General features: G+C 35.6%; 2 protein-coding genes across 5 annotated transcripts in view; both read left to right on the top strand.

Moving 5' to 3' along the window:
* Positions 1-79,382, top strand: part of IL1RAPL2 (interleukin 1 receptor accessory protein like 2) — a 1,238,422-nt gene extending 1,159,040 nt beyond the window's left edge. For all 4 annotated transcript variants that reach the window (XM_032846194.1, XM_032846191.1, XM_032846192.1 and 1 more), the window contains 5 exons: positions 31,791-31,920; positions 49,401-49,546; positions 58,636-58,779; positions 64,452-64,622; positions 77,471-79,382. In XM_032846194.1, the coding sequence (XP_032702085.1) occupies positions 31,791-31,920; positions 49,401-49,546; positions 58,636-58,779; positions 64,452-64,622; positions 77,471-78,168 (1,289 nt within the window). In that variant the 3' untranslated portion in view covers positions 78,169-79,382. The remainder of the gene's footprint in view (positions 1-31,790; positions 31,921-49,400; positions 49,547-58,635; positions 58,780-64,451; positions 64,623-77,470) is intronic.
* A 52,684-nt stretch (positions 79,383-132,066) lies between these two features.
* NRK (Nik related kinase) lies at positions 132,067-258,156 on the top strand. Its single transcript, XM_032846198.1, has 29 exons — positions 132,067-132,280; positions 140,609-140,674; positions 191,834-191,890; positions 193,253-193,324; positions 200,614-200,739; positions 203,745-203,855; positions 205,335-205,425; positions 208,206-208,336; positions 209,995-210,049; positions 214,861-214,939; positions 215,982-216,157; positions 217,735-217,798; positions 218,217-219,384; positions 221,584-221,691; positions 224,693-224,760; positions 226,738-226,832; positions 229,462-229,559; positions 230,556-230,920; positions 232,459-232,795; positions 236,294-236,477; positions 236,934-237,089; positions 239,956-240,099; positions 242,630-242,788; positions 246,992-247,096; positions 248,711-248,853; positions 249,364-249,513; positions 252,565-252,724; positions 255,821-255,960; positions 257,344-258,156. The coding sequence occupies exons 1-29, from the start codon at positions 132,224-132,226 to the stop codon at positions 257,437-257,439; spliced, it is 4,761 nt and encodes a 1,586-aa protein (XP_032702089.1). The 5' UTR covers positions 132,067-132,223; the 3' UTR covers positions 257,440-258,156.
* The last annotated feature ends 30,202 nt before the right edge of the window (positions 258,157-288,358 follow it).

Raw genomic sequence — 288,358 nt, 5'->3', positions numbered from 1 at the left:
ACAAACATTAAGAGCTCATAGAATATGTATACAAAACTACATTGTATTTAATTTATTTTGTGTATTGTCCCTTATGGGTCTACTCCCAAATGTAAATTTCCCAAGGACATTTTTTTTAACTTTTAACAGCTTTATTGAGCTGTAACTCACATGGCATACAATTGACCCACATAAGTGTACCAGTCAATGACTTTCAGTAAATGTAAACATTTCTGTAGCCCTCACTACAATGTTGCTTTAAACATTTCCATACCTGAACTCAGCCATAAGTAACTACTGATCTACTTTCTGTTTCTATAGTCAAGTGTTTTCTAGAAATTTCACATAAATTGCATCATACAATATGTAATCTTTTGAGTCTGGCTTCATTCACTCAGCATAATGACTTTGAGGTTTATTCATGTTGTAGCATGTATCAGTAACCATCCATGTGTTGGTGGAAATTTTAGTTGTTTTGAGCTGCTACAAATAATGCTGATATGGGGAGGTAGTTCAAGATGGTGATGTAAGAAAGGACTGAACTCACCATAGAGACACCAGATCTACAGTTATACATGTAACAATTTACTCTGTACAAAACCTGAAAACTGCCTGAGAAATTTCTTCACATTGAGCAAACAAGAAAAAAGTCATATGGTAGTAGGTAGGACAAGCTAAGACACAATCTCACCATAAACCTCACCCCTGGTGCAGCAACTTACAATCAGGGGAGAATTCACAAACCTGGAGCTTCTCCCTGAGGAGAAAAAGATTCATTCACCGCTTTGGTTACCACCAGTTTTTTAATACCTATAACTAAGAGAAGAGCCTTCAAATATCTGGTTTTAAAAATCATTGGGGCTCATGTCCCCAAGACCCAAAGGGCTGTAGTGAACTGCGAAACATTTGTTAAAGGGCCCATGAATGGACTCACTCTCCCCAGGGCCCAGTACAAAAACAGCTATTTACAAAGCACTCAAACTTATGTGAAAGAGATCAATTTGTTAATCTTAAAGCACCAGCTGGAGTGTCAGGAGACTGTCAGGATACTCTCCGGAGATGGAGGCTAGTGGGCACTGTTTTCACATTCTTCTTCTGCCCTGCTAAATCTGTCAGGCACCATCTTTTTTTTTTTTCCTTTTCTGCTGTGCTCCAGAGCACCAGTATATCCTAGATGGGTGATTTTGCACACATCTTGTACCCTAGTTTTTGTGTCTGGTGCCCTGTTTTTTTTTTTTTTTTCCCCAGCTGATACCCAGGGAATGCCCCTTTATCTCTTGGTTCCAGAGGCCAGGGGTTTTATGTTCATGGGCCCCATGGGACTGTAACAGTAAAAGAAAGAGTTCTTCATAGACTTCCACCCCAGGGTGCTGCACGGACAGCAAACTGAAACAGACCCTCAATCTGTCTATGAAAGAGGTCTATTTGCTTTCCTAGAACTAAAGCCTGTGAAGCAAGCTTTAGGTTTGGCACATATCTAGTGGCCTATGTAGGTACTCTCAGGGAACATAGGCTGGGGGATACCATATTTGCACCCCACCTTGCTCCATCTCACTGGTATTTCCCAGAAAAAAGCTTGTATGCTTGTCTGGAGCCCCAATTTTTGTGACTGTCACTAGGGGATACCTCCAGCTCATCCGATCTGGAGGCTAACAGGGCTTATGCTTGCAGCCACACAGGACTATGTATATTTGCATACTCTAATCAGCCTGAACTTAGGGGTGACTGAAACACTCCCTTGTGAGATACTGATGGGTCTTTACACACCCTCAACTACTGGGGACTATTAAAAATATAATAGGCTATTTGGACAATCACAAAGGTTTGAGATACAGTGAAGACTGTAGAGATACAACTGGGGCAGTTGAACAACAAGAATCATGTCCTACACAAGGCCACTACAAAACTAGGAGAGGTGTTTATTTCGTCTAATATAGAGAAACCAACACAGTGGTTCAAGTAAAATGAAAGAGAGGAAAATGTTGCAAACAAAAGAACAAGGTAAAACCTAAGGAAAAAACAAGTTTAATGAAATGGAAATAAGTAATTTATCTGATTAAGAGTTCAAAGTAATAGCCATAGACATGCCCCCCAAACTTAGGACAGGGTGGATAAACACAGTGAGAACTTCAACAAAAAGATGGAAACTATAAGAAAGTACCAATTATAAGTGACAGAGCTGAAGAATACAATAACTGCACTGAAAAAACACAGTACAGAGGTTTAACAGATTAGATGAAAGAGAAGAAAGAATCAGTGAACTTGAACATAAGACAGTAGAATTCACCCAATCAGATCAGCAAAAAAGAAAAAAAAAAGTGAAAAAAGTGAAGATAGCTTTTGGAACTTAGGGGACAATATTAAGCAGACTAATATTTATGTTATAGGGATTCCAGAAGAAGAGAGTCAGAAAAACCCAGAAAATTTATCTGAAGAAATAATGGCTGAAAATTTCCCTAACCTGGGGAAAGAAATAGGCATCCAGATCCAGGAAGCTGAAAGTACCCAAATAAGAGAAACCTAAAGATACCCACACCAAGATACATAATTAAAATATCAAAACTGTTCACCAAGGTGACACAAGAATAAGCACCCCAGAACAGTTCAGACTCACACCACTGTGGCTTCAGATAACTTGGTAAGACATTCCACATGCAGAACACTGGAAACTCTTGGCTGATGTCTGCTTTAGGTCCAGCCATCCTGCCAAATTGTTCCTTGTGTGGAGTGCCCTGGAAACCCCAAGTCTATTCCTGCACTGGTTTCAGCCACTCCACTAGAGCACCCCTTGTGTGAAATGCCCTCAAACACTCCCGACCCTGTCAGCCTCAGTTCCACTCACCTATGTAGGTAAACCACAGTGCTAAACACCTTGGGATACCCCAGCTTGTACCCAATTCAACTCCAGCTATCCCACCAGTGTGGGAGTCCTGGGGCACCCTTGCTAATACCCACTGAAACTTTAACCATTCTGCCAAGGCAAATATTGTGTGGAGAACCCAGGGACCATACTAGACCATGCCCATTCTGGCTTTAACCATCCTGCCAGGATGCCTGCTGCATAGAGCACCATAGCACCTCCCAACCTATATTCCACCTTTGCTCTAGCCACCCCTGCAGGGAGCCCTTTAAACAGAAAGTCCAGGACCACCCCAGTTTACAACCACTTCAGTTTCAGCTATCTTGCCAATGTTTCATCTGTGGGTAGGGTTTGGGATGCCCCTAGTTTGTACCCACTTCATATTCAGCTATCCTGCCAGTGTACTCTGTGGGAAATGCTCAGGGGCTCCCAACCTGCACACTGTGTCAGGTCCTGCCACCCTGCCAAGGTATCCCCTGAACATACTAGTTTGCACCCAATTCAGCTTCAACTATCCTGATAGGGTGCTCTCAGTGCATAGAACCCCAGACACCCCAGCCTGTATCCACGTCAACTTTGCCTGTTCTTACAGGGCAGCTGTTACATGAAAAGCCTGAGGACTCCCATTCCATGCCAGTCATAACTCCATCTAGCCAGCAAAAGTCACTAAGTACACACAATCTACATAAGAGACAACTGTATACAAGACCATCATTTCCAGTTTAGGAGAAGTAGCTGTTTTGCCTAATCCACAGAAACAAACACAGAAAATCAAGGGAAATAGAGGAATATGCTCCAAATGAAAGAAGAAAATAAAAATCCCCCCCCCCCCGAAAATTCTAAATGAAATGTAGACAGGCAATATGCCTGATAAAGTATTTAAAATAATCATTGTAAATATATTCACTGGGATGGAGATAAGAGTGGAAGAACTCAGTGAGGACTTCAAAAAGAGATAGAAAATACAAAAAAGAACCAATCAGAGTTGAAGAATACAATAACTGAAATGAAAAAATATACACCAGATGGAGGGAATCAAGAGTAGATTAGTGGATGCAGAAGAATATATCAGTGATCTGGAAGACAAGGTAATAGAGCACCCAAGCTGAACAGCAAAAATATAATTTTATTTTATTTATTTTTTGTTACATTTAGTTAGTTGATGTATAGTACATAATTAGTTTTTGATGTAGTGTTCAATGATTCATTTGTTAGGTTTAATTGAATTTTAAAAAATGAGGGTAGTTTAAGGGATTTCTTAGACAACATCAAGTGAACAAACAATTGCATTATAAGTTCTCCCCCCCGCCAAAAAAAAAGAAGAAAGAGAGTGGCAAAACATGTATTTGAAGAAATAATAGCTCAAAACTTTCCTAACCTAGGGAGGGAAATAGACATACAAGTTCAGGAAGGACAGAGAGTTCCAAAGATGAGTCCACAGAGGTCTAGACCAAGACACATAATAATTAAAATGTCAAGGTTACAGATTAAGAGAAAATCTTAAAAGTAGCAAAAGAGAAAAAAGTAACCTACAAGGGAAAACTTATAAGGTTATCATCTGGATTTTAAGCAGAAAATTTGCAGGCCAGAAGAAAATGGCATGATATATTCAGTGTCCAAAGGAAAAAACAAAAAGCAAACAAACAAAAAAAAAACTAACCAAGAATACTCTGCCTGGCAAGTTTATCATTCAGATTTGAAGGAGCAATATTTTCCCAAACAAAAGAAAAAGAAGTTTACTACCATTAAGCCAGGCTTGTAAGAAATGTTAAATTTGATAAGGAACATAAAATGGCAGAGGAGTAAGAGGACCTTGATTCATCTCATCCCACAAATACAACTAAATAACTATCAAAATATTCAAAATAACCAAGAAATCAACCTGAAGACAGACAGAACAAACTGCACAAATAAAGAGAGAGAAAAAGCAACATTAAAGAAGGTAGGAAGTATGGAGATATGGCTTGGGGGAGAAAAGAATTGCTGGTGTTCTGGAGGGGAGGGAACAGTGATTGTGTAGAAAGGCAAGAGAGGACCACAGAGGGGAGCATATCAGGAGAATATTTACCCAAATCCATTGGCTTAGAATATGACAGGGGCTGAATTTTGTGAGTTCTTGCAATCAGTGGGGCTTAAACATTGAAGTTTAAGTGTTGGTGGGCTTAGCTGGGATAGATCCTGGAGGACACTGGACTGTTCCTAGAGAGAAGGCAGGGAAACAATCCAGGGGGAAGATGTCATGGAAACAACAATTTAAGGAATGCTTAGGGCATATGGTAGGGAGATTATGTGCTTTTCTTGGGCAGTGTCCCTGAGAGGCAGTGTTCATGGAGATGCCTCTCTGGGAACAGAAAAAGGAGCTGGCTGGCAACATTTTCCTCCCCCACCCCTCAGGATAAACATCGAGTTATCTGTGGAAAATACCTCAACCCCAACACTGGCTGCCTAACTTCCATACACCAAGTCCCACATCCCTGTGTTCTGGCAGGACTGCCCTTCTCAGTCAAACTTGTCACAGACCCAGAGTGGCAGGCTTCTCCCCCAGAAGACTAGCACAGGCCACTCCCCCAGAAGACTAGTGCAGGCCCCTAACCACACCACATCCCTAAAGCCTAGAGTTTTACAAGTCAGGAGGTTTGGGTGGGAAAATACCCAGAGAACACTGCACTGTTACTGGAGAAAAGAAGACAAAAAACCTAGAGGTAGATGGTATGGAAACAGCAATCTGAAAATAACACCTCAGACACACAGCGAGGAGATTATTCATTCTTTTCAGAGTGCTTCCCTGAGAAGCAGCTTTCATGGAGTTGCCTCTCCAGGGACAAAGTCACTGGATGGCCCCATTGCTCTCCCCCAAGCTTCAGCATAAACATAGGACCACTTGTTGGAAGTAACACTGTGCCCACACTGGGTGCCTAACCTGCTTATCCAAGTTCCACAGCCTTGTGCTTTAGCAGGACTGCCCTCTTTGGTCAAGCGTACCTTCATCCCAATGCATCAGTACCCTTCCCCAGAAGACCAACAGAAACCCCTGCTCACACCACATCTACTGACCAGAGCTCTGTAGGGCTTCATTTCTAGTGAAAAGTAATATCAAGTCTTATTTAAAAAGAAGACCAGAGCATAACTAGTTAAAACTTGCCACATTCTGGCCAAGGACCAAACGCTGCCCACTGTGAGCAAGGAGAGTCTCTGCAGATGATGGGTCTGAAAGATAGAGCAGCCAAAACACAACAACAGAGCACACACAATATACACCAGAGAAACTCCCTAAAGTGCCAGGTCTTGGACACTATATGACTCTCCTTCATAAAGCCATCACTCTCAGGAGCAGAAAACATAATGGACTTTTCTAACACAGAGAAGGCCAAGACAGACAATTTGCCAAGATGGAGGAATGCATCCCAAGTGAAATAACAAGATAAGATTACGGCCAGGTATCTAAGCAAAAGAGATATAAGTAACATGCCTAATGGATAATTTAAAGCAATAATCATAATGATACTAGCTGAGCTTGAGAAAAGAAGGGGAGACTTTAGGGAGACACTTCCTTATGGATAAAAGAGTTTAAAAAGAGCCAGAAATAAAAAATGCAATAACTGAAATTGGAAACAGGCTTGAGCACACAGGCTTGCACACAAGTCTGGAAGAAGCAGGGAATGAATAAGTGATATAGAGAACAAAATAATTAATCTGAAAAAAAAAGAAAAAGAATTATGGAACACGAGGATAGACTTAGAGAACTCAGTGACTCCATCAAACATAATAAGAATCATATTATAGGAGTCTCAGAAGAAGAAGAACAAGAAAAGGGGACAGAAAATTTATTTGAGGAAATAATAGCTGAAAATTTCTCTAATCTGGGGAAGGACACCGACATCTAGTTCCAGGAGGCAGAGACAACTCCCATCAAAAACAACAAAGGCAGGCCAGGGCCAAGACATATTGGAATTAAATTTATGAAATATAATGATTAAGAAAAATTCTTAAAACCATCAAGACAAAAAAAAATCCTTAACTTACAGGGGAAGAACCATATGGCTAGCTGGAGATTTCTCAACAGAAATGTGGCAAACAAGAAGTGGTGTGATATATTCAAATCACTGAATGAGACAAATCTGCAGCCAAGAGTACTCCGTACAGCATGGCTAAAATTCAGATGAGGAGAGATAAAACATTTCCCAGACAAACAAAAACTAAAGGAGTTTGTGAACACTACACCATCCCTGCAAGAAATATTAAAGGGGACTCTTTTAATGGAAAGGTAAGACCAAAAGTGACAAAGGTAAGAATGGAACAGAGAAAATCTCCAAAAGCAGCAACAAACAAGTGATAAAATGACACTAAATACATATCTATCAATAATTACTCTGAATATAAATAAAGTGTTTAAGACACAGGGTGTCAGAATGTATTAAAAGAAAAAAAGGACCCATCTATATGCTGCCTACAAGAGACTGATTTTAGACCTAAAGACATTTGCAGATTGAAAGCTTGAAAGTGAAGGTATGGAGAAACATTTATCATGCAGATGGATGTCAATAAAAGGTGGAGTAGCGATACTTATATTGGACGAACTAGACTTTAAACCAAAGACTATAACAAGACATGAAGAAGAGCACTATATAATAATAAAGGGGGAACTCCAACAGGAAGATCTAATAATTGTAAGAATTTTGCACCCATCATAAGATAGTAAAACAATTATCAACTGTTTTATTAAATATTAAATAATTAATATTAAATATTAAACCGAAAATTAATACCAAATATTAAAACAGTTAAAAAACATAACAGAACTCATTGATAATAATACAGTATGAGTAGGTGAATTTAACACCCCCACTTATATCAATAGATCATCTAAGCAGAATGTGAACAAGGAAACAATGGCAGTGAATGACACACTGGACCAGATGGACTTAATAAATATAATCACAGCATTCCATTCTAAAACAGCAGAGTACACATTCTTTTCAAGAGCACATGGAACATTCTCCAGAATAGATCACTTACTAGGTCACAAATCAGGCCTCAAAAAGTACAAAAAGATTGAGATCATACCATGCATATTTTCTGACCACAATGTTAAGAAACTTGAAGTCAACCACAAGAAAAAATTTGGAAAGATCTCAAATACATGGATTAAAAACATGTTACTAAGGAATGAATGGGTCAACCAGGAAATCTCAAAAGAAATTTTAAAAAATACATGGAAATAAATAAAAATGAAAACACAATGGCCCAAAAACGTTGGTATGCAGCAAAAGCTGTCCTGAGAGGGAACTATATAGCAATACAGGCCTACCTTAAGAAGCAAGAAAAATCTCAAATAAACAAAGTAATCTTACACTGATAAGAACTAGACAAGGAATAACAAGTGAAGCCTAAAGCCAATAGGAGGAAATAAATAATAAATATTAGAGTAGAAATAAATGACATAGAAACTAAAAAATATAATAGATCAATGAAACCAGGAGAGGGTTCCTTGAAAAAAATTTAAAAAATTAATAAAGCCCTAGCCAGGCTTATCAAAAAGAAAACAAAAAGTACCCACATAAATAAAAGCAAAAATGAGAGAAGAGAAATAACAATCCACACCACAGAAATACAAAAAATCATAAGAGAATATTATGAAAAAACATATGCCAAAATACTGGACAACCTGGAGGAAATGGAGACATTCCTAGAAACATGTAAACTACAAAACCTGAAACATCAAGAATGGAAAACTTGAGCACACAGATAACCAGTAAAGAAATTGCATCAGTAATCAAAAATTTCCCAGGAAACAAAAGTCAAGGACAAGATGGCTTCCCAGGGCAATTCTACCAAATAGGTAAAGAAATTAATACCTATTCTTTGAAAACCGTTCCAAAAATAAAATAGAAAAGGAAGGAAAACTTACAAAGTCACTTTATGAGGCCAACATTTCCCTGATACCAAAACCAGATAAAGACTCCACTAAAAAAGTGAACTACAAGACAATATCTCTGATGAACATGGATGTAAAATTTCTCAATAGAATACTAACAAACTGAATTCAGTACATTAAATGAATCATTTACCACAATCAAGTACAATTTATTCCTTGGCTGCAAGGGTGGCTCAATATTCACAAATCAATCAATGTGATACACCATATTAATAAAAGAAAGTATAAGGACAATATGATCTTTTCAGTACATGCAGAAGAAGCATTTGACAAAGTACACCCATTCATAATAAAAACTCTAAAAAAATTAGAGTTAGAAAGAACACACTTCAATATAATTAAGGCCATATATGAAAAACACACAGCTAATATTTTCCTCAACCAGGAAAAACTGAGAGATCTTCCTCTATGGTTAGGAACAGAACAGGGCTGTTTCTCTCACCACTGTTTAACATAGTACTAGAAGTCCTAGCCACATCAATCAGACCAAGAAAAAAAAAAAGAAAGAAGGGGAAAGAGAAAACATCCAAATCAGCAAGAAGTAAAATTCACTATTTGCAGATGACATGATACTTTATATAGAAAACCTGAAAGACTCCACCAGAACTTTCTATAGCTGATACATGAATTCAGTAAAGTCACAGAGTATTAAAGCAATGTGCACAAATCTGTTGCATTTCTATACACAAATAATGAAGGAGCAGGAAGAGAAATCAAGGAATCAATCCCATTTACAAGTGCACCAAAACCCATAAGATATCTAGGAATAGGCCTAACCAGCGTTTAAAAAAAAACAAAAAACAGTACTCTGAAAACTATAAAACACTGATGAAAGAAATTGAAGAGGACACAAAGAAATGGAAACACATTCTATGCTCATGAATTGGAAGAAAAATTTTGTTAAAATGTCCATATTACCTGAAACAATCTGCACATTTAATGCAATCCTACAATCCTATCAAAATATCACCAGCACTTTCACAGTGCTAGAACAAACAACCCAAAAATTTGTGTGGAATCACAGAAGACCCCAAATAACAACAACAAAAAACTTGGAAAAGCAAAGCAAAGCTAGAAGCATCACAATTTTGGACTTCATGTTATATTCCAAAGCTGTAGGAATCAAAATAATATGGTACTGGCACAAGAATAGACACATCTATGGCACAGAATAGAAAACTCAGAAATGAACCTACAAATATATAATCAGTTAATCTTTGAAAAAGCAAGAAAGAATATCCAATGGGAGAAAGACAGTCTCTTCAACAATTAGTGTTGGGAAAACTTGAGAGCTACATGCAAAAGATTGAAACTGGACCACTTTCTTATACCATTCAAAAGAGTAAATTCAAAATGGAATAAAGACCTAAATGTGAGAGAGAAAACCATTAAAATCCTATAGGAGAACACAGGCAGGAAGTTCTTTGACATTGGCTATAACAACTTCTTACAAGCTATGTCTCCTGAGGCAAGAAAAACAAAAGCAAAAATAAACCGTTAGGACTTCATCAAAATAGAAAGCTTCTGCACAGTGAAGGAAACAATCAACAAAACTAAAAGGCAACCTATGGAATTAGAGAAGATATTTCCAAATGATATATCTGATAAAAGGTTAGTATACAAAATATATAAAGAATTTATAGATGTCAACACTCAAAAAAACAATCAAATTTTAAAATGGGCAAAGATATGAAGATATATTTTTCCAAGGAAGACATCCAGATGGTCAACAGACACATGAAAAGATGCTCAGTATCACTCATCATCAGGAAATACAAATAAAAACTATGATAAGATATCACCCCACACCAATCAGAAAGGCTAAAATAAACAACACAAGAAACAACAGGTGTTGGCGAGGATATGGAGAAAGAGGAACAATCTAGCATTGTTAGTGGGAATGCAAAGTGATGCAACCTCTCTCAAAAACAGTATGGAGAATAGTTAAAAATAGAAGTAACTTATGATCCAGCAATTGTACTATTGAGTATTTACTCAAAGAATACAAAACTACTAATTCAAAGGGATACCTGCACCTGGATGTTTATAGCAGCATTATCTATAATAGCCAAATTATGAAAACTTCCCAAATGTCCATGGACTGACAAAAAATGCCCAAATGTCCATTGACTGATGAATGGATAAAGAAAAGTTGATGTACATATATATACAATGGCATATTACTCATCCATATGAAGCAATGAAATCTTGACATTTGCAATGATGTGGATAGAGCTAGAGAGTATAATGCTAAGCAAAATAAGAGAGTAAGATAAAGGCACATATCACATGAATCCAATCATATGTGGAATCTAAGAAACAAAACAGATGATGAAAGGGGGGAAAAGAGAGAGCAAAAACAAGAAACAGACTCTTAACTATAGAGAACAAACTGGTGGTTACTGGAGGGGAGAAGGGTGGTATACTGGGTTAAATAGTTGAAGGGGATAAAAGAGGGCACTTGTGATGATTGCAGGGTGTTGTATGTAAGTGATGAATCACTAAATTGTACACCAGAAACTAATATTACACTGTATGTTAACCAATTAGAATTTAAATAATAAATTTTTAAAAAGAAATGTTAAAGGCATTTCTTTAATTGAAAAAATGGATGTAATTAAACATAAAAAATTATGAATGAAAAGATGTAAAATATGAAAACATCTACACAAAACATGAGGAGGGTGTAAAATAAGAATTTATATTTTTTCTTTTTCTCTTTTAAGAATGTGATTGAACTTAAACAACCATCAAATTAATAAAGGCTACTATTTACTTAAGATGTTATGTATGAACCACATGGTTACCACCAAACAAAAGTCTATGATAGACACATAAAATTAAAAAAAGGAAAACCAAACATAAAACTATAGAAACCCATAAATCACAAAGAAAGAGAGCAGAAGAATAAAAAAGGAACAGAGAACTTCAAAAACAACCAGAAAATCAATGACAAAATGACAATAAGTACATAATTATCAATAATTACTTTAAATGTAAAAGTCTTAGGGGCACCTAGGTGGCTCAGTTGGTTGAGCCTCTGCCTTTGGCTCAGGTAATGATCCCAGGGTCCTGAGATAAAGCCCTGCATTGGGGATAGAGCCCTCCTGGGGATAGAGCCCTCCTCTCCCTCTTCCTGCCTCTCCCCCTGCTTGTGCACTCTCTCTCTCTCTCTGTCAAATAAATAAAAATCTTTAAAAATGTATAAGTCTTAAATTCTCCAATCAAAAGACAAAGGATGACAGCATGGATTTAATTAAAAAAAAAAAACCAAGGACCATCTATAAGCTGCCTAAATGAGATTCACCTCAGATCTAAAGACAGGCACAGACTGAAAGTAGAAGTATAAAAGGGATTTACCATGGAAATGGAGACAAACAAAAAAGCTGGGGTAGCAGTAATTACATCAGACAAAAAGGACTTTAAAACAAAGTCTGTGCCAAAAGGCAAATAAGGGCATTACATAATGATAAAGGGATCAATCCAACAAGAGGGTGTGACAACTGTAAACAACTACACATGCAATACTGAAACACCTAAAAGCATAAAGCACCTATTGACTGACATACTGAGAGAAACTGTTGGTTATACAATAATAGTAGGGGAATTTAATACACACTCACATCAATGAAGTGATCATCCAGGCAGAAAATCAAAAAGGAAACAGTGTCATCTGATGACACATCGGACCTGATGGATACAACATATATACAGATCATTCCATCCAAAAAGAGAATACCCATTCTTTTCAATTGCACATGGAAAATTCTCCAGAATAGATTGCATATTAGGTCACAAAACAAATCTCAAAAAATTTAAAAAGATTGAAATCATACCATGCATCTTTTATAATAACTACAGTATATAACTAGAAATAAATCCAAGAAAAAACCTGGAATAAAAAACACAAATACATGGAAAATACACAGCATGATACTAAATATTCAATGTTTCAATGAAGCAATGGAAGAAGAATTTTTTTAAAATGCTGGAGACCAAATGGAAACACAAGAGTCCAAAATCTTTGGGACACAACAAAGGCAGTTTTAAAAGGAAATACAAAGCAATAACAGGCCTGTCCCAAGAAACAAGAAAAAGCTTGAATAAACAATCTAACCTCACACCTATGGGAATTAGAAAAAGAAGAACAAAGCCCAAGTTGAATAGAGGGAAGGAAATAATAAAGATCAGAACAGAAACAAATGACATAGACCAAAGGGAAAAAAAAGAGGAAAAGAAATTAAAAATCAATGAAACTAAAAACCGGTTCTTTGAAAAGGTGAACCAAATTGATAAACCCTTAAAAAACAAGAGAAAGGACCTAAGTAAATACAATCAGAAACGTAATAGGATATATAACCATTGACACCACAGAAATACAAAGGATTATAAGAGGATACTATGAAAAATTATAGGCCAAAAAATTGAACAACCTAGAAGAAAGGGATAAATTCCTAAAAACATGCTTTCTTCCAAAACTGAGCCAAGAAGAAATAGAAAATCTGAGCAGACAGATTGCAAGCAATAAAATTGAATCAGTAATCAAAAAACTACCAAAATGTGATAGTCCAGGACTAGAGAGATTCACCAGTGAATTCTATTAAATATTTAAAGAAGATTCAATACTATTCTCTTCAAACGATCCCCAAAATAGAAGAGTAATGTAAGCTTCCAAATACATTTTACAAGGCCATCATTACCTTGATATCAAAACCAAACAAAGACACCACAAAAACCACGGAAAACTACAGGTCAATATTCCTGATAAACATGCATGTAAAAATCCCCAACAAAATACTAGCAAACCACATACAATTTACTAAAAGGATCATTCAACAGAATCAAATGCGATTTATTCTGGGGATGCCAGTATGGTCCAACATTTGCAAGTCAATGAGATATACCACATCAACAAAGTGAAGTATAAAAGTTATAAAATCATCTCAGTAAATGTAGAACAAGCACTTGACAAAGTACAAAATTCATTCATGATAAAAACTCTCAAGAATGTGGATATATAAGGAACATACCTCAACATAATAAAGGCTATGTTTGAAAAACCCATAGCTAACATCATACTCAATGGTGAAAAACTATAAAGCTTTTCCTCTCCAGTAAGGAACAAGACAAGGATGTCACTTCTCACTTTTATTCAACATAGTACTGAAAGTCCTAACCACAGAAATCAGACAAGCTAAAAAAAAAAAAATAATAGGCATCTATATTTGCTAAGAAGTTAAACTGCCACTATTTGCAGACAATAGGATGTTACACATAGAAAATCCACCAAAGACACAACCAAAAAATTATGAGAAATAATATATGAATTCAGTAAAGTTGCAGGATACAAAATTAATGCTCATAAATTGGTAGGATTTCTATACACTAACAACAAAGTAGCAGAAAGAGAAATTAAGAAAACAACACTAGTTACAATTATAACCAAAAGAATAAAATACCTAGGAATAAACTTAAAGAGGCAAAAGACTTGTACTCTAAAACCTATAAAACACTGAGGAAAAAAATTGAAGATGATGCAAAGAAATGGAAAGATATTCAATCCTCATGGATTAGAAGAATAAATATTGGGGCGCCTGGGTGGCTCAGTGGGTTAAAGCCTCTGCCTTCTGCTCAGGTCATGATCTCAGGGTCCTGGGATTGAGCACCGCATCGGGCTCTCTGCTGGGCAGGGAGCCTGCCTCCCCCTCCCTCTCTGCCTACCCCTCTCTCTCTGCTGGCCTCTCTGCCTACTTGTGATCTCTGTCTGACAAATAAGTAAATAAAATATTAAAAAAAAGAAGAAGAAATATTGTTAAAATGTTCATATTACCCAAAGAAATCTACAGATTCAATACAATCATTCTCAAAATACCAATATAATTTTTCACAAAACTGAAACAAATAATACTAAAATTTGTATGGAAGCACAAAGACCCTGAATAGCCTAAACAATTGAGAAAGAGAAACAAACCTGGAGGTTTTACAATTCCAGATTTCAAGATATACTACAAAGCTGCAGTAACAAAAAAAAAAAGTGTGTTATTGGCACAAAAATAGATCAAAAGAACAGAATAGAGAGCGGAGAAATAGACCCATAATTACATGGTCAATAAATCTATGACAGAGGAGACAAAAATATACAATGGGAAAAAGGCAGTCTCTTCAATAAATGGGGCTAGGAAAGCTGGTCAGTTGCATGCAAAAGAACATACATAAAAATAAACTCAAAATGGATTAAGGACCTAAATGTGAGACTTGAAACCATAAAAATTCTAGAAAATAATACAGGCAGTAGCTTGCTTCACATTGGCAATAACAACATTTTTTCTAGATAATGTATCCTAAGTATCATCAAAATAAAAAGCAAAGAAATCAACAAGACAAAAACCTACTGAATGGGAGAAGATATTTGTAAATGATAAATTGAATAAGAGGTTAATATCCAAAATGTATAAAGAACTTATATAACAATGCCAAATAATCATCATAATTATCATCATCATTGATCAAAAAGTGTGCAGAGGACCTGAATAGACATATTTTTTCCAAAAAAAGATATCCAGATGGCCAAAAGACACATGAAAAGATGCTCAGTATCAGTAATCATCAGGGAAATGCAAATCAAAACCACAATGAGATATCACCTTACACCTGTTAGAATGGCTAAAAATAAAAAAGACAAGAAATAAATGTTGGCAGTGATGTGGAAAATGGGGAAATTGTGCACTGTTGATGGGAATGTAAACTGGTGCAGCCACTATGGAGAATAATATGAAGATTCCTCAAAAATGTAAGCTATTCTGTAAAATGTAAGCTACTTCTGGGTATTAAAAACAAAAGAAAAATGACCTCGAAAAGATATCTGCACTCTCATGTTCATTGAAGCGTTGTTTAAAATAGTCAAAACATGGAAACAACTTAAGTGTCCATTATGGGTGGCTCAGTGGGTTAAGCCTCTGCCTTCGGCTCAGGTCATGATCTCAGGGTCCTGGGATGGAGCCCCACGTGGAGCTCTCTGCTCAGTGGGGAGAGCCTGCTTCACCCACTCTCCCTCTGCCTGCCTCTCTGCCTACTTGTGATCTGTCAAATAAATAAATAAAATCTTTAAAAAAATAAAAAAATAAATAAAATAGTCAAAATATGGAAACAACCGAAGTGTCCATTAATGAATGAGTAGTGTGTATCAATACACTCCTTTTCACACTGGATTAATATTTTGTGATATAAATGTACCAGAGTTTATCCCTTTACCTGTTAGTGAATATTTGTGCTATTTCCAGTTTTTGGCTATTATAAATAAAGCTTCTAGGAACATTCTTGTACATTTCATTGTACAAACATGTTTTGTTGCCTGTCTAGACTTAAGAAAATGATAAAGAAATTGTTAGTAATACAGCATAATCCTAAAGGGATTATCTAAACCCATTCTCTTGGGGCACCTGGGTGTCTCAGTCAGTTAAGCATCTGCCTTCAGCAAAGGTCATGATCCCAGGGTCCTGAGATCAAGCCCCAAGTCCGACTCCTTGTTCAACGGGAAGCCTGCTTCTCCCTCTCCTTCTGCCTGCTGCTCCCCCTGCCTGTGCTCTTTCTCTCTCTTTTTCTTTCTGTCAAAAATCTTTAAAAAAATAAGGCCATTCTCTTGTGAAGGCACAAAACACTGAGAAACTCATTAAGTTATTTTTATTTTGATAGTCTTCAATCTACTGTACTATGCCCTTTAGATGCAAATGTGAGCTGGTCATCTCTACTAGTAGGGTATACAGTACCATGGGAATGACACTGAATATGTCCAGAGGCAAGACAATACAGTAGCAAGCAGAAGCAAATGGTAGATAGGAGTTTGCACATGCACATGAGCCATAATTTAGAAAAGCCAAGATATATTTCATTTCAGGTCATTTGCTTAATCAATACAGAGATCTCTCAAATATGTTTTGGAAGAGGAGGTGCCCACACTCTTGCACGCACTCTTATTATTTGATACAAAAGCTAATCAGAGTATTGCATACTCTCTCCTCAGAGTACTCTCTTCAGAGTATTGCACATGATGGTTAGGGGTTGTCCTGTTTTAGCCATTAACAAAAGAACACTCAGGATATTTATTCAGCATTTGCATAAAAAACTAGACCTCTAAAATATCTGTCTCTTGCATTTATTTAACAAGAACATGTTTGACGGGAGAGTGAAAACATTCCCAGAAGAAATTGCTGCTATGCGTGGTATAGTGCCAAGGAAAGGGCAGAATCTGTCTTTTCTTTTTTTTAATTAACATATAATGTATTATGAGCCCCAGGATTACAGGTCTGTGAATCGCCAGGTTTACACCCTTCACAGCACTCACCATAGCACATACCTTCCCCAATGTCCATAACCCCAGCACCCTTTCCATACCCCCCTCCCACCGGCAACCCTCAGTTTATTTTGTGAGATTAAGAGTCTTTTATGGTTTGTCTCCCTTCTGATCCCAATTGTTCCATTTATTCTTTTCCTACCCCCCAAACCTCCCATGTTGCATCTCAACTTCCTCATATCAGGGAGATCATATAATAATTGTCTTTCTCAGATTGATTTATTTCACTAAGCATAAGACCCTCTAGTTCCATCCATGTCATTGCAAAGGGCAAGATTTCATTACTTTTGATGGCTGCATAGTATTCCATTGTATATATATACCACTTCTTCTTTATCTATTCATCTGTCGATGGACATCTAGGTTCTTTCCATAGTTTGGCTATTGTGGACATTGCTGCTATAAACATTCAGGTGCACGTGCCCCTTAAGATCACTACATTTGTATCTTTAGGGTAAATACCCAGTAGTGCAATTGCTGGGTCATAGGGTAGCTCTATTTTCAACTTTTTGAGGAAACTCCATGCTGTTTTCCAGAGTGATTGCACCAGCTTGCATTCCCACCAACAGTGTAGGAGGGTCCCCCTTTCTCTGCATCCTCGCCAGCATCTGTCATTTCCTGACTTGTTAATTTTAGCCATCCTGACCGGTGTGAGATGGTATCTCATTGTGGTTTTGATTTATATTTCCCTGATGCCAAGTGATGTGGAGCACTTTTTCATGTGTCTGTTGGCCATTTGGATGTCTTCTTTGCAGAAATGTCTGTTCATGTCTTCTGCCCATTTCTTGATTGGATTATTTGTTCTTTGGGTGTTGAGTTCGCTAAGCTCTTTATAGATTTTTGGATACTAGCCCTTTATTTGATAGGTTGTTTGCAAATATCTTCTCCCAGTCTGTCAGTTGTCTTTTAGTTTTGCTGACCATTTCCTTTGCTGTGCAAAAGCTTTTGATCTTGATGAAGTCCCAATAGTTCATTTTTGCCCTTGCTTCCCTTGCCTTTAGTGATGTTTCTAGGAAGAAGTTGCTGTAGCTGAGGTCGAAGAGGTTGCTGCCTGTGTTCTACTCAAGGATTTTGATGGATTCCTTTCTCACATTGAGGCCCTTCATCCATTTTGAGTCTATTTTCATGTGTGGTGTAAGGAAATGGTCAAGTTTCATTTTTCTGCATGTGACTGTCCAATTTTCCCAACACCATCTGTTGAAGAAACTGTCTTTATTCCATTGGACATTCTTTCCTGCTTTGTCGAAGATTAGTTGACCATAGAGTTGAAGGTCTATTTCTGGGCTCTCTATTCTGTTCCATTGATCTATGTGTCTATTTTTGTGCCAGTACCATACTGTCTTGATGATGACAGCTTTGTAATAGAGTTTGAAGTCTGGAATTCTGATGCCACCAACTTTGGCTTTCTTTTTCAATATTCCTCTGGCTATTCGAGGTCTTTTTTTGGTTCCATATAAATTTTAGGATTATTTCTTCCATTTCTCTGAAAAAAAACGGATGGTCTTTTGATAGGGATTGCATTAAATGTGTAGATTGCTTTAGGTAGCATAGACATTTTCACAATATTTCTTCTTCCAATCTATAAGCATGGAACATTTTTCCATTTCCTTGTGTCTTCCTCAATTTCTTTCATGAGTACTTTATAGTTTTCTGAATATAGATTCTTTGCCTCTTTGGATAGGTTTATTCCTAGGTATCTTATGGTTTGGGGTGCAATTGTAAATGGGATTGACACCTTAATTTCTCTTTCTTCTGTCCTGTTGTTGGTGTAAAGAAATGCAACTGATTTCTGACATTTACTGAATTCCTGGGTTTTCCACATATAGTATCACATCACCTGCAAAGAGTGACAGTTTGACTTCTTCTTTGTTGATTTGGATGCCTTTAATTTCTTTTTGTTGTCTGATTGCTGAGGCTAGGACTTCTAGTACTCTGTTGAGTAGCAGTGGTGATAATGGACATCCCTGCCGTGTTCCTGATCTTAGCAGAAAAGCTGTCAGTTTTTCTCCATTGAGAATGATATTCGCTGTGGGTTTTTCATAGATAGCTTTGATGATATTGAGGTATGTAACCTCTGTCCCTACACTTCAAAGAGTTTTGATCAGGAAGAGATGCTGTACTTTGTCAAATGCTTTTTCAGCATCTATTGAGAGTATCATATGGTTCTTGTTCTTTCTTTTATTAATGTATTGTATCTCATTGATTGATTTGTGGATGTTCAACCAACCTTGCAGCCCTGGAATGAATCCCACTTGGTCGTGGTCAATAATCCTTTTAATGTATTGTCGGATCCTATTGGCTAATATTTTGGTGTGAATTTTCGCATCTGTGTTCATCAAGGATATTCGTCTGTAGTTCTCTTTTTTATGGGATCCTTGACTGGTTTTGGGATCAAGGTAATGCAGGCCTCATAAAATGAGTTTGGAAGTTTCCCTTCCATTTCTATTTTTTTTTGGAACAGTTTTAGGAGAATAGGAATTAATTCTTCTTGAAATGTTTTGTATTATTCTCCTGGGAAGCCATCTGGCCCTGGGCTCTTTTTGTTGGGAGATTTTTGATGACTGCTTCAATCTCCTTACTGGTGATGGGTCTGTTCAGGTTTTCTATTTCTTCCTGGTTCAGTTGTGGTAGTTTATATGTCTCTAGGAATGCATCCATTTCTTCCAGATTGTCAAATTTGCTGGCATATAGTTGCACATAATATGTTCTTATAATTGTTTGTATTTCTTGGGTGTTGATTGTGATCTCTCCTCTTTCATTTTATCATTTTATTTATTTGGGTCCTTTCTCTTTTCTTTTTGATAAGTCTGGCCAGGGGTTCATCAATCTTATTAATTCTTTCAAAGAACCATCTCATAGTTTTGTTGATTTGTTCTATTGCTTTTTGGTTTCTATATCACTGATTTCTGCTCTGATCTTTATGATTTCTCTTCTCCCGCTGGGTTTAGGCTTTCTTTGTTGTTTTTCTCCAGCTGCTTTAGGTGTAGGGTTAGGTTGTATATTTGAGACCTTTCTTGTTTCTTGAGAAATGCTTGTATCGCTATATATTTTCCTCTCAGGCCTGCCTTTGCTGTGTCCCACAGATTTTGAATCGTTTTGTTTTTATTATCATTGTTTCCATGATTTTTTTTAATTTTTCTTTAATTTCCTGGTTGACCAATTCATTCTTTTGAAGGATACTATTTAGTCTCCATGTATTTGGTTCTTTCCACATTTCCTCTTGTGATTGAGTTCTAGCTTCATAGCATTGTGGTCTGAAAATATGCAGGGAATGATCCCAATATTTGATACCTGTTGAGACCTGATTTATGACCCAGGATGTGATCTATTCTGGAGAATGTTCCATGTGCACTAGAGAAGAGTGTGTATTCTGTTGCTTTGGGATGGAACGTTCTGAATATATCTGTGATGGTCCAGTGTGTCATTTAAGGCCTTTATTTCCTTTTTGATCTTTTGCTTGGATGATCTGTCCATTTCAGTGAGGGGAGTGTTAAAGTCACCTACTATTATTGTATTACTGTTTATGTGTTTCTTTGATTTTGTTATTAATTGGTTTATATAGTTGGCTGCTCCATGTTAGGGGTATAGATATTTAAAATTGTTAGATCTTTTTGTTAGATAGACCCTTTGAGTATGATATAGTGTCCTTCCTCATCTCTTATTAGTCTTTGGCTTAAAATCTAACTTATCTGAAATAAGGATTGCCACCCCAGCTTTCTTTTGATGTCCATTAGCATGATAAGTTGTTTTCCACTCCCTCACTTTAAATCTGGAGGTTTCTTTGGGTCTAAAACCAGTTTCTTGTAGACAGCATATTCATGGGTTTTGTTTTGTTTTGTTTTGTTTTGTTTTTATCCATTCTGATACCCTGTGTCTATTGATTGGGGCAGTGAGCCCATTTCATTCAGGGTAACTATTGAGAGATAGGAATTTAATGCCATTATATTGCCTGTAAGTTGATTATTACTGTATATTGTCTCTGTTCCTTTCTGATCTACTACTTTTAAGCTCTCTCTTTGCTTAGAGGACCCCTTTCAATATTTCCTGTAGAGCTGGTTTGGTGTTTTAAATTCTTCCAGGTTTTTTTTGTCCTGGAAGCTTTTTATCTCTCCTTCTATTTTCAATGATAGCCTAGCTGGATATAGTATTCTTGGCTGCATGTTTTTCTCATTTAGTGCTCTGAATACATCATGCCAGTTCTTTCTGGCCTGCCAGGTCTCTGTGGATAAGTCTGCTGCCAAACTAATATTTTTACCATTGTATGTTGCAGACTTTTTGTCCCAGGCTGCTTTCAGGATTTTCTCTTTGTCACTAAGACTTGTAGGTTTTACTATTAGATGATGGGGTGTGGACTATTCTTATTGATTTTGAGGGGGGTTCTCTGTGCCTTCTAGATTTTGATGCTTGTTCCCTTTGCCATATTAGGAAAGTTCTCTACAATAACTCTCCAATATACCTTCTGCTCTCCTCTCTCTTTCTTTTTCTTCTGGAATCCCAATTATTCTAATGTTGTTTCATCTTATGGTGTCACTTATCTCTCGAATTCTCCCCTTGTGGACCAGTAGTTGTTTGTCTCTCTTTTGCTCAGCTTCTTTATTCTCTGTCATTTGGTCTTCTATATCACTCTCTTCTGCCTCATTTATCCTTTTAGTAAGAGCCTCCATTTTTTATTGCTCCTCCTTAATAGCTTTCTTGATTTCAGCTTGGTTAGATTTTAGTTCTTTTATTTATCCAGAAAGGGCTTTTATTTCTCCAGACAGGATTTCTCTAATATCTTCCATGCCTTTTTCGAGCCCAGCTAGCACCTTGACAATTGTCATTCTGAACTCTAGATCTGACATATTACTAATGTCCATATTGATTATGTCCCTAACCTTTGGTACTGCCTCTTGTTCTTTTTTTTTTGTGGTGAATTTTCCTGCCTTGTCATTTTGTCCAGATAAGAATATAATAAGGAGCAAATTAAATACTAAAAGTGTGGCAAAGACCACTGGAAAATGTGCTTTAACCAAATCAGAAGAAAATCCAAATTGTGGCGGGGGGGGAGGAGTAAAAAGAAGTTCAGAAAAAAAATTTGAAAAAGGAAAAAGTAAAGAAAAATATAAAAAAGAAAAAATATATATATTAGACTGATAAATAGAAGAGGATCACCCACTTAATTTTGGGGTTATTTTGGTCTCTTAGAAGAAACTACCTCTCCAAATTTTAAAGAATGAAAAACATATATAATAGTAAACATGATGAAGGGATGGAATATAACTATAAAGATGCAATTTTTAAAAAAAATATCTAAAAACGAGTTGATAAGATAAGTTGGTTGGGCGAATAAAGATAAAGAAATTGGAGAGAATTTTCTCAAGCTGGAGACTAGAACAAAGCCCTGTGCTAGATTTAGGGTATATTTTGATCTATTACAAGTTGTATCCCAAATTTTTTAGAAGAAAAAACCCTATGTGTATACAAAAAATAAAGTTAGTTACAATGAAGGATAAAATATGACTATAATAATGAAGGTTCAAAAAAGATTTTTTTAATGAAAGGTATTGTTAAGATAAACTAATTAAAAAACATTAAAAGAGGAAAGAGTAAAAGTTAAAAAAAATAGCATAAGAAAAAATAAAATTAAAAACAAAAAAGCTTTGCAAGTCTAAAGAATCATGGGGAGAAAGCCATGAATTCCATGCTTTGCTTTCTCCTTCTCTGGAATTCCACTGTTCTCCTTGGTACATGAACTTGGTCTTGGCTGGATTTCTTGCTGATCTTCTGGGGAAAGGGCCTGTTGTAGTGATTCTCAAGTGTCTTTGCCCAAGGTGGAATTGCACCACCCTTACCAGGGGCCGGGCTAAGAATCCGCTTGGGTTCGCTTTCAGGAGCTTTTGTTCCCTGAATGCTCTCCGTAGAGTTCCAGAGGACAGGAATGAAAATGGCGGCCTCCCAATCTCTGGCCAGGAGGATCCGCTAGCTCTGGGCCCCACTCCTCAGTGTGCCCTCGGAGAAAATCGCTCAATCACTCCCGTCTCCCTGGTCTCCAGCCACTCTCTGAGCTCACCCAGCCTGTGACCAAACATCTCTGTCTTTGGCACACAGCCCCACCTGGAGTCTCCAAACCCAGCAGATCCCTGCGCTCTTCCAGGGGGGTCCCTTCTCAAAAAGCAGTGGTCTGACTGTGCCAAGGATCATAATTTAAGGAAACCCTGAGTTGAGAGCTTACTCCTTGGCTCCATCTCTGTAGCTGGCTTCCCTGCTCTAATACCTGCAAGCTCTGTGGCACTTAGACCCCCCAATCCTTCTGTGACCCCACAGGACCTGAGACCATGCTGTCCCCACGTGGGCTTCACCCAAGCTTAGCCTCTGGAGAGATGTCCTTCAGTGGAGCAGACTTTTAAAAGTTCTGATTTTGTGCTCTGTTGCTCCACCACTTGCCTGAAACCAGGCCCTCACCCCGCGTTCTATCTTCCTGTCACTTTGGATTCACTTCTCTGCTTGTCCTACCTTTCAGAAAGTGGTCGATTTTCGGCTTCTAGAATTGCTGCTCTTCTTCTCTTCCATCTTTTGTTGGATTTGTAGGTGTTCAGAATGATTTGATAAACTATCTAGCTGATCTCCTGCTACATGATGTCATCTCAGCCTGCTACTTATCCGCCATCTTGACTCCTCCCCCAGAGTCTTTCATTTTTGATAGACCACCTTAAGGAAGTCCCTTCTTGAACATTACTATAATTGTCTTTCTTCATTAAAATCAAACCAGACCTTAGCACCCACATGCTAGGAATTGCTATAAGGTTTTTTATTTGATATATTTTTCAATATAGCCTAAAAGAATAACAACCAGAATTTATGTGTATAAATGTATATACTGGTAGTTTTAGCAAATGGGATTATTTATAGTAATGTTTATCACAGTCTCTGGATTTTCTGCCATATGATTTGATGTCCATTAATACCTTCAATTTCATGGGAGTGAGCAGTAAGACACAGAAAAGACCCTATGTTCAAGTTTAGAGAACAAAGCATCTGCTTGGATAAATCACACCTACTTTAGAATCCAGGCGATATTTCTATAGCATGGGTAAGAGAAGGCTGTTGCCACATAGAAGTGCATAAATTTAAAAAGGACATGAAATTGGCAGAGCCAAAATTAATACTTATCTATCCCATTATCCACATCAGATTATGCTTCAAATTTAGCTTCTTGAAGACCAAGCTTCAGAAGGAAAACAGTACCATGCTAAATTTGAATGGGATTTTTGTGGGTTTGTTTTGTTGTTGTTGTTGCTTTGTTTTGTGGTTGTTGTTGGTGGTGGTGGTGGTGGTGGTTTGTGTGTGTGTGTGTGTGTGTTTTGGATAAGACTTTTGAATTCACCAAATACTTTTGTAAACACTGTTTTATCTGAGCTTCCCAAATATTACCATCCTTATTACATGTATAAAATTTAGTTTATAAAACATTAGGTAATCTGCCTGGTGCCAGATAATCTGCTTTTCATGATAGAACCAAAACCAGGATCCACATCTCCTGTGCACATTCTCAGTAGACTACCTTTCATTTTATTGCATTTCATTTAAATAAGCTTATATCACAGAGCATATGTTCATAGCAAAAATGAATAACCTTGTTTCTGATTTGTGTTAGATTTGTCAGATTTGTGTTAGATGTGTCAGATTTGTGTTAGACATATATGACAGACTACTGACACCAAAGGTTTTGACATAATTGAATGACCCTAAAGGTTCACAGCATGTCATTTTGCTGAGATAAAAATTTCCACTATAGATTAATGAGACAAGATGGTGGGGAAGTAGGAGGAGGCGCCCTTTCAACCTGTACCCTAAAGTGAGCTGATTACCTACCAAAGAACTCCAATCACCCATGAAATCAGGCTGAGATCAGAATTATACACGTCTGGATCTCTACAGGGGCAGAAGATGCCAGTGGGCAGAAGTGTTCCAGGGTGCACCTTGACTGCACTACGGTCGATACATCCATCTACATCTGTTCAATCATGTCTCACCAAAATGACTAGGAGGAGGAATGCACAACAGAAGAATACAGAGGATGGACGTTCTGCAACAGAGCTAACAGCTATCAACATAGACAATATGTCAGAAAGAGAATTCAGCCTAGCAATTATCCAGGCAATAGCTAGGTTGGAGAAAGCCATGGATGACCAAACGGAATTGATTAGAGCCTAACTGAAAGCGACCAGAGAGGATGTTCACAATGTTAGGGCAGAGCTAAAAGCTAACAGAGATGAGGTTCATAATGCTCTCAATGAATTCTAATTTAATCTAAATTCTCTCAAAGCTAGGGTAACTGAGACAGAAGATAGAATTAGTGATCTGGAGGACAAACAGAGAGAAAGGATCAGGAGGAAGCCTGGAACAAACAGCTTAGAAGCCACGAAAACAGAATCAGGGAAATAAATGATGCCATGAAACGTTCCAACGTCAGAATTATTGGAATCCCTGAAGGGGAGGAGAAAGAAAGAAGTCTAGAAGATATAGTGGAACAAGTTCTTCATGAAAATTTTCCCAATCTCACAAATGGAACCAGCGTTCATGTACTAGAGGCCGAACGGTCTCCACCCAAGATTATAGATTCCAGAAAAACATCAAGGCACCTGATAGTCAAATTGAGGAATCATAATTGTAGATATAATCTCTTGAAAGCCGCTAGGACAAAGAGGCCCCTTACTTACAGAGGAAAGCCCATCAGAATAATGTCAGGCCTGTCCACAGAGACCTGGCAAGCCAGAAAGGGCTGGCAAGATATATTCAGGGCACTAAATGAGAAGAACATGCACCCAAGAATACTTTATCCAGCAAGACTGACATTCAAAATGGATGGAGAGATAAAGAGTTTCCAAGACCGGCAAGGCTTAAAAGACTACGCAACCACCAAGCCGACACTGTAGGAAATATTAAGGGAGGTTCTATAAAAGAGGAAGAATCCTAAGAATAGCATTGAACAGAAATATAGAGACAATCTACAGAAAGAAAGACTTCAAAGGTAACACGATGTCAATAAAAATGTATCTATCAATAATCACTCTCAATGTGAATGGCCTAAATGCACCCATAAAAAGACACAGGTTTGCGGATTGGATAAAACAACAGGACCCATCCATATGTTGTCTACAAGAGACCCATTTTGAACCTAAAGATACACCCAGACTGAAAGTGAAGGGTTAGAGAAGCATCTTTCATGCCAATGGGCCTCAAAAGAAGGCCAGGGTAGTGATTCTCATATCAGATAAATTAGATTTTAAACTAAAGACTGTAGTCAGAGATACAGAAGGACACTACATAATTCTTAAAGGGACTATCCACCAAGATGATCTAACAATTGTAAATATCTATGCCCCCAATATGGGAGCAGCCAATTACATAAGAAAACTGTTAATCAAGATAAAGAGTCATATTGATATGAATACATTAATAGTAGGAGATCTTAACACGCCTCTCTCAGAAATAGATCATCGAAGCAGAAAATCAATAAAGAAACAAGAGCATTGAGTGACACACTGGACCAGATGGACCTCATACATATATACAGAACATTCCACCCTAAAACAACAGAATACTCATTCTTCTCAAGTGCACGTGGAACCTTCTCAAGAATAGACCACATACTGGGTCACAAATCAGGACTCAACCGATACCAAAAGACTGAGATCATTCCCTGCTTATTCTCAGATAACAATGCTTTGAAACTGGAGCTCAATCACAAGGAAAAGTTAGGAAGGAACACAAACACCTGGAAGCTAAAGACCACCTTGCTTAAGAATGCTTGGATCAACCAGGAGATCAAAGAAGAACTGAAACAATTCATGGAAACCAATGAGAATGAAGACACTTTGGTCCAAAACCTATGGGATACAGCAAAGGCGGTCCAAAGGGGGAAATACATAGCCATCCAAGCCTCCCTCAAAAAAATTGAAAAATCCAGAATACACCAGCGGTCTCTACACCTTAAAGAACTGGAGAATCAACAACAAATCAAACCAACTCCACACATAAGAAGGGAAATAATCAAGATTAGAGCTGAGATCAATGAGGTAGAAACCAGAGATACAGTAGAACGTATCAATGAAACTAGAAGCTGCTTTTTTGAAAGAATCAATAAGATCGATAAACCATTGGCCACACTAATCCAAAAGAAAAGAGAGAAAGCCCAAATTAATAAAATTATGAATGAAAAGGGAGAGATCACAACTAACAGCAAGGAAGTAGAAACAATCATCAGAAGTTATTATCAACAGTTATATGCCAATAAGCTAAGCAACCTAGATGAAATGGATGCATTCCTGGAAAACTATAAACTCCCAAAATTGAACCAGGAAGAAATTGACAACCTGAATAGACCGATATCTAGTAACAAGATTGAAGCAGTGATCAAAAACCTCCCCAAAAACAAGAGCCCAGGACTGATGGATTCCCTGGGGATTTCTGCCAAACTTTCAAAGAAGAAATAACACCTATTCTCCTGAAGCTGTTTCAAAAAAATTGAAGCAGAAGGAAAACTTCCAGACTCTTTCTATGAAGCCGGCATTACCCTGATCCCGAAACCAGGCAAAGACCCTACAAAAAAGGAGAATTTCAGACCAATATCACTGATGAATATGGATGCTAAGATTCTCAACAAGATCCTAGCAAACAGGATCCAACAGCATATTAAAAAGATTATCCACCATGACCAGGTGGGATTCATTCCTGGGCTACAAGGATGGTTCAACATTCACCAATCAATCAATGTGATAGAACAAATTAATAAGAGAAGAGAGAAGAACCACATGGTCCTCTCAATTGATGCAGAAAAAGCATTTGACAAAATCCAGCATCCGTTCTTTATTAAAACGCTTCAAAGTATAGGGATAGAGGGAACATTCCTGAACTTCATCAAATCTATCTATTAAAGACCCACAGCAAATATCATCTTCAATGGGAAAAAGCTCGCAACCTTCCTGCTGAGATCAGGAACATGACAAGGATGCCCACTCTCACCACTCTTGTTCAACATAGTATTAGAAGTCTTAGCAACAGCAATCAGACAACAAAGAGAAATAAAAGGTATCCAAATTGTCAGTGAAGAAGTCAAACGCTCTCTCTTCTCAGACGACATGATTCTTTATATGGAAAACCCAAAAGACTCCACCCCCAAACTACTACAACTCATACAGCAATTCAGCAACGTGGCAGGATACAAAGTCAATGTACAGAAATCAGTGGCTTTCTTATACACTAACAATGAAAATACAGAAAGGGAAATTAGAGAATTGATTCCATTTACTATAGCACCAAGAACCATAAGACACCTGGGAATAAACCTAACCAAAGAGGTAAAGGATCTGTACTCGAGGAACTACAGAACACTCATGAAAGAAATTGAAGAAGACACAAAAAGATGGAAGACCATTCCATGCTCTTGGATCGGAAGATAAAACATTGTTAAAATGTCTATACTGCCTAGAGCCATCTATAATTTTAATGCCATTCTGATCAAAATTCCACCGGTATTTTTCAAAGAGCTGGAGCAAATAATCCAGAAATTTGTATGGAACCAGAAGATACCCCGAATCGCTAAGGGAATGTTGAAAAACAAAAATAAAACTGGGGGCATCACATTACCTGATTTCAAGCTTTACTACAAAGCTGTGATCACCAAGACAGCATGGTACTGGCATAAAAACAGACACATAGACCAGTGGAACAGAGTAGAGAGCCCAGATATGGACCCTCAACTCTATGGTCAGTTAATCTTCGACAAAACAGGAAAAAATATACAGTGGAAAAAAGACAGTCTCTTCAATAAATGGTGCTGGGAAAACTGGACAGCTATATGTAGAAGAATGAAACTCGACCATTCTCTTACACCGTACACAAAAATAAACTCAAAATGGATAAAAGACCTCAACGTGAGACAAGAATCCATCAGAATCCTAGAGGAGAACATAGGCAGTAATCTCTTCGATATCAGCCACAGCAACTTCTTTCAAGATATGTCTCCAAAGGCAAAGGAAACAAAAGCAAAAATAAACTTTTGGGACTTCATCAAAATCAAAAGCTTCTGCACAGCAAAGGAAATAGTCAACAAAACAAAGAGGCAACCTACGGAATGGGAGAAGATATTTGCAAATGACAGTACAGACAAAAGGTTGATATCCAGGATCTATAAAGAACTCCTCAAACTCAACACACACAAAACAGACAATCATATAAAAAATGGGTAGAAGATATGAACAGGCACTTCTCCAATGAAGACATAGAAATGGCTATCAGACCCATGAAAAAATAATTGTTCATCATCACTAGCCATCAGGGAGATTCAAATTAAAACCACATTGAGATACCACCTTACACCACTTAGAATGGCCAAAATTAGCAAGACAGGAAACAACAACATGTGTTGGAGGGGATGTGGAGAAAGGGGAACCCTCTTACACTGTTGGTGGGAATGCAAGTTGGTGCAGCCACTTTGGAGAACAGTGTGGACATTCCTCAAGAAATTAAAAATAGAGCTTCCCTATGACCCTGCAATTGCACTACTGGGTATTTACCCCAAAGATACAGATGTAGTGAAAAGAAGGGCCATCTGTACCCCAATGTTTATAGCGGCAATGGCCATGGTCACCAAACTGTGGAAAGAACCAAGATGCCCTTCAACAGACAAATGGATAAGGAAGATGTGGTCCCTATACACTATGGAGTATTATGCCTCCATCAGAAAGGATGAATACCCAACTTTTGTAGGGACTGGAAGAGATTATGCTGAGTGAAATAAGTCAAGCAGAGAGAGGCAATTATCATATGGTTTCACTTATTTGTGGAGCCTAACAAATAGCATGGAGGACAAGGGGAGTTAGAGAGGAGAAGGGAGTTGGGGGAAATTGGAAGGGGAGGTGAACCATGAGAGACTATGAACTTTGAAAAACAATCTGAGGGGTTTGAAGCAGCGGGGTTGGGAGGTTAGGGGAACCAGGTGGTGGGTATTGGAGAGGGCACGGATTGCATGGAGCACTGGGTGTGGTGCAAAAACAAGGAATACTGTTATGCTGAAAAAAAAAATTTTCACTATAGAAAGATCAATATACAAGTCTCTTATTATGGTTAAGCCCAGCCTATCATCCAACATCTACATGTTTGTGATGTTCTTTCAATTTCTACTTTTTCTTAATGTAGAACCTAACTCGCATTAAAATTGCTTCTTCATGAAAATGGTCCTCAAAGAAAGCCTTTAGGTAGTTATGGTAATTAAATAGAAAGTAGTCCCAGAAAGTAATTGTTCTTAGGCAATAGATGTTTTAGATCAACTTAAGAATAGAATGGAAAATTTTTCTCCAGCTCAGAGTGATTATGGGAACAAATCATGTACTTTACAAGGAAAAATATTTTTAAAATTTCTTTATCTGGTGCTTCAATGAGGGCAAAAAAATGCACGTTATAGAGAAAATGATAGGCTACATTATGACTTATGAATTGGAGATTCCTTTGCCAAAATTGTCTGGACTGTGCTCTTTACACTATTCTTCTCTTATTAATCTACTTTGCAAGAAGAAAATAAAATCAATGTCAGCAAAAAATAATGTCTTATATATTTGATAACTAAATTTTTAATTAAAACAAAGTTTTTAGCTATAATCACAAAGATGAATAATAAAAAATGCTGCAGTATTGCCTAGAATTGTTTAAATACTATAAATAACTCCAAGAATTTAAAAGGCATGTTTAGACTCTTTTCCCTGCATGTACTTTTTATAAATATTTTTTAAAGATTTTATTTGTTTGTCAGAGAAAGAGAGACAGAGCACAAGCAGAGGGACCCAAAGGCAGAGGGAGAAGCAGGCTCCCTGCTGAGTGAGAAGCCCCACACGGGGCTCCATTCCAGGATTCTGGGATCATGAATTGACCTGAAGGCAGACGCTCAACTGACTGAGCCACCCAGACACCCTATAAATATTTTTAATTAAAAAGTATTTCTTTGATTTACATTATTCAATTTTTCTTAGAATGACAATCATCAGAATAAACAAATTTTCCCAATGCGATCTTAATAATAGTGGATAGTTTATTATTTTCTCACCAAGAAAAATTAACATCGTTTTGATTAATGTTAACTTCAAAGGAAAGTCCAAGTAATCAGTAATTAATACTCTCAAAAAAGAAAAATAAAGGGGCACTTTGGTGGCTCAGTCGTTAAGCAGCTCCCTTTGGCTCAGGTCATGATCCCAGGGTCCTGGAATCGAGTCCCGCATTAGGCTCCTTGCTCAGCAGGAAGCCTGCTTCTCCCTCTCCCACTCCCTCTGCTTGTGTTCCCTCTCTTGCTGTGTCTCTCTAGGTAAAATAAGTAAAATCTTAAAAAAAGAAAAGAAAAAGAAAGGAGAATTCTTTCCATTTGATTTCTTCCTGTTAGTTCCTAGAAGGGAGGCAATAAAAATAAGCAGTTCTTGAAACTGATTATTTTTCTTTTTCATTTTAATAACATCTTAATTCTTAAATTTCCCAGAAGCTCCTGTGACTAATTTTTTTCTTATATTCAGTGATAAGATGATTGGAAGAAGAGCTGAAAGTCACTTCTGAGCTTTCCTTTGGATGTTAAATAGTCTTTTTCTGTCTCCCAGTGGTAACCAGGAGCCATTTATTCAGTTCCTTTTCTCTGTCATCCTCAGGTAAACCTCTGAACATCCCTTGCAAAGCATTCTTTGGATTCAGTGGAGAGTCCGGACCAATGATCTACTGGATGAAGGGGGAGAAGTTTATTGAAGAACTAGCAGGTCACATTAGAGAAGGTGAAATAAGGTACAGAACTTGAATTGGTTATTTTTCTTTGCTCTCTTTGGAGTTAAGCAACACAACATCCTAGAAGAGCTTGTGCCTGGGATTTTAATTGCAACTCCAAATCATCCCATTTTCTAAAAGCTGATCTGGTGGAAATAGTGAGGCTGACTTCCCTAAGAAATGCAAATGTGTAAGCTCTTTATAAGGAAGTATTCTCAGGTTCTAAAACTATACCATGGATTGTAATGACCCCCTCAAACCTGCTTAAGCAAATTCCTTTGAGTTTCCAAAGCTTAGTCCACTGTTACTCCATCCAGCCATAACAAATATCCGTACTTTTTAGGTGACTCCTCAGACCACTGGGCAAATGCTTATTTACTCCCTAGAACGGACAGCTTCCATATGTCATAGGTGTAAAGCTATAGTGACAGTAGTAAGCTACTACTTGCCAAAATAACTGCTGACTCTTGCTGTATAGTGTTTAATTTTCCCAGTGCTCATCCTGAAAGTGACTTTCAAATTAGCATCACCCAACACCTTTTCACTCTCTTGTTACAGATACCTCCCTGGTATATAGACATCTATTCTATTGGTTTTCTCATCCTACTTAATACAATGTAATTTTACAAATAAAAAATAGGTCATTTTTCCTACCTCAGACTGTGAGTACAAAATTCCTACTATTATTTTCCTCACTCAGACTATGGGGTTGCCCTTTTTGATTTCAGAGGTGGTGATATATAGTGTACATTTTTCATTCCAGTAAGTGTTAGGACCCTTCTCCCTCCACCCCCAATTAAAAATCTTGTAGTGAAATCCAATCCAATATTTCAGTGCAACTAATGCTATAATGCACTCTTTCACTTTTTTATTAAGTGTATAGCAGTGCAAAAGAAACAAGTTCACTTTATATTATTTTCTATGATTAAATATAATTTATTCTAACTACTGTGACAGTTTCTCTTCATGTGTCCACCCAGTAACTCCAACTCAGAGGATCATAATTTTGAGGATCCATGAACTGTCTGAGAGCCTATGCAAAATATTGACTATATGAGCTCATTTCTAGGAAAAAAGTACATGAAAGGTACTTAAATTACATTGGGGAAATGCAAATTAAAACACTGTGATAACACTTTATACTCACTAGGCTGGTTATAATCAGAAAGATTATAACTAGTGTAGGCTTGAATGTGGAGAAATTGGAATACTCAAATGCTGCTGGTGGGAGCGTAAAATGGTGCAGCCACTTTGGACAAGAGTCTGACAGTTCCTCAAATCATTAAGTGTATAGTTATCAGCAATTCTCCTAGGTATATAACCAAGAAAAATCAAAACATACATCCACACAAAAACTTGTACACAAGTGTTCATTGAAGCATTATTCATAATAGACAAAATGTAGAAACAACCTAAATGTCTATCAACTGATGAATGGATTAATAAAATGTGGTATATTCATACAATGAAATATTCAGCCATAAAAAAGAATGAATAAAGTACTGATATACACTACAACATGGATGAACCTTGAAAACATACTCAGTAAATGAAGCTGGTAGGGGAAAAAACCCTACATATTATATGCTTTCATTTATATGAAATATCTAGAATAGGCAAATCTATAAAGACAGAAAGTAGATTAGTGGTTGCTTAGGGCTGTAGGGATGGAGGAATAGGGGTAAATACTTTAAGTTTACGGGTGATTTTTGTGGGGGGTGAGGTGGAAATAATATAACATAAATGCACTGTTTTTAAGTGTAAAATTTAGTGACATTTAGTTCATTCACAATGTTGTGCAACCACTACCTCTATAATTCCAGAAAATTTTCATCACCCCCAAATCCTGTATCCATTAAACAGTCTGAAGCTTCATTTTGAAGTGATAAAAATGTTACAAAATTGACTGAGGCAATTGTTGCACATATCTGAGAATACACTAAAAATTGTAAAGTGAATTGGACATTTTAAGTGGATGAATTACATGGTATGTAAATTATATCTTAAAACCATTCAAAAAAACTTCCAGTCAATTGCCTGGCTCACAACAGATGTTCAGAAAAATAATCAATATACTATTTATAAATAATTCTTGGCTCTTAATTCCCATTTAAAGTTTTTTTTTTTAATTTTTAAATTTTTTATTATGTTACATTAGTCACCATATGGTACATCATTAGTTTCTGATGTAGTCACATTTAAAATTTAAGTTTCCTAATTTCTAACAATTTATTAGCAAATTTCAAGGTTTAAGATTTATGAAATTAATGCAACTGAGTTTCTTTTAAATTATTTTAGAAGATACATATTTAGAATTATTCTCAATGTATTTTCCTATAAAAGACTTTAAGGATTACTTTTCATTTTTTCAAAAAAGAAACTGATCCCCAAAGGACAAGTGGTAGGCACACAGCAAAATTTCCACTACCAAAAAGCTCAGAACTAAGTTTAATGATAAAGGGTAGTAGTCACATGAACCTAAGATAATTATCTCTCTTGTGTATGACTGGACTATTCTAAATAAACAGATTTAATGGGGGTATAATTGACATACAGTAAACAGCACAGAATTTAAAGCATACAATCTGTAAGTGTTGATATGTGTATACACCTATGAAACTATCACTATAATCAAAATAATGAACATAGAAGTTGCCCACAAGTTTCTCTTTTGTAATCCCTCCCTCCTGCCCTACTTCCACAACACTGATCTGTCACTATAAATCTGTTTGCATTTCCTAGAATTGTATATAAATATAATAATGCAGTATGTGCTTTTTTTTTAGTCTGGATTATTTCAGTTAACACAATTATTTTGAGATTCATCCATCTTGTTAAATGTAACAATAGCTCATTCTTTTTATTGCTGAGTAGTATTCCATTATATGGATATAAACAGTCCGGTCACTTGTTGAAGGCTATTTGGGTTGTTTGCAGTTTAGGCGCTATTCCAGATAAAGCTGCTATGAACATTCAATTATGCATCTTTGCATGCCCATATATTTCATTCTTGAGTAAATACCAAGACATGGAGTGGCTGAATTATAGTAAGTGTAGATTTAACTTTATTAGTTCATTGTTTAGCTCTTTTTTAAAAATAATTTTTAGGATAACTTTAGATTTACAGAAAAATTGCGAAGATAAGGTCTTGGTTTGCTTGGGCTGTTATAACAAAAATTCCACAGACTAAGTGGCTTAAACAACAAATATTTATTTCTTATGGTCCTGGAGACTGGAAATTCCAAGACCAAGGCGCCAGCAGATTTAGTGCTTGATATGGGCCTACTTCCTCATTCATAGATGCTCATCTTCTTGCTATACCTTCACATGTCCTCACATGATGGAAAAGGTGAGAAAGGTCTCCGGAGTTTCTTTTGTAAGGACACTAATCCCATTCATTAGGGCTCCTCTCTCATGAACTAATCACCTCCCAAATAGCCCCATCTTTCAATGCCATCACACTAAAAGTTAAAATTTCAATATATGAATGTTTGTTTTGGGAGAAGCTACAAATATTGAATCCACAGCAGATAGTATAGGGAGTTCCTACATACCCCATACTTAGTTTTCCCTGTTATTTTTCTTCAGTTTTCCCAGATTCATTGTTTATGCACCACACTCAGTGTTCCATGCAATAAGTGCCCTCCTTCATACCCACCACCAGGCTCACCTATTCCCCCCTGCCCCTCCCCTCTAAAACCCCCAGTTTGTTTCTCAGAGTCCACAGTCTCTCATGGTTGGTCTCCCCCTCCGATTTCCCCCATTCACTTTTCCTTTCCTTCTTCTAATGTCCTCCGTATTATTCCTTATGCTCCAAAAGTAAGTGAAACCGTATGATAATTGACTTTCTCTGCTTGACTTATTTCACTCTTATTAATACCTTAAGTTACTATGGTACATTTATTACAATTAGTGAACCAAAATTGATATGTTATCATTAACTGAAGTCCATATTTTATTCAAATTTCATTAGCTTTTTCCTACTGTTTTTTTTTCTCTAAGATTATTTAACTTTTTAAGAATCTGCCAAAGTATATTGCAAAGTGGTTATACCATTTTATAAAAGAAAAGCTAGGCACTACAGCCAGTCTCTAGCAGCAAATCGTTAGAATGGTGAGAGACAAACCATACATATATGAAACTGTTCAGTAGTCTAAGCTACTTAATTAGGTACAAATGAACCAACATTTAGTACCATAGAAAGTCAACATTTCAGGACTTGCAAAATGTCATTGTTGATTTGATTTTGTTACATCCTCTTTCTCCATTCTCCCCAACCCTCCTCACAGAAAAAGATACATACCTATATTTGCAGTGGAGGAAAGTAACATGGAACTTGTTTAGAAAATTTTATAAAAACCCTTCTAGTTAACTAGAGATATCCTCAGAGAAGTGTAAACAAAAAGGCAGGGATTCCTAGTCAAGATAAACACCTAGTCAGCCATTTTGTAATATTAATTATATGATCTTGATCTATTTGAGAGCTTATGTGGGTGAAGGAATTCCTTCAGGATATAGCCATTTATGCTAACATAGGAGTTACTTACTACATTCTGTCTTCTAGCCTTCAAAGCCAATGTCTTCAAAAGAAAATATATAGGATTTTTACACAGCATGGCAGATTGGAACAAATCTGGTAGTTTCATTTTAAAAAATGCTAATCATATCACTAGTTCAACCAAGAGAAGATCTGCATTCTTTTGTAGCCCACACATTTTCCCCAAAGAGAACAGTTCTTATGGTAGAATGCTGAAGATGTTAAGTTGAGGATTCCTCTGGAAAGCATTTCTGGAAAGAAAATTTCCTTCTGGATGCATGGCTCTCCCTCAGGGTATTGTATTTGCTTCATATTTTAATTGAATAGTAGATCTTATGTTGTACATGCACCACCCCATAGATCTAAGAAGTGGAGATGTAAATAAATTGCTCCCAAGCAGGTGACTTGTGGAAAACCTGCCACAGAGGCACTGTATTTGGCAGGAGGATGGGCCACACTGCTTATGTTCTCAGTTTCCTGGGCAGTGGCTTGATCTTAGAAATACATGTTGCAACTTTTTTTTCCTCTTACTATTGTCCCTGAAGAATAGAGAACTTCGGGGGAGGGGAGAACCTACCCAGGGAAAAAGCTTGGAGATTTACCAAAGGCTTGATGAAATTATGCCACTCAGACTACAGTAAATGCAATTTCTGTACAAAGCAGTCCCCCTGCAGCTTGCTTGAGTAGCATATTTGATCAAATCCTGAGGAGGGTTTTGGAATTATCATTTGTTTGCTCTCTGGGTTACTTTTTTTTTTTTCACCCCCTCTGGAGTACTTTGAGCACAGTGGCTTCTTGCATCTCCTGACTTGCAACCTATTGTCAAAGCACTCAGACTCCACTCTGAGCATACAGATTCTCCTTTATCGCCCTTTAGCAGAAATCAGCATAGCCCACCCCCCCCCCCCCCCCCTTCTCTGATGTTGCCAAGAGACTGAACCTGAAGCAAATGTGAATCCAAATGTTGTATTCATTCACAACTGCCACCGTATCCCATACAACTCCATCCCAGATTTTCCAATGACCCCAGAAGATGTCATGTGTAGGGATATTAAAGGAAATTGGTATGTGTAGTTGCATAAGCTGCAATTGTGCAAGTTTAGGTTTTTTTTCTTTTCCCTACCAGTTTAAAGTCATTACAACAAGCTGCTCTCTATAGGCTCTACCATGTCTATTCAGAGAAGTCAAATAATCATTGGGAAGAGACCCACTGGAAATCATCACTCGGGAAGGACATCCTAATTTCTATCCCTCTGTTAAATATTAATGGGAAAAGTTTGCAAAGTGGCATAAGAGAGTTCATGAAAAGGAGTAGTAGTCGTTGGGTGTGAAGATTCCCAAAAGGGCAATCCAGTTCCATGTCTTTACAGAACTTCCTTTTAATTAATATTACCATAGGCTTGAGAATCAAAAAAACAATAATAATTTGCTAGTGAGGTATGTATTCCACATTGCTAATAAAAAATGTCAGAGAAATTGAACTCATCCCATTAAACAGCAACAATAAAAATAGTTTCTAAGCTTGCCTGAAGGATTATTAATTGCATTTGATTGTAAAAGGAGACTACATGAATTTCAACGCAATTGCTTTGCCTGACTGGAGAGTAATTTTTTATTATAAATTTCACTTTAAAATCTTTCTATTAACATCTGATGTTTTCCCCCCCCTTAGGCAATACCACAAAATGTTTACCAAATGTTGACAATTCTTGAGCTGAAAAACATATTCAATTTATCTTGAGGTTTTCAAACAAGCTTCATAAAATGCAAATCATTTTATTTACTTTCAATTCCTGAAGGACTACAAGTTGTGTATGGACTTTGTTTGGTTTCAGTCTTACTTCCACCACTTTCTAGCCTTCTGTTTCCATCTCTTTACCTTAACATGCTTTCATTGAATAAGTAAAATGCTCTTAACAAAGAAGGGAATGTGGTACAGGTATGAAAAGATTTTATTCTTGAAATAAAGTGAGCCTATATTAAAGACTCCAAGTAACCTTTCAATAACTAATCAATTAAAAAATACAGAGCTGTGAGTATGTAGTTTGTCCCCCAAGTATAAACTACTGAAGTCCTATGCAGCCCAAGGCAAATGATATGCTCTGTTTTGACAACTTTCCACCATAATTTTTCAGTGCCTTGAAACACCCCATCTACTCTGGCCTTCCTCAGATTGAGCTAATACACACACACACACACACACACACACACACACACACCCCATCTCTTCTTTTCCTCCATTCTCAGCTCATCTCATTGGAAGAAGGAACACTGATCAATCAATTTGCCTTTGATTTAAATAAGTTTCAAATCTTATGACCTATATGTGAATGTAGATTTTATAAGTCATGAGTGGGCTTCAGTGGAAAAGTAAGCTTTATAAGCAGCATAGTTTTACCTAAGAGAAGTCTTAATTGCCAGTTATCTGAAGGATGAATTTTGGAGGAGTGATGACTCTACTCTTCACATTCTAGTTCCATAGTGAATCTTAGCCTTGACCTATGCATAAAATATTTAAAGCCTACCTAACACATACTTGTGTCTCTTTTTTTACTGAGCAGACTCCAGACACCCAGTATCAAATATAAAATAAGCTACTTTAGACAAGAATCTATAATTAGCAAATAATAATAATAATAATGATAATAATAAAAAATCATCTTCATGCTTTTTAACTCCACACTAAAGTGCAAAAGCATTGTGGCATCCTTAATTACACTGGGATTTTCATGATAGCCATCTGAGATAAATAGTATCAGTTTATTTTACAGAATTAAAAAAATGGGTTTAGAGACTGAGGAAGAGCTGTCCTGGGGCATTTTGCTCACAGTTCCAGTGAAGCTAAACTAAATTCATCAAAACACAACTATTAGTAATCCTCAGTTGCCCAGAATGGTTTGTTGTACACCACATTTAGGGTGTAGAGTCAAAACTTGCCCGGGACTGAAAGAGTGAAAATCAGTCTGGACTGAGAATAAGCAGCCCTGCTATTAATCAACCTGGGAGAGCAGAGAGATAAAGCCAGCTGCAAAGTTAACAGAAACACTGTTTCTCCCAAGGTCATGCAGAAACTGTAAATGCCATAACAACTCCCACCTCCTTTGAGTGACTACTGCTTTCTTACCGGTGATGTCTCAGACCTACTTTGCTATTTTCATATATTACTGGGAATACCCTATTGCTAAGCCATCCTTGCCTCATGACAGTTTTCACCACCTGGTCAATCCTGTCTTCTCTCAATCCAGCCTTAAAGATCCCAGCCCATCCAGAATTTATCAGGGCTTCCCTAGACTCTACTCAGAATCTTTCAGTGGAAATCCAAACATTACAAAAGATGCTTTCTTCCTACCTTCATTTGAGGAATGACCCACAGTTACTCTGAAGTGTCCCACCCTCAATGCATTCATTCAATAAATCTGATTTTGTCAGACTATAGGTTTGATCCTGGTCACAAATAAGGCTTTAACAGGTACTTTAAAAATGACATTAAAAGAAAGAATTTGTGGGGCGCCTGGGTGGCTCAGTGGGTTAAGCCTCTGCCTTCGGCTCAGGTCATGATCTCAGGGTCCTGGGATCGAGCCCCGCATCGGGCTCTCTGCTCATCGGGGAGCCTGCTTCCCCCCTCTTCTCTGCCTGCCTCTCTGCCTACTTATGAGCTCCCTCTCTCTCTCTCTGTCAAATAAAATCTTAAAAAATAAATAAATAAATAATAAAAGAAAGAATTTGTTTTAAAAACATACTCCTATTCTTGATATTCTCAATCATCATTCCTTGGCAATGATTACTCATACTCATAATAATAACAACCCAGAGACTGTGCAAGATACCCAGACATCACAAGAGGGTTCAATTTGGTTTAAGGGACTATTTAGAATGGAAAGTAATTGGGATTAGATACTTTATTTTATTTATTTATTTTATTTATTTTATGTGTTTTATTTTATTTTATTTTGGAGGAATCAAATCTCTTCACTTTGTTTCATGCCAGATTTTAAAAAAATTTCTAGCTTTGTTGAAGTATAAATATAAATATTGTGTGTATTTAATTTATACAACATAATGTTTTGGTATATGTATACATTGTGAATCAAGCCAAACCATAATCAAGCTAATTAACTTATCTACAACCATAAATAGTTACAATTTTTTGAGTGTGTATGGTGAAAGCACTTGAGATTTACTCTCCCAGCACATCTCAGGTATACAGTACATTTATTACTAACTATAGTCATCATGCTGTACATTAGGTCTCTAGAATTTATTCCTTATATAACTGAATGACCAGCATTTACCTATTTCTTCCTCCAGCTCCTGGAGACCATCATTCTATTCTGTTGCTATGAGTTTGGCATTTTTAGATTCCACATATAAGTGATATCATATCATATAATATATTTCATTTTCTGACTTATTTTACTTTGCGTAATATTCTTCAGATTCCCCTATGTTGTTGCAAATGGCAAGGTTTCCTTATTTTTTAAGACAGAATAATATTTTATTGCATATGTAAACAACATTTTTTAAACCATTATTCCATTGATGGACACAGGTTGTTTTCATATCTTGGCTATTATATAATGCTTCAATGAACATGAGAGTGAAAATATCTGAGATTTTCCTTTGCATATATACCCAGAAGTGGAATTGCTGGGTCATATGGTAATTCTATTTTTATTTTTTGAGGAATATCTGGATTGTTGTCCACAGCAACAGATAGTATACAGGTTTCCCTTTTATCCATATCTTGGTTAATAGTTTTTACCTTTTCTCTTTCTGATAATAGCCATTCTAATAGGTGGAAGATGATATCTCATTGTGATTTTGATTTGCATTTCCCTGATGATAGTGAAGTTGAGCAACTTTCTATATACCCATTGGCCATTCATAGGTCTTCTTTGGAGAAATATTTATTCAGGTCCTTTGCCCACTTTTAATAAGGTTATTTGTTTTGTTTTGTTTTTGTTTTTACATTGAGTTGTAAGAGTTCCTTATATGTTTTGGATTTTAACCCCTTATCAGATACATATTTTGCAAATATTTTCTCCTGTTCCTTAAGTTACCTTTCCTCTCTTTTTTTTCTTTTTTCTTCCAGAGAAAGAGTGGCAGATGGGGGGAGGCCAGGAGGGGAAAAAGGGAGGGATAGAGATTTTTAAACAGGCTCCACGTGCAGTGCATAGCCCAACATGGGGCTCGATCTCACAACCATAAGATCATGACCTGAGCTGAAATCCAGAGTTAGATGCTTAACCAACTGAGCCACCCAGGTGACCCTTCCACTCTTTTTTTTTTTCTTTTTAAAGATTTTATTTATTTATTTGACAGAGAGAGATCACAAGTAGGCATAGAGAGGCAGGCAGAGAAGAGAGGAAGGGAAGCAGACTCCCTGCTGATCAGAGAGCCTGATGCGGGGCTCGATCCCAGGACCCTGGGATCATGACCTGAGCCGAAGGCAGAGGCTTTAACCCACTGAGATACCCAGGTGCCCCTCCACTCTCTTTTTTGATAGAAATATGATTGACATACATTAAATTAGTTTCAGATGTACAACATTTTATATTTGTATGTATTGCAAAATGATCACCACAACAAGTATAGATACATTTGTCACCACACATACAGATTTTTTTCTTATAATGAGCAATTTTAAGATTTATGCTATTAACAACTTTCAAATATATAATGCAGTACTGCTAACTATGGTTGTCATGCTGTACAATTCATCCCCATCACTTATGTATTTTGTAATTGGAAATTTGTATCTTTTAATTCCCTTCACCCATTTTGCCCACACTTCAATCCCCTGCCTCTCCACCAATTTGGTGTTTGTATCTATGAGCTTGTGGGTCTTTCTCCTTTTTTTAGATTCCACATGTAAGTGAGACCATATGGTATTTTAGCTTTTTAGTTTGGTGCATTTATCATTCTTTTTTCTTTCTTTTTCTTTCCTTGCCTGTGCTTTTGGTATGTTATATTTAAAAAATCATTGCCTAGACCAATGTCAGAAAATTTTCCCTAAGTTTTCTTCTAGTAGTTTTATGGTTTCAGATTTTATGTTTGTATTTAATCCTTTTTGGATTGATTTTTGTATACAATATGAGATAAGGGTCCAGTTTTATTCTTCTATATGTAGATATAAAGTTTTTCCAATACTACTTACTGAAGAGACCATCCTTTCCCCACTGTGTATCTTTGACATGCTTTCTGAAGATCTGTTGACTATGGGTTGTGGATTTATTTCTCAGTGCTCTATACTGTTTTGTCTGTATATCTATTTTTATACTAAATCATACTGTTTTGGTAACTGTAGCTTTATGATATAATTTGAAATAAGGAAGTGTGATCCCTCCAGCTTTGTTCTTACTGTTCAAGATTGTTTTAGCTATTTGGGGTCTTTCGTGGTTCTGTATATCTTAAGATACTTTTACTATTTCTATAAAAAAATGCCATTAGGATTTTGATAAGGGTTACACTGAATCTATAGATCACTCTGGATTGTTCATACATTTTAACAATATTAATTCTTCCAGCATATGAATACAGGATGTCTTTCCATTTATCTGTGTTTTCTTTAATTTCTTTCATCAACATTTTATAATTTTCACTATACACATCATTCACCTCTTTGGTTAAGTTTATTCCTAAGTACTTTATTGTTTTTGTTGCCAACGGATGGCATTATTTTCTTAATTTCCTTTTTGTAGCAGCTCTGGTTTTAATTGAGCATTTTATGGGCTTTTATTTTCTCTTCTCTCTTAGTATATCAGTTGTACTCTTAAAAAATTTTAGTGGTAGGCCTACAGTTTGCAATATACATTTACAATTAACCTAAATCCACTTATAAATAATACTATACTTATTCACATGTAGTGCAAATACCTTGTAACTGTCATTAATTTCACTTATCCACAAACTATAATCACCAAATACATCAATGGTATTGTTTTTCACATTTTAACTTCGTTAAAAATGATTCACAAATATAATTGTATTATTTAAAGTGTACAAGTGATGATTTGATATACATATACCTTGTAGAATGATTACCAGATCAAGAAAATTAACACATCCATCAGCTCACACAGTTAACATAATTAAGTCTTTTTTTAAATGTGGTAAGAAACTCTAAGATCTACTCTCAGCTACTTTCACATATGCAATACCATGTTATTAAGTATAGTCCCCACCATGCTATATAATAGATCCTTAGAACTTGTTTTTCCTAAAACAGTTATTATTGTTCTAAGCAAACTGTGACACGTTAGATAAATCATGAATAGAAGAAATAAAATACTTTATCTTCATTTATTTCTTCTTTAACACTTCTTTCATTATATAGATCCAAATTTCTGACCTATATCATTTTCAGTTTTTCTGAAGAACTTTTAACACTGCTTGCAAGACAGGTTTACTGGCAAAAGTTCCCTCAGTTTTTATTTGTCTGAGAAACTCTATTTCTCCTTCACATTTGATGAATAATTTAGATAGATACAGAATTTTAGGTCAGTGTTTGTTTTTTTTCAACACTTTTAATATTTCACTCTACTCTTGCTTGCATGGTTTCTAAAGATAAATCTGATATTTTTCTTATTCTTGTTCTTGTATAGGTACTTTTATTTCCTCTGGATCATTTCAAAATTTTCTCTTGGTTTTGATTCCCTGCAGTAAGAATATGATATATCAAGATGTCGATTTTTAGTATTAATTCTTAGTATTCTCTGAGCTTCCTATAATCTGTGGTTTGGAGTCTTTCATTAACTTTGGAAAATTCTCAACTCTAATACTTTATATATTTCTAATTATTCCTTTCTTCTCATTTTGGTATTTGAATTACATGTATCTTGCTCTTTTTGTAATTATCCTTTGGGAATTTCATATTTTATTCCATTTTTTCCAGGCCTTTTCCTCTTTACATTTTAGTTTAAGAGATTTCTATCAATATATCTTCAAGATCACCAACTTTTTACACTTCTGTTCTTCTACTGATGAGCCCATGAAAAGCACTCTCTATTTCTATTACTGTTACTGTGTTTTTATTTCTAGCATTTTCTTTTGATTCTTTCTTAGAGTTTCCATCTCTCTGTTTACATTACCCATCTGCTGATATATATTGTTCATTTTTCCCATTGGATTCCTTAACTTATTAAACATAGTTATTTTGCATTCCCAGTTTGATCATTCCAAAATATCTGCCATATCTGAATATGGTTCTGATGTGTGCTCTGTCCCTTCAGACTGTGTTCTTTGGGTTTTTGTTTCTTTGGGTTTTTGTTTCTTTGGGTTTTTTCGGTGGTGGGGGGCAATGTTAGGCTTTTTTCTTTTTTTCACTTTTCAACTTTTTTTTGGTAACTTTTTGTTGTTTTTGAAAACCACATATTCTGTATCAGGTAAGAGGAACTGAGGTAAATGCTTTTAGTGTGAGATTTTATGTTTATGTTGTTAGGCTGGGTTTAGTGTTTGCTGTAGTTGTAGGTGTAAGAGGCTAAAATTTCCTATAATGTACTCATTTATGTCTCCACTGTTTTCCTAGAGACTGCTTCTTAAATAGGGTCTGAGCTTTGCAGTTCTTTCAGCTGAAAGCCCTTGTTATCATACAGGAGCCTGATTGATGTGGTGGTAAGCATTCTATAATCCTATGATAAAGTCTCAGTCTTTTAGTGAGCCTGTGCCTCTGAACTATGACCTTCACAACTGCTTCTCAGCTTTCTTCCTCTTTTTAAGTGATACAGGAAAGTTTGAGGGGGCTGGAGTTTGGTATTGTATTTCCTTTCCCTCAGGAAGGTTGGGTTTGGTAAAATCCAAGTAGTTTAGGTTCTGATAAAAGAGTTTCCTTTCAGTTCAGGTCCTTACTAAAGAAGAAGGGAGTGCTTTGGGATCATTTCAAGATAGTTGCTTTTTAAAATTCCCCTGACAGAGCATAGGGAAACTTTTCTGTGATCTTCACCCTAAGACCTGTTAGGGCTCCTAGAATCAAACCTCCTGAAAATGTGGAGTAACCCAAAAGATTGTATCTAGTGGAGTTTTTAAACTCTCAGGTTAGTGTGTACTGGCCTTACAGTGACTTATTAGTTATAGTTTGTTTCTATCTGTACTGGCTCCTGCTCCTTCGTTTCTGTTCCCAATATAATGTGATTCTCAGTACTGGCCTGTCTCAAACTTTGGGGGCAGGAGTTTGCCCTGTGATGTCCACTCTCTGATGGATTTAAGAATTGTTATTTTTAATTTTCTTCAACTGTTTTTCTTATTGTAAGGATGAGAGTGACAACTTGCAAGCTTTTTTAGTATTAGTTTTTAAGAATAGGTCTTGACTAAATTAGTTTTTAAGAATAGGTATTGACTAAATAAAACTTTGGAAGATGGTGATTTCCGTCACCTGAACTTATTATGTTCTATTTTTTTCTGGTGTTTGCTATTGCATATAACTTGCCTTCAGTGCTAATCCTTGGAATAAAATGCTTCTGAAGCTACTTCAAGTAATATCCCAAAATATATTTCACGTAGTATATCCCAAGATCCTCTCATTTGTATCCTCTGTTTCAAAACCAGCCTCTGTAGTGTCTTTCTTTCACATATTCTGCAAAAACCTGTTCCTATCTTCCATCCTAGAAAACATTTCCTTATTCTTTTTGTCTAGGCAGACTCTTCTCAAGTGTTTTCCAGATAATTTAGTCAAAATAGTTTCTCCTATCTTTGAAAGCTGTTGTAAGCACGACTGTATCACTCTTTACATCATTATGTGTATATTTTTTCAACTTTGTAGATCTTGTATCTTGTTTAAATTTTAATGCTTCCTGGGAACAGGGACCTGTTTTTGTTTTTGTTTTTGTTTTTGTTTTTAAGGGAGTGAGCATGCACAAGTGAGAGCTGAGGAGGAAGGTCAGAGGGAGAGAGAGAGAGAATCTTAAGCAAGCTCTGCACCAATCATGGAGCCCAATGCAGGGCTCAATCTTATGACCCTGAGATCAAGACCTGAGCCGAAATAAAAAACCAGGCACTTAACTGACTGAGCCACCCAGGTACCCCAGGGACCTGGTCTTTTAATGTTTATATTTATCTTACACCAAATGTCTAGGCCAGAGTAAAGCACTTCATCAGGAACTGACAAAGAATCATTGGTAGATTGTTATATATCAATATTTGCTAGGAAATTATGATTGCTATACTGAGTGATTTGTAGATATAAACATCAGCTGACTCTAACTCCCAAAAAGCAAGTCACTTCTAGATATTCAAGAGCTGATAATTAAGACACCTCATATATATTAATAGATGGACGATGGATCGTTTTTCAATTCCTCCCTCCAGATTCTTTCTGCAGCCTGTGAAGAGCTGTTTTTGGAAACTGCATTAGAAATGAAAAGGGAAAGTCTTGGTCTGGAAGGACAGGATCAACTTTCGGCCTCATGCCTGGCAGAGGCTGTGACTGCCCTACACATGAAGCTTTAAATCAAGCTTAATTTGTGGTGCTTAAGCAGCTTCTGGCACTAAAGGGGGTTCTTCCATAGCAGGTTCCATGAAACTAAAAGAATTGAGTGTAATGGGATTTACCCAAAGCAGGGAGAAAATGGAGAAAGTAAAATTTAATATAAACCATAAAGATGGTAAATTCCCATTTTTCCCTTGGTTAGATATATGTTGAGAGAAGAAAACTACAACTTTGTCAAGGAAGAAAAAGTTAGAAAGACTACCAATAAAATGGGTTAAGAAAATTCTTACATTTGTTTAAGTCAGTGATGGTACATAAGTGTAAAGGGCAGGAGACTTACTCAAGTTGCAAATGCCAGTATTATCTACTCTCAGATATGTGTATCATTGGGAGGGTACAGAAACAGGGTTAATTTTAAAAGCATGTGTATTTGGAATATAATCTGGGCTTCAGATTTCAGTGTGGGAGACTTAGATTCTAAAAACTCTCCTCCACCAACTCAACTTTAAGCCTTCTTTCTCTCAAAGGGGAACCAGAAGAGATTAAGCCAACCAAATTTTAAATATCAATAAATGTCAATATAAATATTTTTGTAGGAGCCAAAATGTAAACAATTTTTTGATAATGAAATGTTAATGTCTAATAACATTCCTTTGTACGTGTACAGTGCTATTTACTTTTTAAATTGCTTTAACCCATTTTATCCTCCCAACAAAGTTGAGTAGGGTATTTTTCCCAACTTAAAGGTGAGTTAAATTAAGGCACCATTGACTTAATTACTTTGTAAGGATCCAGCTTAAACTTGTAAATTGGAGGCCTGTATTTAGAACCCGGTTTTTTTCTAAGCATAGTTGTCTTCTCCAAATTTCTGCTAAATGTCCTTAAATCAGAGGGTTCTTTCCTGCATTCATAACCAGGTGTCAAAAAGGATATGAGAATTAACTTCCCCAGTGCTCCAGTTTTCTATATTGCTAATATATGTATTTAAGAACCTCACTCCAGAGGTCCCTGGGTGGCTCAATCATTTATGCATCCAACTGGATTATGGGTCCTGGGGTGGAGCCCTGACTCAGGCTCCATGCTCAGGGGGGAGCTGCTTGGAGATCCTCTCTCTCCCTCACCCTTTGCCCCTCCCCCTGCTCTCTCTCTCAAATAAAAGAAATCTTAAAAAAAAGAAACTCAGCCCAGAACTTAATGGCATGATTGCCAGCACGTAGAATTGCAAGGGGTGCCTGGGTGGCTCATTCAGTTAAGAGTCTGCCTTGGGCCCAGTATATGATCTCAGGGTCCTGGGAACCAGCCCTGAATTGGGTTCCCTGCTCAGTGGGTAGTCTGCTCCTCCCCCTCCCTCTGCCCCTCCCCCAATCCCCCCCACTCATGCTCTCTCTTGCTCCCTTTTTTTCTCAAATAAATAAATAAAATCTTTTTTTTTTTTTTTTTTAAGGAAGGAAACAGAAAAGTCAGCAGGGTACCCACTTTCACCTCATTCAAGAGGCAGCTGGTCACTGGTGATACTATCTCTCGAAGAAATGGGAAGCACACATAGGAAAGGTTCCTGGCAACTCAGTTGCTCTGTAAAGAACACCTATTCCTGGCCATTAAGGCCCTTTATAACTTCACTTCAGAAAACAAAAGCAGGACTATGAGAAAATGTCACATAGAGCAGGGTTTTCCATATGAGGAGAGAAAGGAGAAAGAAAAACAGGGAGCAGTGTCTGGAAAAGGCAGGGCCATGGCAGGGTGCTAGCATCATTGGTAGGTTAGGGCACAGAGCACATGCCTGCACTGGACAAATGCAAGAGGAAAGTGAACAGACTTCTCTCATGGATATTTGGGGATAAAAGGCTACTAAACATTTTCAGTTTACTTTTTATAAGATAACCATTTTCAAGTCTCATTTCTTTATCTTCTTATCCCCTATTATCAAAACTAAAACTTCTTTTTTTTTAAAGATTTTATTTATTTATTTGACAGGCAGAGATCACAAGCAGGCAGAGAGGCAGGCAGAGAGAGAGAGAGAGGGAAGCAGGCTCCCCGCTGAGCAGAGAGCCCGATGTGGGGCTCGATCCCAGGACCCCGGGATCGTGACCTGAGCCGAAGGCAGAGGCTTTAACCCACTGAGCCACCCAGGAGCCCCCAAAACTCAAACTTCTAACACAAACACTACACCTATCGATTTTTTTCCCTTTATGGCATGGTGCAAAAATCTAATTTGTTTTTGTACATTCGGCTTAGAACATGGAGCCCAATGTTTCCTCATTTTTGCCACATAAATCATGTTGGCTTCATTTGCCAAAGCCTACTGGCATGGTAATATTTCTTTTTGCTGAATGAATTCCTCAGTTGTTTCATTTTCCATCTGATCTTCACATCAAGAGTCACTTTTTGTGTTTTCTTATTCAAGGCTCCATACATTCCAGCCAGTTAAGAGTCTCCATGCCCACTGGAGACCTTGTGAACTACATAATCATCTATATTTTTGCATGGCTGCTCTCTCCCCAAGTCAAACCAGTTCAACCAAGAATACTGTCTTTATTTCAGGCTCCTCAAAGAGCATCTTGGAGAAAAAGAAGTGGAATTGACACTCATCTTTGATTCAGTGGTGGAAGCCGACCTGGCAAATTATACCTGCCATGTGGAAAACCGAAATGGACGGAAACATGCCAGTGTTCTGCTGCGTAAAAAGGGTATTTATTTTTATAAGTATTACTATGGTTTGTTTAGCTACCAAGTAACTATTGAAGTTAAGTATGCTTCCTGGCCTTATTTTATCATTAGGCATGAACTTCTATTAAACATTTTGTCTTTTTAAGGAAAAATATTTCTTTTGCTATAGATATTAGCATAAAATGCCTATAATCTTCTATCCATTAGGAAGTAGATAAAAAATGAAATATTGTTATGTATTGAATTTAGTGAGATAAAATGTACCTTGGTTATAAGTGTTATATAAAATTTGATAGGTATTAACATTTAAATTTTTCTCTGTACTTCACCATTTCATATTCTTTAAATGAGAAACTAGGGATTTTATTATTGGATAAGAAACAAAGTCGCTTTTTTATTCCCTGGCTAAAATATAAATAAAAATAGTGAAGAGATATCATAATATTCTTGTAATTGTTATAATAAAGATTATAAACAATATTTCATGATATGATCTGGTGGTGTTGAGGCCTCTGAGAGGTGCATATCCTTTAAAATATTTTGACCCTTATGGAAATCTCTCTCTAAATTTGGTTCCAGACAGGGTGGAAATTGTATATAATGAACAAGGAAAAGAAACTAAATTTACAGATAAAGGAGATAAAAGCAGATATAGGAACAATAATCCCAGCAGCTGGAGCTGCTTCTGAGATTGGCTCTTACGCTGCCACAACTCTTGATTACTGCAAAAAGCTAAATAGTTCTGTATTTGTGTATCTGGCAAAGGTTTTGTAAATGTAACAGAACAAATGTTCTCAATCAGTGTTCTTGTTGTCTAGACTATAGAGCAATAGAACAGATTCAGTCAACAAGGTCACTAGTTGTACCTCTTAACCAAGATGGAGTTTCTATTTTCCAGCCAACCCTAATACTTGACCTTGACCAGCCATTCTAGGGAAAGCAGGAAAATGTCATTATTCTGAAAATAATGCTTTTATCTCTCATACCATTTCTTACTCAGTTGGATTTGATTCCATCTTAAAATAATGGAGTTTTTAAATATAAAGGAATCTAATATGGAAAGTGAAATCAGGAGACTCTGGTTGAAGAGATCCTGGTTCCGCCACTGATTGAACTACTTGGTTCAGCAGGACTAACTTGTCTGATAAAACATCCTGAACCTCAGTTTTCTTATCTGTAAAACATGGATAATAATATCTACCTTGTCGAGACATTTTGAGGCTCAAATGATAATGATGTAGTGTGAAATATGCCACACTCAGTGTTTGCTATTATGCAGAACTTGAATAACGTCTCCTGTGCACTAAGCAACCGCATAGTCCACCTACATAAAGGGCAGACATTCATCATGTCCAGATACCTTATAGCAAAGATCACTTTGTTCCTGATCATTCCAGTCTTATTTTAGGCTCAGAGATCATCCAAGCCAAGGTCTGTAGTACCTCTGTATCCTCAGCAACTTGGGCAATGTCTGACCACTAATAAGTACTTAGAACCCATCTGGTTAATGAATGTTATCTTTTATTATTGAAGATTCTGTATAGCAAGTATTGTGCTAAGTAATAGAAAATACAGTGATGAATTAGACATCCTCAAGGCTGTGTGGGGCGTGGGGCTTATAATCTTCAGAGTAGTGAGAGTGCAAAGAAAGACAAACATTAAGCAAAAAATTGCCCAACAAATACATAGTGTTCCTGCTATGAGGAAAAAAAAGGTGGTGGTGGGTTTCCTATCATTCAGTCAGCAGAGATAGGAATAGCCTTGAGTTTAAAAATAAATCCATTTCTCTTTAATAAGGAAAGCAACCACTAGCAACCCTTAAAATTTCTAATCATCTAACAGTAGAAACCAAAGCACAATGTATAACTGCCACTTCCTTCTGCAAGGAAACGTGTCTAAAGCATGCATAACTGAGATTATTAATTCCCATCTTTCTCATCTCCAAATATTAGAGTGCTGCAGGGTTCCGGTCCCCTACTCTCACTTACTCCCTAGATGATTTCATTCCATCTCCATCTCATGGGCTTACTTACATACATGCTGACAACTCCCGAATTTATATCTGTAGCCTGCCTAATCTTCTTGCCTAAACTCCAGAGTTATATTCTTAACTGCTTATTCAACAACTATTCAAAAACTCCACTAGTAGACACATCTAGTAGGCATATCAATCTTCCCTTGTCCCAAATAATAATTCTGATTTCTCCTTCCTGTAAACCTGATCCTTCAGTTGCCTTCTCCATCTCCATCACCATCCTTCCAGTTGCTCAGGCCAAAATCCTGGGAGTCAGTCTAGTCCTCCAGCAAATCCCATGGCTCTGTTTTCAAAACATGTCCAGATTCTGATGATTTTCCTCACCTTAATTGTTACCACCCTAGTCTGAGCCACCAACATCAGTTGTTTGGCTCATGGCAGTGGCCTCCTAATGGTCTTCCTGCTTCTTCCTTGTCCCCATATAGTCTATTCTCATTACAGTAGCCAGAATGATCCTTTTAATATGTAAGTCAGATCATATCCCTTTAATCATAGCCCTCCAATTATAGAACCCTCTCTCTTACACTCAGAATGAAATCCCAAATCTATGCCATGGCCTACAATGCATAACATAATCTTTTGTGGTATCTGATCTCATTTTCTACTACAATCTGCCTGTCTTAAATAGCACAAACACTAGCTTCCTTTCTATTTCTTGTGCTCACCAAGCACAGTCCTGGCTGATGGTCTTTGCATTTGCTATTTCCAGGGCCTGGAACAATCTCCCCACTGTTCCAATGACTCACTTACTCTTTTCATATAGGTCTCGGCTTAAATATTACCTACTCAATACCTTTCCCTGGCCACACTATATAAAGTAATACTACCCAACACTCCCTTTGTTTTTGCTTTTTGTTTTGTTTTCTGTTGTTTAGAATCGTGAAATTGTAATACAGATTTTTTAAAGATTTTATTTATTTATTTGACACAGAGAGGGAGATCACAAGTAGGCAGAGAGTCAGGCAGAGAGGGGGAGGCAGACTCCCCGCCAAGCAGGGAGCCCAATGTGGGGCTTGACCCCAGGACCTGATCATGACTTGAGCTGAAGGCAGAAGCTTAACAACTGAGCTGCCCAGTCACCCCTGTAATACAGTTTAAATCAGTGTGCCAGGTCCATTTCATCTCTTTCACTGCCAGATCTGGGGGCAGGGACTGCTTCATTTTCTCAGCCTTCTCTTTGTGATAACCAAGATATCAAGATACCTGCACTTTCTCTGTTTAAAAATTTTTAACTTTACTGGGGTGAAATTGATAAAATTGTAAGATATTTAAAGAAACAACATGGTGATTTGATACACATATACACTGTGAATGGGTATCCTTTGTTGAATTAATTAACACATCCATTACTGCACCTATATACCTTCTTCTTCTTCGTGTCCTATTTATTTATTTATTTATTTATTTATTTATTTATTTATTTTTTGGGTGAGAATATGTAAGTTCACCCTCTTAACAAATTTCAATTATACAATACTATGTTATCAACTATAGTCACCATTTTATACATTAGATCCTCAGATCTTATTCATTTTACAACTAAAAGTTTGTACCCTTTTACCAGTTTCTCCCTATTATCTCCCATATTCCCAGCCCCTGACAATCATTTTCTTACTCTCTTTTTCTATGACTTCAGGGTTTTTGTTTTAGACATAGATAAACATATAAGTGATAACATGAAGTATAATATTTACCTTTCTCTCTCTGGCTTACTTTACTTAACAGAATTCCCTCCAGTTTCATCCATGTTTTAGTAAATGAAAGGATTTTCTTCTTTTTCAAGGTGAAATAATATTCAAATATATATATATGTGTGTGTGTATATATATAGGCACACATATATATACACACACACATATATATATGTGTGTGTGTTGTATTTTCTTGATCTAATCATTTATTGAACTATCCATCACTTTCTTTTTTTTTCTCTTGCTTGGCTTTATTTCTGTTTATTGTATTTATTATGCATTTGTTTTCTTCTTTTTTATTTATTTAAATCCAATTAGCCAAGATATAATACATCATTAGTTTCTGATGTAGTGTTCAATGATTCATCAGTTGCTTATAACACCCAGCGTTAATCACATCATATGCCCTTCTTAATGCCCATCATGGAGATGTGTTGGGGGATGCGGTATTTTTTTGCTTATCTCTCCTGCCTCACTACAATATAAATGCCATGAGAATGGGGACTTTTCCCACCTTATTTACGCTATATCCTTAGGGCATAGAATATAGTAGGCGCTCAAAAATATTTGTTTGGTGAAAATCCTTCTCCTAGAGGGCCAGAGCAATAGGCTGGAAATAGGTAATAGGGATTGGTAAAGACAGGATGTACCTGTGATTTTCTCTTGACTAGTGTCTGCCTTGGGCTACCTAAATGCATTTCTCTTTTTAAAGAAATTCAGTTTCCAGATTGGGGATTGAAAACTTAAATACCTCAGGGGCCAGGCAGATAGTGAACTTTTTTTTTTAAGAGGCTGGATATTAGGGGGAAAAAAGCACACAGGCTAGAGAAAACATGCTTCACCTTAAAGGGGCAATTACTACTCTTTTCTAGAAGATTATTGCCATGCTTGTTGAAATGTAAACCCAGGAATATGAGAACTTCTGAAATTTCAAGTTAAGTTGAAACACTAAGCATGCAATCTTTTGATTTTTAAATATTAGCATTCATGTTTTGGAAATATATAGAACAACAAAACCTTTGGGGGGAACATGGTATACCAGTGTGCACTGTCTGCTTTAAGTAGCAGTTAAATTTTTTCACTATGCTTTGCAAAAGAATGCAGTTCATCTTCCCTTATTCCATTTTCTTTAGGAGCGCTCAACAATATGGTAGAGCTCCAGAAAAGAGTGAGAAGCCTTATGGCTCTGCTCCAATGTTTTTAATCAGACTACGCTCTGGCTTGTCTAGAAAAACTTCAGATGTTTCCTTTGGAGTTGAACCTTTCAAACTTTATCACGGCATAGCCTGGCCTCAGTGGCTGCAGTGTTTCCACCTGGAATATGAGTATGGCTTTTTTTATGGAACAGTAACTTCCTGATGAGCTGTAAGTCAGATGTTGAAAATGCCCTAAGTGATAATTATGGAGAAGAAACACTTTTTTAAAGATTTTATTTATTTATCTGACATAGAGAGAGAGAGAGAGAGATATCACAAGCAGGCAGAGAGGCAGGCAGAGAGAGGGAGGGACGCAGGCTCTCCGGGGTCGATCCCAGGACCCTGAGATCATGACCTGAGCGGAAAGAAGAGGCTTAAGCCACTGAGCCACCCAGGTGCTTCGGAGAAGAAACATTTGATGAATCCTTTCATACAATGAAAAAGCCTTTCATAAGATGAAAACTCATGTCTAATATATCCAATTAACACGGTCAGGCTTTCTCAGAGCAAACACCCTTTCCAATTCATCTTTTACCTGCACCTACCACTTGTTCACTCCCTGATGAACTATTATCAACAATTACAACTAACATTTTAGTAGGAAGTCCATCCCATTTGTGTGTGTGTGTGAACGAGACTGAATTTATGCTAAGGAAATTATGATAATTGTTTCTTATCTGCACATATTGCCTTTCCCACAAACAAATCTTATCACTGAATCTCTCTATTCATTCCCAGTGCTACTGCCCCATGCTGAACCCCCAATCTGTACAGGAAACCCTCAGGTGGGATCTCCTAACCTGCTTCCCAACTTATGAGATAACTCAAAACATTTCCAGGCTTCCCTCTCTCTAGTCCCTTGGCTTCGGCTGCTACGTTGCCCATTCTATAATGTCCAATCCCCATTCAAAGTGAAGAGATAGTTGGGTTCAAACTAAGAAGGTTAAAAAGAATTACACTTTTACTTTGAGTGCCTACAAAAAGTTACAATCCCATAAATTGCTATTCTGGATATAGCTATCTTTGTGATGTGTATATAAGACACAGTCCAGATAAAATGACTTTCACCTTCTCAGGAAATGTCCCTAGGAAGTATAGATCCTGCTGAGATAGGAAATGGCAGTTGAAAAGAGAAGACAAAAGAAAAGCCAGGTGTCATGTGGGTGATGGCAATTCTGCCCTCTGATTATAGGATGCATGTTTGTTTCCCTTTTAATGTCTCTGCTGGGCTGAATGAAAGAATACTGGTTGAGTCTCAGGACTAGGTACACAGTTTTCAACGTAAACAGCCATCATTAGGTAATATCTTTCAAAGACATTTTTATAAAATGGACCCCCAAACCACAAAGGTACTTTTCACACCATGATTTTCTTCCATAAATTTACTGCTGAATAAAGGTTTCTGCTACTTGGGAGCACAAATTGTTCCTACTGCTGAAATTTCTCATCTACCTAATAGCAACTCTACTCTGTAAATAGCATAGAACTTGCTGAAAAAATTCCCATTTGGTGACTTTGAAAGCAGTTGAATTCTATTCTGACCAGAAAGAGAGACAGACAGAAATATAGGAAAGAATAAGAGTCAAAAATATTTACAACAGTAAATGAACATTTACAGCAGAAAAAAAACATGTTGAATCAAGACAATCAATGTCCTAATACCAAAGAGAAGTCAGTTTCTAGAGTAACAAAAAGTCATTGCTCTGTCAATTTAACACTGGCTGTTAAGAAAGCATAATTGATGTAAGATGGTGAGAAAACAAGCAAAGATTTTTATATTGTAGCCCCACACAGGTCTCATAAACAAACCTGTCTTGCCACCCATATACAGGTACACAGTGGCTCCTGGAGAGCTACATTCTATATAGAGGGCGGGAGGCAGAGCTAATGTGTGGTATGACATTTTTTTTACCTGAAACATTGTGGCTCAGTTTTCAAAGTGACTACCTCTCACACCAGGCAGGACGGAGATAGAATCCAGTTTCCTATCCCTACTAGTTATGGGTCTGCTCATGATATTCCTCATTAATATATTTTGTCCTTCACAGCAGCCCCACTCCCTTCCTTTTTCCATCATTCCCTCTCTCTCCTTACTCAAAAAGAGTGACATTTACTTATGCTTCTTACATTTCCACTCAGTGACTTTCCTGATTGAACATGCTGTCTCTGGCTTCTACCATCTCCTCTCTCACTCCACCTCCTTTCCAAGACCAAATTCTCTCTCCCCATGAAATCTAAAACTTTTCTTCATATGCTGGACTCCAGAAGGCCCTTCTTTTCTCTCTGTTACAGCTACAGAATTCTTCAGTATCCTCTAATGAAGTGCATGAGACCTACTCAGTCCTTTCATTCTGCCTGGTGAATTGCAGTTTAGGTTATTTTCCTAGAAAGGGCAGGAGGAGCCAAAATTCACTGCAAGTTACATATTCTTATGAAGCATTACCAACTGTTTTATGAAGCAAAAGGGAGAAGTCTTTCCTCTGTCAATTTCCAGGCTGAAGCTTACAAAACAGTGGTGTAATAAAAAGGGTCTTGAATTTGAAACTAGAATATCTGGGCTCAAATCCCATCTTGGCCTCTTCTTAGGTATATGACCTTGAGTAACTGAATTAAACTACTGAGTCTCAGATTCTTCATTTATAAATTTGCCCTATAGGATTCTTGCCCTCAAGGTTTACTTAGAGAATATATTAATAGACTGGTTGAAAATTTTATGTATAATATATATTACTTATATATCTATTTTATATATATGTAGTAGTATATTTTAAATACTATGTAGTATATGTGTAGTAAAAATTATGTGTAGTATATATTGTATATATTTATCTTTTTCTTTAATCTTAATTATCATATTGAGCCTGCCTAGTTTCTGTTAAGCAATAACCCTATGTAGAGACAAGGGATATCCCCAGGGAAAGGTTGACAATCTGGTTTTTAAGAGACCTTCAGGAGTGGCAGTCTGTCATGGTCAGAAATTTGATTTTGACAGTGTCACAGAATTTACCGATCCAGGGAGGCTGATTGATATAAACCAAACTCATAAACAACTGATATACAAACTAGAAATTCACACTCTTTTCCAGTTTCTAGCTACATAGTAAGCAGAACTGATAATTTTTAAAAGTCAGTTAGTAATTATGGAGTTAGATTAAGGGGAGGTTAACAAATATTTCATGCAATTTTATCTATGCTTTATTAAGATGAGTGAATATCCCTATCTCACAGAGGAAAATATGTCTTTGGTCTGGTGTCTTTCAGATTCAGTCTTTCTCTTCTAGACATTGCTGAATTCACATTCTAAATTCTCTTCTGACTTCCCATTCCTCTGAATTTCATGGTACTATCCTCTTTTTTGATGATATCCCTTAGATTTGTTAATATCACTAATTAAGCTACGCATAAGTCACATTCCCTGAGCCTGGGATACATTAGATCTCCTTCCATTATATGTTGATTTAATTTTTTCAGCTATTAGTGTTCTAGGGGTGCTCCTCTGGAGCAGCCTAGGGCTACTATCAGTTAGCCTAGTGTTGGATGAATAGTGCAAGTTATTAACCTGGGTTTCTCATTCACTTTTAGCCCCACTGGGCACATTATATTATATACATATAATAGTCATTTATTCAATTAAGTAGGGGGAATGGATAAGCTAATTTTCCCAGGTCACCTTCTATTGGATTATTTTCCTAGGGTTAAATGAAACAGTTAAATCTTGCAAGCTCATTCAATTTGATTTGATTCTGAGAATAATTTTATGATGCTGCTCTCGTGTAGAATAGGGCCTGTGGCCTGAGAAGTACTAGATGGTAATCTTACTAAGTCAATAAGATAATTTAATAGAAACAACAAAATACTGGCCCTAGACCCAGAAAAAGGCAGTTCTAACATTTCCTGAAATACACTTAAAACAGAAGTATATATGTAAGATTTAGATGTGTTCAGAACAAATTGGGAGTGACTATTCCTTTTCAAGTAGACATCACTTTCAAGAGTAAAATTATTCAAATCTTCAGAAAAGAGTTAATTTTATGAAAATTTGATTTACACAAATGTATCAAGAACAGGCTACTTACCGCATTAAGGAAGAATCTTTTGGAAAGAAAAGCAGAATGGGTTGTACATCTTACAGACTAGAAATATGGAAAGATTTAATTACCCTTTCCTGTTTATTCTATTGGTTCCAGATTTAATCTACAAAATTGAACTTGCAGGAGGTCTGGGAGCAATCTTCCTTCTCCTTGTACTTCTTGTGATCATCTACAAATGCTACAATATTGAACTGATGCTCTTCTACCGACAGCATTTTGGAGGTGATGAAACTACCAATGGTAAGCTGTATCCTGTTCAACTTCAATTAAAAGGCATGAATTTTTGATTAGGTAGGAGAATATCCCTAATCTTAGGAGATATATGATGAAATATTTAGAGTTACAGGGCTCAGACTAAAGCAAGTTACCCCTCAAACAGTTCAGAAAAAAATGTATGTATTTATCAAGAAAGAACAAAGGGGAGAAAATATTAACAACGGGACAATCTGGGTAAAGGATATAAAGACGTTCTTTGAAAATATTTTATTTTTGTATGTTCGACACTATTTCCAAATAAACAGTTTAACAAGGAGACATGAACTGATCTGGAACTAAAACAATTGCTGTCAAAACCCTTCCCCTTACTAAGAAATAAATTAAGAATCAATTCCATTATTTTCCTCCAGAAAATTCAGATTTAGGTACAGATCATTTTTAGCCATTTCTAACATTGAAAAAATAAACAAATCATTTAAGAAACAGATTAAAAGCTATGAAGAGTCTTTTTTTAAATCTCACAGTGCATCTGGATCCACATATTTTGGATGATTGTAGAACCAGTCTCAAAAATGACCTAAAGGATAGTTTATAAGTTTCTTATATTTGCCATCTAGGGCCCTAGAAGTCTTTTGAATGAAATATCAATAAAGCATTGTATTGAGCCTTGTTTCTTTGAACATTCAAAAATGATTTAATTTTTCAAGAGAATAAATTACCATATATCAAATCAATACCAATAAGAAATCATGACATGTAACTCGATATGCATAAAGTCCTCAGCCACAAACTACTGTAAGTCTTGGAAATATATGTGTGAAACCCCTTAGGTAAACCAAAATTAAAAAGAAGTCCATTTTTAAGTCATTAAAAAGTCAGATTTTGATTCTACGTTTCATTATATTAAAATAATGAAGGTTAGAGCTTTCGTTTGTTTTTATAAGATCATGGTCTTAAAGAAGAAGGATTCATGATTTTGTTTATTTTTATAGTGATAGAAGAAGGGCAGGGTGATGACTGTAAAAAAATTTGAGGAATCTTCAATATTGGTCCTAAGTTTTCTATTATGTAAATAATGATGAGTGGATTTTAATTGACTTATGTTTTCATAGTCAATTAGAGAAATGTTGAATGTTGTTTGATGAGTACATATGCATGCTCTTTATCAAAGCAGTATATCTACCTAATTATTATAGCAGCCATTTAAAAGTATTATAGACCCTTATTCAGACATAGTTTCAAAATGAGAGATTAGGGCCTGTTCCAACCATAATTATGTGCTCCAACAATATATATGAAAATATGGTCAGTTTCTATATATAGCAATTAATATAGAAAAATCTGACTTCTCAATCAGAGAAAGACAGCTGTCATATGATCTCTCTGATATGAGGAATTTGAAAGGCAGGGTGTGGATGGGGGGAGGGGAGGGGAAAATGAAACAAGATGGGACTGGGAAGGGAGACAAACCCTAAGAGACTTTTGATCTCAGGAAACAAACTGAGGTTTACTGGAGGGGAGAGGGGAGGAATAGGGTGGCTGGGTGATGGACATTGGAGAGGGTATGTGCCATGGTGAGTGCTGTGAATTGTGTAAGACTGATGATTTACAGACCTGTACCCCTGAAACAAATAATACACTATATGTTAATAAATTGAAACACAAAGAAAAAATCTGACTTCTTACTTGTACATGAAAAATAACTAGATGAAATGTAATACTGAGGAAAAAGTTACTGATTCACAGGTGCCAACAAGTGGCTAAATTATCCAACTGGGAATATAGAAGACATATTGTCTAAATGAAAGAACATGAAAGGGAGGCTCCTGTGATTAATTTGTTTTGAGTCATGAATATAAGCAATTTGTCAATACCCTCTGTGATGATACAATTTATTAAGTTAATCTGCAATAATTAATTATATTCATCACCCATACCCAAGAATCCAGATTAACTGATCAGTTGTAGTTCATATTTATAAGACTGAATCCATGATAGCATCATAGGACATTTCAGGATTAAATTTTCTACTTTGCATCTACATCTCCAGTGTGGTCCATGTAGTAAAAAATGACAAAAATCTAGAGCATTTTGGTTAGAAAATTGTATGTACTGGTTCCAAACCTGTTGTTTTAGGGAGCAAATGTAATGTGGAAGGAAGGGACTTCAAAGGTTTTCATTAAGAAGGAGAATTCAAATATTTTTTTATTCCTACATGGAAACTTAGACCTTAAATATACAACCTGTACTAGTTGAATGGAATACTAAAAAGTCAGCAGGTATGTGGTGAGGATGAATAAATGAACATTAAAGCTCTATTAGAAATACTTGGTTTCATGATGCCAAATATCAGCTAGATAACTTCCAAATTTTTCATTTATTATTTAAGTACTTTGGCATCTCATGGACACATCCTAGTTTTACCCTTATACACTTTGTTCATATTTTCTCTTTAATTCATATGTATAGTAGCATTTACTAAAAGTTCTTATAAAAATGCCTTGTTTTTATAAAATAAAATCAATCCAACAGACTTTTACTTCTTAGTCATTCTTTATAAACATCATTTCATTTTAATTCACCAATGGTAGCTTCATTTATTTGACCTTTGAGTTGTTCAGTCATTAAATATTGTCTACTATGTGGTACGCTTTACGTATGATATATTTACTTATATTCCTCATCTGGATCAACACACATACACATACTATAGTAGGCACTAGGGATATAATAATCCACAATGTTACACAGTCTTTGCACTTTAGAAGCTAAGGATTTAGCACTGTGTTTAGCATAGCCCTAGAACTGGGTTGTAAACAGGAATGGCTTCCTGGTGGTGAACAGCATTAAAATGAGCTTTGAAAACTGGAAGGACAGGAGTGACAACAGGAAAATTCTTCAGTTTGGTTCCCTTCCTCATAACTTCTCTCTTCACTGGGAACAATATACGTATGGTGATTGCTGTGCAAGCTCTCTTTCTTGTAAGTCTCTGCCATCTGCATTGTGCTCTATTTTCTGGTTCCTTAGATGAGCTTAGTCAGCATGATTTAACACAGAAGAAGGCTCATTAGCCTTGCCTAGCAAAGTGGTGTTACTTAATTGCCTTTTGGTTTTAAAACAATTTTCAGGCCTTGTTGTTAACCTTATTTACATCATGTTGTTGATTTTGCTTTTCCATCTTGCTCCTCTTTAAGAGCAACAGCTGTGGCTATTCATGAGATTTTCTTGGCTGCCTATATAAGGCTGAAGTGCGTTTTTTAAACTGTGGCATCTGCATCGCTGCTTGCTCACTAACTGGCATCTTAGAGCTTCTGGGACATCTGACATGGTGGCTTTGAGAGCACTCTTCCTGTTCTGTCCAGCCACCATAAGCTCTTTAATTCTTTAATTCTTTAAATTCTTTAAATATTTAATTCATTTTAAAGGGACAGGACTAAAATCTGAAGCAACACTTTCCCAAAAGAATGGTGTGCTTCTAGAATGTTAGGTAAAATTTATTATCCAGACATGTTGGGTGTTAACACATATCAAAGACATCCACGTTCTTTATCACAAATTGATTTGGGATATGCAAATATGGCAATATTTTTCTAGAAGAAAGTCTGTAGCATCACCTATATTAAGGTATAGGTGAAGCAAGTAGGGACGAGGAATATGTGAGTTTAGGCATGTTTGGAGGGCAAATAGTCTTAGGATAAACAATAGAGACAAAAATATAAAGGCCTGGCCAAATGAGTGAAAGAGGTAGTCATTGCAGTTGGTTAGCTCATAGTAGATGCTCAACAAATCACTGCTGAATAAATTAATAAGTAGTTGAATTTAAGGAGTTTGCAAAGCAGAAATGTCATCAAAATCAGAGGAAACAAGGGTCTAGTCTGACATTATGGAATTTGAGGCAGCAGCACCATCCATTAAGAACAATGAAATACATTCTGTTCATAGGAATGGATCTGTTTGTCCTTTGGCCTGTTTTATTCTTCCAGCTGTGTATCATCAGCAGCTTTAAGTCCCAGGTGAGTAATTATAGCTGGAGAAAGTCAAGGACTTGCAGGTGCATCCTGAGCTTGATTGGAACAGGGGCAGAGGTGCTAAGATTACCAGGAGGTTCTTACATTAGCATTGCTTATGAACATTCTCACTTCCAAGTGGTGTTTTATGCATACGAGTGGAATGTGCCCCATTTGTAAGCCAAATGATCTCAACTATCCAGGGCAGTCCTTCATGTGCATCTGCTTCTTGGCAATCAAGTAACCCAACCAAGGTTTATGGAAGCCTTTTCCAGCCAGAGGACATGCTAAAGAAAAGCCTCTTGTCTTCAGGCACCATCATAACGTAAATAACCAGAGTTCCTTTCATGTGGGGGTGGTGAAGACTGGAATCTTACTAGAATTAGAAAAATATAATCCTGCCTCAGATATCACTAGATAATCGGGGTGTGCCACATACTTCTACTCTAAGGTATTTATATGTCTCCATATACCTATCATTTATTTCTCCTTCAGTAGGTAGAACTAAATCATTAATGGTATAGATGAGTGGCTGCTTCATTCTGTAAATTACGTTTTGGTCAGGATTTGCTATATTATAATCAGGTCTGCTTTAACGGAAAATATTGATGAGGTTTAGAAACAAACCCTGAAATATTTGCCTATCTTTTAAAATTATTATTTGCAAGTAACAAGGTTTACTAAATATTAAATTAAGTCTGTGTTCACTATATTAACTTTTAAAAATAATTTTCTATAAATAAGGGAATTTAGAAAACCACTATAACTTTTACCATGTGGCTTTTCTAAAACCAGTGGGGACTAATAACTTGAGTGGTTGTATTAATAATTTTTAGAGGAAAAAATATGTGAACATATTACATTTTCTCTTTGGAGAGGCTGGAGAGAGAGAGCCAACACAGCAAAGGAGGAAAAAAAAAAACTTTCTCAAAGCATAGTTAATTCCCTAAGTGTGTGAAGGGAAAACCTAATTTAGCAACAAAGGAAGGATGTATATTTCGAAACAAAGGCTTCTTTTGGAAGTTTGTGTCAAATTAGTTGGCAGTGGATTGAACAAGAATAACATACAATGCACTTGTATAAAACCCAGCTGCTGTCTCTAATATTTGATAATGAACTACTTTTTGTATATGAAGATGACGATACTAACCAACTGGAAATATGGCATGTGTTGTGAGTAGTGTCTGCAGGAGTGAGGCTGGATTATTTTGATCTTCCAGACTCTAGGGCCCAGCCCCTCTTGGATCTCTTGCACATATTTGTGCAAACGAGGTATATAGCCCGTGACGAAGTAACAGAGCCAAGCCAACTGGCACAGAAAAAGTTCAAATCCATGACTTTGGTCTATTTAGTCCTGCATTCAAACACACTGAGCTAATCATTCACACATCACTGAACATCACAAATATGTATAGTCACCAAAAGTCACAAACAATAATTCTCTTTTATTCTGTCCTGACTATAGGTTTCCCATTACCATGACTGTTTAAGCTCATATCATATGACTAGGTTATGTGGAAATGTACCAGATTTCTTATAACATGGCATGTGGTTTATTTTTTTTTTCTAATTGTAAATGACAGTCACTAATTATACTGTTTAGTTCAGCCTGTTAATGGTTATAAACATTTAGTAGTTAAAGAGAACCTACTAATACATAAAACCCACTTGTTGTTCTTTGTATTTAAGACAACAAGGAATATGATGCCTATCTGTCTTACACAAAAGTGGACCAAGATACTTTAGAGTGTGACAATCCTGAAGAAGAGCAGTTTGCTCTTGAAATACTGCCAGATGTCCTGGAAAAACACTATGGATATAAACTCTTCATCCCAGAAAGGGACCTCATTCCAAGTGGAAGTAAGTACTTTCAGTTTTGTATTTAAAATTTTTGTTTCTTTTATGAAGTTATATGGAGGCTTCAGATGTCAGAACCAAGTATTTAGATAGTTGTTTCTCATAGGAGATTTTATTAAATTCAAATTTCTCCACTATGTCTGTGTCCTGGCATGCAAATTTTTTAAAAGGTACTCTCACTTGCGTTTTAGTTATGGTTTTACATTTTAGGTATTGTGCCTTAATGGTATTTTTTTAATTACATTGCCTTAGCATTCTAAGAAAATGATGATCCTTAAAAAATATATATAAGTCAAAGCCTTTTCAACGCATTTCAGTTCCAAAGCTGGTCTTCTGTTATTGTCCTTCTACTTATACCTAATTCGTTGTCACTGATAACTGAAAATATGCCTTGTAACTCATTTCCAGATTTATTGGAAAAAAACACGTTAAAAAAAAAGGTATGTGAGACTATTGGGTATAGAACTCACTGTGTATTCAAATTATTTTAAGGAGGCTCTGGGCTTGAATGTTACTTTTAAATTATGCTACATATTGAAAGCTATATTTGAGCTTTTAGAATAAATTCAGGTTCAAGTAAAAAATATATATTTAGTTCCTGTTCATGTTCAGAGTGCTGTGCAAGCTAAAGTGTAAGGGGAATACAGGAAAGCTTAAAATATGACCCTGTCTTCAAAGAGTTTAAAATGCCATTGAAGGTAAATACAACTGCTAGAATTAGTTTGCATATGATTCTATATTAATATCCTTGAGGGGGGTTAAAATGTGACTACAAATCAGAATATGATAATTTGTGCCCATGTGATAACAAAATTAAAAAGCTTATATTTCCCATACTTCACAGTATATAAAATATCTTCACATAATTTCATTTCATGTTTATAATAACCCTATGTAGAAAAAGAGTTGATACCATTATCCTTAACTTACAGATAAGAAAATAAGTTCAAGTAGTCCAAGATCAGATAGCTGGTAGAGCTAGGATTAGAATCTGGATCTATTTGACTCTGGTTCTCAGTCTATTAGATCATGCTATTACTCCAAAACATTTATTCAGATTATCAGCTGTCCACCAAGTTCACTAAACTGAAAGGAGATAATTTGAAACACTTGATTTTTGGTTGTTTATCTCTTTTCTCAGAATGCATATGTATCTATGTTTCTGTATGCACGTGAATATGCACACTTAAATATACATAGAAAGAAACAAAGAAAACAGTATTTACTGGTCAATTACTCCCTGTACCACAAATGTAATAATTCCCCAAGCTCCTTCTCACAGTCTTCCACTCTTTTCTTTCTGTAGTTCTTTTCATCTTTATGACTTGAGATACCAGTTCTACGTTGATTGAACCCCAAGGAACCTGTTGATACCTCTGAGTCATCTTTGATTCTTCTGTATCGCTCTCCTAAATCCAGTGTCCGTTTCATCTTTACCATTCTCAGTTTTACCTTCTAGTGTAGGCCCTAATCACCTCATTACTACAATGTTGATTACTCTCTGCCTTTCTTAGTATTCCTCTCATCCATCTATTTCCTCAAATATGTATAATTTCTTGATCATATCACTTCCTGATTCAACCTTAAATTGTTCAGCATCTCCTGTAGGATAAAATCCATAATCATCAGTTAAACACTCCTGTAGTCTGGTGTTAGCCCAGATCAATCTCCTAAACTTGTTTTTTACCATTTCCTTACACCTTTCACTGTAACCATATTGTGCCTTTGATATACTGTCGCAGCCGGCGCGACAAATCGACCAGGAACGTGAGGGTAAGAGGATGAAGAAAAGAACTTGAGAAGCAGAGAGATGGGGGCAGGAGGAGCACTGAGGACGATGTCCAACAGTGCTAAGTTTATTTAAAGCATTAAGGCCATATATATAGTAATATTACAATAGGAGAAGCAATACATCTGTGTCTAGTTAAACAACCATGAGTTCCCATAATAAGTTTCACAATTAACTATAAGCAGACCTCGTGACACCAAATGGCTGATGCCAGTACAATTGTTCTGTACTGAAACAGCAAACCTGAAAGTAATTTATGAGCTGTACTAGGGCAGCAAGGACCAGCCATGAACTTATGACCCGAACCGAATTGTTCTCATTTGTTTAGCAAGTGTGTGGGAAGTCATGTAGGCGAGTGCACAACACATAGCACAGACCCTTTCTCAGTGCTACTCAACTTTTCCCGTCCTAAACCTTTAGTTAGGTTATTCGGACTTTAAAGGAGGCACAAGTCAGGGCCTGGTTTGGTCCTTGTCTCAAGCCTTATTGCGGCCTCCCACAATATACATTGTGTGTCCTTGTAATGCTTTTGTTCATGCTAGCCTTTTATACCTTTACACATCTTATTTACTCTTCTCCATATCACTGCCTGTATAAAAGGCCCATAATGGGGCGCCTGGGTGGCTCAGTGGGTTAAAGCCTCTGCCTTCAGCTCAGGTCATGATCCCAGGGTCCTGGAATCGAGCCCCGCATCGAGCCCTGCATCGGGCTCTCTGCTCAGCAGGGAGCCTGCTTCCTCCTCTCTCTGCCTGCTTCTCTGCCTACTTGTGATCTCTGTCTGTCAAATAAATAAATAAAATCTTTAAAAAAAAAAAGGCCCATAATAATTTCTCCAGCCCAAAGTTCACACATAAAGTCACTTTTTGGCCTATAAACTTTTTTACTCCTGTGACATTTTATTTTATTATTTTATATAGTTTCCCATCTATTTATATTTTATCTACTCAGGAAGATTATAAGCTCCATGAGGGCAGAGACTATATTTCATTTATCCCATATTCCTGTCATCATCTAGCAGAAAACTTGAGCTCATTGAATGCTTCATAGGTGCTTGTTGATTTTGTTTGAGCAGTGTCTAAGATAGGAGGAAATAATGAGAATGAAGTAAGTCAGGGTTTAAATTTTTGCATGCTAGTGCCTAAATGGCATTTTTCATTAACAAGGCAAACGTGAAAGCTAAAAAGGAGCTTTCTACTGGGAGAAAAAAAAATTGTGAGTAATTCATATGAATAGCCTCAGTCCATAAACTAGGCTAAAGAGTATATTGTTTTTATTTTTTTATATTCAAAAGAATACTAAAAGGGGTTTAACATTGATATAAAATTAAAAGCATTTCTTTACTATTTTAATTTATTAAAGATTACTATTTATTTTTTCTACTTTGTCATGAGTATCTTTTTAAATGTAAAAATTTTGCAACATCAATTTTTAGAGTTATATCCTAAATTGTATTAAAGTAATGTCATTACCAAAGTGGAATTTGTACTCTCTGTTAAGTCATCTTCAATAGGATTCAATGTGGTGCTGGGCTTTCTGTCTTCTTGCATTCCAAAATTGTTGGCACCACAACAGGCAGTCTTTATCAATTCCACCAGTTCTTCTGAAATGGAAAACCGTGCTTTGCCATTGCATACATCAGAAAGGGAAATGGGGATAATATAGAACACAAGAGAGTCACTTTACCTAGGACTCAGTAGATGACACTAGCTTATTATGTAAAGAAGAAGCTATTGTGCATAGGTGAGAGTCAGACCTAGGCAGCATGAAGGTGAAAGAGATGCATCCCCAAATTATGTCTTCTTAATGCTCCCATATAGTCTATTTTGGTGACCTGACTGGTCAATTTAATCAACACAGTGGGTCAATGTAGTCAACAGGTGGTAAAATATTTTACACCTCATTGAGTTAGCTAGTTGTTTGGCTAAATTGATTGAAATTAGTTGTTTCAGTGTATCAGAGACACATCTGAACATCCTCTTTAACAATAGAGTGTGAGGCTTATATAAGCCATATTTCCTAGCTCTAAGCTACAAGATTTGAGTTGGGGACTGTAACTCACTGAATAAGAAGAGATGTTAGGAAGTTGTCACCTAGTATACCCTGACATTTAAAGAACTTAACATAAAAACACCCAAGAAGTCATTAGGATGTTAGAGATTTTATAGTCCATAGAAGACCACTTAATTTTTTTGAGATTATACAACCATCAGACTGAGCAGGGATTTGGATTCTGTGTACTCAATGGTGCACAGGAAGACTCCTTTTATAAGTAAGCCATTTGGGACAACTATGCAGTTTTTAGATGCAACCACTGGAGGGTGTTTGATTTTAATCCTTCCTTCCTAAATGAGGAAATTCATGTTCTCTGAATTCTGATTTGCGAGTGTAACCTGCAGAAGTTCTTAAAAAGGCCCTTTGACAATTTTTCTTTTTCCATCAACATTTTAGAGCTGGCTGAGCAGTCACCATGTCACGATTAACGAGTTTTTTCTTGGCATTTTTAGCATGCATTCAGGAAGCTGATGAAGTATATGAATAATATACTTGATTTACACACGAATGACAGAGTAGAAAATTTTGGACTTGGTGTATGTGTGTTATTAAAGAAGCTTCTGTGGTCTGTATTTGCAGCCATTGGTACAGATTTAACAGGTTATGCTATATAAATATAGACACATTCCTGGGGGGAAAAAACTAGTTACAATATTATAAGCTATGCTTGTCCCTCACATCTCTTTTAAAATATGTTGACCCAAGACGACTCCTTCCTCCAAAAACTAGCAATGAGGTCTTTGAGGATTGTAAAGGCAGACTTCATAATATCATCCTTGATCTACAACAATAATTTTCTATGAATCAAATTAATGAGGTCTATGTCATTAACCCACTACTGTTTAATATCTTCACTTTTGATGTATCTTCAGTTTCTTTTGCACCATTCTCATGGTATTCCAACTCAATCTCATTAGCACACATACCTTTCCAGTGCATATAGTTTCAAAGTACATGAAGGGGACTCCACCCATCTTCTGTCTCCCTCTCAGTCTCTCTCTTCCTCATATGACCAACAGTTCTCAAAATGCTTCAATAGAAAGATGTTACTTTCCAAGATGAGGTTGTGTCTGCACTGTTTCCACGTGCCCTACTAGGGAAGTGTCCTTTGGCCATCATGAGGCAGCAGAGATGGGGAGATTTGACACATATATTTTTTTCATAAAGGCTAAAACTAAAAGTCTTCAGCTCTGGACATTATTTTCCTGGCAGTGGCCTACCTTTCCATTCTTGAGCCTGTAGCCAAGATCTTCCTTGTGTTTTCTCAGGTTTGGTGCCTGAATGTGGCAAGAATTCCTACTTTCCAGTAAAAATTTGGTTTGTCTCTTCCCAGGCTAGAAACATCTGTCCTGAGAATAGCAAAAGCAACTTTGTTGCCAACAGGCGTCTGAATGTCAGAACTGACAGACAACCAAAAGAAAGCCAGATAGAAAACACCCTACTCAAACTGCCTAGAGACACAAACTTGAGAAGTAGAGATTTTCTCACCCCTGCAGCTGCTGGGTTTTGTGGTGTAAAGTACTGTACACAGAGCACATTTTGTTCATGGGGCCTAGTGGATCCTTGAGGAATGAACAGATGTGCTCTGAAGCTGACATGTGACCAATAGAACCCAGCTGTGCAATTGAGATCCTGAGATTGGGGACATTTTTGGATGAGTACCATTTAGGTTCTTTATCCCATCTTATCTCAGTGTTTCTGCAAGGATTAAAAAACATAAAAATATAAAATGTTATTGAATTAGGCTCAAGGCCACTGATCAGGTGGAGAAAATAACATTCTAAGACTAAAAGTAGAAACAACCCAATCCTGTAGCTGTTGCTTGCCTTTAAAAGAAAGCAATCAAGGTACTTAAAAATACTTAAAAATACCTATGTAATATTTATTAATAATTAAAAATTGAGCCTGTTCTATCTGAAACTTCAGAAAAATCTACAAATATCTAAGTAGACTTTGAAGAGAAAAAATTCCTTCAAAATGATTTATCTTAATGTTCCCTTCTATTCATAGAAAGACTGAGGGGATCTCTATGTGAGTTATTCATGCATTATTACACTAGAGAAAGACATTAGTATACTAAAGATACTGTCACATGTATGTTTGATCATCTCTGTCTGCTGAAGTTATATTTATGAATTTGGCCTCAAGTATCAGTATTACTGAAGGAGTAATTGAGTGAGTGAAACTCAAGAATCCCCTAACTCCTTCAGTAATTTAAGGGAAAATGATAATGTCTGATTACATTCTTACATTTCCTCACTATTCTAATCTTCAGTTTTCTAATACTTAGTGCTAGCCATGTGATTGTGCTGACAGTAGAATGACAAATGAGTGGAGAATACATCTGGTGTCAGATGATCCCTAGTCACTTCTAAGTGAGGCATGCAAAAAATATTTTTGTACATGGATCTGTAAGTACCCATTGCCAATAGTTCCTCTAATAGCTGGACATATTGGACACTATTCAAGTAAATTTTCCTTGGGGAGTAATAAAATCCTTTTCTAGGCATTCTGATGTCTGTGACTTAAAAACTGTGAGGCAGGGGTGACATGCACAACCGTGGAAATTTAACACATTGTAAGCAATTAACTCAAATGGAATAAAATTAGATATGCCCACTATCTCCTTCATGTTAAAGTCAAGAGAAAGGGAATTGTACCTCAATATGCCCCCAAATGTGCTGATGTCAATGGACTAAAGTTTCTCACGAGAGTTTGAGGTTAAGAAAGAACTGTGTATAATTTCAATCAAGAAGTCTACTGCTTGAGGGGCACAAAGAACAGACACCTTTAAAAAAAAAAAAAGGATCAGAAGACCTGGATAAAACTGTCTTTAAGTACAAAGGAGCCACAGAAAAGACAATTTAAGGAGCAGGTAGTCTTGTTCCTATTCATAAGATTGCACTGAATGAAACTAATTCCATCTACAAGTTTCTAGGGCATGAGGGTAAGGGAAAAAAGAGGAGGGAAAGGACATTTTGCAGGGTGTTTTTTTTGTTTTTTGTTTTTTGGTTTTTGTGTTTTTTTTGTTTTGTTTTTGTTTTTGTTTTGTTTGCTACTCTCCACATTATCTTTCCCTCAATATTCTCTGAATGTTTTCCATTACCTATCTTTACTCTCAGGAAAGAGGTGAAGAGAGATTAGAAAGAATTTAGAGATGAGGATAATATTCCAGAGTAGATTCTGCCTACTGTTATGCTTCCCATTTTACATAGGTAAAATGTAACAGTAAAAGTAAGGGATTCATTACCAGAAATAGCAGTCTTCAAAGTCAAAACTGTGAATAAATATAGTTCACTATACTTGCAAGGTCACAGCAAATCCATGTTTGCCATTGATCAACCAACCTATTAATAACAATTAATTAGTATCCTTAACATTACTCAGTAGAGAACAAAATGTTTACCAAAAAATTTAAGCCAATGAACTATCTATGAAATATCAAGCCAAGGACTTGGAGAGGGAGGAGAAAGGGAAAGTTTTTGTAGGGTAAGTAATACCACACACTGTTTAGAAAGCCCCTCCTTCCCACACATACACCTAGTTAAATAAAAATTTTATTGCCTCAATCTTTGTGGCAGACAACACAGGCAGAATCTTACATCTGCCAGAGGCAGAATCAAGACCCAGATCTTTAGTAATATCAGCAGACAAAGTCAGGTTGTCAACCTATATAACTCTTTCAACAGGTTAGTATTAAGCTTCATTATTTAAGATGCATATAGTATTTTCAGTGAGACTACATTATAAAGTACCTCACTATAAGTTTCTAGTTATACCAGAGGGCGAATAGTTTCCCCCAAATATATAGTGCTGAATAATACATTTTTCTTTGATACATAGGAAACCTATATTATTTTTGCTGGTTTCTCCATACCAGTTAAAGGAAAGGACCCATCTCAATCAATTACAAAGAACTCATTTCTGATGTCAATTTAGAGATTAAATCTTGATTTTAAGTCTTAAAATATTAACCCATAGGTTTTAGAAATACCACTGTTGATATCTATGAGTTAGCTAATGTTAGCCAAAAATTAATGAATCAGTATCTATATTAATGCATCCTTTCTCATCTTAATGATTTGTCTGTTAATGGATGTACATAGCTGTGGGTATAAAAACCATTATTATTTGAACTTGGAAAAATAGTAAATTGTGTCTTTGTCTATAGGTTAGTTGTCTTTTAACTTTTTAAACATACACCAACTACCCCTAAAAATGACCCTGACATAAGATTATTTACAAGAAGCTAATTGATTAGTTTGATAACCTGATAAATCAGGTTAGTAGGCAGTAGCAAGACCTCATGGACATTCCTAAATATATAAGATTTTTTTTTCTCACGTGTTCTTCTGCCTACATCTGCAACAGATTCAGCGCCTGAGATTTATAAGAGTACTGAGTTCTTTTGGGAAAGTATACACATCACAGTAGAAGCAATTTCTTAGGGCTGCCATTCTTCCTGCTTCTATTTTATTGCTTTATTTCTTTCTTTTTTTTTTTAATAAGTGTCCTGTTTCCAAGTCACTTTTGTAGAGCTAATTCTACTTTTCTAGATACACTGTAATTTTGGTTTATACAATTGCCCTGAAAGAATTTTTTAAATTGAATTTGCTTTCCTTTTAATAGTTTTAATTTGTCACTTTCCTTGTTTCCTATTGGCTTAAACTTTCTTCAATCTCTAATAAGTACACACCCCAAAGTGGGCCTAGTGACTATACATTTCCTTTCTAGAATATTTCCTAATTTCTGTCAACTCTCAGGATAAACAAATAAAAAAAGGTTCTTTGCACTTGCACTTATAATGTGAAAAATGAATTTATACCAACTCAAGCACCCCTATCAAAACTATGTTCAAGGGGATTTTTTCTTTACCAGTTGTGAAGATCACAAATAATTTAAATCTAATTAGCTTTATTTTGTGTCTGATAATTTGGTATGGTTTTACAGCTTTGCCTAGAGAAGCAGAAGACTATCAGACCCAGGCCTCTTTAATCTTTTTTTTTTTTTTGTCATCATAGGTTGCTTCAAACCAAAATCTACAAAGAAATAATGACCTTCTATTTAAGGGATATTTTATACTTTTTTATTTGGAAAAAAAAGAGTCTTTGAGGGATTTCTAGTACTCAGTTGCTAAATTTGCCGGAATAAGTCAAGGCAAGCTTTAATAAATATTCATGTGTGCTGTGGATTTAGGGACTTTTTAAAAAAAGTTTCCTTATTATCTCTTCTTGGTAACAAGCATTTAAAAATGGTTTCTGAAGGTTTCTAAAATGTCCCCCACAAAACCACAGCTCTACCATGGCAAACACCACTGCCTGTCAGAGACTACACTAACTATGGACCAGCAGTGTCTTAACATGATACCTGTTTCTGCTTAGTTTACTTGGAACTTTTCCAAACCTGAATACCCTGATGGTCTCTAATTCAGGGGCAGCAAACTTTCTCTGTAAAAGCCCAGATAGTAAATATTTTTGACTTTGTGAGTCATGTATGGTCTCTGTTGCATCATATTCTTTTTTTTACAACCTTTAAAGAAATTATTCCTTGCTCATAGACCATGCAAAAACAAGACATATTCTTAATGGATCATGCTCTAGTTTGCAGTCATTGGATGTAGACATGCAACCTGGGGGTAAGAGAGAAATTATTTGGGGTATTTGCTGGGTAGAAGCCAGCAACAACTCCCTGGTTAAAAATTAGGAAATAAAAAATACTAACTCTACCTGTTTGGTCTCTTGTTAGTTTACGTATATTTTTCACAATGGCTATGTTCTGTTTTTTTTCCTAAAGATAAGAAGACAGAAAGTAAAAACTTAAGAAGGGAGGAAAGAAGGGGGTAAACAGAGATAAATAAAAAGAGAAAGGGAAAACAAGAGAGGGAAAGGCAGAAAGAATGAGCAAGAAAGCAAAAAGGGAGATAAAAGGACAAGAAGGAGACAGGACAGAAAAAGAAAGAGAGAGGGAGGTAGAGAGGAGCTGGTGGTGGGGGTGGTGTGGAGAAAAAAACAGAGAGAGAAAAACAAAGAGAGAGCCAGAATATGGAAGCTAGTGCACAGTCTCTCCTTCTTTTCCTTAGAGCCAGGCAGCTTTTAGAGGCACCTCCCCAGCTGCTTTCAAACATTGAGGTTGTTGCCCAGCCACTGATCACTATCCCAAGAAGTGAAATGTGGGCTCCACATCTGAAAACTTCCACTTGGTTTTTCACCAAGTGAAATGGAACACAAAATTCAGGGCCCAAACAAATGGCTCATGTTTTCTTTGGGACACTTGGTCTGTGTCTACCCAGGGAAAATTTTGATGTACTGACTGACTGACTCCAGTGCATATGATTAATGTATATATAGGGCAAACCAGGATAATTCCGTCCTTTTTTCTTCCACAGCAGGTTTTCAGCCGGAATTATCTGGATGGTTGCCTCAACTCTCCACTAGGCTTTGCCAGGATAAGCACAGCCAGTGTAATATGCAGGAGACAGGGACCACTCCCTCTACCCAAGGTTCCCTTCAACATCCACACCCTGTGCAGCTGAGCATAGTGGGATCTGTCCTGACAGTCATTCCTTCTGGAGGAAAATGCAAATTCTGTCTAATGAATCTTTAAGAGGTCCCCAAACCCTAAATGTTGCATTTGGCTTAGCTGTCAAATAGCAAAATATAAAAGACAGATGAAGGAGGAGAACCATACAAATGGGAAGAAAAATTGTACCCTGTTCCCTTCCCCATTCAGGAAGAAGAATAGCAAAAGCCAAAGCCCATAAATCCCAATCAAATTAATTAATATGTATGTGTATTGTTTCTCTTAAGACTATGGATACCTGGATTGTAATTTTTTTTTTTAAGTAGAGGTATGTATATAGAGAAAAACCTTTTGTTTTTAAAAATACAGTTAAAAAATAAATTAGACTACATCCCAACACATAGAAAAAATGTTGCTCATAAAGGCACAGTTTATGTGGCAGATGTGCTCCTGACAAGATTTGTACAGATCATTTTTCTAATTAAATGAAAAACTACAATTAATGAGAGAAGAATACTACCTGGAATAACCCCTTGGTAAATCATTTTGTAAACAATTCCTCTAAAAAATTAACAATTAACTCATAATTTACCTGGCAAAACTATATTTTCATGGACTCCTGCACTGATGCCATAATTCTGGGTTTGGGTTTTGTTTTGCTTTGCTTTGCTTTATGTAGAGGAAAGGTGAAAAGAATAATGGGAAAGATGCATGATAGTTTATTTTACTGTATCTTACAGATCCAACCTCTAATGATGAAGCTTCCCACATAACTTCTTTCTTTTTGGGAGCAGAAAGAAAGGAAGAAAATGAAGAGTCAGAGCTGTTGATACATTGGGATAGAATTTTTCCACTCTATTGAAACTTTCTACCTTTCCTTCCATTCTGTTTCACCAGTTCTCTAAGTGATAATTACAGAGTGATAACTTCCCCCATTGTTGTTTATGTGGTGTTTTTATTTTACTTTTTTTTGTTTTTATTTATTTTACTTTTGTTTTTTACAGTTTTCAATGCTGATTTTTTTCTTAAATAAATAATCTCTTTAAATTCTTAAGACATCCCCTCTCCACTTAGAAGTTGTCTTACAAATAGTCATTGTAACTACTGCATGAGAAAGTCCTAAAATGTATTAAGTAAAAACCAAAACAATAATAACAGCAAATTGTTAAATGGGCAATTCTATGTGTATCTCTTAAAAAGTTTTTTGTTTATCTATAGGGTGTGTAGAAAGTTTACTCATATTCGCTTGTGAAAGTGTTCTTGCTGCCTAGTGGTGGAAATAAAACCCTGGAAAAGAGAGATTCTGTAAAATGTGCATCTGTAAAAATAAGTTTCTCTTTTCAAATGGCTTGTACTGGGTTGTTTGGTGGCCCTGCACTATGTACTCCTTGAAAGCAGTCTGTAACCTTGGGCAGATTTGCAGTGACAAATGTTGCTATGCTTCTGTAAGCACCGCTTCTGCTAGAGGGCACTGTACATTAGACAAGGCCTTGTTCTCTATGTAGTAAAGACAGCTTTCTGTTGCCGCACCTGTGTCCAAGTCTCCATTTGTTAACACATGTGTGTGTTTCCCTTTTTGGCAGGTCAGATTTTGGGAAACATGATTGCAAAAGGATTATTCTGTGGAATAAATAGAGTTAGTTGAGTGTTTTTCTACCATGAAAGGACTATAACATAGTCACCTCACTCTCGGAATTGCTCCACAAAGTAGGGTAAAGACTCCTCAACTGATAGACTCCACCTTTACTCTTTTACCTTTCATTCCACACCATCCCCCACCTGTAACTTCACCCCTTATTCTTCCCCAGAACAAAGAGCAGCTGGTTTAAATTAAACTCCTGGGCACACACAAACCACTTTTCTATCTCTCAGTTTGAAGGGCAACATGGAGAACCTAAGATTGCAATAAAAAAGACATTCTGAGAAACAAGCTATGATTCTAGAAGAGATTTTCCACCATTTCTATAAGTTATCTTTGAAGTAGTTCCTATATATACCTGCTAATTGTTTGGTAGTTTGGTAGTTTAGTAGTTGAAAACTATGGGAAAAACAAAAACAAACCCATAAATACAGTGACCTTTCATTCGTTAAACAGCTCCATTTCTCTTTTCATCAATCTGATGATTACTTGTTCCCCTAGGGCTGTTGATACATTGGGATAAAATTTGGAAGCCTGCCTTGAATTAAATAATTAAATAAATTAAAATAGCTGAAATATACCTAAACTCTGAAGAAGTCAGAGTTTTGTATTAGCCAACAGAATGCTGTAAGTAATGATGAGGGGACAGAAAATAAGTATTAATAAGCAGAGTTTTTTTTTTTTCATTGTTCTTTTTAAGGAAATGTACTTTCTGAATGTGCAATACAAGAAAAGAAAATGTGATGTTCCTTAATGAAAGACTGGCTTTTTGCTCTATTAGAGTGCAAACCTGATGCTTTAAAGACTGGAAATGTGTTTGTTTTACTCTTTCTCTCTTTCTGTGATTTGTAGCATACATTGAAGATCTCACAAGATGTGTTGAGCAAAGCAGAAGACTTATTATCCTGCTAACTCCAGACTATATTCTCAGACGAGGATGGAGTATTTTCGAGTTGGAAAGCAGACTCCATAACATGCTAGTCAGTGGAGAAATCAAAGTGATTCTGATTGAGTGTACAGAATTAAAAGAAAAGGTGAATTGCCAGGAAGTGGAATCACTAAAGCGCAACATTAAACTTTTGTCCTTGATCAAGTGGAAGGGACCCAAAAGCAGCAAATTAAATTCTAAGTTTTGGAAGCAATTAGTATATGAAATGCCCATCAAGAAAAAAGAAATGCTTTCTCGGTGCCATGTTCTGGACTCTGCAGAGCAAGGACTTTTTGGAGAACTCCAGCCTATACCCTCTATTGCCATGACCAGTACCTCGGCCTCTCTGGTGTCATCTCAAGCTGATCTCCCTGATTTCCACCATTCAGATTCAATGCAAATGAGACACTGTTGCAGAGGTTATAAACACGAGATGCCAACCACCACCTTGCCAGTACCTTCCTTAGGCAACCATCACACTTATTGCAACCTGCCTCTGGCACTACTCAATGGACAGCTACCCCTTAAGAATACCCTGAAAGATACCCAAGAATTTCATAGGAACAGTTCCCTGCTACCTTTATCATCCAAAGAGCTTAGCTTTACCAGTGATATTTGGTAGTAAAAACTCTGAAGTCCTCTGAACAGCTGTGTGAGCATACATAATTTCTGCTTTGCCAAGCATAAAGTACACCTAATAACATTGAGGTGCTGAATAAGTGTTCAAAGTAAAAGGCACAAAATCCCTTTTGTACTTAAAATTTTTGTTTACATTTCCAGAATAGTGGGGGCTGGGGGGAGGAAGGACCTGCTTTTGTAGTATAGTACCTTGTTTCAATGAGTGGTTTTGATTTCTTCCTGAAAGTAAAAAGTTAAATATTCTTTTCTTTAAGAGTAGGTTTTATGACACCTTTTGGACTGAAAACTTAGATGACGTATCTTTCCCATATTTATAAATATTTCAGTATTTACATGGCTTTTGAAATAAGAAAAACTTAAAGACTTGAATTGAATTTGAAAATTCTGAATTAAGATTAAGCGGAAAAGAGAACTTCTACAGAATAACTAAAAAATCAGGAGTTATCAAGAAAGAAGTGTTGAAGCACCCCAATTAAGAAGATTCTTTGTAGAAGAACATCAGTTAAGAAAAAATGTGATTGAAATGTTTGGAACTTCTTCAATGTACTGGGCAACTTCTCTAGACTAAATCAACAGCTCATAATGACAGCTTATAGTTGTATAGGGAGCACATCTTCTGTAAGCAAACTGGTGGGTAGGCAAACAATAAGCATTTCTTAAGCAAATGAATAGAGAGGCTGCTAATTCTTTGAAGATGATTTTAAAGAACTTGTATGGCTTTCTAGCCTATTTCAAGTTTTACAAATTTGAAAACACCTTTTAAAATGTGTATTTTATTGTTTGCTAATAATTCACATTTGGATTTTTTTTCCAAATGATCTCTTGACCTACTTTTTAACAGCATCATTGGAGTTTGAATTTAAATTAATATTGACTGCAAGTGTCAGCAGCAGAAAAGAAGTAAAACAACAATATCAACAGATGAAGTGCAAAATTATTCAAGTTTACTAGTGGTAGAGAAGCAATTGCAGTGATTCTCATCTGAATTGTGGGTTGTGAAACAGACTATTCTGCACATACACAATATCTTCTTCGCCATGTGTGCATGGTTCCTGCAGAAGTATCTCTATTCCTGGTGCTTCAAAGAGTATATTTTATAGACTAAACTTTTCCACCTTCACATCATGACTGTGACTGTACCACACCAGAAAATCCCTGTGAATGATCTAAAATATTATGAATTTACTATAAGGATTGTACCCCTACTCTACTATTTAATGTGAATTACTACGTTGTGTTATTTCCAATTACTCAGTTTTGGTGTGTTCTCTACCAGGATGACTGGGGGGAGGGCAATTTTTTATCAAGGTTGAATCTGATACCTTGCAGATGGTTCATAAATCATGTTTTTGGACAAATATAAATAAGAACAGATGTACACAATGTGTAAAAATTAAGAGTTCGCCCAACCCTTGTAAATGTGAGACTCAAACATATAAGAGAATATTAGATAATGTTTTGATTATTTCTTTCAACCTTTTTACATTATTAATTCCGTGTGATCCATGAACGTTTTGTTTAAAGCTCTTGTTTCTCCATTGCTTTTCTATATCCAGCTGCTCAGAAAATGCATTATGCTTCAACAATATGCAAAAGCTTAGCAGTGATACATGTTCATTTCACACTGAGACAATTAGTTGCTTCTTTGAAAAGTCTTGTTCAACACACATAGATATTTCATAGATGTATTGTTTCCACTGAGAAAGGTGATTTTGCTTCTGTAAAAAATATAGGTATTTCAAATATGGAAATTTGTCAATTCCAAACTGTTTTCCAAGTGTTATAAAGTTGTATTTACTCTTCATTGTCCTTTAATGATATGTATAATTACTAAGTTAATAACCTGCATGAAATGAGTAGTATATATGTTTAAGTGACCAATTGTACTTCTTATTATTTTGTTTTTCACAGAAACCTAGATTAATTCAAATAGAATTTTCAGTGGTATTTTTAAACTAATACTTCTATATTGAGCATGCCAGTTCTGAAAATATAACATGGGTCTCTCTGCTTCCTTTATTTACAATGATTAAACGTGGGTAGCAATTTGAGTTGGCTGGCCACAATGTGTCCTTTCACTACTAGTAAGTACTCAAAAACAGAGCATTCACACTTGTGCTGGGGAACTTGACAAGAAACCTTTTCTAACATTTTCAGGAACGAATGTGTACACTATCTATAAAAATTTATTTCTAGATGGCAATTCAAATTTGATTTTCATCTGAGATTTTTGAAAGATATAACCCATAGGGTATAATAAGCATTTAGTCTAGAACATAATTTATTCTTCCACTTGCTTACACAGTAGGAAAAACTTTCTTCTCAATTTTTCACTGAAATGGATTTGAAAATTTAGAAAAAATACTGATGCAATTAGTCCCATATGTTCATAGCAAATTTATTTAGTTCATTCATCAACAGTACATGGACTTTTAAAAACTGATGCTATTAAAGATAAAAAAATCTGAGAATGTCAGAAATTATGAAACAAATGAGAAATGTACAAAAGCAATATATATATTCATACCATATATACCATATGTGTGTGTGTGTGTGTGTGTGTGTGTGTGTATGAAGTGAAAACTGCATTAAGAATAAACAGTGCTCAGGAGATGTTCAGAATGTACGTGGTTTTAATTTGGCAAAATATAAGATCTCCAGATTTGGTCTTCTCTGAGCTCTAATCTAACTGTGGAGATTCTGAAAGATGCCTAGATGGTTCCTGAAAAGAAATGAGGGTATCTCTCCTCACCCCCTCTAAACCTTAATTAAATTAGATCCAAATCTGTTCAGATTTCAATCTCTCTCATTTTAAAAAAATGAGTACAAAAACATTTGTGGGCTTCTAGTAAGGCTTGAACCCAAGGTAGTATCATGTGATAAATTAATACTTTGAGTATTGTAGCTAATATTGTGGGGCTTTTTCTTTTAAAGATTTTATTTATTTATTCGACAGAGAGAGATCACAAGTAGGCAGAGAGGCAGGCAGAGAGAGGAGAAAGCAGGCTCCCCACCAAGGAGACAGCCCGACGCGGGGCTCGATCCCAGGATGCGGGGCTCGATCCCAGGACCCGGGGATCACGACCTGAGCCAAAGGCAGAGGCTTTAACCCTCTGAGCCACCCAGGCGCCCCTATTGTGGGGCTTTAAAGTAGGAAACGAACTACAATAAGAGGAGAAACAGTTCAGGTATGAAAGGGAATTTTATAGAGGAGTTTCCAGAGGACATGGAAATGATTAATATCCTATGAATTATTTTTGTAACACATTGAAAAATGGCAGGTGTGTGAAAGAAGCAAATTCTGGAAAAAAAGAGGAGACTCTCTGACCCACGTGGTGATTGAAGGTCTTACAAGAGTACAGAACCTCTGGTTTCAAGCATTTACTGTCCTTTGGCATTTTGTTTTTAAATAAATTGGTTGGTTTTCACCAAGTGTTTTCTAAAAAAATTAAATAATGACCATGGGAAATATCCTAGAAATTGTACATATAAATCTTTATGCTCCTTATATTAATTTCCCAAGGTGAAGTAGTGAACTGATAAAATCAGAATGAAGTTAAGACAGGACATAGTTCCATAGTGGCCAGTTAAGTCTGAACACTTGCAATTGTTGTTGCTCTTTTCTGGGAGAGAATTTCATGTTGAAAATTGTTTGGCTCAAATTTCTCTATTACTCATGCATTTTTGTTCTAAGATGTCTGATAGGAAGTTACAGTGTTGAATATTAAGACTCTCTGATGAATGTATGGTGCTATCCAATAAAAAATAATCATTAGCTTCTAACCTTTTCATATAAAACTTACCTTTTTTTTACAACTGAAATCAGCCATAGGCAATTTAAGAAGGTTATTCAGCATTCTAGTTACCATGAGATCAGAGCTTGTAAAATCACCTGCACCCACCTAAACCTGTCTTCTCAAATGTTCACTACTGTTCAATCAACCAAGTTTTCTTCAGATAGTACTAAAGTCAATCATGAATATTAAGTGCCCACTGTGTATGGCCCACTACATAAAGTATAATAGAAATATTTTTTAAAACTTGAAGTCCCTATTTTCAAATAGTGTATACATTATATGCACAAAGAAAGGGGTACTTTAAAAACATATTCCAGTGTAGGAAAATTAATATTTTACATACAGTAGATAAGAGTAGATAGAGTAGATAAGAGAGGTGGGATGATTCATTCCCAAATTGAGCAAGAGATGAGTTTGGAATGGAAAGAACAGTGGTGAAGAAAGGCGATTTCCCAAGTGCAGAGAACAACACATGTGAAGATTCAGAAGGAAATAAGCAAGTCCTATTTAGCTGGTAACAAGCATATTTGGGCTAGTAAGAGCAGAAATCTGTGTGAGGGCATAGTAAGAAATAAGGATAGGAGAGGTGCTGGAACATTCATGTGGTAGCAGATGCAGGAAGAATTAAATAAGGGAAGAGAATGGTGGCAGGGAGACCAGTTGGGATGCTATTGTCGTAGTCCACATCTGAGGTGATAAGAGATGGAGAGCTGTGCCGTGGATACTCTCAGAAAAGGCAAATCAGGAGAAAGAGGAATAGGTAGAATGTGGTGAAGTGAAAAGTGGAAAATTTTTAAGAAGTCAATAAAGACTTCAAGGATAAAGAAAGTTGCACAAAAGGAATTCTCTTGGAGTATTACTTTCTTAATTGAGCATCCTGACACTGTAAGGACAATAGAGAAAACATAATGATAGGTGTGTTTGCTACTGGAGCAATTTTTGAAGCATTTGCAGGAGAATAATGGTCAAGAAAGACAAAGTACTTCTGCAGAGCTGCTTTAGAAATGAGTAATTACATTCATTCCACTAAATATAATCTCAAATTCTCAAAGAAGGAATTGATGGGGTTTGGTCCTTTGTGTCTCATCTGTCTACTGATTCTATTTAAATTCCTCACTTCACTTCAGAGTATAGAATTATGATCAGAAAATAAAGGCATTGAAATTGTTCAATTAGTACTTCAAAAGGTAGGGATTGAGGGTATTTGTCACTAGTTTGAACATAATAAAAAAATACCATAATAGAAAAAAAAATAAAATAGAGAAACTGGAAAAGGTTTACAAGGAGCAAAAACTGATATGTTGAAGTGTGTTGGAGTGGTGGGAGGAAGTGCATGGAGTGGCCCTATGAAGAACAATAAAAAATTAACAATCACGTAAAGCTTGAGACCAAAGAACCAAATTTTTACCAAAATTGAATATGGAATGATTATAATCTTTAAAATTATGAAGGAAATTTTATATGGGACATTGTATTTGTAAGACTTGATAACTATTGTTAAAGAACAACCACGCAAATTTTGCAGCTTAACACAGTAAAATTCACTGCCTGCTCACATCACAATCTAATGAGGATTGGAGGGGCTCATGAGGAGAGGCTGTGCTCCACAGTCATTCAGAGATAGGTTCTTTTTATTTTGTTTCTCTCATCTCCTCTAGGTCCAAGGAGTTCTCTCCACTCAGCCAGCAGATTGGTAAAAGGAAAGGGCAAGGAGGTTGGAACAAAATGGCCAATAAAATCCACTCACATTAAAAGGTAAGGACGTAGAGTCTAGATGTTTGCTCAGAAGAAAAAGGAAATAGAATTTAATGAACAAATGAACAGAGTCTCAGTTAGTAAGATGTTGAGCAATTCTTTTCCATGATGCCAGGAGATGAAACAAAACAAAAACAAAAACAAAAACAAAAACAAAAAAAACCTGGAAAGTTTTAGGAATGAGAGCTTTTACCCTCAGAAGCAGAAAACACCAGAACAGATAAAGATCTTCAGAAGATCGGTGGCCATGTATTATCCCTTGCTACAGATCAATTACTCAAGACAGTGCTAGTCACAGAATAGGTGTTCATATCACATGTCTTGATTAAAAGGAAGGATGAATTTGGGAGCATCTGTGAAGTTTCAATTCCTGGATTCTTCAAAAATATAAGAAGATACTTTTTTTCATTTGTTTCTTGTAACAAGCAGTTTAATTTATTATTTTCATTTAAAAATGAATTAGATTATCTCTTTACATCCTGTCTAGGTCTAGGATTTTAGAATTCTAGTCAATCTGTGGTTGGAGATCAAAGTTTCTTTTTTTTTTTTTAAGATTTTATTTATTTGACAGACAGAGATCACAAGTAGGCAGAGAGGTAGGCAGAGAGAGAGAGGAGGAAGCAGGCTCCCTGCCTAGCAGAGAGCCCGATGTAGGGCTCAATCCCAGGACCCTGAGATCATGTCCTGAACCGAAGGCAGAGGCTTAACCCACTGAACCACCCAGGCGTCCCTGGAGATCAAGGTTTCTTAAGCATTTTGCCAGTCAAACAAATCATTTTTCCTCAGAGCATCCAGACAATTTAGTTCTATGAAACCACCCAGTGGAGTTTATTGCTCCTAACCACATAGGACTTTGTTGTTGTTGTTGTTGTTGTTGTTGTTGTTTTTGGAAATATGTACTTTACATACTGACTTACTGCCAACAAAAAACATTGTCTCTTTTTTCTGAAAAGTGTACTTTTATTACTATAATTATAATATTGGGTGGAATAATAGGGATTAGATTAACCTCCTTTACTGAGCACAGGATGTGTCACAGTAGCAATTCCACTAATGAATTCATGATGCAGAAATATTCAAGTTTCTGTCCTCCCTGACATATTTTCTAGACAGCCAATACATTGTGAGTACTCCCAGCCTTCTTGACAAAGGAGATATGGGGAAAGAAACAGAAAAATTGAGAATGCCATTAATTTTCATCTTGGACAAATTACTTAACCTTCCATGCTTCTATTTTCTCACCTGTAAAATGGGTATAACAGTAACATATAAAGGGTTACTGTGAACAATATGATTGAATGTATGTAAAGTGCTTTGAAGAATGACACCAAATAAGCACTACATAAAAGTTACTGTTGCAGCTATTATTTTTAAACAAAAATGACACTGCTGACCCACCATCCATGGGAAATGCATTTTTATTTCACTTTCTAAGTGGTAGAAATTGGCTGTTCAATTTCTTGCATGACTGCCTGTAGGACCAAGGACACTCATTTTCGAGACAGCTGGCTGAGGCTACAAGTGCATTCTGTGGCCATGGAACAAATCAGAGCTAACTGGTCCTTACAAGGAACAAACCTACAGTAACTTTGACCTCATTAGTAATGTGTTCTGAACTAGACAAAAAACAGGACTCTCAGAACATGGATTATTCAGATTTGCTGTCCATGTTAATCAAAGTCCCCAGATGATACTCTCCTTAATTTTAGCTAGGTTTACATAAGACCAAAACATCTGGATCAGAAGTGAAAAAATGCAGATGTTTAAGCCACATGATGGGAAACATCCAGATGTCTCAGATTTGTATTTGTCATTTTGTTCTTTGTTTTAAAAGAAAGAGAAGCCAAAAGAAAAAAAAATCCACCATTGTTTGTCTTTTTCCTTAACCTGTGTAAAGTCAAGCTGTTTGTTGTTGTTGTTGTTGTTGTTATATAAATTTAAAATGCCCAAAAGCTGATTAAAATGTTCATTGATAATATCACTAGATTGTGTTTTAAGAGGATATTTTTAAATTTTACTTTAAGAAGACATCTTATCCATGAGTAACATTTATGAGAAGAAATTGCTTTTAGAGTGAGACAATATTTTGGAAGACTTGATCATAATGAATTATCCAGGAAAGTATTACTAGGATGATACTAACAGAAAGGAGAATTTGCTGAAGAAACTCCTCAGACATATTGTTTATTTCCTAAGATCTGAGCTCAACAAAATGAGTTCAACTAAAGGAGTAAGGAGTTAAATCCAAAAGGATACATATAAATCTTTCTTCTGTTTATGGAATCATATTTGCTACCTGGAAAGCAACAAAGAGAGTTGACTATAGGCATAAACAAAATAGGTAGCCATTTTTGGAGTGTGATTGGAAGGAAAACAAAATTAACGAGGAAGTCTCTGAAGTCCCTCTAATAATTTTAACTAAGTGAAATCATGATGTCCCCAGGGAGTTGCCACAATCTGGCCCTTATGAAATCACCAAACTCCTCTATCATGAAACAAAGCATATTTACTAGATACCACATTAATGCAGGTATTCTAATTTTAGAACTGAATGGGGCTTTCAAGATCATCTATTTCAGTCCCTTTATTTTACTGGGAAAACTGAAGCCCAGGAAGTAAGTGACCTGCTCTAGTTATATGAAGTAGAGAAGCATACAATTGTGAGGCAGTTGATAGATGGGTTTTGATAAAGGTACAAGTAGACAGACAGAAAAGAGGAAGGATTCTGCAATTCATGATGGCACTGGGTACAGAGGGAATGCTGGAAATATGCTGAAGATAGGAGAGGGAGTTAGGTGAACACGAAGCAAAGAACCCAACATCAATAAACTGCACTTATGAATAATTTTGTTAATATATACATTATTTGACACAAATGGCAGCCTTTTGTGATTGCTCCATCTTCCACAGTGGTTAAAAAGCACTGAGTGTAATTTTGGGGGGAATTGGATCTGTTTATTTGACAGATGAAGATATAATGTTTTAAGCTTTCCCCTAAAGACTCAAATAAGGTGTCAAAGGACTAAGCTCAGGTTTGGGGAGTTGATTTTGATTATCAGGTAGTGCTCAATTGCATAAGCACATGGCAAGCAAAACTACCTTCAGATCAAAGTGAGTCTTTCCAGGTCTCTAGCACTGTCTTTGGCAACGTGTACAGAGAAAATACAAATCAACTGTTCTCAAATGCTTTGAAAGGATAAAAAATTAGGAAAATAATCTGCACGCCTGGGTTTCCCCAAGTAGAAAAATCTAAGAGTAATTTTCTCCTCAGAGTTCCTCATCTTCTCAAGAGTATGTCCATATAATAAAGAAAAGCCTAAATCAAGACATACTGTTTTTAAGTCTTAAGATCAAAATCCATATAATTGTTTACTGATTACAATTTTCACATGATGACCATTTTATCTAACACAGTTCAAATCTACCTGGAAATAATAATGTGTGAATTAAATTGAAATATAGAATATCAGTATAGAATTCAGAGTTCAACCATTGCACCATACCCGACCATTTATCATTTCAATTTAAAAACAGAAATGCTGCCAGTGGAAACAGAAAACAAGTTGTCAGCATTTTTCCTTAAGCATGATGGAACCACAAAGCCATAGAGTAGGCAGTAAAATTTGTTTTAAAAGCTCAGTGTTTCAAGACAAGTCAGATTATTATGGGAGATATACTGTAAACTACTCATCTAATTTATTTTGCACTGATGCCAATTCACATGAAATTAGCTTTATTGGGTTGAAAGGCTTATTTTTTTTCTCTTTCCTTTCCTTTTTCTTTTTTTCATTTTTTTTTCTTTTCCCTTTCTTTCCTTCCCTCCTCTCCCCTTCCCTTTCCTTTCTTTTAATGTGAGCAAACCCAGTTCTGAGCCACACTGTGGATGATGATGTCATTGATCTCCCTCCTTGCTTTTCAATTACATTTACAACCCAGAATGATTAAAAATGGCAAAACCAAGGCTAGACTTTTTTCCCTCTATTCACAGCATTTAAACTCTTTCTCTACTTTTCTACCATTGGTTTCCTTTGATCTCTAAAAACAAGGAATGCTCACGTTAGGTGGATCCTGAAAGATCATCTAAACCTCTTATTTTAAAGATGGGGAAACTGAGACTCAGAAAGGTTAAGTGACTTTTCAAAAGCCAGAGAACTAATTAGTGACATAGCCAAAACTAGAATCCAAGAATCCTGATGGATCTCTCTCTCCACTATCCCAATCATGCTCTCAACAATCAATTCATAGACTAGATTCTTAAGATATTTATCTATCCATCTAATTTTTCGGGTGGAGGGCAGCCAATTTCTTGCCAATTCATGTAACTTTAAATATTTTCAAACACCTTTATGTCACATGTCTCTGAGAACCTAAAACACTTAATCAAATATACTACATACAGAGAATGAATTGTGAAACTTCCTCCACCACAACCACCACCACCAACACTTGCAGGACAGAAGATATATTAGTCTGAACTATGGAAGCCTAACTTTTAAATTTGGTCTTCTTAGCCCAAGCAAGTTGAGGACATTTTCTAGATAAAGTAAGATATTTGGATTTTACTATTCTGATTGAAATGAGTGTTTGGATATGGAAAGCACAATGAGCATCAACCCTGGAGCCAGACCATCTGGATTCAAATTTCATATTTGAATTTACTGGCTATTTCACTTGGGAGAAGTTATTTAAATTCTCAGCACCCCAGTTTCCTCAGCTGTAAAACAGTGATGAGGTGGTGATGATAACAATAATGTTCACTTTTTAGGATAGTTGAGAAGTTTAAATGAGCATGTAAAGTGCTTAGAAGAGAACCTTCCATATAGTAGGTATCATAAAAGTTTTAGCTATTTCTTGTATTTTCTTCCCTGCTTTGTAAGGAAAAAAATTGGCTCAGCAAATAAATGCCCAACATTGAGCATTGCTGGGACTGTTTTAAAAGATTTTAACCATCAAATGTATGTAAGGAAGAGTGCTGTTAATGACTAGCTATATCAATTAATTAAAACTAGCTGAGCACATCTTTTCCTTGAAAATATCATCATAGTCTTTATTCCAATTACTATTTTCTTTCAAATAACATTTTTCAAATTAAAAAGCAATTCAGCCTTTTTGCTAAGGCAGTAAATAAATCACCCAACTACACTTGGATTAGTGAGTTGTGACTGTATCTCAACACTCCTTCTCCCCCCAAATAATAACAGACACAGACATTTTTTTTAAAACGAAGTAATTTTTTTCAACCTGACAAATCATTTGGATTTTCCACTCACAAAGTTCTTAACAGGTTTGAAAGGCCAAAATAATAAAGAGGAAGTTCACCAGGTCAACAAGCCATTGTGTAGTTGTGGATTTTAAGCAGTCACAAGTTGAAATGAGTCAATAATGTGGTGTAGTTACTTAGAAAGCAAATGCAGTGTTAGAATAGAGCACTATACAAATAGAATGCCCAGTTCACTACAAATTTGGCACTAGTAAGACAAGATTTGGTAGGCTACATTCATTTCTGGGCACCCACATTCTAATAGGAAGTTTACCAGTCTAGAAAGATTTCAGAAGAAGATAGTCCAGATGGTAAAGTTTCTGAAATCATGCTGTGGAGGGAGGATTGAAACAACTGGAAGTTTATTTCCTGAAAAAAAGAAAATTTAGCCAAAATGTGACATGAAGACAAAATTAGACATATTCAGTGTAGCCCCAAGGGGAGAACCAGGATAATGAGTAGAACTCATGAGGAAGCAAATTTAGGCTCAGGATCACAAAGATCTGTCTAAGGATACAAAATACCCATAAACAAAATGGGCTTTCTTGCAAAACAGTAAACTCTGTCACTGCAAAGTGTTAAAGACTGGGAGAATGCAGAAAGGATTTTTACTTTATGAGGTTAAAATAGTTATTGTCTAAGAATATTTCCAACTTGAATCTCTGATTGTAGTCCTATGACTATATGATCAGATAGCTGAAATACACATCTAGCTGATTTGTCTTCGAATACACACTGAACACTACTACCTCCTACACTATTGCCAGACTAATCCATTCAATTTTTATTTGCTGCTCCCCCCTACTCTTCCCCATCTCTTCCTCTTCTCTCTTTCTTTCTCTTTTCATAACACATACACACAGACACACACACACACAAACACAATTGCTGAGCTATGTATGAAGTTCATGGTGTGCCAGCACTCTACATACACTATATGTATTTACACACATACAAACACACAAATGCTTTATATATGACTATTTCTTCTCCTGAATTGGGTCCAAATCTCTTTTCTGACCCTTTGCACCTCCCTACTACCTGAACTCCTCTTTTCTGGTAATCTTATTTCTTTCTCTTTGCCAAAATACATTCTCTACTATTGAAGACATTCTAGCTCTATCAAATTTATATTCTTTTTTAAATAATGTATTTTTTAAGATTTCATTTATTTATTTGACAGACAGCTATCACAAGTAGGCCGAGAGGCAGGCAGAGAGAGAAAAGGTAGCAGTATCCCTGCTGAGCAGAGAGCCCGATGCAGGGCTCCATCCCAGAACCCTGAGATCATGACCTGAGCTGAAGGAAGAGGCTTTAACCCACTGAGCCACCCAGGTGCCCCTCAAATTTATATTCTACTCCATGACTTTGTATGTATACTTCTTCCTGACATTTTCCCAATCATTCCCTCCAAAAGGTTAAATGGTTCTGACCCTTTAGGGCTGAGTTCTTTTCCCGCCCCTCCCAAGGCTGAGTTCAACCCACCTTTTCCTGACTCTTTCCATGGCTATCATAACCTACACTTTGTCTCTTATCTCCTCTGATTTTGTAAATATATCACTATCATAATTTCAATCTCTAGTTTTACATAACCCACAGTTTTCCAAATGAGGAAATGATAATTCTCCCAAGTGACGTGACTTGTCCTAGCTAACCCAGCAAATTAGTAGCAGAGCCAGAAAAGATAACAAAATTTACTGTTCTTGGGCTGGGTGTCTTAGAATGCAATATTTTTGTGTCTATTCATTTCATCTTCAGTAGATTCTGAACTCATGGAAGATAAGTATTGCTCCATATTAAAATTTTTCTTTGTATTTTCAGAGGACTTACCACTTTGTTAGGCATATAGGTACTGCTCATGGAGTTATTACTGAAGTGAAAAAAACAAGTACAAATATCATAACCTTATAGAGCTTACATTTTAATAGCTATCCAATAAACTAGAAAAGAAGGCCTGGTTGAAAACATACTTTATCTGACTTGCCTTTCTATAAAACTTCCTTGCATGCCACCAAACTGACTCGAAATAAACAACACCGACCTTAACATGTGGAACAATTTTGGAAACTGGATTATTGTGTGTGTGTTGTGTGTGTGTTTAATGTACTTATTTAAAAGATCATCTGTCATGCTTGTATGAATAAAAGTTAAGTCCTAGAAGCTTATAGTCTTGTCCAGTCTAACTAGATCCAAACCAAGTAGACCAAAACTAAGAACAAAATAACTGAGTTTTGGTGTTCAAAGCCACATTTGCCTATTGAATTCTGTTTTTTTTTAAATTTTTTATTATGTTCAGTTAGCCACTGCAAAGGACATAATTTTTGATGTAGTTTTTAGTGATTCGTTAGTTACATATAACACCCAATACTCATCACAGCACATGTCCTATGCTGTTCTTTGGATCTATACCTTTAAATAAAAATTCAATCACCTTATCTCTAGGAGTTAGAGATATTATTTTAAGTCACTAAGTTTCAGAAACTGCTAGTCAACATGAAAATTGAAATCAATCAGTAGATACTGAGTATCTATTATATGCTGAACATTATGCTTATAAGGTATAAATGGTGGCCCCTGCTTGCATGATGCTAGATAAAAAATAAAATATACCTAGTGTGAAATACTAGAACTTCATGTGTAAAAACCCCACTTCCCATCCAGTTGCCAAACAAAACATATGCATAGGAAATAGTATTGGGGAAAGGAATAACTTAAGACCAGAAATGAGAGCTCCAAGCTGACAAAACCTGAATATATCCCAATTTTGATGTTGCACCTCAATGGATGAAACCCTAAGTTTCAGAGAATAACCTAAGAAATTGAAGGAGCTCTTTTTCTCCCCACTCTTCACTTCCCCCACAGACCAATGCAGACTATGGAATGTAAGTCCACAAACCGCCACATCTCCACTCTTTACCTTGTGAGGAGGCCAAAAATGTTTAGCTATGTCAGTCGGTCCAATGGCCAAACCTCATATTTTTATGCATAAATAATTGGGAGTATGTGTAACGCTCTGTCCTCAGGGTTTTCAGGGACTGGAAGAGTGTAAATCATTTTAGAGTGCTGAATAAATGCAGATTGATAAAGAAATGTACACAGGTTTACACATATAAATTCGCTGATATTAATATGCTGGAACATTTTCTCCAGCAACCTACAAATAACAACTGGACCTCAAATATTTGAAAAAGATTTATAAGTCCAGCAACAGTTCCTTTGCTGTTTCTCCTTTAGAAGTTAACAACTGGTGATTTTTATGTGACTTCTAACAGCTCAGCTAGTAGTCTGCGAGTTCCAGCAGCTTGAATAAGGAGACTCAATTTCAGGGTGTGAGAGTACAATCACAAAGTCAGTTTTACAATCCAGAAAATTTAAGTCTCAATTCATGAGAACTCCTCAAAGAAAGAAAGCTCCCCTTGAGGAAAAGAAAAAAAAAAAAACTTTCTTTTGGGCCGTAGGAGAAGTCTATTAATGGAGAAGTCTATTAATGGAGAAGTCTATTAAAGCGGATTTGTCTAGGTTTACCTACAATGATGGTTCATGTTCAGAATCATATGTTTAATTTTTGGCTCATGGACCATGTTGATAATCTGCTGAAATTTATAGATCTTATTCCCAGGAAAAATGCATATATATATATGAAATTTTGCACAGCTCACAATATGAGAACTAGCATATATTTCCAGAAGCTCATCTTTGGGTGCCATTAAGGGTCAGTAGTCCCCAAATTAAGAGTGCCTCCTCTAGAAGTTGAAAAATGAACAGGAAGAAGGAAGACAAGAGGTGGGGAATATAACATTTTCAAGTAAGACAAAAATGCAAAGAACGAAAGCGATTTAGAATTATAGCTGTGATAGTCCTATCCCAGGAACAAATCAAAACAAAACAAAACAAAAGGATAATGTGAGGAGTTGTCACAAAGCTATGAGCTTTTTACTTTGCAAAAATAAAAGCAGAATATGCTTCAAGATATTCTGGCAGAATGTGGAAACTGTGACCCTTGGCTGCTATCATTTTTTTTCTGTTTTTCTTGCCAAACAAATGTTACGAAAGAGTATCTCCAGGCATTCACTCTACTCTGAGGGTTAAAAACATGTACAGGATGGAAACTGGCAGAATCCTGAGGTTGGCGGACTCGTCTGCCTTGCTAAACCTTCTAGAGACCTTCAAGTGCTCTAGGGATGAGGGAGTTGTCTTTTTTAGAGAAAATCAGGTCACAAAAAAAGTGTCCAAGTCTTCAGAACGATTGAGCCATGGCAGCAGATTCAAGTAGAAAAAAAAGTTCTTCAGTGTAGATCCCATGATCTCAGAATGCTGCATTTTACATTAAGAGCATCTACAGGAAATACTCTTGCCAGCACAAATAATCAGGAACTTTTCTCAATTGGAGAAACTGGGAACAAAAAAGCAGAGACATTATATCTTGGGAGGAGATAGATGATTGAGGCTTTGAGACAGGATTCCTTGGGGATAAAATTCTCATAAAGAATTCTATGGAGCTGAAATCATGCTCAGATATCACCAGATTTCTAAGGGGTTTTTCACTATCCTCATGCCTCCCAGAAAACCAACATTATACTTTCTTTTCTATAATTGTGTCAACATACTTTCTTGTGTTCTTACAGGCTCTGAACTTTTCTAGGTAGAAAGGACATGGCAGAAAGCATAATGGAAATATATATTTTTTATTCTTAAGGAATTCAGTCTAGTGGAGAAAATAGAAATGCAAGAATATAATTATAATTAATTGTCCTGAGTGAATTAATAGAAGTATGTACATGATATCAGATAGAACAGAGGAAGGAGAAATTAAGTCTTCTTGAGAAGGTAATACCTTGAATTAAGTCTTGAAAGAAGTTTTCTAGGTGACCAAATAGAAAAAGGACATTCGAGGCAAAAAAATATAGCAAATCCAAAGAGATCAAGAAATAAGAAATAACATGCATGTCCAGAGAAGTGCAAATGGTGTATTGTTACTAGACCATAACATGTGACAAGTTAAACAAAATAAAGTTAGTATTTCAGTTAGATCCATTGATTTTCAATGGTTGTAATCTCTGACATCCATAAGATTTATAATTAAGGATTAGATTGACCCAGATAACCTTAAGAAGCCTTTTAACCCGATAGTGGGGCTGCTGAATGGCTAACTCTGCTTCTTAAAACTAAATATCTACACTTCAACATTTTTTTCTGTATCTTCTGCCTCTCAACCTAGCTCATGTTGGAGTGCAAGCTGTGAACTTCATCGTTGAAATGCACATTTCCACAAAAGCAACATGAATGGTAATTGCCTACCTCCTTTTAAAGAAGTCAGTAGAGTTCCTTGCAAAACCAGTAAGACATAATTTTTTTTACCTTCTTAAAAAGTGAAATTCATGTAACATAAAATTAACTGCTTAAAACATACAATTCAGTGGCATTTAGTACATTTAGAATGCTATGTGACTGACATCTCTACCTAGTTCTAAAACATTTTCATCACACCAAAAGAAAACACTGCACCCATTAAGTGGTCACTCCTTCTTTCTCCTCCCCTCAGCCTTTGGCATCCACAAAATCAGGAAACAGTATGCTTCCTGTCTATATGCATTTGCCTATTCTGTATATTTCATATAAATGGAATCATTCAATATGTGATCTTTTGTGCCTGGCATATTTCACTTAGCATCACATTTTCGAGGTTCATCAATGTAACGTGTCAGACTTCACTTTTTTTTAAGATTTTATTTATTTATTTGAGAGAGAGACAGTGAGAGAGAGCATGAGTGAGGAGAAGGTCAGAGAGAGAAGCAGACTCCCCGTGGATCTGGGAGCCCGATGTGGGACTTGATCCCAGGACTCCAGGATCATGACCCAAGCCGAAGGCAGTCGTCCAACCAACTGAGCCACCCAGGCGTCCCCAGACTTCACTTTTTTTGTGGCAGAATAATAATCCATTATATGGATATACAACATTTTGTTTATCTACCGATCAGTTGATTGACACTTGGGTTCTCTCTAACTTTGGGTTATTGTGAAAGTGTTGCTATGCACATTTATGTATAGGACCTTTTTTGAACACTTTTTTTTTCAGTTCTTTCAGATATATACCTAGGAATATGTACCTTTTGGGATTGCTAGGTCAGATGGGAATTCTGTGAATAACTTTTTGAGGAACTGCTGAATTGTTTTCTACAACTATATTCTTTTACATTTCTACCCGCAATGTATGAGAGTTCCAATTTCTTCACATCCTTACCAACATTTTCTGTTTTTTTTTTCCCTAAATATTTTCTCTCTTTTTTTTTTTTAATTATGGCCATCCTAGTGGGTATGAATAAGATATAGTTTGCAACAATATAAGACAAGGAAAAATCTACTTCAAGTCTACTTTGGCAGACTTTCTAATTAAGTAGTGGAAACTTTGTTTGACCTCTGCCCAGAACATTAAAATCTGCAGACAGTTAGCATCACTGATTAAAACCATGATCATTGGGGCACCTGGGTGGCTCAGTGGGTTAAGCCTCTGCCTTTGGGTCAGGTCGTGGTCTCAGGGTCCTGGGATTGAGCCCTGCATTGGACTCTCGGCTCAGCAGGGAGCCTGCTTCTCCCTCTCTCTCTCTGCCTGCCTCTCTGCCTACTTGTGATCTCTGTCAAATAAATAAATAAAATATTTAAAATAAAATAAAACAAAATAAAATCATGATCATAAATATCACGCTTTTTAGAAAAAAATCTGTTAACTTTATCTAGCTATCTAGCTAGATAACTAGCTAGATAGGATATATATAGAGAGAGAGACATAGAGATAAACATAGATAGACATAGATATAGATATATTCCATATATTGATATAGTTATAGATATACAGGTGTATTCTAGATATATATAGATATAGATATCCTTAATCCAAATATTCAAAAGGAGAGTAGAGATAGTGTATAACCAAATGTAGCAACACAACTAGAAAAGGAAAGAAATTCAAGTTTCAAGATGAAAAGTTAAAACATCTCTATCCTCTATGAAAAAAAATATTTCTTCATTAACATTAAAGCATATGGATGCTATTTGCTTCAAAATTGATGAGATCAATTTGCTTCAAAAATGAGATCAAAATCTCATTTTTATAAAATATCTAAGCCTGTTAAACCCTTGGGCCAGCTTAGGATTTCTTTATCATCAATTAGAGCTGCAATAATTTTCCAGTGATTTCAATTCTGATCACACCCCTGAGGGAACAAAACTGCTTGGGTGGGGCGGAGAGCAAAGAGCTTTGTACAAAAATTCTAGCATTGAGAAGTCTCTGGCAAGCCAAAGCAGCTGGATGAGCATAATAGACAAATTCATATGAATCTAGGACCAGATTATATGACAATTTCTTACTTCCAGAAAATCAGGTCAAAAAATATTTGCCAAAATTAATTATCCCACAGATAAGCCCCACCCACAGCCAAAAGCAGGATAAAATAAAAGGTACCAAAATTTGGGCACCATTTTGTCCTTAAATATATATATTGTATAATTTGTAAATAATACCAGTAATGGTCAGCTAGTGAACAAACTTCTAGATATCTAGGTTTTTCCATGAGTCCAGATATACAAATCAAGACCTAAGGAAGAGGATTTTGGACATCTGAGATATAAGAATCCATAATGGAAGACTGAAGAAAGGTAAAGTAGAGTGGAGATTTTTCACCTGTGAAGTTTTTCAAGAAAAATAAAAAGCCTGCCATAGACATAAGAATACATGATGCCTTCTTACGTGGAGAGGAATTTGTTGGATGCTTGGGAAAGCCCACCCCCTGACCAAATAATAATAATAATAATAATAACAACAATGTACCTTATTAGCCTGCCTTAATACCTGAAAATTTCAACATTAGACTCGTTCTGTCAAGTTTAGGCATTATCTCCAGGGGACTTCAGAGCTAACTTATAAACAAAGAAGGCCAGGATCAACACAAATATTTGCCTGACAGAAATGTATTGATAATAAAATTCCAAATAACAGGATACTTGACTTTATATAGTGTTTATTTGTGTGGAACACTATGCTAAATTTTTCAAAGATTTTATTTATTTATTTGACAGAGAGAGAGAGAGAGCACAAGCAGGGGAGCAGCAGGCAGAAGGAGAGGGAGAAACAGGCTCCCTATTGAGCAGGGAGCCTGATGCAGGGCTCCATTCTGGGACCCAGGGATGATGACCTGAGGCAAAGGTAGATGCTTAACCAACTGAGCCACCCAGGTGCTCCCGTGCTAAGTATTTTAAGTGCATTAGCTCAGGGAATCTAAAATACAAAGAAAGTAATATTACTATTCCTCTCTTACCAATGGGGAGACTAAGGCTCCAAGGTTGTAAGGGATATAGGCAAATTCATACAATTTGTCAGTGACAAGACCAGAACTGATGTAAAGCTGTAAAGATTCTATACATTCTTACTTAAACAAGAAGAAAATTGTATAAAGTTCCATTTTTGGCATCTCTTGGCCTTTTATTTATTTAATTTTTCCTTGGTATTATTTTTTTAAATTTAAATTCAATTAATCAACATTTTTTAACTTTATTTTTTTCAGTGTTCCAAGATTCATTGTTTATTCATCACACCCAGTGCTCCATGCAATACGTGCCCTTCTTAATACCCACCACTAGGCTCACCCAACCCCCCACCCCCCTCCCCTCCAAAACCCTCAGTTTGTTTCTCAGAGTCCACAGTCTCTCATGGTTTGTCTCCCCCTCTGATTTCCCCCAATTCCTTTCTCCTCTCCTTCTCCCAATGTCCTCCATGTTATTTCTTATGCTCCACAAGTAAGTGAAACCATATGGTCAATTAATCAACAATTTTTAACCAGTAGATAGAATTAGGAGTGAAAGTGCCATGTCACAAAATAGTATTTTCCCATTACAAAAAAGGATTCTGCATTCTTTAGAGAACCTGGTATATTTAAATGTTAACAAAGAGAGACTGCTGGGTAAGGAATTTTGTGAGAAAAACTTAGCTAAGTCATTAAAACCATGTTGAAATTAGGCTGTATATTCCTGAAAATTAAGAATGTTGCCACAAGTTATTTTCTATTCATTCTTCCATGATACTTAGGGCAGATAGAAAATTATTATCTCTTTTTTTAAGTATAACTGACATCTAACATTATATTACTTTCAGGTGTACAACATAATAATATGGTATTTGTATATATTACAAAATAATCATCACAGTAAGTCTAGTTAACATCCACCCACATACAGTTACAATTTTTTTCTTTTGATGAAAACTTTTAGAATCTAGTCTTACCAACTTTCAAATAGACAATAGAGTATTATTAACTATATTTACTATGCTGTACATTATATCCCCATGACATATTTATTTTATAAGCAGGAGTTGATACCTTTTGGCCCCCTTTACACATTTCATCCACCTCCTGACTCTGGCGGCTAACAATCTATTTTCTGTATATGTGAGATTTTTCTTATTTTTACTTAGATTTCATATAAAAATGAAATGACATGGTATTTGTATTTGTCTTCTGACTTACTTCACTTAGCATAATGCCCTCAAGGTCAATCCATGTTGTTGCAAATGGCAAGATTTCATTTTTTATGGCTGAATAGTAGTCCACTGTATATATGTGCCACATTTAAAAAATTCCAGTAGGGTTAACATACTGTGTTATATTAGTTTCAGGTGTACAATATAGTTGTATAGAATTCAATAATTCTATACAGCACCCAGTTCTCATCATGATAAGTGCGCTTGTTAATACTCATCACTTATTTCACTCATACTCCCAACCTACCTCCCTTCTGGTAACCATCATTTTGTTTTCTATCATGAAAAGTCTGGTTCTTGGTTTGTCTCTCTCTCACTCTCTCTTTTATCCTTTGCTTGCTTGTTGTGTTTCTTAAATTCTATATAGAGGCGAAATCATATGGCATCGGTTTTTCTCTAACTTATTTTACTCAGCATTATACTCTGTAACTCCATGTTGTTGCAGATGACAATGTATATATAGTGTTTTCAGCACTTCCATACAGAACCCTGCACTCATCATGACAAATGCACTGCTTAATCCCCATCACACTTAAGCCACTGTAAAAATAGTTTGATGGTTCCTCAAAAGTTAAAAATAGATCTACCTTATGAACACAACGATTATACTACTGAGTATTTACTTAAAGAATACAAAAACACTAATTCGAAGGGATACATACATCCTTATGTTTATAGAAACATTATTTACAATAGCCAAGATATAGAAGCAACACAAGGTTCCATTGATTGATGAATGGATAAAGAAGATGTGATATATATATGTATATATATACATATATATATATTCATATTTGAATAGACATTTTTCCAAAAAAAACCTTTCAGATGAACAAGTATATGATCATTACTACTTATCAGGGAAATGAAAACATACACACATATATATGAATATTATACAGAAAGCTTCTTACTTTGACGTAGTCCCAACAGTTTATTTTTCCTTTTATTCTCTTGCCTCAGAAGACATATCTAGAAAAATTTTGCTACAGTTGATGTTGAAGACATTACTGACTATGCTGTCTTCTAGGATTTTTATGGTTTCAGGTCTCACATTTAGATCTTTAATCTATTTTCAATTTATATTTGTGTATGGTGTAAGAAAGTGGCCCAGCTTCATTCTTTTGCATGTAGCTGAACAGTTTTCCCAACACCATTTATTGAAGAGACTGTCTTTGTTCCAATGGATATTATTTCTTGCCTCATTAAGGATTAATTGATTATATAATCGTGGCTTTTCCTATGATTTCTATTCTGTTCCATTGATCCATATGTCTGTTTTTGTGCTAGTACCATACTGTTTTGGTTACCATGGCTTTGTAATATAACATGAAGCCCTACCTCTAGCTTTGCTCTTCTTTTTCAAAATTATTGTGGCAATTTGGGGTCTTTTGTGGTTCCATATATTTTACAATTGTTCTAGTTCTGTAAAAAATATTCTATTGATACTTTGATTAGGACTGCATTAAACGTATAGATTGCTTTGGGTAGTATAGACATGTTAACAATATTTTTATTCCAATCCATGAGTTTGTCTTCAGTTGTCTTCAGTTTCTTACATTAATGTTTTATGGTTTTCAGAGTACAGGACATTCATCTTTTTGACTAGATGTATTCTTGGTATCTTAATTTTTATCACACATTTTCTTTATCTATTCATCTGTCAATGGACATTGCGGTTGTTTCCATACTTAGCTACTAGAAATAATGCTGCAATAAACACAGGGGTGCATATATCTTTTTGAGTTAGTGTTTTCATTTTCTTCAGACAAATACCCAGAAGTGGAATTGCTGGATCATATGGTAGTTCCATTTTTAATATTTGGAGGAACATCCATACTGTTTTCCATGGTACCTACAGCAATTACATTCCAACCATCAGTGCACAAGCATTCCTTTTTTCCCACATCCTTGCCAACACTTGTTAGTTCTTGTCCTTCTAATAATATCCATTCTAACAGGTGTGAGGTGATACCTCAATTTTGCTCTGATTTACATTTCCCTGATAATTAGTAATGATCATCTTTTCATACACTCATTGTTCATCTGAAAATCTTTTGGAAAAATGTTTATTCAAATATCCTGCCCAGGGGCACCTGGGTGGCTCAGTGGGTTAAGCCTCTGCCTTCGGCTCAGGTCATGATCTCAGTGTCCTGGGATGGAGCCCCACATCAGGCTCTCTGCTCAGCAGGGAGCCTGCTTCCCCCCTTCTCTCTGCCTGCCTCTCTAACTACTTGTGATCTCTCTCTCTCTGTCAAATAAATAAAAATTTAAAAAAATATCCTGCCCAATTTTAAGAGCCCATTTGGAAATTCTAAGAAAGAATACAGCACCTCGTATACCCTTGACAGAAGAATGATACTCTTCTATTGGGGTAGGTCATCCTCTTCAACTAAGTGTGCAGCTTTGGGAAGGACACACATGGAGTGGTGAGTGGGGAAAGGGACAATTGCCTAGCCAGCCAGATCAGCCAAAACAACCCTGGAAATCAAAGTGGGGATAGATGCTGCAGTAAGATCACCCTCACATTCGATTCTGTCCATTTTTGAATTGAATTGTGTGTGTGTTTTGTTTTTGCTATTGAGTTGCATGAGTTCTTCATATTTTTTAGATATTAATACTTTATCAGATATATAATTTACAAATATTTTCTCCCATTTAGCAGATTACTTTTTTATTCTGTTGCTGGCTTCTTTTGCTGTGCAGAAGCTTTTCAGTTTGATGTAGTCCCACTTTATTTTTTTCTTTTTCTTGCCTTTGCTTTTGGTGTTAGGTCCAAAAAATTATTGCCAGGATTGATGTCATGGAGCTTACCACCTATCTTTTCTTCTGGAAGTTTTATGGTGTAAGGTCTTATTTTCAAGGCTTCAAACTATTTTGAATTAATTTTTGTGTAATATGTAGTCCAGTTTTGTCCTTTAGCATATGGCAGCCCAGTTTTCCAAACACCATTTATTGAAAAGTCTGTCCTTCCCCCATTGTATATTTGTGACATCTTTGTCATAAATTAATTTACCATATATGCCTGAATTTATTTCTGGGCTCTCTTTTCTTTTTCATTTACCCACTGTGTCTGTTTTTATGACAATAGCATACTGTTTTAATAACTAAAGATTTGTAGTATAGTTTGAAATTTGACAGTGTGACAGTAGTGTGATTTGGTACTGTGATACTTCCACCTTTGTTCTTTCTCAAGATTGCTTTGGTTATACAGGGTATTTGGTGGTTCTATATGAATCTTATGGTTGTTTTTTTCTATTTCTGTGAAAAATGCATTTGGAATTTTAACAAGGATAGTACTGAATCTGTAGATTACTTTGGATAGTAAGGACATTTTTAACAATATTAATTCTTCCAATCCATGAGCATGGGATATGTTTCCATTTATTTGTGTCTTCAGTTTCTTTCATTAATGTCTTAATAGTTTTCAGTGTACAAGTCTTTCATCTTCTTGGTTAAATTTATTCCTCGGAATTTTATTTTTTTCTGATGCACAGGAAAAAACACCTAGCATTTCTTAAATATTTATCAGGTGTTAAGAGTAGTGTCAGACTACATCTGAAACTAATGATGTATTCTATGTTGACTAATTGAATTTTAATTAAAAAAAAGAAAAAAAGTGTAGTGTCAGACACAATCATTAGTTAGGACTAGCTTTGTTTTTATGTGACAGAAAAAATCAAAATAAACTAAAATGAACAAAAAATGCACAAAGTAAAAAGCTGACATTGCTCTCTCTGTTGTGTAAGAAAGTGCAAGTGATCCAGAGTAGTATCATGCATAATACTGTCAGGAAGCCAGGTTCCTTTTTACTTGTTGCTTTGCTCCATTATCACTTGATGGTTCAAAATAGCTGCTAGAATTTCAGTCAATGTGTCTTTATTCTAGCTATCAAGAGGAAGGAGTGGAGCAGAAGAAGGACATAATCTCTCCATTTAAGGACACTTTCTGGAATTCCACTCTTTTCCACGTTCCACTCTTATACTGATCACTTTATCAATTACCTATTTTTGTGTAATAACTTACCCAACATTTAGCAACTATAAAACAACTCACAGTTTTGTGGGTCAGAAACCTGGGCATGGCTTAGCTGCATCTTCTCTCTCATAGTCTCTCGCACGGCTACACTTAAGGTATTGGCTAAGGCTGTGTTTTATGTGAAGATTTGTCTGGGGACAAATCCACTTCCAAGCTTATACACATGTTACTTGGCAGGATTTTGTTCTTTGCTGGCAGTTGGCTGAAGGTTGTCCCTTGTTCTTGCCAGTTCCTTCTTCTCTAGTCTGATCCATTTGGTCAGAGCTTAGTCTCATAGCTACACCTAAATTCAAAAGAGTCCATGAAATTAAGTCTTTATTCTGGGTGACCATGTAGCAAAATAAAATTAATCATTCTTCTATTAAGGAAAAAGGGGGTTACAGAATATTTGGAAACAATTTATGGTTTCTACTACATTATTTTATATACTTTATCCAATTAATTCTCATAATTACATTGTAGTATAAACAATATCACCCCTGTTATACAGATAAAGACTTCAAGGTTCAGTCCCTATTAAATAACTTTTTCAGAGTTAGAAATCAAATTAGGTTGGGTGGAGAAAAGAAAGGAGATAATGGGTAGAACTACCATGCTCATGAAGTATCAATTATTTTAATATTCCAGTGTGGATGAGGACAAGTACTTCCTGTTTTCCTTGTATTCTACACAATCTTATTTAATAGGAAACAAGCTTCCACGCAGATGAGTGTGTGATCTTATTCAAACGTCATTCACTTTTAACCATTGTGATTTTGGCATATTATTATGGTATAAATTAGCCATTAAGAACTGAGAAACCAAGAGGATTCTACAAGCTGCTAAACTTCTGAGAGAAAACCAGCTGGATTATAAATTCCTTAAGGGTAATATATATGCCCCTTTTTTTTTCTCCAAAGATTCAGTGATGGTTAATTACCACAATTCTTTTGGGGTATGATGGAGTTTATTCTTCTTAAACTGATTAAGATATTTTAATTGACACATTGATAATTTGCATAGGTAAATGTAATACTGAAGGAAATAAGTGCCCAACAGTGAAATAACTATGACCTTAGTTATCCAAATGGCTGCTTCAATAAACTCAGCTGAGTAGATATCTGGGATAAGAAAAGAAAATGATTTTATTAGGTGAGTCTTGTCCTGTATAAAGTTGGAGATATTTTCATTACCGAAGACTCAAAACTAGGAGTTTAAATTGGTTTTTATAGAATTTTAGTTCTCTAGTGACCTCATATTTCCAGAACCTTTGCTAAGCTAAGTAACTCCTTGCCACATTGACCCTTAAGACCCCTCTGGTCTCTTGGAGTTCCCGGTTCCAACTTTCATCTCCTTCTACTGCCCAAGTCCCACTGTGACACCCTGCATATTTTTATTTTGATATTTTCTTTATTCTCTGCCTTCTTATTTTTTTTGCTACTTTTCCCATACTTTATCTGCCTTCCACTCCTTTTTTCCTCTGCATGACCTTCCTATGAGAATGGGGAACAGATCATGCCTGTGTGATAGAAGGAAAGAAAATGGACCAAATTTACTCATGTTCCTTTTATCTTCATATCAATGCAAGTCACAAACCTGAAATATGTTTATTATTGTGCTTGCTGAGTATAACCTGGGGCCCAAATGATTCACTGGGTCTAGTTAAACTTTAGAAGATTGTTTTTAGGGAATAAGGGTCTCAGTGAATTCTTTGGGATACTTTAAAGGGGACTCAAAAATCTCTATAACCAATCTATGTACTCCTGCATGTTAAATTCACCACCTCCACTTAATTGCCTCCACTTAATTGCTTTGCAGAAGCTCTCAAATTTATGTTTAAAAGCTAGGTGGGCATGTAAATCACTAATGTTTATAAGCACCACAAAAAAAATGTGTATAACTGAGGCTGCAGTATAGAAAGGCTCAGCTTTGGCTGTAACTTCTGTGAAATGTTCTTTACCTTTGGCCTACATCAGTAATAAAACCATGCTTGTAATAGAATTTTGATAGTCTCCTAATTCTTGCAGAGCTTCCATAAGTGTCTTAAAAGACAAAAGAAATCTAGAGCATATGGGATACTTGGAAGATACTGCCTAGTTTGAAAGGCAAGAATATCACTGAGACACGAACACCTCATTTGGGAATTATAATGACAGATGAGGTTAATATCAGTACATTTATGTGCTTATCAAGCATTATGAAAACAAACCTTAGAAGATAATTCATATATTAAGGTCCAAAGATGGAAACCACCAGGCTCTGTTGTAACTAAGTCCTGCTTCCCTAGGAAATGGCCTATCAACTTTGCTGAAACATATTAAAATATCAATGGCTATTCAAAGCCAAAATGTCAACATTTTGAGAAAAGGTTATCAGAAGTGCCAATGCATGTATTTAGAGGTTCTTCTCAAGAGTGCACAGCTGTTCCCATAACCTTAACCAAAGAACATGGACCTCCCTCTGTGAAGGTCAGCTTCTTCCAAAAAGTGTGCAGTTCCATAAAAGACCCACAAGGAGGACTGGGCAATGCTGCAGGCTGATTTTTCCAAAGTCTAATGTAAATTTACCTGCTTTTGTAATCATCACCTTAACCAAACTAAAAAATGCAGAAGGTACTTAGGAGATCTTGCCATTTTGAAAAGCTGAGATTCAATAAGTAAGATAAAATAGAGGTTTAATTGGAAAAATTTTTCTTCATGTTTTTAATGGTCACCAGTGGGGAGGAACCCATAATTTATAGGGTACATACTATGTTCCAAGTACTGTGCATAAGTTTTTCACATATTATTAGTTCTCCCAATCTTTGTGTAGGTAAATATTATTATCTTCATTTTGTAAGAGAAGAAATCAAAGCCATGGAAGTTAAAAGACTGGTCCAATGATAATGTATAGCTAGAAATTGACAGAATTCAGAATCAAACCCAAGATACCATGACTCCAGGACCAATGCTCATTCTGTAAGAATCTTAGCCAGAGAAGAAAAAAAATCAAGTTTTTTAGGGCTTCTTTTCAGAGGAAGGGGCTGGCCTGAGGGAAACAGGTGGGCAGACAGGCAGATTGACTTTCAAAATTACATTTGTGTGATTCTTTATTATAAAATGTTTTTACATACAATATATTTTAATTTCCACAATGACCCCATGAGGCAGGTATTAATATTCCCAACAATAAACTCAAATCTGAATATAAAATCCTTTAGACATTTCTGGAATGCCCATAATCTTGCCTCTTTCTGTTATACTGTCTTTAATTCCCTGTGAAAATTATTCTTCCCAGTTAATACACCTTGTTTCAACTTGCTTTTTCCTTTATCTATTTGACGACTTACTTTCCGTCCTTAACGATCATTAAAAATGACACCCAAGAAACTTGGGAATGAGACCACCATGACCTGAAAGGTGAGAAACTGGAAACTACAATGTAAGCCTGATTATTATAAGTTCTATTGACTGAAGGAAAGATGTTAACCTTTGAGCAGAGATAGTTAAATTCTTGTAGCTTTTCCCTTCAGTGAGTTAAAAGGATAGCAGACAGAATTACCATTGTTTGAGAGGAAAAGAGAAAATTAAGAAAATTCACTGTTAGTCCTGAATGATTTAAAAATTGCAAAAAGGGGGGCACCTGGGTGGCTCAGTTTGTTAATCCTCTGCCTTCGGCTCAGGTCATGATCTGAGGGTCCTGGGATCAAGCCCCATATCAAGCTCTCTGCTCAGAGGGAGCCTGCTTTCCCCTCTCTCTCTGCCTGCCTCTCTGCCTACTTGTAATCTCTGTCTGTCAAATAAATAAATCTTTCAAAAAATGCAAAATGGTAGCTTTTAAAAATACTAAAGTACTTTTCTCAGTTTTTTTTTTTTTCTGAGTACCTTATTCTATCAGTAAACAAGGTCCAACCTTATCTCTCTATTCAAAGTTAGAAGCCATTTGGGGGATGAAGAGTTTAAAAGATTCAAGCGACTTTCAAAAGAAAATCTAAATGAGTCTCCTTAAAAATGAGAGAAACTAAGAAAGAAAAACCTCCAACATGGTTTGCAAGGTGCAAAGGTGGGTGGGGTGGGAAACAAGGTAAGAAAAAGAACAAATAACAACAGAAACAACAACAATATGGAAACCATTGAGACAGGCAATGTTTAATGCAATATGATGCCACATAAGTAAGGTTCAGCCATTTGTGTGTTTTTAATTGGAATCAGTAGGCTGAATTGTTGGGTTTCTCCAACCTGGCTTTCCAGTTTGCTCTCCAATCTCCAGAAATATTCAAAGCATTTCCTCTCCCATTTCTTCCTATTTAAACTTCCTTATGCTTTGTCTTTAGTAGCTTGTTTTCTGCTAGACATATTATTATATTTACATATGTTAAGAAATTAAAGGCTAAGAATGATTTATTAATCCTCAGGTATACACATTTTACATTTATTTTTAAAGATTTCTTTATTTATTTGAGAGAGAGAGAGAGAAAGAGAGTGGGTGGGGGAAGAGGCAGATAATTTCAAGCAGATTCCCTGCTGAGCAGGGATCCCAGCCTGGGGCTTGATCCCATGACCCTAAGATCATGACCTGAGTCAAAATGAATTGGACACTTAACTGACTGAGCTACCCAGGCACCCCAACCCAAGTTTATGTATTTTAGGAAACTTCAAAAAGACTTATTCCAAGGGAAGAAATGATACTCTTTGGTGAGAATTTCAGACACTGATATGTTGACTAGAAAGCCATTGTGGTGGTGGTGGTGGTAATGTGATTTCAGCATCTTTCAATTCACGCCATAGAAGCCTACACATGGTATATGTATTTGCAGAGAAACAGGGTCATTTTAAAGTTGATAAACTACACTATGAAACAAATATAATAATATGATGTGGTTAAAACCACTGTATTAGGCAAGAACCTACAAATTCAATACTAATTAGGGTGGGTGGGGGAGAAAGAGTATATCTTCTGATAATACATATTTCCCACTTCCTATCCCCAACATCACACATAAGCAACACGTTTTTTGGCACTTGCAAAGAAGAACAGTGAAAAGAGTGTCTAGGAGGAAGGAACTATGAGTGGACAGTTTCTAGGTCAGACCAGACCTAATGTCACCAAACATGAGAACAATGTTCTTCCCCTTCTACTTTTGCCCATCTATATACCTACTCCAACCCTTTCAAATAATCGTCTTCCTATAATTGGACCTTGTTAAATGAAAAATTATGTATGCCATGAGTTTCTAGTTAAAATACATAAATAATAATGATAATATTTCTTCACAAGGGGGAAAGATATTGAATTAAAGATGAACTGATCAGAAAGCCACGAGAATTAAGGCAACTTCTTTGCCCAAGAGGAGCAGAGTGTTAACCAGAAGGTAGCAAAAAGATAATAACCATTTGCACAAAACGACTCATCCTTGAATAGGTGTCCCCAGTGACATCTAATATAGAGGTAAACCTTTCATTTCACCTTCCGAGGCCAGCTAGATAACCACGTGTAAGTACCCAGATATGATAGTGGTTAGAAGAACCCTTTATTTCCTCATCAAATTGCTGTCATCAGACTGCTGACAGCCAAATGACCAAACAGTTCATAAAGAATGTGACATTGGTAGCAAAAAAAACCAACCAAATAAAATGGAGAAAAAAAACGTTACAAGACTGTTCATTTAAGTTGGAAATACAAAAAAAATAGAATGACAGTTTTTCCCATCAGAATTTCTGCATAAAACATTTATACACCAAGGTAATATATTCCAAATATATGCTTAGAGAAAAACAAAGACATACAATTAGGATACATTTCCTTTCATTGCCACTTAATTTACCCTGATCCTATGGCAATGCATGCATTATGTAATATTCCACTTTGCTCTTCAATGGTAGTGAAAGTTTATAGCAAACAAACAGCTATACATCAGAGTTAAATAGCATTAAATGAACCTGAAAGTACTTGTCTTTTAGAAATAAAACCTCTAATATTCGTGTTGATAAGCTTGAAAGTTTCTTCTTACAGCAAAGTAGTTTGCTTTAAAGATACTCTTTTAAAATACTGACATAATATTGCTTAGAATTTTAATTTATAAATTTAAAATACTTAATATCTGAGGAATATTCACCCCTCTCCCTGAGCAAAGCTCTCATTACTTGGAGTCTTCATTTGCATAGATAAGATTGTGTTCCAAGCCAGAGACATAGGACAGAAGAAGCCAAAATTGTAGCCTATTAAGCAAAAAAAAAAAAAAAAAATTTAAAGGAGTTTGGTAACCAGACAAGCCTGTGCAAATATGGTTGAAAATTTTCCCAAAGGAAAATTCACCATGTGAGTGTATATAAAAGTAAATGGAAAACTTTCAATGACCAGTGTTAATTGAAAAATAATGTCATCATGTTGTGGTAGACTTTGAGCATGGAGGTTAATCTGTTGAGGGAAAGATATACATGATCATCCTGAAAAACCTGGTAACACTGCTGAGAAATGCTACTTTGCACAAATTAAATGGGTGATTTTTCTTAACTTTTAAATTTTTTAATGTTTTTATATTAATTCCAGTTAGTTAACATACAGTGTTATATTAGTTTTGGATGTACAATATAGTGATTCAACACTTCCATACATGAAAAGGGTGTTGTTTTTTTTTTTAACAAAGCATCAAAAAGTCTTCTTCCAAGTGACTAATGGTGTGAGTGAGACTTGGAGCTCACATTTGGCTAAGGGGATCAAGGCAACAAAGAGTACAATGATGAAAGTATCAAGGCCCTTCTCTTCCAATTCTCCTCATCCAATTGGGAATAATTGGGGAAAGGGAGAAAAAAAAGAACATGTGAAATTTCTTTTTTGGAAGAATCCATTGAAGTAAACTCAGGAGTTTGAGAGAAAGAGTTATCAAAATTCTGTCTCCTGAAGTAAAGATATTAAATGGCAAGTATTTTAGGAACGTTCTTTCTGTCATTAGATCTAGGAGGAGAAAAAACTAGGGTTTTCCTTTTAGTGATGCAAGACCAACATATTTTAAGATCCCAAAATTCATGGGCTGTACTGTATAATTCAAAATTTAATATACTCTTCTAGGAATTGGTACTATTTCATTCTCCTGCAGACTGATCATGGCATGATGGTCAAAGTGGGTAAAATCCAGAAAAGTAAACTTTAGAACACTTTTGAATTCTGTTGCATTATTGAACAATGTTTATTCACTTTCAAAGGATGCTAAAAAATCAAAAGTATCAAGTAGTATATAGATTTAAACACCTTTTGACGTATGCTAGCAATAGTCTAGAGAAAATTTACTCCCTGCCCCTTTCCTCTAAAAAGGTATGCTTTAACAATAGAAACAGCTTGTATCAGTCACGGAAAGGATTTTTCAAAGTCACATTTTCACCTATTCAGGTATGATAAACTGAGAGATGCTGTAGTTAGAAGAGCTGTTCCTCATCATTATGGGTAGTGAATGGAACAGGCAGCCTAATTTATGGTGTGATTATGGAGATATCACAAAGACATCTTCTGTCTCCTTCCCTCTTCCTCATTATCCCACAAATACCTCCTTTATCTAGCTTGGTGATTTCTAAATTTCAGATATTGCTTTATCTTTTTGACTTGAGGCACTATAGTATTTGTTTAGAACACAGGCTTGAGATTCAGTCAAATTTATATTAGAAACACATCTGTGTCACTTATTAGCTGGGTGCCTTTGGGAAATTAATCAGTATCTCTGAGTCCTTCTTCCCAAATTTATAAAATGAGGGTGATAGTAATAATAATAATAATAATAATACCTAACTTATTGGATGATTATATAGATTAAATGAGATAACATGTTTAGCACAGTGCCAGGAATAGACTAATTTGGGAATACATGTTAGCTATTAATATTATTAAGAGATCCAGACATCCTCAGGGAAAGAAAACATCATATTTAGCTTTATCCATCATTTTCTGTTGAATTTAGCATCTTCCTTCCTCAGAACAGGTCAATGAGGAAATGAAATTGCAGAGAACACATCAGATTATTGAGGAGGCTATGTGTTATAGGGAGAACACTATCACTCTAGGTGGGTGGAGGGGATGCATGAAGAGCAATGTAGAACCTAAGATATACACCCAATCTCACAAGTTTTTCAGGGTCTGTCCCCTCTCCCTTCTGTTTCAAATATTCTCCAGCTGCTTAGGTTAATCAAGTTTGTGAGAATTGGTTTTCAAGGTGGAACCACAAAATGTCCTCCTGAAAAAAAAATGTTCAAAAACACATCTAAAAAAGAAAGTAATGTATTGAAAGCTGCTTTTAAAAATAAGGAAAGTTCGTAGGAAAACATTTCACTTCTGGCAGTACGTCAAATTCACTGTCTTGCTGAAATTCTTATGTGTCTTCTAGCTTGTTGTATGTTCTAGGCGAAATGGCATTGTCTTTGACAAAGGGAAATATAAACAGTATCCCATCTCATTCTATTTGTTTTACATTTAAGGAATTATCTTGTTTTATCGCTTCACTTCTGCCCCAGAGAAGTTGAACCTGGACTGAAGAAATGTGAGAACCCAACTGAATAATTAACATTTCTTTAACATGACTTTAAGGCAGAACCACTTTGGGAACATCAAACTAGTTAAGTCATAGGTCTAAATCTTGAAAAGCAGATCAGCTCCTGAAAGTTATCACAGTGAATGTGGGAATCTAAAATTGACTAGTCATGTGACTTGAGCAAGTTGCTTAAGCCCTCTAAGACCTTGATTTCTTCATATATAGAATGGGTTAATATTTCTTGCAGGAACTCTTTGTAGATTAAGTGAAATAATGTTCCTAAAGTTGTTAGTACAGAACCTCCTAAAAAATTGTAGCAATTAATTAACATTCTTGGTGAAGTAAGTCACTTTGTTGGGTAGTATCATGGTATAATGACAAGAACATGGATTTCAGAGACAAAACAATCTTAATTTTGAATCTCAAAATCCTGTTACCTTGGGTAAGTTATTTAACCTTCCTAAGTCTCAGTCTATTCATCCACAAAATGGAAATAACAGCACAGACCTCCTGGAGCTATTATAGGAAATAAATAAAATAATGTACAAAAGTAGTCTGGTTTAGGGAAAATGTTCAATAAATTTCTGTTCCCTTCCTTTCCACATAGAAACTTTAAAAATGTTGTTTAATGTCTAGAGATTTTAGTAGGAAAGAATTACTTAGAAAAGCTTCTCCCCACCCCAACTGAACAACTGGACCTAGGATAAAATGAGACATGAAGCATAAACAGCAGGTAGCATTCCCAGCTAAATGTAGACTCTTCACTGAAGTTTTATATGACTACCTCAGGTAAAGACAGTGTTATTATTCTCTTTCTCCTATCCTATTTATTATTTTCCTAACATTTGTCAAAAGACAGGTTTTTTTGCTTATTTGACACATAGTAGGTACTCCTTAAATGAATGAATCTCACTTCTTTAAAAGAAAGTCAAATATTGCATGGCCCTTTCCTACTTCCCTTCGTCCATCAGTGCCTAGAGATACGGTAGAAAGTTGTCTTATTTTGCACACTGAAATAGTAATCTTCTGTCACTCCACCCTTACTTTTATTTTCCTTCGGAAATCTTTTCCAGAGTTACCAAATCTTCTGAACTACCACCACTAGTAAGACATAGGTTTTGAACTTATTTTAAGGTAGTGGAGAGAGGTTTGTTTCCAGCTATTCACACGTACCTTCTCTGTCCATCCTGTGATAAAGGCATAGTTACTCATAGAGTTGACAATGGTTAGTTTTGGGGTCTAAAGTTCTGGAACACAGCAAAAGCTAACAGGTCCAGATGGAAATCACATCCACAGTTTTTGTCTTATTAACCTTTCCACACACATATACTCAGATAACAAGAGCATACAAAGCTTAAAGCCAAACCCACAGGCAGGGAGAAATAACTTAATAATTCTTCTTATAGATGGTAACTGTGTCCCAAATGTTAATTTTCAGCATATGGAATAGCTTGAAGGAACGGGGGATCATCCACTCCATCAATCACCAAAAGCTGTGAGAGATGAGACAGTACCACTCTTAAGTAGTTTTCTGGCCTACCAAAGACTCCTCTGACAAAGTAAAAGTTCTCAAAATACCTGTTTTTCTCTCACCTAAAGCTTCAGAAAATCTCTGATCTTAATAGCATTTTGGGGACCCATAAGCCCTTTTAAAGAGGCTGTCTTATACTATGATTTATCAAAATTATTAGGGTCTATGATCAGAACGGTGTGTGCATTTTTCAGCTAACCTGGGAAGCTTAATAATTCAGTTATTTAACACGTGAATACCTAGTATGTGACAAGCCACTGTGCTAGGCACTGGTAAGCAAGACATTCCAGTCATGGATCTCATTGTCTCGGTATTGAGGGTTATAGTGCATAAGAGTAATGTTTAAAAGGATTAGAGAGAAAAAGGACATTTCTTGCAGTGTACTGCAATGCCTAAGAGCTTTTTAGTAAGGCTGTTTATTATTGAAATCATTGACAAAAGTAGAATCCTTCAATCATTCTTAATACTTAAAAAGTTATATATTTGTTATTTTCGTGAGAGTCATTAACTGTTGTGTAGAAAATGCCCCTAAGCTGTTGGAGGATGAATATGTTATAGAACAAATGCTGGCATGATGGGCATCTTTGGCATGGCATGTGAAATAAAGAAGAGCCAGGTTAAATAAAAGAATCCAATAAATACAGACTTGTTCAGTGAATGCTAGAATATTTGAATAGATTCTTAGAAAGGGATCACTTTGTGCCAGATAAAATTAGTACATATATGGGCACTGAATAGACAAATATCTCCAAAAAAGTCTTAGATGTGTGCATGCATGACTGACCCATACTGAGCTTTTAAGGAAAAGCAAAGTGGTTGATGAAGTCTTTCAATTATACAATTGCCAGACTTTGAGAACTTTGAGATGCAAGATTAAGTATCAGCAAACTATGGCCCCAGAAGCCAAATCTGGACTACCACCTGTTTTTATATGACCCATGAGCTAAGAATGGTTTTTATTTTTTTTAATTATTGAAAAAATAAAAAAGAAAATATTATTTCTTGACATATGAAAATTATGTGGCATTCAAATTTCAGTGTCTGTAAGTAAAGTTTCAGTGGAACATAATCATGCTCATTTGTTTACAAATTATCTATGGCTGTTTTCATTCTACAATGGCAGAATAAAGTAGTTGCAAGAGAGACTGTATGGACTACAAAACAAAAATAATTTCCTATATGACTGCTTATTAAAAAAAAAAATTTCTGGCCCCCGCCATAGACCATGGAAGCTTTAAAGTTTCACAGAATTGAATCTAAGTCCTTACTGTGTTTTGAGAAAATTACTTAACCTCCTCAAACCTCAATTTCCTTACACAAAAAGTGAGGATATTAATAGTATCTTCATATAATTCATATAAAATAATACATGTTAAACATCAATGCAGTGCCTGTCCTGTGTTCAGCATTCAATAAATCAAAGCAATTACAAATAATCATTTCTGGGTCTGAGACAAAAGACTGGACTTTGTGGGCCGTATGAAAGAGCCGTAGGTGGCAGCTCTGATGCTGTTACTAAGATGTCTGGCCAAGGAGCCCTAAGCTAAAGTCTGGAAAACCATTCAATATCTGCTATCCTTTCTCTTACCCCAAGTTAAGCATCATGACCTTCTTTTTATTTTTTTAAAAATTTTAAATTTTTTCCAGTTTTATTTAGAAATAATTGACATATATCACTATGTAAGATTTTTTGTCTCTTAACCATTTTGAAAATTTATTATTATTTTTTCCATTCAACAAATTTCATTATCCGGATGCAAAATTAACAAGAACATTTTTTTATGTGAAGCATACTTCAGAATACATGGTTCTAAAAGAAATATATAAAACAGTCCATCCCAGAAAAATAGAATATACATTTTTATCAAGTACATACAGAAAAATACCCTGGTTAAATCACATTAAGAAGAACATAACAGGGATGCCTGGGTGGCTCAGTGGGTTAAGCCTCTACCTTCGGTTCAGGTCATGATCCCAGGGTCCTGGGGTAGAGCCCAGCATCAGGCTCTCTGTTCAGCAGGGAGCCTGCTTCCCCCTTTCTCTCTGCCTGCCTCTCTGCTCACCTGTGATCTCTCTCTCTGTGTCAAATAAATAATTAATATCTTTTTAAAAAAGAACATAACAAATTTATAAATTTAAGAAGACTGAAATCATACCAAGTACATTTTCCAACCACAATGTACAAAATTAAATATCAACAATAAAACAAAGGTGAAAATCTGCAATGTAAATATAAAATATTTAATATGTAAATTTTAAACAATACACCACTGTACAAGCAATAAGACAAATAAGAAATCAAATGGCAAATCAAAATATGTCTCAAAACAAAACCAAAAATACCTTCACAATATTCCAAAACCCATGGGATGCAGCAAAAGCAGATGTTAGAGTGAATTTTATCCTATAAATGCTTGTATTAAAAAAAGTTCAAATAAACAACTTAACATTACACCACAAGGAACTAGAAAAAGAAGATAATTGGCTGAAACTTAGTAGAGGAAGGAAATAACAAAGAAAAATCAGAAAGAAATCAAATAGAGACCAGAACAAACAATAACATAACATTGATAGTAATAACCAGTTTTTCAAAGAAACTTAAACATAATTGGCAAGGGTTTAACTACATTAACTAAGGAAAAAAAAGGAGAAAAGACTCAAAAACCAAAATAAGAAATAGAAAACAATACAAGAGGAACCCCAGAAATACATAGTGTGATAACAGATTACTATAAACAATTATATACTAACAAATTAGATAACTTAGGAAAAAAAGAGATAATTCCAAAAAACACACAATTAAGTTCTAAAAACCACAATGGTCTCCATACAAGCATACTACTACATTGATACCTAAATTCCTCAGTGAAAGAATGATTATCATACTAGTCTGGCCAGATGGCATACCAACATATTGATTCTAAATTTTAGTTGGCACATTGATAGTGTCTGTTAAAAGTTTTTCTATCAACCTACCAGATGAGATAATGCTGTCAGACACCAAGGATGAAGCTGAAAACAAGAATTCTGCAGTTAGATTAAAAAAATGAGTGATAGACCTCAATATAATACTTGACTATATTTAAACACATTTTTCCGTTATTGTCATCCTTTCCCACAAACATATGCTCTTGAAAGAAAAGGGAAATTGGAGGGGAGACAGACCGTGAGAGACTGTGGACTCTGAGAAACAAACTGAGGGTTTTGGAAGGGAGGGGGATGGGGTTTGGGTGAGACTGATGGTGGGTATTATAGAGGGCACGTATTGCATGGAGTACTGGGTGTGGTGCATAAATATGAATTTTGGAACACTGAAAAAAATAAATTAAAAAAAAGAGAAAAAGATCTATAGATTTAAGACAGTGTTCCATATGTGAGTAGCTTGGAAGTAACCACTCTCTCCTAAAAACAAGTAAAAAGCTGAACAGACTAGAAACTCAACAACTCTTCTTGGATCCATAAGAGAGAGGAGGACGTAGGGCAAATTGCTGCCCCCAACATTGGAGAGACACACAAGTGAAAGAGAGTTGCTGTTTATAGAAACAGACACTCACAAGCAGAAACTGCTTTGGGTACCAGTGGCAAGATAGGATAACTTAAACTGTTAAGAGTTGCTGGAGATTTAGTGGGCAAGTATGAGAGTTAAAAACTTCAGTGGTATCCAGTTGTAGGGACCTCCATGATCTCATGAAATTTACTTCCAGGAAGTTGAACAGGTTCTTCACAGTGAATATTGTGCCGGTGGGGGGGATCCCCTTGTGTTTCCATTAGGGGGATGGTAAAGGAACCATTTTGAGATATACCAGAGTACTCTTTTTCTTAGCAAGGCTCACCGTGAGAAACAGATTAACCAGACCCTAACTTACTAGAATATAATTAGACCTTAAATAACCTGGGGAAAGTAAAATATCCAATTCCAGTCCACTCTAACCATTCTGTTCAACTAAGCTGGGGGGGGGGCAAAAAAAGGAAAACCACATGAAAATATTAATAGTTACAGAAAAAGAATTGTATGTATAAAGTTATCACCATAACTGACTAATTGACAAAATCCAACACCCATTCATGATAAAAATTCTCAGTAAACTGGAAATAGGGAACTTCCTTAATTTGATAAAGAATATATACCAATAAACCCCTATAACTAACATTATACTTAATGGTGAGAAACTAGTAGCTTTTCCATTAAAGTCAGGAACAAGCCAAAGATGTCCGTTCCTATTACTCCTTTTTCAACATAATACTAGAAGTCTTAGCTATTGCAATAAGACAGGAAGAAGAAAGAAGGGGTATAGAGATTGCAAAGGAAAAAATAAAATTGGTTTTGTTTGCAGATGACATGAATGCCTAAGCAAAAAAATCTGAAATAATCAATAGATAATTTTAGGAATTAATAAGGTATTATGGTCAGGATGTAAGGCACAAGGTTAATATACAAAAGTTAATTGTTTCCTATATACCAGCAATGAACAAGCAGAATTTGAAATTTAAAACACAACTACCGTAAATTAGGACTTCCTAAAATGAAATACTTAGGTATAAATCTAACAAAATATGTACAAAATCTACATTAAGAAAACTACATAAATCTGATGAATAAAATAAAAAAGAACTAAATAAATGGAGACATATCCCATGTTCATGGACAGAAATACTCAATATTGTTGAGATGTAAGTTCTTTCCAACTTGATCTATAGATTCAATGCAATCCCAGTCAAAATCCTGTTTAGTTATTTTGTAAACAATGACAAACCAAAGTTTATATGGAAAGGCAAAAACAAAACAAACAAACAAAACAAAAACAACAAAAAACACCCCAGAATAACCAACACAATATTGAAGGAGAAGAACAAAATTGGAGGACTAAGACTGGCAGATTACAAGACTTAATATAAAGCTACAGTAATCAAGGCAGTGTGATATTAGTGCAGGAGCAAACAAATAAATCAAGGGAACAGAATATAAAGCTGAAAATAAGCCTACATAAAAATATCTAACTGATCTTTGATAAAGGAGCAAAAGAAAGACAATGTAGGAAATACAGTCATTTCAACAAATAGTGTTTTTATAATTGGACCTCCATATGCAAAAAACAATCTAGTTACAAACTTTACACCTGTTACAAAAATTATCTTAAAATAGATCAGACCTACATGTAAAATGCAAAATTATAAAACTTCTAGAAGACAATATAAGGGAATATACGGAAGACCTTGGGTGTGGTGATGATTTTTTAGACACAACACCAAAGGCAAAATGTATGAAAGAAATAATTGATAAGTTGGACTTCATTAAATGAAAAATGTCTGTGAAAGACAATGCTAAGAGAATGAGAGGAAAAGCCACATAATGGGAGAAAATATTTGTAAAATACACATCTGAGAAGGAACTATTATCCAACAATATTCAATAATTTGAAGGAACACATGTATCCTGATGTTTATAGCAGCATTATTAATAATAGCCAAATTATGGAAACTGCCCAAATGTTCATCAACTGATGAATGGATAAAGTGAATAAATGGATAAAGAAGAGGTGGTATACATACACACACACACACACACACACACACACACACATGAACACACATGCACACATGCAGTAGAATATTATTCAACCATAACAAAGAATGAAGTTTTGTCATTTGCAGTGACATGGATGGAGTTAGAGTATTATGCTAAGTGAAATCAGTCAGTCAAAGAAAAACACCATATGATTTCACTCATATGTGGAATTAAAAAAAAAATGAACATGGTGGGGGGAAAGAGAGGAAAATCAAGAAACGGGCTCTTAACTTTAGAAAACACACTGATGGGGGGCGCCTAGGTGGCTCAGTGGGTTAAAGCCTCTGCCTTTGGCTGAGGTCATGATCCCAGGGTCCTGGGATCAAGCCCCGCATCGGGAATCTCTGCTCAGCAGGGAGTCTGCTTCCTCCTCTCTCTGACTGCCTCTCTGCCTACTTGTAATCTCTGTCAAATGAATGAATAAAATCTTAAAAAAAACCCACACTGATGGTTATCAGAGGGGAGGTGGGTGGGGCGATGGGTTAAATAGATGATGGAGGTTAAGGAGGAACTTGTGATGCACATTGTCTGTTGTATGTAAGTGTTGAATCACTAAATTCTACACCTGAAACATTTTACACTATATGTTAACTAACTGGAATTTAAATAAAAACTTGGAAAAAAAGAACTATTATCCAAAATATACAAAGAACATGTAAAACTCAATAATTAGTAACCTAATTAAAAAATGAACCAAAGACTTTAACGGACATCTAACCAAAGAGATACAATGATGGCAAATAAGCTAATAAAAAGATGATCCATGGGGTGCCTGTGTGACTCAATTGGTTAAACGTCCAACTCTTGATTTTTCGGCTCAGGTCATGATCTCAGAGTCATGTAATCAAACCCTGTGCTGGGCTCCATGCTCAGCGGGGAGTTTATTTGCCATTCTTTCTCTCTCTCTTCTTTTCCCCTGTCCCTCCCCCTGCTCATGCTCTCTCTCAAAATAAATAACTAAATCTTTTTTTTTAAATAAGAAGACGATCCACATCATATGTCATCAGGTAAATATAAATTAAAACAATGAGCTATCACTGCATACTTATTAGAATGGACAAAATCTAGAACATTGACACCAAATGCTGGTGAAGATACAGAGCAACAGGAGTGTTGATTCATTGCTGGTGGGAATGCAAAATGTACAGCCACTTTGTAAGATAGTTCAATAGTTTATTATAAAACTAAACATACTCTAATCCTACTATCCAAAATCGTGCACTTTGTTACTTACTTAAAGGAGTTAAAAACTTATGTTTATACAAAAATCTGCACACAGAAGTTTATATTAACTTTATCCATAATTTCTAAAACTTGGAAGCAACCAAGATTTCCTTCAGTAGGTAAATGAATAAATAAACTGTGGTGTATCCAGACAGTGGAATATTATTCAACACTAAAAAGAAATGATCTCTCAAATCATGAAAAGACATAGAGGAACCTTAAATGTATATTACTAAATGAAAAAAGCCAATCTGTAAAGGCTGCATACCAGATAATTCTAACAATATGACATGTTGAAAAGTTAAAATTTTGTAGATAGTAAAAATATTTGGTTGCCAGGGGTTTGGAGGGAGGGGGGTGGGAAACAAAAGATATTTTAGGGCAGGGAAAATACTCTATATAATTCCATAATGATGGATACATGTCATTATATATTTGTCCAAACCCATAGAATGTAAAACATCAACAAAGAATACTAATGTAAACTATGGATTTGGGGTAATTATGATGTGTTAATGTGGGTTCATCAGTTGGAACAGACATACCACTCTGGTGGGGGATGTTGATAAAGAGGAAAACTATGCATGTGTGGGGACTGGGTATGTCTGGGAAATATATGTAAGTTTCCCTCAATCTTGCTATGAACATAAAGCTTCTCTAAAACTATAAAATCTTAATTAAAGAAATACAAGATCCTGCACAATAATTTAAGCACAGAGAGTTGAATAACATATACTTCTTATTGTACATGAGGTATATAACTGTGTCTTATATTTCTTTTAAAATCTAAACAATTATTGATCTGCATAAACACTGGTAGGATTATAGTTCTTTATGAACCAAGTCATGTGAAGATCTATTGCTATTTTAAAAAACAAAAAAGAGAAGAAAAATATTGGCATCATCTATTGGAGCAAATGTGTGGAAATTAGAGACCCTTGTAAACTGCTGGTGGGAGTGTTTGCTACCAAAGATTTGGAAATTAATGTTGCAACAGCTATCAAACATTTAAAATGCACATACTCTTTGAGACAGAAGTTTCAGTTTTAGAGATCTGTACTAGATAATCTAAGCATCAGCACATGGGATATATCTATGATATTTTTGAAGGGTTATTTATAAAAAAATACAATCTGGAAATGATTTGAAAGTCCACCAACAGGTTGAATACATTTTGATATCCTTTGAAATATTATGTAGCTATATAAAAGAATGACCTGGGTCTTTGCACATTGACCAGGAAAACATCCACAAGAATTGTTAAATACAAAAAGCAAGTTGCAAGTTAATATATTTAGGAGTTTCTGCTTTTATTTAAAATAGACTTTGTTATGGCTTTGTTTATGTTTGTAATAGCATGGAAATTTTTGTGGTAAATATGGTTAATTCATGGGAAGTGGGACTGCAAGAGCGAAGGTGGGACCATTATGTTTTTCTCTTGGGGGGGTATAAGTGTTTTTATTTTTCTTTATTTTTTAAAGTTTTTATTGAAATTCCAGTTAGTTAACATACAGTGTAATATTAGTTTCAGGTGTACAATATAGTGATTCAACACTTCCGTACAATACCTGATGCTCATCATGACACTTTTCCTTATATACATGTATACAGTCTTATTTTTACCCTGCTTTTATCATGAGGTTTTATTACTTTTATAATTTTAATGAAGTATGATTTTTCTTTCTTTTACATTTTCTTGATTACTATGAAGTTGAGTAAGTTTTCATATACTTATTAATTACTTGAGTATCTTCCTCTGTGAATCGCCTATTCATAGCTTTTGCCCATTTTTTTATTGGAGAGTTTCTTTTTCTCTATCAGTTTGTAGGAGCTCCTTGTTTATTAGTGTTATTAACCATTTGTTGGTAATATGTGTTACAAATATTTTTCTAGGTCCACTGATGTTTTTAATTTTTATATGATCAAACCTATTAGTCTTTTCTTGCAGTTCTTAGAAAGTTATGTTTACATGTTTTGATATCTATAACATATTAAGTGAAGTAAAACAAGTTGTATAGTATATCTTATTCAAAAAAGGAAAATATGTTTGTATATGTTTGCACATATTTACATGAGTAAATATAAAGGTATGAAGAGATAAAACCAGACTGTTAACATTATCTCAATGCTGTAAAGTAGAGGGAGAGACAATTACTAGATTTCCCTTATACACCCCTATATGATTTAACTTGTTACAGCAAGTATGTATGATTATTGCAATTTTTAAAACATCCTGTCAATGGAAAATATATTAATGAATACCATCACTGAGCTTTTAGCATCCTCCTTGGTGAAGAATGTATATCATGTAAAGCAAGCACCACTCTCTTACACAGATTTCCCTTAGAAGCACTGTAAGAGGAATAATTGATTGGGTATGTTCCATAACTTATGTTTCACATTCCCAGAGATGACACACTACTCTTGCAACACACAAACACTACTTGACCTGAAAGACCCTCTTTAATGTCCCAACACCACAAGGAGAAAAACAGAAAAGATAGAAGTAGATATTTACAGATTGTGATAAGAATGCACTTTGCTTGGTAATGCCTAGGATCAGGAAGGGGTTAAAAGGAGAGGGAAGGAGTGGTGGCAGTGTTTGCATTGCTTGGCACTTGCTCCACATATAAAAATAGCTAGTTATGTTTTTGTGTTCTACCCAAGTGTAGCATTTGTTCTGTGACTTTATATAAAATGTAGTTTCATGGGTGTGACTTAAGGATAGTACATGTCCCTAAGTTGGAAACAAAATAGCAATGTCTTCTGTATAAATAGCCAGAGACCACAATAAATAGAGGAAAAGAATAATAGTCGTATAGCTTCTCAGAATTGGAAAGGATTTGGAGTTTGTTTAGTTCAATCTATTTTCTAATCCATGAGTTCTTTGTACAAATCCGGGGAAGATGATCATCTAGTCTCTGCTTGAAATATTTTCCCTTTAGAAAGACCTCTCTCCTTTATAAAAAAAAAAGCAGCTAATTATTTACAGTGATGATTGTTAGAATGTTCACCTTTAGATTGCTATTAGTCTTACCTTTTTGGAACCTCTATCCATTGATCCTTCTTCCTTATGATTTCCTGTTAAAAATACGTGAAGACAGCTGCTCCATTTCCCTAAACCTTCTCCTCAAAAAATTATACATCACCAGTCACTCAATCTTTCCAAATGTCATAATTTCTAAATTATTCACTATTGTACTTTCCCTAGTTTGGAGACTAATTTGTTTCAAATGTAATACTCCAAAATAACCACACCTTATGTCTTTATCAAGTATGGGGTGGAATTTAAAAATTGGTTTTGGGGGCACCTGGGTAGTTCAGTGGGCTAAAGCCTCTGCCTTTGGCTCTGGTCATGATCCCAGGGTCCCAGGATCGAGCCCCACATTTGGCTCTCTGCTCAGCAGGGGGCCTGCTTCTTCCTCTCTCTCTCTCTCTCTCTCTCTCTCTCTGCCTACTTGTGATCTCTGTCAAATAAATCAATAAAATCTTTAAAAAAATTGGTTCTGATTTGGATGTTTTATTGGTCTTTCTGGTATTGCTGCAACACTAGACTAACATTACCTTTAAATGTTAAGTTTCTCACTTCTTGTGCTTATGGAATTGATTGCTTGTTTTTTTTAAACTTATGTGCAAAAGTTTACACTTATATCTATAAAATATCATCTGGTTTAGGCCAATAATTCTAGACTTTTGCACAGTATGATTCTCTACAGAATGGACCTGCTACTTTAATGTTCTAGCCCACACCCCAAAGAAAGCATAATGCTATAAGCAGAAACCAAAGGAGGAACAAGGCAGCCCAAAGCCAGCAAGAACTGGCTCTTATTTGGGCTTATTCTTTGCTCCATTTCAGTCTGCCCCCTGCCTCCCTTTTCTAACCCCCTGCTTATCCATCATTCCTGTCAGCTCCAGTCTCATCTCTAGTTTTATCTTTTTAGTGTGTCTGCTTCACTGCCTCCTAAATCTATACCCAATTTATTGCTTGTCTCCTCTCCCCTATTTTGGCCTTGGGACCTTTCCTTTGAACTAACCCTAAAGACTACCGTATGTCTCAGCCCAAACATTTCCTTAGCTCTACTCCCTTCTTGCTCTGACCTTGGAGTACCAGAACTAGGAAAAATACTGTCAATCTATTTTTAATAATTCTCACTTTGAGTTCATCAACAAAAGTTATATGTATGTCTTTCATATTGTCACCTAAAACACTGATAAATAAGTTGAATACCAGGCCAGGGACAGAAAATCTGCACCACGTTCCTTTTAGAGTTTCTGTCTTTAAGATTCTGTTTATTTTTTTCCTCTAAATTTTAACAAACCTGATTTCTTAATTCATATGAAGTTGTACTGTTAATACAGTGACCATTAGCCATGTGTGTCTATATACACCTAAATATACCTTAATTAAAATTAAATACAATTAAAAATTCAGTTCCTGAGTTGTAGTATCCATGTTTTAAGTACTCAGCCACATGTTGTTTATGGCTACCATACTGGACAGTGCAGATACAGAACATTTTCACTACCATGGAAAGTTCTATTGGACAATGCTACTCTAGAATGTATATTTGATTATGCTCAGTATAAGTTTATATCAACATTAAAATGCTCATTATTTGCTATTGATTCATTAATCAACTGTTTTATTCCACTAGTCATGAATATGCCTATATGCACTTTATCCATACCACATTTGTCTATCTTGTCTAAGGGGATATTATAAGATCCTTTGTGGAAATAAAAATATAGTGACTATAGTAGTATCCTGGTCTACTTAGTGAGAAAATCATATCAATTATTTATTGATTTGTAAAATTTAGTGGCTTAAAACAATAATGCCTTTTTATCTCCTGTGTTTTCGATGGGTTAGGAATCTGAGAGTAGCTTAGCTCGGAGTCTGTCATGAAGCTGCAGAGGGATGTTGCCTGAGACTGCTATCATCTGAAGATCTGAATGAGATTGGGAAATCCACTTTCAAAGTGGCTTATCACAACAGCAAGATGGCTGTTGACAACAGGCCTCTGTTCTCCATGTAGGTCTCACCACAGGGCTGCTTCAGTGTCCTCAAAGCTTGGCAAATGGCTCATCACACATCAAATAATCTGAGAAACTTTGTTAGAAGCTTTAGTGTATTTTGTAACCTAGCTTTATAAGCCATACTTTATCACTTCCTCTATATTATATTAGCCATATGGGCCTAACACTGATTCATTGTGGAAGGGGATGTCACAAGGTCATGTTAACAAGATGCCTGGTTCATTAAGGGGTACCTAGAAGCCTTGATATTATTACACCATTCAACATAGAACATATGTTCTATGCTCATTATTAGCATACTCCTGCTTATTCCTGGGAAACATCTCCTTGGACCCATCTGTATAATGTTCTGTGAGAATTGTCCTAGAACCAATACCAAGTTTACTGGTTCATAGTTTCTGGAATCTATCCTTTAGTTTTGTTTTGAAAACAGGAATTTTGCCCTTTTTCAAATTTGTGGTATTTCTATGATATTCCAAAGATCACCACAATCGCATCTGAAAGTTTTGTTTTTGTTTGTTGTTTGTATTTTTATTTTAAGTCTGTCATTTTTCTCAGCCTGGAGATTTGGCCAGAAATGCAACAGCTGTGTACTTGCCATCAATCTTTACTTTCTCAACTCTCACCTCCCCAAACTTTGTGTATTGTATCACAATAATTTTTTGTTGAACAAAAGTTCTCTCAGAACATTCTTGATTTTGTGTTTATGTACGTGTGTATGTGTGTGTGTGTGTGCATATGTATTGTTTTCTACAAAACAGAACTATGAACAAGAACCACACTTTTGGAATATATATATAAAATCCTATAATTTCTGGGTCATCAACTAGAATTTCTTCAATCCTCAGATTAAATCAAGAATAGAAGATTTTTTATTGTTTCTTTTATCTTCTAACAGATGAAATTGTCAGCTTGGCAATTCAAGAACTAATTAGATTCTGCTTTTTCTTTTAGAAAAAAATTAAAGGGAATGATTTTAGAATGAGTTATACCTACATATTTCACCTGGAAAATATCATTGATACATGTTGTTAAATAGTAAAGTTGTGCATATGATATAATCTCAGTTTTGTTAAAACAAATAATAGAACACAAAAGAATGGGGAAAGAGATGTATGTGTATGTGTGCATGTGTGTATGTGTGTACATGTGTGTTTCCATAAAGTTTAAGATCTTGGAGAATGGTGTAGAAGGATATATACCAAATTGTTAACATGTTGAAGGAAAGAGTGGTGGTGGTGGTTTGTGATTGGATGAAGAAGGTAGAGACTCTCTTTTTTCTGCATTCACCTTTGAATGTTTTGACTTATGATGAGTATGTATTAATTTTAGAAATTTTTGGAGGGGTGCCTGGGTGGCTTCATGGGGTAAAGCCTCTGCCTTCAGCTCGGGTCATGATCCCGGGGTCCTGGGATCCTGCCCTGCATCGGGCTCTCTGCTTGGCGGGGAGCCTGCTTCCTCCTCTCTCTGCCTCTCTGCCTACTTGTGATCTCTCTCTCTGTCAAATAATTAAATAAAATCTTAGAAATTTTTGGATATAATGATATAAATCATTAAAAATATAGTTTCTATCATTATTAGTTCCTGCCCCAATGGCAGTGTTGTGACCTAGAGTTAGGAAAATATTGCCCATATAGTTCCTGTTATCAGTCTGTAACATACTTCCATAATGATATTCTTTCCTTTTTACCTTTTCTTTTTTTTGTACTTTTTCCCATTTTATTTTATTTTATTTCTTTTCAGTGTTCCAAAATTCGTTCTTTACGCACCACACCCAGTGCTCCATGCAATATGTGCCCTCCATAATACCCAACATAGTACTAGAAGTCCTAGCAACAGCAATCAGGCAACAAAAAGAAATAAAAGGTATTCAAACTGGGAATGAAGAAGTCAAACTCTCTCTTTTCGCAGATGACATGATACTTTATGTGGAAAACCCAAAAGACTTCACCCCCAAACTACTAGAACTCATACAGCAATTCAGTAATGTGGAAGGGTACAGAACCAATGTACAGAAATCAGTTGCTTTCTTATACACTAACAATGAAAATATAGAAAGGGAAATTAGAAAATTGATTCCATTTACTATAGCACCAAAAACCATAAGATAACTGGGAATAAACCTAACCAAAGAGGTAAAGGATCTGTACTCGAGGAACTACAGACACTCATGAAAGAAATTGAAGAAGACACAAAAAGATGGAAGAGCATTCCATGCTCATGGATTGGAAGAATAAATATTGTTAAAATGTCTATACTACCTAGAGCAATCTATACTTTCAATGCCATCCCAATCAAAATTCCACCGGCATTTTTTAAAGAGCTGGAACAAACAATCCTAAAATTTGTACAGAACCAGAAGAGACCCCAAATTGCTAAGGAAATTTTGAAAAAGAAAAACAAAACTGGGGGCATCGTGTTGCCTGATTTCAAGCTTTAATACAAAGCTGTGATCACTAAGACAGAGCATGGTACTGGCACAAAAACAGACACATAGACCAGTGGAACCGAGTAGAGAGCCCAGATATGGACCCTCAACTCTATGGTCAAATAATCTTTGACAAAGCAGGAAAAATATACAGTTTCCCTTTTATTTTCAATCAAAGGGATATCCATCCTGCTTATGTGATGTATTTCTTCCTATATATATGGATAATTTCTTAAAGTTCAGTGTTATTCCTCTTTTTCTTCTTTGAGTTTTCTCTGTTTTCAAAATACACACTTTCTAGTTGTGAATTGTTAGTTGTCACTCTTACTGTGTCAAGCCTGGTGATATGGAGATTACACACACACACACTCTTCAACTATGTTCACGATAAATTATGCATTCAGGGCCAAATCCAAGTTTTGTTGGATTTGAAGCTTTTTTAATTTGGGGAACCCACTTTAAAAAGGAATACAAAATTGTCAATACAGGATTACTAGGGCTCCTCCTAGGCCTTTGGAAGTACAACTGAATTGTCTTGAAGCATAAGCTTCATTAGTATCAAGGTAAATGTGCTCTTGCGTAAGTTTGTTCTGAGTGAAGGAGAATGGCTAGCCTAAAGTTTCTGGGTTGAGAATTCCAGGACAAGAATGACATGGCCTCTAAGAGGGAAAAGACAAAAACAAAAGGAAGCCCCATGACCAACTTCAGTAATTTATTTGAGTTTTGGGTTTAATTTCCTTGTTTTAGTTCTCTTTATAAAACAATTGTCTTTTTTAGAGTAGCATTCCAGTTTTCAATAGCAACAAGACCCGTGTTCAGTTAGGATCAGATTTCCAGGGCCTCATTTTAGAAACAAGCATAGCTCAAATCATGCCGAGCTTAAGAGCATTCCATAACAAGTGACAGAAGCTTTGCAAACTATGGTCAGAAGGCACATTTCATGACCTTTAGCCTGAGAAACATCAGGTGGCTTTTTGCTTTGTCCCCAGAGGGATGGCATAGGAAAAAAATCAAAAGGAATGGTCTCAAGAGTGTTGGGGATTGTGGCAGAAATCTTACAGTTTCAGAGGTGTCTCCATAAAAAAGAAAGAAAACTTTAAGAAGGTCCATTAACCCAGTGGCTCCCAAAGTTTTCTCCCTCAGCAAGCACTTCCTGAGACTCTTTCAGTTATGATGCCCCAGCCCCTCACAAGTATACTGGGAGATATTGGATCTTTAGTGTTTGCAAGCACAAATGTTTGAAAGTATTTTTTCAAGAAGATTGCTGTATAATCCAAGACCAATAATTGTAGACAGAAACCTTGTCTTAACAGAAGTTGGCAACATATTCATTTTCATGTATGAGATGTCAGAGTAGAGAAAAAACAATAAAAGACAGAACTTTTGTGTGTTTAAATGCTTAATAAATGGTTAATAAAGCATTTTATGAGATTCATTTTTAAAGTGTTTATCAACATTTATATTACCAATCATAAATGTATAAATGAAAAAAGGAAGAAAATGCAACCTAGAATCTTTTGAATCTATATATTTTATAACACAGACATGTTCTTGCAATATACTTTCTCCAGATCACTGTGACTAGCAATTTACATGAAAAACAATGAATATGTAGTTATCTGTATCCAAAAATGAAGTATTGATTTTGGAGTTATTTTTCCCAAAAGGCATCGCTGGCTGGTCGGAGAGGTGGTATTATCAAGGGCTAAAGAATGGAGAGATGCACACTGGCCCTCTGGGATATCAAACCCATACCCTTGGCACCATGTCTAGAGTACTCCTATCAGCTAAGGTAACTGGTTATAAACTTGCCGTTTAACACCTCAGGTCTGTTAAGCACGATTGCTCACAAATACAGCCTCCTTCAAGACTTCACTGAATAGTTCGTTCTCAGCCAAAAAAAAAAAAAGTCCCTGGAAGGAATAGGTATGGATTTTAATATTTTCAAGCATTGAAAATTGCTGGGATTTTTACCGCTGGAAGTTTCTTAAGCTTGAAATCCATGATTTTTCCCTGTGAGTTGACCCACTTGATAATCTCTGCTCAAGCAGGTCAGTAGCAGCTCTTGGTCTATAACTGGGTTCCATTTCTTTTTATAAAAGTCCTTGTTATTTCTGTTAGGAGGGCTTGAAGGCTGAAAGGGGGAAAGGGGAACTAGATAGCTCATGGGCCTAGCTAATGTCATCTGATCTCACTCACCCTGAGGCTTTTTTGAATTTGGCTCCTCTTCACACAGCTTAAAATATGCACCAACCCTTCAGTCATTGACTAGTGGGCTCTGGAGTCAGACTGCCTGAGTTGGAAGCCAGACTCCTCCAATTTCTAACTGAGAGGCTTTAGGAAAGTTACTTCATCTCTCTGTGCCTCAATTTCCTTGCCAATGAAATTGAGATAATTAAAAACCTGGGAGAATTTTTGACAAAATTAAATGAGATAGTATATACAAAACACTTAGCCCAGAACATATAGCACACATTCAATAAATTTTAGCTATTAAAAAATACCAACAATCGAAAGTTACAAAGCTCTCAGGGCCTTAAGATAACGAATGGATTGGAGGAGAAAGAGATGTAATAAATATGGGACATATGGATGCTGTTGGCAGCTAAATTATTTCTGGGTAAAACACAACCTGACAAGTTCCTAGACCCTGAATGGACTAGGGTTGTTTTTATGTAGTTTGAGGTCAGGAGAGAAAGAGAGAAAAAAGAACATTTTGAAAGGGGAAGTGATGGTTATGGGGGAAGGGAGAAAAGAAGTCCTGAAGTTGGAAAACAAGTGACCTATTTCAAGGTTTCTCCCAGGGTTAAGCCTCATGCTTGGGGGCCACCTATATGCCTTCTGGTCTGTTAGCTAGGCTGATCTTCCCCAAGTTGGCCACAAAAATTGCCATAATGCCAGCTTACAAGGCAAAGTTCCCATGCTCTTCCATGCCTCATTTTTCCTTGAAAATAATAATAACTTTAAAATGTGTAGGTCCGCTGTCATGTTCTGGTCAAACACCAAGATTCCCGCCCTCCCACCACCACCACGGGGGTCCCGCCTGGCAATGTAGCTAATCCCTATGGAGTCTTGAAGCCGCTAACCCTCCCACGGAGCCTTGCAACCAGAGAGCCCAGTGATCTAGCCTAGATTCTTTTGCCTGGTCTGGACTTGTCTCTTTAGACAGGCTAAAACAGTCTCTGCCATCAGGGGCCACGGGGCATTTCCCTACATCCTACTTTCAGCAAACCGCATTGTCAAAAAAAAAAAAAAAAGTCTTAACTTATGAACACTTCTTCCCTTTAGCAAAGATTCTCTAAAGAGTTCCTTTAAATGTTGTATTTCTTGACTCCGTGTTTTGATTTCTGAAAACTAGATATGTATACAAAAGTGTAACTTTCTATTAACTAGCTCACCTGCCCATCTCTAGTCACGAATTGCTGTTTTCAGGCTCATATTTAGCAACATCCAGAAGTTTTTCTAATCACCCAGGAATTCTTAAACTGTGTTTTAGAAGGGCAAGATTTTGTGCGGTGTAGTTGTCAGGATTTGGATTCTTGGAAAATGCAATTTCTGTATGGTTTACATCATATTTGAATTAACATGAAAATTCGTTCCAGAACACCCGAGTTTCTTTGGGGGGGGTGGTAGTTGGTTTTCTCCGCACCCGTTAACAGAAAATTTATTTAGGGACACCCGGCTCTTCAGACAGGCTGTGGCCATTACAGCTCTCACTGGGACTGGGAGGTTAAGGAATGTAAAGAGGTCAAACTCAGAACTTGAAACAGACACGAAAGAAACAAAATCCACCAATATATAGAGAATAATTACAAAAGTTAGAAGCGTGTGACAGAAATGGTGAGTTTCAGGTTGGTAGGAAGAATTATTCATGCAAATCTTCCTAGAGGGAGCAGAAATTTCTTAATTAAAAAAGAAACAGGAAACAAACCCCCCACATTGTGTTCCAACCCCAGAGTGCCGGTGCGCGAACGCAGTTTGTAAGCTCCAGGGAAAGTAAGCAGCTTCGGGACATTTTCTAAAGTGCTCTTTGCAGTCCAAGAGCTTAGAATGCGGTTAGTTTTACGCACCGAATCCCTTTCCCATAAACTCTTCAAGAGGCGCCTTACTTCTTAAGGCTAAATCCCGTTGTCAGATTATTTTAAAATGTGTGTCAGATCCCCTGCGCGTTGTGGGGGGAAACGGAGGCGAAGAGCCTGGGCGCTCAGAAATGTTTTGCAACGAATGAGCGAATGAATGAACCCCGGCGGAGACCTGGAGACTGGGAAATTCGCAGGAACTTTCTCTGTGCTCTTCCAACGCAGCAAACTGCAAACTTAGGAACAGGGTAGCTAGGGCTTAATCGACTCAGTCTCTTAACTTCCAGCACCTGGGAACAGGTGCGGTTCCGACTGAGCAGACCGGACCTGGTACCAACTAGCTCCGGGCCAGAAAAGATGCGGTCCGCCTCAAGGGGATATCGCGGCGTCCTGTCCATGCCACACTGCCCTTATCCAGTGATTTTGAAGGCCGAGCTGTGGTAGCCCTGCAGGGCACTTGGTGCTCTCCCCCCACCCGCACAGGGGCTGATCCCTAACGCAGTGCCAAGTCATTTCCTCGTCTAACTTGATGGGTCTTTGAGTAGATAAAGCAATAAAATCAGAGGAGCAGAAAGAGAAAAGAGACAATTAAAAATGGCACAAGTGTTTCATGGAGAGACGAGGGCGCGGGCTGTTTGGACTGTGGCAGAGTTGTGAGGCCCAGACTGGGAGCGGCGCGGAGCGGGACCGGTTTTCCGGGGCTGGCAGCTGCCTTGAAAAAGTTTCCTGTGGAACATTCGCCAGCCGGGGCGGGGGCGGCAGGCTCAGCGGTGGATGTGGGAGGGGGCGTGCAGTCAGTGGAGGCCACGAGAGGCCGGCTCGCAAACCGTTATAGTCCTTCAGCACCTCCCTCGGCCAGTGCCCCCCACCCCCCCCCCAGCCCGCCTCCCCGCCCCGCGGCTGCCCACCTGGCGACGTGACGCTGCACCAATCCTCTTCGAGCAGCTCCCGGGGGGCCTCCCTCCTTGTACCGCCCCCCTCCCCACCCTGAAAGAGGCGCACCCTGCCGGGGCAGACACTGCGCTCTCGCCGGTGGAGCACCCCTCTAAACTCCTTGGTCTCCAGGACCGACGCTCAGGCTCGTCTCTCGCCTTAGCCAAACTCGCTTTCCCGCCTCTTAAACTCCAACTTCCCTTCACTCCTAACTCTTTCCCTCCACTTTCCCCTCCTCTACCTCTCAAGCCACAAACCCTGATCCCCTGTTCCTTTTCCCCCGTCCTCTCTCTTTTCCTCTCCCTTTTCAACTTCTTGTCAGATTCCACCTCAGACTACCCGAGCGTGCCTAACTCAGTCGCCCGCTTTAGATCGGCTCGAAGCCATGGCGGGACCTGGGGGTTGGAGGGACAAGGAAGTCACGGATCTGGGCCACTTGCCGGTAAGTAGAGGACGCCTGTCTCTTCCGAAGTGCTCTCTTCTGCGGGTTCTGAGCACTGGGGTAGGAGACGGACATCCGCAAGCTGGGCTAGGACAGGACTTCGACGGGGCCCCAGGGGCAGGAAGGGACCCTGGAAGCCCGCTTGCGGAAAAGGCGCCCCTCGCCGTCCCCAAGGCACCCGGGCCACGCAAACTCTCGAAAAGGCAAAGGGGCGGGCGGTGGGGGAGAGAGAAGAGGTGACAGTGGGGGTGGTGCGGGCCCTAAACTACGGGACATTTTCTAAATGTGGCCCATTTTGTCTAGTGGTGCTCGGATACCTGTTCTTGATGGGCTCCAGGAGAGGCTAAAGAACACGACGACTCGTGGCTTCCTGAGAACTCTCTTCCCTATCACCCTGCTGCCGGGTCGTTTGTTTCTTTTGCCAAAGGAGATGCCCACTCGCGGAGTGACCTTTACCTCTAGGTGACAGAGGGCTAGAAAATCAAAGCGTTGGAGTCTCACTTCTCTCACTTTATAATGGCGCTTTCCAAAACCTTGTTCTGCCAGGGCACTGTTCCCGATTGAGTATTGCAGGAGCGAAAGCACTCGACGCCGCTTGGGGAAGAAGTGAATTCTGCACATCCCTATTTAAAAAAGAAAATATTGTGATCACTAACTAAACAGAATTAACTTTTTCTCACGGTTTTGGTTTGTGGATTCTCCTTTTTTTCCCGAATGTCCAGCTTTCCTCCAGAATTTTAATTGATTGGTGAGCTATTATCGCTGTCGTTATTAGTAGACTTGTTATTTTAGCAGTGCCGTTTATTTCATTGGCATCTGGTTTCTGGCAGATATTAGATCCCACCCCGCTCCCTTCTTTAAGTTCCCTTTTTAGATTGGCATTTCACTCGCACCCTCTCTTGAATGCAAAGGGCCCCTGGACTCTGAAAGGGAATAAGCATGCACCAGTGCTGGAATGATCGCCAGGCAACTGTAGTTCAAGGCAGTGGCCTACTTGCTTTGGGAAAAGCTAAATATTAACCTTGAGGTTATAGGACTATTCAAAGCCGCGGTGCTTTAATTGTATACATATTTGGTATTTTAAGACTGTGTTCTTGATGAAGGCAGACACATGTCCCTATCAAAAAATGGGCATTCTCCAAGCCTCACCTATATAGTTTTACGCTAGAATAGTGTAGAGGAGGAAGTAATGCTTGTGGGTAACATTTTAGCAAATTGTGCTCAGCATTAAAAAAAAGGAACTTGAATATTGACATATTGAATTGCATATATTAGCATTGCTGTTGTTGATACAGCTTTATAAAATAAATCCACAAAATTTTTAAAAGTTAAATATTTTTTCACCTTGCATATGTGAGATTTCTAGGATGTGGAGGCCTCAACTGGTGGTTTCCTTTCTGAACAGAATTTTCTTTTTCCAACTAGGTTTATTCTCAAGTAAAAGTATAAAACCAAGGAATAAAATGTTACCCTTCTCCAGCAGTCTCTATGTAGGGTGCAGGAAAGAGATAAAAAAGCAAACTAGGGCAAATATGTGAAATCACAAATAAGTAAACTGAAATAACCATTTTCCCCCTAAAATTGACTAAAGAGAGGAATGGGCAAGACCTCACAGAAATAATTGAGCAGGGAATTCCAAACCCAAGGGGAAAAAAGTTTTATTGCCACAAAAAAATGGGGGGAAATGGCCCAGACTAACTGACCCGGTCATGGCCCTGGGACGTAAGAACTTGGTGAGAGCTGAGGAGATAAGGGAAAAGACTGCAATCTTTACATTGCGGTTCAATGGAATATTAGTTTTCTGGGGTTTTGTGGGGGTGTGAAGGGGAAAAAGATGAGGTTGGTTTTCAATGTGGGAATAGGGAGAAAACAAAACTTTGTGAAAGGTTTATAAAGTCCTCAGTTTCAACAATTTCTAAATTTCTGTTATGCAGTATATCATTGTGGAGGTCTTCACCATAGCAAATTATGCATATTTGTGCAAGTTATGCCTGATTCTCCCCTCTCCCCAAACATCCAGGTCTAAAACCCAAGAAATCTAGCAGAAGGGTAGCATTCTCTTTAGGATTTCCTTACCGTCAAATTTTTAGAGTTGCAAAAAGTTCACGTTGCTTTGGTCACTGAGGTATATTTTAATGATTTGTTATTTCTTTGCCTTTGACTTATTTCCTTAGTTTCTGAAGAAGTAAAGGTAAATGAAGAGGTCAAAAGACATTGAAGTTAGTTAGCTGTTTGGAAGTTTGCATTTTGATGCAAAGTAGATGATAAAGCAAAGAAATCTGATTATGGTGACCACTCAAGATAATTAAGATTTGCCACTCTTAAGATAATTATCCTCAATAATATCATCCTCATAATATCTGAAGATAAGAAAGTTGGCATCATTCAACACCAAATACACCAATTTGGCAATAGCCAGTTAATGAGGGGGAGATTCAGACCTTGGTATTTCACATTGAACAAAAAATAATCTTGCAGATTTTAAAATAAATACTGGTTTAGTTCAAAATTGATATATTATGTCCTTGTGGGGTTGGCCAGCTAAATGACCACGAGGCAAGGACCCTTGAGAGCCATCAGGCTTGGCTATGCAAATTTGAATTTAAAGAAAGTGGTGGAAGGTTATTTGGTACTTTTGTTATTAGATATATATTATTTTTCAACCTAAAATAGTAAGCAAGAGTGAAAGCTGGGGAAGCAGGAGAGGGGAGGGGAGGGGAGGAGGGAATTGTTGAACTTTTTATGTATAATGCCCTAAAGTTTACAGACATAAAGAGAGCCAATGTAGTAACCAGGGAACTATATTTAATTCATAATCAACTATATTTAATTAATAGGTCGCTCTAATTTTTTTCTGATTTACTATCGAATAAATATCTCATAGGTGACAAAACAAAAAAGAAGGTACAGAGATTTATGTTTGGTGCTTCCTTTTTGAAAAGAGAATTGCAAAGCCTTATGTCTTTATGTATATCTGTGTGTGTTTGCACACACATATGTAGTAGTATTTTCACCTTGCCTGCCAGCAATACCTGTATGTGTGTGTCTCCCTCTCAGATCTCTCTCTCCATATATGTATGTATGTATATATGTGTGTATGTATGTGTATATGTGTGTGTGTGCATACACACACACACATATATATACATATATATATGTATATATATATGTCACTCAACCCTTGGGACTGGAAATTATTTCCTCATCTCCAAATCTGGCATATCTTTCACTATGATAGTCCCCTTTGTCTTCTGTGCCCAGTATGCTAATGACATTCCTCATGGCTTGTGGCCTTGGTATTTGACACTGCCATGTGTAGTCCTAATCTATATTGGGGTCAGGATTAGACAGGCCTGGAGGATGGTAGTGGCAGAGGTGATCTGAAATAGCACATGATCCAAAAACTATATTTGAATTACATTAGGTTTATATTTAAATATAACTGTCAGCTCTCCCAGTCTTCCACCACCCAGACCAAGGCTGCTTTCCACACTCCGTCATGAGAACCTTCCTACTTTACCAAATACCTTAGTCCCCTGTTTCAAAGCAGTTTTACCTTCTAGTCAACAAGTGTTGAAACTTTCACCATGTGCTCCGTTATGTATTTCAAGCTTCACCTCAGCATGACATTGTACTTCAATCTAATTTCTCAGTCTTTTTTCACCCAATTTCTAGAGCAGTGAGTTTTATGTTGGTGCACAAGAATATTACACAAGAATCATTTGGGGGATCTTGGGACCCATCTTCGGAAATTCTGATTTAATAATTCCATGGTAGGGACAAGGCATCTGTATTTTATTTTGTTAATTTTTTTTTAATTCTTAAGTAATCTCTACACCCAATGTGGGACTTGAATTTATAACCCCAAGATCAAGAGTTGCATGCTGCTCTGACCGAGTCAGCCAGGTGCCCTAAGTAATCTGTATTTTAAACAAGATTCCCCAGATGGTTCTTAAGTAGGGAGTGTCTCTACAGTCCATAGTTTGAGAAATACTGGTCTTGAGGAAGAGATTTTCCTTTCTAAAATTTCCACTTGAATTGTGATGCCCATTCTTCTATCTCTGAAACTCACTCTGGCACTTACTGTGTTATATGTGTCATTTTCAGGTTTTTCTCTTCATACACTTCATAAAATCTCTATTTCAAATATTTAAAATAAAAGAAGAAAAGCCTCTGCTATTCCTTCTAGGTGCTGTGCAATCTTTTCCTTTCCTTTAGCTGTCTGAATAGTAGTTTGTGTTCCCTAGCTCTCTTTCTTTACTGCCCTAAATCTAAAATTTATTGCTACCCATATTGACCATTTATCTGTTCCCTTTTGTTCTTAATTTCGGCTATCTTTTGTTCTGTTGATCAGCCTTTGCTTTTGAGTCTCCTCCATGACCAGTAAACACTGCCTTCTAGTGGTTCTTTTTCTTCTTGTTACCCCCCACCCCCATCCTTAATAAAATTTCCATCAAGGTGTTCATTCCTTACCCCCTCCTTGAATTCAGAAGACAGAAACAACTCCTGAAAATGTTGGGTTTCAGGGAATAACCAGACTAAGACTTTAAAAGTTGCAGGAGATATTTTAAATACCTAGAAAATATAACAAAGTGTAAAATGTTTGCTCAGCATTTTATGGTTCAAAAATGTTTTAAGACTTAGAATTTTCATAATCTCTTTTGAGAAAGGCTTTTATAAATTATGGTTTCTTGTTTAATGACCATTTTTAACTAAATAGAACACCAAAGCGTATGGAACAGCCAAATAATCTCCCAAATTATTGTAGTAGTCATATATATAAAGATCTTTCCTCTGCTTGTTTTCTTATCTCAGAGTGGCAGGGCAGAGGAGAGGACCGAGTAATTATGGAGACCCCTCTGATGTGGACTTTTTCACAGAAGCAAACAAACAAACAAAAAAGTTCATTTTCAATGTTTCCTTCACTGAGACCCCAGGATAAATTTTCTCTATCATTTAGTGGAAAGTCTGATATAAGAAATTGAGTAATAGTACCCTACTAATAATTAGCACAGTTCTTCTCCCCTTGTTTCCCAGTTTGACAATCATTTAGTCCTAAAAGATACTAGTGTGGAGATGGGGAAAAAGTATTGCCTAAAACTAAGGAAAAAAATACTCTTAGTAAAGATGAATACTAAGTTGAGTTGCCTTTAAGAAAAGAAGAAAAATTTTTATAACATTCTTTCTTTTAAATGCGAGCCTGAGGAGAATTAGGATGTTTTGGTCATTTATGAGCAGGAAAACATTTCCAAACAACATGAGTACAGATAAAATAAGGCCTCCTAGAATTCCACAGGTATTTTATTATCCCTGTCCATTTCTTTGGTGTTTTTGTTTTGTTTTGTTTTGGTAATTAGATACCTGAGTTCAAATATGAGTAAGGTATTATGCTTTTGAAGGCTAGAAAAAGGCCTAAAGATATTTAGGACATTTATGCTCAAAGATTCAGAAATAGAGTTGTTCAGATAATATAGTAATTCTCTAATACATGGTATTTTTTCAGCTAAAAAGTAGCCTTAACTAACAAAGAATGGATTACCAATAGAAATCAACTAATACATTTGATTCCTTTGTTGGCCAGATGGCCAGAAGTTGTTCCTTCAGAATTAATAATGTCTAATACAAATCCCTCAATAATATCCTTCAAAGAAATATGCCAAAGTGACAAAGTCTTTAAGCCAAACCTTAGCAATTCCTTTGTTGGCTAACTTTTCTCCCAGACTTTATTCAAAGAGTTACAACAATGCTATGCTTAATATCAAAGCCATTATAACAATTTATTTTTATTTTTCTTAAATTCTCAAAATTATCATTTTAAATAACTTTTATATATTCATTGGAAGTATGTTCCCTGAACTATTTGTTTTAAATAATAGAGTGTTTATTGTGATATTGATTTTGATGATGACTTTAAGAAAGTAGGCTGCCATTTTTTCTAACAGTGGTCATATCAAATCCAATTGGGATTTTAGGACATTAGAATCTGATTTTTTCTTACAGAATTTTAAAGCTAGGAAATCACCAAACACAAAACCTTCATTTTACATGTGTGAAAACTAAGTCCCAGAAAGAGTAAATAACTTATCCAGAGTCATATAGTTAATTAATGGCAGAGCTGGGGCTAAACCTCCAGTCTCCTGACTCTTCCAGTTAAATACTTACTGACTGAAGTAATCCAAGAGCTATGTCATTTTCCTATGAGAGTTTTGTTAGATTACAGAAATACCATGACAGTTTTAAGAAATCCATAATTTCATTCATATACATTGCATATCCTCAATAGTTTTTCTGATAAGCTCACAGAAATACCATGACAGTTTTAAGAAATCCATAATTTCATTCATATACATTGCATATCCTCAATAGTTTTTCTGTTTAGCTCACATTTCCCACAATAATAAAAATGTTTTCAAACAAAGTTAAACTAAGTTTGTGTTTATAAAATGTGCTTTCTGTATAAGGTGTGTGAATCTCTAAGGATTTGCCAAAGATCCTACCACTTTGCGTATAAACTGGCATCTACTCATACCTCGTTTTGGTTTTGCTAATATAGCAAAATAAGCTGCTAAACTAAAAGTTTAGGTAGTGATAAAATTCAAGAAGCCATGTTTTGTGGTGCACAAGAAAAGGATATCCATATAAAGGTAAAGAAGCAATATTTAAGAATGAATATGGAAATCTTAGGAATCTGTCCATAAACAAGTTTTTTTTTCATAAACAAGTCTATATTTTTCTCCTATGATGCCACATCAGGATTAAGACAAAGAAAATATCATCAGGAAGTTTATGCCATGAAAAAGTATTCAGCTGATGCAAAAATTAACTTAAAAATAAAAAAAAACACAACTGCTTAGTTAAAAAAAACAAAAACCTGCAGTTTTTTAATGCCATTCTCTTGCTTTGTTATTCATATATATTTAACTTTTTATTTATTTTTATTTTTTTAAAGATTTTATTTATTTATTTGACAGAGAGAGATCACAAATAGGCAGAAAGGCAGGTAGAGAGAGGAGAAAGCAGGCTCCCCGCTGAGCAGAGAACCCGATGTGGGGTTCGAACCCAGAACTCTGGGATCATGACCTGAGCCAAAGGCAGAGGCTTTAACCCACTGAGCCACCCAGGCACCCCTATATTTAACTTTTTCAAAAGATTTTATTTATTTACTTGAGAGAGAGAGAGAGAGAGTGAGAGAGAGCATGAGAGAGGAAAGGGTTCAGGGGAGAAGCAGACTCTCTGATGAGCAGGGAGCCTGATATGGCACTCAATTCCAGGACTCCAGGATCATAACCTGAGCCAAAGGCAGTCGCTTAACCAACTGAGCCAACCAGAAGCCCTATATTTAGCTTTTAAGGAAAACCTGATTTTACTGACTTATCCTGATTTAAGACATTGTACATATTCTTTTGGGGGGCACTAAAGATTTATTTATTTATTTATTAAAAGTATAAATATACAGTGTTATGTTTGTTTCAGGTGTACAATATAGTGATTCAACAATTCTGTACATTACTCAGTGCTCCTCACACTAAGTGTACTCTTAATCCCCTTCACCTACTTTACCTATCCTCCCAAACACTACCCTTCTGATAACCATACATTTGTGCTCTGTACTTAAGTCTGGTTTTTTGTCTCTTTTTCTCTTTTTGTTCATTTGTTTTGTTTCTTAAGTTCCACATATAAGTGATATTATATGGTATTTGTCTTTCTCTCTCTGACTCATTTCATTAGCAAGGTATTTTCTGGGTCCATCCATATTGCTGCAAATGATAAGATCTCAGTCTTTTTCATGGCTGAGTAATATGCCAGTGTGTGTGGGGGTGTGTGTGTGTACCACATCTTCTGTTATTCATATTTAGAGGTGATATTCTTTCTCGAGAATTACTATTATATAAATAAACTGTCCAGACTTTGTATCCAGTATCTACTCATCATTGCTGTATGCTAAACTTTCTGCCTGTCTGACTAGTACTCAAAAATGAATTTTAAAAGAGTATGTCAATTGTAAACAGATAAATTTATTTCTATTTCAATAATTCTTCTAATTGCATTATGAATATGCTTCAACTAGACATAATTGTATGCATTTTACAGGTTTGTAGTAAGTTTGTTATACAGCTGCTTAATGTTCATGTCATTGTTTCTTTTCTATAAATGACTATACTCTATCCAGGAAAATTGTGACATGTTTATTCTTTTGGTAAATGACACTGAGATTCCTCCCATGGAAAGTCTAATGAAGCAAGGCAGATTGGAAATGCCATTCTAGATAGTTGAATGCTTGCCTACTTTTCCAAGAAGATTTACAATTTTTGTTCTACATTTTTGTAGGATCCAACTGGAATATTCTCACTGGATAAAACCATTGGCCTTGGTACTTATGGCAGGATCTATTTGGTAAGTGGAGTTAGATTGTGTATTGGTTCTTCATTTTCTAGTAACAATGATTGCTAGTGAAAACCCTACACTGCCGAGCAAATAATGACAAAAGCATTTCACTTTGAGAGATGAGTCAAACTAAGATAGCTCAGTGGTATCTGTGAGAATTATTACAGAGGAAATGGATTGGAAATCTATAGTGAACCAACAAACCAAACATAAGGTCTATAAAATTATTAGCAGAAAATAACATAACATAGTTTAAAAATAAAAATTAAAAAAAATAAAAATTATTAGCATGAAATTAATAAAATTAGCAACAGAAAGGGGAATTAATTCAAATAAGATGTACCCAAATAAAAATATCATTTGTTTTATGTTATACATCTGTGCCTTTCAAATTACATTCAACTTTTAAACTGAATGTTAAAAAAATGAACATTTTCACAAATTCTATATCATACTGTGTGTATGTGTGTGCACACATGTGTGACAGAGTTAGCAAAATAATCTGACAAGAAAAACTCTGCATTTATTTAATGATTATTATGCACAAAACATGTGCTGAGCACTGTCATAGTCTCTGGAGTCAAAGTAATGATGTTCTTCAGGGCTTATGATCCCTGTTATTCAGGGCTTATGGTCTAGAAATGTGTAAGTAATTAAATGTATGTATGTGTTTGGGAAGGATTGGGAGAGGTACATATAATATATATGTTAAGTGCACAAATCACCATATATTTGCAGTTATAATATATTCCTTGTGTGGTCATTGAGGATCATGTTGATGTATTCTAGGTAAAGCAGGGATACTGTTGAGGGCTGGCTTGGAAATGGGGTTATTTAAAGGCCCTATCACCTTCATCACCTTCCCCTACTCTCCAGTATGAGGATTAGATGTTTTCTCAGTCTTTTAGGAGGCTCTGTACAAACGCAGTGTTCCTTTTCCCTAAGTCTGTCCCTCAAAAACCAAATCACAGTCCCTAGGCTGATCCTTACTGTAGACTAACCACAGGTCCTCTACGTTCAGTTGTATAGAGCTGTCCTGGTATAGGTCCAGTGGAAGGGGCTCCTCTCTACTTTAGGCAAGTTTGCCCTCTGCTTGCCAATCCTTGAACCTTTAGCTTGCATCTGCCTAGAAGGGGCTTAAAAAAAAAATCATGTACCTAAGTTCAAAATTTGCACAAAAGTACTTATAGCACCAAAACCAAGTAGTAAATGTAGCTTTGTGGAAAGTTCCTAAAAGCAGAAAGAACCTGTGAGTATAGGGAACAGAGAGAATGCCAATATTTATGACATTTTTAAAAAACATTTTGATTTTATCTTTTAATAGAAGCAATACGCTATAGACAGTGATATCATACAAACACGAATATGTTGTTTATGCAACCTCACTTGCATCTCAGACTGAATGATTAGATAACAATTGTGTGATCTAGGTGAATTTTGCCACTATATACATCTATATTTACACCTATATATATAGAAGTTCTTCTTCACTTCTTTATATTTACAATCCCTATGACTCCATACCCATTTTAATTCCTGAGGGGTGTGCATGTGTGTGTGTGTGTGTAAGTGTGTGTGTTTCTGTATTTGTTTTTATTTGAAGGAATACAGCTCTCTCCACCACCAGATTTTAGGAATAAAAACATTAGTCATATGAGGTAAAAAGCAAAGGTAAAGTTAGGTAATACAAAAAGATGGTTTCTCATTGTCTGTCATCAGAACTGGTTTGCCATAAAAAGAAGAAAAGTCAAGAGAGTAAAAGGTGAGGTGTGCATGGTAATTCTTTTTTTTTTTTTAAGACTAGGGTTTATTGGGGTATAGTTTACATTTGGTAAAATTCGCCTTTCTAAATATATAATTCTATGAGTTTGGACTAGTCATGTAGTCATTTAGTCATGTAACTATCACCAGAATCAAGATTTTTCCAACATAGGTTTTAAATACACAGTATACCTTCAAGAAATATTATTCAAGTAATTCACTGTGTGGTAACCAGCTTGTATAGTTTATATTAATTATATATTTTACTTTTATGTGTGATATAAACCCACAATACTACTACTTTTTTCCCTATGTTCAATACTATTACTTTTTATTTAGTTAATTATCTTTTAGAGCAATTAAAAAGAAGAAAAATTGTATTTTTATTCATTTGAACCATTTCTGGAATTTTAGTTTCTTTGGGAAAATCCAAGTTTCTATACTTCTTAAGCCTGAAGAATTTTCTGTAATAGGTAATGCAGTGCAGGGCTTCTGGTAATGAGTTCTCTGCCTTGGTTTGTGTGGAAGTATCTCATTTTCTCTTCATTTTTAAAATATATTTACACTGGATATAGAATTTTATATCAATAGTTTGTTTTTCTTTCAACACTTTACACTCTATTGTCTTCTGGCTTGCATGGTTTCTGAAGTCTACTATCATTCTTATCTTTGCTCCTTTGTATTTTTCTTCTTACTGATTTTAAGACTTTTTGCTTTAACTTTGTTTTTTTAGCAGTTTAAATATGAAATGTCTAGGCTTTTTTTTTGTTTTTTTATGTGTGTGTGTGTGTGTGTGTGTGTGTGTGTGTGTCTTTGGTGGGCTATTTATCATCCCTGGTGTTCGCTGAACTTTTGGATATTTGTAATTTGACATATTTTATTTTGGGGGGGGATTCTTGACGTTTATCTCTTCATTTTTTTTTTTTTTTGCTTTGTTCTCTTCTCCTTGTAGGAAACCAGTTTTATATTTCTTAAGCCATTTTATATTAACTCATAGCTCTTGGATGCTCTATTTTGTTTCTTACGTGTGTATGTATGTGTTCATATGTTTATTTGCTTTTATTCTCTTTCCTCTTTGTGTTTCACTTGGGTCCATTATTTCCTATCTTCAGTTTTACTGATTCCTCTCTCAGCTTTCTTGAGCCAACTGATGAGACTGCCAAAAACATTTTTTAGCTCTTTTACTGTTTATCATTTCTAGTATTTTCACTTGACTTTTTTATAGTTAACATTATTGCTGAAAGCCCCATTTGTTCATGCATGTTTTCCATATGTTTCACTAAAACTTTTCACATATTAATTATAGTCACATTAAATTTTCTGTCTCATACTTCGAATATCCAAGTCATCTCTAAAGCTGGTTATATTGATTGCTTTGTCTCTTGAGAGTGAGGTTTTTTTTTTTTTCTTGATTATTTATTTCTCAAAATGTTTGTTTGAATGACAGACATTGCTGGTAGAACAGTAAAGATTGAAGTAAATAGTAATTATGCCTTGAAATGGGCACATTTGTTCTTCTAGGTCATTAATATGGGAGGTTGAGTCAATCTAATAAGATGTGCTATGTTTGGATTATGTTGTTGCTATGGTTACCCTCAATTCATCACCAGCTTCAAGTTACTCTGTTACCATGTACTTAACATGGTGGTGGGATTCTCCATTTTCCTGCTCTACCCTCAGCTTTGGACCTCCCTTGTGCATCTGTGCTTCAAAGAGATTCTCTCTTCATGCTCCTGTGCCTACCTAATGGTATGTTGGTTTTCCTTCTTATGAAGTGCTTGTTAGCCTGGGACAGGGAAGAATTCTCTATTTTCTTTTTGGTGTGGGACAGGGAGGAATTCTCTGTTTTCTTGATTCAAACTCAGCCTTAGGCAGGTCCTGTGCCTCTGGGTCATGGAAGTGGGACTTTCTTAGTTATTCTTTCCCTCTGCTAGTGTTAAGACACTTCTTAATGGTCTGGGCCCAGGACTGATTCCTGCCCCTCCCCAGAAGTAGAGGAATTATTTTTGTTTTTATATTTCCGCCAACTGAAGTAGGTCTTCCTCTATCCCCATGGGTGGAACAGTTTGCTGCCTTTTCTTAAAGCTTAGGGCCCTTATTCCTTAGGGAGAAGGGAATTGGACATGGTTTCATGCTTTTCCTACTGCAATGGCTTCCGCTCTCTACTAGGTCAGTACTGTAAATCCATAGAGAAAAGCCTGTGAGTGTGTATAAATTCCTCTTATCTATGGCTCCCAAGGGTATTGTACTCTCAGGGTAGCCCATACTTGGCATTTAGCAGTTCATTAAAAATTTAGCTGAATTCTTTATACCATCTTCTATGATGACCTTGCCTTTCCCCTGCAGCCACAGGTGAGCTTGTGAGAGATGTTCCATCTCTCCTTGTAGATGTTTATCTTTCTTCAGGCATCAGACTAGGTTGTTGACTTGAGACTTCACTCTTGGTTCAATAAAAGTTATGATTTTGTAGATTATTCAGCTTTTTCTTGTTGCTAGGTTTGGGGTGGCACTCTTTCCAGCTTTCCACATTCTTATCAGGAGCCAGAAGTCCATGTCAATTCCTTTTAACGGAATCTTCATGAAGTATCTACCTACCATATGCTAGGTCCTATACACATTTGCAATTCCTAAGAATTTTATATGTACCTATTCAGATCCAAAGATAGAGAACACTTTCCACCAACAGATCTTCAAAGCAGAAACTTCTGTGTTACAGAAGGGAGATGATTACAGGTGCTTTACTTACATTAGACATATTTTCCTTTGTCACTCATTGCTGTGACCTCTTTTTTTCTACCTCAAATTAATGCCCTTATGTAAAAAGCCTTGGGATGGTGTTACTGTAAATCAATACCTCCTTCCTGGATAATAATCTTGAGTATATAGAAAATGCTTTTAAAATATTCATACTTTTTATACCAATAATCCCACTTTTGGAAATCTATGATAAACACTGAAAATGTAGAAAAAGCATAAAGTTTTATTTTAGTAGAAAGGTGTGGCATATTGTACTGAAAAGAGGGCTTCCTTTGGAATCAGGCAGACCTGATTCAGTACTTACTTGGCCATGACCTTGAGCAAGTCACTTAACCTCTGAGTATACATGTCCTTATTTATAAAATGGAACTAACAACACCTTACAAAATTTGATAAGATTTAAAAACAGTGTATAACTGATGTTATTATTTGTGAAAAGACAAATTCAGCAAAATCCTAACTAGTAAAAAATAAGATGAAGTGAATACCTACTCAATTTCATTACTCTTAAAAGCAATGTTTTTGAAGATATCTAACACCATAGAACTATCTTTAATATGTTAAGCCAAGTATTCCATATTATTATATGTATACTCTGATTATAGCTATGTTAAAAAATCATATATGTGAAAAATAATAAATAGAAGAGTGAGATACTGCATGTAATTTTTATTCCATATTTTTTCTATATTTCTAATGTTTGTAATGTTATATTATCTAGATAAAGAACATACATATTTGTTTACATATATTAGATATATATGTGTGTATGTATGTATTAGACAGTACCAAATGCTGCATAAATACCTCGTACAACAAAATGGAAACATACCATTCAAAATTAATGTCAGAGTGACTCACAGAGTCCTTTGCTTTTTCAGTGCTGCCAACCACATCCCCTGCTGGTGTTTGTTTTGGTTAAGATCTCTCCAATGTCTTCCAGCTTGTTTCCAAGACCTTGTTCTCTGGCAGGTTTCCAGCTGTCTGCTGAGGTCTGTGCACATTGAAATGAAGGCTGAGTTGCACACTCCACATTGTAACCCTTTTACTCTCCTGCTTTTTCTTCTAATTAGATGCCTATCTTTCTACCCTCTCCCACCTCCTGCGAGTATAAATCTCACTTAAAACAGTGGGTTTTATTTTTCTTTCTCTTTTCAGGAGAAAGTACTATTCTTCCTTTTTCCCCCTAGTAGAGTCATAAAATATAGTTTCCCCTTCACCTTTAGCTGCTAGTCTCATAGCTTATGAGTTGTCACTTGAAGTAGAGGAATATTTAGAATTTTCCCATGTGAGACCATATTAGTAAAAAGAAAGTAGGTTGGAACTTGTTTTTTAAAGGTACTATTAGAAAAATAAACAATTGCCCAAAGAGCAATGTACACAGAGAGACCACAGTTATTTTATGAAATGTTAAGAGGGACACCAAGACCCTTTAGGGTAGCATAGTGGGTGGCAAACTGACTCTCCCACTAACTGACACTATGCACGTAACTTGTCTTTTCTGGGCTAATTTACTCAACTATAAAATAAATGTGTTAGACTAGATAATCTCAAGGGTTTCATCTGGCTTTTTGACAATACACTTAGCATAGTTCCTAGAACTCAATAAAATGTAAACTATTCTTATTCTTACTGTTAGCATCATACTTGTAACTTTTATATCCCCTTCACCATCTTGCAAAATAGAAGCTGCTTATTGGTTGTTAGTTGAAGTAGTTCCTCCTGTTACCTAATAAAATGATTGGCATCGTTTTTTTTTCCTATTTTTTCCTTATCATTTTATAAAAGGACCTCATATTTTAGCTCATTAATTACTATAATACCCAATGAAAAGATAAAACTGGGTACCAGGTGTATTGTAAAGGTAGGATATTTCATTATATGTTAACTAACATAACTTTGTTAAGCAGAAACTGTTACCTAACGCCACTTTGTTAAGCAGAATACTAGAAGGGTAAGACAAATAACTGAATCTCCAAAATGAACCATTTTTGCCTTGTGTTTCATGAAGTCTTGACTGCACCCTTAATCTTAATCACCTATTCCCATGTTGCCATTTGCAAGTGGTGAGGGTAGAAAAAGCAGTAGGAAAAGGTTTAAGTCAACCATTTCAAGCAAAGGAAAATTTTACTTGAAATAAGGTAAACTTCTATGATTGGGTCTAAAGCTTAATTGTCACATATGTCCGACACCTAACTGGAATGAAATTAATGCTGGCAAAAGAAAGGGACTGCCCCAAATATCTTATTGTTCTAAAAGTTAAAAATATACCCTGGGCATAAGTAAGCATCTATCCTTGAGAGATAGTAGAAGAGTCATCTGCCCCTTGGTAGTCAGCAGATTAAGTCAGATGTATCAAAGTGTGGCATTACAACCACAAGCAAATTCCTGAATTGCTTGCACTCTGGAAGTACACTGCTGAATATGGAAATTTCTTTTCAAAACACTGTCAAATGTATCATTCTTAAATTTGTTTTTTTAAATCATTGCTTGACACATTACTTTTACTTGGAAATCTCACCAGACAGGTGAGATTTAGGTTTATTAGTTACATTTTCTGGATTTGAAGTTGGAGCAGGGAAGGGGAAAAGAAAGGCAGGAAAGAAATGTCCTCAAAGTTGATGACATACAATTTATGATATTTTAAATTAAGTTTCAGAAACATGGTGCTGACATTTGGGTTGCCTAGCCACTAGGCCTATTGGATAGGGGTTTGAGTATTTTTCCTTTTAGGCTGAAATTATACTGTTTATTTGCCTACCAAATGTCTAGTACTGTGAATGCTTTCTTTTTATGTAGGAAAGTTTCCTCACATCCTTGCCATTTTGCAAATATAGCTCAATTAAGTCAGCCAACAAATATTGCTTGAGCGCCCATTAAGTGTGTAACACTATGCATTTTATTATACATTGCAAGCCTCAGAAGCAGGAGCTGAAACTGAAGCTGACTTGAGGCTACAGTCTTACAAGGTTGTGGTTCCTCCCTAGTGCAATACCGTAAGTCCAGAGCCCTTTCTTGGTTCTGCCTTTTTCTTGTGTCATCACCTCCTTATATAATATACCTCAAAAGAGGGGCTTGGCCTTTTTAAAGTAACCCTCCTGCTGTTCTTCTTAGGAAATATTAAATTTATCCCTTAAATAAAAATATTGCTTTGAGTGTTTAAAATTTTCCATAATGAACAATTTTTTAAAATATTCATCAAATGCATACTATGTCCCAAGCACTGTGTTAGTCAATAGGTGCTAGTAACAGTTATCAGAAAACATTTAGGGGGGGCTTTTATTGATTTAGTTTTAGTAGACATAAAGAAGGAGGTTATTTTCCCTCTGATTGTGGCCTTTACGTTTGAGGAGGGAATGATATATAAAAGGAAGGAAAGGGAAAGGTAGGGCCAAATTGGGGAGAATGAGGGAAGAATTAAGGATGTCAGTTTTTGTTTTGTTCTGTTTTGTTTTTCCCTGAATGTAGAAAGTATAATGAAGCTTCTAACGGAGACTCTAGGACAAAAGTTGTTTTTTATTTTTTCAATAAGAGAACTGAGGTTGAATATTTGCAATAGGGGTGAAAAGAACTAATATATGCTAAGTAAACTGAGACTCGGGGGACCAAATTAGTGGAAGGCACTGATAGTTAAAAGCCTTGGGGGAAAAGATGGAATATTTCTATTTTAACCATGACATCTCTCCAGCTGTGGAATATAACCTAGGCTCTGATTTGTAGGCTTGTCTTTTCCTTTTTGTGTTATATCAAAATTTACTTCTGCCTTCTGACAAATCTTGAGGGAGGAAGAAGCAATAGCATTCTGGGTCCAAAAGGTGAAAGTCAGAGTTATATATGGGATTTGTACTCTTTGGAGGCCACAATTAATTTTTTCACAACTACTATAATCTGTTTAATAGGTTCACAGATTATACATGGGGAGAAATTCAAAGTCTGTATTTGGTGTGTTTTGGTAAAGCAAAAGTTAGGATCTCATATCTTTGATTTCTAATTAAGTTGATTTTACAAAGTTGTTCTAGGGATAGAAAGTCAAATTCAAATGTGTGGAGACAAATATGTATTTCTAAACAAATTCCAAGACAAGTAAACCATAGCATTGTGTCTTTGGTCAATCAGGTAAGAGCATCCCAATTATAATTTTTTTTTGTAAAATATAAGTATAAATCACTGTGGAGAGTATAATAGTTACTTAAAAACAGAAATACAAAATTCCACAATTGATGCTTAGTTTATACACTTAAAGCTTTTCCTAATTTATGGTCTTAGGAAAATTTATGTGGGCAAGATTTTATAAATAATTTTATTTTTTAAGACTTACTTATTTCAGAGAGAGGGAGAGAGAGAGTATGAGCAGGAGGGGCAGAGGAAGAGGGAGATAGAATCTTAAGCAAATGCCACGCTGAGTGCAGAGCCCCTATGAGGGGCTCAATCTGATGACCCTGAGATAATGACCTGAGCCATGGAGCCCCAAACAGGGCTTAATCTCACGACCCTGAGATCATGACCAGAGCTGAAGCCAACAGTCAGATGCTTTAACCAACTGTGACACCCAGGCACCCGTTTATAAACTGTTTTAGAGATGAAAATGAGTAGGAGCTGTGCTAGAAACATTAATGTACTTTGTGTCTAATCCATTAAAAATTTAGTTTTGTTTTATTTTGCATATGCATATATATTTATATATACTATATATGTAGAGGTATGAATATATACATATATGCATATGCATGCATGTATATGCAAGTACGTGTATGTGAACATATATACTATATCTTTGTATGTATACATGTTATACTATATAGAATATAAATTATATATATATTGATATATGGATAAATAGATAGGATTGTGGTCAGATTCTCAGTAAATTCAGTAAAGGTTGTTGAAGTCAAGAGTTCTTGTTTTCCTTGATCTTCTAGTATCTGACCACTAAAGAAAGTTAGCTGGTTTTCCAGTACATTTTGTGAAACAGACACTAGCAAGTAACATCTAGGCAATTCTAACTCTTGAAATAAGAAAGTGTCCTAACTTGGTTTTAAGAATTTCCAACATCCTACCATATTTGTGTATCTGTGTCTAAGGTAGTTTTGTGAGTGATGCTAAAATTGCATTTAGCAATGAATATGCCATGGTAGTTCTCTGGAGGTTTCAAGAAAAGGTGGAAGCTCTTACATTTTTATGTTGCTGGGGCTATACTGAAGTCAGGTTCTTACAAAGAGGTCTATGAGTAAAATTGTGCTAATATATCAAAGAATATCAGAATATATAAGCAGTTTTTTAACCTGAAGTCTTTTTTATTTTCCTGTTCAGCTACACCCAGGTTATAACAAATTCCTCCTCCACCAGAGCATGGAGAAAGAGAGGAAAAAATAGGTATAAATTGTGTGTCATTTCAGTTGGAGAAATAATGATATAGAGGTGGTTTGTGTGTAATTTGTGTTGGAAAAATAGGAAAGCTCCTTTTAGGTATGTCATTTATAGGCAGAGTCCCTTTATGAATAGGAAAAAGAGGTTGGATTATTCAGGGTCCCCTGAGGGAAAAAAAGATTGATTATATTCTAAGCACTGCCAGTAACATTTTGTATAAATCATTAACTCTGACGAGAAACAAAACAAAACAAGACAAAACAAAAACACTGCCATAATCAAAAAGGACAAGTTTAAGAATTCTCACAGAAGGATAGCTTTCCTTGGCTCTGAGAAAAATAAAATAAAATTAAATAAATTAGTTGGTATACAAATTGGATGAGGAAGAAAAAACATGGAGAATGAAATTTTAGTCACTTTATTGATTGTGAGCTTAGTGTCCTAAAAGTGGGTAACATTTATTGAATGCTTACATTGTTCCTAGTGCTTAATTTGCATTCTATTATTTATATTTCATAAGAGGGCACCATTGTTATCATCATCCTCCCATCCCATAAGTGGGGAAACTGAGGATCCAAGAACTTGATTTACTAAACAAGTTCACAAACCAAGTAAGTTGCTGAGTCAGTTGTAAAACCGACATTTGCCTGGCTTTTAGGTTTGTGCTCTTAATTCTACTATATTATATTCAGCTCAATGTATACAACCCAAAGTCAAAAGCATTCAACTAGATCAACCAGCTGAAAAAAAAAACAAAACCCTGCCCAAGTAGAGGAGTATATAGGAACCTGGTAAACTGAGGTCAGTTATGAAGATTATTCATGATGTGTCCCTCAGCATATTTGTTTCCTTCATGATAAGCACTAAGACACATTCAAGTCTGAGGAAATTTTTCTGGGATTTAGAATTTCAGAAGTGGACAGGAACAAATCAGATTGCCTCTGAAGGACACTTGGAGCTCATAACTAAATTCCTATTTAAACTCTTGAAAACCCTAGGAAAGCAGAGATTGCTTGCTGTCACTTCTTTATTATTTTCTAGTGAGCAGAGGTCTGTCTCCAGCACCAGAGGCTTTATGCATCAATTACTGCTCCTACTAGGAGCCTCAGAGAAGAAAGAGACCACAAGGATAATTGAAAGTTAGTGCCTCTCAAAGATAAAACAGAACTTCAGTAACTCCTTTGTGGATGATTGGTTTCCGATTGGTAGGAATATTAAAATTTAATAAATTTTAAATGTTTGGGGTATTTTCTAATAGATGCATTTCTAGGAAACTGGGTGAAAATTATATAGATAGATATAATTTAGGGTAGAAACAAGGGTGAAAATTGTATGTATGTATACACACACACATATATATACACACAAATATATATACTTAATATATAAATTATGTAATAATTTATATATATTTAACTTAGGGTACCCTTGTATGGTCCCTGCTTAACAATAGATTTTCTTCCAGAGTCTAGGCTGGAATAAATTACATGTAGGGGCTAAGTGGCTATAGCTTGAAAGATTAGAGGCTGGCAGAAGAAGAGAATTGAGCAGGTGGTTGGAGGCAGATTTAGCATTGAAGTGAGGAAATGTATATATGATGTACGTTGGTTAAGTAAAATTCTCTGTATATTGTCCCATCAAATGGACATACATGTTTCAACAGAACTTACATCTTGAGGCTTTCCTGTGGTTAACCTCTACAAGAATTTTGCAAGCTGCCAAGTTCCTCCCACCTTGTCACAAAATAAAGTGTTGGAATGATAGTAGAAAACCAGCTACAAGTCTTGGAATGAATTCTTAAGAATTTATTAGTCTTTAAAACTAGTATGCAAATTTCTTCAGGGACAGATGGGAACTTTTTAATTTTGGCCCTACCTCCAGAGGACCTAGTAAGGTGCCTTGCACATAGTAGGCTCAAGGACATCAGGGATGTATGATAAGCAAAACTTGGAATGTAGATATAATGTTTTCTATTGCCTATGTTCATTTTCTCCCTTTATTATCAGTGTTGTCATCATACAAGTAGGTATTTTGAAAAAATTATATGTCTCCAGAAAGTCTATATTAATCATCTATGTAATCTCTTTGAAACTAGCAAAATACATATGGGTGTGGGACTAAAAAGATGTGTACAAAAGTGACCCCCTCCCAAATGACATATTTTAACAGGCACTCTCTGCAGATGTGCCCTGATGGAAAGAATTGACTAATGACACCCTGCTAAGCCAATGCTGGAGACAGGTTGGCCTTTCAAAATTATACCACCTAAGTAACTTTCTACTCTGACTATAAAAAAAAGGTGGCAGTGTGTAGAGATAAATATTTCCAAAGGCTGGAAATATTAGCCTTACTTTTTTTTATTACTTTCTGCTGAATGAGTCATTTAGGAAGTTTGAAAGAGTATATTTTTTCTCAGGGTACTGTAGTTTGCTGTAGTGTTGTTGGCATAACCAAGTATAAGGATGGCTTCAAGAGAGCCTCATACCTTCAGGAAGATGTCTAGAACATGTGCAAATATTTCCTGACTCGGAAGATTGGCAGCCATTAGAAAGAAAAACACATAAATAAGAGCCTACAAATATCCTTGCTTCTCTTAGCCTTCTATCCATGCTTGCCAGTTGCTGTAATGGGTTTTTAAACTACCTTAGATTTCAAAAAAGTTTCAAAAAAATTAAATTCCTCCAAATGTTAAACTCTACAAGTTTTAGTGATGTGGATTTTGCAGGTTCTACAAACATACATACACATAAAAACATACATACATACACATACACACTGACCAACTCACCTTGGTTTATTGGGTACTTTTCTAATACTATGTCCTAGGAAACTTCTATCAGTCTAGGACATCATACATATATGCTTGATTTATGTCTTTTAATACTTGAGCAACATATTTTAATGAGTAAGAGATAGTTATATCCTCCCCTCAACTGCACTATAGGGGTGAAATTAACAGACGTGACTAGAAAGGTACAAACTAATCTAAGAAAAGTGGAAAACAGATACAGATACATATGTAGGGACCATTGTCTGTGTTCACTCCAATCAGGACAATGTAAAAATTGGTTTGACTAATTTCTTCACCACCACCACCACCACCCTTCAAAAAGATACAAACAGAATTAATTGGTTATTTGACAGAAATTACCAAAATATTTGCTGGCATCCAGTACATATAGCCTTACTAAAATGGAAAATGGGTGTTCTACATTGCATCAAAAATGCTTTCTAGAAGAGACCTCTCAGGCAGATTTTTTTTTAAATAATTTAATTTTTTTTTTAAGATTTCATTTATTTATTTGACAGACAGAGATCACAGGTAGGCAGAGAGGCCGGCAGAGAGAGAGGGGAAGCAGGCTCCCCACTGAGCAGAGAGCCTGATGTGGGGCTCCATCCCAGGACCCTGAGATCATGACCTGAGCCGAAGGCAGAGGCTTAACCCACTGAGCCACCCAGGTGCCCCTCAGGCAGATTTTAATGCTTGGACTTCAAGAGAAGATTAGAGAAGCACAATTTACTGTTAACTTTCAGCAACTGGTATATATAATTATGTGCTCTCAACTCCTTTATAAATATTTATTTCTTTTGAGTTTTGTTGATGCTGTGAATTACCTTTCCATTTACCCAAATTTTATTTTTTAAAGATTTTATGTAGTTATTGGTCAGAGAGAGAGCACAAGCAGGGGGGAGCAAAAGGCAGAGGGAGAAGCAGGCTCCCTGCTCAGCAGGGATGCAGGACTCAATCCCAGGACCCAGGGATCATGACCTGAGCCAAAGGCACACACTCCACTGACTGAGCCACCCAGTCGCCCCTACTCAAATTTTGTATATCATAATGCACTTGGTAGAGAATTACAATGCAGTTAAGGTAGCAGAGACTCGGTGTTTGAGAATATAGCTCAGGTTTATATAGAAGCAAAAGCCACTTGAGTCTTTAAGGATGCAATTTATCATCCATTTGCATTAAAACCTGAAGAATGAGATGTGGACCCAAGCAGCTTCACTTGGTCCCAATCAAACTTTTCAATTCTAGAAAGGCTCTGAGGGCAGGGACTAGATAATATATACTGCTTTCAAAATTTTCTGTGTAGTAAACTATGCTGAATCAAATTTTGTTGCTTAATTCTATATTTTGTGGTTTTCTTTATTTGAATCTTATATTCCAGGGTCCTTTATAATCAGGTAGGGGGATGAGAAAAATGGTGTGAAGAATGGTAGAGAAATAGAAGGACCTTAGAACTAGGGTTTCCAGATTAGAAAAATAAAAATATAGGATGCCCAGTTAAATTTGAATTTTGATAAAGAACACATTTTTGTGTGTGTTGGTGTGTCCCAAAAGTATATACTTACACTAAAAAATTACTTGTTTATTTGAAATTCAAATTTAACTGGACTTGTCCTGTACTTTATTTGCCAACCTTATCTAGAACCAACTTGACCTAGGTCACAGATCTGCCACCTGCCAGCCCTGGGTTAAGAAATAAGAGGAAAATTTTTTCTCCTACCTGATGTGATATGGCAGAGAATGCCAGTTCATCCTAAGAAGTTGCCAAAGGGTGGGGAGGATGTGATCTTTGGGGTTAAAACAGTGGACACTCCTCCCTGCTTCTGGCAAATGTTTGGTGTTACTTTCAAAGCTGTATAGCAAAACTGCTTTGCTGGTACTTGCAGGGGCCACTGAGTTCAAGTGACTAATTCCCTCCTTACTGAGAGGCTAAGTAGGGGAAAGAAGGAGAGTTTTCTCTTTGACAGGCCAAGAAGAGCATTTGCCTGCTCAGTCCCCTGGGCTAGAGAAGAGAATCAAGATCACTTTTTGAAGGACGGGCTCTGGACTGCTGATTTGATTCATCATTCTCCAATTTTATCATGCCTAATATGGTTCCAAGAATCTAATGTGATTGCAGCCAATAGCAATCAATGATTTTGTTTTGTTTTGTTTTGTTTTTGGTGAAAGACCTTATGTTCTATTTCACGGGCCAGGTTATCACTGGCTATGATCTATAGACTGTTCACAGAAAGACCATTTATTATTTAGAGCCCTGTTGCATGTGGTACATATCCTTTGGGAGTTGTGAATTAAATCATTCATTTGGCCTGTGGCACTGGGAGGTTTACCTTAAGGAAGGATACATGGGGCATGACTGATCTACAGTGCAAAATAGAGGTAGACTGTCACCAAAACTATTTAAATCCAATCATCATATTCGGTAGCTCCTAATTCCTTCAGGATGGCTCAGAGAATGTACTACCTATTCTTCCCTTTTATAGATAATGTTTCCTCAAGGAAAACTGATAATCTGTGAAGGAATAATGCTTCTGTAGATTTTATGAAGATCCCCCAAAAGGCGGCAAAGCAATATAGTTAATGTCTCCAGATGATGTGGCATTGTTAGTTAGGATTTGCCAGGAGTCCCAGTAGAGACAGAAATAGGGCCTGAAACAATGTCATTTTCTTCCACCTTTCCCAAGGACTCTATTTGCTAGAACTTTACCATCATCAACTTTTTCTTCAGGAAAAAATAGTTCCTAAATAAGAAGTAGAGAAAGCCATTTACTATAATGTAGAGATACAAAATGAATTAGTCTTCAATTCTAGCCAGTAACAATTCAAGTTAACATTAAGAGTTTACTATATGCCAGACACTATTCTATATACTTTATAGGCATTAACTTATTTGATCCTTATGGAAATCCCATATGGTATGAATGTTATTTTCATTTTCTGTATGAAAATGAGGCATAGAGATTAAATAACTTGTTTAAAATCATGCAGTAAGTCACTAAGCCAGGTTGAAACCGGATCTCCCTGGCCCACAAAACTCTCATCTTTATGCTATATAAAACTATAAGAGGGGTGCCTGGGTGGCTCAGTGGGTTAAGCTTCTGCCTTCAGCTCAGGTCATGATCTCAGGGTCTTGGGATCGAGCCCCACATCGGGATCTCTGCTCAGTGGGGAGCCTGCTTCCCCCTCTCTCTCTGCCTGCCTCTCTGCCTATTTGTGATTTCTGTCTGTCAGATAAATAAAATCTTAAAAAAAATAAATAAAACTACAAGAAGATTGTTAACTACAATTTCTACATGATATTGTTGGATTTATGAGAACATGGAAGGTAGAGCCCCCAGGCCCCCAGGGAGTGTTTATGAGGAGACTCCAGTGTATACAACACTGCCTGTTTCAGTAGTGTTACTGTTTTCCTCTAGTCAATCTAAGCTTTTCTGATGAAGACAGAATTAGAGAATTATCATTTCAGTCAACTGACAAAGCTAAATTACATGGTACATTTTATGGGGAACATTAGAAGCTACATAAGAAATTAATTAGCCATTCACAAAGTGCCTGTTCTGAATAGTAAGTATTTAAGAAAGATTCAATTTAATTTTCTCACTGAGTGATAGCTTTTATTTTTAAGAATAAATTTTATGTAAAATCTTTTAACAGCAAAGTGATACACAATATAGGTTTTAGAACTAACCAGCACAGAAATAAATTAGATATACTATTGATATTGTGCTATACAGTTTCAAGGGGGAAAGCTCTTCCCTCAAAAAACTAAACAGGAGACACATAATATTTAGAAGACTAACTCCTTTAATGAGGGTTCTGGCCAGGGAGGTATTGGTTTAGGTTCATGAAATATATTCTAAGTAGTCAGCTAAAAATTCATGTAGGAACTTATTTTGACACAAGTTTAAAATATGCAGCTTCTATCCTTGTATAATCAAGTCTGCCTAGTCCCCTACTATGCCACACTGGGAGTATGTATTTTGGTGTCACACAGATGTGAATGACCAGGAGGTGGTTCACTTAAAATTTCTAAGCCTCAGTTTCACAACAATAATGAGGACAACAAAACCCATTATACAGTGTAGCTGTTATTATCCCCATGAGAGAACATGCAAAAAGCGTCATCAATACTGAAAACCTCATAAAAATGTTATTACCCCTGAGAGTGGGGGAACTGGTGAAAGCATGCCTTCCTTTAATTAAAGTTTATTTTAATATTCACTACTCAATAAGCTGAGGCAAATGAAGAATAATTAAAGAATTAAACTATTGCAGGACAGATATGAAAGGACTCCCTAGAGGTAGTATAATTTATAGATAACAAAACTCAAGCTCTGAGAAGGGAAGTGACTTGCTTAAGGTCAAATAACTAGAGGTGTAAAGCTTCACTTTTGTATCAAGGTACCATGTTCTTATCCCTTGCTAACTCACACTCAATTGTTCAAGGCTTCCCAGATATTAACTAATGCGTCCAGGTGGTCATCCCCTAAATATCCTATTTCTTCCTGGGAAACTGAAGATAAAATATCTAATTTTCCCCTCTCATACCAGATTGAACATAATTAAAATGTTGATAATTCAAACTTACAGTAATAAATATTAACATATTAAACCAATAAAACTATAATTTTATAAAACCAGAAATGATTCAAGTATACCTCCAGACTCTTATAAGTGATAGCTATGAATAAAGGGTATTTTTAAATTTACACTAAAGAGGCCTGTTGGAATAGCCAAATTATGGAAGAGCCCAAATGTCCATTGACTGATGAATAGATAAAGAGGATGTAGTATATACAATGGACTATTACTTATCATAACAAAGAATGAAATCTTACCATTTGCAATGACATGGATGAAACTAGAGGGTATTATGCTAAGCGAAATAAGTCAGTAAGAAAAACAAATACCATATGATTTCACTCATATGGAATTTAAGAAATGAAACAGATGAACATAAGGGGGAAAAAAGAGAGGCAAACCATAAAACAGACTCTTAACTATAGGGAACAAACTGAGGGTTGCAGGAGGGGAGGTGGTTGTGGAGATGGACTAAATGGGCAATAGGCCTTAAGGAGGGCACTTGTGATGACCATTGAGTGTTATATGTAAGTGATGAATCACTAAATTCTATTTCTGAAACTAATATTACACTGTGCATTAACTAGAATTTAAATAAAAACTAGAAACATAAAAAGAGGCCTGTTGGTGTTTATCAAAACAAGGTGAAAAATATTCATAAATCAGGAGTTAGTTTCTCCAGCTTCTAAAAATGAAACCTCTGTCTTCAGCTCATATCAGCTCCCTTCACATCTCTTTCCCTTGGCAAGTTCCTCTTTTTTTAATATCTCCCTTATTTTTTTTTTATATTACCAATTCTAAGTATGGTAAATGACCTTTTCTGCTGTGAGTCTATTTTTTTTTTTTTTTACAGAATCTGGAGAAATGTAAAAGAAACTTGTTACTTGACTCTCTAGAATCATTTTTCTACCATGCTTATTTCCATGTGCTTTGTATTATTATGTGGAATTTTGAATAACTTGTCCCAAGTATATTAGGTGGCAGTGAACATTTGAAAGCACTGAAATCAAGTAAAGGCCTGGCCTGCCTCACCTTAAAAAGTTTCTCTGTATTTTTCCTTACATGGCCCTGTAACCAGGTCAAATAACCACTGATATTAGATATGCAGAGAGATGAGAGGCAGTGAGAAAAACTAAATAAAAGATTGTATACTCTTGGATGTTAATGTTGTGTTCTTTTCAGTGAAATCAATAATTTCACATGAACTGAGAAAATGTGTTTAAGCAACATTGCGAGCAGAGGCAATATCAGGCCTGGACTTGCTGCCTTCTGATGGAGCAGAATGCGGTTATTTCTGTATTTCTATGGTTCTCAAGCAGAAGCACATATCAGAATCCTCTGGCAGAATAATTTGAAAAAAGCAAATGCTCAAGACACACTCCAGAGATTCTCACTGGGAACCACTGCCTATCTGAAACTAAATCTAGGTGTATACTAGAAACCTCAGAGAGGATTTACTTCTTTTTTCAGAAATGGAAAAAATTAAATATATGTGCTGGGAAGTTGGACGTTTGTGGTGGAGTGATTTGCAGGAAAGATATCCCAGACCAAAAATATGTCCTACAGAAAAACCTGCCACATTCCTTGAAATTCCCATTATTAGAGAGTCATTTATCTGGACTTCTTACCAAAAATCACCAGTTCACGTGCATATTATAAATTAAGTAATGCATTAAACCACTAATTAACACTTTACTACAGATGAAATTAGGTCTCACCTTGATCCCAAGGGAAATGAGGTACAAGGCAGGTAAATTATGTTTGATGGCTGTGAGAGAGGAGAGAGGAAGACTTTTGTAACATGGAAAGGTTTTCCCAAGAAAAGCAAAGCCAGATGTAGCAACTATGTAAAAGGAGAGCCTTATGGACAACATGGGAGGGGCCAGTGGAAGGAGGACAGGGGAATGAAGGCAAAATACACTTTGCCAGAGGTTATCCAATTGCCCTTGATGAAGGGAACCTGCTTCTCTCACTCTTTCAGGCTCAAGTATCTCTTGCTCAGAATGAGCCACCACTGACCATGTTTTATTTAAATGCAAAGCAACAAAAAAAGAAAGACTGGTGAGACTTAATCTTACAATTTAGGCTACAAGGTATTAAACAGCTGATTGATTTGGCCTGTTCAGTGAAGAGAACACACTCACACACACACACGCACGCATGCACGCATGCTCAGGCACACATATTCAAAGCAACTGTTTGTCAATTCAGAGAAAAAAGTTAAACTATATTAGACGATGGAGAAACAAATTTCTCAATCTTTTTTGCAATGCCATTTTCTGTTTGCTCATCTGAATCTCAGCCAGAGTTGTGGGTCCTACTCAGTCCTTTGGTGGGGAGAAAAACTAGCTCTTGGGAGAAATAAAAATACTGTCAGAACCTTGCAATATGCTGAAAATGCAGGCTTAGGGATCTAGACGGAAGGTGGGTTAGAGGGGTTGGGGTAAATGATCACTTAGATTTGACTGTTTTAGGTTAACTGAAAAAGATGAAATGGTGAAAGTTCTGGTCTTGGTTGTAAAAAGTTTGGGACATTGGTGATCATGAACTCTACTAAGAATTTTGTCTTTCTTTCCAGATATCAATAAAGCACATTTATCCAGATGTCCTGAGCAGCATATAGTTAAGAGATTATATTCCCTTAAAAAATGTGGTCTTCTTTCATCTGCTTTTGGATCATCCAGTTGCTCTTTGTTCAGATGACTTAAATCTTGGACTTTTCCCCCCTTTTTTATATTTGGCCATGTAAAACAGGGATTAAAGCACGTAACAAATCTAAGCAGCAGGATTTAAACCAGGCCAAGTGCATGAGCTTTCTTTCTTACTCCCCTCCCGCCCCAAAGTTAGCATCTTAAGCGGCACCAATGTACTCAATTAAGAAAGTCAGCTGAAGTGGTATGAGTAGGGACCACTTTCTTAAGAGAAGCCCAGAAGCCAGGACTGAAGTCTTGGAAGAAAACATAGTGGAATTAAAATCTAGTCAATATGGATTTACTGAAAGTATGCTCAAACTTCCCCCAAACCCCCAAGATCTTAACAGTTTTGCTGGCAAAGGAAAGTGAGATATAGTAATTTTTTTAAAGTTTTTAAACACCCTATTACAAATACCCTTGCAAACTAAACCCACCAACAAAGTAATGAAATTAATTTTTTTACCTTCTCTGGCTTACCAGTTTCTTCCTGTAAAGTTCAGTGCTGTGTTGCAGCCATCCTTGAAATGACTCTTTAGTCTTTGTTTTATGACTTTTTGAAGTGGTTGATTCACAGATTCTACTTTCACGTGTTAATGCCCTGAGTATAGTGGTTCTCAAAGTTTAGCCTCTGGACCAGCCACACCGGTATCACTCAGGAACTCATTAGAAGTGCAGATTCTTGGTTGCCACCCTAGAAGTACTAAATCAGAAACTCAAACTAGGGAAGGAGTGCTGGTTGTAGGAGCAGGTGAGCTGTGTTTTAACAGATTAGATATTTCTGATGCATGTACCAAGTAGAAGAGCCACTGCCTTCGTACATTCCTTATCCTTGAAGGTGCTCCTTTTTCCCCCTATTGCACATACTACATGTCCCCATGACAGGTATATGCATTTATATACATTATTTTCCACATTAACTCCTTAGAGGATATAGACTTGAGGAAGGTATTTAAGACTCTTTTTCATAATAAAAAAACTGTAAACTATGAAAGCATGTCCTTGGGCATTGATAAAAGCAAATCTGATTCCTCTACTCCCACAAATCCCTAAAAATGTAAAAATACATGTAGTCTTAGTTTTGATTATAGAATTAGTTATTTTTCCTTGCTTTGCATATGTATTCTGTTAGTGAATTGGAAACTTAAGCAATTTGTTCCTTACATCTTAATATATAGTTGAATAGCATTTTGGGGTTTGACTTCACAAAATTCTTTCTTGGCAAGTTACTGGTGGCAGCTAAGTGTCATGGTTTGGAGTACTGTAACAGCATTCTGTAGTAAATATCCCCAAGATGATGGCTTACAATTGACTAAATGTTTTTACGTAAATTTCAGATCTGAAAACCTGGGCAAGATTTCTCAGAAAGGACGTAAGTTGCAGTTGGTAATGGAGAGATCTGTATGATCCCCTCTCCTGGTAGTATTTATAGAGTGAGATATTTGCAGTTGATTTGAGGACCTTCATTTTTTGCTGCCAGATTGGTCTGCTCTAGTTAACTTGTTCAATCAACTTAATAATAAAAAAGAAGCTTTGTCAAACCAGTTGTTTGACTAAATTAATGCTTGATTAACTGTATGGCTGGTTATTTCATTCAAGACACATAGCCTGAAGACACAGCCTAAGTTCGATATAGTCCTTATAAGAAACTGAGGAAACACTAACATCTGCAAGCCACATGAATATAATTTTATGTTTGGTTAATGGGCTTCAGATGAAATTTAATCATTTGAGTCACAGGAAGCACCAAACTTTTTATACTCTAGTACACTTCACCTATATTTCTTTTAACCTGCACCCAAGTTGACTAAACCCAGGTTTGCTATGGTCTGGTATATAACATTTTAAGTTCACATGTCAGGTGATGAATGTTCTGCTCTTTCTAGGTTGAGTTTCAGTATTTACAAGGGAATCTTTAGTTGTATTAGCTCTCCTTATTCTTGTTTTAAATAAATAAAACCTGGATTGCTTTGGGGAGCTGCATAGTATATTGCAGAAAGCTTGAGCTTTGGAGTCCCTCAGACCTGGGTTTTAACTCTAACTCTGCCCCTTTCTGGGTGATTTTAGGCAAATTATTTAACTTATCTGAGCCTCAGTTTTCATCATCTATAAAATTAAGGATGGCAATATTTACTTCACAAGACATAGTACCTGGTACTTAAGAATTGCTTGGTAAATTCTAGTTAACCCCTTTTAGGATAAAGGTATCTACACTTGAGAATCTAAATTAATAGGCATAAACATGGAGTTATCCTGGTGACCTGGGGGAGTATACTGTTTGTCCTCCTGACAGAATCAGTCATGAGCTGTATGTATGGTAATATATAAACTATTGAACAGAGGGCAAAGAGCCCGAGGTTGTCATCTCTGTGATCTGATTTAATAACAAGGATAAAAATAAGAGTTTTGATTCAATGAGGAAAACAATACCAAATGGTAAAATGCAAGTACTGAATACTGAGGAAAGAAGTAAAAAGTAGAATTGGGAGGAGGAAAGATACCTTTATAGCTGAACTAGGGGAGAATTCAGAAATCATTGTAATACAGTGCATATTGTAATAGGTACTATAAAAAGAGCTATGGATGACAAAGTTGTTGGAGAGGAGGTAGAGACATACTGAAATTATTCTGATTGAGAAGATTGAGGGTGGGAGAGTTTCTGGAAGCTTTCTCCTTACATCTCACTTCCTCTAGTTGGGAGACAAGTCTGCATTTGCAGCATACATAATTGATTATTTCCTCATGTGACTATCTTCTGAACGATTTTTAACTTATAAAACAAAGGAATGAAGGAAAATTATTGCCAGTAGAAGATATTCATGCCTCACTTTTTCTGAGACAGCAATATTTTTGCATCATGCTTTGACTTTGATGGAAAGAAGATAACATGAAATCCACTAAACCACTGTAGATATTATGGTTTCTGTGGAAGATGAAAGATGTAATTAAGGTACCAACTCATGCCACACTTTTTTTCATGCCTCACTTTTTAACACCACACTAATGTACCTAATATTAAAAGAATAGCAAATGTAGTAGTACATTAGGATGAGCTGTCATTCTATACCTATTAGTCAATCAACAATGGTTATGGTTTTCCTGTAAACCATATGACCCATGAAAATAATTTTATCGAATTTTTATCACTTTTTCAAGTTTTATGTTTATCAACCTCGCTTGAAAGGAAAATTCTTGGTAGTAATAACATTTTTGTTGCTTCTTCTACTGATCTGTTTTCTGTAATAATTTCATCTTTAAAGAAAAATCTTTTAGACAGCTTTATCTCATGAAAATTGACCTAAATATGTTGTTTCAGATATATTAATAGTTGCTCACAACAAATTTGAAAACCAAGAAAGTGATGAGAAAGTTCTGCTGAGGAAGTGTCTAGGTACCTAACAACTCTCACTGGAATTCTTATTCTTAACAGAATTCCAAATTCTGGGATTATGTTTATTTTTCACTTTTGCCATTTGATCTTTAATGGTATGTAAACAGTCTGCAATAAAGTAACATTAATGCTCCTGGAATGCCATGAAAAATCTCATTTTAGTCCATTATATCATAGGGTTAGTGCTTATGTACATACGATGTTAAACATCTGAATATTTAACATTTGAATGTTATGGCGTGATATTGAAATTCCCAATGTGTATGTTCATTAGTTAATAACTTTCATGGGTGCAACAGCAGTACAGAACAACATCAATATTTGTTATGTTTGTAGGCCATTCCAGTTTCAGAAAGTAGAAAAAAATTATATGCCAAGGTAAGGATACCATTGCCATAGGACCACTGACATTTTAGAGACAGAAATAGGGACCTCCGGACCACTTATAGGGATAAAAAGGTCTGATTTTCTTAGATACAGCAGTATATAAAGTTAACTCTCCACATATATGAGGCTATTTTGAACAGATGCTAAATCAAGTAAGTTTAATCAGTAAGTGGGTTGCTGAGGTTCAATTAAAAAATTATTTTACTCGACAAATAGTGAAAGGCAGTATTGTGTAATCATTAAAAACATGAGATCTAGATTTTTCTGGATTTATACCTTGGCTCAGTCACACATGATCCTGGACATGTGTCCTCTCAATTTTCTCATCCATACTGTGGGTATAATAATAATCCTCAGTAGTAAGCAGCAAATAGTAAGAATTAACTGAATTTATATATGTAACAATTCTTAGAACAGATTCTAGTACATAGACAGCCAACTAAAATTATTTACTTTTATTGTTTTTATTGGTTATTTGAGTCTAATAGCTCATTGTTGGAAATAGTGGCAACACAATAATCAGGATATTAAAGAATTGAGATTGACCCATTTCCTTTTTTAAGCAATCATTACTTTTATTGCTCTAATCTGCTATTAAGAATATAGTATTGCTCTATAATCTTTGATTAGAATTACAACCCTCTTGAGATATAGACTTTCAGTTAAGAAGCAACAGATTTGTACAGATTCATGTTGCACATTACTCTTTAGCCAGCTACCAAGCAACCAAATGTAAATAATTTATAAATTAAACCTTGTTCTTTGTCAGAGGATTTGAAGTCATTTAAAATGTTAATATCCATTGTTAAAAATAAGATAAAGATCAGAAACCAATTAGGAGAAGAATAAAGATAATTCTCTCAATAAGATAAGGAAATCCTAAGATAAGGAAATAAGTTCAATTGAATAATAAAAATCTGAATGTTCTGGAAACCAAGGCCAAATTAAAAAAAAAAGGTAAAAGAAAAACACACCTTACCCAAAACTATGATGGCATTTGGATCAATTTGTAGAGAACTATATATTTAAGGGAAAAGAAATTAATTTTTTGCAATCGTATTTCAATTGGTTCAGCCAAACCAAAGAATGCCTTAATTTACTGGGGGTTTTGTTACATAAATAACTTGTAGGACAATGAAAGAAATAATGAAACAAGCTTAAAAAGCTATTTCCAGGCATTTTTTGATGGGCAGGCACACATTCAGCAGGGTTTCACAAATCCTTTGTCTATATTAACCTTCAAGACTGACTCTGCAAAATATATGTATAAGCAAAGTTTCCTATGCTATTTTCTCTCCCTCTTTGTTGCCGCTTCCTTCCTTTTTCCCTTCCTCCCTTCCTTTTTTCCCCTTCCTTTCTTTGATTTGATAGACTCCTTCACAGGACTGTCACCTGAAGAACCTTAGTTGATCAAGTAAATTGACCTATATCGCCTGCCTTTCTCTGCTCTACTTTGTAAGGGAGCAAATGGACTCTGGCATTTTAGAAAGCTTTCCAGCAAAAATGGGATCAAGAGGGTTTTTTTTGGTTCCCTCACAATTAAGTTAAACATTCAGTCAAAGAGAACTTTTTATTGACTGGTAAGTCTATTGCCAGCACTGTCAATATAGTAAGAATAAAATACCACCTGAAGGGGTTTTTCTGGTATAGTGAGACTATTCTATATTTCAACTGTGGTGGTGGTTACATGACTGCATGTGCTTGTCAAAACTGATAGACTAAAACAGGTAAATTGTACTAATGTAAATTATCCTTTAATAAACCTGCCTAAAAAAAAGTGTGCCATCTCCAATCTTTTCTTTGTTCGTGGTGTCAGAAGGGGAGGAATTTGAAAGATATGTGGATGGATGGATGGATGGATGGATGGATGGATATCCAAAATTCTATAGAGATAAAATTATGTAGTTATAGAAAAGCACTGAGACTGAGACCCTAGAAGCAGAATTTCAGGCTTAGCCACACCTTGAGCTCTTCCCAGTGACACCTATAAGTTTACTTTCCCTTTCTGGAGGTCTTTTTTACTGCTACAAACCTAAGGGTTTGGACTAGAATCTCATTTATGTTCAGCAATTCTCTGTTGAGGTGACCTGATTTGGAGGAAGGGTGGAAGGAGAGGTTAGGGAGATTTGTTTAAGTGTCAGAAAGTAAATCATCTGTCACAAAAACAGGTGGAATGGATAATGTCGTGTGAAATTTGAGAAACATCTGTTCGCTATAGCAGTGTCTGGGTCAAGATGGAGCCACCTGGGTGAAGTGATGTATTGGGTTGCAGAAATCAGAATCTCATTGACCCAATATATTTTGACCAGTGTAAAAAGAAACTATTATCAGTTTTACAGTTTTTAGGGTTGTTTTTACTTTCTTTAATTTCTGGGATTTTTTTCGGGGGGAGCTAGTAGAGGAAGAGGAAAGTTAATTAATGAAGTTATTCTCAGGTAAGAGAAGTATACTTAGAAGAGGAAAGAATGCCTCTAAGATGAATAGTTATTATTTTATGAATATTTTATTGTCTGTTTTCCTGTAATTTCTTGCTCAAATAGATCTCTTTAAATTAAAGAAATGAGGAAAACCTGTATCATTGATTGCATCAATGTAGAAGGTGAAAAAGTAATTCATTGAGCAATGTTGAATGTGCTGTAATATAACCTGATTATGTCTGGGAGACCTGGGTTTCCTTTCCCATGCACAAATAGACCTACAAAAAATAGTAAACTTGATAAGATAACAATTTGAAAACGAAATAATAGGAGCCAAAGCAAACCATGTTCTCTGGTTGAACTTGGTTGTCTTCAAGCTTTAATAGCATCTATAAATGAAACCTACCAGATAAGATTCTCCAGTGATAAGTTAGAGCACTTTTATGTCAATTACTTATGAATAATTGTATATAGCCAGTGTCAGCATGGTTTTAGTGATTCATAACCCAATGAGGGTTATGAATTAAGATAAAATAAGATAAAATTAAGATAAACTCTGGCTTGAGTTTAGAGAACTGCAAGAACTGAGAAAACTGCATATATCTCAGAAACACACTGGAATGTGTTCCTCAACAGAGTGCAGGGACCCGGGCTTCTTTTGGAAAATACTTTAGAAAAATATATTATAGATATCCCAGATATCCCAGATGAGCGATAACTACTTTATAGTGTTCACTTAACGTGCATAAGTAGAATTCTTTACACTATTTGGTGTTCCTATAATCACATGCTTGATTGTGGAGGGTGGGAGCATGCAGAAGATTTCTGAGGGAACAATATGGGTAGTTGGGGATCCCTTGTCACTCAAAAAGCTTGTAAAGAGTAATAAAACTTGGTGGTAATTTTTAATTGCCTGGTTTACCCTGAACCTCTTGAAGATGAAGTCCTAGACTAATTTGTTTTTGAAGCTTAAGCCCAGCACCTTGCACTGAATAAATTAGTTGTTTGGTTTTATATTCTTTTAGTGATTACTATGTATGAGGTACCATGCTACTCCTTTCATGTATGTTCTTTTAATCTCTAAAACATTCCTGTGAGAAAGGTAGCATTATTCCTATTTTACAGATGATGAAACGGACTCACAGAGGACAAATAACTTGCCTATGATTGGTCACATAGTTAGGTAATGATGTAAAGCTGAAATTCAAAACCAGACATACTCTTTCTACCATAGCAGAGCTTGCTTCATTGTCCAAAGAGATTAGCCATATATTAATGTATTACTCTAATGCATTACTAATCATTATTAACCTGTTTCTTTAAAGAAATTAAAAAAATTAAACTGTTCTGTAAAGACTAGAGGAAATTCATAGTTAATGTTCCCACAGTCAGTATTTAATTTATTTTCATTTTTAGGTAACAGCTTTATTGAGATAAACTTCACATAACATTTATTCCTTAAAAGTATATAATTTGGGGGCACCTGGGTGGCTCAGCGGGTTAAAGTCTCTGCTTTCAGCTCTGGTCGTGATCCCAGGGTCCTGGGATCGAGCCCCACATCAGGCTCTCTGCTCAGCAGGGAGCCTGCTTCCTCCTCTCTCTCTCTCTGCCTGCCTCTCTGCCTACTTGTGATCTCTGTACGTCAAATAAATAATTAAAATCTTTAAAAAAATAAAATAAAATAAATAAAAGTATATAATTTGGGGTTTAGCATAAGCATAAATTTGTGCAACTATGATCACTGATTCTAGAAAATTTTTATGACTCACAAAATAAACCCTGTGCACATTAACAGTCATTCTACATTCTGCCTCTCTCCAGCCTCTGGCAACCACTAATGTACTGTCTCAGAATATTTGCATATTCTGGGAATGTCACATAAATGGAATCACACAATATGTGACCATGGGTAACTAGCTACTTTCGATTAGCCAAGTAATCATCCTATACAAATTAAGTAGAGGCATAAGACATTTTTGAAAACAAATAATAGTGCTACATTTTATGGTTCATCATATTGTAGTATGAATCAGTGCATCATTTTTTTATGACTGAATAATAGATAATTGCATGGACATACCACATTTTATCAATTCTTCAGTTTTGTGGGACATTTGGGTTGTTTTAATGATTTTCACTATTATGAATAATGTTACTGTGATGATTCATGTACAAGTTTTTGCATGGATATATATCTTCAGTCCTAGTGGGTGTATACCTTGGGGTGGGGTTTCTGGGTTATATGGTAACTATATGTGACCTTTTGAGGAACTGTAAGATTGTTTTCCACAGTGACTGAACCATTTTACATTCAAATTAACAGGGATGAAAGTTCTGATTTCTTTCTATCCTCCCCAATACTCTTGGGGAGTATTAATACTTAATACTAATTAAAAAATTATTATAGCCATCCTTATGGATATAGAATGGTATCTCATTGTGGTTTTAATTTGCATTTCCCTAAGGGCTAATAATGTTGAGTATATTCTCATGTGCTTATTGACCACTTGTATATCTCCCTTGAGTTGATGTCAATTTAAAATCCTTTACTAATACAATTTCTTGATCATATATATGATTTGATATATTTTCTTTTATTCTGTGAGTTTCTTTTTCATTTCATTTTGATAAAGTCATCCTATCTATATTTTCTTTTGTTGCTCTAAGAAAACATTAGTTAACCCAATGTTACAAAGATTTACCCATATGTTTTTCCTGAAAGTTTTATAGTTTTAACTCTTGCATTTAGGTAGGTGATCCATTTTAAGTTAGTTTTTGTATATGGTATGAGGGAGAGATACAAACTCATTTTTTTTGCAGGTTATTTCAACACCATTTGTTATAAAGACTTATTCCTTCACCATCATTATCTTGACACTCTTGTCAATAATCACTTGACCATAAAATATAAATGAGAGTTTGTTTAGGTTATTTTCATCTAATTAGGTGAATTTCATCTAGTTATCAAGACTTTTGAATGTCTGCCATGAATTTTATTTATATATTTGAGTGTCACACTAAATGAAATGGTGATAAGATACAAGCCATCCTTACCTGGAGTAAAATAATTATAGAAATAATTTTGTCATCAAGGAAGAAGTTGTGAATTGTTTCTAACTTTGAAAATAATTACACTTGGGTCTTTGTTACATTAAATTATTTTCTACTATAGTTTAACCTTAACTGTGAAATGGATTACCCAAGAGCTAGTTTTGAATAATGTTATATATATATGCCACCATTGACTGCCTTCTATTAAATGCAAAAAGAATTTCATATTGGTTAGCCACTAAAATTACAAAGGGGCCAAAAAAAAATCAGCCAGATAATTATCCTATACAAATTAAATAGAAGCATAAGACATTTTTAAGAACATATAAGAATAAAAGGAAAGTTGTCACTCATTTCCAAAATGAAGAGGAAATATATTTTCTAGTCTCTGAAGTGCTTTTCTTATGATTTTCCTTTGAAATTCATTTCAAAGAATAACAATGGGTGACAGAATATTTTGGTACTATGATATGGATCATTTGATGTACGAACAAACTATACAGAGAAAAAGTTGGCTTTAAAATGGGTATATTTGTGCCTTTAACTTTTCTAAGTCAACATTTACAATGAATACAATTAGTGGCAGATGTTAAAACCTGGGTGGAGGGGCTTGTGCTTATTTGTGCTCTTAAAGCATCTAAGCAAGTTGAATAAATTTGTTCCCAATGGATAATATATTTGTGTAAGAGGGGCAGCAAATAGTATTAGCTAATTTATACTTTAACAGTCTTTAAGTGATCTGAATTGTGAGTGGTTCTTTTGAGAATTAGAGAGTTTAGTCATTAAAATGTTTGAAGAGATTATATTCCATTTATGAAGAATAGGTCTGGGAAAAACAAACAATGTTGTATAAATGGTGAACAAGGAATAATAATTAAGCTATGGGATGGTATGATACATGATTTATATGATTTTTATGAAACCTGAGCCCAGGTTTTGTATCGTATTGATTACATTTCCTGAAAAGCAAGAAGGAACGGCACTATAGAAAATGCTAGAGGTGATTCTAAGGATGGTGAAGGCACAAAAGGTTAAAAAAAAAGCTATTGCATTATTAAATACTGTTATTATCAGGGAATGGAATTTTGTTCTGATACTCTCTATTTAGATTGGCCAAACTTCAGACTTTTAGGTTAGATAGTAACACACACACATACACACACACACACACACACACACACACACACAAGTTTTTAAAAGTCTCTGTGAGAAGAAAGTAACCCATTCCCATGTGTTAATCATTCTAATTGTCAGAATTCTTGTTGATGTTTAGTCAAAATCTTTCCGGCTTTAATTAAAACCTATTTATCAGTTTCCTGCAGTCACAGCAGCATCCATGACCGTCTGTATATATTTTTAAAAAGATTTAATTTCTTCATTTGAAACAGAAAGATAAAGAGAGGGGGGAGAGATCATGAACAAGGGGAGAGAGGGAAACAGACTCCCAGCTGAGCCAGGAGCTCAATGTGGGGCTCAATCCCAGAACCCCAGGAATCTGACCTGAGCTGAAGGCAGTTGCTTAACTGGCTAAGCCACCCAGGTGCCCCTTTCTGTATATTTGAAGACAATCTTCCAGGTTAACCATTGAACCTTCTCTTCAGTCAGCTCAACAACCTTAGTATCTCTGAACTTTCTTAGATCTACTTCCCATCCCTTTAGTTATTTCTTTTATTCTTTATAAAAGGGTGTTCTCTTTAAAAGACAATAATACTCAAATTGGCTTAGGTGGAGTCTCTTTAGAAGAGTTTCTGTTTTGGCTTTGTTTGTTTGTTTTTTGGGGTTTTTGGGGGGTATGAAAGAGAAAGCCTAAAATTTCAGAATTCTATCTAGGAGACTTCTATTTCTCACCTTGACATTTGTCAAACTGTTTATTTTTTGTCACCTTGTATGATCATATCTGAAAACTACATTAGCAAAGTTTATGCCAAAGCTTTCTCAGAAGCTTTTGCTGTTGGAATCAATTTAGCCATTAACCCAGGAGAAGAACTTGTTTAATCAAATTGAGTCACTTTTTGCAAGAGGACAATCTAAGCTTTCCTTTATCCAGGGTCATTCAATGCCATGCATAACAATATAAAGTTGTAGTTTTGTTGGAGACTTAAAAGTTGGATTAAAAGGTATTTTCCCCTATTGCTATAAATTTGTTTAGATATATATTTCAGTGATATGCTGAATTTAATTTATACATCTGAAAAGGCAGAGCTTAGAGTTACAAATTCATATAAAAAGGATCACACAGTTCTTGGTGTTAACTTCAAAAATCTAAGTGAGACACACATAAAACACAGATATTTAATTTGTAATGCTGTAGAGTATATCTAGTTACCTCATAAACAAAGAGTAGATCTTAAAACATCTGAGGGCCACTGCCCAGTCATAACTTGGCCAATTCTGCAAATTTACTTTCTTTATTAGAGAAATCCTGTTTGAGCTGGAAGTTTCTAAATCCTTTACAGTTGAAAGGAATAAAGTAAAATTAGTGGAAAAATTCTGAAACCCTCAAATACACCAAGTAGAAGAAGAAATCAGATCTTTATATAAAATCACAATTATTTTAGCTGGTAGCAAAGACTCATCAAACCATTAAAAGGTTAATGAATATATATCTATTAAGTGAAACACACATATGCACATGCACACATATGCATGGTTCTCAAAACCTGAATAATTTTATTGGTGCAAATTAGTACTTAATTAAGCATGTTGGGGTAGAAAAACTAGTTTCTATTGAGTTTTCTGTAAGACAGGACTTTGTCAGGCCAGAATTAATTCAGGAGAATGAAACTAGATCATTTAGGGTGTCTGAATTTTGCTGAGCAGCTAGTAAAAGTTACAGATGTTAAGCAAAAAGAACTAGAAAGATGAAATGATTTGGCTTCAGACCTTGCCTACTCTCAAGGGAAAGCTGGTCTTTCCCCTCCCTCCCTTCCCTTTCTCTCCTCTATTTCTTCTCCCCCTCCTCCTCATCCTTTTTCCTCTTCTCCTTCCTTCTCATCCTCCTCCTCCTCCTTTTCTTTTTCTCCCCTCCACTCTCTCCCCCGAGTCTTTGTCGCCTTCATCCCCCTCCACCCCCCACCTCAGTCTGGCCTGGAAGACTGCCTACATCTAATCATCCCATCAGCACCACCACCAACCACCTTCACCCAGTCAAGGTGGATGGTTCTACTCCTCTGTTCTACACAGCTACCACTTCGGCTCCTCTTGGGAGATTTTTTCCCCCCTTCAAGATTGTCTTAAATATCTATTATAATCTGTGAATCTTCCTTGCATTTAAATGCTTGTTGCACTCTTTAAGAGCTGCTGACACATACCACAGGGGTCCATTTCAGTATGACAATTATGAAACAATTTCACTGCCTCTCAAAGTCCACACCGGGAATGGTAAATTCAGGAGAGTGAGAGGAGAGATAATGGAAGGTAACTGTGTTTGTTGGAGAGAAAGCTTAATTTTTGCAGGTACAGTATCCTTCTTAAGGGGCCCCTGCGCTCACAGTCTTTCAGGTCTTATCCCATAAATATATAGGGATTTTCTGACTTCTCATAGTTGATTTAAGGGCTAAACAGTGAAAAATATAAGCTAAGCCTAAAGAAAGCATCTTGTGGTTGCAGAAAGTGTCCCAATAGCCAAAGATGGAACAATTTGAGCATTAAAATAAAGATACTATAAACTATAATCCAGAGAATAAAATAAATACCTAATAATCCATGCAGATATAAAATAAATGACTGAATAAATAAGGAAGAAGGGACAACTCTTTTTGCAGAAGAATTTCAACTCATAAATGATGAAGGAATGAGAGAAATAGAAAAGTCACCATTAGAACACCACAATACTGACTGGTGCAGGCAGATCAACCCATACATGCAAAAAGTAGTGGGCAAAAACTTAAAGAGAAACAAGATATTTACAGAGCCTCTACATACAGTCCTCAAATATTTATGGATTAAAAAGAGAGAGTAACTTTACAATGGAGAAATCAGGCAGATACTATCATAACCAAGGGATTAAGGATAACGTCACCAGTAATAAGACCTTCCAATATGATGTACCCCCAATCCAATACATTGAGAGGCTCACATCACTTCAATGGGATTCTTCTCCAAAATCCATGATCTCAGTCTAACTATGAGAAAACATTAGACAAACCCAAATTGGGGGACATTCTACAAAATACCTGACCAGTATGTTTCAAAAGTGTCAAGGTCATAAAAGACAAGGAAAAGCTGAGGAATTCTCACTGATGGGAAAAGAATGAGGAAACACAACAACTAAAGGCAATATGGCATCCTGAATCAGATGCTGGAACGAAAAAGAATAGTAGGAAAAGTGGTAAACTCTGAACAACTAGTTTGGTCAGTAATATTATAACAATGTTATTCTCTCAGTCTTGACCACTATACCATGATTATGCAGGATGTAAACATTATAGGAAGCTGGGTGAATGGTTTATGGATTTTTCTGTACTATCTTTGCAAATGCTTTTTAATTCTAAAATTATTTCAAGAAAAGGCTATATATATTTTTTTTTTCTGACTTCTCATAGTTCACAATGGAATAAAGGTATATGTATTAAAAAGAAGAGCAACTTCTGAACTAACTCATGACAGTGACTCATGACCAAACAATAGTGAAGACCCTTGGAACCAGAGTATTTTGATTTGGTGGACGCTCAGGTGTTGGCTTAGACAGTGGATTTGTTTTTATAATTGTCTTGATGAAGGAAACTTTGCAGTATTTCAGCAGCTGTTAAAGGTTGCAACAAACATTTAAACTCACACAAATGGCAAAGGCCCCTGAGCTACTAGTTATGTAAATATTATAATTTGGGGCTTAAAAGAGTTGGATTTTTTGCATTAATAAATCAAATTGGTATAAAGACATAAATCATGTGCCTTTGCTACTTTTCTTTGTAGCGTTCTAAATCTATTTCTGTATTCATCAACGACTTACTAAGGAAAAAGATACTAGTCTTAAAATCTTGTAGTTATTGCAATGTCAAGATGATCTTTTCCTCATTTAGATTCTCCTAACACAGCCATTTGTCAGTCAATTCAGGGAAAACCCAGTTCACTCGCTTCTTTTTTTCTGTTTGGTCCAAGGAACACTGCTTAGTCTAGGGAGTACTCTAGGCGGCATAGCTCTCAAAAACTATTAAGTCAGGCACTTAAAACAAACCAAAGCAAAAAGTAATCAACAAAAATCAAGAGATTTTTTTAATAAGTTTTAATTTGGTTATGAAGTCCCAAATGAATATTTTTTCTTGCCTTAAATATATTTTACTATTGAAAAAAAGTTTATTCCATAATGATATTAAAATTCAAAGTTTATTACATAATGATAAAAATTTTGGTAAAAAATTTGGTATAGGGGCGCCTGGGTGGCTCAGTGGGTTAAAGCCTCTGCCTTCGGCTCAGGTCATGATCCCAGGGTCCTGGGATGGAGCCCCGCATCAGGCTCTCTTCTCAGTGGGGAACCTGTTTCCACCTCTCTCTCTCTGCCTGCCTCTCAGCCTACTTGTGATATCTGTCTGTCAAATAAATAAATAAATAATCTTTTTAAAAAATTTGGTATATGCATTTTTGGTATATGCATATAGAAGTATATGTAAATGCACCAAGGAATATATCCTAAAAGTGAAGCTAAATTGATAGAAATACAAGGAGATATTGATCCATCCACAATCACAATGATGGTCTTTGATGCCTCAGAATTTTACAGATCTAGTTGACAAAAAATTAATAAAAATGCAATTAGCAAGCTTCTTTCATCGAAATATGTAGAATTCTACAACCAGCTATTAGAGAATAAACATTCTTTCCCAACACTTAATTGAAAAATTTACTGTATGTTTGGCTATAAAGAAAGCCTTAAATATTAAAAAAATCTGTATCCTGCAGAACATACTCTGTGGCCAAAATTCAGTGCAATTTAGAAAGCCACAACAAAATCTTCATGTATTTAGAAATTGAACACATGCATATGTATATAATTCATAAAGCAATAAATATTTTAACATACTAAAAATTTATTCAATCAGATATATATCCAATCTAATAATATTTTTGATTGAATAAGAATATTTTGAACCTTACATGCATATCAAATAATAGTAAATAAACCTATTGCATAATAATTCATAAATACTTAGTTGATTAGAAAAATGTGTTGTCAAAACAAATGAATATAATAAACAATAGTAAGAAGATAATTTAATGTATTTAGAAGAACACTTTTTTCAAGTCCTTTTGCAGCCCTAGATTTTCTGTCACACACTTCCCAGATCAATGCTTTGCAAACAAGCATTCAGTTAGTTTTTGTTGGCTTGAATACAGTAGAAAATAGTGAAAAACTATACCTTAGTACAGCATTGATGAATTAATTGAAAATCATTCTTATCCAGTCATTAAAGTAGATTCCCCAAGGTTGTCTTTTAGGCAACCAGGATCAATATATTGAAGTTACTTCAATTTAGATTTTGAAACAATTCAGATTGGTTTTCTTGAAAGTTCTGCTAAATAAATGAAGCATAATATAATTGTTTAATCTTTTCAAAAGGCAAAGTGACTCTTAAAGGTACATATTACAAGTGCTCTCTTGTCCAAGTCGAGTATGGGTGAAGTATCTTCTCTGGACTCTACACTCTGATTTTAAGCCAGGTATGAATGTATGGTTTTTGAAAGGTCTGATGATTAGTCATGTGGGGCTAGCTAAGATTATAAATAGGTCACCTAAACATAGTGGCCTAATTCTAGACTAATAATTGGGGTCCAGTCTCTGATTTATACTAACCCACTCTGAAAATAAATCTCATCAAACATATTTGTATTATTTAATATGTCCCAACATTGCCAGGCAAACACTTAGCTGGTTAAGGTAATATTTAAACAATGCATTTGTACCAGTATTTGAATTCATAGAAATTTTTATAATAAAATACTTTTTTCCATTATAAATAGAAATTAAAACATTTAAAAAATTTAATCATTCTGTTATACCAGTTGTTTTCTTTATATCCTCCAACTATTAGCAGTTTGCTCCATTAGATTAATCATGGACCCATCCTGAAGCTTATAATTATAACAGTAATATGTGATATTATAATCAATATGAGATCATGTAGAACCTTTACCTAATGAAGTATAAATGTTACATATAAAATCATATATGATTTTATATAATCTTTTTGTATTATATATAATATAATATAATATAATATAAACTGTGACTTTGAAAATAGTCAAATATATAGACTCATTGATTTGGGGGAGAATACTGGTCTGGATTTGTGAAATATTTTCAATAGGAGAATCTTAACTATAATTCTAATACTGCTAAGGATACTGTAACACTTCATTTGTACCCTTATTAGGAAAATTGTCACATTGTCTCCTGCATTATGGTAGTTTGTGTATCTTTATTACTATATTAAAAGTTCCTTAAAAATAGAAATGGTAACTTATTTTTATAATGCCTTGCCTGGTGTCCAGCATATAGGTAGAATTTAGTAACTACTTCTTAAATATGGAAGTTGTGTGAAGGAGTGAAAAGAGCACCGGAGTGGGAAAAGAACTTTGGGCTTAACTGTGGCTATGCTACTAATCTAAGAGATTAGTATTGGAAAATATAGCAAGAAAAATGGGTAAAGCTATTTGAAGGAGGAAAGAAAAAAGTGAAAATTGTGAAGAAAGCAAAGTTGGTTTCTTTATGATCCCACAATCCCCTTAAATTTCATTTGTCCTTTCCTTCAAATCTGGGAATCATTGCTACACCCCCCACATTACTTCCCACTAACAGTCTTCCTTTGTGTGTATATATATGTATATACACTCACAGGGTTGCAGATTTTATTAAAATAGGCAGATATTTTATATAAATGTGTATGTTCAGCCTTATCAATCAATCTTATTATTGCCTTTGTCACTTAGTCTTCCATATTATATTGCTAGATTTGACTTGCCTTAGTGGCTTTCCTCTTTCAGGTAGCCTTAACTAAGATCTTCCTGTACTTGTAGTTTATTTTCCTGTGTAGTAGCATCATTCTCTTTTTATGTTACAAATTTCAGCTCAGCATTTTCTAGGTGGCTCTATCCCGCTGTCCTTTTCCCTGAACCTATCTCTGTTTGCCACACAACTCTGAGGAATACACTGAGGGGTTTAACTTTGAACGCTTTAGTTGATTTCACACCCCGGATTTCATTTCTGTACGTTTGAAGTAAATAGCCTGTTATTGACAAATCCAGCACTATAGTAGCCAAAATGTGCTAAAATTCCCACCACCTAGATAATTCCATAGGGTTAAAAAGGCCCCTAGAAGCAGACATCTCCAGTTAAAATGCATAAGTAGTACCTTAGTAAGAAGGAAGGTCACTGGACAAGACCTTCCCGATACTTTGATAAAGAAAGGTTGATAATGCTTTGATATTGAAAAGACCAGAGAAGGATCCTAAAGAAATGGGGCAGCAGAGTGGAGTGTTAAGGGAGTAAACATCTGACTAGAGCATAGAGCATTATCCACAAAGGTCAATTCAAGGAGAAGTATCTTTAAAATCAACCTAGGGGCTAGAATGAAGATTCCCCCCCCCACCTTTTTTTTAGGCTGGCAGGAACTGGGAGTTAGTGGTAAATTACCATATTGATATTGATGGAATACATCTTTTAATTTCTTTACATCTATGCCTTATAGCATTGGTTAGACTATAAGAGTTATTGGTATTTCTCAGGCTATCTTCTATGGAAGCCATTTTTCTTCTATTCTTTTCAATCTTTTATACCCCATGCCTGTTCTCTTACTTTTCCCGCTGCTACTTCCTTTTCCATTTTCCCTCCTCCTTGGCATTTCCCCAAGGTTTAGTTCCATCCCATCAAATGCAGATTCTCCTAAGGTGCCTTTGAGAACCACTAATCACTGCTATAGATTGTGGAGACAATTCTGTTTATAAGGACTTTTTTTTTTTTCTGTAATGCATCAACATCCTTGCCACCTTAGCTTCATGCTAAGGGCTGTTGTGTTTGTCCCTCTGTGATAAACCTGGGAGATTTGAGAATCCTGTTTTGATTGGGTAGACTTTGAAGTAAAGCTGCTTCTTTTTGTTGAGTCCCTCTCCATCCCCATCACCCATCTGTCTCAGTGATTTTCTTTCAACTAGTTGTGCTGTTTGATAAAATTGGAAACACTGCAGCTTACATCTGTCTGAGCAGATGGAATGCATTTTGCATGAGTGTTAACTGATTCATGCATTGCATAAAGAAAGCAATCTGTGTTAAAACATTGTGACATTGTAATGAAGCATTATCTGTTGTATGTTGAAACCTGTTTGCTTATAGAAAGTTTAATTCTTTGCCTTTGCCCATGCCCTCACACACTACCTGCATGGTCAAGCCCAGAAAAACTTTAAAGACAAAAAGTATACTGTGACAATGGGAGAACATGAAAACCGAAAGGAAAAAAAAATCTTGATACAAAGGTGGCTTTTGATAGCTGAGTCCCCTTTTATTTTTGTAGTCTATGGTCATTCTGAGAGAGAAAAAAGAAGATTGTGGGGGAAGAAGTCTTCCCCCATGAAGTACTAAATTGTCATATTTCACTAGGTCATGATTTTACTCTGCTTTATAAAGCATTGGGAAAGTTTTTAGGGTGTTTGACAAGATATGGACCCTAGTCTCACAGTTTCCTTAGCATGAGCACATTTACAGACTGTGTCTTTAAACTTGAATTTGTGACCAGCAATGAAAGTTTTATAATGTCACCCCTTTCTAGCACCAATCCTCAGTACCTTTGTACTTCTGTCCCCTGTAGACTGTGATGTGCTTTCATATAACAGTGCATTGAGGTATCTCTTTAGTTGCCTACTAGTAGCTATTCATTTACTTCCAGCAAATGTTGTATGTATCCCGCAGCCAAGAACACTGCACTTTTATTTCCTATTTTGTGCAATTCACTGTTTGAATGCTGTAACACAATAGAGAACAGTTCCATTTGCAAATGATGTTACTATGTATTTTGACCTATTTTTCCCTGCAGGAGTAATAACAAGGGTAATAAAACTTAGTTGAAGCTGCTGTATAAGCACACAAACTCTCTCAAATTACAGGGAAGTTTCTAAGCTACAAAGCCACTGAAACCATGAAGGCCCTCTTCCGACTCCTTTCATAGTTCTAATAAGCAAGACCATGACTGTCCCATATTTCTGAATGAAGAAAAACATTATTCTGTTTGATTATGCTGGTGGTTCAGTAGCTTTTTAACTACAAAATTTCTGTTTCAGTACATATTCTTTGGCTCCATTTAGCTAAGGTTTGGGTAATTTGGGGGTTTGCTAATAAAAAAAAGAGGTGAGGAACTTGGAGATCTCAGCATCTCATGTACTCACAGTTGACATAACAACAGTGGGTATAAACAGTAGATCTTTGGTGAAGAAACTTTGGGAGTAGTAGCTATGGATTAGGGGAAGTATGGATAACAATTAGGTAATATCACCTGACAAAACAAACTTGAACTAATTTGGCAAGAGCCTTGGCAATTTTATTACTTATGTAGGTTCATACCCTGACCTTGAACAGCTCCTATCTTCTCCCTTGAGGCTTTCTGACTGAAGAGAGCTCTGAAGAATTTTGAGTGGCTTCACAGTGGAACCACAAAGATGATTATAAGGTCAGGAAAATTAAATTAACCTGTTGACAAAAAATGGCCTTTGAGTTCCTGGAGTACTCTGCTATAGTGCAGAATTTTACAGTCTTTGTCAGGAAACCCCACTGTATCATGGAGCACATTGGGCTCCCTCTAACTCTTCTCCCACATAAGCTGGCATGAAAGCTGTGTAATTTCTACCATTATACACACATATACATATAAACACCTTTGCCTGTATATCTCCTTCCAATTTAGAGCTCCACGTGGAGACTGATTTGGTTTAGTTCAACACATTTGTTGCATGCTGGTTATGTACCAGGCATTGTGCTAGAATCTAAAGATATATAGAAAAAAATTGCCTCTAGAGAGTTGCCAGTCCAGTAGTGGAGATGCATAGGTAAATAGACTACAGTTGATCCTTGAACAAGGTGGGGTTTAGGGGAACCCCATAACCCTTTCTACCCACATAATCAAAATTCATGTATAACTTTTGAATTTCTGAAAACTTAATTACTAACAGTCTACTGCTTCTGACAGCCTTACTGATAACACAAATAGTTGATTAACACATATTTTGTAAGTTATATACGTATTATATGTTATATATGCATATATTATATGTATTATACTGTATTGTATATAATAAATGAGGCTAGAGAAAATTTAAAAATTAAGATTTTATTTATTTATTTGACAGAGACAAGCAAAGAGAGAGAGTTCGCACATGCATGCATATGTGCACAGTCAGGAGGAACAGCAGAGGGAGAGGGAGAAGCAGGCTCCTACTGAGCAGAAAGCCAGATGTGGGGCTTCATCCCAGAACCCTGGGATCATGACCTGAGCTGAAGGCAGACACTTAATGACTGAGCCACCCAGGTACCCCAAGAAAATAAAATGTTAAGAAAATAATAAGAGAGAGAAAATACATTTACAATACTCTGCTATACTTATTGGTATTGTAAGTTTCATATATTTATTGAAAAAAATCTGCATATAAGTAAACCTGTGCAGTTCAAACATGTGTTGTTTAAGGGTCAACTATAATTAGGTAAGAGGATTTATGAAGCCTCAGGATTATGATATACCAGCTTATAATGTAAGTTTCATTTATGTAGCTAATGCAATTTGAATGCAGATTTATTCTTATATTTTTAAAGATATGGCATTTCTTCATAGTGACCTAAAAGTAACAACTGTCTCTAAACAATATATATAAAGTCCAGCAACAATCTCTTTGTTACTGTTCTTGAAGGAAGAGTAGTTCCTGTGCCCCCCACCCCTGAACTGCAGTGTTTGCCCTGAAAATTGTAGCATCTTGATTACAGAAGGCTTCAATCCTGAAGCGCCAAGGTTAAAATAGTATTTATGTAACTCCAGGCTTTATCTGCTCAAAGCCAGAAATATCTGCTGCTGCTTATTCTGAATTCTCTCCAAAAGAAGAAAGTCACACCCAAAATGAATTCTCCAACTTTGATACACTTGGCTGTATCAAAACTTTTGCAATGATGGGGTACTCATGCAAATATCAAATCAGAAACTCTCTTCAGTGATCTTTGTCTGGTAAATGACTGTTGTCCCAAAATCAAACGTAATGAGCATGATTTTTGTGGCCTAGCAAAATCCCACTAGGCTTTGTGAGAGTTTTACAAAATGTGAGTCTTAATCTTGTCAGTTATCAAATAGTACTTCAAATATTTACATATTTGTGAGTCTCTTAAAACTTTTAAAGCAAATCTAAAGCTGAAATCTGTGGAAATCGCTTAAGGAGCTCTACAAACAAGCGACATCTCTTCCTTTGGCAATCTTTAGAAATAAATAAATCTTACTGATGAAATTATGAAGTTGAAGGCTGACTGACATGTTCTCTTATATGTTCCCAGCTCTACCCACTCATCACTACTACCAATCTGTGCTAGATTCCCTCCAATCTCAGCCACACCTCTGAACCCTAACTGCTCCAAATTCATCAGTCCTTAGGGGTTGTTGAGCCTACTGGTGGTGATTAAAACTAGAAAGGGAAATAAAATGAAAAGACTTTCAAATAATAACCAAACCACTATTACTTCTCATTTCAGTCTAAAGTCCCTGCTTAGAGACATAGATATGGACTTGCTAATTTTGAAAGTTCTCTCTAGCCTCATGTCTTTATTTTTCTGCCAACACAATGCTGACATAAACTACCCTGTTAGCCATATTGTCTCATCCCTCCACAGCACAGCACAAAGTACTCCCAGATGCTGTTTATGCTACACTCTTGGTGGCCTTGAAGCATCACTTGATTTGTTTGTTAGGAGAAAGCTGGCATTCAAACAAATGACTAGAAGGAAAAAACTGTGTGAATAAAAAACAAGGTTACCAAATGGACATGAGTGTAGTGAGTGGCTTGTGGCCTTCCGCCACCACAAAACCAATTGAAAAGAAAGAAAGAATGCCTTGGGGATTATGTGGTTTAGATTTGCCAACAGAAGGCGAAGCAAATAACTGAAAGGACAATGTAGAAAGTGCTGAATAGTTGACAGTCTTTCCACAACAGTTTCCTTAATTGCATGATTAAAAATAAAGTTTTTAGCCTAATCAAAATTACAAGGCCATCAAGGACTGTCTTGTATTCTTTCTGGGGAAAAACATAGTAATTAACTGCCACAGAATGATGGATTTTTCCAACACAGCTGTCACAACTGCTATTTTAAATAATTTGTTATGGTTTAAAATGTGTAATCCCCAAGAAATTGATCATTACTGCAATTCAGTACTAATTTTTCAGTGCCTTAACCACTCTGAGCTTTACATTCAGACCATTAACTAACAGAAGTCAGTCATAAAACACTAAACAACTAATGGTTAATTTTCATGATCACTTATTTTCAACAAGATATTAATTAAAAAATTGTACACTGAATTTTCTAGCATAGCATAAACAGGTGCATTCTCACATCCTCTTCTTTTCATCTCTTTTTATGGCCACTCCCCCTTTTTCCTTTTCTTTTCTTCTTTGGTAGCTGTACCTTATACTTGACATATCTTTTAACCTTTGCTCATGGCGTGTCATTCATTGGTTCTACCCTACCCTTCAGAATTTGTTAAAATGTTATGCCATATTTATGGTCCAGTTGATATTCTACCTCTTCCAGGAAGCTTTTCAGTTACTCTATTCATCATTCACTCAACTATTATTTATTAAAATGGTCTTATGTATTAGCCATTGTGATAGGCACTAGGGATGCCAAAATAAAAGAAATCTATTCCAAGACTTTAAGAACTTTTATGTTTTACCGAATTTTATTGATGGAGTGACTAAATCCTTGATATAACTATGAACTTCATAACTAGATTTTATTACCTTAATGTATTTTTTATTATCACTCTCTTATGTAATTAATTTACCCTTTTATTGTCAGTGTGGTTCTGTACTTAATAAAGGATTTGTGAAGACTGAGTCCTATCTAAGACTTCTCACCTATTCCCTCTTTTAGCACTAACCCTCTCCCTACTTTCCTTTCCTTGACTGTATCTATCCCTTAGATTTGCTAATAGAAATAATTAATAACTGGAACAGCTGTTTATCTCCATCGGAACAGGGCCAAAGGCACAGAACAAGCTTACGAAACAAAAATGGAAATCTTAAGATGATGCGTGCAAAAAGGAAGTATGGTGGACTGGTTGGTCAGTTAGAAGTCAACAAGGCTAATTCTTAAGTGACCAGGATACTGAAAATTTACAATTTTCTTCTGCAATATAGTTTGATTCTGGATACGTAGTGTATAAATTGACCTGCTATATTACTTTTGAGTTATTCCCCTAAATTGGAAGTAATCTGAAAGGTAGTAATTTGACTTTCCAAAAATAAATTTAAGAAGTTTGGTGTTTAATGAAAGCTAGTACAAGTCCACTTGTAAACTAGAGAATTCTTTTATGACCACCCCTTCATTTTTTGTTATGTATATAAAGATATCCCTGCACTGATTTTTGTTTAAAGCAGGCACATATACATTTTAACAATGTTTTTTTATGTGCCCAGTATTCTAAATTCAGGAACATGCCACATTTTCTATTGATAGGATAGACCCAGAATGATAATGTTCAGGTTGGAGGCATTGCAGAGCAATAGAACAGTAATAAAGTGTTTTGCCTGGGGGAAACAGACTAAATAATGCTGCTTATTTGATTATCTAAATTAATTACTTAAGAACACAAATTCTTGCTAAATTGAAATCAACACATTGAGGAATTTATGTTCTTTCCTGGATAATTTCAGGTGGTCCTGGAAAAAGAATACATATTTGTCCCAATTACTGTCTTTTAGAGCACAGCCCTAGAAAATAGTTGTAGGAACATAAATTACTCAGGGATTTGTTTTTTAGGATTTTATTTAAGACCTACACATGGCAACACATTTTCATTCTCTTGAACCCTTTAAACTGTATTTAAGCTGTATTTGGCACCCAAGGATTCATGTTGACAATTAGCCTTTGCATATGGTTCTATTCTCTAATTGTTTCATGTGTATACATTGTAAAAACTGTAAATTCCTCTAATAAAATCGAGACTTGGCACATTTTGTCTTTTCACTTCTCCAACCACCCACCTCATTTTTACCTCCCTTCACACTTTGAGTATCCCTTCTCACTCACTTTTACTTTGTTCTCCATTCCAAGGACAACCTTTCATGGAACTCTTCAGACTCTAATATTTTCCTTTCTCCACCTCTGTTTCCACCAACACCTAACTGTTCATTGCCATTCTTGCAGTTATCTAATCTGATCATCCAACTTATGATAAACTGTTAATGACAAATAATAATTCAGTGTGTCTTTCTCTTAGTTAACATTTGAATAATCAGGGAGTTTTATTACCTCAATAAAATTGAGGACATAATGAATGATTTTCGCACTTTTGCAGGTAGTGGGGTGGAGGGGGATTTTTTTTTGAGTACTTGACCTTCTGTTGTCCCTTAAATTATATTATATGAGATGCATTAATAATTAAACTTGAATAAGTTGAATGAGCTTGATGACAAGACAAAGAGCTGCCTGAGGTGAAGATATAGATTACTTGATTCTGAATGTCAGTCTGAACATCAGGTCCAGAATGGCTACAAATCATTGTTACTACATATCATCTTCTGTTATTCAAATATGAGAGGGTCTGTGAACTTACACAATAGATTTAAGCAGCAGTTTCTTTTCTTATAATAGGAGTAGGGGCTAGGAGAATTTTCTTCTCTTTGCTCTGTGATGCTTGAGAATTTATTAAAAAGTCATACGTTGCATGCAAACTCTGTTTCAGGAATCTTTGCTAATACAGTGAAACTAGTGACTCCTGCATGATACTACTGGTATTATTGATTGTAGGGGGAAAAGCAGAGAAAAGCCCACATCTATAGTTTAAGACTTTCTGTGTGATTTTACTGTATAATATTCACAAAGACCAGCGAAAACTGTGAGGTTATTTAACACTCAATCTAGAATTCAAAACCAAACTTCTTTTTTTTTTAATATCTCTATGTGTCTTTTCAACAAATGGTGTTTAAAATTAATTTCTTATAAAACATATACTGCAATTGAAAAAAGGTACATTCTAGAAATTGGATTTGCTGGTTTTGGTTCAACATCTCATTGAGGGAGACGATCTATGACAACATGGCCTTCAGTTGAGATCACAGAACAGCTTCTATATGGCCAGTGAACCACAAGGTGGCACCACTGAACAATTAGTTTATCTCAAGATGACTTCTAGGATCTCTGGATAAATGCTGGAGGATAGTGTTACCCCTTTTCAAAACTAACATCAAGCACTTCTAATGAATAGAGTATGAAAGAGAAAACTTGTAACTTTACAGTGGAGAAACTTGGCAGACATCACTATAACCAAATACTCAAGATTAACATCACTGGTGATCAGTCATGGTCATAGCATATACTCCTGGTATAACGTGGTGAGAAGGGCACTTCACCTCTCTGATGTTCTTTTCCCAAACCCATAACCTCAGTCTAATTATGAGAAAACATCAGACAAACGCAAAGTGAGGCATGCTGTACAAAATACTTGACCAGTACTTTTGAAAAGTGTCACAGTCATGAAAAACAGGAAATACTAAGAAACTATCACAGATTGGAAGGGCCTAAGGAGGTATAACGGCTAAATGGAATGCAGAATACCAGTTTGAGTCTTACAAGAAGGACATTAGTGAAAAAACTGGGGAAATATGAATAAGGACTACAATGTGGTTAAGAGTATTGTACCAATATTGATTCTTAGTTGTGACAATTGTGCTGTGGTCATATAGGATGATAACATTAAAATAATAATAATAAAAATATGTTAACATTAGAAGAAGTTAGATGGAGGATAAACAGAAATGTTCTGTATGATCTTTGAAACTATTCTTGAAATCTAAAATTATTTGAAGTGAAAACTTTCATATCAAGGAACTCTGAAAAATACTAGGTTAACAAGCAAAAATTTTCCATTTTTTTACTTAAATTCAATTATCCAACATGTAGTACATCATTAGATTCAGATGTAGTGTTCAATAATTCATCAGTTGCATGTAACACTCAGTGCTCATCACATCACGTGCCTTCCTTAATGCCCATCACCCAATCTATAAAAGCTTGAAAAATGGTTAGGCATATTAAACCAGATATGGTTTCAAGATCTGGAGTTTAATTCCTCTATAGACACAGTGAATATGTTTACCAAACCCCACATTAGGATACTTTGTCTGACAAAATGTGTTCATGCAATTCTCAAGTGAGACAATAAATCACAGGTAATAAGAACCAAGTTGGTTATCTCTGCTCTATGGCCTTTGGTGACATCTTTTAAAGACATTCAGTTATCTCACTAAATGTGTGCCATCAGTATGATAACTGTGTATTCTAACCTAGCCTTTTAAAAGCTCTGTGGCTTACTAACCACTGGTCATATGAGACAACACATGGCTATTATCCTTCCTAACATGCCACATATTTGAGTAGCACAGAATAGAAATTTGGCCCATAAATATCCTCTTAGAGTCAAAGAAGGAAATATTTTTAACTCTTTTAAGGATATATGAGAACCAGTCTTCAACCTGTCATATTTGTGAATACAGATGTGGGAAAATTTTGACTAACAAAGCTTTTATAAATGATTAGGAAAACAATAATTTGTAAGTCAAAATAAAATAATTAATTTTAAATAATAAAAACAGGGGCACCTCGGTGACTCAGTGGGTTAAAGCCTCCGCCTTCCACTCAGGTCATGATCTCAGGATCCTGGGTTCAAGTCCTGTATCGGGCTCTCTGCTCAGCGAGGAGCCTGCTTCCTCTTCTCTTTCTCTCTCTCTCTCTCTGCCGGCCTCTCTGCCTACTTGAGATCTCTGTCTGTCAAATAAATAAAATCTTAAAAAATAATGAATACAATAAATAAAATAAATTTTAAAACAATAATTTGTAAGAGCAAAATTAAAAAAATAATAATGTGTATTTTCTCCCAGAGATGCAAGTGAACATGGGAGTTTCCAACATATTCACATATCCACATGAAATTGAACCCCTATTTCACACCATTCACAAAAATTAACTCAAAAATGTGTTAAAGATTTAAATAACCTGAAACTGGAATATCCTAGAAGAAAGCATAGGGGAAAAACCTTCTTGACATTAGTCTTGGCAACACTTTTTTGGATATGACACCAAAAGCACAAGCAACAAAAGCAAAAATAAATGAGAGTACATCAAACTAAAATTTCTGCACAACAAAAGAAATCATCAACAAAATAAAAAAGCATCATATAGAATGGTAGAAAATATTTGCAAACCATCTATCTGATAAGGGGTTAATATCTAAAACATTAACTTCCTTTCTCTGACCAGTCAATAACCTACAAATTTTCCTTTCCTTTAAAAATTCTAGTTTTGGGGGCCACCTGGGTGGCTCAGTGGGTTAAAGCCTCTGCCTTCGGCTCAGGTCATGGTCTCAGGGTCCTGGGATCGGGCCCCCTCATCGGGCTCTCTGCTCGGCAGGGAGCCTGCTTCCTCCTCTCTCTCTGCCTGCCTTTCTGCCTGCTTGTGATCTCTCTCTCTCTCTCTGTCAAATAAATAAATAGATGTCTTTAAAAAAAATTCTAGTTTTTGGTAGCTGTCATGCCCCATCCAAAACTGGTCACCTGATTCTAGACATTTCCTTATACATTAGTTAGTAGTTTCTGAACCCTATCCCAACTCCAGCCCATTCCTTTAGCTTAGTTGCTATCCCTCTATGTGTACCAATTTCCTAGGGCTACTGTAACAAGTTACCACAAACTGGGTAGTTTAAAAGGAAAAAAAAAAACTGTTCTCTCACAAGTCTGGAGGCTAGAATTCTGAAGTCAAGGAGTCTGCAGGGCTATTTTTTCCTCTGACAGGTCTAGGGAGAAAGTCTTCCTTTCTACTTCCTTCCTACTTCTTTCTACTTCTTTCTACTTCAATTTCTACTTCTGTCCTCATATGGCATTCTCTCTGGGTATCTGTGTTCAAATATCCCTCTTCTTAAAAGGACACTTGTCATTGGTTTTAGGGCCAGCCCTAATCCAGTATAACTTCATCTTAACTTGAACACGTTTGCAAAGACCTTATTTCCAAAAAAAGTCAGATTCACAAGTACAGATGGTTAGAACTTCATATTTTTTGGAGGACACAATTCAGCACAAAACACCCTGACCTAACTCTCAGGCCTGATTCCATAAACTGAAAACAGCAACACATGCCTCTTCCTATCACTGCTACAAGCATCTAACCAGTATAATTATTTAATGCTTAATTATTTGGCAAGAACTGGAGTTAAGCCAAGGTGGCAGGATTTTTAGACATACATTAGTTACTGGAAAGTTTTTGATCCATTTCTGACACATGGCCCCATTTACAAACAGTGGCATGCTCAGTAAGATTGAAGTAGCCTTAAATGTGTGGAATTAAAACCTATCAGTTTCATCAGTGGGAAAAAAATAGAGGTGTTGCTATCCTTATGTAGCATGTAACATCAGTGGACATGGTAGAGATTTCTTTTCCTTTTGATTTTCTTTGATGAGTTGGCTTTATTTTAATGAGAGAACTTGTAGGAATCTTCATATACTTTGAAGTGGATGCTTTATAAAAACACATTTGACAACAAACAAATAATATATTTAAGGATCACATTTCTGAAATCAGTTCATCTTTTGCATTTACTCACTGATATGTTACCAATGATATTAACAATATTATTCAGGTACACCATCCCTCATTTGATTATTCTATAAGTAAAAATTGTTGTTGTATTTCTCATGAGAGCTGTGGCTAGTGACAGTCCTTTTGTTTGAATACCTCTGTATTTTCTACAGCTGTAGCAACAAACCCACAAATTAGGTGGCTTGAAACAACAGAAATTTATTCTTTCACAGTTCTCAAGGCTAGAAGGCTACACGGTCATTTTCCCTCTGGAAGCTCTAAGGAAGAAGATTTTTTCCCTCTTCCTAGCTTCTAGTGGTTGTCAGCAATCCTTGGAGTCCCATGGTTTTTAGCTGCATCACTCTAGTTTCTTCTGTCTTCACATGGCTATCAAATTTTTGTGTCTGTGTCCATGTCTCTGTGTCCAAATCTCCCTCCCCTTTCTCTTGCCAAGACTGAAATCACTGGCCACTGTAATCCAGTATGACCTCATTTAACTTGATTACATGTGTAAAGACCTTATTTTCAATTAAGGTCACATTCTGAAATTATGCATTAATCTAAATTTGGGAGAGACACTATCTAACTCACTATAGTCCCCAAATTCTGCTAGATAGTGCATTATATTTTCAGTTGAAACCTTACTCATGTAAATATAAAACTGAATTTTTTCTAGGACTACAAGTTGAAATATTTTTAATGATTTTATTTATTTAGAGAGAGAGAGAAAGAAAGTGGGAGAGTAGGGGGAGACAGAGTGAGAGAATCTCAAGCAGATTCTGCCCTCATCATGTAGCCCCTACCTGGGGATTGATCTCACGACCCTGCGTTCATGAGCTGAGCTGAAACCAAGAGTTGGATGCCTGACTGTGCCTCCCAGGTGTCCCTACAAGTTGAAACATTTTAAAAGGCACCAGCCACAAAATGAAAGCTCTGATTCCAAACATCCATGTCCTTTTTTTTTAATTATAAATCTGTAACTTGTACTTGCACTTAGGATAAGACTAAATTTTTCGAATTCATAATGTTTTCAATAAGAAAGAATCTTTTGGGGGCTCCTGGGTGGTTCAGTTAAGTGTCTGGCTCTTGGTTTAAGCTCAAGTCATGATCTCAGGGTCCTGAGATAGAGCCCTGTATGGGGCTCCATGCTCAGTGCAGAGTTCTTCCCCCTTTGTTCCTCCTCCTGTTTCCATTCTCACTCTCTAAAACAAATAAATAAATAAAATCTTAAAAAAAAGAATCTTTCAGGACTTTTTCCTTCCATAAATATCATTGGTTCTCATGACTAAAGGCTTACTAAACAGTTTACAGGTCATTGGATTACTTATGTATCACTCTTACCTGTGATCCTTATGGGGAAAAAAAAACTTGTTTGGTGTATAAGAGGAGTCCACTGGGAATATATGTCTACATAATACCATATAATCAGTTGAAAAATGTTGAGTATTAACATCACCGTTTTCCCTATCTTCAATCTGAAATTTTTACTTTTCATATAGATGCTCTGGTGCCATGTAAATCAACTTAAAGATACTAAGAAATCAGTGCTTTCAAATGGGCAGTTATGTCCACAATTTTTAATACAAACAGAAAAACAAAACTACTCCATAAACTTGCTTGATTTTTCAAGTAAGCCAGTTGGAATTTCTTTAAATATTCATAGTTTAGGAGTGCCTGTTTGACTCCATTCGTTAAACACTGAACTTATGATTTCAGCTCAGGTCATGGTCTCATGGGTCTTGGAATAAAGCCCCGCATGGGGCTGATTTAACAATTCTGTACATTACTCAGTGCTCTTCAAGAGAAGTGCACTTTTAATCCCCTTTACTTATTTCACCCATCCTCCCACCTCCCCTTTAGTAACCATCAGTTTGTTCTCTACAGTTAAGAGTCTATTTTTTGATTTGTTTTTTTTTTAATTTTTTTTGCTCATATATTTTGTCTCTTATATTCCACATATGAGTGAAATTATATGGTATTTGTCTATCTCTGACTTATTTCACTTAGCATTATACTGTCTAGTTCTGTGTTATTGCAAATAGCAAGATTTCCTTTTTTATGGCTGAATAATATTCATATATATATAGATATATATCCATCTTCTTTATCTATTCATCCATGAATACTTCTTGATTATATGGATAGCATTTAATGTTTATTATTATCCTGTGTTTCAGGGACTCCATGAAAAAACTGGTGCATTTACAGCTGTTAAAGTGATGAATGCTCGTAAGGTAATATATCTTGTCCATATTCTGTTCATTTAATGGACTGTGGTATTGAGATAAACAGCTCAGAAAATATTTGTTTTTAATCATTATTATACATAATTATAATTATGTTAATCTGGATTTTTATATTTGTCATTTAATATTATTTCTGTTAGTATAGTACCTTTGTTATAGATTTAATATATTTACACATAAAAAATGTTTCACAGCAAAAGGTCCACATATTTTGGCATTCTATAGGAATGAAGAAAATATCTATATTCCTGTCTATTTCTAGTAGATTATTTGTTTCTAGGGATAGCAAAGAGGAAAGTTCCTCTAATATTATGTTCATCCTTCTGTGTTCCATCACATATTTTTCCCTGTCCCAACATCTTTTTGAGAACTGAGGCCATTAGATTCTCAGTGATGGGTAGAAGGAAAGAACTTGTCAAAGATGTACATTTTTCAGGCATTTTCTGACAGATGAACAAGAGAGACAGTTAATTGGCACTGTTCCTGCTAGCATTCATAAATTTGGGTCATGGTTCATAGCATATTGTCATAGAATTTGCTAAGCACTGATTTCTGTCTTCTTTCTTCAGCATGACTGCCTCACTTTCTCAAGATAATATTAGCATGAACATAGCAAAGGTCAAAAAATTTTCACTTCACTATACCCTAACAAAAAATTATCAAATGTTATGATTGAAAAACTATATATATTCACTGAACTGTTGTCAATGTCATAAACTCTTCTTTTCCAATTTGTGCAGGGAGTGAATTGCTGAAATGATTTAAGGAGTTTTACATCTTTTATTTTGCCAGTAAACGTGCTCGCTTCGGCAGCACATATATTTTGCCAGTAAACGTCAAATGTTGAAAAAATGTTGCAAACCAATGTGAATTTCAAGAGATTTTGAAGTTTTGTGGATTTATTTTGCCCTACAAACCATGGCTTCCAAATAATAAACCTAGTACTTTTTGAGTGCTACCTTCTAAAATACTTATTTCCTTGTTTTGACTTGAAAGAACTTTGACCTACATTTAATCTACATTTTAGATACTTCAACTTTTGAAATATTCATAAGTGTGTTCAGCCCATAAATAGTATCAATTACTTTGTTTTGTAAGAGAAATGACACTTTACTAACATCAAATTGTAATTTTCCCATCAATATGGCAGTTAAATCTGTTACTGTGAATTTAGTGCCAAGTTTCTGTATATATAAGAATCTTATTTAAGTAAAATTATTAGTGAAAATTGAGAGGAAGAATATCATGTTACTCTTCCATTTAGTGCCAAAAGAACACAAAACAATTAAAAATAAATCATTTTCAGAGTGTACCAATGCATCTAATAACATTTTGTTCTTGGTTTTACAGACTGCTTTACCTGAAATAGGAAGGAGAGTGAGAGTGAATAAATATCAAAAGTCTGTCGGATGGAGATACAGCGTGAGTACTGAAAGTCCCCATTAGCACTCAAGTTGTCTTTCCTTTAATTTTCAAATTTAACCCTTTGTATCATTATCTCTAGAAGGCTGCCACTAACCTGGAAGTGATAACATACTATCTTTTAACACATTCACATAGATTCAATCATTACATCTGAACACTAACATCTGTCAGAAAGTTGGAGCTAGAAGAAATGTTTCCCTGAACAGGTAAGTATTGACAGCAGGTGAAGGATTGATTATATCTACAGAGCATAGAGCCCTGTAGCTGAGTAGCAACACAAAAAATAATAAAACCAAGAGAAGATTTTGCCTTAAATTGGCCTTTTCAGGTCTTTTTTAACACCTTTACAGGATATTTCAGACTGGTTATTCCCCTAGTATGATTCTAAGAAACATTGCTATTGTATATGAGCTAAATGCAGACTACTCTTTTTTTGTTGTAAGAACAATAGCAGACAAAACCATAGGTTACCCAACCTAAAAGTCTTCCTGGCCATAGTACTCAAATATATAAAAGAGTGTGAAGATACTTTCTACTTGAAGCTTTTTAACTGTCTTACAAAGCAGTCTCTATGATTCTAATAATTTTCTGGCTCTTGAATAAGATCAGACAAATAAAATTCTTTTTTGGTAGATATTAGTGATCTATCAAAATATTCTGTGGGCCTAAAAGCAGAATTCCTGCTCTTATCACTATAATTCATTGATATCTTTTTTTTCCTACTTTCCTCCTTAGCTATCTGGTATTGAATATTTTCAACCTTTTTTGTCTTAATATATATGATCTCAGGATGTAAAATAACTTTTTCTACTAACACAATCTTATTCAGAAAAACTTTGTATTTATATTAGAAAAGTATTGATAAACAGCTTCGTGATTCATCTAGTAAGCACCAGGCTCTTGTTTTGTTTAGAGTGTATCTCAGGAGACAAAGCATATCCAAATGAAACAGATAGTACTGATTAATAACATGCTTTGGTAGATCAAGAAGCTGCAAAGGGTAAAAAATGAAAAATATAATTGTCTGACTAATTTTGCTTTCATCAATCATTTCTGTTAATAAATTCCCTTCTTCCCCAAACCCTCTCTGGTATTCTTTCCACAGGGAAAAATATTTCGGTTCTACAATTGGGTGAAATTATAAAGGAAGTTGTGGTATCTTTGAGCTGCCTCTTTTTGACAAAAATTAGGATATTCATGCTACTCTGGGATCACCTGGCCCTGAGCCAGGAAATGCTATAGCATCATATTACTAGGATATGTGTGAGAGTTTTAAATTACCCGCTTGACCTGATGGATATAATGTACTTATGTGTTTCTCAAAAGCTCGACTTCCTGTTAATTGAGAATGGCAAACACACTAATGCTTTCCAAACATATCTGATCTTGGTTTATTGGTTTTGGGGGAGTTTACATTTATGTGGGAAACTCACTCTTAAAAGTTTCTTTAGTTGGGAACTTTGAACTCTATGATTATAAATTTTAGTAAGAAAAATAACTGCTAGCTGATCAGCCAGTTAGCATCTCTAAATCATCTTGAATCCTTTGGGATAAGTTTGTGACTTGCATACACATCTCTGAGTCAGGGCTTTATGGAAATAGCAATAATGTGAAAGTTCAGACACACAAGTTTAAAGCCCATGTCTATCATTAAATGGCTAAGAAGTACTTGGAAAACTGGTCCTGCCTCTCTAGGCCTCAGATTCCTAATAGGTAAAATGGCACCAGAATATTTGGCCTACTTATAAACAGGGTTAAAAATGTGGTCAAATGCAACTGCATAGCTTCCTGGAGCCCAGCCCTTCTATTCTTGCTTGGGGACATGAACTTTCTAAATCAGAAGGAAAGAAGAAAAAAGCTCTTTGATAATCAAACTACCAAATAAATTAAAGGACTCTGTCTGGCCCCTGCTTCTTTTACATGTTCTTTGTGTTCTTACCCTCACACCATCATCTCATGTCTATGGATCACATTCTATGAATTCATATTCCTTTCAGCACAACTATGGTGTCTTTCTAGGAACTTAGAGCGAACATACAGAATTGGTAGTTCCTGAGGTTTTTTCTATATGATGGCAGATGTTGTTACCACTTCAAAGGACAACCACATCAGAGGGAAAGCAGAAAGTTCAGTGATCCTATATGGAAAGATTTAGTCACAAGGATCAACTTTTAGCTTTGTGGAAAACAGGTTAACAGATTTCAAAGGGAGCTTATTAACTGAGCTTCCTTGGGAGGCTGGGGTGAGACTGGAACTTGAACTTCTATATAATTCTCATGCTACAAGCTGATTGTTTTATTTATTTATGCCTTTATTACATAATAAATACAGAGAGAGAAACTGTCATTGGGTTTCCAGCTGGAGAAACCAGGCCCCTCTCCTTCCCCCAAAGACAAATAGGTGTCTAGATTTATTTTCTAGTTGTTGAATATTTATGGGTAAATCCACTGGAAAATTGCGGAGAAATGTCAAAGAATGTTCTGCAGCTGCTAGTCATTTCTCTGAGATTTCAAACTTTTTCTAAGATATATTATGAATACTTGGGGACATTTCAGAACCTAGTACATTGCCTTATATTTATTTCATAACTATTTTTAAAGTCTAACCACACTATTGCTAAATATAAAAAAAGTGTCCATCTCTTCTATAGGGTCTCAGAGAATAAGCTAAAAAGGAAAATGATAACTGACTAGATACATTCAATTACCTACTAATTTCAGCTAAAATATGTATTTTCCCCTACCCCTAGGTCATCAAGTCAAGCTAATTGAGGGAAATTTGGGGGAGAACTAAAGATAGAAGTTAGTTCCCTAATTACTTTACATGCCACTTGGCCCTTTTCTGATTCATTGCCTCAGAGAAGTCAAAGGTATCCTTTTTCACTGGATTTCAAAACAGGAGCTCAACTATTTTTAATTAAAAAGTCTTCTATTTTTAGTTTTTTGAGGAACCTCCATACTGTTTTCCACAGTGGCTATACCAATTTATATTCCTGCCAACAGTGCATAAGTGTTCCTCTTTCTCCATATCTTTTCCAACATTTGTTATTTCTTAATTTTTTTTTAATTTAGCCATCCTACTAGGTAAAATAAGTCAGACTCAGAAAGACAAATACCATATGATCTCACTCATGTAGAATCTAAAAAAAAAATGAATAAACAAACAGCAAAGTCAAACCTATAAATACAGAAAACAAAGTGATGTTTGCCAAAGGGGAGAAAGTGAAGGGATGGGTAAAATACGTGAAGGGGATTGGGAGATACAGGCTTCCATTTATGGGATGAAGAATCCACAGGGATGAAAGGTGAGGATAGGGAATGCAGTCAATGGTATTATAATAGTGCTGTGTGGTGAAGGATGGTATCTATACTTGTGGTAAGCATAGCATAACATATAGAGAAGTTGAATCACTATGTCATATGCCTGAAACTAATGTAACATTGTATGTCAACTATGCTCAATAAAAATTACACTTTTTGGTCAAATAGTATTTCTTTATGTACTACAACATATATTTACTTTGTATAAGAGTACTCTTGAAAAGGTTATATAAATTGAACTTTTATAGATGCAGTAGAACTTTTTTATTTATAATTAAATGAAGTTTAGAGCTAGTAGGAATTCAAAGGACCCAGGTGGTTAATCCATTTGTCAAGTGTAATCACTTCCTGAGTCATTTCATATCACCCTCAACCTCATTATGCACTATCCTGTATTCATCAATGGTTGTCATTCATGGATGTGAATCTTATTTCCTGCTAGGTAAGGGGACATGATATCTAAATGATATCTAAATGCATAAACCAATGATATGCTCACTGGAAATTCCTAAACAATTTAAGTTACTTTTTTTAAAGTTAACATTTTAGAATATTTTTCTTCAATGCATTACACCTGTATACACATAAAGTGTGATGATTTTTAAATTATTGAGAAGCAAAGAGCTTATCTTAGATGGCTCAAATAGTTACAGATAGATTATGGAATATATGGAAACTACTTGGTTGTCATGGTATAAGGGGACAGCTGAATCTTAGGGAGAGAGAATAATTTCCCATTCCCTCCAGTATAATAAAAGTGATGGAAACAAAAGTTGCTGATGTTTGTAGATTAGGGCAAGAAGTGGGAGAAAGCTGCATAGTTCTGATAACACTCAAATGCAAATGAGAAGGTCAAGTAACAAAGATACTGTATGATAATACCCTGCATTTATAACATTCTTCTTCCAAAGACTCCAAAGGCCTTTCAATTAATTGTCCCATTTAGCTCCACTAATGTTCCACGGAGATAAATAATGGCTACCAACTTCCATCAGGTTTCTGAGGATAAATTCAACCTCGGGAAGATAAAGTGAATTTCCAACTTTTAGTTGTTAGTTGGGGGTAAAACCTAAGTGTCCTAATGTAGATGGGTTTTTTTTGTTTGTTTTGGTTTTGTTTGTTTGTTTGTTTGTTTGTTTTTAGATAGAGCGAGAAAGAGAGGGTGGGGAAGGAAGAAGCAGAAGGAGAGGGAGAGAGAGAGAGAGAATCTTAAGCAAGTTCCATACTGGGAACCTGAGATCATGACCTGAGCCCAAATCAAGAGTTGGATGCTTAGCTGACTGAGCCACGCAGGAGTCCCTAGATGCTCTTTTCTGATGACATCATACTGTCTTTCACTAAAAATGTCTCTTGAAATTATGCATTCTACCTTGGAAATCCCATACAAAAGGGTGGCTTCAATTATCACTATAGAGATAATCCTCAAAAATAATACCTTTAGCCCTGACCTGTCCCCTGAGTGCACACCCTTATCTTTAATCTGCACAATTCTATGCATCCATAAAAAGGAAGTGCATTTATGTTTATTGATATAGAAACATGCAATTTAGGTATTGGGTAAGACATGCAAGTTGCAGAGTAGTGAGGTATGTATATATTCTTGAGAAATAAAAATAACTGGAGAAATAAAAATGACTGAAGGAATATACATTCAACTGTTACCACTAGTAGAAGGACATTCAGTAAGTGTATAGCATTTACATGTTTTACTTTACATATATAAATACATTTTATCCATATGTATCACTGTTGTGATTAAGAAAACAAATGACTTTAAGCATATCTTTACAAAAGATTAGCACAGATCAAACCTGTATCTTAAAAATCCAATGAGTCATAAACCAAGTCAGTGTGGTACAGACATAAGGATAGACATACAGATCAGTGGAATAGGACTATTTCCATGTATCTATGGTTAATGGATTTTTTAAAATTTTATTTTATTTTTGCAGTGTTCCAAGATTCATTGTTTATGCACCACTCCCAGTGCTCCGTGCAATACATGCCCTCCTTAATACCCACCATCAGGACCTCCCAACCCCCCACCCCAATCCCCTCCAAAACCCTCAGTTTGTTTCTCAGAGTCCACAATCATGGTTTGTCTCCTCCTCAGATTTTCCCAAACTCACTTCTCCTCTCCTTCACCCAATGTCCTTTGTGTTATTCCTTATGCTCCACAAGTCAATGAAACCATATGATAATTGACTCTTTGCTAGACTTATTTCATTCAGCATTGACAAGGTTACAAAGACAATTCACGGAGAAAATTAATCTTTTCAGCAAATAATGCTGAGACAACTAGATGTACACCTGTAAAAAATTAACTTACACCCCTCGTTTATATGAAAATTAGCTCAAAATGATCAAAGGCTTAAATGTGAGAATTAAAACTATAAAACACGTAGAAGAAAACATTTGGATAAATCTTCATCACTTTAGATTTGGCAATGGATCCTTAGATATGACACCAAAAGTACAAACAAAAAGACAAGAAATCAATAAATCAGACTTTATCAAAATTAAAAATTTTGTTTCTCAAAAGACACTATCAAGATAGTGAAAAGACAACCCACAGAACGGGAGAAAATGTTTGCAAATCATACACCTTATAAAGTATTTGGATCTAGAATATATAAATAAATTTTACAATTCATAATAAAAAGACAAATAACCCAATTAGAAAACAAAGGCAAAGATTTTCAATTAGACATTCCTCTGAAGATCATACACAAATGGCTAATGAGTACATGAACAGATCATTGATATGATTAGTCATCAGGGAATTGCAAGGGAAAATCACAATGAGATAAAAGCCACTAGGATGGCTAAAATGATAAAACAGAAAATAGTAAGTGTTGATGAGGGTATGGAGAAATTAGAATTATCATTACCGTTGGGAGTAAAAATAGGTACAGCACTTGGAAAACAATTTGGCATTTTGTCAAAATGTTAAATATGGAGTTACCATTTGACCTAACAATTTAATTCCTAGGTATATACCAAAAAGATCACAAAAACTTGATATGAATGTCCACAACAGCATTATTTGTAATAGCCAAAAGGTGGGAATAACCTAAATATCGGTTAATGAGTGAAAAATGAATAAAATAATGATATGCTATATAAAATGGATAACTTTCAAAAAAATCACAAAAGTCCACATACTATGTGGTTTTCATTTATATAGGATGTTCAAGACAAATATATCTAAAGAAATAGAAAATAAATTATGGGGTCAATAAAGCTGGGATGTGTGTGTGGCAGAATTTGGGAGTGATAACTAAAGAGTAAAAAGTTTCCTTTGGGGAGATAAAAATGTTTTAAAGTGGATTGTGGTGATGGTTGCATAATTCTGTAAATATACTAAAAACCATTGAATTTTATACTTTATAGATTTTATTTATTTGCTTGTCAGAGAGAGAAAAAGAGAGAGAGCATGAGGGCACAAGCAGGCAGAGTGGCAGGCAGAGGTGGAGAGAGAAGCAGGCTCCCTGCCGAGCAAGGAGCCTGATCTGGGACTAGGTCCTTGGACCCTGGGATCATGACCTGAACCGAAGGCAGTGGCTTAACCAACTGAGCCACCCAGGCATCCCGAATTTTATACTTTAAATGGATAAATTATATAGTATATAAATTATCTCAATAAGACTGTTACAAAATAAACAAAAATATAATGATTCTATTCAGTGAAAAGTTTATACAGCGGCCACTGCTGCTTGTGCAAGGATCATACTTTGAGAAACACTGAATTTAAAGGATCTTCAGTTAAGCTTTATTTTCTCCCAAATTCCCAGTTAACCAGAGGTCTCCATTCTCTGACATTTCTAAATGAAACTTTATTATAAATTGCTCTGTGACGTAATGGGTAGCCATAGGATTTCCCTTGTTTTACCATATGTTATGATCCCACAGTTATTAACTGGCATAGCTTAAGAGCTTTATCGTCTATTGTCTATTATTCTGCAGGACGAGGAAGAGGATCTCAGGACTGAACTCAACCTTTTGAAGAAGTACTCTTTTCACAAAAACATTGTATCCTTCTATGGTGCTTTTTTCAAGCTGAGTCCCCCTGGCCAGAGGCACCAACTTTGGGTATGTATTTAATTACCTTGATCTTACTTCCTAAGACTAAGTCTCACCTGAGGAAATACATTTTCATAAACCTAGGTGTCACTTTTGTGCACCTACAGGAAAATTTAAGAACTCAACTGCTCAAAGTAGTGTGACAAAATGTGTTCTGATTCCTGGAGATGGGAGTGATAAATATGGAATGATTTCAGGAAACTTAAGTTCCTGGTGAGGGACTTCAGGGTAAAATAGGGAAGGACTCAAATGAATACTGGGAATATCTAACGTATTTCTTAAATATAGTTTTGTTGCTTTTAACTTTTTATGTACATTTACTGGTATATTAGAGGTATGGACTTGCAAATGATGACTAGATAAGTATAAATTCAAATTAGCGTTTGGTATTAACATAGGGGTGCATTTAATTGTTTTTAATTATATGTACTTATGTTTAAACATAACTCCTAGCCGTTCTTTTCTAAATGGTTAGTTACGTGACTTTTCCTTTATCTTTGTCATTTTATGTCTATACTATCACAAATTAATAATGAGATGTAAATTTTAGAGGGCATCTAAAACCTACACTACAATTGCCATAATTGTTGCCACTTCCCACTATAGCAGAAACAGTCAAATTATAAGAATATGAGTTTTGGTCAAAGATATGCTTATTTAAAAGGGGATATTTAGAACATAAGTGAAGTCAGTATACACTTGCCGGCCACATTTCCATTTCCAGGTCAAGTCAAGAATAGCATTGTTTTTTCTAAAATAATAACTAAGAATTTTCAGAATTTTCAGTTTTCATGGAAAGATTGTTACACTTCATATAATGGACTTTAGGAAGAATGTGGACATTATAGAAAGGTTTTCAACAAGGGATTGAATTGAAATCATGGTGTTCAAACTTTAGCATGCATAAGAATCTCTTGGAAAGCCTGATAAAATACAAATGGCTGAGCTCCACCCCTAGAGTTTCTGAGTGTCTTTTAATATAGTTTTACTTACAGTTTTTTCCTTTTACCTGTATAGCAGTCTCCTTATTGATATATTTAACAGTACTTAATTCATTCAATCATTTAACATAGCCATTCAGAACCATCTATTTGGGGCCCCTGGGAGACTCAGTTGGTTAGGCATCTGCCTTCAGCTCAGGTCATGATCCCAGGGTCCTGAGATTGAGACTCACATTTGGCTCCCTGCTCAGAGAGAAGGGAGCCTGCTTCTCCCTTTCCCTCTGCCTGAAGCTCCCCCTGCTTGTTCATATGCTCTCTTGCTCGCTCTCTCTCTCTGTTAAATAAATAAATGAAATATTAAAAAAATATATTTGCCATTCCTTCTGCTAGATTCTGAGGATACATGGATGAGATGAATAGACATGTCCCTGACCCATCAGGGCTTACAACGCACTTGCAATGACTGGTAGCACTCAAATAATGACACATATGAATAGATAATTGGTCAGAAGGGAAATAACATGCTTCTATGTGGGCAAATAACAAAGGAATCTAAATTAAGTTAGGGAACGAGAAACTCTTCTTTGAGAAAATTTCCTTGAACTGCGATCTGAAGGATGAATAAATTATTTGTGGAGCTAAGAGTTTTCGTGAGACCATTTAAAATTTCTTGCCTATGTTAATCAAAGCAAATAGGAAGTAAGTAAATGACTAAATAATTACCATTTATCAAGTGTATGTGCCAGGCATCATGCATACAAAGCTGGGAAAATAATTGAGAGTGTGTTACATTTCTTTCAGAGTAGAGCTTTTCTGACTCAGGTAGTATTAGCAAGACTTTCAAGATGCATCTGAATGAATAGCTTTAAGTCAGGTTTGTCATGATTTAAAATGAGTCTCTTTTCTTCCATTACCACAGTTGTACATGTTGTGCCCGTTTAAGTTAACATGAATATTGAGCTTTTGTGGCTTATTTGTGTTATTAGTTTTCTTTGATTCTACTCTTATGTTTCATGAGCGCATACTCAGGTTAAAGACATGTTATAATATTAGTTGTGAACAAATGTAAATTAAAGAGTGATTAAGGTACACTTTTAAATATCCATGTTTGGGGCTTATTTTTTTTGTTTCCTTCTTCTACAGCAAAAATTAATGAACTTGCCTACAGTTCAAAAAAAGACATGTTTTGTTTTATTTACATAACAGTTTTGACACAGGCACTGATGCATAAGCCTGTGCTTAAAGAAAAGTTTGCTGGGTTGTTTATAATAGATATATTATCTTTCACATTGGCCAGTCCTCTGGTTAGCTAAAATGGGAAAGGAAATTTACTAGTTGGCCCCCTGATTCACTGATGGCAAAAAGATAAATTTTCTGAGAAATTTAGTCTATTAATAAAGTAATAACTGAATGAGATGCTGTCAGTGATAGTAACCTTAAAATAGACTTTCCTTAGCAGTAAAATCATTTGGGGAAAAAAATGTCCTATAGGAATGCAATTGACAGTTTCTCCCTTGAAATTGTAGTTTGCCAGTATCTTAGGGAAAAATAGTCTAGAATTTAAAATAAAAACAAAACAATAAAAACAAGTCTTAATTTTGAGGTATAAATTCTTTTGAGATCCTGCTTTCCTGCTTTTTCACATGCAATCAAATTGTTCCCTCAGCAGTATTTTCCCCTTGAGCACCAGTCATCACTCAGGCTTGTCTCCTTTACAAGCTTATTTCTAAAGGCATGTGATCATTCTGTTTTCAATAAACGGAATGTTCTTCCTTCTCAGTATATTCAAACATTATCTATCCTTCAAGGCTTAGCTCAAATTCTACCTCCTAGTTAAATACCCCTGGTGTGATACCTCCTTTTCCTCCTTCCACAGATCCTTGGATATGTTCCAGCTTTTTTTTTTTTAATTCCACTAGCCTTTAGAGACCTCCCCTAGACAACTGAGCCAGTCTTTGCAGTGTCTTAATCTCTAAACATCACATATAAATACAAGCCATATGGACTGAAACTCTCCAGATATTTTCAGAGAATTACTTTCTAATTCTTGACACTTTACTGGATTCCCTGCAGATGGTGATGGAGTTATGCGCAGCAGGCTCAGTCACTGATGTAGTGAGAATGACCAGAAATCAGAGTTTGAAAGAAGATTGGATTGCATATATCTGTCGAGAAATCCTTCAGGTGAGTCTTCATATAGTCGTTCTCCCTGGCCTTGAAAACACCTGGGAGTAATATATGCAATGTACCTTATACCTGCCCTTATAGGGTGGTTCAAGAAATTCTGAACATAACCTCTGGATCAGGATACCAAAAACCTAAATAGCTTTAGAGAGAGCAGATTTTCAGATGATGTCCTTAACTTTGGGTAGACTGAAAGGTGGGTACCCAGGCCCTTCCAAATCATGGTTTTTAATGGCTCTGTCAGAGTTAGACTGTTGTGTTCATTGGATCATGGAAATAACCACTTGGAATATTTATTACATTATTTAGATTCTTAGAGTTCTTTTAAAAAAAGTAGCACTATCATTAGAGATTAAGAAAAAAGTGAGACAAAAGTCAGTTTTTTTACTGAATGGACCCAAACCATCCATAACCATTTTGCAGACAGATATCCTATTTCAATAATGTCCTGATTTTAAAACTTGCTTTATTTTGAATACCAGACTGGATGAGAACAATCTTCTTAATCTACCACACTCAAATTTTTCTCTGTGGTTTAGGTTCTTAGGGTCACTAGAGAAGGATATTAACAGAACTGAATAACACCACTGATATGTAATGTTAGAATGGTCTTCTTTATATCTTAATTGGATTCACTTGTTAATAGTGTAACTAGTTGAGTGTAAATTCTGGACTGAGTTTAATTTCTGGTTCATCATTTATTAGCTTTGTGTCCTTGAATCAGTTACTTAATTTTCAAAATTTCACTTTCTTAATGTGGGGTGATGTTAGTACCATCCTCAAAGGATTGCAGTGACGATTTCATAATTTCCTCCATGTAAAGCAGTTAGCACAGTCCTGGGCAAAAACTAAAATACATTTAATGACTCAATAAATATTAGCCATTTTTACTGTTACTTCTACTATTAATCCCCAGTTATTATCTGGAGAATTCTCTTTGAAGCCAGGTCACAGGTTAGTTTTAGTGGTGAATAGGTTGGATCCAGCATGGTGAGCCAATACAAATTGCAAGTGCTTTAAAATGAATTTCCATATTCCCCCAAATTCTCAGCCTACAAGGTTGACTAGAAAATATTTTGGATTAAACAAATGGTTGGATGAGGAATAGAGTAAAACAATGGCTGAGCTATGATATTTAAGATGTCCATGTCTTCATTCTTATGGTTAGTTGGAAATATGGAGACTAGAAAGAAAGGTATATGGCTCAATGTATCAAAACATTACTTTTTGGTGTTCTTTTCCTTTCATGGTTGTCCTGATTTATTTTCCTTTACTTATAGCCAAAAGTAGAATTTCTGGGAACTGGTTGTAGTAATTCCAGCCTAAATAAAGAATTTTGTCTGAAAAATGCAAGTCTGGACCACTTTTCTTACGAAAAGATCTTACAAAAATACTAAGCACATTAACAGAAAAAGAGGAAAAAATATATATATATATTGATGTGACTTTTTGAATAAATATGTATCTATCTATGTGCAGGGCCTAGCTCATCTTCATGCACACCGTGTAATTCACCGGGACATCAAAGGTCAGAATGTGCTACTGACTCATAATGCTGAAGTAAAACTTGGTAAGTTTGTTCTTGTACATTAAGTGAGGCCCCAAATATTTTAATGGAGATGAGTCCTTTAAGATAACTATATTTTCTATCATGTCACTAACAATATCCTCTACTTATTTAGGCTGTGTTTTCCTTGCTTGAAAACCAGTCAAAACTTGAAAATTTCTTTGGGGAGGGAGGTAGGTGGAGCAGCAGAAAAATGCACCTTTTACTACTTCTCTGAAATCATGTGGTTAAAAACTTCTAAATTCTAATGGAAGGCTTACATTTTGGTCATTGTTTTACTCTCTATTAAGTATAGATATTATATTTATTTTAATAATTGAATTGAGTATTTTGTGCAAGTTTCTATGCCATGGACAAGGAAACAAAAAGATAATTCTTCCACATCACAAAATCATATTTTCCAGATAATATCAAAGAACTTTTAAATTAAGTAAGTACAAATTGCTTCTTTGGAATTTTCCCTCAAATATTTAAAGAACTGATATTAGTTGCTCCCATAGTATCCAGATCAAGTTCAAAATTAGAAATCAAAAGAACAGAAAGTCCTTGGCTTTCTATTCCAGGATTCAAAATGGCATAATTTATTCAAAAATAACCACACATATTGTCTCACAGGTACACAGGGCACAATTTATTGCATTCTTTAATGTTCAAAATAAATATTGTTGGTTGGTTTTTAAATAATACCATATAAATAATGTCAGTGCTATGCAATGGCATATAACTTCATTGCTATAGAATATAAATCATTGGTTATTAAATCCTCTATTATTTTTAAATGATAATCAGTTCTTGCCTTTCATGTCTCTAGCATGACCTTATGATAGTTCCCATTTTCCTGATGAACAAAAACAACAACAGTAAGAATTTTGTTCATTCATTGAGAATGTTTTCATTGAATATTTGTGGAAGAAGCCTGAGGTAATTGCTCTTGAAATAAGAAAAAAAAGTAATTTCAAGAAAATGTATAATGTCTTATGTGTCTAAAAGCTACAAAACTAAGAACACAGTATTAAGACACTGTTAATATATAAGGAGAATTTTGACCTCACATTCAAGTGTACAGGATAAATAGTCTGTGACAAAGTTATATACACAATATGTTCACACGTGAAAGCACTCCCATGTATTTCGGTAAGGTTTCTGACCAACTTTACCATTTTTTTTTAAAAGATTTTATTTATTTGTCAGAGAGAGAGAGAGAGTACACACAAGCAGGCAGAGAGGCAGGCAGAGAGAGAGGAGGAAGCAGGCTCCACGCTGAGCAAGGAGCCCGATGCGGGACTTGATCCCAGGACCCCAGGATCTTGACCTGAGCCGAAGGCAGTGGCTTAACCAACTGAGCCACCCAGGCGTTCCCCCAACTCTACCATTTTTAACACAGAAGAAGAGACACTGTAAATAAATGAAGAGCCACTGAAAATTCTGTCACAAAGTCCACACACGAAAGCTTATGCCTTTACCCTGTAGGAGAGACCTTTTAGCACTGGATTAGAATTTAATCAGGCTTATTTTATGTACAACCATTATACATTTGGTTTTACATTTCCTCAGATTCCAGTATATGTTTAAGCAACATATCATAAGAAGATTGCAGAAGGGAAACCCAAGGACATCAGAGGGAGTGTTGAAAGAGACTGGAAAGTGATTGTATTATAATTGCAATTGATCAGTAATCAATCTCTACTTTTATCTAAATTTCAAGCTTTTCTATTTTCCTTTTCTTCCATTCATCACCCCTTCTGATTTTCTTCCTTGAATGTCATATATATTAACTCATGGCCGACATAGGTATCTCTTGCCCTTAAAGTTCACCTTCAAGGGATAGTAAGAATGCTGAACTTTGTTAAATGTATTCTCAAAAAAAATCTAGATAATAAGATTGTTTAACATCCAATGATGACTTTTACATATTACAGACTTTTCTTGTTTTGTTAAATCCTTCCTTAAATCTACTTTAAACTCCTAACTTCTAAATTTTTCATTTCTTCTCTCAAGCTCTTCAAACTACTGTTCAGTCAGTGTTGTTCTCCATCCTTTAGATTCCTGGAAACCATTCTAAATTAGAAAATCTACTTCATTTTTCATCCCTGAAAAAAATTCATCTACTTTCATTTTTCATCTTATTTTTTCTGGACTAAATAACCCCAGTCTACTTTGGCCTTTTTTTTTCTGTCTGTTACTGAGGATACCACACCAAATATTTTCTTATAATGTATCCCACAGATGAATAGAAGACTGAACTTTTATAGTCTAAACTAAGATATAGATACCACAGTGAATATTTGCATCTGGTTCAGGAGATCTGTAGAAAAATTTGAACTAAATTATAGCAGAAAAATAATTTTTCTTCATTGGTGTAATAGGACTTTCTAATGTCATAAGTGAGGCTTCCTAATAAACTACTAATAGGTTTTAGATTTCTTAGATGTTGCCTATAGTGTTGGTCTTCCTCCAGCTTGGTGGCAGGTCCAAACACTACATATGTTATCACTTCAGAGGTTCGGGGTATACTGATGGAACTTTATTTTTAATATTCATGGTAAACTCAGCCAAACCTACTGTAGATTTATAATAGCACTTCTGAGTCTCTTTCCAACATAAATAGAAGCAAAAGCCTATTTCCCAGTATTCCTGGAGTAGACTTCATGGTAAAGTTTTCTGGGCTGGAATGAAAATCTGTTATCCATTGTGGATTTTGTATTGGCTTTCCAAGTTAAAGAAATAACTTATTGAGCTTTTTGTTACTGATTAATTATTTTGACATATGCTGAATTTTGCAGTGGATTTTGGAGTGAGTGCCCAGGTGAGCAGAACTAATGGGAGGAGAAATAGTTTCATTGGAACACCATACTGGATGGCACCTGAAGTGATTGACTGTGACGAAGATCCGAGACGCTCCTATGATTACAGAGTAAGTGTGAGGATTCAGAGAGTGAGAATCAAAGTTTGTAAAGGACTTTTGACTAATGTTTACTTTTAAATGATAAAAGAATAAAAAACAGGCAACTCCTTCTTTCACATTAAACTCTAGTAAGAAATACTAGCTGCTATTCATATAGTGGTTTGATTATATGCATAAATATAGTATTTTTTTAAGAATTTAGACAAAGTAGACTATTGGAATTATCTATATTTGAAGAATAATGTCTAGTTCATGTTGCTTGCAACACCTTGGGGGAAATATTATATGTGGCTTTATATGGAAATTTAACTTCCAGGGACAGAGAACTTTGTAAACTTAAAAATGAATGAATGTAAAACCAATTATTAATCCCCACACTTAACTCCAAAAAGAAAAAAATAGTAATTTGATTACTCAGGGTAAAGGAGAAAATCCTTGTCATGGTTCACCTCCAAACCACTGAAAATCAGTGGGATAGAATAATTAAGAAATAATTCTTGCTATTTATTAAAATTTCCACTGAAACTGCAATTTGGACAGTATACATCTATGTACACATTTCAAAAAAGCTGATGTGGAAAGAGAACTCTCCATTTGCTATAGACTGGAAAAACCACACTCACTTTTCACATCATAACTCATCCAAACAATTCATTGTGGTTTTAGTTGTGTGGAACCTAGGACTCAATACTTGAAGTTGATTAATTCAAGTCTCATCTTTTTTCCCTTTCCCTTAAATGCCCTTTGCTTTATCTGCAAGCAGATCTATTGAGAGCTTATAGTCTAGTGCTGTTACATGCTATGGAGATGGTGGAGGCATAATGTTCTTTTAAGTGGCTTGCTGTAAACAACTTTTAAGTGGGTGCTTTATATCTGAACAACTTTTTGCAGTCTTCCAAGGACTTTCTCTTATATTAATTATTTATTTTTACTTTTTAGCCTCATGTAAATTGAAAGAAAACTTCAACTTACACCATCACACTAATTCTTTGAAGCTAAGAAATCTATTAACTGAGATTCTCAGAATTCAGTTAACTTTTGTAGAAGCCATCCAGCCAGGCAGTATAACTCCAGCCCTGTGCCCTTTTCACATTCTAAAAAACAAAATATAGTTAATAGTGAGGATAATTTCCTTGAGCTTCTTAGAATATAATTTCCTGGAATAAAAATAGTTATATTCTCAATTTACTATATTCAAGGAGCTGACTTAAAGTGATTTTATGTATGTTATTCCATTTAATACTCATACCAGTGCTATGAGATGGATATCATTATTATCTCAATTTTATATAGAGTGAAACTGAGGTACAGAGAGTTAAATCATTTACTTAAGATAGCACAACTAATACATCTATGTGATAGGGTTTCTTCACAGCAAACTCCTTTTGCTATTTCAGTTAAGGCAACAACAGCAATACATTCAAGATGAATTTTCCTTACACTGAACACTGTCCCATATCATCCTGTTGTGTAGTGCAGTTACTGGCTGATCAAAGGTCAGATAATGTCTTCCTATAATGCCAGCCTATAATGAAGGTTCATTGTAGAAAACCCATAAAATGGCTCTGGCATTGACAATTTCCCACCTGAAGATTGTTTTGAGATTCTAAATACTATTAGTTTCCCATTGTTAAATGACTTTTTGGGGTCATTTTTTTCTTTCGCAGAGTGATGTGTGGTCTGTGGGAATCACTGCTATTGAAATGGCCGAGGGGGCTCCTCGTGAGTAAAAATGTTTATTTATTAAAAAGTTGGGGAAGCATGCTGTACAAATCTGCCACTTGTACCAGTTAGATTGTACTGGTCACACAGGTGTCACACTATTGCCAAACTGTAAATGGTGGCCTTTTCAATGATTATCAAATGTTCTAGTCAGAATGGCCAGATATATATATATAGAGAGAGAGAGGTTGTGTTTTCCCTTATGTACCTTATTTTAGGCTATTGAGTGCTGTTTCAATTTGGCTTCAAAGTATTTGGTACTTACAGTCCTGACTAATGAGAATCTACAGCCATTCCAGCACATAGTGACTGGTAGAATATTTAGGTTCCAGAACATTTATAGTCACACACTGCTACTGTTTCAGAATGTGATAGTTAAGAAAATCTTCCCGTGTTTCAAACCAATCCTTAAACTCGGGAAGTCAGGTTTTTGTTTTGTTTTGTTTTGTTTTTCATTTGAAGTCACTCCAATCCACCGTTGGTGCCTTCCTTGATCCTTTTAGCCACTCCAGTGGCCTTCATTGCTCAGAAGGCTCAATTTCCTCTTGTTTCTCCCTCATCTTCATCACTTAAATGATCTGTCAGCATCCTGTTCTCTCAGGACACTGCTTTCTGATAGGAAAGTGAAATTGAAATGTGAACTTGACTATAAATGATTGATAACCATCTAATGTATGACCCCCATAAACAAAGCATAATAACTGTCTTTAATATCTTAATCTAAAGATATAAATGATGAATACATCCCTGATATTGTTGGTTGAGAAGTGAGGAAATGCCTGGAGTATTTGTTGGGGGGCAGGCAAGTGGGGGTAGAATTTCTTTGCTTCCACCTTTCTGAGATCCTGTACGTTCCGACGTTCCTGCATGCTCTGTCTGCACAATGTTCACCCAACAAGCTTTATAAATTTGGACTATCTTAGTACTGTGTTTCAAGGCCAATGGGAGTAATTTCAAGGGGTAAAAATAGTAGTAACATGATTGTTAAGAATTCCTGTTGTCCCTTAGAATATCACAGAAGAGGCTTAGATTAAATCTGGGATAAATATTAAGATCAGGTTACTGCTTCCTCTCTTTTAGTGCCCTCCAAAACTACAAAGTATCTATGTTGGGTAAATAAAAAGTCAATGATGGAAAATTATATATATATATCACATATATAAAATTGAAATAAGAAAGGGAAGATGCATATTATTCCTCTTCATCTCTAGATTATTTGTTTCTGTGAACATACTTGTATTATATTGATCAGCAACTTCTCCTTTTTCTATCTCTTTCTTCTCCCACATTACCCTTCCTTTCCCCTCCCCCTCCCCTCCTCCTCCTTTTCCTCCTCTTCTTCTAGTTCTCCTCCTCCTCCTCCTCCTCCTCCTCCTTCTTCTTCTTCTTCTTCTTCTTCTTCTTCTCTCTTCCTCTTGTTTCTCTTCACAATATGTATTTCATATGAGTATTGATGCATGTTTTTATTTAGAATACATGACTGCATCAAGTAGAATATTTTTTCTTTTGTTTCTGAATGTTCCTTATCATTTCTTTTCCAGAAAACTAGCTTTCTACATTTTGCAGATTTGTATTTCCTGGTTCATCTTTATTTTGTTTCATTTTCTCATTCAAAAATATTAAATCATAGAAAACTACAGAAGGATTACAGAGGAGTTTTACATGGAGTACACAAATGGCAAACTTCTTACAAAATATGTGTAAGGATCAGGAGCTTCTTAATTCACAATGAGAAAAAAAAATAGGACAAACATTCCTAAATAAGTAATTGGAATGCTGCAACTTTGGTCATGAGCAACTTGAAATAACCACACTGCTAAAACATTGGTCTTTTGCCAGCCTCTAATGTTGCCTGGAGTATTAACTTTGGATGGAAATGATTGTCATTAATTTAAGTGCAGAAATCCTCCAGGTTTTGATAATTATCATCTCAGAGGGGGTGGCTCTCCAAAGTGACAATTATATGATAATTGCCTCTGAGGTCCAGATAACAAAATTTCTTTCTTTCATCGGTGAGTCTCTCCCAGAAAAATAAGGGGGAAAAAAAGGAGAGTAAGTTCCAACAGAAAGGGTGCTATAGAGGCTCTTGGAGGAGAGAAGATCTGTACCATCCCACACCAGGACCTTCTTAAGGACTTGTGTTCATTCTTCTTTATTTGTTTTGTTTCTTAAATTTCACATATGAGTGAAATCAAATGGTGTCTGTCTTTCTCTGACTTATTTCACTTAACATTATACCCTCTATGAAATGTATTTTTAAAAGAGATTTTCTATTTCAAAGGAATGATACTCTAATATGAAATATTTAGGCATGTTAGATATGGGATAAATGGAGCATTTACTGGCATTCCTAAAGTTAGACTATATAGGAAACGTCCACTGTTTGACATAGCTCTTGTACCCACATGCTCCATTCTTTTGTGGACTTCTCATTTCCCTTAATGAAAACTTCCTTAGTCTGTGGTCTATGTCTTGACCCCTGAGGATGTTGTTAGTTGACTACATGATGCTCAAATGTTAATAAATGACAACTGCTTAATACTGTACAAACCCACTTAAAATATATTTAAAGGACAGATTCTGGTGACTGACTGGACAGAGTAAAGAAATGAAGAGAGTCAAATATGATCCTGATTGAGTGATTGATTGATTGACTGATTGATTTGAGAGAACAGGGAGAGTGTGTGAGAGAGTGTGCATAGAGATGCAAGCCCATGAGTTGTGGGAGAGGGGCAGACAGGGAGGGAAAGGGAGAGGGAGAGAATCTCAAGCAAATTCTACACTGAGCCTGATGCAGGGCTCAATCTCAGGGTGCTGAGATCATGACCTGAACCAAAATAAAGAGTTGGACACTTAACTAACTGAGCCACCCAGGCACTCTTGATCCTGATCTTTTCAGCTTGGGGATAACTCTGCCCTCAATTATAAACCTGTACATCTATTAATTTATACCTATATAATTGAAAAAAAAAAGCTTGACCTTTTAACAATCACCTTTTTATCACTCTATTACAAGAAGCCAGTTTGGCATTGTAGTTTTTCTAGATATGCATTTTGGAGGATAAAGGGTGACTCTAAAGAGTCAATAACATCAAATTGTCCTCACATAAATGACACACTTGTAGTACTGGATAAAACTTGTTGGTGAGGATATGGAGAAAAACTAACCCTCTTGTACTGTTGGTGGGAATGCAAACCAGTACAGCCACTGTGGAAAACAGGATGAAGGTTCCTCAAAAAGTTAAAAATAGAACTACTTTATGATCCAGTAATTGCAGTACTGCATTTTTACCAAAAAAACTACAAAAAACATTCATTTGAGAAGATATATCCACCCCTACATCTATTGAAGCATTATTTACAATAGCTGAATCACAGAAGTATCCATTGATAGATGAGTGGATAAAGAAGATGTGGCATGAAATCTTGCAATTTGCAATATGAATGGAGCTAGAGTATTATGCTAAGTGAAATAAGTCAGTGAAAGAAAGACAAATACCATATGATTTCACTCGTGTAGAATTTAAGAAACAAGGCAGGCAAAGAGAGAGAGGGAAAGAGAGAGGCATATCAAGAAACACACTCAACTATAGAGAACAAACTGATGGTACCAGAGGGGAGGTGGGTGGGAAAAGGGGTGAAATAGGTAATGGAGATCAAAGAGCACACTTATCATGATGAACACTGAGTAATGTATAGAATTGTTGAATCATTATATTATATACCTGAAACTAATATAATACTGTGTGCTAACTATCCAGGAGTTAAAATTAAAAGCTTAATAAAACAAAATATATCAAGAAAGAAGAAATTTAAAGTATGGCTCTTCTTTGGAAATTTTCTGCACTGCCAGTTTTCTTTACTCAAAACTCAAGAGGAAATAAGCATACTCAAAACTCAAGAGGAAATAAGCAAAGAGAGAGACATACTTAAATGCTTATAAGAAAGCTTACAGAAAATTTTCAGACCAACACAGTAATGAATTTATATAGCATATAATGGAATAGGCTTTTCTTTATGTAGCTGTGTGTTTCAAAAAGTGAATGGAAGTCCTGTTATTTGGCACAGATATGAAGTGCCAGATAGTTAAAACTTTATTGTAATACCAATAGCTAATATTTATTAAGTGCCCACTCTATGCCAGACACTTTTACATGTAGGTCAATCCTCATGGCAGCTCTTTTAAGGAATTCTTGATTTTTTTTTCAGATAAAGAAACCAGGGCAAATTAGGTTAAATAATTTGCCTGAGTCACAAAGAAAGAGCTAGGATTTGAACCCAGGTGATCTTACTCTAGAGGGTGTGTTTTAATAGTTACACTAAATCTACTTCTTTTCTTAGGACTGTCAGTTTCCAAAACAGATTATTCTCATATTTTTAGACTGATAAATTATTCTTTATACATTGTTGGGCTTAGCTATTAATTTGGTTGACTTTTTAAGCCTGTAATGACATATTTCAATTTTTGTAAGTGTAGATACCTACAACACAATATACATAAGTGTTTGTCTCTATTTCTATTTACTTCTCTAGATAGAAATCATCAATCACACATTTTGAAATTTTTATCCAGTGTAGTTTTTTAAATTAATTTGCCACACCTGGCAATGGCAAAGCTTGAGGATCTTATATAATGGACTGTTTACATTAAAATGAACTTTTCCTGTGATTATATTATCTTGTGTCTATTTACTCCTTAATGTCTATTCAGCATGATACGTGAAAGAGCACCGAGAATCCCCTCTAGCATGAGGAGTGTGCTCTGTTGTTACCTTTCTCATTCATTCTAAACACACTATTTTCCTTTGCAGCCCTGTGTAATCTTCAGCCTCTGGAAGCCCTCTTTGTTATTTTGCGGGAATCTGCCCCCAAAGTCAAATCCAGTGGATGGTAAAGATGAATGATTTAATCTCCTAAACACATTAACTTGACACTTTTTATGTAGCAAATGAGTTTTAATTAATTTTGTAGTCTTGCTTCAACATCTTTGTTGGACAATATTGCCTTAAAACTAATACATTAATGATTAGTTTTCATTGAAAACTAGCTAGCCAACTAGATATAAGTAATACCTTCCATAGTATATTATGATGACCTCACTGACCTGCAATTAATGGCATGTTTAGTTGTTTCTCCATTAGTGGCATGGACCAACAGAAATCATTTGTGACATTTCTCACTGTGCCTAGATAAGTAGTCAGTGATTGTGATATGCAGCTCAGTTGTTTGGCCCATTAAACTAAACATCCACAGACCTAGAGAAGAGGATTTGTTCTCTCAGGGTGTTAAAGGCCAACTAACTTGGGAACGCTTTATACTGAAGCTTTTGGGTTGAGTGTCAGAAGCTCTTGCTTATTTTTAGAATTTATAGCTTGCACTGCTAGAAGTGGTGGCTGTGATTTGATTGCTGACATTTTCCCTTGTGATTCAATATAACCCTTCCCACAGATTCAGGCTTTCTGGACACTTCTGTTTTCATGGGCCATTTTATAAGATTAGCCCTGGTGCTACTAACACACATTTTTGGATCATTACATTTACAACTATGTAGCTTAAAAGACATGTGGTCAAAAGTGAAACATTCAGACTTCAAAGTGTGACTTTTGTGGGCTGACCAATCTAGATACATGTTCTATATATATATCACATTAACCACTCCATTGCCATCCTACCACTTAACTTTGTACCATGTATATACTTCTGAACTCATTGAAGTTCTACTACTATTTAAATGCCATTGACTCTGGTTTATCTGAGATTTGAGTGATATTGTTGTATAATGTATATTGTCAAACTTTAAGACATATGACAATTTATAACTAGAGGCAACTTTCTCCAAAAATATGACCTGAGAATAGCATATGTGTGAGGATGGGAGAAGATATGGCAAGCCTGAGGATGCTCTTTTATCTCTTTGACTCATTTCTTTCAGGTCTCGCAAGTTCCACAACTTCATGGAAAAGTGCATGATAAAAAATTTCCTATTTCGTCCTACTTCTGCAGACATGCTTCATCACCCTTTTGTTCGGAATATAAAAAATGAAGGACACGTTGTTGAGTCACTGAAGAAGCATCTTATTGGAATCATTAAAAAGAGACAGAAAAAAGGTTGGCATGTGTCAACTTTCATCTTACCGGATGAATATTTAGATGAGAGCAGATTTTATTCATTTTTGTCACAAAAAATAATATTTAAGAATTAGATTAAAAATAAAAATTCTGAGGCCTTCCACATTTAGTTTTTCCACTAATATGCCACGTACAGTTAATTCTATCTCACTTGATCATCTGTATATATATGATTATAAATTGTTGCCAATTACAACTGACAAGTGTTCATATTTATAAAAACCTTGAAAGCATCAAGAAAAATTTTGTGATATGCCAATTTTATTTTAAGAAAACTCCTAACTAAAGAGATAAAATAAATGGAAAGGTAATAAAATCTATATCTTACTATTCTTTTCTTGGATATTTTAATTCTCTCCAATGAGATAAATAGATTTGTAATTATGTATCTATTGATTGTTAATTTTGAAGTAATTTCTGTGTACCATATTAAGTCTGTTTTGTGTACTAATCTCCAACTATATAAGAAGTAATTAAAAGGACTAATTTATACAAGTAAAAGTTAATTTCTATATATTAATACCAAAAATGGCAGGATGGATTTTCAGCAAATCCAGATTAAACTACTTAGGAAGTTTTAACTTTGTATTGTATGGCATACTCCACATTTAATCTGGGGCACCATGGGCAGTATTGAGAGTGGTGATATAATGGAAAAGGGGAAACTGGAAACATAGAATTCATTCTTAGAATAGCTACAGGATTGATCTCAGTAGAGTTTCTTCCATCTACATAATTATATGTATCCTATTTTGGAGTGAGAAGCAGCAGAAATTAATTTATTTAACCATGGGTGAAAATTCATTGGATCAGCATCACAAAAGCCAGCTAGTCTCAAATGGGTGTGGGAAGACCCCATTTCTATTTGAGATTTTGCTAATTTCCAGAGTTGCAAGTCTTCCAAAATGTTACCTGCAGGAAAAGTCACATTTATGTGGGAATTACATAGATGTAAATACAGTTGCCTTAAACATTTTTATTTGGGAAATTCAAAAGAACACTCTTGTTTGTAAGCTTCTATATTTCAGTACAGCATAGCAGAAATGAAAGAAGCTGACCATGTTGAATGTGTTAAGTATAAAATTCAGAATTTAAATTTTTACCTTCTTATTGGAAAGACCAGTGTTCCTGACCCTCATTTTCAATGACCCTCATTGAAAGGACCAAAGATAGAGTAGGCCCAAGCCATAAAGTCCTCACATCTAGATCACACAACTTTACGCCATGCTCAACAACTATCTAAAGAGTTTCACTTGTCCCTTTCTCCCTTTGTCTTTCTCAATTATTTCTCCTTAGATTGCAGGTACCAAATTGCTAAATTCCCTTTCCTGTGCCTAGAGAAATTAGTCTGTATGTAATAGCTTCACTGTACTGCAAAAGTAGGCCTAGGAACCAGGATATGGTCCATATTACCAACCAAGTGTGATTTGAAGGGTTACCCTCTTGTCCTTGTGATTCACGTGACATCCTGAGCATTAAAGGGTGAAAACTGACTAAGGTAGATTACACTAACCTCTGCTGATTTTTTTGCGTTATTTTTTCTCTTTTATAAAAAGGAATACCTCTGATCTTTGAAAGAGAAGAAGCTATTAAGGAGCAATACACCATGAGAAGATTCAGGTGTGTTAGATAAATCACAAATATAAATTGTTGTTAGCAATTTATGTAAGACAGTTGATTCTATCCCATTAACATTTGACTCAGAAGAGCTTAATCCCTCCTAATACGACAAATAACAGCTCTCTCTTTATTTTCAAAAGATATTTGAATGGAAATTTTGAGGAAAAATTGTTATTACTACTCAAAGATTCCTTAATTTCTGGCAATAGAATGAGAAAGTAGATTATTAGATAATTAATACTGAGTATATTAGTAATACAAATATATTATTAGACATTACAGGAATGATTCAAAAAAGATTTACTGAAAATATCTTTATTGCACAAAATTTCCATTTTTTAAAATAAAGGCATTTCCCACAAATGGCTTCACTCCACTGACAATACTTATATAGCAATCATTTATATGTTTTTTCTAGAGGACCTTCTTGTACTCATGAGCTTCTGAGACTGCCAACCAGCAGTAGATGTAGACCACTTAGAGTTCTGCATGGAGAACCGTCTCAGCCAAGGTGGTTACCTGATCGAGAAGAGCCACAGGTCCAGGCACTTCAGCATCTACAGGGAGCAGCCAGGGTGTTCATGCCACTACAGGCTCAAGACAGTGCACCTAGGCCTCTACAGGGGCAAGCCCAGGCACCTCAGCGACTACAAGGGGCAGCTCGGGTGTTTATGCCACTACAGGCTCAGGTTAAGGCTAAGGCATCTAGGCCCCTACAGATGCAGATTAAGGCACCTCCACGACTACGGAGGGCAGCCTGGATGCTTATGCCACTGCAGGCTCAGGTTAAGGCATCTAGGTCTCTACAGGTACAGGTACAGGTTCCTAAAGAGCAGCAGGCTCAGGCTCAGTCCCAGACATCAGAAGAGCCACAGGATCTGGACCAGGTACCAGAGGAATTTCAGGGGCAAGATCAGGTACCTGAACAACAACAAAGGCAGGGTCAGGCCCCTGAACAACAGCAGAGGCAGAACCAGGTACCTGAACAGCAGCTGGAGCAGAACCAGCTACCTGTACAGCCAGAGGTACAGGAACAGGCTCCTGAGCCCACACAAGCAGAGACTGAATCAGAAGAACCTGAGTCCTTACGAGTACATGCCCAGGTATTCCTGCCCCTACTCTCACAGAACCACCATGTGCTGTTGCCACTACATTTGGATACTCAGGTACTCATTCCAGTAGAGGGACAAAATGAAGGGTCACCTCAACCACAGGCTTGGGCACTAGAGTCCCCACAGGCAGTTGGCTCAGTTCAAGAACTGATAGAGGGACTATCAAGAGGCTTACTTCGAGCACCAGACTCACATAACTCAAAGCCACTTGGTCCACTGCAAACCTTGATGGAAAACCTGTCTTCAAACATGTTTTACTCTCAACCAGAACAAGCACGGAAGAAAAAATCAAAAGTTTCTAGTCTAAGGCAGGCATTAGCAAAAAGACTATCACCAAAGAGGTTCCGGGCAAAGTTATCACGGAGACCTGAAGAGTTTGAGCTTTCAGATTTAGAAGCCTGCAGGCGAAGGCGCCAGAACAGATGGGAGGATATCTTTAATCAGCACGAGGAAAAATTGAGACAAGCTGCAAATGTAAGAGTTTCTGATATTTTAATTGAATCAAATATGCAGAGAAAACATGCTAGTTCATGCCTGTGTTTCCCTCTGTTAAGACCAAATGAAATAAATATCCTTATGTCCCAGAGAAGATTAATTTAATAATTTGTAGTTCAAGTAAATTATCTTAAAATTTCCAGATAATAATGACTAAATTTGAAAAAGAAAAATTGGCTTGAATGATCCAGGTAATTGCTTTTTATCTTTGTAGAGATATAACTTTAATTATTAACTAACAAAGGGACACCATAAGGACTTTTAAAATTAGTATATTTGATTTTTGAAAATTACTGGAGCATAAGGAATAACATGGAGGACATTGGGAGATGGAAAGGAGAAGTGAGTTGGGGGAAATCAGAGAGAGAGATGAACCTTGAGAGACGGTGGACTCTGAGAAACAAACTGAGGATTTTGGAGGGGAGAGGGGTGCGGGGTTGGGAGGGCCTGGTGGTGGGTATTAAGGAGGGCATGTATTGCATGGAGCACTGGGTGTGGTGCATAAACAATGAATTCTGGAACACTGAAAATAAATAAAATTAAATTTAAAAAACGAAAATTACTGTCATAGTTCAAAATTTTAAAAATAACTCATTAAAAATAAACACACAGAAACTTTGGTTTTGTTCCCCAAACTCTAAGTTAATTTGTCTTTCTTCCCAAAGAATGCTGAACTGTGCTATTTAAGTGAATTGTACCATTTCTTTTTTCATTTTAGGATGTTTAAATCCAGGCTAAAATGAAACAATAAAAGCAATTTCCAAAGCATTTTGTATTTACCATATGTATGACTTGTCTCACTAATTTTCCACAATTTTACATAATTAATCAATGAAATTTCTGCATAGAACATGACACAAGTTACAAATTCATCTCTGTACTCTTGAAATGCAATATGTTACTATCTTTATCTTAATTTTCCAATAGTCAAAACTTCATTCTTTCAAATTCTCTAATATAAGTGGATATAATTTGGCTGGAGTTGATGAATTCTATCTGGCAGATTTAATCTGACAAAGAAGGGTTTCTGGGCTTTATAAGCAAATTAAAGAGGTCAATAGGATTAAGAGAGCATTTGTTTTCTAATACTTCATAGCATCCATTTATATAAAGGAATCCTAAATTAAAGCCTGGTATCAATTAAACAAATGTTATTTCCCTAACATGTTTAACTCGAGAGAAGGTAAAAGCAGCAAGTGAAGAAAGGCCCCAAAGAGGAAACGGATGCATATTCCCAATAAAGGGGGAGATAGGAAGAAAAAGAAAACATATAGAGAAGTGGAGGTATGAGTCTAGAGTGGTGATATTTGCCTGAAATTAAGGCATCTAAAATGCTAGTGACTAATTTCAATGAGGAATAGTAACAAATCTAATGGGTTTTGCATTTATGAAAAAGACTTGTATGCATCCCTGCAAGACTCATAGCATTAGTAGCACGACACATACTTATTGTCATTTGGTGTTTTAATTATGCATGTGAGAAGCCATTCTAAAATGGAAGAAAAAGTCAATAAATAATAGTTACCAATTCCATGACCCTAGGATCTTGTACAGGCATTCATATCTTTATATGTGATTTTTAAAGAAAATATAAAAAAAATTGATACTAACTCAAAGTCATAGATCTTGTGAATTGCCTAAAAATTTGTTAGCATTTAGAAATTTATGTGAATTTTTCAACTAACCAAAGAAAAGAAAACTCATTTTCATTACTCTTTATGAGTTGAAGGAATAATATTGATTGGTTTAAATGTGAAAACAGGAAATTTCCTAAGCTTCTGGAGCTCAATTAGTGATAAATATTTGCACTGCTATATTACAGATCTTCCATTGCACAAGCAGACCGAACTTCATAGTTATAACTGACTAGTTAATGTGACAGTTTGGGGTTATGAGTTAAGCCTTAAACCAGATATTCTTAGCCTGAGTCTAATGGATTGGCTGCAGGTGGTCAATGATCCCCCTGAAAATATATGCAGACATGTGTGTCTGTATGCAGTTAGAATCTCCTCAGATTCCAAAGGGAATCCAGAACCAAAAACTATTAGAGTCTACTGGTTTAAATCAATTTTAATATTTGAAAATTATTCTTCTAAGTTGTACATTGTGAAGATAGTTGCTCCTATCATTTGCATTTTAACAACAATTAAAATATTTATTTTCCTTTTTGTTTCAAAGGACAAAGAAGATGAATCATCAGACAATGATGAAGTATTTCATTCAATTCAAGCTGAAGTCCAAATAGAACCATTGCAACCATATGTTCCAAATCCTAAAGGAAATGAGGTAAGTATCTCAGTATGAGTTGCTGTGACATTAATAAGTGCCTAGAACAGTGGTTCTTAAACTTTTTGGTCTCAGGATATCTTTATACTCTTAAACATTGAAGACCTCAAAAAACTTTTGTTTATGTGCATTATGTCATTCAATATTTAATGAATTAGAAATTAAAATAAAAATTTAAAATATTAATTCATTTAAAGGTAAATAAAAGTATTCTATGTCAACATAAGAAACAAAATTTTAATAAAAAACGATTTTCCATTTTACTCAATGGAAAACAACTGGATTGTCATATCTGTTTCTGCATTCAATTTTTTGCCAAATGTTTAGGTTGAAGTATATGAATAAAAGCTGGCTTCTCACATATAAGTAGTTGGGAAGAAAGGATTTTCATAGCTTTTTCAGATAATTGTGGAAATTCTTTGATAATATACCAAAACTACAGAAGTGGAATTTAAAACCCTATCAGTAAAATTTGCATATTCAGAAATATTAAAATCCATTGTTCTATTGTATGCTATGAATAGATGTTTTCCTCATTCATAATTTTTTTATCCTCATACATTGGTCAGTTGGAAACCATTGGTTCAGTGTGTATGTAGATGTTTCCAAATATTTACACATTTCATTATACAACATCAATAAACAGCATTTGTTAATGTCACCAATTTCATCAGAAAAATGATTGAGTATTGATAAGTCAAGTACATGGTGACAGATAATAAATCTAAAATTTTAATTTTCACTTCAAAACTCAATTTTATCATTGCTAACAAATAACATCAGTTGTTCTTTTTTCCTTGAATTGACAGCCTAACTTCATTGATTTTAAATAAAATGCCTGCCAAATACCCAAGTTGAATAATCATAGTTTTTTTGTCATTCATTCTTTTAAGTAAAATATTGCCCATAAAAACCTTGAGTAGTTCAGCTTGTAACACAATCACACATATCTTTTCCCTTGATTATTCTGGGATGTAGTTTATGACAGGGTCTGGGTCGTAGTTTATGACAGGGTCTGGGTCATTTAATCTGTGGTTTATTTTTTTACACTTATATGAATAATCAAGTCAGTCCTCATGTCCAGGTTGTCTTCCGTTTTCACAACTATATTAACAGCATTTAGCTTAGGGTATTGGTGAGGCCCAAGTTGCAGTTTCAGTTTCCATGTGGACAAGTTATTATCATCATCCAGCATTCCTAACAGCTAGCCATCTAAAAATATCTTGGTCACTAAGGATGAGCAGTTTGTTAGGTGAAGAACTCAGAAATTCTTGCCTTACTAATAGTGGGTCAGGTGTTTCATTGTTGTTCTTAATCAGCACAAGGGCCCCAGATGACTATATTTCTTCTAGATGCTTCGGGGTAGTCTTATGATGTCTTTCATGGACAATTATCCTTTTTAAATATGTTACTTCTGATACTAACAGTCCTCTGAAGTGAATAACAGAGTATCGCTTTATAATTACTAACCACTGGCAGAAGGAACATAAGCTGGGTTGTATTATTTAATTACAAAAGGCCCTATGTCTCTCTCTCTGCCTTATTAAATTATGACTTTACTCCTACTCTTAGATAACAATTATTACCTTTAAGCATGAGATTTTAAGCAGGAAATATAATGAGTTGTGCCTGATTGTTCTGGAATGCACATTTTCCTTATATATGCTATTCATACAAATCATCTTCCCATTTTTTGGACCTAAACAGCCAATTCATATCAGGCATTAGCTTTTCTTAATTTTCTTAATTTTGGTCTTTATCCTTTCTGAGTAATCCTTGTCTCTGGTTTACTAGTGTCAATAACTTTCTGAGATCAGTTTCGTAAACCAAGAGGCCTAGATGGGGTCAGTATGATACCAGGTATCTGAATCAAATGTGGAAAAAGTCAGATGCTTATCACACATACTGCCAAATATCTGGTTACATTTGGAAGTACTCATTAGCAGAACATGAACAATTAACATTTTTCGTTTCTTATCCAAGTGTCTGTTAGAGTTTAAAGACAACCTTGATGTGTCACTACGTAGAGAGAAAATAGTGTAGTAAATTTAGTGTAGTTTCAAGAAACTATAGAGTGACTTTATCAACATGAAAATGCTTATTTTTTTAAAAAAATGTAAAATGTTTAATTTTTCTTTCTATATAATCTACTGTGACAGCCTCGTTGAATGTCAGAATAGCCTATTTTTGGTTAACTAAAAACTATTTTAAGTAGAAACCTAATGATATAAAACTAAATGAGGTGAGGGATTACTACATGGTCCTATCTACTAATGTTGGCAGAAATTAAATCTGCCTTACTGATGGATGCTGGCTCATTTTATGTGCTCTTTCTCAAGTATTTACTATATTAGATGAATGAACAATTAATAGAAACCAAAATCATTTAGAATTGAAAAAGTATTAGAACACTATGACATTACAGTCCAATTGTAAAGCGAAAACAACATACTTACTTGAAGGTGGGACACTTTTGACACTTAAGACATTTTATTGATGGTTTATGTGTTACAACTTTTGAAAATCTAGAGTTACCTTAAAAGGGTGAGTGAGTGATAAGTTTGAGCTTAAATTTTGAGTGATAAATTTGGACTTGATATAAAAGTAATATGAAAACATAAAAAGAGCATTAAATTAGCAGTTGACGGACCTACATTCTGATTATAGATATTCTTTAATTTGATGTGAAATTCTTAGGGAGTTGATTTTTCCTCTCTGAGGTACAGATTCCTCAAAAATAAAATTAGAATGTTTGATTATATAATCTCCAGAATCTGTTATTATACTAAAATTCAAGGATACCATGAGAAATTATGGTTAAGCAGTTCTAATGTTATACTATAAGTAACTATGAAAATACAAACTAATTATGAAAATCAGATTTCATAAGTTGGATTTTTAGTCAACTATCTTTATATGAAGAAAAGCATTTTCCCATGAATTAATAACTCAAAGGAATTTACAATAAAAAATTTTACCAAAGTATTTCATTGTCTTTAAGGTCCAAGAAAGATCTACTTCAAAGCCTTACAATCAGGATTGTGAACACCATGTCAAGATCTCTTCAAAGTATGTGTCTCTGATTTCTGTATTCCAATTACTCACTATTTACTATCACATGGAAAATTAAAGCATATTTATTTGATAATAAGTTTTATGTAAAGTCAAAACTAAAAAATATTAATGAAAACATTGTCACTAGCGATATCTTCATCTTGTATTTAAAACCTTAACTGCAGTAATTCATTAACTAGATATTTCATACTTAGATATACTGTAGTCTCAGTGTCATTTAGTTTAATAATTTGCTGATAAGATCCACAATTTAATAAAAGAAATGTCAATGAATTATTTGACAGCTTTCAATTGGTACTTTAAAAGAAAAAGATGTGAAACTTTGTATGTATCATGTACTTCAATTATACATTTTGTCATGTAATATGTCATTAATATCATGTATATGTACTACATGTTAAAATACACACACAATTCCTTCAGAAGTTAATGCCATGGAATGGGCAAGCTTAAAATGACTTATGGGGAAAATCAAATCTAAAATTCAGTATTATAGCAATGATATTTTATACTGGTAACTATATTTTTTATCTCTATGATATTGGTGATGTTCAGTAATTTTTGAAGATCAGATTTCATATTTTAGATGTCACGTGCAAAGCATTATATTTGAAAGCCAAATAAAGTTGTTTATTTACTTGTTTATTTATTTAAGATTTATTTATTTTAGAGAGAGAGAAAGAGCATGAGCAAGAGAGGCAGAGAAAGGGAGAATCTGAAGCAGACTCCATGCTGAGCACAGAGCCTGACATGGGGCTAGGTCTCACAACCATGAGATCACAACCCGGGCCAAAACCAAGAGTTGGACGCTTAACTGACTGTGCCACCCAGGTGCCCCTGAAAGCTAAATTTTAATGTAGATTTTCCTTGAAAATCATACCCCTTCCGACTCCAGATTATAATGGACAGAACTTAGCCTATATTCATTCACTCAGTCATTTGCTAAATATTTATTGAGCACCTGCTATATTCAAGATACTGGACTGTATGGTCAGATTGCACAGAGTTGATGGTATGTAGCATATATATTACTACCTCATTATTATTTAAAATCCCATATATTTATGTCCTTAGTCTTAACTTGTGTGTAGAAATCTTGGAAAATTAGAAAGCAAGATTAGGAACTTTTGCTTTCTCTGCCTTCAGTGAATAAGTTGTCATGGTCCTTCTGACCACAAAGGGAGAAAACAGCTTACTTTTGTATATCTTTTTGGTATCATGGGATACGTCTTTAACAAAATCCAATACATAAAAATTAATATTGCTTTTAAACTGGAATTGGCTCTTCCCATTAGAAAAGGATTTTTGAATTTATGAATAACAAATATATTGAGTCTTTCTGAAATTTAGGGTCATAGAAAAGACTCTTGTCTGTTCTAGGCTGAGATCAATAACCAAAGCCTTTTCTATATAGAAATTCCAAAATGACATAAAATTTAACAGCACAGGTCCAAAAATCTTTTCTAAATATTCCCTGAATTTCAATATTAAAAACAAAAAGTTCCTATATTTATGTCCATCCATCTATCTAAATCAGGAACAGGACACTTAAAAATGTAAAGGCCAAATCAGGATGATAATAGTGGAATATTTGACATAACAGTAACAGCTTCTTATATTGTTTTTATCCTCGCATAGACTATTATATTTATCACTGTGTTACTAGGTATATAATATTTGAATGTTACCTGAAAGTAAGTTTATTGAATTTTTAGAAATTAATATGATATGTGAAAGAAATGTATACTATATGGAAACATTTTATTTATATTTTGGAAATTATTTATCTGTTCTAGATAAAATAGCACATTTGAGGAAAAATGGGAATTTGAAATATTTCTTAAGCTCTACTTCTTTTTAGTTTGATATATACCCATATACCTAAAATTTTTTGTTGGTCTTGATTTTGAGCTGTATATTGCCTTTGTGAGTATTGGGACATAGTGTATGGTTTTCTGTCTTTTCATTTAGTGTTCTTCAGCAGTCTGTTTTGGAACAATCTCAGAAGCCCATTGACATCAGACAAAGAAGTTCGCAAAATCTTCAAAACTGCCCAGCAGCATCAGGTAATGCAAAGCACAGGGTTTAAACAGTCAAAACACAAAGCTAATGTTTAACAGTTTATATTTCAGAAGTGAAGAAAGAACTTCAAGAAGTAATGAGTCAAAAGTGTTAGGGAAGCCACATAGAATTAAGACCAAGAGGCCACTGAATTTGGCAACTGGGTGGTCAGTGGTGACGTTTAGAAATGGAAAGTAATTTTTCTAAAGTTTCTTCTTTAAGTTGTGTAGTAGTTAGGAATGTGTCTGGGAGTGGTGTCAACTTTGATTTCTGTACCATGTATGAAAAATACGGGAAAGGAACTTGAGAGAGGACTAACAGCCTAAAATTTATAGGCAAGCCTTTAAATATTGAAGTATTAGATAGAGTAGTTGTGGGCATGTGTTTTATTTATCCATTTATCTCACCATCTCAAAGTAAGATATATACAGCATCTCATAAACAACCTTAAATGTTACAAATTGATGTTTTTACTCAAATGCATGAAAAAGTTATAAAATCATAGAAAATAACTTCATAATTTGTGATACGAATTTCAAAAGAAGTGTTTTATCTTATGATGTGCTTTTGAGAGTTTAAATGAATAATAGATTTTTGAAATATTGAAATAAACAGAGCCAAAAGTTAGGCTTTAGATTATAAAATCTGGCATTGTGTATTTTTAAGCAATCCAAATAAATTCAGCAAGGGCAAAATGCCTGAATGAGTTCTCAAGTCATCGAGATATCTACAATCTAAAATTGTAGAACACAGATTTTATTAAAATGTTAATAATAAAAAAGATATATAGTTGTACTCTATCAAAATCAAATATTTCAAAGACCTGAACTTAAAATCCACATACTTCTTAGGAGACTCAGATAATGGTAGAAATATTTTAATAGTGTCCTCTTATACAGAAATATTATCTTGTGAGAAATAAAATAAACCTGAAACAAAAGTAACTTTAAGAATATTTTCCCCAGAACCTTTCTGGTTTGGCTAGGACTAATTTTACTAATAGTGGGCAAACACCTAAAAATGTAAGATTTATTCATACTGCCTTTTGTGAAATAAGGAAATTTTAGATTGGTTTCCAAAGCAGTCATGAACATTGGTTGGGAGGGGGTGAGAAGGGGATAGCTTCTGTGTAGATAGATAATAACTAAAGTTCTTTTCAGCTCTAAAATTCTATTATTTTATTATTTGTGCTACCTAGGCCATTTGAAGTTCCCATGAGATTACATATTTTATTATGCAGGAAATCAGAACACCTTACTACAAATTTGCCTCAAAATCTCAAGCACTCACCCAAACTTATTTAGCCTAACAACACACACAGGGACTTGAGAAAAAACGGTTTTCTGAAGAAAGATAATAAATCATAAAAGTGCAATGCCAGAAGTTGCAGACACAAATTTTAGGATGTGTTCTAGATAATATACTTAAAAGATAGCAGTGTATGTATATACATGATTTTTGGATTGCAAGGTCTACACCTTGGCTATATATAGCAAGGCTGCAAATAAAAAAAAAAGGATAGGACTATTTGTCTTTAAAATCCAAGCACATAAAAAAAATAAGCAAGGATGTAAATACCCCTTGGTGAAGCTTTTTCTATGTATACTCAGCCAGATTTACTGATTTCTGACCCAAAATATTATCACTGAATTTTAACCACAGGTGTTACTTATTGTACCATAAATCTTAATATTAAAAAATCCATCCTTCTAATCCAGATACATTTGCATTTTTTGAAGATTTTTTAAAATATTTAAGTAATCTCTACACCCAGTGTGGTGCTCGTACTCACAACCCCAAGATCCAAGAGTTGTATGTTCTATCAACTGAGCAGCTAGGGGTCCCTAAATTTGCATTTTAAATGGAAATATTTACACTATGGAATCAAGCTGCACATTATAACAACTAACCAAATTAAACCTAAACTTAAAGTGTCAACCCCTCAGCCACACTGGCAATATTGCAAATGCTCACTAGCCATGTGTGACTACTGGCAACTGTATTAGACATGCAGATACAGAACATTTCTATTACTGCAAAAAGTTCTAGTGCACAATATCATTATAGAAAGATTCCTACCTTTATAAAAAGGGTTAAGTTTTGTCTCTTTTCAGTTGTTTGCTTTTCAACTCTATTGAAATACTTCAAGATATATCATTGAGTGGAAATTGGGGGATTAAGATTGCAGGGTCAAATCTCCTCTTGAGAATTTTGTCTAATCTATCATCTTCTAATATACTTTTGGGCTCTTTTTCTACTGGTTAATATGGGAGCCCAGTGATATCACCTAGCTCTTCCTATTCTTGGTACATATTATTATTTTTTTAAATGCAACTGTCTACCAGTCTTACTGGGTATCTTCTCACACAGATAGAGAGAAATATTTAACAAGTGTGCACTTAATATTGAGAACAGAAAAGCCATATAGATCTACAGACAACAAAACCTTGAGCCTGTCACTCCCCGCACAAACAGAATCTAGGATCCTGGCCGTATGAGGATTTATTAGGTGATATTTCCTGAATGGAAAAGGGCAACAGGAAAAAATACCAAATTATTAAACCTGTACACTATAAAAGTGAAGGGAATGGCTGCAATCATCGCTGTTACTAATATCTTCTTGTCATTCCACAGACTCTTCTTCTGAAGAAGAGAGTCCTGTGACCTGGAGGAGGTCCCAGTCATCACCGCCTTATTCCACTATTGATCAGAAGTTGCTGGTTGATGTCCACGTAGGTTTTCATCTTAACTCTTAACACATTTATCTGTTTTTTAAAAATGTTTTTCAACTTATGTATTTTCATCTTCACTAGAGGGAAAGGTCAAAGTGTTCAGTTCTTTAATCTTTCAAAGATAGATTTCCATTGTTATGTGAGTATGCAGAATATGAAATCTAGAAATTAAATTTGAAGTGGAGAAACATTTAGTTGATCATAAAATATTTTATATTAACATTCTTTTATCAATATATTCAGAGGAGTGATAAAAAGGTCTTTGTAGAAGCTAATCTCAAATCAAGGAGTAGAAGCTAGATGTTCACTTTTCATCTAATATAATTTCTTGGATGATAACACAATGCGTAAAAATAAAACATTTAGGGAGGAATAAAATGCCCTCTGATAGCATATAACATTCTTTCAATTGTTTTTGCCCTATGCTTTCAGGTCATTTAATTTTATTTTTGTAATTACTCCTACCCTACCGTATACACAATCTCTTTCAGATTGCCTAAAGTTTGATTATATGACACTTACCATACTTAAAGGTAGCTTTATATTAATTTGTTTATTAGAAGTGTTTGATCTACTTCAAGACAACCCATGTACAAAACTAAGCTGGAAAATAACGTATCAATTTTAAGACTATGTGTTAATCCTAATATCAGAGAATAAAACAAAAGAAAAAAGTAACTATATCTTCTATAGAACACCAAATAATCTGTTATATTCTCTGTCACCAAAATGAAAAGTCTACTCCTCAGCAGAGAAGTAGGGGTAATAAAAAAGAGTAAATCTTGCCCTGTGTGAGCCAGAAAGGCCACTAATGATCATAGCCTGAAGTTTGGGTTTTGACATCTCATCCTCACAAAAATGTTTCTTTATCTAGTGAGTAAAAATCTTCACTTCAATTGAAAATATATTTTAAAATATTGTCAGCATGGAAACTTTCCAATTTAGAAGGAAATGAAAGGCTACTGGAGACTACATTAACCTTTCTTGTGCACACAGGTTCCAGATGGATTTAAAGTAGGAAAAATATCACCCCCTGTTTACTTGACAAATGAATGGGTAGGCTATAATGCACTCTCTGAAATCTTCCGGAATGATTGGTTAACTCCTGCACCTGTCATTCAGCAACCTGAAGAGGATGGTGATTATGTTGAACTCTATGATACTGGTGCTGATACTGATGGTGATGATGCCGATTCTAATGATGCATATGAGGACACCTATGATCATGACAATGACAATGATGACTTGGATAGCAAGGTTGATCAGGCTAATGATGTTGGTGAAGACTATGAAGATAATGACAGTGATGGAGCTATTGATGACAAAGCCAATAATCATGATGATGCCCCTTGTTGGCCAAGGTTGGTTTTTCTATATTATTTGCACTACCAAAGTTTTAAAATTTCAGAACTGTTTGCACCTTTGTTTTACTTTCAGATTTTATTACCAAGAGGATGAATTAATTGTACCTGCATATTCATAAATGGTTGATTTTCAATAATAGATTTTAAATTGTTTTAATGCTAAACAATTTTGAATTTTTGTATACTATATTTTATTAGTATTCAAGTATTAAGTTACTTATAACTGCCATTTATTCATGTTTCTATTAAAATTAATGTTACTTAATGATCTTACCCTCTAAAACCACACTGAGTATATGAAATGAGGTGACAAATAGTGTGCCACTTAATAACTGTAAGAGGAAGCCCTGATATTTGCATACAAAATCTTCAAATTTGCTGAGAAAAATGAATTGCAACCTTTATTTTTCACTTGATAATTTTAGGCTGAAATGTACTAACAGAATTATTTTTGGAATTCTGCAAACTGCTATAACTAAATTCAGTACTTAGTCAATTTTATCTTCTTACATAGCAACTGCCAGAAGTAATATTTAGTGAAGTGATATTTTTGGAATGCCACCAGTTGTTTGCTATATATATAGTTTCTATCTCCTGCTCTAAACAGGCCAGTGTATTCTTATTTGTAGGTACGTGGTTTATATTCAAAATGTTCTCAAAGAAGATTACTTAATATAGTAAATGTTTACATTTGTAGAAAAATGATTAACAGTGGGAGAATTGTTTACTTTATAATATTGAAATCCATATATTGTTTTGTTAATCTTCAAATGTTATTAGGTAAATATACATGGCAGAACTGACTATAAATTATTCAACATTTTTTTCTGTCAATTAAAAAAATCTACCAGGAATTTCATTGTCAAATAAATTTGCTTTTAGGATTACCATAGGTACTTGGATATGTTGTCTTTAATGCAAAAAATAATTGTGACATTTGGTAAGGTTGCTGTTTTGCAACTAAATAAATGACTATCTTATCTTAATGAGATCTATATTACTGATTTTCCTGGTGGTAGTAATAGAAAAATAAATGAGATTCTTTAGCAAAGTAGTTAATACACATGTTAGAAAATCAAGACACATGTTAAAATTAACAGAAATTAAATAAATTGCAAAAAATAAGTATTCAATTATGTTGTGGTTGTGCCAGAAATATGGGCTTAATCATTTATGTGGCTGTGAAGTTGCAAATGTATGTAGTCTATTATTTAAGCAACCACCCCAAAATAAAACATATTTTTGCTGCTAGCCTAACACATGTTCCTAATAAAATATGCAAGCTCTCTTCCATCTGCAATCCATGTGCAGTCAGGAAATTGATGGTGGCTATGGTGTTAATTCAGTATTTAAGATTGACAAGATATAGGGGTATTTTTCTTGTCCATATCATACCAATAGTGTTCACATAGAGCAAAAACATTCCTAGAGATAGTACATATGTATCAGATACATCCTAATTCTGTTTTATTTGCTGACTTTCAAGTGTATTTTTGTTCAGTGGCTTTCTATCATTAATTGGATCTTGTTATCAGAACAAGCTATGACAGAGATGGAAGCTGCAAGCAAGATGGTAGAGATGGAAGTGATGGTGGAGAAGAGACCTGCAGCAGCTATGGAAGTCAGAGAGTCAGTAGAGGCCATGGAGAAAATGTAGCCAGTGGAGGCAGTGTAGCCATTAGAGACCATGAAGAACTTGGAGCCAATATAGGCAATGGAAGAAGAGTTAAGGAAGTTAATGGAGGTAAGGGAATCAGTGGAACCAATGAAGAAAGTGGAGCCCTTGAACTCAGTGGAGGAGAAAATTTGTCAGAGACAGATAGTCAAGGATTGGAGAGACCGACATCCCACGACTTTGAACATCAACAGGAGGTAATGCACCATTTGAAAAGGAGAAATAAAAATGAAAAGGACAATGAATTCTTCTCTTTGTAATTTTATTTTTTTCATGTGATATGTCACATTTCCAGGCATTTCAAGTATATTTTTAACTTTTAACCAAAGCCCTAACCATTTTAATTTATAGCTGTAGATTTTAACTTCTTCTCATTTGGATGGTTCCTATTTATTTCCAGGGACAAAAATACATTTTTTTGTTCACCTTTATTATTCATATTACACATTTGGGGTAGTGTCTCTTAACATATACAATTTATTTTTCTGGGAAGTTATCATTGTAAAATTTACATAACAGAATTTTCCATCTTTACTACTTTAAGTGTACAATTCAGTGGCATTAAGTACATTCACAATGTTGTACAACCATTATTACTACTCACTTCTAGAGCTTTTTCATCATCCTAAACAATTAAATAATTAACTCCCTATTATCCCTCCTACCAGTCCCAAGTTACCTCTGTTTTACTTTCTAAGAACCTTATATATCCAGATCACACAATATTTGTCCTTTTGTGTCACATAACATAATATTTTCAAGGTTCAACCATGTTGTAGCAAGTATCAGAATTTTCTTCCTTTTTAATGCTGAATAATATTTTATTGTATGAATATGTCACATTTTGTTTATCCATTCATCTGTTGATGGGCACTTGGGTTGTTTTCACCTTTTGGCTATCATGAATAATGCTGCTGTAAACATCGGTATATAACTATGGGTTGTAGAGTGCCTGTTTTCCATTATTTGAGCTATTTACCCAGGAGTGGAATACCTAAATGTAGAATTGCAGGAGTGCCATTGTTAGATTCTATTTTCACTTTTTGAGGAACTATTAACATATACAGTTTAAATGTAAGTAACATTGTGTTAGGCAATGATTTTATCATTCAAAAAACATTACTGACTTTATAAATGTGCTTAAAATACTCAAATAGTATCCAGTTTAGACTGCATCTCATTCATAGCATTTTTAAGTTTGGCCTGATTAGATCTCATTTCTGCCCTTAGAGATTCTATATTGTCACTAATGCTTTTTTCAGGCCTAGCTATTAACTTCATGATTGCTACCCTGAAGTCTATTTCTAACATCTTGCTTATATCTAAACTGTGGAAGGAGTCAAGATGCCCTTCAACAGATGAATGGATAAAGATGTGGTCATATTTACATTGGAATATTACTCAGCCATCAGAAAGGATGAATACCCATGATTTGCTTCAACATGGATGGAACTGGAGGGGATTATGTCAAGTGAAATAAGTCAAGCAGAGAAAGACAATTATCATATGGTTTCACTCACATGTGAAACATAAGGAATATCATGGAGGACCACAGGGGAAGGGAGGGAAAACTGAATGGGAAGAGATCAGAGATGGAGACGAACCATGAGAGACTCTGGACTCTGGGAACCAAACTGAGGGTTACAGAAGAGAGGGGCATGGTAACCAGGTGATGGGTATTAAGGAGGGTATGTGTGGTGATGAATACTTGGTGTTATATCCAACTAATGAGTCATTGAACACTACATCAAAAACTAATGATGTCCTATATGTTGGCTAACTGAACATAATTAAAATTTTTTCTAAAAAAATACTCAAATAGTTTCACAGGTGCTAGATCAAATAGGAATCATCACAAAGAATATTTCCTAGAGCGTATGATATTTGAACTAATTCTTGACTAATAGGGAGTATTTGGATATCTGAAAACACAGGTGAGATTCTGAACAGAGGAAATATCGTTGCAATTTACTTTCCCAGCCTGCTACCTATCATCACAAACTGGCTTACAAGATGCCAAGTTCCTTCATGAATTAGTGTCCTTGTGTAAGCTGTACCCTCTGTCTATAAGGTTGTCCCCTCACGTATTCTCTGCTTGGTTAATTAGTTATTCTCATGATCCAACTCATATATCATCTTTGACTTTTCAAGATGGAATTATATTCTCCTCCGTTATTGAGCATTTTGCCTATAGTTTCATTTTAGTACTTGTGACATAGTATTTGGTTGTTGACTTGCTTTTCTATCATACTAGATTGTGAACTCTTAAAAAGCAGGCACTAGGAGCACCTGGGTGGCTCAGTGGGTTAAGCCTTTGCCTTTGGCTCAGGTCATGATCTCAGGGTCCTAGGATCAAGCCCCACATCAGGCTCTCTGCTCGGCAGGGAGCCTGCTTCCCCCCCCCACCACCCGCCTGCCTCTCTGTCTACTTGTGATCTCCCTTTCTGTCAAATAAATAAATAAAGTCTTTTTTAAAAATGTGAAAAAAAAGCAGGAACTATATTTAATCTATTACTGATTACTTTACCCACTCACCCAATCCCAGGACCCAACCTAGGACTTGGTTTATGATAGACACAATAATTATGGAAGAAATCAGTGAAGGAAACATCCTAAATAGTTTCCAATGGGAAAGCAGTATGAGTGGGAAAGTCTCTCTCTCTCTTTCTCCCTCTCCCACCCTGCCTCCCTACTTACCTATCTTAATTAAAGACTTTAAATCAGGATGTCCCATCACAGTCTTCATACCTCCCCCAGTTATCTCCAGTGATTACAAGGAATGTTTTTGATATTTAGGGAGTGAGTAGACATTCCTCTCATTTTAATTTGAAAGGACATGTTACCATACAACACTTTTGTGGTTGGAAAGTTCATAAAAACAAGTCTTTGACAGGGCAGCACAGTTCTCTCAATGCAAAGAATCACTGTTTAGATGCAAATACTTATCAACAGACAGGCTCACCAATAACAGCTGGTATGTTTTTCCATAAAATATGGCATCCCACATAAATTCTGTTACATTTTGTGGCTTTTATCCTTGAGTTTCTTCTATGTAAGTTAATGGAAGCCAGCTAGATTTTCAGTAAGGCAGAGTCACACCCTTAAATTTATGTTGCTTGATTTTTCCATCATTAGCTTTGTCATTTGACAAAGTAAAATTGATAGCCCCAACTCTGGTGGTTTTTTATCTTTTCAAGTAGCTGTTTAGCATAGCATAGCTGAACATTAACTTTGAAATCAGACTTTGACTTCAAACTCTGGTTCCCCTACTTTATCTTTATGATTTAAATAAATTATTTAACTTTGCTAAGCTTTTGTTTCCTTATAAGTAAAACGGAGATAATTACACTTACTTTTTAGGTTGTTAAGGATTTTCAATTTTATGTAAATAAAATAACTAGCAGTATACCTAGTATATAATAAAAATTCCACTAACATTAGGCCCCAAATTGCACATCTTGGGATTTTAAGCTCCTTGAATTTTTCCTTTGACATCAGTTGTTTCAATATCGGTTAGTTCTCTCTCTTCTGATAACATTGATGAATTCATCTAATAAACGTGGATTTTCAAAGGATGCAGAATTATAGATGCTAAAATTTTGCATTCTGTTTTTCAAATGACCTCTAGGCGTATTGTATTTCTTTCACAGTTAATCACTGAATGAAGTCAAAATTGATTTTCGATCTTCTTTTAGGAGCCTGGTGGTAGAAGCGAGGCCTCAAATGCCATTGCCTCAGGTGCTGCACTAGCAGCACCTGATGATGAGAATAACAGCTTGGACATATCAGAAGCATCAACACAATCAGGTTTTTCTGCCAGCCACTCTTCTTCCAATGGTTCTGGGAAAGCTGCAAATGATGACTTTGCCAGCGCCATCTGTAAGTGCATTTAATATAATCTCCAAATGCTGCAGTCTGTTCACACATTACAGTGTTTGACCAATGGTTTATGGTCTGAAAAGAATGAAATCATTCTGATATTTAATTAACATAAATTCAGATGGATACATGCTTTAAAAGGTATGCTCCTCACTGAGGCTTTATGGTACCTGAATTTAAACTAGAATTGAGTAATTGAATCTCTCATCTGGATTCTCTTTTGCAATCTTATCACAGTAACTTGAAATATATTCATATTCAGAGATATATTTTAACCATCATGATTTGTGTTCTTTGATGGTTTAGGAATTATAGAAATGATACCTCCAGTAAAAATAAAATACAATAAAGGAAAAGAAACTTTTCTGGGCTGTCTCTTATTTGTGGAAACATTCAAGTACATATGGTATATACACTAGTAATTTCTCTGAGTATCTCCCCCTTACTTCTTCACAGTGTATGCTGGATTGGTGGAAGCACCTGAGAAACCACCTAAACGACCCTCTGAAGTCAATGTTAACCCACTATATGTGTCTCCTGCATGTAAAAAACCACTAATCCACATGTATGAGAAGGAATTCACTTCTGAGATTTGTTGCGGTTCTTTGTGGGGTATGTTTGGTTTCTTAAAACTGAGTTGTTTTTTAAAAGAATATATTTTTTATCAATGCAGCAAACTTGTGAAAAATCATAGATGTAAAACACTTATTACCACATCATTATAAAACAAATAAAAATATATATTTATAGTAGCGAATTTGTTCCCTTTTTTTTTTTTACTGATTTATTTTCACTCAGGGCAGTTTGGTGTTTGAATTTGCACTTCCTCCCCTTTTTACTGTTTTTCTTTTTAACTTTAATTGACTTGAATAAAATATAAAATTGGACTAGGTTATGATTATTTAAAAAATTTGAGCTTAGTGGGGTGTCTGGGTGGCTCAGTTGTTAGGCATCTGCCTTCAGCTTGGGTCTTGATCCCAGGAGCCTGAGATCAAGCCCCATATCGGGCTCACTGCTCAGTGGGAAGCCTGCTTCTCCCTCTCCCATTCCCCCCGCTTGTGTTCCCTCTCTCACTATCTCTCTCTGTCAAATAAAGAAATAAATCTTTAAAAAACTGAGTTTAGTATTTTTACTTTAAGATGGTGTGTAGCATTTAATAACTAATGAAGTATTACAGGACATATTTCTGTATGTTCTTGTTTTTAAATAATCTTGTGGATTTGTAGAGAAAGTTCTTTCAATATTGTCTCTTTTTTAATGTTTCAAGTTCTTATCTAAACTCGAGTTAGTTAACATATAGTGTAATATTAGTTTCAGGAGGAGAATTTAGTGATTCATCACTTATATATAACACCCAGTGCTTGTTACAACAATTGCCCTCCTTAATGCCCATCATCCATTTAACCCAGCCTGCTACTACCTTCTGTTAAGCAACCTTCAGTTTGTTCTGTCTCTTTTATGGTTTGCCTCTCTCTCTTTCTTTTTCATCCCCTTATGGTCATCTGTTTTTTTCTTAAATTTCACAAATGAGTGAAATCATATGATATTTATCTTTCTCTGACTGATTTATTTCACTTAGCATAATACTCTCTAGCTCCACCTACATCATTGCAAATGGCAAGATTTCATCATTTTTGGTGGCTAAATAATATTCCTGTGTGTGTGTGTGTGTGTGTGTGTGTGTGTTTATACCACTTCTTCTTTATCCATTCCTTGGTCAATGGACACTTGGGCTATATCCATAATTTGGCTATTGTTGATAATGCTGCTGTAAACATTGAGGTGCATGTATCCCCTTGAATTAGTATGTTTATATTCTTTGGGTAAATACCTAGTAGTGCCATTGCTGGATCATAGGGTAGTTCTAGTTTTAACTTTTTATGGAACCTCCATACTGTTTTCTAGAGTGATTGCACCAGACTGCATTCCCACCAATAGTAATAAGAGGGTTCCCCTTTCACCAAATCCTCACCAACATCTGTTATTTCTTGTGTTGTTAATTTTAGCCATTCTGACAGGTGTGAGGTGGTATCTTATTGTAGTTTGATTTGTATTTCCCTGATGATGAGTGACGTTGAGTATCTTTTCATGTGTCTATTAGCCATCTGTATGACCTTTGATAATGTCTTAACTTTGATAGATTTTTTTTTCAGTCCTTTACTCTAGAAGAATTATAACCATATTAGTAGGGCTCAGACAATATTTTACCTCAAGCCAGTGTGAATCATAAATGAAACAGAATAAATACATGGGAGGGAAGAAATTCAAAGTAAATGCCAACCTCTGACTTGCAATTTCATAGATTTTGCTTACTGCATGTTTGAACAGAAGACAGAAATTTAAATTAAAAATAGAGCAGTGTAGCAAACATTATAGCTATCTGATTGAATAACTTAGAAAAAAACATGTTACCATCAAAGTTACTATATTGTGGCAGATAACAAGAAAGCAGAGTTTACCGCACTATCATTTCAGTCCAGCAACTACCCAGAGATCTAATTAATGTCTAATAATTCATTTTTATAACTAGTGGTTTTGTATTTTGAAAAATAAAAGATTGTAGTCAAAATTGACTGTATTTCCCCCTCCCTCTATGATTCCTCTTTGGGAGTAAATGCAATTCCTAAATCTGCCACAAGCCTTATTTAGAGAGCCGGTAAAGGACAGAATAGAAAAATGAAAGCAGAGACACTTGTCTTTTTTCCTTATATCTTTGAAATACAAATAGTCTCCAAGTAAAAGGAAAACACTGAAGTGTTCTCCATTATATTACTTGGCTAAGTTTTTCCTATGTCTCAGGTTATGGGGAAAACTCCCACAGTGGTGTGAAGTATATTGTAATTTATCTTAATCTTCTATTTCAGCCCTCTCATTCAATCTTTTAACGGTATTTATATTTGAATAAATACAGCCAGCAGACAAAGAATAGAATGTAGGAATTTAGATACATAAAAGTAGGAATTACTTTCACAGGTATTTTGCAATGTAAGTTTTTTAATATATGCATGAACAGACTCACCCAATTTAAAAATAATTTTCATATAATTACTGTAAAAGCATTAAACCCTTAGTTATAATTAAGAATGAGGAATCAACCGAACTGAATTCTTCATATTCACTAGACATCCTTTATGTTTAAAGGTAATTTTCAAAAAGGTTGATTGATTTTTAAAAAGTTTAGGATTCTGCTAAAGGGTGGTGAGATATTTATAAAGTTCTCCTTTTGAGATGCCACACCAGGCACCAGCCAGTAGAAATATTGCCAGAAGTTATTGTCTTCTACATTTTAATGTATTTCAGAGAAATTTGTTTTATTGGTAGAGTTCATTGTTACACCGTATGAGGTTAACATTAGCCTAAAGTGATATGGCATCTTTCCACAGACCAGCGCACTGTAATTGCAAAAGTGCTAATATAAATTCAATTATAAAAGTATAATCTGAGCTAATATAGTACCTTTCTTTTTATATGCAAACAGGAGTGAATTTGCTGTTGGGAACCCGATCTAATCTGTATCTGATGGACAGAAGTGGAAAGGCAGACATCATTAAACTGATAAAGCGAAGACCATTCCGTCAGATTCAAGTTGTAGAGCCACTCAATTTGCTGATTACCATCTCCGGTTTGTTTAAGAACTAAAATTAGCTAAGTAATTATGTAGATTAATTAGGTTCCAAACTAGGCTAAAGACTTTCTTAGGTAAAAGTTTTCATAGGAAAGCACTTTAAATATAACCTTAAATTGGGACACCAAACTTCCCTACTTATGTTTTCTTATCTATTTATAGTTTATTTTTTTTATTATGTTCAGTTAACCACTGTATAGTACATCATTAGTTTTTGAGGTAGTGTTCAAAGATTCATAAGTTACTCATAACACCCAGTGCTCATTGTAACACGTGTCCTCTTTAATACCCTTAACCCTGCTACCCCTTCCCTTCACACCCTTCCCCTCTGAAACCCTCAGTTTGTTTCCTGGGGTCCATAGTCTCTCATGGTTCATCTCCTTCTCTGAATTTTCCCCCTTCAGATTTCCCTCCTTTCCCCTATGGTCTTCCGCACTAATGCTTACATTCCACATATGAGTGAAACCATATGACAATTGTCTTTCTTTGCTTAACTTACTTCACTTAGCATAATCCCCTCCAGTTCCACCCATGTTGATAAAAACGGTGGGTATTCATCTATTCTGATGGCTGAGTAATATTCCATTGTATATACAAACCACATCTTCTTTACCCATTCATCTGTTGAAAGATATCTCAGCTCCTTCCACAGTTTGGCTGTTTTGGCCATTGCTGCTATGCACATTGGGTGCATGAGACCCTTCTTTTCACTACATCTGTATCTTTGGAGTAAATACCTTGTAGTACAATTGCTGGGTCATTCTATTTACAGTTTAAACTAACTTCTCACTCTCCTTTGGTGTCTGGATATTTGATTGTGATGCACCTCACCTAGGTTATTTGATAAGAGAAAAAAACATGTCATTTACATCTTTCTGGTCTTTTCTGAGTATCCACCTGCAATTTTACAACTCACAATTTCACCCACCCATGTGCAGATGACCACATCCATCATATACTTTCTTGTAATGTGCTAGAAACAACAACGAACAAGGTAGACAATAATTGGATAAAAATGAAACTCTGTTGTCCCTGACAGCACTGTATCATGAGTACCTACAGACAGGATTAGTAACGAGAATGGATACCCTAAGACCTCCACCTTCCTCCCACATAGTAATTGAACTTCTTAGTTTTGGTCAGCCAGAACCTGAATCTCTGAATACGAGAGAGCAAATAAACAGATGTTAAGAATAATTGTCATTAGTAAACATTACCTGGTATTAGAAAACTTTAGTACTGAAGTCAACTATAGGCAAAAGACAACTGACAAAAGGATAGAAAAAGTTAAAAAAATGGTTTAACTGTAGAATAAAATGATGTTAATTTAAAGTTATTTATATGTGTTTGCATGTTTCCTGTCTATACCTAGTAGCTATATGGCACATTAATTAATGTTATGTATATACCTAAAAATTATTAACTTTGCTTTAAGTTTTGGTTAGGGGAGAAAATCCTCTATAGATACGCTAAAGCTTCATGATTTTTTATCATGTTTCATTTTATTCATTTATAATTGTTTGAGGTACACAGATGTAATATTTAGATTTTGAAAACATCTGGGTGGCTTAGAGACTGCACATCTGGATAAGATCTCTTTAATTTTTATCCAGCTTTCTCTAACCCAAATGTGCCCTTTTTAATGCTTAAATTTTTGTCAAATGTGGATTATTTTTGCATCAAATAACACTGAGAACATCAGTGTAGAAAGATACCTAATAGTTTAGAGTGCAAATTTATTCTACCACTTAAGATTAGAATGGAAATACACATAGATGTCTGAATTCTAATTTTGCTTTAAAAATGTCATGTAAAAACATATATAAAATTAATCACATAAGTAATAATCTTATTGTTGAGCCTAGAAGTTTTGTAACAATAAACTGTAAAACAGTGAATACAAAGTCACTACATATGAAAACAAACCTGTAATTCGATGGCTTGTTTTTCCTGAAGGAATTGTAAGAATTTGCTGGGGTTTACAATTACAAAATTAGCAACAAAGATAAATTTGATTGAGAAAAAAATAATAAAGCTTTATTTTTTAAGTGTGATGGAATGAAAGAGCACAAAGAGACCCTTCCCACTAGCCCTGTATTCCTAGCAGTCAATACATCAGACGTCCATCTCATACATATGTACTACCAAGAACAGCTTCTGGGTTTCCGAATCCCAGAGGGATCATGACTTAGATAAAAGCCAAAGTATGAATGGATGGATGGTAATTCTGTTGCTGTACCATGGCAGTCTTATCCTGTCTCAAAGAAGTATTTTACTTCTCTTCAGACAGGCACATAGGTAGCTAATAGGCATTTTGACTATCTCTTGGAAGTATGAGGCTAACAAAGACTTTGCTATCATATTTAAAAACTCCAAAGGAAAGAACCTAGTAGTGTAGTTTTTTTCTAAAAGTGCTTTCTACTTTAATGAGAATATTTAGTTAAAAGGACCAAATACTTTTATTGTTTTGTTTTTCTAATATATGAAAAAAATAGACTGAATAAAAACACTCCGTCTTATCTATCAGGCCATAAGAATAGACTTAGGGTGTATCATTTGACCTGGCTGAGGAACAAGATTTTGAATGATGATCCAGAAAGTAAAAGAAGACAAGAGGAAATGCTAAAGACAGAGGAAGCCTGCAAAGCTATTGATAAGTTGACAGGATGTGAACACTTCAGTGTCCGTAAGTCCCATTTTATGTTTACTATAGCTATATAAAGTTTGCTTTCTTTCGGTTAGTGAAGTACATTACTGTGAGAGGCAAAGTAGATAATGAAAATAATTTGCAACTTCCTATACAAAAATGAGTGAATTTCACTGAAACAATTTCTAGGTCCTCTATGCCACAATCATAGTTGTTGAGAAAATATCGTTTAACTTAAAAAGCTATTGAAGTTTGGTTTACTTTCTCACCTTTCTCCCCTTCCCAGTCACTCTCATTGTCCAGATAAATTGATACTTCTTTCTTGCTTTATATAACTCCAACCATATAAATGTTCTTGATGCATCTTCAATAACCTGCAAGGAGATGCATATGATATTATCTTTCCTTGGAACCGCTGTAAAATAGAATTACATAATAATTCCACTTTCTTAAATTGGAAATTTTATCTTAATAGTGACCAGGAAGCTTAGCAATGAATCCAAAAGAAAATTCTTCTGTGGTCTACTGGCTCTTGCTCCCACTATCAATATTCATGAGTATAACTGCTATGTATTTTCTGTCTAATTAGTGTTTTTTCTTATGTCCTATCTGATTACAACCATTCACTACAAAATGAAGTCACAGCTCCATGGTCTCAGAATCTATCTCTCATTTGTCAACAACTAGAAAGTGATATTATCCCATTCTATTCTGTTTCTGAAGCAAATCCCCTCTATTATCATCCTTTGTTTTCTTCTTTCCTATTCATTAATTACCCCTTCAGACAGAGCCACTGGCATAGGTAAGAGATAGTTGGAATCACATAATATGAGTTTTAGCAGGTTATTGTTATTCTGACTGATCATTTCTGTTTTGCATATAAGGGCTTTTCCAGAATAGATTTCTGCATCTGTGTATATAAGTACTCATACATCATTAAAAGGAGAAATGAGTACTCAAACCAGGAAGTAAATAAATACACTACTTTGTTCTAGTTTTATGTATCACTGCTCTCCTCCAAATCATATGTATTTGGTAGCCAAAGATGGAAGAGATACCCAGATGTTAAACAAGGAGTTTATATAGCAGAACTGCCTTCCTCTTATTAACTTGTAAATTTTTTAATTCAATAAGAGTTTACGAAAATGAATTATAATAATATCTTACAAATCTGTGTTCTTGCTAAGGAGATGGACTAATTAAGATGTGTTTTCCTGGCTGTCCCCATTCTAGCCCTCCCCACCTCTTATAACAACCAGAAACCTTTGTCTACTGGCAGGTGAAACAATAGCATCTTCATACAGTAAGACAGCCATGTACTCATACTTGCATGGAGTTTTCATAGCCTTTCAAGATCCATAAAATAATTGATTGACACCAATTACTGCCATGCATTAAAATTATAGGAAATGTTAGTTTAACAGAAAATTTCTTTGCTTGTTGGAGGTTAATTAATCATGCTTCTTTGACCGGCTTGGGAACAGTGTAAAAGAGAAAGATAAAATAACTAGAATCAGAGAGAGAGAGAGAATATGAATAAGAGAAGGGGGATAGAAAAAGAAGCCTTATATTTGGTCTTTGATGAAATCTGACTAGAAAGGACAGAAGCAATGTTTCTGCCAAGGAAGAAGGGTTTTGGTACAAAATATAAATCTAGCAAGTAGGCCAACATATTCCATAGGAATCAGAAAGTCTATATGAGAGAAAGCATATACTTCTTATTCTTTTTTCTCTTTTCTTTTTAAAAAACACCTGCATTGGAATAATTTACATATCAAAAATGTACCCATTTAGAAGTGTACAATCAATGGTTTTTAGTATGTTTATGGAGTTGTGTAAACCATTATCATAATCCCATATTCATTATCCCAAAAAGAACCGCCATAGCCATTAGCAATCACTCCACATTCCACCCCTCTTAACATTCACCTTATTCTCCTCACAGTCCTAAATAACCACTGATCTACTTTCCTTTGCTCTATTTTTTTTTCCTTTTCTGGACAGTTTATTTAAATGGAATCATATATGGGCTTTGTGATAGACTTCTGTCACTTAGTATAACGTTTTCAAGGTTCATGCATGCTATAGCCTGTATCAGTACTTGCTTTTTCTGCTGAATAGTATTGCATTGCATAGATACACCTTTTGTTTATACAATTTTTATATATCCATTGTTTATATATATTTCCTTTCTCTTGGATAGTACTGCCACACTGTTTTTCCAAGTGGCTGTGCCATTTTACATTGCCATAAGTATGGAGACTCCATTTTCTCTTAATCCTTGCCAACATTTGTAGATGTCTGTCTTTTGATTCTAGGTATCTAAGTGGGTGTGAAGTGGCATCTTACTGTAGTATTGATTTATATTTCCCTGATAGCTAATGTTGTCAAGTATATATGTATGCATGTATGTGTCTTCTATCTATCTATCATCTATCTATCTATCTATCATATTTTTATTATTGAGTTGTAAGCATTCTATATATTCTGGATCCTAGGAGCTTATCAGATATATGATTTTCAAATATTTTCTCCCATTTCATAGGTTATCTTTTCATTTTCTTGATAGTGTCTTTTGATACCCCCAAATTTTAGTTTGGATGAAACCCAATTTATATTTTTTTTCTCTTGCTGCTTATGCTTTTCATGTCAAATATAAAAATCCATTGCCATGAATATATATCCCTATATATGCCATGAATATCTACCCCTATATATGCTTCTCAGATTTTTATAGTTTTAGGTCTTTGACCCCTTCTGAATTAGTTGCTGTATATGGTGTGAGGTAAGAGGTTCAACTTATTCTTTTGTATGTGGATATTCAGTTGTCCCAGTGCTATTTGTTGAAAAGAGTATTCTTTCCCAACTGAATGGTCAGGATACCCGTTGACCATAAATGTATGGGTTTATTTGCAGACTCCCAGTTCTAGTCTGTTGATCTATGTGTTTATCCTTATCTCAGGACAACACTCTTTTGATTGCTGTAGCTTTTAGTAAATTTTGAATTTGGGAAGTATGAGTCATCCAACTTTGTTTTTCTTTTTTCACAATTATTTTGGCTATTTGGGGCCTCTTCCAATTCCATATGAATTTTAGGATCAACATTTCCCTTTCTGCATAAGAGGCCATTGGATTTTAATAGCAATTGCATTGAATCCATAAGTCATTTCGGGTAATACTCTCCTGTTTTTGAAATACTGACATTTTTATTATTTTATTTATTTAGTGACTTAAAGCAACAGTGATTTATTTTTTTCTCATAAGTCTTTGAGCTGACCAGGGCTCAGCTGAATTTTTTAAATATAGTTGATACCTAATGTTACGTTAGTTTCAGGTGTAAAACATAGTGCTTCATATTCTGTGTGTTATGCTGTGTTCATCACAAGTGTAGTTAACATCTGTCACCATACAACGTTATTATAATATCATTTATCGTATTCCCTATGTTGTACCTTTTATTTACATGATTTATTCATTCCCTAACTGGAGACTTATACCTCCCACTCCCCTTCACCCATTTTGCCTATCCTCCACATGCTTTCCTTCTGGTAACTATCAGTTTGATCTCTGTATTTATAGGTCTGATTCTTTTTGTTTGTTTATTCATTTTGCTTTTTAGATTACACATGAAGTCATAAGTATTTGTCTTTCTCAGTGTGACTTATTTCACTTAGCAGAATACCCTCTAGGTGGGGCGCCTGGGTGGCTCAGTTGGTTAAAGCCTTTGCCTTCAGCTCAGGTCATGATCCCAGGGTCCTGGGATTGAGCCCCACATCAGGCTCTCTGCTTAGCAGGAAGCCTGCTTCCTCCTCTCTCTTTCTGCTGTCTCTCTGCCTACTTGTGGTCTCTGTCTGTCAAATAAATAAATAAAATCTTAAAGAAAAAAAAAAAAAGAACACCCTCTAGGTTCATCCATGTATTGGCCTCTTAACAATGTTAAGTCTACCCATCCATTAACAGAGGAAATCTTTCCATTAATTTCAGTCTTCTTTAATTCCCTTCAACAACATTCTATGGTTTTCAGTGTATAGAGTGCTCTTAAAGGCTAATACATACACTTCATAAGACTAGATAGTTTTGTCACCTTTTGGGGGGCATCAAATTGTAAATAAATAGCTTTTCTAAAAATATATGATCTGCACTCTTATGTTGTAGTTATGATATTTTTCATGACTAACACAAATACTACAGGTTCTTGTTAACTCTGTGGCATTGTTACTTCTCTGTATTTTATCATTGTAGTTCAGCATGAAGAAACAACATATATTGCAATTGCTTTGAAATCATCAATTCACCTTTATGCTTGGGCACCAAAGTCCTTCGATGAAAGCACTGCTATTAAAGTAAGTGGTCTCCTTCTTCTTTGGATCATATGGTTTTTCTTTTGAGAAATTGTAAACAGAGCAATATTTTGAAATATAGTAGCAAAAATGTATACCATTTTCTACAGTTAATGTAATGTGACTATACCATGTCAATAATTATCCTTTAACCCTTTATTAGATAATTCACAGGCACCACAGCAAGGGAGAATGTGAGGGAAATCCCTGATCCCTCCCCTTAAAGGACCTCCCTACCAGCTCCTCACTCCCAATTCCTGTAGTGTCAACATGAAGACCTTCTCTTCTAGAGCCCCAAACACAGCCTTTCGGTGCCACCCCAATGACTTGAAGTTAAGAAAGTCCCTGTTCTCTCTTAGTGGGGGGTGGAGAGCAGAGGGAAGGTAAGGAAAAGTGTGGCAATGGTAAAAGGTGGATCCCCATTGGAAGAGGAATGAGGGAAGAGAAAGCCTTTGCTCTAATTACCAGTGCTACAATAGATGGGGGTGGGGAGGAAAGGGAAGGATGGGTCTATATTTCTTCCAAGCTGGAACTCTAAACACATTTCTCTCCAGAATTATTACAAGGAATGGTGGTTAGGCTTATTTGGATTACCAGTAATATTTCCACCTTTATTATGGTTTAACTGAACTTCTATGGATCAGCCTCTTAAGGTAACCAGTTGGTGTTCCAAACAGTTAAGTTGCTAATGACTTTTTAATCTCATCTCATAAGCTGGGGATTCTTTTTATCTTTATTATTTTTAATAGTACTCCAGAATTCTATGTCAATAGGATTATTTTGTGTTTATTCCATAACAGTGAGGACTGATTAATGAACTGGGAGCATTATATAGAGTCCAGTAACTCTTAATCTGGAGTGTACATCAGAATCATCTGGAGCATTTGTTAAAAGTTTAGATGTCAGACCCAACCTCAGGCTGAATTAGTAGGTCTGGAGTGTGGCCTGGGAATCTATATTTTTAGCAAATGTTCCAGTTGGCTTTGAACTAGTTGGTCCATGGACAAGTTTTTACAAAGCACTGATTAAGGACACGTCACAATAGACTCCAGCAAGGTATTTATGATATATTTTTGTATCTTAGGTCAAGGTCTGCTTACATGCTATATTTTGCAGCCAAAACATCACATGTATGTAATAAAGATGGACTAATTTTTATGACTACCTCTCGATGTCTATTTGTACAATAAATATGTTTGTCTCTAAATAGCACAGACTACGATATAGACAGTCTGTGTCTGACACAAATTATATCTCTGATCTGATCTCCCTAAATTGGGCCTTGGGTCAGCTCTCCGTATTTGGATATGGGTTTGTTCTTGGCTGTCTGCTGATTGGTCAGAGCTGCCTGATATGGAGCTGGAAAATAAAGAAGATAAGTACCAACACTCTGTCTAGATTGATATACAGTTTCTGGTCTAAGTCCTTCCTCCAGTTCTTGAATCTCACCTCATGACTACAATATGGTGAATCCTGTGATGTCCAGTCCTCTACTGTGACCTGAACTTGGCAATGAATCCTGTTTGGCTTTTTATTTCCTTGGACTAGGAACCATAGGAGCCTAGAGTACATCCAGTCTATGGTAGGTTAACATGTCTGGCCTTTTTCATTCCCTACCAAGTATGCATTGATCAATCAGCAGACTCTGAAGGAGACTACATGTCCTATGAAGCCTATATACGAATACTGGCAAAAATACAGGCAGCTGATCCAGCGAACCGGTTTAAGAGACCAGATGAGCTCCTTCATTTGCTGAAGCTCAAGGCAAGGAATTTAAAGACAACAAACAGAGTGATGAGCCATACAAGGTTCTTATGATCATTGGAGATCCAGCCTCTGAAGGGAAACTCAAAATTTAGAACCTGAATATAATTATGTTCTTTTTTTTTTTAAAGACTGTATTTATTTGACAGAGAGAGACACAGCAAGAGAGGGAACACAACCAGGGGGAGTGGGAGAGGGAGAAGCAAGCTCCCCACTGAGCAGGGAGCCTGATGTGGGCCTCAATCCCAGGATCCTGGGATCATGACCTGAGCCAAAGGCAGATGCTTAACGCCTGAGCCGCCCAAGCACCCTATAGAACCTGAATATAATTATGTTCTTGTGGTAGTAACAGACCTAAGAAAAAGTTATAATATAGTCTAAATATATTGTGTAATTTAAAGAATCAACCATGGTTTTATAAACCTGTTAAACAAAAGAGCAGGGGGAAGTTTTGCCTTAGTCAGAGTGTCATTTTTGGCCTTTTGGCCATATTTGGTTTTATATCTACAGGTGTTTCCAACAGCTGGCCATAAGCCAGTGACAGTTGACCTGGCTATTGGTACTGAAAAAAGACTAAAGATTTTCTTCAGCTCAGCAGATGGATATCACATCATTGATGCAGAATCTGAGGTTATGTCTGATGTGACTCTGCCAAATAACGTAAGATCCCTAGAAATTATTGTACCCCATGATTTGAGTTTTTCCTATTGTCAAAACTCTTAAAGGTTTAAAAATATGATTATTAATATCTGTACTGGAACTGAAACCTAAAAGGTAAGTATAGAGTGTCAGAAAGTAGTAAGGGATAAGCAGAAATGATTGATGGTTTCTTAGTCCAGACAGCTAAGTCTATTCTTCAGATAGATTTTGTTTGTCTGGCACAGTTTTTTTGTTTGTTTTTAAATGAATTGAATGTACACCTAAAAATCTGGACTTCTGTTGATGAAACAAAAGAGCTGATAACATCTGGCCGTTATTACTACCTGGCCATTATCAACTGGAAATGATTCATGCCTGCCCCCTTTTGTTTAAATTTTTTTTATGCCTGCCCTCTTTTGGATGGACTATATACTACATATTGCGTATCACTCACCTTTATATATTTATAATAACCAGTCTTAGTAGATGAGTAAGTTTGCAATCTTTCAGTCTTTCTGCACCCTATAATATATAAACAGATTCTTTAAAAATTACACCAGTATTGCAGCATTATCATCCTTCTTCTTTATCCAAATTGTAGAACTTTAACCATGATATATAGCAAATTATCATAAAGTGTTCTCTTATAGTATCAATTATGGTTAGGCTTTCTGATCAAAGGATTCAGCATTTTAAAAGCTAATGCACTTCAGCTCTTAACTCTTAAATGATTATAAATAATAACTATGGCACAATATCTAAAATATGGATAATTATAAAAATAGTATATATATATATCATTTATATAGAGTTCAAACATAATACCTCATATACACATGCACCATACAAAATATAATTCTACTGTGTCTCAGATTTGATGGTAGCAATGATGTTTGTTTTATGGAAAATGATGTTTAAAAGAAAGGGCTGAACCAACAAACCCTTCTTCACCCTTTTTTAATTCCCCAGTTTGTTGACAACTAAAATTTCAGTAGTTTAGCATTATATAAAGTCAAGAAGAAAACTTTTAAGTACTTTAAATCACTGTAGTAATGTGATATTTTGCATAGCTTTCAGATTGTCTCATAAATCTCTGACAAATTCCATAGAGCAATTGTCAAACAATTAGTGGAAACATTAAAAAATTTTTGGTCATATTAACAATACAATTAACTCATAGTTCAGTTGTCATCTATGAGCATATAGAAATCACCCTGTTTATAATGTAGAAAATGTTTAACTGAGCCCAGCCAAAGCCACTTAGACATGAGTTCAGATTAATATTAATATAAATATTATAGTACTTTTCAGTTGGAGTGTTCCATAGCTTCCTGCATCTTATTTTTTTTTTATGTAATGGCTGATAACCTTTATTTTGAAGCTAGTTTCATATTAAATATTGCAATATCGGTCCAAATTTATACTTATTTGAAACATCACTCAAGAAGATTGCACTCTGTGTTCCACTTGATTACCAAGCAAGGAGAATTATTTCCTTTTGAAGCAATCAGTTCATTATCACAGAAGCAAGAATGAGAGATCGGTTTTTTAAAAAAATATATTTTCTGACCTAATTAGGATAACTTAAATATATTCAAAAATAATATTTTTAGCTAAATGCCCTAGTGTCCTGACCCATTAAAAGAGAAAGAACTCTAATAAAAGGGAGGAAAATGTCTTCTGAAACAGAATGTACTAAAAATGATATTTTTCCAAGAGTGCCAGATTACAAAACCTGTAATGCTACAAGGGAGCCATGTGTGCTAAAGAATATCTGGTTATTGCTGGAATCATCTGAGAAACAAGGAATTACCTCTGGGGCTTTCTTGATTTGCAGCAGTCCAGCTTTATTCTAAACAGATTTTTTTTGAGGCAATCTTTTTCTTGCAATTTCTTTTTCTCTCTTCCTTCATCTCTTTTCTGATTCAATTGCTCATGCAAGTGCCCAGGGAACGTATGAAAATTGCTTTTTGCCTCTGGATCCCCATTTTAGTTTTAAGGATTGTTGTTGCTGAGACATGGCCTCAAGCACTTGGCCTGAGTACGCTGGATTTGGCAAGTATAGTTTCTGACCTTTTTTTTCTTGTAACTCGCTAATTTAGAGAAATAATAAAGGAATGTAATTGTTAATTTCCCAGGGAAATACTATTGATATGGCAATTTCTGCAGCTTAAATAAATTTTGTCACATTGGTTTATGCATCATAAAATTTACAAATTCTTACATATTTCTTAGTATTTGATACTATGTTACCTAATATAGCTCTGTATTTATATATTGAAGACATTTAGTGATTTATAAATTAGATTAAAAAGCCTGCATTTTTTGTGAAGGGAGAATGACTGTTATATTTCAAGTAGTGATAAATATTTTAAAGTTGCCCCTTATAAACATTTTAAGCTCAAGCTATTTTTTTTAAAGATTTTATTTATTTATTTGACAGAGAGATAGAGAGCACAAGTAGGCAGAGCAGCAGGCAGAGGGAGAGGGAGAAGCAGGCTCCCCGCCGATCAGGGAGCCAGATGTGGGACTCGATCCCAGGATCCCGGGATCATGACCTGAGCGGAAGGCAGCCGCTTAACTGACTGAGCCATCCAGGCGCCCCAAGCTCAAGCTATTTTTAAGTTAATTTTCTATTTCTGATTTAAATGAATTGGGTAACCAGTGCTTGTGTATTTGTTAGTTGGTTCTCATATTCATCGCTGAATTATTCATTAATGTGCTGAAATGAATCTGAAGTCCCACTCTGTAACAAGTAATGTTTCTTCTATCATTATACACATTTTGTTAAATTTCAACAAATTTTTCTCTGTTGGAAATGTATCTCTGTTTTATTCAAAAAAAGTTTTCTCCTAAATATAAAGGACACTATTAATCAGTAATGGATTTATGACATACAAAAAGCTCTTTTCAAGTGTTGGATAACATGTTATTTAATATTAATATAGAAGTTTCTCTTCCTCCCTGCACTTCAAACTCTTTTTTCGTCTTTATTGCTCAGCCAAGCTGCTTCAGTTAAAGTAGTAGTAATAAAATGTTGGACATATAAATCTTTATGAAACATAATTCCAGCCCCTGGAAATCATTATACCACAGAATATCATCATTTTACCTGATTCCTTGGGAATTGGCATGATGCTCACTTTCAATGCTGAAGCCCTTTCTATGGAAGCAAATGAACAACTCTTCAAGAAGATCCTTGAAGTGTGGAAAGACATACCATCTTCAGTAGGTATGTACAAAAGTTTTTCTCTTTTATATGATCTCAGAGAAAGTTCTGTTTTCTGAAATATCATATTTTCTCAAGGCATATCAGCTTAATTTAGGATACTGTATACTTATTCCCTTAGTAAGGTGTGTATGTCCACCATATGTTAAATAAACTCACAAGGCTACCACAAAGAGATTAATTTTGACTGTCTTAGTTGTTCATGTGAAATAGTAATATAATTAAACTAGGGAAGGAATTCCTTTCCACAATAATTTGTAATTTTATTTTAACTCCCTTTGTTTACACATTTTATGCAGATGTTGGAAATGGTCCTCACCCTGATCTTTGGGGTTTACCTTTATCTTAGGAGACTGCCAAATAATCATAAAAGAAGAGCAGAACATTTCTATTTCATATAGTAAATAGCGTTTTATTTAGAGAGTGATAATCCTGTGAAGAATCAAATACAAACTAAGTATGTGACATTTTGGTTGTCACTAGGATTTCATCATTCTTCATTTACAAAAGAGATAAATATGACTGTCTGGAATACCTATTAGGTACTATCCAGATGGCAACATAAAGAAATAAAGAAAACTGCCTTTCATCTTCATCATGCCAGGACACTTTTTTTTTTCTTCTTGATGAATGCAGGACTGCTGATCTGGGAAAGATGAATAACTTGAGACTCTTGTGTATGTCTCTGAGGCTTGGTGACTATAAAGGTGATTCTAGACAAGGAGCAGAATGCATATGAACAGTACAATTATTAGGAGAGTAGAATGATTTGAGGGAGGACAAATGTTCCTGAAAAGAAGAGGGGATTAATGAAGCAAAAAAGAAAAAAGGGAAAGGAGAAGTAAAGGGAAGGACAGAGAAATAGAGGGAAAGGCAGTTTGTCTCTTAAGGACCCAAAAGCTTCTGAAATCTTTATGAAATGGCTAAATGTGTTCCCCATGCAGCTTTAAAGACCAGTTTGAAATGCTTTTTAATGAACATTTTTTTCATTATGAGATGATGGTACTTTGCATTTCATCTGCAGAATCCTTTCTTTTTGCACTCATAGTGTTAACAATGTCCTGGAAACCTCTTCCAATTTCTTCAAACAGGGAAGAACTCCCAAGGGCTTAAAACCATTTTAATAGGCAGGGGTAAATGCTTATAACTGACAGAAAAAGAAACAGAAGATAAAAAATCTTGTTCTAACCTTTACAGTGGTATTTTGTGATCAATATGTTAATCAGAAATTGAAATAAAGAAATTCAGTTCAAATGGGAAACTGAGCAAACCTCTATGTTTATGACACTAGACACACTCATAGGATTCAAAGAGGTCTTAAAATGTCATCTGGTAAACTCTTGTCCTTAGGCAGAACAATTTCTGACCTAAAACAAAAAGCTATTTTAAGTTGAAAGGATTTGAAACACATCTCTCTCTATGTAAATAAATTATAGCACTATGAAAATGTGATATTTTGGTTTGTGTATTAAGGATATTTTGAAAATATACTAAGGACTGTAGTGTAACATTTATATTAAGGAAATCAATTTCCCTTTCTGTCTAAAAACAACTGCTTTGCTATTTAAAACTAACCTAGATCCAGATTTCCCAATCTAAATTTTATATTTCTTGAGATATAATAGATATTTTCAATAATAAGATCAGTGCTTTGTATTTTCAAACAAATATATAGAAGCATAGCAATCACAGCAGGTGTCACTAAGCATTCTCATTCCAAATCATTGGATCCCACTTCATAAGCAAGCTAACTCAGTTGCTAGGTTAAATGGCAAATTAATGTTTTTCAGAATTAAAGTAGAAATTACGTGATGTCATATGAAGAGTGTGTTTGGACTCAGCAAGTATTAAATTTAGAATTTTTTGCTCTGTGTGGTTGTTGACAAAATACCAATTTTAATGAAGTATTCACATAGGTGATAAAAATAAGTGAAACATATGTTAATTGACTTTCTTTGTTTGACTTACTTCACTCAGCATAATCTCCTCCAATCCCATCCATGTTGATGCAAAATTTGGGGGAATGGGTGAGCCTGGTGATGAGTATTAAGGAGGGCATGGATTGCATGGAGCACTGGGTGTTATATGCAAAGAAGGAACCACGGAACTCTACATCAAAAACAATGTACTGTGTGGTGACTAACATAACACAATAAAAAATACTGATATTATTTTAAATACAGGATTGAATTTATTTATGGAAATTTACTTTCCTATGAAGTACAGGAAAAAAAATCAACTTAAAAGTTAAACTTTGAGTGATAATTCTGCTCCCTGTGTCAGAAAATACCTCACAGAATCAGCTGAGTATGTGGCTATTTACATAATTAGGTTTTCTACTTTAAGGCAATTGTCATTTTTTTTTAATTGAAGCATAGTTGACATACAATGGTATATTAGTTTCAAATACACAACATGGTGATTTTATAATTCTATGCACTATTCAATGCTCACCATGATAAGTGTAGTCACAATCTGTCAACATCCATTTGTCATAATCTTTATTGTTACCATGTAGGTGACACAAGGTCCAAAAGTTGAAATCTTAATAAAATTTCCTTAGTCAGACTCAGCCTAAACAGTATCAAATTAGGTTTAGTTCTGCTTATAATGTGGTCATTCATTGACTTGAATTAGAGTTGCTAAAGTCATTATCTGAACAAGTCATTTTTAACAGTTTTAATTTTGAAGTTATTTGGGTTTTTATGTATGTCACTTGAGCACAAATACAAACCCTTATGAAATGCTTTACCTCAACTAAACTGGAAAATAAATGGCTGTTGGTGGATTTTACTCTCTACAAACAGGGTAAAATTAATGCTTATCTTTTCCTTTGGTGTTAGAGAATAGGAATATAAATACAAATTAAGATCCAGTTATTCACTGTTGATCACAATTTTAACAGTGGATAGCTTGCTTGAATACCACTGCTGAGAAGCGTAATGGTCAAATGATTAACTGTAGAAGGAGGAAAATCAGAATATGTTTACCTGCACTGTAATAATGAGCATCTTAATAATCAAATGTTGACTGTGGTTATAATTTGCTATTACTAACGGAAAAAAATGTATTTTTCTGATTTTTACATTTTTCCTGTAGCTGTTGAGTGTACACAGCGAACCACAGGATGGGGCCAAAGGGCCATTGAAGTCCGCTCTTTGCAGTCAAGAGTTCTGGAAAGTGAACTGAAGCGCAGGTCAATTAAGAAACTGAGATTTCTATGTACCCGAGGTGACAAGGTATTGTTTATATCTCCTAGTTAAAGCAAAAATAAAGCAGGCAATGAAAATTAAGTAAGAAAATCCTTTTCCTAAAAAAGAAAAAAGAAAGAAAATCCTTTTCCTTTGGCCATAAATATATTTGTGGTATAATTCCCAAATTGGCAAACTATTGATAAAAACAAGTTTTCATTTTGCAGTAGAATATCCCATTTTACAGGAAAGAAAAATAAATTGAGAGTCGATTATTTGTGTAATGTGATCAGTTTTAACAACCAATTCAGATAGTTTCAATGGAAAATATGCTTTGTATGAAATCATTGCAGTCTCTACATACAATGAGAAATAATAGCATGAAAAAAGAATCCTGATAAAACTAGGAAACATCCACATTTTGAAATGATTGCAGAGGATTCAAACTAACACCAAAACAATCAGGGTAAAGAATTGTGCATGAAGAAAAGTACTGGTTTGCAGTATGAAGGGATATAATGGGAAGAACCAGTGTTCAAGGTCAGATAGACTTAGCATGCAGTCCCGACTCTGTCACCTAATGAGGTGTAAGAACCTGGAAATTTGATTAATCTTCTTGAGTCATAGTTCCTTCATCTCCAAAATGAAAATATTAATAACTCCTCTGGTAACAATTTTGAAAATTAATGATAATGTATATATAGTAAGTGTCTCACAGACTACCTGGCACATAAAATGTGTTAAGTCAAGGGTAGCTAGTATTATCATTATCATCATCATCAGTATCAAAACCCTTCCAAGTATATTCATTGTGGATGTGGAAAACCTTACTCCTAAAAAGGAGACCTCTGTTTGCTATTTATGTTCATGCTCTGTTTTAATTTTCTTTAAGGCACAGACCATATTCATAAGACATGTTCCTCTCTAAGCTGGTTAATCTAACTCAATATCATTCTATTGATGTCAGCCCATTTCTCTGAAATAGAAAATCCCTTACCAAGTATAAAATTTCAGTGGCCTCTTAAATACCAGCAACAATGGTAAACAAATCAAATAATTTAATCATTTCCTTATACTAAAATAAAAAGTAAAGCCAACTTGAGTAAAATCAGATTTTTTTAAACCAAATGGAATCCTTAAACAAAACTAATCAAGAATGTCCACAGATGAGTGGCACACCAAAACTTAATTTTATTTAAACCATATGAAGTACCATTATATAGAATACGGTATGATTGTTTTTTAATATATAATTTAGATTTCATACCAATTTAAAGTCTTATTCTTTCAGTAAATCCTGTTCAGTAAATAGTATGGTTTAATAGTTTAATTGGTTAATGTGGAATAATTGAAATTATAGTTCTATCTGTCATGTATCAGGTTACAAGATATTAAATATTTACTGATGGTATCTTTTTTCTCTTTTTAAAGCTGTTCTTTACCTCTACCCTGCGTAATCGCCACAGCCGGGTTTACTTCATGACCCTTGGAAAACTTGAAGAGCTCCAAAGCAATTATGGTGTTTAAAAGGTTCCAATGATTTATTACAACATTTACAAACGTCATAAATATACAATTTACATCTTAAAATTTCTGAGATTAAATAAACATTCAGTTTTATTGTTAGGGAAAAATTAAATCAGATACTTTACTTTTAATGTAGCACAAAATAGTTCTAATGGGAAATGCATCTTTATATATAAAATTAACTATAGCAAGCTCTATGTACTCCAATGGTGTACGATATCTTTTGCACAAACTTTGTAACTTTTGTTACTGTGAATTCGAATATTACTCTTTGGACAGTTTGGACAGTATCTACATTCAGATTTTACTACATGGAGTAAAGAAACTTGTAATGAGTTAGGTTCCAAATAGCTTTCAAAATAAGTGGCCCTGAGTGAGGTTTTTCAGAAAAAAATAAAAATGACAACAAACAATATGCACATTTGTAAAGTCATATAAAGAACCTAAGTTTAGATTATTAAATGAAAATAATAAGGACTATGCTATAAACCAGACTAAGGCTGAACAACCTGCATGCCTGGAGAAAACTGCAGTGATAAGGGGGAAAAGGCCACCCATTCTTACTGTTCTTTGTCAGTTAAACTCCCAGTCAACAACCAGTTGTGCTTTTTCATTACCATGTTAAGCTGGTTTCCTCCTGATAAGGAGGAAGAAACTCTTAGATGCTTGATTTTCCTCACAAGCCCTGAAGATGTGCAATAGCTGTTAAAAAAAAAACACCACCACCAAATAATACCCTCACAAGCCTGAATACAGGACTGAGCTCCTATACACATGTACTGTACAAAGAGTTTTTTTTAAATACTTTAAAGTAGGCGTCAAATTCTGACCCCCAAAGACAGATTGGTTGATTTATCAAAATTTTTATCTGGCCAACGGTGGGACCATCAGACAATATAGGATATTTTCCCCAACCCAGATTAAACCATATAAAAGTTTCCCCCAGTTATAAACAAAAAGAACAAAATGTAACCACAAAAACCTTGGCTGCTAATACTTATGTTTTTCCTATTTCTATTTCTGTAAAATCAGAAATTAATCTAAAAGTGATAAGTCTACATACTGAAACTTAATGCTTAGGTAAAGAAAGAAAAAAAAGAAAAAAAGAAGAAAGATTTTGAAAAAAAGTACTACTTTCATCAAATTTAGAGTAGTGAAAACCATGCTAATACATCACCCAATATGTTATAGACGCCATAGATAGGTGGTGACAGCTACTTGGTGAAAAGCATAATTTCTGCAATATCCATCCTCAATACCATGGTTAGTTCTGGGGCAAAAGAGAAGCAACAGAACTACCACAAAGTATACCTCAGTATAATTCCTCTAGTTCTGCTTCATAAGTATGAAGAGAGGGCTAGTGGGATAATAATTTTCAAACTACCTGGTTAACCAAAATACAAAAGCAGCTGACTGTGTGATTTCATGATAGCACATTATTTCTTGACACCTTGGTGCCAAGAATGACGATTTGGATTTTCCTAACAACTTATGTCAAGAGTGTAGTCTCTCAAAATGAGAATTTAGGAGAACCTAAATCCATGAAATAAAGAAAGAAATGTGATTCACATTTCTGTTACTGTGACACAATAATGTGATCCTAAAACTGGCTTATCCTTGAGTGTTTACAACTCGAATGATTTTTTAAATGCAGTAGTTTAAAGAGAAAACAAACATTTATGTCAAATTATTTCCTTAGAAGTAGTCTTCATTACTATAAATTTGTACACCAATAAGCCATGGGGAACTTTGTGCAAGTACCTCATTGCTGAGCAAATGGAGCTTGCTATGTTTGAATTTCAGAAAATTTTCTCATTTAAGTAGTGTGTAGAATCAAGTTTTTTAAGAACACATTTTTTCTTCATAATATTTACTTAAAGTTAAGATTAAAAGATAAGTTTTATCTTAAAGTCATATTTTTAAGGCAGTAAGTCAGTAAACTATTTTAGGAAGCCAACTCCCATTGTGCTTTGTGGCTGTTATTCTAGTAAACAGAGACCATAGTGAACTGAATCTACAGAGATGTCCCAAAGTAAACAAACAAGAAAAATTGCAGATGTGTAACTGAACTTTAAAGTATGGGGTGTTAATGAAGAAAGGAAGCTGGGCACATATCATGAAGGGAGATTGAAATCTGGGGTAGCTCAATAGAAAGGATTGAAAATATTTAAAGTGGTTCATGAGTAATGAATATTCCCAATTTTGCTGTTACTCTATCTGGATTTTTTATATCCTTTGCCAGGTGAAACAAGAAAGTGAAGAGATAATTAAATTTCATAGTCAATGCACAATAATAGAAGAAATTATGTCTATACTTCACTTTGTAGATGAGTACTGGGAAGCTCCAGCTCTTTACAGAAGCAATGAAGGGGGACTCCTGCCCAGCCAATTCCCCCAGCCATGTAATTGAAACATGAAAGTTCTAGCAGGTTGTGAGTAGCACTGAGACAGAATACAGTTTTATTTTAGTGTACTTTAGTTTTTACACTAATGCCCTTGTCCAGAATAAAAGGCACTGTTCAAAATATTTGAAAACTAGAAAATGATATATGAAAAGAATTGACAAGAAAAGCTCTGAGTGATTAGGTCTTTTGAAGTAAGCTAAGAGCCCCAGAGGAAATAGTAGGAAAGGATAATCATTTAGATAGTAAAATAGGAAAAGCAGAAATTATACATGGGCACATACACACATGTATGCATACATACATTCATACACACAAACCGTTAGAATGCATAATTTTTAATATGTTCAGTGCTACCAGTATCTAGAGAAAATAATCACTAGGTATTTTCTGTGAAAACTAATTTAATTGAAACAGTATTCATAAAACTAGGAATAATGCCACATGCATTCAATGGGATCTTTTAAATATCTTCAATTCTTTTTTAAAAATGTACCTATTTAAATCAATTTGTATTCAAGCTGTGCTTTAACTTTAAAAATTATTCAAATAATCTTTGAGACTGTTAATTGTTTCATTAGAAAATCTGCAATGAACCGTTGTTCCTCTAAAAATAAACATTTTTTAAAAATTATTGAATGATATCATTATTTGAAATATGTTTGTCAATGCATCAGAATTAGGATTTGTTCAGGGAATATATATTTCTTTAAAGTATGTAATAAGGCACTGATTGGAGGATGTTAGGGGTTTTACTTGTTGTTCCATTAGGAATGCTGGCTAAAGAGGGTTATATTGATATGACTAAAATTTTTCTAGGTACAATGGTGGAATGAGAAACCAATTCATTTTCCTCAAAATGTGTGGGACTTTACATAGACAAACAGCATTACACAGCGTAGGTAAAACCCAAGGAAATTTTAATCTGGCTCCCTTCCCATCCCACCCCAGTGTCCTGAAGTCCAGTGGAGAAGTAAGAGGAGAAAACATACAAAGAGAGAAGTAAAAGATTTATAGTTTTGGGGCACCTGGGTGGCTCAGTGGATTAAGCCTCTGCCTTTGGCTCAGGTCATGGTCTCAGGGACCTGGGATTGAGCCCCACATGGAGCTCTCTGCTCAGCAGGGAGCCTGCTTCCCCCTCTCACTCTGCCTACCTCTCTGCCTACTTGTGATCTCTCTGTCAAATAAATAAATAAAATCTTAAAAAAAAAGATTTATAGTTTCTTAGCATTCAAGAAAGTGTTTAGTGCAGACTGATTTTTGAAAATGGAAAATGGATTAATTATGGCAGGTTGTCAAGGAAGCTGAGTCCTTCAATTGGGAAGATAAGAGGAATGACACTTCTTTCAGCAGATCACAGAAGCATTAGAGTCATGGTCTCATGAGTATTTTATTGTCTCGGAACTTTCCAGAGAAAAGTTTATCAAGCTTTCCCATTAGGGCCAGCTGAGTGAGGTGCTAATTTGTCAAGTGTGTCAAGTCATCCACGGGTTGGGCTACCTGGACATGACAAGCTCATCCAGGCTTTCAGAGTCTAAATTCAAAGTGCTTCTTTGATCAAACTGACCATTCAGCTTAGTATATAGTGCCCACAAGGAGGACATTAGGAGAAGGAAAGGAAAAGTGAATTGGAGTAAACTGGAGAGGGAGATGAAGCATGAGAGACTATGGAGTCTGAGAAACAAACTAAGGGTTTCGAAAGGGAAGAGGTGGGGGGATGGGTTAGCCAGATGGTGGGTATTAAGGATGGCACGTATTGCATGCAGCACTGGGTGTGGTGCATAAACAATAAATCTTGGAACACTGAAAAAAAATTAAAAAATATATAGTGCCCACAGGCTTCAACTATCTTAAGGGGCAGTGAGCCAGGGTTTTAATAAAAATATCATCACATAATTGGAATTAGAATGGGTAGGGGGATAACCCCAGGCTGAAAGAGGGTATTATCCTAGGAACACTTTACCAATGCATAGGGACAGAGTAGGTCATGAGTAGACGTTGCTATTAATAACTTTATCATTCTCAAATGGACCAGTGGGTTTACAGGCTCCAATACTGCAAATCTATTAACCGAACCTTTTCCAACATTATGATTTCCAGTGTAATAGCACCTTTTTATTTACAGAGACTTTGGCCATCACTTAAGAATACTCAGGCTCCTGAAGGTAATAAAGGCATTGAGTATAGCTACTCTTTAACTCCAAAAATTGAGTAGAAGGTTGCTAATGAATTAAAGGCCAAACATGTTTCAGAAAACATTGTCATATGTCATGTTTTATGTTTTTCATAACCATTTCAACAGATTAAAAATAGTTCCTGAAGGAGTAAAATTTATTCTATATAGATTTATATTTTTAGAAGCTAGTACACACCCTACTTTGTAGATGAATACAAAATCAGGTTGGGGATTAATTTTTTCTAATAGCTTTGCCACCTTGTATGTCAAAGTGCCTTGTTTGGTGCTTAGCATACAACAAAGACATAAAAACATGAGTTGAAAAGGAAAAGGGGACATTTTGTTTTGCCTTGATTGTCCTTAACTATTTTATCTATAACAGTTTAAAAGTAAAATGCACATATCCATTTGTTTCATCAGAGTACCATCTGTATCTGGTGACCAAAAGAGTAATGACATATTTTGGGTAATTTCAAATGATTTTACCCTTCAAACCTGAAATGAAACAAAGAATAAGTCAAAATAAAATTAAAATTTAAAGTGTCTTCTCAAGTTTTGTTTACCTTTATTTTTTGAATTTTTATTTTTTGTTTTTTATTAAAGTATAATTCAGATACAGTGTTGTATTAGTTTCAGGTGTACAATGCAGTGATTCAACAATTCTGTACATTAGTCAGTACTCATCACAGTAAGTGTACTCTTAATCCCCTTTATTTCACCCATACCCACCCTCAGCATTACCTTTAAAGGCAACACATGAGAGGCCAGTATGCCTCTTTAATAATTACCCAAAGGTCATAGTAATGACAAAGATTGTTTAATAACATAAAAAGCCATTTGACTGGCTGTTTTGTACAAACATTTGTTTTGAATGTAATTCTTCATAAGATTGACTCTATGTTATATCACCTTAAGGCATATTTAAGGGTCATCAAACCTTGTCAATATACTTTTTGATCTCAAAATTTTAAGTTATGTTCTCAAAGATACATATCAAATCCCAGGCATTCCCTGAATGTACATTTTGAGCATATGGAGTATATCTGACTTGCAGGTAGACAGATAGCCACTAAAATGCATAACAAATGGGGCCTTCTTTCCAGAAGTTTAAAGGAAAGCATGCAACACCATGGAGTTGAGAATTGCAAGTGAAGGGAATCAGAAATGAATATAATAAATTTCAAAGCAAATTAGACTACTCACAGAACTAAAACAAACAATCCTAAAATTAATATGGAACCACAAAAGACCCCAAATAGCCAAAGCAATCTAGAAAAAGAAAGCAAAGCTGGAAGCACCACAATTACAGACTTCAAGTTATATTAGTGATGAAAATCTTCTCTCTACTAAAATTAATATTATATGACAGACTGGAAAAATAAGTGCTTAATTTGAAAAAAAAATGGGCAGAAGACATGAACAGATATTTCTCCAAAGATATTCAGATGGCCAACAGACACATGAAACAATAATCAACATCACTCATCACCAAGGGAATGCGAATCAAAACTACAATGAGATATACCACCTCACAACTGTCAGAATGGCTAAAATCAAAAGCACAAGAAATAAGTGTTGGTGAGGATATAGAGAAAAAGGAATCATCTTGCCCTGTTGGTGGGAATGCAAACTGGTGCAGCCACTGTGGAAAATGGTATGGAAGTTCCTCAAAACATTGAAAATAGAACTACCCAACAATCCAGTAATTACACTACTGGATATTTACCCCCAAAATACAAAAACACTAATTCAAAGGGATAAATACACTCTTATGTTTATAGAAGCATTATTTATTTATCTGTTTATTTTTAAAATTTATTTTATTTTATTTTTTTAAGATTTTTATTTATTTATTTGTCAGAGAGAGTGAAAGCACAGAAAGCTACAGGCAGAGCAGGCAGAGGGAGAAGCAGGCTCCCTGTTGAGCAAAGAGCCCGATTCCAATGTGGGACTCGATCCCAGGACCTTGGGATCATGACCTGAGCCGAAGGCAGACACTTAACCAACTGAGCCACACAGGCATCCCAGAAGCATTATTTATAATAGCCAAGATAGATGTGGAACCAAGGTTAAAGATGTGAGACACACACACACACACACACACACACACACACACACACACGAATATTATTCAGCCACAGAAAAGAATGAATCCTTGCCATTTGCAACAACATGGATGGAGCTTGAGTGTATAATGCTAAACAAAATAAGTCAGTTAGAGAAAGACAAATACCATATGATTTCACTCATATGTGGGATTTAAGAAACAAAACAATTGAGCAGAGGAAAAAACAGTAAGAGAAACAAATCAAGAAATAGACTCTTAACTATAGAGAACAAAGTGATGGTTACCAAAAGGAAGGTGGTCGGGGGGGTGAAATAAGTGATGGGGATTAAAGAGTACACTTATCATGATGAGTGCCCAGTAATGTATAGAATTGTTGAATCACTGTATTGTACACTGGAAACTAATATAACACTGTAAATTAATTATACTGGAATTAAAATTAAATACTTAATTAGGGTGCCTGAGTGGCTCTGTCAGTTAAGCCCTGCAATTTAGGTCATGATCCCAGGGTCCTGAGATTGAGTCCCACATGGGGCTATTCACTTAATAGAGAGTCTGCTTCTCCCTCTCCCTCTGTGATCTCTCGCTTTCACTCTCTCTCAAATAAATAAATAAAATCTTAAAAAAACCTTAATTAAGAAAGACATATCTGGGTGCCTGAGTGGCTCAGTGGGTTAAGTCTCTGCCTTAAGCTCAGGTCATGATCTCAGGGTCCTGGGATTGAGCCAGCATTTCGCTCTCTGTTCAGCAGGAAGCCTGCTTCCCTGCTCTCTCTCTGCCTGCTGCTCTGCCTACTTCTGATCGCTCTCTCTGTCTCAAATGAATAAATAAAATCTTTTTTAAAAAAAGACTTATATCCGAAAATGTAAAACATATTTGTGAATTTTACTCCACAAACTTGAATGTGAAAAAACCAAACCAAACCAAACCAAAACAACAAAAAAAGAGAAAACAAAAAATGGTTATTTGAACTCCCAACTCTTATCCCATCAGTCTAAGAGGAAATTTAATCTTAATAATTATTTGTACTTTCCTCATTCATCCATTAAGGTGGTACAAATGTCTGGGGAAGTCATAAAATTGAGGGGTACCCACTGGTCTCTAGTCTACACTAGTCAATATTGATTTATTTAGTCATTTAGTCCCTTGCACTGACTCTGATACTTTTGTGTTATGTCTGGTCATGGAAGTCTTTGGCAAACCAGGGAGTCCAGATAACTTGGGTCATATCTACTGTGTTCACACTACTTCCCTGGGTGCTGAGAGGGCATGAATCCTTGCTGTTTCAGCAACCCGAATTCCTTATAACTTTCCTATTCCTGATGAATTTCTTTCTCTCGAATTTAACTCTTGTGTTTTTGTTCCCACCTCATCACTTACAAAATGTAATTACATCTTTCCCTTTCTTTCATGAGAATGACCTAACATAATTGCGTCAAAGAGCTTAGGCTTTAAAAAATCCAGCAAGAGATATTGAGAAAATTTTTGCTTTAAGCTCCACTATATAACCTCTGTACCTGCCCAAGGAAAATCCTCCATAAAATTGGGGAGAGAAACTCAGGGAGAACAAATTAAGACCACAATTATTTTATCCTGTCACCTACATATGAAAAAGAATTCAACTTAATGCAATCAAAAAAAATGAAAATTTATTGCTATGATGAGGAAGTCCAGAAATTTCTAATCATCTCTCATTACCATCTCTACAAACTCCTTCCTCATACCCTGATACTTCCCTTTATGTCCTGTTGCAGCTTCTGAACCATTGTCCCTTCTAGATCATCATCCCTCCTTTCTCCTTGGTAGCCCCCACCTTTGAAACTCTTGCTATCTGAAGATATTATCCGTTACCCCTTCCTTGTTGCAGTCATCTATAGACCCCCACATCATTCCTCCTCATTCCTTAAAAACGTTATCATGGCTGTCATTTACTCCAACACTACTAATTCTTAATAAAGTTAATATCTACTTAGCTGATTCTGTCAGTATCCTTCCTCCTGTAATCCAAGACTTCCTACCCAAATAAACTTGACCCCATTATCTCAGCCACCTACTTCCACAAGAATATACTCTGGACTACATAATTACCAATAACTAGACTTCTATTCCAACCTTATTTTCAATTGTCTCACTCTCATATCACTAATTTTTCCAGCTGACTCCCTCTATCACTGGACTCCGAAAATCTTTTGACCTCATATGCATCCACAGTCCATTGATTTTAACACATTTTTATTCCTCTTCACCCTCACTCAAAGTTCTCACTCTCTTACTTAGCTACGATTTCATGGTGTATCAACCTAATCAATCTTTTGCATGGACCCTTAATTCTATAGCTTTTCTTTAGCTTGGTAAAATCACAAATATCTTTGAATTGAACTTTTCACCCCTTTCACACCCACATCTGTGCAGCTGGCTCTGGTTATGAAAAATAGACAAGTGTGCTAACTTGTCTCATTTTTAATTCGTGACTGTAAGCCACCAGTGGACTGACAATGTCACCTAGTAACATGATACATTCCCTTAGTCCACTCACATCTAAGAAGATTAAAAATCCATACTTTTTCTTCTATCTTTAATCCTCCAAAATCTCCTTCCTCATTCTCATTTTCACCTAATGACCTCTATTCACACTTCACTGGAAAATAAAAATAACTTTCTTCTATTACCTACCCACATATCAAATTAATTTTATTCAATTACTCTTACTCAGATCAGTTTTGTATTAATTTCAATCAGATTTTCATCCCCAGTACTCCATGCAAAGAGCTAAAGAGCTCTTCTCAAGGTCCTGGAAGAGAACTCAGGCAGTAATGTCTCTGACATAAGCTATAGCATCATTTTTCAAGATATGTCTCCTGAGGCAAGGGACATAAAAGCAAAAAATAAACTATTGGGACTTTGTCAAAATGAAAATCTTCCATATAGTGAAGAAAACAATCAACAGATGTCAAAAACAACTAACTGATTGGGAGGAGATGTTTGGAAATGACATATCTAATAAAGGGCTAGTATCCAAAATATATGAAGCACTTACACAACTCAACACCCAAAAAACAAATAATCCAGTTAAAAATGCAAATCAAAACTACAATGACATATCACCTGTCAGAATGGCTAAATTAAAAATACAAGAAACAGCAGGTGCTGGTGAGGATGTGGAGAAAAAGAAACTTCATGCACTGTGGAAAACAGTTTTTGGAGTTTCCTCAGAAAGTTACAGATAGAACTACCCTATGATCCAGTAATTGCACTACTGGGTACTTACCTGAAGAATACAAAAATAGTAACTCAAAGGAATACATGGACTACTATGTTTATAGCAGCATTATTTAAGATAGCCAAGATACGTAAGTAACCCAAGTGTGCATTGTCTGATGAATGTATAAAGAAGTGGTATATATATACAATGGAAATTATTCAGCCATAAAGGGAATAAAACCTTGCCATTTGCAATGCCATGGGTGTAGCTAGAGAGCTTAACACAAAGCAAAGTAAGTCAGCCAGAAAAAGACAAATATCATATGATTTCACTGATATGTGGAATTTAAGAAACAAGATGAAGAAGCAAAGAATAAGAAATGAGAGAGAGAGAGAAACCAAGAAACAGATTTTTATTTTTTTATATTTTTTTAAAGATTTTATTCATTTATTTGCCAGACAGAGATCACAAGTAGGCAGAGAGACGGAAGCAGGCTCCCTGCTGAGCAGAGAGCCCGATGAGGGGCTTGATCCCAGGACCCTGGGATCATGACCTGAGCTGAAGGCAGAGGCTTTCACCCACTGAGCCACACAGGTGCTCCAAGAAACATGTTTTTAACTGTAGAGAACAAACTGCTGGTTACCAGAAGGGAGGTAGGTGGGAGGATGGGTGAAATAGGTGATGGGGTTTAAGGAGTTAATTTTCATGAAGAGCACTGAGTGATGTATGGAGTTGTTGAATCACTATATAGTACACCTGAAATTAATATAACACTGTACACTAACTATACTGGAATTTTAAAAAAAGAATAAAAATTTATTAAATCAGAAAAGATGCCATTAACAAAAATAGAACCTATCTGGGGTGCCTGGGTGACTCAATCTGCCTTTGGCCGAGGCCATGATCTCATGGGTCCTGGGATCAAGCCCCAAGTCAGGCTCCTTGCTGGACAGGGAATCTGCTTCTCCCTCTCCCTCTGCCTCTCCCCACTGTTCATTTGTGCTCTCTCAAATAAATTAATAAAATCTTGAAAAAAAAGAGCATACCTATGTGGGCCAAGATGGTAAAATTTATCAGATTCATTAATGGGACAATGCAAGGTACAAAAATGTACTCCGTATAATTAAGGATTATATTATTTATATCACCTTTTATACTACAATAATATATAATTACTATATTTATATGTATGTAATAAAGTAATAATTTATATATTTATATTATGTGTTTTATATTTATATTTATATTTTCTATTATATTTATTTTATAAAAACTTTTAACTTTAACATATTTCCTCTGTGAAAGGAAAAATAATGTCTGAGTGGGTGAAATATCTATTTTTCATTTTCTATCTCTTTTTATTCAGAATTTTTATTCATGCCCTTACATTTCTTTCTCAGTTATAAAAAAAATCACCAAATAATGGATGTTATGTTCCTCAATTGTAATTGAAATTAATCTTCAGTTTAATTTGACCTATTATTTTCGTAGAGAACAATTATTGCTCCGTAGACCTTGTGCATAGAATAAAAAACACACACACACCAAAATGTTAAAAAAGCAGTTATGTACATAGAGGTAGGGTTGTATATTTTTATTCTTCACAATTTTCTGAATTATTTGCAATGTGCACATATTACTTTAATAACAAAATAAAATAAAGGCCTCTCCCTCAAAAAATATTTTTATAAACTGCATAATATTTCTGGCTGTCATTATCCTCTTTAAAGCTCTTTTATCCTATTATTAGATGCTCACTTTCCTTTGACCCTTCTACCTTGGTCGAATGTTTTTTCAGAAGAATCAGGCAGTTTGAGAGAAAAGGAGTCCCCTCACTTGGATATGTGAGCTTAAGCCTATAATACATTATCTATCAAGGGGGAATATGATTTTTCTTTGAGATTAGATGAACCTACTACTATTTGATATTTGGATTATAGTTCTGATAAACTTGATTATTTTAAGTGTTTTCTCAAAATCAGAACATAGAAATAGCATCTATTTTCCTATTAGAATTAGGAAGAAAACTACTCTTGCTTTTCCTATGAACCACACTAGCCACTAAGAGGAGCTGTAGCCTCAAGTATAAGAAATGTGAGACATTTTCAATTATTTTGTGAAAATATAATGGTGTTCTTGGAATTCTCAAAAAAAAAATAACAAAAATTGAGGCCTATTCCCTCCCTTGTTCAAAATGACTATTCAGGAGCCGGGGTGTTGAATAGCTGGATGAGGTCAATTAGAAGGCCTGGCTGAGATATATAGTGACATTCAATTTCATTATTCCACTTCATACTAGATTATTTAAAAACACTTGCAGTATTACAAAATGTTCAATGATTTTAGTATTATAGAATATTTTTTTATTGCCTTGAGTAGTGATTTTCACCTGGAGTCAAATTTGCACCTCCCCACCAGGGAACATTTGGCAATGTCTGGGAACAATTTTCATTGTCACAAATAAGTGAGGTAGGTGCTACTACCATGCAGTGTGTAGAGACCAGGGATGTTAAGAAGAAAGTACTTTATATTTTCCCTAATGTATTCTTATTACCTCTCATGATTCTTGGTACCACAATATGAAGAAGGAAAGAAAGAAACAAAGAAAAAAAAGAGAAAGAAAAAGAAAGAGAGGGAAGAAGGAAGAAAGAAAAAGAGAGGGAGGAAAGAAAGGAGAGAAAGAGGAAGGAGGGAGAGAAGAAAGGAGGAAGGAAGAAAAAAGGGAAGAGAGAAGAAAGAAAAAAAAAATGAAAAAAAAATTCCCAAGTCCATCTGAGTTAAAACTCAGTGCTTCTGACTTTAGAGTTGTTTCATAAAGCCACACTATCTATTTGAAAATTGATACACAGTAATACAATAACTTTGAAACTACTATTTGAAAAACCTCCCTGTGGATATATGGGTAAGTTTTTATGTGAATATATATATATATATATATATATATATATACACACACACACACACACATAATTTTATTTATGTAATAAAGTAATAATAAATAAAATAAATAATAAATAAATAATCAAAATAAATAAAATAAAGTAATAATAAAATCTTCTATTTGTTGAACTTATTATGTGTCAGACACTTTATTCAAGCAATTTGTATATATTATTGATATTAAAATTACAGAATCCTCAAGATTTTGTGATATTTCTGCTTCATCATTGGGAAACTGAAGTTCAGGGAGATGAAATAATTTGTCCAAGGTCATAAAGCTCATTAGTGGAAGAACTGAGTTTTAAATCTGAGGCCTACTGACTCACATTCATGAGGTTGTTTTCTATTTTGGATATATTTTATTTTTTAGAGCAGTTTTAGGTTCACACCAAAATTAACCAGAATCAAATCCAAGACAACTATCTCATCTTATAACCCCCTTTTCCATAAAAGTGGCTACTACTACTACATACACGCGCACACACACACACACACACACACGCACACACACATACACCCATACACCTATAGATGCTCACTGTATTATGCATATATGTAACAGAAAGGTAGCTTAGTTAAGAAGGGTTGTAGCATAGATTGCTCCTAAAACCCATTCTTTGTAAGCCTGATTCAGGCCCTTAGACTCAATCAGCCAAGCAATTAGTATTTTTAGGTGGAAATACAGCTGCTCAGACTAAAGAACAAATTTCTGGGAGTTCCTATTTGTGACATATGATTAAATTTTGGCCAAGATGAAAGCAGAAGAGTCATGTGAGAGTTTCTAACAACCATCTTTATAAATGTGCCAAAATTTGCACTTTGTTCCTTTTTCTTCATTTTTTCCTCTGCCCTGCCTCCTGGCATGGAGTTGATGCTTCAGACCTAAGGAAGAGGGCTATATTCAACAAGGTGAAGAGTAAACTGGAGGAACTTAAGTTCTCAAGGATTTTATTGAGCAGAGCTGCTTTGTCACCACTGAAATGTGAAATTCCAGACTTTCACATGAGAGAAATGCATCTCTAAATTATTTAAGCCACTGTAATATTGAATTTTTTAGGCATTGACAGCAGATCCTAATCCTATCCTAAGGATAAACTATTTTTCAAATGGACAACTAAAGGACAGGAAAGCAGCCGCACTTCAGACCTTATTGGTTATACTGGAACACTGCTTTTCCAGATGGGGCCACCCAGTCTTCAAGTATATGGTGTCTTTTCCCCAACAATATTTCCTCAGATACAGCTGAAGGGAAATTCAAGGGGTCTTTTTCCTTTGATACTTCTGGGACACAATCGCCCTCAGATAAAAGTACTCTGACTCTATGAAACTAAATCCACTTTCACTTTGCCATATAAACACCTTACAAGACACATGTGACAAGTAGAAAGATTGAGTCTGTGTAGGCTAGACCTCAGCTATGCCATCCTTAATGAGGGCCCTTATTAGATGCAATTCATCTTCAAGGGAAGAACTTAATTTTGTATACTAAAGGTTAATATGCTCTGCACAGAGGCACAGCTGACAAAATGTATGGGGATGACTTGACAGAAGAGCTTGAGTCAAGTATATAACAAAGACTGAAGTTAGAGGACAGTAAGTTTTGGTACAGTACGGGCATTCTGACATCATCAAGGCATACTCAGTCCAAGACGATTGAACCCACCTTGACTCCACTCCCAAGAAGCACCTTTGTGTCCTAGGAAAAGAAATAGCTATGAGCATAAAACCGAATGTATTATAGCACAAGAGTTCCTTGCATATTTACTACTGTACCTTTTTAAACCAGTACAAAGATGTAATTAGAAAGTCATTTCCTTGTATTTCCAAGAAGCTTAAGCCCAAGAAATCATTATAACAAATTGTACACTGTGATGGTGTGGATAATGATTCAGGCAAACTAAGTTATGATCTAGAGTTCTGAATAGATAGGAAATCTACTAAGGTGACTTTGGACAAATTTACCTCAGTTGGTGACAGTGGTAACTAGCACTTATAGATGGAGAGTGTCAGTCAGTAATAGCAACCACCTGAGTGTAGACAGTGGCAGCAAGATAACACCGGTAAAAATGGGTTAATCCAGGTTGTGACACATGTTCAGGTAAGAACAGCCTTGAAAACAGTTCAAGTGGAGCATGATTCAAAATTTTCCAACTTTTCTTGAGTAACTAATATTTGTGAGTCTCCCTTCTACATGCTGGTGATATAGCAGTAAACGAAAGAGACAAACTCTTTGTTCTCATGGAGCTTAGAAAATAAAAATATTTTCTAACATAATGAGATACCAAATAAGCAAAATTACTTGAGTAAATTCTAAAATTTTAGAAGGTGTAACACTATGGAAAAAATAAATCATGCTAAGAGGGAGGTATGCTTGCTTAAAGGAGTTGGTTACAATTTTAAATAAGGTGGTCAGGATAAATTTCATTGAGTTAATATTTGAGCTATATGTCTACTTCAACAAGACATAACAAGAAGGGAAAAATGGCAAGTACAAAGGTTCTGAGGTAGGAATATGCCTAGTATGTTCAAGGAGCAAAAAGGTCAGAATTGCTGTAGTTGATTGAGATGAGGAATAGTTAAAAAAAAAAAAAAGGAAGTCATAAGTTTAAGATCTTATAGACCATTTGAAGGACTTAAATTTCCTTCTGAGAGTATGTCATTGGAGGGTTTTATGCATAAGAAATATATGAGCTGACTTAGGTATTGAAAGGATTATTCTGACTTTTTAAGAATTGGCTGCAGGAGAGCAAGAATAAAAGCAGGAAATAGGCTACTAAAATGAATTGAGAGACCATGGTGGCTTGTACGAGGGTATAGCATTAGAGGGAATGAGAGATAGTTGGTTGGAGATATTATATGTAAGTAGGGCCAATAGAATTTCCAGATCAATCAGATTTAAGGAGTACATGAAAGAGAGAAGTCAAGGATGATTCCAAGGTTATTGTTCCATGCAAGTTGAAGGAATTGAAATGAACTGAGATGGAGAAAAAAAATGGTGTAGTAAGGTTTTTATCTGTTTTGCTCTGTTTATTGGCTTGCCTGTTTGTTTTGGGGTGGATTGGTTAGTTGGTTTCAAACATATTAAATTTGAAATTTGTTTAGATATTCAAGAGGAGATGTCATGTAGGCAGTTGAAAGGTGTATAGATGGTAATATAGCCAGGAAATGTGAAGTCACATAGTGGAATAGTGTAGATTGAGAAGACAGATGGCCTAGTAATTGAACCTTGGGGATTCTCCAATCTTTAGAGGTTCAAATGAGTAGAAGAAACAAAAAACAAGACGAAAAATGAGTGACCATGAGGTATGAACCAAGAATGTGTGATCCTGAAAGTCAAGTGAAAAAAAGTACTTCCAGGAGAAGGGAATAATTTGTCAAACACAAATAGGTCAAGTAATATGATGACTAGGAATTAGGCATTGGATTTAATAACATAGAAATCCATAGGAACATTGACAAAACTGTTTTCAGTTAAATTACGGTGACAAAAATCTGACTGGAGTTGATTCAAGAGAGAATGGGAAGAAAGGAATTGGAAACAGTGACTAAATATAGGCAACTCTCTTCAACAATTAAGATCTGAATATGAGTACAGCCGTGGCAAGGTTTGTGCATTGGGAGATGGACCAAAGCAAAAGGGAAGGATGCTCTTGCTCCTGAAAATGCAATATCCATAACACCATAATTTGGGGAAGTTGATCCTAGAAGTTGAGTTAAGCAAGAATACAGCTTCCTTGGAAATCTGAAAGAGGAAATTGTACACATTTTAAGGGAGCAGGAATATGTATCAATTTGAGGATTGTTGAAAAGTTGGGAGTCAAAGTTTAAAGATGCCCATATTTTCTGATTAAATAGGTAGCAAATAACTTTTGTGAAGGGCAGAGTGGTTGGCAGCTAATGCAGTGTAAGGGCAAAAGTTTAGATCAAGGTGAAGATCATATGTGAGACCATCCTTAGGAATTCACAAGGAGATACACATAAGAGGACAGACCCTAGGAATAGCAGCCTATAGATAGACCCACTCTTGACCATGCTAGAATTAAAAGTGCTAACTTATTGTCAATAGGACAAGAGGAATATGAGAGACACCAGGAAGTTCAGATTTGAACCTTTGAAGGATAACACCCTTCAGGGTTGGATATGTCATTAATAAATAAGTGATATTTTTAAAATAGTTTTTACTTTGCCTTATTCAATGAGTATTTTCAAACTCATAATATGGCCTGGCACTGTTATAAGTACTTGCAATACATCAGGAACAAAACAGAAAAGTATTTAGTATTCATGTTCTCATTAAAATTGTATTCTAGTAGGGACAGAAAATAAACAATAAATACAATAAAGATATAAATTATATAGAATGTTAGTTTGTGTTAAGTTCTATGGGAAAAAGGAAGACACAGAGAAAAATTAAGGTAGATTCCTCCAGTGAAGTTCTATGGGAAAAAAGAAGACACAGAGAATAATTAAGGTAGATTCCTCCAGTGGTGACATTTGTGGTATATACAATATCACAATGAGCATACTGATATTGATACAGTCGAGATACAAAGCAGTTCCATCAACACAAATAACCCTCTTATTGCCCTTTTATAGTCACACTGTTCTCTATCCTTCTCCTCCCCTCACCTAGGTAGCCTTGTGATGATGGAACTGTTCTGTATCCTGACTATATTAATGTTAATATTCTGGTTGGGATGTTGTGCTATAGTTGCAAGGTATTAGTCACTATGGGAAACTGGATAAAGGATACAAAATATTTATCTGTATTATTACAACTACATGCAAATCTATAATTACCTAAAATGTTTTAAAAGTCTCTTGATATAGCTTATTTTTTTGAAGTTGTTTTTGAAATTCCAGTTAGTTAACCCACAGAGTAATATTAGTTCCAGGCGTACAATATAGTGATTCAACATTTGCATATAACACCCAGTGCTCATCACAAGTGCACGCCTTAATCCCCTTCACCTATCTCACCTATTCTCCCACCACCCCTCCCCTCTAGTAACCATCTGTTTGTTTTCTACAGTTAAGAGTCTGTTTCTTGATTTGCCTCTCTCTCTCTTTCCCTTTTGCTCATATCTTATCCATTTTTCTGTAAATCTAAATCTATTACAAAAAGTTTATTTTTTTAAAATTAACTTTATTGAAGTATCACTTATATATAATAAATTGGATCCATTTAAACTATATGAAAAGAAAATTAGCAAAAGTCTCTTTATATATAATGGAACACTGTTTATACATTACTACTAAGAAAAGTTAATAGTTTATTCATATTTCCTTAGTTATTACTTAAAGTTCTTCTTCTGCTCCAGAATCCCATCCAGGATATCACATTGGATTTATTTGCCATGTCGCATTGAGATCCTCTTGGTTATGACAGTTTCTCAGATTTCGTTGTTTTTGATGACTTAGTTTTCATGAGTATTGGTCAGGTATTTTCTGGATTGTCTCTCAATTGAAAATTTTCTTATTCTTTTTTAAAAGATTTTATTTATGTATTTGACAGAGATCACAAGTAGGCAAAGAGGCAGGCAGAAAGAGAGGAGGAAACAGGCTCCCTGCCAAGCAGAGAGCCCGATGGGGAACTTGATCCCAGGACCCCGAGATCATGACCTGAGCCGAAGGCAGAGGCTTAACCCACTGAGCCACCCAGGCGCCCTCTTATATTATTCTTATGATTAGACTAGGGTTATGAGTTTTATGAGAAAGACAACAGAGGTAAAGGGCCATTCTTATCACATCAAAGGTTCATATGATCAACCTGGCCTACCTCTCTTGATGCAGACCTTGATCACCTGGATAAAGTAGCATTGATTAGGTTCTCCATTGTAAATTTACTATTTATTTTTCTTTGTTCCATCCAGTACTCTCTGGAAGGGAGTCACTATGTGAAGCTCACACTTAAGAACAGGAATTTATGCTCCACTTTCTTGAGGGTAGAATATCTACATAGAATATTTGGAATTCTACTTCTTTGGTTATCTGTCTATTCTTCTCCAATGTATTTATTTATTAAATAATTTATGGAATTATAGATATTAATTTTATACTTTGAGCTATAATCCAATAACATGTTACTTACTTTGTTGCTCAAATTGTTTCAAAATTGATTAATGAAAGGTGTTTCAATAGGATCTATGTATCTTTGACATACCTTTACATCATGCTTGTTTTGACCACTTCTTTACTTTCTGGCATTTAAGAGGCTTGAGATTCATTCTGTACATTTCCCATCCTATTTCTAGAATTATCCATTGCTCCAAGAAGTTGTGGACTCTTTCTTGGAGAACAGTAATAAAAAACAAGATCTGGGGATGAGATACACTCATTGCTACTGAAGTGTCATTGTTCTAGGTCCTCTCAGCTGACAGAGGAAGGAGATATGTATCTGTGTACTAGTGTATGTGTACATATTTACAAAGATTTTTATATGTAATCATTGCATCAATATTGAGCCAAATATGGGTTTATACTGATGTCTCCAACTCTAGTCCATTACCACATGTATCCTTAGCCTCCTCTATTTGCTTATCTCTAACCTCTGAGTCCAATAGTGAGAAATGTATTTCCTACCATCTTCCAATGTTCTACTTATTTGTTCTATTCCAGTATTACATGCTTAGTAGTTTTAGGATTGTTAAATCATAGCCATATGGGGAAACATTTTTTCTCACATAGAATACAATACTAATATGAAGTCTACTTTGTCCTTCATCTTACAGACTCCAGTCTTTTCCAAATTTGTTTAGGTCAGCACCTTCTCACCTAGCCCTTAGAAGTAAAGTTGTTTCATATATTTTAATACAGTTAGATTCTTTTTACAGTGTATACTTATTCATGAGGTCCTCTGACCTCTAAACCATTTTTAAAATTTGTATACATTAAGATTGACTTTCTGAAATGAAAGTTTTGTGCTATGGATTTGAAAAATGCAGAATGTCATATATCCAACATTACATTATATACCAAATAGTTTTACTGCCTTAAATATACCCTATGCTGTATCTATTCAATTCCTCTTCTTCCTGGACTCTTGATAACTACTGATATATTTACTGTTTCTATGGTTTTGCCTTTTCCAGAATGTCATATAACTGGAATTGCATGATATGTAGCCTTGTCAGACTGGCTTCTTTCACCAAGCAGTATGCATTTAAAATTCAATCATATCTTTGTATGGCTTGACAGTTCTTTTCTTTTTATCATTCAATTGTATTCCATTGTATGGCTGTACCAATTATTTATTCATTCACTTTTATTAAGGTATCTTGGTTGATTCCAGTTTTGGGCCTGTTAGGAATACACCTGTGATAATTATTTACATGAAGTGTTTTGTGTGGATGTAAATTTTCAAATAAGTTAATACCCAAAAGTTCACTGGCTTTAGCAGATGATAAGACTGTGTTTATCTTTGTAAAAACGTTGCCAAAATATAAACCAAAGTCTCTAAAACATTTTGCCTTCGATTCACACCATAAATGAATGAGAGTTCTTCTTTCTCTATGATCTTGCCAGCATTAGATGGAGTCAGTGTTGTGGATTTTAGCCATTCTAATAGGTCTGTACCTGTATCACAGTTTTTAAGGTTTTTTGTTTTGTTTTGTTTGTTTTTAGTGTTTTTTTTTTTTTTCTTTGAGAGAGGGAGAGAATATGAGTTGAGGAGAGGGACAGAAGGAAAGGGAGAAATAGAGAATCTTAAACAGGTTTATGCCCAGCATGGAGCCAGATGCGGGGCTCAATCTCATACCCATGAGATCATGACCTGAATCTAAATCAAGTCAGACACTAAATGACTAAGCCCCCACAGGTTTTGTTTCTATTTTTATTTTAATCACCCAATGCTCATCATAAGAAGTGTGCTCCTTAATCCCCATCATCTAGTCCAACCATTCCCCCACCTGATTACCCCTCTGGTAACCATAGTTAAGAGTCTCTTTCTTGGTTTCTCTCTCCTTCTCTCTCTCCTTTTCCCCTTTGTTCCTTTATTTTTTCCTTAAATTCCATCAAATTTAAATTATATGGTATTAGCCTTCCTCTAACTGACATATTTCACTTATTATATGCTCTTAGCTCCATCCATGTGATTGCAAATGGCAAGATTTCATTTCTTATGGATGAATACTATTTCATTGTTTATACATACCACTTCTTAATACATTCATCAATTAATAAACATTTTGCCATCTTCCATATCTTGGTTACCATAAATAATAATGCTATAAACATAGGGATACCTGTATCCCTTTGAAGTAGTGTTTCTGTATTCTTTGGGTAAATACCAGTAGTGCAATTACTGGATAATTGGCTAGTTTGATTTTTTAAATTTTGAGAAACCTCCATACTGTTTCCAGTGTGGCTGCACCAGTTTGCATTCCCACCAACAGAGCAAGAGGGATCTTTTATCTGCACATCCTCACCAACACCTGTTGTTTCTTGTGGTTTTGATTTTAGCGATTCTGACAGGTGCGAGATTATAACTCATTCTAGATTTGATTTACATTTCCCTGATGATAAGTGATGAGTATCTCTTCAATTGTTTTTGACCATCTGGATGTCTTTGGAGAAATATCTATTCATATCTTCTGCATGTTTTTTAATTGGATTATTTGTTTTTTGGGTGTTGAGTTGTGTAAGTGCTTCATATATTTTGGATACTAGCCTTTTATTAGATATGTCATTTCCAAATATCTCCTCCCAATCAGTTAGTTGTTTTTGACATCTGTTGATTGTTTTCTTCACTATATGGAAGATTTTCATTTTGACAAAGTCCCAATAGTTTATTTTTTGCTTTTATGTGCCTTGCCTCAGGAGACATATCTTGAAAAATGATGCTACGGCTTATGTCAGAGACATTACTGCCTGAGTTCTCTTCCAGGATTTTTGTGGTTTCAGGTCTCATATTTGAGTCTTTAATCCTTTTGAGTTTGTTTTTGTGTACAGCATAATAAAGTGGTTCAGTTTCATCCTTTTGCATGGAGCTTGCCGGTTTTCCCAACACCAGTTTTTGAAGAGCCTGTCTTTTTCTCATGGGATATTCTTTCCTGCTTTGTCAAAGATTAATTGACCATGTAGTTGTGGATTTACTTCTGGGTTTTCTATTCTGTTGTATTATCTATGTGTCTATTTTTCTGTCAGTACCATACTATTTTGTTGATTACTATAGCTTTGTAATATAACTTGAAGTCTGGAATTGTGATGCCTCCAGCTTTGCTTTTCTTTCTCAAAATTGTTTTTGCTATTCAGGGTCTTTTGTGTTTTCATACAAATTTTAGGGTTGTTCCTTCTAGTTCTGTGGAAAATGCTGTTGGTATTTTGATAAGGATTGCATTAAGTGTTTAGATTGCTTTGGGTAGTATAGACATTGTAACAATATTTGCTCTTCCAACTCATGAACATGGAACTTCTTTCCATTTCCTTCTGTCTTCCTCAGTTTCTTACATTGATGTTTTATAGTTTCCAGAGTATAGGTCTTTCACCTCTTTGGTTAGGTTTATTCCTAGGTATTTTATTGTTTTTAGTACAAATGTAGATGGCACTTACTCCTTAATTTCCCTTTCTTTTGCTTCATTATCAGTGTATAAAAATGCCACAGATTTTTGTAGATTGGTTTTGTATCCTGAGACTTTCCGAAATTCATTCATCAGTTCTGGTAGTTTTTTGGTGGAGTCTTTAGTGCTTTTTCCATACAGTAACATGTCCTTTGCAAATGGTGAAAGTTTGGCTTCTTCCTTGCCAATTTGGATTCCTTTTATTTCTTTTTATTTCTTTTGTTGTCTGGTTGCTGTGTGTAGGACTTCCAGTACGATGTTGAATAACAGTGGTGAGAGTGGACATCCTTGTCTTGTTCCTGACCTTCAGGAAAATCCTCTCAGTTTTTTCCCATTGAGTATGATGATAGCTGAGGGATTTTCATATTTGGCTTTCAGTATGTTAAGCTGTGTTTACTCTAAACCTACTTTATTGAGGGCTTTTATCATGAATGGATATTGTATTTTGTCAAATGCTGTTTCTGCACCCATTGAAATGATCACATGGTCTTGTGTTTTCTTTTATTAATGTGACGTATCACATCGATTGATTTGCAAATATTGAAGCACACTCACAACCCAGTTTTAAATCCCACTTGATGATGGTGAATGATTTCTTTGATGTTTTGTTGGATTCACTTTGCTAGTATTTTGGGAGGGGGGATTTTGCATCTATGTTCATCAGATATATTAGCTTGTAGTTTGCTTTTTTGTGGTTTCTTTATTTGGTTTTGGTATCAGTGTAATGCTGACTTTATAGAATGAATTTGGAAATTTTCCTTCCCTTTTTATTTTTTGGGATAGTTTGAAAAGAATAGGTATCAATGCTTCTTTAAATATTTGGTAGAATTGTCTGGTAGAAAGTCCATCTGGTCCTGGACTTCATTTTGTTAGGAGTTTTTTGTTTTTGTTGTTGTTGTTATTGTTTTGTTTTGGGTTTTTTTACTGATTCAATGTCTTTGCTGTTAATTGGTCTGTTCAGGTTTTCTGTTTCTTCCTGTTTCAGTTTTGGTAGGTTATATGTTTCTAGGAATTTATCCATTTCTTCTAGGTTGTCCAGTTTGTCAGTATAAGGTTTTTCATAATATTCTCTTAGGATTGTATTTCTGTGGGATTGGTTATCATTTCTCCTCTCATTTGTGATTTTATTTATTTGATTCCATTCCATTTTTTCTTGATAAATCTGGCTAGAGGTTTATAATTTTTATTGATTATTTTTAAATAACCTGCTCCTGGCTTTATTATTCTATTCTATTTTTGTTTGTTTCTGTATCATTTATTTCTGCTGTAATGTTTATTATTTCATTCTGCTGGATTAGGCTTAATTTGTTTTTGGTTTTCTAGCTCTTTTAGGTGGAAGGTTATTTATTTGAGATTTTTCTTGCTTCCTGAGGTAGGCCTGTATTGCTACAAACTTCCCTCTTATAACCACTTTTGCTGCATCCTTAATGTTTTGAACTGTTGTGTTTTCATTTTCTTTACATGTATTTTTTATTTCTTCTTTTATTTCCTGTTTTACTCATTCATTGTTTAGTAGCATGGTATTTACCCTCCATGTATTGGTGTCTTTTCTGATTTTTTTCTTGTGGTGACTTCTAGTTTCATAGCATTATGGTCAGAAAAGATGCATGGTAGAACTTTGATATTTTGAATTTGTTCAAGCTTGTTTTGTGGCCTGATATATTCTGGAGAATATTTCATATGCACCTGAAAAGAATGTGTATTCTGCTGTTTTAGGATAGAATGTTCTGTGTATATGTTAAGTCCACCTGGGCTGGTGTGTCATTCAAAGCCATTGTTTTCCTTCTTGATTTTCTGTTTAGATGATCTGTCCATTATTGCAAGTGTGATGTTAAAGTCCCCTACTATTGTTATGTCATTATCAGTGGGTTCTCTTATATTTGTTATTGTTTTATATATTTGAGTGTTCCCATGTTAGGTGCATAAATTCTTACAATTGTTATGTCCTCTTTTTGGATTATCTCCTTTATTCTGATATAATGTCTTTCTTTACCTCTTGTTACAGTCTTTGTTTTGTAGTCTATTTTTTCTTTTGTAAATACTGCTTCTTCAGCTTTCTTTTGACACCCATTTACATGACAAATATTTCTCCATCCCCTCACTTTCAATATGCAGGTGTCTTTAGGTCAAAAATGAGTCTCTTATAGGTAGCGTATAGATGGGTCTTGCCTTTTTTTTTTAATGTAATTTAATTTTTTATAAGCATATAATACATTTTTATCTCCAGGGGTACAGATCTGTGAATCGCCAGGTTTACACACTTCACAGTACTCACCTTAGCACATACACTCCACAATGTCCATAACCCCACCCCTTCCACCCCCCTCCCCACATCAACCCTCAGTTTGTTTTCTGAGATTAAGAGTCACTTATGGTTTGTCTCCCTCCCAATCCCATCTTGCTTCATTTACTCTTCTCCTACCTCCTTAACCCCCCATGTTGCATCTCCTTTCCCTCATATCAGGGAGATCATATGATAGTTGTCTTTCTCCGATTGACTTATTTCGCTAAGCATGATACCCTCTAGTTCCATCCACGTCGTCGCAAATGGCAAGATTTCATTTCTTTTGATGGCTGCATAGTATTCCATTGTGTATATATACCACTTCTTCTTTATCCATTCATCTGCTGATGGACATATAGGTTCTTTCCATAGGTTGGCTATTGTAGATATCGCTGCTATAAACATTCAGGTGCACGTGCCCCGTCGGATCACTACGTTTGTATCATTACGGTAAATACCCAGTAGTGCAATTGCTGGGTCATAGGATAGCTCTATTTTCAATATTTTGAGGAACCTCCATGCTGTTTTCTAGAGTGGTTGCACCAGCTTGCATTCCCACCAACAGTGTAGGAGGGTTCCCCTTTCTCCGCATCCTCGCCAGCATCTGTCATTTCCGGACTTGTTAATTTTAGTCATTCTGACTGGTGTGAGGTGGTATCTCATTGTGGTTTTGATTTGTATTTCCCTGATGCCAAGTGATATGGAGCACTTTTTCATGTGTCTGTTGGCCATCTGGATGTCTTCTTTGCAGAAATGTCTGTTCATGTCTTCTGCCCATTTCGTGATTGGATTATTTGTTCTTTGGGTGTTGAGTTTGCTAAGTTCTTTATAGATTTTGGACACTAGCCCTTTATCTGATATGTCGTTTGCAAATATCTTCTCCCATTCTGTCAGTTGTCTTTTGGTTTTGCTAACTGTTTCCTTTGCTGTACAAAAGCTTTTGATCTTGATGAAATCCCAATAGTTCATTTTTGCCCTTGCTTCCCTCGCCTTTGGCGATGTTCCTAGGAAGATGTTGCTGCGGCTGAGGTCGAAGAGGTTGCTGCCTGTGTTCTCCTCAAGGATTTTGATGGATTCCTTTCTCACATTGAGGTCCTTCATCCATTTTGAGTCTATTTTCGTGTGTGGTGTAAGGAAATGGTCCAATTTCATTTTTCTGCATGTGGCTGTCCAATTTTCCATTTATTGAAGAGGCTGTCTTTTTTCCATTGCACATTCTTTCCTGCTTTGTCGAAGATTAGTTGACCATAGAGTTGAGGGTCTATTTCTGGGCTCTCTATTCTGTTTCATTGATCTATGTGTCAGTTTTTGTGCCAGTACCATGCTGTCTTAATGATGACAGCTTTGTAATAGAGCTTGAAGTCCGGAATTGTGATGCGACCAACTTTGGCTTTCTTTTTCAATATTCCTTTGGCTTTTCGAGGTCTTTTCTGGTTCCATATAAATTTTAGGATTATTTGTTCCATTTCTTTGAAAAAAATGGATGGTACTTTGATAGGAATTGCATTAAATGTGTAGATTGCTTTAGGTAGCATAGACATTTTCACAATATTTATTCTTCCAATCCAGGAGCATGGAACATTTTTCCATTTCTTTGTGTCTTCCTCAATGTCTTTCATGAGTACTTTATAGTTTTCTGTGTATAGATTCTTAGTCTCTTTGGTTAGGTTTATTCCTAGGTATCCTATAGTTTTGGGTGCAATTGTAAATGGGATGGACTCCTTAATTTCTCTTTCTTCTGTCTTGTTGTTGGTGTAGAAAAATGCGACTGATTTCTGTGCATTGATTTTATATCCTGACACTTTACTGAATTCCTGTACCAGTTCTAGCAGTTTTGGAGTGGAGTCTTTTGGGTTTTCCACGTATAGTATCATATCATCTGCGAAGAGTGATAGTTTGACTTCTTCTTTGCCGATTTGGATGCCTTTAATTTCTTTTTGTTGTCTGATTGCTGAGGCTAGGACTTCTAGTACTATGTTGAATAGCAGTGGTGATAACGGACATCCCTGCCATGTTCCTGACCTTAGCGGAAAAGCTTTCAGTTTTTCTCCATTGAGAATGATATTTGCGATGGGTTTTTCATAGATGGCTTTGATAATATTGAGGTATGTGCCCTCTATCCCTACACTTTGAAGAATTTTGATCAGGAAGGGATGCTGTACTTTGTCAAATGCTTTCTCAGCATCTATTGAGAGTATCATATGGTTCTTGTTCTTTCTTTTATTAATGTGTTGTATCACATTGATTGATTTGTGGATGTTGAGCCAACCTTGCAGCCCTGGAATAAATCCCACTTGGTCGTGGTGAATAATCCTTTTAATGTACTGTTGAATCCTATTGGCTAGTATTTTGGTGAGAATTTTTGCATCTGTGTTCATCAAGGATATTGGTCTGTAGTTCTCTTTTTTGATGGGATCCTTGTCTGGTTTTGGGATCAAGGTGATGCTGGCCTCATAAAATGAGTTTGGAAGTTTTCCTTCCATTTCTATTTTTTGGAACAGTTTCAGGGGAATAGGAATTAGTTCTTCTTTAAATGTTTGGTAGAATTCCCCCGGGAAGCCATCTGGCCCTGGGCTTTTGTTTGTTTGGAGATTTTTGATGACTGTTTCAATCTCCTTACTGGTTATGGGTCTGTTCAGGCTTTCTATTTCTTCCTGGTTCAGTTGTGGTAGTTTATATGTCTCTAGGAATGCATCCATTTCTTCCAGATTGCCAAATTTGTTGGCATAGAGTTGCTCATAATATGTTCTTATGATTGTCTGTATTTCTTTGGTGTTAGTTGTGATCTCTCCTCTTTCATTCATGATTTTATTTATTTGGGTCCTTTCTCTTTTCTTTTTGATAAGTCTGGCCAGGGGCTTATCAATCTTATTAATTCTTTCAAAGAACCAGCTCCTAGTTTCGTTGATTTGTTCTATTGTTTTTTTGGTTTCTATTTCATTGATTTCTGCTCTGATCTTTATGATTTCTCTTCTCCTGCTGGGTTTAGGGTTTCTTTCTTGTTCTTTCTGCAGCTCCTTTAGGTGTAGGGTTAGGTTGTGTACCTGAGACCTTTCTTGTTTCTTGAGAAAGGCTTGTACCGCTATATATTTTCCTCTCAGGACTGCCTTTGTTGTGTCCCACAGATTTTGAACCGTTGTGTTTTCATTATCATTTGTTTCCATGAATTTTTTCAATTCTTCTTTAATTTCCTGGTTGACCCATTCATTCTTTAGAAGGATGCTGTTTAGTCTCCATGTATTTGGGTTCTTTCCAAATTTCCTCTTGTGATTGAGTTCTAGCTTCAGAGCATTGTGGTCTGAAAATATGCAGGGAATGATCCCAATCTTTTGATACCGGTTGAGACCTGATTTAGGACCCAGGATGTGATCTATTCTGGAGAATGTTCCATGTGCACTAGAGAAGAATGTGTATTCTGTTGCTTTGGGATGAAATGTTCTGAATATATCTGTGATGTCCATCTGGTCCAGTGTGTCATTTAAGGCCTTTATTTCCTTGTTGATCTTTTGCTTGGATGATCTGTCCATTTCAGTGAGGGGAGTGTTAAAGTCCCCTACTATTATTGTATGATTGTTGATGTGTTTCTTTGATTTTGTTATTAATTGGTTTATATAGTTGGCTGCTCCCATGTTAGGGGCATAGATTTTTAAGATTGTTAGATCTTCTTGTTGGACAGATCCTTTGAGTATGATATAGTGTCCTTCCTCGTCTCTTATTATAATCTTTGGCTTAAAATCTAATTGATCTGATATAAGGATTGCCACTCCTGCTTTCTTCTGATGTCCATTAGCATGGTAAATTGTTTTCCACCCCCTCACTTTAAATCTGGAGGTGTCTTCGGGTTTGAAATGGGTTTCTTGTAGGCAACATATAGATGGGTTTTGTTTTTTTATCCATTCTGATACCCTGTGTCTTTTGATTGGGGCATTTAGCCCATTAACATTCAGGGTAACTATTGAGAGATATGAATTTAGTGCCATTGTATTGCCTGTAAGGTGACTGTTATTGTATTTTGTTTCTGTTCCTTTCTGATCTACTACTTTTAGGTTCTCTCTTTGCTTAGAGGACCCCTTTCAATATTTCCTGTAGAGTTGGTTTGGTGTTTGCAAATTCTTTCAGTTTTTGTTTGTCCTGGAAGCTTTTAATCTCTCCTTCTATTTTCAATGATAGCCTAGCTGGATATAGTATTCTTGGCTGCATGTTTTTCTTGTTTAGTACTCTGAATATATCATGCCAGCTCTTTCTGGCCTGCCAGGTCTCTGTGGATAAGTCTGCTGCCAATCTAATATTTTTACCATTGTATGTTACAGACTTCTTTTCCCGGGCTGCTTTCAGGATTTTCTCTTTGTCACTAAGACTTGTAAATTTGACTATTAGGTGACGGGGTGTGGACCTATTCTTATTGATTTTGAGGGGGGTTCTCTGAACCTCCTGGATTTTGAGGCTTGTTCCCTTTGCCATATTGGGGAAATTCTCTCCAATAATTCTCTCCAATATTCCTTCTGCTCCCCTCTCTCTTTCTTCTTCTTCTGGAATCCCAATTATTCTAATGTTGTTTCGTCTTATGGTGTCACTTATCTCTCGAATTCTGCCCTCGTGGTCCAGTAGCTGTTTGTCCCTCTTTTGCTCAGCTTCTTTATTCTCTGTCATTTGGTCTTCTATATCGCTAATTCTTTCTTCTGCCTCATTTATCCTAGCAGTGAGAGCCTCCATTTTTTATTGCACCTCATTAATAGCTATTTTGATTTCAACTTGGTTAGATTGTAGTTCTTTTATTTCTCCAGAAAGGGCTTTTATATCTCCCGAGAAGGTTTCTCTAATATCTTCCATGCCTTTTTTGAGCCTGGCTAGAACCTTGAGAATCGTCATTCTGAACTCTAGATCTGACATATTACCAATGTCTGTATTGATTAGGTCCCTAGCCTCTGGTACTGCATTTTGTTCTTTTTATTTTGTGGTGAATTTTTCTGCCTTGTCATTTTGTCCAGATAAGACTATATGAAGGAGCAAGTAAAATACTAAAAGGGTGGCAACAAACCCAGTAAAATATGCTTTAACCAAATCAGAAGGGATCCCAAATCGTGAGGGGGGAGAAAGGGGATAAAAAGAGGTTCAGAAAGAAAAGAAAAAAAAAGAAACAATTAAAAAAAAGAATAAAGAAAAAATATAAAAAAGAATATATATATATATATATATATATATATATATATTAAATAAAATAGTTAGAAAACGTTAAAAAAGAAAAGGGTAAAAGTTAAAAAAATTTGGCAGAAGAAGAGAAAAATAATTGAAAAAGGAAAAAAAAATTAAATTAACTGCAAGGCTAAAGAATCATGGGGAAAAAGCCATGAGTTCTGTACTTTGCTTTCTACTGCTCTGGAATTCCGCTGCTCTCCTTGGTATTGAAACTGCACTCCTTGGTAGGTGAACTTGGTCCTGGCTGGATTTCTTGTTGATCTTCTGGGGGAGGGGCCTGTTGTAGTGATTCTCAAGTGTCTTTGCCCCAGGCGGAGTTGCACCGCCCTTACCAGGGGCCGGGCTGAGTAATCTGCTCGGGGTTGCTTTCCGGAGCTTTTGTTCCCCGAGCGCTTTCCATAGAGTTCTGGACGACAGGAATGAAGATGGCGGCCTCCCGGTCTCCAGCCTGGAGGAGCCGAGAGCCCAGGGCCCCACTCCTCAGTGCACCCTCAGAGAATAGTGCCCAATTACTCCCGTCACCCTGGCCTCAGGCCCCGCTCCGAGCTGACCGAGCCTGCGACCGGTTCAAGGTAACCCCAAGCTGAGAGTCACTCCTCGGCTCTGTCTCTGCAGCCAGCTACCCCGTTCTAATACCTGTAAGCTCTGAGACACTCAGACACCCCCGATCCTTCTGTGACCCTGCGGGACCTGAGGCCACGCTGACCCCACGTGGGCTTCACCCCGGTTAAGCCTCTGGAGCGATGTCCCTCAGTGGAACAGACTTTTAAAAGTCCTGATTTTGTGCTCCGTTGCTCCGCCGCTTGCCGGGGACCGGCCCCTCCCCCCGCGGTCTATCTTCCTGTCGCTTTGGATTCACTTCTCTGCCAGTCCTACCTTTCAGAAAGTGGTTGATTTTCTGTTTCTAGAATTGCTGTTCTTCTTCTCTTCGATCTCCCATTGGACTTGTAGTTGTTTGCAATCTTTAGATAAGTTATCTAGCTGATCTCCTGCTACCTGAAGTAGTCTCAGCCTGCAACTTCTCCGCCATCTTGATTCCTCCCCCGGGTCTTGCCTTTTTTATTCATTATACCACCCTATCTGTGTCTTTTTAT

The sequence above is a fragment of the Lontra canadensis genome, unplaced genomic scaffold, assembly GCF_010015895.1.
Source record: "Lontra canadensis isolate GAN:19392208 unplaced genomic scaffold, GSC_riverotter_1.0 scaffold172, whole genome shotgun sequence".
Taxonomy (NCBI): Eukaryota; Metazoa; Chordata; class Mammalia; order Carnivora; family Mustelidae; genus Lontra; species Lontra canadensis.
The sequence above is the reverse complement of the archived record's forward strand: the minus strand, read 5'-3'. Positions and strand labels throughout refer to the sequence as shown.

Coding starts and splice junctions, on each gene's coding strand:
- NRK (XM_032846198.1), top strand. CDS start 132,224: ATGGCGGGACCTGGGGGTTGGAGGGACAAGGAAGTCACGGATCTGGGC. Junction 230,921..232,458: donor GATGCCCCTTGTTGGCCAAG/GTTGGTTTTTCT, acceptor TCTTGTTATCAG/AACAAGCTATGACAGAGATG. Junction 237,090..239,955: donor TTGTTGCGGTTCTTTGTGGG/GTATGTTTGGTT, acceptor ATATGCAAACAG/GAGTGAATTTGCTGTTGGGA.